This window comes from Parasteatoda tepidariorum, chromosome 2 (genome assembly GCF_982258835.1).
Source record: "Parasteatoda tepidariorum strain Cologne lab strain chromosome 2, Ptep-v5.0, whole genome shotgun sequence".
Classification (NCBI taxonomy): domain Eukaryota; kingdom Metazoa; phylum Arthropoda; class Arachnida; order Araneae; family Theridiidae; genus Parasteatoda; species Parasteatoda tepidariorum.
In genome coordinates this window covers 106,043,824-106,284,017 of record NC_141756.1, presented here as the reverse complement: position 1 = coordinate 106,284,017, position 240,194 = coordinate 106,043,824, and the positions used below count along the sequence as shown (strand labels likewise).

General features: G+C 30.7%; 3 protein-coding genes across 11 annotated transcripts; 2 read left to right on the top strand and 1 right to left on the bottom strand.

Annotated features, from left to right (window-relative positions):
• Positions 1-2,857: 2,857 nt before the first annotated feature.
• On the bottom strand, positions 2,858-24,124 carry CPT2 (Carnitine palmitoyltransferase 2). Of its 3 annotated transcripts, none has more exons than XM_071177954.2 (12): positions 23,992-24,124; positions 20,234-20,262; positions 19,268-19,470; positions 16,444-16,503; positions 14,566-14,669; positions 12,513-12,646; positions 10,732-10,934; positions 10,191-10,467; positions 8,780-8,976; positions 7,936-8,105; positions 5,444-5,660; positions 2,858-3,513 (listed from the first exon to the last, which is right to left on the bottom strand). In XM_071177954.2, exons 3-12 carry the CDS (start codon positions 19,419-19,421, stop codon positions 3,191-3,193), a joined length of 1,839 nt encoding a protein of 612 aa, XP_071034055.1. In that variant the 5' UTR covers positions 19,422-19,470; positions 20,234-20,262; positions 23,992-24,124; the 3' UTR covers positions 2,858-3,190. The 3 variants fall into 3 exon arrangements, with proteins under 3 accessions (XP_071034055.1, XP_015910684.2, XP_042907530.1); XM_016055198.4 differs by lacking the exon at positions 23,992-24,124 and adding an exon at positions 23,591-23,828; XM_043051596.3 differs by lacking the exons at positions 20,234-20,262; positions 23,992-24,124 and adding an exon at positions 20,170-20,188.
• Positions 24,125-24,157: 33 nt separating this feature from the next.
• Positions 24,158-32,377, top strand: LOC107441815 (RNA demethylase ALKBH5). The gene is made up of 4 exons (XM_016055196.2): positions 24,158-24,553; positions 27,313-27,569; positions 30,487-30,567; positions 31,448-32,377. Exons 1-4 carry the CDS (start codon positions 24,158-24,160, stop codon positions 31,698-31,700), a joined length of 987 nt encoding a protein of 328 aa, XP_015910682.1. The 3' UTR covers positions 31,701-32,377.
• A 15,847-nt stretch (positions 32,378-48,224) lies between these two features.
• Positions 48,225-149,247, top strand: mbl (splicing regulator muscleblind). 7 transcript variants are annotated; one of them, XM_016055188.4, is made up of 9 exons: positions 48,225-48,415; positions 101,486-101,692; positions 110,304-110,576; positions 116,995-117,171; positions 121,897-122,124; positions 133,749-133,814; positions 139,172-139,307; positions 145,586-145,670; positions 149,061-149,247. In XM_016055188.4, the coding sequence occupies exons 2-8, from the start codon at positions 101,513-101,515 to the stop codon at positions 145,618-145,620; spliced, it is 1,095 nt and encodes a 364-aa protein (XP_015910674.1). In that variant the 5' UTR covers positions 48,225-48,415; positions 101,486-101,512; the 3' UTR covers positions 145,621-145,670; positions 149,061-149,247. The 7 variants fall into 7 exon arrangements, with proteins under 7 accessions (XP_015910674.1, XP_015910677.1, XP_015910678.1 ...); XM_016055192.5 differs by having other exon boundaries at positions 48,262-48,415; positions 110,304-110,468; XM_087157954.1 differs by lacking the exon at positions 48,225-48,415 and adding an exon at positions 61,876-62,030.
• Positions 149,248-240,194: the final 90,947 nt, after the last annotated feature.

The following is a 240,194-nucleotide window of genomic DNA, read 5'->3' as shown; positions in this document are numbered from 1 at the left end:
TAAAACGAAAACTATAATTCAACTTGTTTTATTCATTTTCTGCAATTCCATATATACCATAAAACTAATTTAGAAATAGACTAGATGCCACTCAAGCCCTGTGAATTCAGCTGTCTGATATACAATCTAATTTTAAAAGTATTATAGATAACACAAAGAAAAAAATTTTTGTTCTTAACTTTAAATATTTTCAAAATAATTAGTTTTTCATTGGTAAATATGTTTACAAATGCTACTGAACCTAATGTATGACATTTCTGCTAAAAGAAGGGTGACTATTTAGGATTTTGATAAAAAATTGGGAGCCTCTGTACATTCTTCCATTGACAAAGTACTTGTACATATGGTAAAACAGAAATCGAATAGCAACTTACACGATATTGAAAACAGTTATACAAACATTGGTTAAAAAAAAATAGCTACATTAACCTTATGTAAAAATACATAGGACTTGCATTCCCCACAAAACTCAATGAAACAAAATAGTTATATATATATATATATATATATATATATATATATATATATATATATATATTTCGTTTTTTCTGCTTTTTACGTGTTCTACTAAATTTACTTTATTCCAGAGAGCAAAATTTACATTTTTAAATTTAACTCATAGTTTCTTTTTTGTGCTGACGTGTTTAAATGGAGCATAATTTTATTTTATTTTTTCCACAAAATTGAAATGCAAATTTTTTGTCGAAGCATGTAGTAGGATTTAATAAATTATTGAAATAGTTTGTGAAAATTTCTGATGCTGGCATATAAAATTAATTTCTCAGAAACAAAAATATCAACAACTTTGGAAATATTTTTATGAATATTTTCCCTTCTTGCACCCTTAGAAGATTTCTACTAACATTTTTGAGGACTCATGAAGTTAAAAAAAAGGAAAAGAAAAAAAACTTAACTCCATTCGTAATTTCTAAAAAAATAAAAAAGCCTTTGTTTATATTATAAATAATATCATGCGGATATTTGATTACAAATAACATAGGGTAAATAGCGAAAAATAAAGTTTAGTACAATATATATTCAGGAAACTGTTCAAATATTATGTAAATACCTAACTGGTTGGAAGGGTTTGTGATTTGCATATTTATATGACAAGGGGGGAGGGGGTATGAGTATTGCTTATGTAAGACATTAAAATTGTACCTTTATTTTCAAAAATTTTATAAAAATCTTTTCTATTTTAAAATACCTTTATTTTAAAAATTTAAATAAAAATCAAAATAAAAAATGTCCTATTTGGAATAAAAGTTAAACTTGCAGAATGAAAAAAAAAATTTCTTCGAAAAGTTTGAGGTAGAGTTTTTAACACAAAAAGGAAAACACAAAAGTTTCTTAACAAATATTCTACTCAAAATTTTACAAATTACATTAAAACTTAAATGCCACATACTATTTGAATTTAGTCCTAAAAATTAGATTACTATAGTAAAAGTCAAAGCAAGTTGAGAAGGGTTGTGACTTTCTTACGGTAAGCATGAGTAAAGAGGTTTGTGATTTGCTTCATTTTGTTGACAAGAGAGGAGGAGTTCAAAATTGTCAAAAATATGTATGGCCTCTCAACAAATGCCTTTTTTTGTTTATTAATAAATAAATAGCAGATTGATATTGATGATTGCAACTTTCTAAAGATGCTCTCACGCTTTTTTTTTTTTTTTTTTTTTTAAGTTTTAAATTTTGCGTTGATTTGCAGAGACAAATTGTTCTGTAAATTTGATTTACAAATTGTGTAAATTTGATTCATGACTTTTCATGATTAATTCTAAGAATTTTTCAAGACTTAATGAAGTTACAATTTCCTCCGACAAAAACACAACAAAAAATTTAAATGTATAATCAAAACTGTTATACTCTGCATCTTCATATTTATAGAAATTAAATTTAAAAAACAGAGTAAAGAAAGAGTTGAAGCAATGAAATAGCTGAGAAAAATACAAAAGCAAATGAATTTTTTTAAAATTTTTTTTTCAGCAGAATTACATTCTAAAGATACTTTTCTTGTTCATCCGAAAGATTAGAAATACTCCTGACTTTTCTGTCCTCATTTCGGAATTAAAAAAAATCGCTAATAACTGGCGTGCTTCAACTAGAATTTTAAATTGATAAAATTTTTAAAAAATAAATAATAGGAAAAATTTGGAAATCACAGAAGTTTAAAAGATAATTCTCTCTGGAAATGATGTTTTTTCTTTCATTTTTTGAAATAACACCATAACTTTTAAAGAACATGATAAAAACATTTTATATTTTAATAAAATATGACTGTGAGTGGGGATTTTGTTACACATTCAGATATTCGGAACACTATGAAATTGGAGGAAACGGGGTAAATTCCATTTTAAAAATTAAATTTTTTGGCAACCTAAATCCATGACTTTCCATGATTTTTTTAAAAAAATAATTAAAATCATAGCATTTCATGACAAATTTTGTTCAATACCAAAATTCATGACTTTCCATGATTTCTCATGACTTTCCAGGTGTGCAGATACCCTGCACATTTCACTTTTAAGTAATGCTTTTGAATTTCATACCAGCCAACTTTAAATCCTTTCAAGGATGATTTTTCCCAGTGGCAGTAATATAGAATTTTAATTACAAATTTAAGCAGAAACATACGCTGTATATTGAAAAAGCTTGTGTGGACTACCATGACACTATTACATAATAATATATATGCTTAATTTTTTTTTTTAAATAATGGTGGTCAATAAGATAATAAATTAAGTTTATAAATGCAAGGAATATATAGAAAGCATATATTTTACTTAAAATATAGAAATAAAATGTTATGCCAAATACGTAAAAGTTGGCATTTACAGAACAAAAACAAACATAATAATAATAAAAAATACTGCATTTATTCAATAGGAAATTATAAATATAAAATTCATCAATTACATTATGGTGGGCATAAAAAGATAGATATTGAATAAAAATTACAATAAAATTGCTTAAGTACTATGCACTTTGTCATACAAGATTTAAAATATTATATATAATAACAAACATACATAATATCCTAAAATATATATAACATCCTAAATTTAAAATTAATGGATATTATAGAAAATGTGGAGAACAAGTTGTAGATGTTGTCGTATCATACAGGATTAAAAAGCAAGCATTCAATGTCCTAAATTTAAAATTGACAGGAATTACAGAAAACAATGTGTTATCTTTTTGAGAGCGAGTTGTAGATTTCATCGTAACTTGACCGCAGAGCATCCACGAATGCAGCACCATCCTGATGTGTTTTGTAAGAGCTGACTAAACAACCAAGCTGATTGTCTAGAAAACCATACGCGATGCCAAATCCATCTTTGACCACTGGCCCAAATCCCCCACCGCTGAAATAAAAGCCAAAAAGAGTAGAGGTGGAGATGACAAAGTGATTGGCTTTAACGAAAGATGGATCTTCAAAGAGATGAGGAACTTTCTGATTCAATTTTTCAGCCATGATGCGCAATCCAAAGAGATGGCGATCAAAACCTTGGCCTAAACAAAATAGAATAATTTCAACATTTTTATTACAAAATGGCGTCCAGTTCTTTGAAAAGTTATATAAATCAGGGGTCTGTTTAGAAGAAATTTCGGTCCGTTAAAGGACCCTTCACAAAACATTTTAACCTAAAAACGAACCCTTCAGAAAATGATTTTTCTTTTAGTCGGGCCCTTCAAAAATTTGTAAATCTTCATAATTGTTTTGTTAATCGAATAAACCCTTCCCAAGAGGAAAAAAATAAAGATGGATGTAAACGAATTAAGTTTTGTCTTCGGCAGACGCTTCTTCCAATATTCATCCGAAATGAATATTCTGCGTTCAGCAGTTTAGGCTAAATATCATATATTTGTATGTTGCATCACTACTTTAGAAGCAGCAATTGCTGTTTATTTTTGAAAATTTAATTTTTTTTAATTATAGTTTTACAGTGTTGAGCATAATCTTGTATCTATTCACTATTTAAAAACTCCTTGAAAAAGTTTTTTGTAATAACAGGACCCTATTTGCACAAATTCATAAAAGCAGGACCCTGGTTGAAAGAATGTGTCTTAACGTTTATTTTATATTCACAAATTACGAGTAATTTTTTCACAATTTTACAAAAACAGACCTTTCACAAAATGTCTGGACAGACCCCTGTAAATGATTTATTGTTTTAGAAAATAATTAAATTAATTTTTAGAAAATAATGTGGTTATACGAAACCTTAAAACTTTTATGCATGCAATTTAAAATATTAATTTTTAACTTTTAAGTGTAATTTATTTTGCACTAAGCATTTGATTTTTGCAATAAAAAAAATAGACAATTTATGTACCTTAATCACCAAAATAGCTTGACAGTTAAAAGGTTAATGTACACATAAATAAAATACTTACATTAAAATAAAATATGGGCAAATGAAAAGAATTAAAATAGTACATAAATATCCATACCATAGCAACTCCTTTAGTGACATTTTTTTTTTTTTTTTTTTTAAGTTTTATTTTCTGAAGTCATCAGCAAATGACAGTGCAAATCATATGTAAGAAAATAACTTTCAGTCAACATTTAAAAATTCATGAAAAGGATACTTCCCACAACCTTATAATGGGTCAGGATGCGTAGCCAAATCCCTCAACAAAAAATAAGCACCTTTAAAGTACTTTTTAAGCACTCAAAAAATATTTTTAAGCACTATATACATTAACAAAATGAAAAATAATTTTCAAAGACTTTACATGTTCATGATAAAATAACTAGTTTCTGACAAAGAATTCTTTCTTCTTGATCACATTCTAAACTCAGTGGTGCGACAGCCCATAGAGGGCCAAGGACTACTGTGCCCATCTAAGTTTTCTTGACTTTGGGCTCTGGGGTGCAGGAGCAGATGTTCCGGTTAGGAGGTCAGCCGAAAGCGGAACCCCCAGTGTTTAGTTTCCAAGCTTGCTTGGTACTCATTTATCGACCCACTGAAGTGATGAAAGGCGGTATTGATCATATCAGCCACCATAGAAAGATCGAGAGATTTTTCGGTTCGATTTCAGAGGGTGGGAAATAAAACCTGAAATCAAGAATATCTTGCAAAGTTGCACATGAGAGTGCAAGAAGCTCACCGAATGCAGCTCAGTAGACACACATGTGGACTCCCTAGTATTTCATCAAATATGTAGTAACATGATTGGTGCTATCATACGTTACGGACCGACGGTACGCCGAAATGGATTGTGGTTGAATGAACTGTGAAAACCACGAGTTTACATAATATGCAGCGAAAATTGACATGGAAAAGAAGTAAAATCTCATTTTTGAAAAGGGAAAATTAAGCACCTTTAAGAGATTTTAAAAAACGAAAATCGAAAATAAGCACTTTTGAAAAATGATAAGCACCATGTGGGTTAATGAAACTGGCAAATAGAAAGGATAAAAATACTACATCCTTACCCATTGCAGCTTCTTTAGTGAGTTGATTGTGCACTTTTGTGCATTCCACCATTAACCCTTTCAAGTCTGTAGTATTCCTCTTGTGAAACTCTTCCACACACTTTCTGGTGGCTGTGGTGAGGGGTCTCACAGTCTCTGTCCTACCATGTTTGAATGCAGAAGTACTGCAGGATTCATAGGTTGCAACAAATTTGCCATGAAGTTTGTAAAAGGCCATCTAAAACAAGTTATCAAAAGCAAACTATGCAAACATTCATATATATGTTACTGCAAATAACCAAAATCAAGAGAAAGTCGACTTTCACCGGTGAAAATCACGTACTCGCTTTGGTGAATGTCAAAAATATTTGTAATATCCGATTTGATATTAATCCATACCTGCCAACATTGAAGAAATATAATAACAGAGATTTTACTAGCGACATTTTTTACGCTACAAGTAAAGTTTTGATGCATCATGCATAATCATGCAAATCAAAAAGAAAAATTCAAAATTGGAAATTATATAAGCACTTACATTTAGTGCAGTAAAAAAAAAACTTAATCTAATGAAAACTTAATATAGAAATAGAAATCTTATCTAATTCTATCTTTGTATAGAAATCTTAATCTAAAGAAGATTTTTTAAAACCATTATTTATAATTACTTAAACTATTAACACTCAACATACTGCAGTACTGGCAATAGCACCATCTGTTGAGGAATAAGAGAAGTATTTTTGATATCAGTGGATATTTTATCTCCAAAAAAAAAAATTTTTTTTTATTGCTTCAACAAATAAGGTAAACAGGAGCAAGTCGTAAAATACGGGAGTCTTTGTTAAAAAAACAGGAGAATTGGCAGGTATGTTAATTTATTCGTCGCTATTATTATATTTTTTCAATATTTTAATATTTGCTGAGGATGAGGATAGATTAGGAGAAACATCAGTGTTTCGGTATCAAGTAATGGTTAAATGCATACTTGGAAATGGCACTTGACCTTAAAAAGACATTGATGTAGGGCTTACCGGGCAAATGTATACCAGGCAGTGGCACTTAACTAGACCTAGTATATATTTCGGACACTTACCATAGCGACTATGTGATTTTCAACATTCACCGGTGGGAGTCAACAACCAACAATTCCGGTCATTCACAGTAACATATGAAAGGTTCAATGGGAAAAGGTTCAATGGGAAAGGAATATGAAAGGTTCAGAGAAGCAAAATGTTATTGATTTGAATCAAATATGAAAATCTGATATTTAAATTGTCTTTTTAATCCAGTTTCTTTATAAAAAATAAAAAATAATAAATAAAAAAACAGGGATTTAAAGTTTTTTTTCTAAAAAAGGATAATTGCAGAAATTTTGAGAGATGCAAACAAAACTTAGAATTTTTTCTAAAGCAGAAATAGAAATTACAAAAAATTTAGTTCCGAGTTCGAGAGATGTGAAACTAAAAGTTACCAGTTTGATTATCTATCTTTATTAGGTATTTTTATAACAAAAATTCATAAAGTGAACGGCCATCGCGGCTCAATCAGCATTGTTATCGATGACATCTAAAGGTATTGCACTTCATTTTCTTCTTGAAAAAACTTGTAGTTCTAACATTCCTATCTCAGACATTTCTGCCTTTCATAAAGAACATAGCTATGCAATTCATTCTACAATCTATGGTAAAAAACAGTCAATTCTAGTGCAAGATACTTTTAATAACAACGAAATTATATGTTACTAATTTAAAATATGAAACGTGCTGTGTTTACAAAAAAAAACTTCATAAATTTTTTAAAATTGAACTTGTAATAATATTTTATTCTAATATTATGGGTGATATTCTCATATTTTGTTAGGGGAGAGGGGGAACGCACAAAGTATTTCCTTCTTCAGATTTTGTAAATGTTCATCACAGTAAAAAAAAATCATTAAAAATCATGAAATATGCAGTAGTAATTGCTGAAAAAAAGATAGACAACGAAATCACGCGAAACGGATTTCTTAAATGCGTGTTTTGTTAGGAGATTAGGTTGTTGTAATAAATAATATAGTTAAAAAAAATATTGGACTTAAAAGCTATGGAGAAATCAATAGCAATAACTGCCGAAAATTCAGTAGAATTATTGCCTTATAAAGTAAATGGTACTCAAATGCACTATTCGAATTTTCCATATTGTTTAAAATGTATCGGGGTATTTAAAATCCGCGTGAAATTCAATAATCAATAATAATATAGTCAAAAATATACAATCGAAACATTACATCGATATCCGATACTATCGGTGTAAATTAAGCGCATCAAAAAGTTATTATCTAAATGCATGGTTCAAATATTACGTGCAAATTTCTGTAAAAAAGAAAAGTAATTTTTTTTTACTTTCCAAAAGAAAAATCTTTCTGCAAGAGCTGTGTAACGTTCTGCGACAATGTCACCACGCCGCTGCGATTCTGCCACAGGGTTATCTGATGATGCAAAAATTAGGTTTCAAAATAACAAAAGTATAGTAACCTGTAATCCAAGCTGTACGATGGAGTCAGGACTGAGCTTGAAACTTTTAATGCACTCTCTATGCAAGAGATTGTGTTGCATAACATCTAGCTGCAAAGTAGAAGTGAGCTCATTGAATTTCTCCTCTGCCATCTTAATTTCAGATTTCAGTTGGTCATCAATCTGGAAATCTAAGAGACAATCAAAACTTAAAATTATTTTTCACTCATATTAAAATCGTAAAAAATATATTAAAAAAGATTTTAAAAATGGGATAATAGAGTGATTGAAAATATTTCAATGTTGGTAGCTGTACGAATTTCTTGTACTTGCAAATTTTGCCATGAGAAACTGCATTGATGGCACTGGTAAAGCTACTGACTTTGAAACACTAACTACAAGCAGTAGTTTCGTATACTAACGTGTTTGTGCACGCTTACCATTGGTATTTATTGTGTTAATGAAATTTTACAGTTGTGAGAAGTCAGTTTGTGTTATACATCTTTGTTAAACTAAATAACTAATAGAAAATATAACATTATTTATATTCTACTAAATGAAATTTAAAAATATAGCTTAAGGCCTGGTTTCTTAGGACAAGCGCCTTATCTGGGCGTCAGCGTTAAGTTGACGTTACCCTGATGCCACTAACCCATGATCCGTCTACCACTGACAATACTTTACCTCAGCACTGTGGCCAGTGCGAGACGGATGCAGAATTCGTATCCACCAGCCATGGCTGGGGTTCAAACCTGGTTCACCTCTCTGGAGGGCGAGCGCTGTATCCCCATAACCAACACGGCTTAAAGCAAGTCATTAATATCAATTAAAAAAATCAGTACAACAATGTCTACTCAACACTAACCTAACCTTTTCACCAGCGAAGAAGGATCAATATTGGCAGGCAAAGTTTTTGGTCCAACAAAATGATTAGCTGTTGAGTCTTTGTAAATCTCATTGAAGTACCTCATGACGGCCACACCATCGCCCCAGGCGTGCTCAAAATTCAAGGCGGCTTTCCCATCTTTGGTGATGATGAGCGAGAAGCTCTTGTCAAACCACCTGAAAATCACACAAAAAAGAATTAAAACACCAAAAAATGCTTTTCCAATTTCAGATTTAAAGAATCATATTTTTTTATAGAATTTAATTTCATTCAATATAATCCTTTCATCTTCCTTCCCCCAATTTTCTTTAACTTTAGTTCCCTATATAAATTCCCAGGTGTAAAGATAATTTAAACTACCCTCTGCTTTCCGATTTGTTCTGTATTTCTTCCTTCTAGTTTAGAAACCCTACAATAAATACATTAACAATATTAAAATATGTTATTTAAAAATATACAGGAAGCTCTAGATTATCGATGGGCTTATTATTTGCTTTGTCGATCTGGTTCATGTATAAAATCTTGCTTGTAAAAATGCTATAAGTAAACATGAATTTTTATTTGCTGCACAAAACTGCCGCACGGATCCGTGCAGAATCTCATCTTCCATCTTTTCCAATATGTTAAAATTAAAAAACATACAGGAAACTCTTGATTATCGATGAGCATATTATTTGCTTTGTCGATCTGGTTTATGCATGAAATCTTGCTTATAAAAATGCTACAAGTAGACATAAATTTTTATTTGCTGAACGAAACTACCTCATGGACCCATCCAGATACTTTAATTTTAAACCTCTTGCAACCCCAACCAGAGGTTAGCACACGCTAAGGTTGGTTGAGGATTTCAAAGCTCTAAGAGTGAACAATTGGAACACCCTGGTAAGAAAAAGAGTAGAATGGAAAAAAATACTGAAGAAGGCCTTGGCTCACATAGGGCTGTCAAATCAAACAAGAAGAAATAAGGATTTAAAATTTTATTAGTATTTCATCTCTAGCCAATAATATTTTATATGTGTGAGATTTTGCTTCACAATGTTTTACCTGAATTAGACTCTGCTCAAATATATTTTGATACATCAGTCATTCTTTACTTTTTACTAAATTATGCCAATTATTAATTCTTTTTCAGCATTAACAAAATGTTGTAGAAAAAATTACCAATTTTGAAGAGGAGATTTAATACAATAAAATAAAAAATAATCAAAAAAAATTTTTCTTTACTATTTTACAGTTAATCTGCATAATTCCCTTACCTGTGGTTGTCGTGCCACTAAACTCCATGCATAATTGGGTGATTACTTAATTAAAAATAATTCAAACAAATATTTCAAAGTATGTACCTTACAACAAGATTTTTCAGAGTAATAAGGAAATAGAAAAAAAGCACCTATTATGTGAGTGGCCATGAAGCATTTGGCGTGCATAAGGAACTAGGTCTTTCTCAGCGTCAAAATTTTCATCATCGAGAATAAGCAGAAAAATAGCACTGTCTACTAGCTGCAACTGTTCAGAATTACCAATTTTCACCAAATGCTCTCTGGCTTTTGCCCAAGTATCTCGCTCTTGAGATGTCAGTGCAGGAACGGGATGCTTAGAGGATGGCTGGGTGTCAGATAAAATGTAATTTATGCAGCTGGAAATGTGAGATGGTGGAATTATATCACCTAAAACCAAATTATATGTTTAATTTTAAAAAAAAATTCAACCAGTTTAATTTCAAATGCAAAACATTTAATACTCGAGAAAAATGGTGTAGATTCTAAATACTCTAAAATATTATAGCGCAAAGGATAAATAAAACATTAAACTCACAGAACAGCAAACCTCTGAAAATAGATACATTAAGAGAGATCCGTAAGAACCCACACTATTTTAAAAAACTAAAAAGTTATAAGATAGCAATTCCAGAGAGAAATTATCTTTTTTACCATGTCCATCAATTGCATCAAATACATAAATATTTCCATTCCTTAATACAGCAATGTGACGAGAATCGGGGAATGATTTTATTTCATCTTTTCCTAGATGGGGTATCCTTGTTGAACAAAATAAATTTTTGAACTGGCTCATATCAAGTGGAAAGGCTTTGAACAAATAAGCCCCATACCATGCAAATCGTTTAGGCATCAACCTGAAAATCAAAGAAAAGCTATTAATTAGTAAAAAGCATTAAAATATACCATTTATACAGAAAACTACTTCAGCTTAAGTATTTAAAACTTTTAAAACCATGCTCTGAAAATTGCAACTGTTCTACTGACATGAGAACTTCCCCAGACTAAATGTCTTAGGCTATTTTCCACCATTCTATCAAATTTCCCTGATTTTTGTAACTGGTGACATAAATTTTATTACTAATTCTTCAATTATGTCTTATTCTTGATATTAAAATATATTACAAAACAATTACACTTGTCTTTTGAGTTTAAAATGAACAATTTCTTATTAAAAAATTATAAAAACATATATTATTGAAAAAAATATCTTACTTTTTGAGTACGAGGAGTTATTCACAAAGTAACATAGTTTTTCAACATATAAATCACCGCAGATTTTTCCCCCAAAATTTTTTAAGTCTTTTAACTTCTTACACATTTCTCTATTTTCCTACGTAGTTGCCATATCTGTTCAAACATTTGCATGATGTTCTATAACCAGGGTACGTTTTAGATTTTCAAATCCATGACTTTCATAAATAATTCCAAGAATTTTTCCTGACTTACCGAAGTTACTATTTTCTCCACAAAAAACACAACATTAAATTTAAGAAAGTATTATAATAATACTAATTGAAATGATAGGTATAACCAAAACTATTATACTCTGCATCTTCATATTTACTGATTTTAAACTTAAAATACGGAGTAAAGAAAGAGTTGAAGCAATAAAATAAGTGAAAAAAATACAAAAGCAAATAACTAAATACTGTCAGATATATGTAATTATTTATAGCTGTTTTATTTCTTCTTAAAAATAAGTGTAATATAAAAAGCCTAAACTGGAATATTAAATGATAAAATAATAAAATAAATAAAAAAATTCTGAAAACACAGAAGTTTAAAAGATAATTCGCTCTAGAAATGATGTTCTTTCTTTCATTTTTTGAAAGAATGCCATAATTTTTAAAGAACAGGATAAAAACATTTCATATTTTAATAGAATATGACAATGAGTGGGGATTTTACAACAAATTTAGATATTTGGAACATCAGAACACTGTGAAATTGGAGGGGGGGAGGTAAATTCCATTTTAAAAATTAGATTTTTTGGGGAGACATAAACCCGTGACTTTTCATGATTTTTTTTTAAAAATTTGTTGAAAATCATGACATTTCAAGACAAATTTTGTTCAATGCCGAAATCCATGATTTTGATTCCATGATTTTTCATGACTTTCCAGGTGCGCAGATACCCTGTATAACCTTTTGCATGCTTAAGTCATAGAAATCTAACTGCCTGCGAGGATAATCAGTTTTTAAATTAAATATTTTGTAGGAATTGCATTGACAGAGGAATACCTTTTGAAGAGTTTTAGCTGCATTGGAAGCATTTTTTTTTTACCATAGAAAACTAAAATTTGTTTCAGTTTCATTTGCTTATAAGCTCCTCATTTCAACAATAGAGGTCAATGTTGTTAATGATTAAAATACAATTACAGATTATTAAAAACGTATATTTAATTGTAAAGCAGTGTTTAAATCATCTATACCTCATTGTTTTCCTAAAAAACTGTGTATCACTTTTTTCAGCATTCAAATGATACACCTCTGGCTCTAAGAGATTATTATGAAGAGATTTCATAAACCTTAATGATGAAAAAACCATGTTTGTCGCTCGTAACAACTGCAAAAATAAAGAATAAAACAAGTTTTCAAAAGGAATAATCATTGAATTTTGCAATCTAAAAACAAGAAATATGTCTAGTTAAAATCAAAAATATTTATGCGAAAAACTTATTTATTTTATGAAAGAAAAAGTTATGCACACATTTTAAATACTTTCTTAACATTAAACTTTGTTTAAAACAATAAAGGAAAAAACGTGTTCGAATTGACATACATTTTAACCTTACACTTTTGACAGCCAAAACAATAGAACAAAATATTTCTTATTGAACATGTGAAGAACAATAGCACAGAAATTTTCAGTACATACACCACAGCCTATCTGTATTTGAAAGTTACATCATATCTGGCAATTTCATTTTTACACATCTTTTCATGTGAACTCTGTGATCAACGTGGATTCAGTCAAAAATAAATGTTAACGAAAATTTTCTAAAATAGCAGACTAATATCAATTTGTTCGGAAAATGGTACATTTTCTTCAGATTTTACTAAAAAATTTTATCAAAATATGGTGTGGTAAGAAAAGTTTTTGATTAATGCGGGACTGCATGGCGCCAATTAAAAATGTGCAACAAAAAACTTGAGAATAATTAAGTGTTTGTTTGCGTTCTGCGGAGATTTGGAAAAATGTGTTCTTGGCTTAAAACAATCATACGAAGCAAAAAGAGAAAATCATGCAGCAAGGAAAAGATATAAAGCTCAAATGGAAATTGAAAGTCACAACTGCAAGAGATTATTTTCGGGAATGGATGAGTGGGCGAACCATGTTAATTGAGAAAAAGAGAAAAATTATTGATGAGGTCACCATCACGGCACGATCAAAATATAGTGTTTCCCTATCCTTTCAGCTTGCAGCCAGTAAGCATTTTCCACTTTCTTTTTGAGCTCACACATTTACGTTAGAAAGATTTGAGTTAACTTTCGCATGTCACAAATTTTGTTTTGCTTTCAGTCTTTTTTGTGCTTAATATGCCTTATTTATCCTTATTAGAGGCTAAAATTGTGGCAGTGTGGCTTATCTGATGATAATCGAATCCCTAAATCTACCTTTGTCTAAAATACATATTTAAGAAGTTCAAAGTAATTACCTATATTATTAAAAGGATAATTTCATTAATATGGGTAATTTAATCTATACAATTAAGTGACACATCATATTACAAATTAAATTGCTAATTTTACTAACACAAAATATTGAGATATGTTTCTAATTATCCTTAAAAGTTAAAAAAATAATTCACATAAAATTTTTGAATTTAAATCATACTTTTTACAATAGATATGATTTAATTAAAAAGAGCTGTAGAAATGTATGACTTTTGAACTTCTAAAATCAAATTTATTTTGATATCTTAAATTTCGCACAAGGTATTTCATACAAGGAGCATGAACTATAATAATGGACTATAAAACAATTTTCAAATAAAACCTAGTTTTTAAAACCTTTTCATAGTTCCGTAGTAGAAACTAAAATCTTTAGAAACAACATGAAGCCTATAGCATTTATTTTTAATAATCAAAGCAGAGATTTTTTTTAATGTGAGAGTAAATTGCAAAATATATCCTAAGCATGTATTGTAGTATTTTTCGTCACAGTAATTCAAAAGATTTTCTTAGAAAATTCACAGACTTCATTCATAGAGTTCTAATAAAATCAGTAAATTTAGAAGACTATTAGATTGCATCTACATTTTGGCCTAATGCTCAGTGGTTTCAAATGCCCAGTTTCCGGTTTAAAAAAACTATTTCAAAACAGTAATATAAATCTAAGAAAAATTATTGTATGCAAACAAAATTTATGAAATGAAGTTTTTACAATTATCTTAAAATTAAAAGAAACTAAATGAGTTTTTTTAGGAGACAAAATTTTTAAAACCAACAACAACAACAAAAAGATCAGTTAAAACAATTTACTTGAGTGTTGAATTCAGATTTAGGATCATCTTTAAAAGACAAGAAAGGATTATAGTTTAAAACAAGAGGAGTTCTAGATTTCAGATACATATCAAACCATGGACCTAAAAAATTGAACAAAAAATTAACAAAGTTGCAAGATGTTACAGAATATGTACTCAATTAAAATAAAAGTTCCACTATTTTTGATAAAGTTTTACCTGTGGATTATGAAAAAATAAACCTGCAAACAATGAGTTAAATTGACCTCAAAGAAATATAAATTTCAAATTTTTGAAAGAAAATACACCAAAATCAGAGCCCATGCTGAGCCTTTGCCACTTCTATAAAGGCAATAAAATCATAATTTAGTCAAAACAAATTGTGTTTCGGAAAAAATTACTCGAAAACCATTTTTTCTACCAAAAAAAAAATATATATATTCTCCTCAATCCTGAAATTTAAGTTAAAATGAATTTTCCTGAACAAATCCTGTATTTTTTATTTGATTACAGTATAATTTCTGTAAAATACCTCACAAAACCAATTAGAATTATATTAAGTCCAGATAATGTAACCAACAAAGGAGATTATTTAAGCATCAAACAAACTACAGTAAAATACAGATGAACATGTTCATTGTTGTGTCAAAATTCTTACCTACAGTTGTCAATGAAACAGATTAAGTAGCAACAAGATGCATATTATCATCTAACTATTTTAGAAAATAATATGTTTTCCCATAAAAATAACATACTATTTATTAAAATAAACTTACCGTAGAATTTCAAAAACTCAAAGGGTTGCTAAAATAAAAAAATTTAACTATGATTTTATCTTATAGATTGCCACTCTTCAATGATAAATACAATGATAGATACTGCACTCAGCTGGCAGTGAAAAAGTAACCCGAAATTCTTCTAAAGACTTCAAAATTCTTCTACAGCCTCCTCAACTGTAAAATGACTCTTGATTTGAATTTACATTTTATAAAATAGTTTAATTCATAGTATACTTATATTTTGATTTGAAGTTTTCCATGGGAAAAATAATCAAAGACTTGTTTTTTGTTAAAAAGTTTTAAAATTTGGCTAATATTTTTTATCTATGGCCAATAATTTTAAGTACTTAGCACAGGCCCTGAAAATTCTAAAATGCCGCACGCAATTACTTATCTTATAAGGAATAGACAACTTCATATTTTGTGCAACAAGAGTTTAAGAGGAGACAAGTTATTCATGGATTACACTTTAACGTGTTAAGTTGAAATTATCGCAATAATATTGCAAGAATAAATTAAGCATATTACATTAAGAGATCTAAGTCGATAGCAGTAAAGAGATGTAATGGACACATTTAATTTTACTTTATGCTACAATTTGCAACAGATCAAAAATAAGAGCAGCATTTAGTCAATCTGAAAAACATTTATTCTCCGTTAAAATTAATGTCGTATCACAAATGCAGTTTTTTTAATAATTAAGTCTAAAAATTTTAATTTTGACAGAATAGTAAAAATAAAATCGATCTTCTGCAAAAAATATATTGATAAACTTTGTGTAATTTTAAATATATAACATGTATGCAAGAAACTTTAAGGTAAAAACATCTATTTATTCTTATAAATCAGTACTAACACAAAGCACAGTTTGGCAAAAGCGCTGAATAAAGAAGCATAGGCCGACTAATGGTCCAAGCTTCAGCTGCTGTAAATATTGAGCTTTAACATAGAAAATACAATTAAATCAACCAATCAATATATATCATATTATACACCTCAGTATCATTAGTATAGATCAATTTAATGAAGCATACTTTAAAATAATTATTAATTATGAAGCTTTTCAACATGAAAAAAAGATCATTTGAAACCACAAATAAAAGAAATTTAAAAAATACCTGATATGTAGCTAGTATGCTTGTTTTTTGCATCAACAGATTTTAACTCCTCTTGAAGCTCTGTAAATAAAAAGAAGAATAAATATTTTAAAAAAAGAATAAATCATTACATTTCATTAAAAAAATTATATTTTATGCTTAATTCACTTTTCAAAATCAATTATATATCCAAGAAGAAAAGACCAATTTAACATTCAAGATCATCACAAACTAATATTTTTGGGAGGGGAAAAATTTCCATTTTGCAGAATGACATTCCTATTTTGATTGAATCATAAATTAGCACCTACAATTATTCTTACATATTATATTAAAAGGACATAAAAAGCAACTTCTTGGAGAAATTTTCTTGGAATTAACTATAAATAACATAGTTGTTAACTTTTCCTATTTTCTAGGAAGATTTTGCTATTATATTTTAAATGTCAGCAGAATTTATACTTCGATATTTTATTCAGCATTTCACAAATTTGATTTAAAATTCTATTACTCCAGATTATAGATAATCAATTTTACAATATATGTAAAGTAAGATCGATATATTATAAAATCTACAAGTAAGCATATTAATCTAGAGCAGTGGTTATCAACTGGCCGGCCGCAGGCCATATCCAGTCTTTTTTGTGGCCTGCAAACTAAAATATATAGTTGTCATTTTTTTGCGGAAAATTTTCGCAAAAATCTATATGGGTTTAAGGTACTTTTCTTCGATAAAAAAACCCCTAATTTCTTTGTTTCTGTGAAATTTGTAATTCAATACTTTTGTTTTGTACAACTAGATAAAAATCCAACAGTAATATTTATTGTTCCTTCAAACATAAAAGAGTTCTATAAAATTTTGATAAAGTTGCGGCCCACCATTTGACTGGTGTTTTTAATGAGGCCCCCGGCATTTTGCAAGTTGGAAACCACTGATCTAGAGGTCTTTATCCTTTTGCCATCCAGAGGCCACGATAATAATTCAGGAAACTGCAAGGGCCGCACATGTATTAATTGAATATGAAAAAATTCAATAGCAGAAGGAAAATAGTAGTCGATGTTGTTGTTGTCCTATGACCCTTGTCCATAGTAACAAGGCAGAGGGGTGTGCTTCTTGTTTTCCAAAGGCGGCATCTATGACCAAGAATTAGACTTGCACTACACAGATACGTCACAGTCAGTTTTAAGAGGAGGACTTTGCGACCTCGCAGATTCAGCATACACCAGTCATCATTTTGTATATGGGAAGTCAAATATAGTCAAATAAGGGATAAAACTCAAAACATGGCCAACCCTTCACTCTATTTAGGCTGTGATATTAATTTTGTTAAATTTGGTTTAGACTCATAACCTGTTCAAATTTATAAATTACGGAAAAGTCTTATAAATGGTAAAATTAAGCATAAATTTAAACACAAATCACAATAATAAAACTTCCTAGAGCATTTCGCCTCGTAAGCAAACATAAGAGAGGAGGGATACACCAGAGGTTTTCTAAATCTCATCTGGTTTTATTAAGCTTGTTGTTGTTTACATTCAGTAAACTATCCATAGTTTACAACATTAAGCTACAAGCTAACTATTTGCAGCCTAATGTAACAGCATATTTCACAATTAATATGTCTTTATTTTTAATTAAGAAATCACAAAATTTATTCGGAAACTTCAAAAAATAAATTATGTGTTCGCAGGGGTGATTGTGAGCCCCACTCAAAAATCTTGAAAATTTCTTGAGTAAAATCATTAATGACTCAATTCAAAAAGTTAATGTCTTTATAAATTTAAATCATTGATATTTTCACAACATGAAATTCTAAATAAATTATATGCAGCATAATTTAAATCAATAATTATGTATAAGTTTATTTTTATCTCTAATCACATTTATTAGTCTACCAGAAAAAATATTTTCAAATGAAAGAGATGCCAAGTATAAATTTTAGTTCTAATATTTTTAAATAAAATATACAAGATTTTTTAATGCATAAGTGTGATCGATGATTTCTTGAAAATTCTGTACCCTGGATTTCCGGAACATAGTTATCGAAAAATCCGGAAATCCGCTTTTTTCCGGAGCACAATCTTCTCTGCTCTATTTAGTTGAGCAGTCCACCAATTTTGAAAGCCTTCCAACTACATAAATAAAAAATATAATGACAGATAGACAGACACCAGTATAAGACACATACGAACACACACATATATATATATACCAAAACAAAATTGTCATTAGACCCCGAGATTTATCTTGCATATCATTTTGGTTAATTATGACTTTAATAAATCTGGGTGCGTAGTAAAATTTTTCAGCAAAAAATAAGCACCTTTTAAGTATTTTTTAAGAACTCAAAAAAAAATTTAAGCACTTTTACACAATTATGTAAAAAAAAAATTTATTCAAATTAGAAATAATTAATTTAACAATTATTTAAAAAGATTATCTCTCTTCAGAGTTGCTCATGAGAATGTATGAATCCTTCCCACCGAATCCAACTCAGTATTCGAACCTGCAGGTATTTCATAAAATGATTGGCGCTTTTCATACGCTATGGACCTAAAGGACGCTGAAATGGATTGTGGTTGAATGAATTATGAAACATTAAATAGTACAATGTGAAAAACAGACTTTTTTAGTAATTCGAAGCAAAAATTTATATGGTGAAGAAAGCACCTTTGCATGAAAACATGAAAAAAAGCACCTTTGAGGGCTTTTAAAAACCGAAAGTCGAAAATAAGCACCTTTAAGCACTTTTTAAAAATGCTACACACCCTGTAAAAAATGAGCTTTTCTCCTTAATTTTTTCAAATATTAAAAAATGAACCTTTTGCAAACTATATATTGTACCTTTTCCAGGAGAGGATTTGAAATTTTCAACGATTCCTATTGTTTTTTGCAACTCATCAGCAGTGAGGAGAGGCTTAACTGAATTTATATACCTTTCACATGTTTTTTCAAGCTCAGGAATCGGAAGACGCGGTAAACTGTTTTGAAAATGCATTGTATCTACAATACTCCTTTGTAAATATTGCACGTTCTGGCCTGATAACCTGTAAAAATATAAAATAAATAAAACAATGTTATAACTAATTTAAAATACGAAATAAATTTTATACAACTTTTAAAACTTCATGGGCATATAATGAAAAGCTACAATTTTAAATTATTCCAGTATTTCTTTTATAGGCTTTGTTTGTATATTGTGCTATCATCTAGAAAAAATTGCAGAACATTGTAAAGCTCTGATCTTGAAACATTACTGAAAAAGAGTTTGATATAATGATGACCAAAAACTTCTGAGAATTTCCTTATTTATGTAAAGTAAATAATAATATAAACAAGTGAGTATTTAGTTTTCTGGAGAAGCAAGCACTGATGTAACTAGAATTTAATTTTTTATAATGTTTGTTAAAAAAAAAAACATTCCAAGAATTAAAGTGTAAGCTACAATTCTGTAAAAGGCTTTATTTAAAAAAATACAAAAATAGGACTTTTTATGTTTCGAGGAAAAGGGTTAAATTAAACTTTTATCCTGGGACTTTAAAATCTATCTCCTGTTTAGTAAATAATAAAAATAAAAGCAAATAAATTGTTAAGGAAAATAACACTGAAAATAAACAAATTTTTTCATTATATAAGGGAACAAAGTTGATTTTTAATAAGTTGATTTTTAAGTATTTTTTTTTCCATGAAACAAAAAACATCAGAATATCAAAATCAAAAAGAAGATAAAATAAATTATTTATTACCTACAAATAGAATGTTCTTATAACTAAATAAATTTACAACCAAATAAGTTTTAATAATTCTTACTCATGATACTTAGAACTAGTCCTTGTGACCTATGAAAAAGGAAAAAAAATTCATTATGTATTTGCAATACTTTTACAATAATTGATATTGAACATTTATTATAGGATATTAACAAATTTAAAAGCTAAAGCAAATAAGGCATTTAACGTCTACAAAATTTATCAGTTAAAATGAAATAAGATAAGGGTCTGATGGTACAGTACCCACATTTTATTCAAAATATTATTTTTCAGAAAACATTATGAACACTTAAATGACAATAAAGCCATTATCTTCAACTAACAAGAAGTCTATCATTTGCAAATTGTTGGAAAAGCGCATACACTAAATTTGTTTTCAACTGAAAAAGTAAGTTTTAATGTTTTTAATTTAATGACATTTCCAATTTAATATTACCATATATTTTTCAAGAGCAGAAATATTCTATTTTATATTGTAGGGTGACCTGGGGTAATTCCTGATCAAAAAATGCAAACATCTATTTTGTGAAAAAACTATTCAAGGTAGAATTTTAATATTTACTGGAAATTTGAGGCCATATGGGATGAGTCCTATGCTACCTTCTTTTGTTTGAAAATCTAATCAGAATTTAAAAGATTTTAAATTTTAAGTGATCAGGAATTACCCCTTCTCCTGATCATTTCTGGGATAATTACTGATCACCAGTTTTTACAGTAAATGGGCTGTTTAAAAATAATTATACAATGGTAATTAACAAATAAGACATTAAGATCAAACAAATAAACCAAAGAGATATTTTTCAGCAGCTATTAAAACGTTTTATTTAAAAGCCGGAATAAAGATTAACACTTCAGCTCTGGCTGCAGCTCTCACACTGAAATTTTCATTTTCAATCTTTAAAAGAAATTTGCTATTTTTGCTTTCTAGAAGCTTAGTATCCTTCTTAGGCTTATAATTTCTCACCATATTTACATTAGGTTAATTTATCAACTTAAAAATTATTCTAACAATGTACACACATAAAAATAAGATAGAAGAAAGGTAAGACAAGCTAGAAATGGTGCATATCAGAACACATTTGTCTTGTATACAGTTAAAAACAAATTTTGTGATTATAGTTAAAATATATTTTATAGTTGTTCCACTTAATAAATATGAACTGTTATATAAGAAAAGACAATTAACTATTTATTAGCTATTTTTCATACTATAAGAAGAAATGAAAATGATCAGGAATTACCCCAGTGATCAATAATTACCCCATCTGTAGGGGGCAACATTTGATATAGTTTCCTATAATCAATTATAATGTTTACAGTAGATGTGAAACAATTAAACAAAAGCTTACACTATTTTTACATCAAAGAAAAAGAAAGTAACTCAAAATATTTATTATTAAGAGAAAGAGGGGGATCTTTGCAGAAATATGCACAATTTGAAACCAATCTTTGAAATGGAAAATGCAGAAAGCATTTTAAAAGATACTTATTTTGTTAAATTAAACAAAAAACTATTATTAAGTAAATGTAGTTATACTTTAGTAAAGTGTACAAGCTTTCTTGTCCATGTCTCAAATTTAAAAAATAATAATTTTTTAAAAAATAAAACTTAGGTGATCATTATTTACCCCAGAAACAGAGTGATCGTGAATTACCCCGGGTCACCCTATATAATTAAATTGACTTGGAATAAACATGAGTAAACTACGTAAGGACAAAATATAAAATTTGTACTGATTAAATGTATAATCCTATAGACGTATTAAAAAAATTTTATTTTGTAAAATACTTCAAATTAGATATCCCTTAGTTTATAGTTGCTTTGAAACAATGTGGCAGAATTTTTTCGGGCTTTCTGCGGCATACCTCTAATAATAATATCTTTCTGTAAGATACTTTTAAAAATAACAAATATACATGTTACTAAATTAAAGTAACAGAAGCGTCAAAATTTCAAAAAAAAATAATAATAATTCTTTTTGGATGAAATAAAAAAAATTTTGAATTAAATATGCAATTTTTTTATTCTAATATTATGGGTGATGTTCTCGCATTTTGTAGGGGGAAAACACACTAATTATTTCCTCTTTCGCATTTTGTAAATCATTATCATATTAAAAAAATAATTTAAAAAATCGTGAAATCCGTAGCAGTAACTACCGGAGAGAGAAAAATCGACAACAAAACCATGCGAATGGGATGATGAAAAGACTAAATGCGTGTTTTTATTTCGAGATTCAGTTGTTGTAATAAATAATATCGTAATAAAAATATCGGATTTTAAAAACTATGTGGAAATCAATAGTAATAATGACTTTATTAAAAAATTTAGAATGAAAATTTCTGCAGAAAAGAAAACCGAATTTTTTTACTTCATTATTCTTTATTTTTCATTATTATCAAAGGAGAATAGAAAAATCACAAGCATTTTTTTCACTCCGATGCATGAGAAAGACATCTTTTGAATATAATGCTGAAGAAAAAATAAAAATCATTCGAAAATTTCTGCAGAAAAAAAAAAAATTATGTACTTTCCAAAAGATAAATCTTTCTGCAACAACTCGATAACGTTCTGCGACATTGTCGCCGTTTCGCAGCGATTCTGCTACGGGGCTTTGAAAAAAGTTTTTTTTCTGGGGAGGAAAAATAATCTACAGTGCTGCAGATCATGACGGGGTCAAAACACCACAGTTAGTGAAAACTTAATTTAGATGTAGAAAAACATTTTGTGATTTCTCTATATTTTAAGTACCAAAAACAAATAAAATTACTAACTGAGAAACTAACGCAGTCACTATTTTCATTTTATAATATAGGGTGACTACTAACAACAAAAGCAGTAATCGTTCTCTGTTTTTTAATTACATATGTCTGAAAATTGAAATTAATTTTTTTTCGATCGGCAAAGCAATAAGGCATTTAGAATTTCTTTCCAGGAAAAAGATTGCTAACTGCTGGTCAATATCATTTTTCTTTTAGAAAAAAATCAAATTATTCCAACTCTGGTATAGAAGTACTTCCAATGTTTTGAATCAAAGAATGTTTTGAATCAAGGAACAAAGAATTGTCGAAAATATCAGCATGTTTTGAGGAACCAGGAAAAAAAGAAGCTCAAATGGAGAAAATTCAAAACCAGTCTCTGGGGAAACCACAAGATAATTTTTTTTCCTTAATTCCCTGTTAAACAGAGGAGAAATTTTTGTTTTCGCAAATAGGTATTAATAAAGAAATTTAAATTTATACTCATAAAATATATATATATATATATTCATTCTTATTTTTATTAAAACTGGAGAGGATCTACTACGTTGAGTCTGAAACAACAAATAAACAAAATAAATTACAAAGCAAATAAAATATAATTTTTTTTTCCTTATAGCATCAGAGTACAACCTACTGAAAGATATCTATGAGGTATTTTTATCCAAAAAAGAGAATTTCTATATGTGTTATACACATTCATAATGTTATTCATTATAGACAACTTGAAAGACTTAAAATTAATGAAAATCAAAACAAATAATGAATCAAATTAACGATTTATAAGAGGACGATCTTGACAATTTGATAAGAACAGAACTAGATTAACATGATGACAGGAAAATTTTAAATAAATAACAGCTAGACTAATGTATGCATAAACTGATATTTGCTTGTAGCTTGTATAGTTGTGTAGTATTTTAAAATATTAATAGTAAAGATATTAAGATGCTTATTTTATTATACTTTCTAAAATTCTATAATTATTTCATTTTTAAAATAAAAACCAAAAATATTTTAAGTCGTCATTAGAATTACTTGAAATGTTCAGGCTATGTACTTCTCAACTAAAGTTTTGTTTTTGAGTGGAAGTTTCTGGCAAGAATCGCTTGAATTCAAAACAATAGTCGGTAGTAAATATTTATCATAAGCATACCTCCAAATAATCAAGTATCTACCGGTTCATTTAATATTTAAAAAAAATATGGCTGCAGAGTACAGAGATTTACGTAAAAAATTACAGTCGACACATGATGCCAACAGTAGCAATAAACAAAATGAACGTAGGAATTACTATTACGACCGAGAAGCAGATTCGTACGTCGATACTCTGAGAAAGTTGCATGAAGGTATACAACAGAGGCGACTCTTTTCAGACGAGGAAAGTAGCCAAATTGAAAGTAAAATTGATGAAGTTGTTGCTACAGGCGATAAGGGTCTGTATAAAAAGTACACAGTTGATAGAGCACCTCTACGAAATAAATACTTTTTCGGTGAAGGTTATACGTATGGCTCCCAGCTTCTGAGGAAAGGACCCGGTATGGAAAAGTTATATCCCGTTGGAGAAGTTGATGAAATACCGCTGTGGGTGCATCAGCTGGTAAAAATATTTAAATTTGAGTCGTTGTTAAACATATTAAAAAATTTTATAATTGGAATTTTCGTTCTAACTATGAAAAGTTTTTGTTTTTAAGGCAGTTTGCATGTGATATTTTTGCATAATTCTTATACTTGATGGAAATATGTTTTGTTTGGGGACTTTTCAGTATCAGCGCATGTTTACGTTAACTTCAATCACTAAGGGGCCAAAAGGTTTTTAAATTGAAGGAATGTTTAAAGGAAATTTATAGAAGTTTGTCAAGGGGTGGCTACGAGTTATACCCTTTGAATTGGTCCTCTTCTGCTATTTTTTTTTTTTTTAGTCTCTTGAACCAGTATACACTAAAATTTGGAGACTTTTTTTTTTTACACAGGTATCTATACTAGAATCTTCCGTTTAACAAATGTACATTCTACTAAAAATGCTTTCAGTAATATTGCTGGCCAAAAATATTGTGCAGTCCATGTAGAACTTGTTATTATTAATGGAATGAGTTAAAAAATATCTTCTAAATAATATACGTTTTTTCAGAGCTTGTCTCTCCTGCGACGTCTGAGTTTCATGGGTGTTGGTTACGCAGGGAGATTTCTATATCCTGATCTGTGGCAGAATTATCGCCAAGTCTTGGCAACTTCCAGGCAGCAGCCCGCGGCAAACTTTAAAAAAATAAAAAACATCACAGAAAGAGACTAACTCCATGGGTATAACTTGTAGCCATCCCCGAGCAAATATCTACGTGTTTGTTTGTTTTTTAAAAAGTGCCTATTTGGCACCTTGGCAATTGTAGTTGGTGTGACAGATCACGATACGATAATATCCCCTTTACGCCACTGTGTATATGTAAGAAAAGTAGTAAGAAGATAATTTAAAAAAATTAAAATAATGAAAATAATTTTAAAAAATTAAAATAAATTCAAATAATTAAAATAATGATAATATCCCCTTTACGCCACTGTGTATATGTAAGAAAATTAGTAAGAAGATATTTTAAAAAAATTAAAATAATTTTTTGACAAAAAAAGTTTATTTTCTTTAAAGATTCTTTTATTTTTATTGTTAAAAAATTTCAGGCACATAGATATAAGACTTTGTACTGTATAACTATTATCATTTATAGAAATGAAACTGATATCATAAGTAGCTGGTCCATGCGCAGGATCAACACTAGTAGAAAAACCATTACTCGGTAGTTACATCCGTCTTGAAATTAAATTTAGAGAAAAATAATAAATTTTAGAAAAAAATTTATAAGTTTTGAAGATTAAAAAAGTTAAAGTTTATAATTTATTAATAATATAATTAAGTTAAAATTAATAAGAAGATTAAAAAGGTTTTGTTTAAGCTATCTGATATGGCCAAAATAATTAGTAAAACTACGCACATTTTGAACTGGTAATAAATTTATGAAAGAAAGTACTGTGATTTGCCCAACTGACCCTGTTGCTGCAATTTTTGAAACCATGTAGAAGTTTGTAGCGATAACCGTCAGAAAAATCAGGGGTCTGTTTAGAAGAAATTTGGGTCCGTTAATGGACCCTTTACAAAATATCTTTTCATAAAAACGGACCCTTCACAAAATATTTTAACTTCAAAACAGACCCTTCACAAAATAATTTATCTTTTAATCGGACGCTTCACAAATTTGTTTATCTTCATTATTGATTTGTTAATCGAATAAACCCTACCCAGGAAGGGAAGGGGGAAAGAAAGACTGATGCAAATGAACTAAATTTTGTCCTCGGCAAACACTTCTTCCTTTATTCGTCTGAAATTAATATTCTATGTTCAGCAGTATAGGCTGTTAAATACCAAATATTTATATGTTTCATCGCTAATTTAGTAGCTTCAATTACTGTTTATTTTTTACATTTTAATTTTCTTAATTATAATTTTACAGTGTTGAGCATAATCTTGTATGTCTTTACAATTTAAAAACTCCTTGAACAAGTTTATTTGCAATAACGGACCTTATTTACACAAATTCAGAAAAGCAGATCCTGGTTGAAAGAATGTGACTGAACGTTTATTTTATATTCACAAATTAAGAGTAATTTTTCCTCAATTTTACAAAAACGGACCTTTTAAAAAAAATGTGGACAGACCCCTGAAAATTGAATGAAAATTCACATTGATTTACAATAGTATGTACATATTTGGCATGACAAAAAGTGAACGCTCAAATACACAATTCAAGATTTATATTTTGTTTCATTTTCTCTAAAAAGAAAAGAAAAACTTAATTAATATTTTTCATTATGTTCAGGTGTTCTGAAGGTCTGCACTTTGTCCCTCTATAGCTTATTACACAAATATATGAACCTTAAGAGGACGCCATATCGTGGAAATAAGTTTTCATTGCAAATTCTCATTTTTCTTCATTACTAATTTAAAAGAAAGAAAAAGTAAGTTCAAGCAAACTTAGCGTAAGTTCTGAAATTTCAATTGCTGAAAAAAATATTAAAATGCAAACAAATTATTAGAAGAGAACCTCACCATTGCATAGTCCTAAGTTATCTAGTAATTTATTTTTATTTTGATATTTTAAAAATTCTTTTCACTATTTGAAACTTTGCGGCTTACTCTAGGTTTGTCTCAACTCACTTTTTCTATGCTTTAAATTTTCAATTAGGAGAAAGAGAATGTGCGATGAGAATTTTCTTCTGCCGTATGGCGTCCTTTTAATTGATGTGTTGTTATAATTTTACTTGAAGAATTGTTAATTCTGTAGTTACTTGTGGTGATTATTTCTTGTGTTTCAGGTGATAAAGCCACTTGTTAAGGCTAAAGTTGTTTCTGAAGGTTTTATAAACAGCGTTGCAATAAATGATTACCAGCCTGGGGGATGTATTGTGTCTCATATTGATCCAGCACATATCTTTGATAGGCCCATCATTTCAGTGTCCTTCATGAGCAACAGTGCTCTAAGCTTTGGTTGCAAATTTAGCTTCAAACCTATCAGGGTGACAGATCCAGTTCTTTGCCTTCCAGTCTATAGAGGCTGTGTCACCATACTTAGGTAATCCCTCTTTTGATTTATGTACTCTGAATGGTATTTTTTCTTTCCTAATATAGTATGGTATAGTTTAAATCTGCAATGATGGCCAAAAGCTATAGTAGCCAAAAATGGTGGCCATAAATAAATAACTGTAAAAACCTCTGAAGAAATCGGACTTTATTTGATAAAATCCTTTTGTAGTGTATCTACCACTACAAATATACAATTCCAATTCACTAGTATATAAGACGTGTTAACTCGATTCTATGGTGAAGTACTTTTTCATAGCTGAAGGTTAACATAGTCGATCGGATTTATTATGAAGTAATACTAAGTCACAAATATTCTATATTTGTTTACTTAAAGCAATATAATGTTGTAAGCTCTTTTTATATATATAATTTTATTTATATATATATTCTTTATACGGACACACTCATATATGTATATATATATTTTTTTTATGCATGCACACATATATGCATATGTATATTCATTGAATTTGATTTCTATAGTGTTAGACAATGTCTACTGCTATAATGTATTACAAATAAGTTTAATAAAGCTTCTTGGGGTTAATTTTTTCTCTTCATCCAACGAGAACGTTTGCCATAGGAATAAAATTGCATGTCTGAAGATCGAAGTCGATGATGTGCATATCTGCTGCAACATATATTCCATAGCTTTTCTAAATCCTTCAATGTCTGATTTAATGCCTGTTCTTGATGATAGCGATGAAGATGTGCAAAAAATATCTGAGTATATACCTACAACTGACCAAGAGTTTTTGAAAGCATAAAAACTCTGAAACATTTGCGACTATGCTGCAACCAAAACCAGTTTGCAAACAATATCAAGTATTCGGTGGAATGTGTACCCAAAAGCAAACAAACATGTAAAGTTACACACATGGTGCGTAGCGATTTTAAAAAGTGCTTAAAGGTGCTTATTTTCGATTTTAGTTTTTAAAAACCCTTGAAGGTGCTTCTTTCATGGGGTGTTTTTAAAAAGTGCTTCATTTTCCTTTTTCGAAAATTAGATTTTTTTTTTCCTTTGCCATATCGATTTTCGCCACATGTTATGCAAAGGCGAGTTTTTCACATTGTTCTATTCAGCGTTTTCACAATTCATTCAACCACAATCTATTTCAGGCGCACCATCGGTCCGTAGTATTTAAAAGCGCCAATAATTTTACATGTTTGATTAAATACTTGGGAGTACGTCTAGTGAGCTGGGTTCGGTGGAATTATTGCACTGTCATGTGCAACTCTGCTGCATTTTGCAAGATATTCTCAATTTCAGACTTCATTTTTCCACCCTCTGATATAGAACCGAAAAATCTCTTGATCATTTTATAATGACTAATATAATCAAGAAAAGAGATCTTTCTCAAAAACTAGTTGTTTTATCACGATCATGTAAAATTTGATCATCTGATTTATTGATTAAATTAACTTTATTATTAAGTCATTGCAAAATTAAACAAATTACATTATGATAATTTAAGTGCACAGAAACGTTGCTTTCCAGCAAAGATTGTATTTTCGTATTAACGAACAACTGCTTATTAGGTAATGTGCTGTGCAGATTATCTAGGTAATTTGAGAAATTAAACACTTTTTGAGCACTGTAAATTATCATCCTAGTTAATCTGCACATTAACTAGATAATCTGCAGAATAACTGATTTCTGTTCATTAGCACTAACATATACTATATATATATTATATTCTATATATTATATTCTATAACATATATATATTTTACACTTTTTATCAATGAGTAACTAAATATAAAAGGAAACTGGATTAAATTTTTACTTTGTTCTATGTTTGCAATCTAAAAAATTTAAGGGAATGATAAGATTTTTTAATGTGATTTTAAAAGTGCTACAATTTATTACACACCAAATAATGTAATTATGCAAATTGATACTTATACTTATGAACACAGCAGTATATCTACAAAAAATTTACATTTTTGAGAATGCTTTGTAAATTTTTAAATTGGAGATTTTTTCTTAAAAAATGTTTTTATTTAAATTGTGATTTAAATCAATGTGCCCTAGTTCTAAAATATGAAATTTCTTACTAGAAATATATTTTTGAAGTGCAAAAATTTATTCTGATTTTATTTATTTTTTACAAGAAAGTTTATCACCCACAACCAAATTCTTGTGGTTTTTCCTGTTCTGTGGTGTTTCCTGTACTATTTCTTTATTTCCTATTTAGTTGTGATGTAATTGATACTAATGTGTGTTAAAACAATTTAAATTTGCTTAAACCTTAATGAATTTTGATGTCATCTTTGCAAATTTATAAAAAAAAAAATATAGCATAATCTTTGCATGATTTTCAAGACTAGACTAGACGATATATGCTAGATTGAAATATGCTAAGTTTTAACAGATTTGACAATTTTTTTCATTGTGTACAAATCTATCCTAGAACAAATAAACATAATCTGCTTTTTCCATTACTTTATTTATTTGATGATTCTTAACAATAATTATTCAATAAATTATTTAATTTCAACTGTCTTAAATATCACATTTTTATGTGATAATTAACCTCTGAGAACAATGAAATTTATTTTTTCTTACAGTAAGTAATGTATGACTGGAAAAAAATATTGTCTGACTCTTATAAAAGGAGAGGAGATTCAAAAGTCTTTTTAAAAAATGTCAATATTGTATATACTATAAACAATCTAAAATGACTTAGTTATATTATTCAGCATATGAAATACTGAAGAAGACACTTTTTTTTCCATTACATTTTTATTTTTATTTACTTACTTTTAAAAAACAAAAAAAAAAAAAATTTCATTTATAAAGATTTATAGGAATTAAATAATTTCTCATGGTTCTGAGTTATATCTTAATTCTCATAACACTACAAGTTGAACAATTAAATTTATTTCTAATTTTATATTTTTAGTGGATATGCTGCAGATAATATTACACATTGTATTCGACCACAAGACGTAAAAAAGAGACGATCTGTCATTATTCTTAGAAGGTAAGTTACTCATTATTTGCGTGACAGCAACATTTTATTTTTAAGAAAAAAATATTTTAATAATTAGATTTAATTCATTCTTAAAATAAAATTAGCAAATAATGCTAATTTTTATACTATTATTATAAAGTTATTTAATTTAACCCTTACCAATTTGTTTGAAAAAAAATTCAAAAAATCGACACTTTTTTATATTTTATTAATAAATACCAGGAGCTAAAATAAAACATAATATAAAAATTTTAAGTTGAAATTTAATTTTTTTTGTAAAAACCTTCAATTTACCATCAGTTGACTATCCCGAGCTGTCTCGGACAAATGAAAAAAGTAAAATATAAGTTTTTGTATGATAGTTTTTAAAAAAAAAGACAACACAAAGTGATACTTTCCAAACGCCAGTGAAATGATGTGTCATTTTTTTTTACTCTTTCTTTTTTTCTATGCAAATTCAGCAACCCCCGTTTATACAATCGCACAAAATACGTGAGCGATCCAGCAGCGAAACTCCCAAACAAAATTTGGCAAACTTCCAAACACAGCAGATTATTATAATTATTATTATTTGCTTCCGGTCAAGCAAAAAGGTGATAAAACAAAACGTACTGGCAAATTCTGCTACGTCCGAAATTTCTCGGGATAATAAATAGTTGCAATATATCCATGCCTGTATTAACTCTGGATAATCAGGGAAACGATTAATATTTAAACCAGATATTTTCTGGATTTTTTTTTTTTTAAATATATTTTCTAAGTGTCTTTATTTTTTTGACTGAGTATATTTTTAAAAATTTATTCTAGATAACTGATAAATACCCAATTTTATTTTCATGCTAAATTAATTATTACACTTAACTAATATATATATTTTTTTCTTATATAGAGTTTTACCTGATGCACCTCGCCTAAGCAGAGCAGAGCTCTCACTTATTTCCCAACCAAAAGTTGTAAATGTGCCCCCAGATTTCTTTGATGAGGTATTCGATCGCAAGAGGAAATGGAAAAGTAATCCTGATTCGTTGAGGAAGAAAACTGTACAAAAACGAAAATTGCAGAGCTCTATTGCCTGGGCTAAACACGATCAAACGGACGTTGAAGAGCCGAAGAACAAAGCCTTACGAAGAGAGGAGAAATAAAGAAAACCATACTTATATATTTTGTTTTTATAACAAAAGGAGAACAACTAGAGGCGCTATATTTTTACTATATGCTTCTGTTGTAAATATATTTGTGCATATTGTAGAATATATTGTAGGAAGCCAAGATATCCAAGTGAAATGCACAAAGAGTTTTTGTGCAGATGGTGTGTGTACATATTTACCTACCTTTTACTGTATTATGTGTGCAAGTTTCTTATAAACAATGGTCCATGGACTAGAAACCAGACAAACTGTAATTATTATGGCTTTCTGTGCCAAGTAACTCAAATTCATGTTGGCACAGGCATCTGTTGTAGCTTCTGTTGTTAAAAAAAAAGTTACCTTTTTGAGGTTTTTATCTTTTTTCAAATGTTAAAAGAATGAGGCTGTGATCCTTGTATTTTTGGCCATATTGTTTTTAGAATGGCTTAGAAAATATTATTTCCTGGTGTATATTTTACAGAGGTGGACTTGATTTCAGGAAATGGTGCAATTTCGAATAGAAATCAAATGAATGAAAAGAGATATAAAAGTTTTAATTTTATTTCTTTGTACCATTAATAACATTGTCGCGACTTTTATTTTCTAGTCTTTGTTGCCGAGTTGTATGCTCATTTTGATCATGGTTTGTTATGATCAAATAAAAGAAAAAGTTTTTTTTCTCCTTTGAATGGTCATAGACTTTTTATTTCTTCCATATTTTGTCGTAATTTTAATGATTGTCTGGAATTTTTCTATATAACACGTCAGAAGTCATTCTAGAAGAGAAAAAAAATAGGTCTTTAGCTCTCTTCAATACATATTAGAAATCTTAGAAAAGAACTTCATGTAAAAAGAAATCTCAAAAAAGAACTCTGCAAAATCCTAATTAATTAATTAAATTAAATTAATTCTAATAATTATTTCACAAAGATCTTAATTTTAAGAAAACTCCTTTCATAAGTCTATTTTTTATATACAAAAAAAGTACATTATCTTGTAGATTTTCATAAACTTAAAAGTGTTTTTTCACAGAATTCCAAATTATTTTTCTCAAACTTCTAAAATTCAGACCTTAGTTGTTGATCATTCCTAGATTGACATTTGTTTGTAAATTTATTCTAAGATGATTTGGAATTCACCAATATGCCTAGATGCGAATTTCACTCAAAAATTTTACTCTGAAATGAAAATATTCCTCGTAAATTGTTAACAATTGGTTTTTTTTTTATTTACTGAGGTTGTACAAAAATCAATGAGTATAGAGAGAGTGATTTCATCTATTGTATTCTATATTTAAAAAATTAATTGCTATTGCGAAAGCTAGAAATGCAAGTGAAAGACTTCTTGCAACACAAAATAGAATAACATTTGAAAAGACATTTGCGTGGTGATTATTATTTAGATAACCTTACTAGATTGTCTATTGAAAGACTCCCTATTTATGCTACTAAAAGAGGTGTCAATGTGATACGACTTTCAAACATACTGTTAATTGGAAGAAACAAGGAGAAGTGCAAAAAAAAATTCAGTATTTTAATACTAATTTTTTTAGGAGCCTTATTCTGAATAACCTGTAAATTAAAAAAGAAGGGAAAAAAAATTTTTTTGGTTATATATTTAAGCCATAATTTTGGAGTTGTTATTTTGCATAATTTATCTGTTATAGGATAATCTGTGTTGTAATCAACAACAGGAATAATATTGCAATGGAAATACAAAAGAGAATTACTATAGCCAATAAATGTTTTAATGGAATTCGAAAATACGTAAAATCTAATGTAATTCATAGGAAAAACAAATATAAATCTCTTAATTTCAATTTTAACATATGTTTGTGAAACCTGGACCATATCTTGGAAGGATAAGGTTATGTTGGGTACCTTTGAGAGAAAGGTCTTGGGAAGTATTTTTGGAGGAATTCAAAAAAATGGTTTGTGGCTTAGAGGAACAAATCTAGAGCTGTATCACTCATATAACGAACCTGGCATTATTAACTATACTAAACGACAAGGAATAAAATGGGCAGGCCACGTTGTCAGAATGGACGAAGACCCGTACCACAAAAAAAGTTTTCAATGCCAGACCATTTGGCACACGAAAAAGAGGCAGGCCGAATTTGAGATCGATAGATGGCCTAGAAAAAGACCTTTTGATTTTAAAAACTGAAAAATACAGCAGGAAAAAGGTTAACTTGGAAGAAACTTCTTGAGAAAACCAAGGCCCTCCCTGGGTTGTCGAGGCATTGATGATAATTTAAGCAATAATTTCAGAGTTGTTGTTTTGTATAATCTGTCTGTTGTAAAATGATGGTAGCTTACTAACATATTATACGTTTTTTAATTCGCTACTCAAAACTCACTTTTTTTTTTTAACGAAAATGCATATTTTGTTACAAATTCTTTTTTCTTCTTACGCTTGTACTAACTGTAAAAAAAATTGCATTTTTTCTATTTTTTACCGTAAATACCATCCCTGTCAGGGAAAAAAGGGGTGATTTTTTAACTCAAGGAGGTTGGAAAACCATTCTGTTGTGTTTCTCTTTATTTTTATATTGATTTAAATCTGATTTTTAACATGCAGTTTCGATTTATATATAGCTTTTTTTTCCAAACATGTAACCGCAAATTACAATTTTGGAGTTATTCATATTTAATATATTATATAAGAGACGTTTTTTTATTTCTTTTCTTTTTTTGCTTATCTTGAGTGCTGAAGACAAAACATATATGCTATCACAAAAAGTATTTGTCTCTCATATGAAATACTTAAGGAAAAATGAAAAAAGACTTAGGGTACCACTTGCTGTCTTTAAAGGATTAAAATATTGTGATATCCACTTACCTTTTAACAAAATGATGAATAAAATCCATATATAACAGGTTATCCATAGTAAAATGAAATATTAATTTAGTATTTTTGAAAGTGAATACACTAAATGTGGTCCAGTTTGCGCATAATAGGTTAAATTCATGGCTGAAAGAGAAAGTTTTCATTTTGAGGAAAATGAGCTAAAATTACTTCTGAAATAATAATTTTCTTTATTAATAATTTCTATAATATTACATTCAAAGCATTTTCAAAAAATAATTTTCTTGAAAAAATATTAGCTCAAAAATCCCTGCTGTAAATCATGTTGATTATTAACTTTCTTTTCTTGTTTTACTTAACATGATTGAATAAATTTTAAGTGAAAAATTATTCTATTATAATAAAGTAGTTTTTGCCAAATGGCAAAAATTATTTCACTGGTTGGTTGAAAATTATTGAAAAATGACGTGTCAGTTTTAGACTTGAACATGGAACCTTTCCTGTCACAATTGGGTACTTTCCCTATTGAGAAACTATTTCTGGTTTGGAGAGAACTTAGAAATCCTAGTTATTCTTCCATCTTTTTATAAAATTGGCCAATGTAGCTTCGTTAGTGACACTACATTTTAATGCCTTGTACCTAAAAAGTCTATAATTACTTGGCTCAGTGTATATAGAAATATATATGATAAAATGACCAAGTATAAACACTATATTTTATGCAAATTAATTAATGTTAAAAAAAAATTTCAATAATTTTCTTTAAAAAATGATTTTAATTTCAAAAATTATATTTCCGCTATACGTCAGGTCAACTATTGTCAGAAGTTCATGTTTTGAAAGTGATTTCAATCAAGCTATTTTTTTTTCAGTTTTCATCCTTTTTGAAAGGCTATGAAACCTATTCATACAATTCCTGCATTATATTTGAGTATTTACTTGAACTGCGTCCATTACAGCAATACCAGCAGTCCTTATTACCGAAATTAATAAAGCTTCATTGGCGTCAATAATAGTTTGGCGATTTTTTTTTGCAGTTTCTCTTAACGAAAAAATACCTATTTTCCATTTGTTCACTTTCAAAATTGGAATCGTTTGCTTAGTCGATTATTTATTTGAAATTTTGTCTCCTTTGAAATATCTTTTTCACAATTCAATTCTTTTTTTTTTTTTTGAGAAGGAGCATGATTTTATTTTTTAAAATAAGTAGCAAAATTTGCTTGTGCTAAAAAATACAAACAAAATCAGGGTTCATACAAGAATTTTTAAAAGCGTGTGACAAATTGCAATAAAACAATCATTGAATTGTAAAAATGAAATATTTATACTCGTATGAAAATTTAAAAATTCAAATACGCGATTTCGATTATGTTGGTTGCAATAATTGCGGATATAAAGTATCGAGATGTTTATAACCGGGGCTACAGAGAAAACGATTAAAAGATAACGTGATTTACGACGGCGGAATCGCAATTGAACGAAGTTAATTGATTACTCAAATACGAACTTCAGGTGTTACAATATCGTGTTAAAAATATCAGAATTTAATACATGCGAAAAAACGATCGAAAATCTAAATCATCGGAAGTTACTCGCTATTTTTGCTACTGTGTTTATCTGTAACTAGAATTCGTTTTCTTTTCTTTTCTTTTTTTTTTTCAAAAGCTAGCAATTGGTACTTGTTGATGACTCGACTTTATGTTGAAACTTAGTAATTAGCTAACATACATAACATACATAAACATAGCATTCTGTTTAAATTCATATTAGAACTTGGTAAATATTTCGTATTCTTTGGTTAAAATATTTTTTTTATAAAATTACAAAAAACTAAGTAGTTGTTTTTGTTTTTTTTTTAATTTAAAAGATCTTTTTAATCTTTAGAAACTATTGTATGCTTTTAAAAAAGAAAATATATGACTGCTTATTAAAAATTATTTAAAGTCCTTAACATGATTTTTATCATGCGTGCAAAACGTCATAGTATTTATTTTTTCCTACAAATTTCATCAGTAAAGAACATTAAATTATATAAGTTCTTTGCATTATTTCGTGTAAGTGTTTGTATTTTTAAAAAAATGTCGGTGCTTAAATTGAACTCCTGTAAAATAAATTTCGAATCCTAAATTAAATTTTAGATAAGTTACAGCAAGTTAAGAAAATATTTTTTTTTGCATTGATGCCAACTCAATGAAGTTAACTGTCCTCAGATTTGAACCTGTAACCTTTCTCACTGTTATAAAGTATCCTGTCATCTGAAACTAGTGAATACGAAGGAATTTACTTTATACTTTCCAAAAATTTCCTTGTATATCTAGAAATAATTTTTAAATATTTAAAAAATAAATAAATTGCAAATCATTCAATATTAAAACCATTGGTAAAATCGTCAGTTATTAAGTTCATAGAAATAGAAAGTAAATCCATATTTTAAGAGTTACAAATCGGAATTGTTATTTTGTACTTCCTTACCAACTTAGCATAATAAGTTCATTAATCATTTCGTTCGATTATCATTTCGGAATTCGTCGGAAACTTGTTTTATAATGAAACAATGGATGTAATATTTTTCCCGAAATATCATAATAAAGAAAAAAAAAATGTTTCGCGAGGTCGTCCAAAATTATTTTTCCATTCAAGTAAAAAATATTAGGTATGAATCGGGCCAGAATGGTAATTTTTCTGAAAAATGCCGTAACGAATGTGAAACCATCGATGGCAGATGGTGCTTGCTGTAAGCTGGGTCTGTAATAAAAAACTATTAAAATTACAAAATAAAAAAGAACTAAATATTTTATCAAAAAATTAATTTTGAAAATTAATGCCTCGATGGTTTTAATGTAAGAAGCTAAAATTATTCTTCTATTCAAGTAAAAAATATTTGGTATAAATCAGGCCAGAATCATATTTTTTTCTGAAATGTAACGAATGTGGAAACATCGATGTCAAATGTTGGACAGATAGTGCTGTAAGCTAGGTCTGTAATAAAAAACTATTAAAATTAAAAACTAAAAAAAATTAAAAACTAAAAAATCTAATTTTATTAAAAAATTAAATTAATTTTGAAAAATAATGCCTCAATGGTTTTAAGGTATGAACCTGAAATTCTCGACGGCACATGCTTAACTAGAGGTGCAATAAATAAGGTCTATCACAAAAAAAATAATAATTTGAAGAACTAAAATTATTTTTAAAAAGAGTATTTTCTGAAAAGTATTTTATATATTTTATTTATAAACTAATTTTTAAAAAATTGTAAATATGAAATATTTCAAAAGCAAAAAAACTTATTTCAACAGACCCAAGACTTGAACCTAGAATCTTTGTTGGCGATAATGCAAACAAGGTCGGAATATGTCTATATATGAAAAAAATAATTTCAAAAACAAGATATATTTTATTGAAATTTTAAGTATTTTTAAAAAATACTATGTGCAGTTCAAAACACGAACCCGGAATCCTGGGTGTCACATATTTGTTAGATTTTACTATAAACTAGATCCGGAGCAAAGAATAAAAATTATTGTGATTTTTGAACCTCAGAATTAATTTTCTTTTTAAAGAAACCATTTTAAAAGCGGAACATAACATTTACATATAAAAAAGTACATTTTAAACCAACTACATTTTGAAGAAAACTAAAAAAAAAAAAGAATCAAAAGAGATAGGTAGCACTAAAATCGCCACTTATAAAAATTATGTATTGAATTAATTGTTTAATGCTTTTCACTTTCAGAGAGTTATCTAGTCTAGGGTATAGTTCGTTCACCAGGAGTTGGTACTTGGCTCCACCTCCTCGGACGCAGAGTTAATTTCAGCTCGGGAGTAAGAAGAAAAACATCTCCGCGCTTGAAATTGAGACAACCCTTAATGCGCGCCAAACACTGACAGTGAATTCTTTTTTAGTCACGTACTTCGCTTTATCATTTGCTAGTATACCTTTCATATCTCTAGCTAATTAAATATATTTTAAATTTAAAAACTGCTGTTTTCCCAGCAAAATGTCTCAATAAGGACAAACTATTCACTCAAAAGAGAGAAATATCATAATAAATGGCTCGAAATATCATCAAATTTATGAAATATTTAATGCTAAAACAAATGCAGATAAAGTTTGCGAAATAAATATTTTATGGATACGATCGCAAAATAGCAACCTTGTTCAGGATTGCTCACAACCTTCTCCCAAAAATAGTGATATAGGTTTGTCGCATACCACGTGATGAAGCGGAGCCAAGTGCCAACTCCTGGTGAACGAGCTATAGCGGTTCCCAATATTTTTTCCGAGTGTGGAACCCTAAAAGATCGACATTCTTTTTTCCGGAACCCTGAGTTTTAATGAATAAGTTTCATTAGCAATTGTGAACATATTAGCAATTAACAAAAGACTATTAATTATTTTGAAAATATATAATGATCTAAATTTTATTAATTATTATTTTTAAAATATTTATTGATTGAATGAAGAATGAAATTTTTTCTTCCTGTTGTTTTATTAATATTAGTTTTAAAAATGGGTTTTGTGTCAGAACACTTGAATTCACAGGTTTGAAGCGTCATCTAGTTTCGTTCTTAATTTAATTTAGTGCATGCATGAATTGAAGATGAAATATGGTTTGTAGTGTCTACCACTACAAATATACAATTCCAATCCACTAGTATATAAGACATGTTAACTAGATTCTATGACGGGGTACCTTTTCATAGATGAATCATTGTCCTCTCCTCACATTGGTGTCCCGGACGTGATGTGAACACGCTTACTTTTATAGAAGCTCCCACTTCAATTTGAGCACACCCACTTCGATGGATGGTCCACATTGTGAAGTTGACTTGTGACTGCGACATTATCCACATCCTTGCACTGTTGCTACTCAGTCTCGATCACCCACAATGTTACCCTGTATACACTCGACAGCTAATGGCAATACTAGCTCGACCTCAATCGTGAATTTAATACAGCGCTCACATTCAGCATTTAAAAAAGTACGGTGATCTTAATACAGCTGTCCCGGCTTCTCACAAAGCAACAACGAAGCAACTAGTGGTATCCGCTCATGAAATTTTATCACAGATATAATTCTGGTGGGGGAGTACTGTAGTGTGTCTACCACTACAAATATGCAATTCCCATTCACTAGTATATAAGACATGTTAACTTGATTCTATCTTGAGGTACCCATTTGATGGATGAAGGTTGACATTGTCGATAACTCCTCTCCCCTCATGGTTTTCATTGAAATAAAAAAAAGAAGAAATTAAACGATGAAAATCTTTATATATTTAAATGTTTATAGAAGCATACTTCTTCCTTGTTGAATTTAGTGATTTTTATTCGATACGAAATACTACACGGGTTTTTCATAAATCCATGTATCCTTTTCGTAATTTTTTCATTATATTGTTGTTTTGAAATTTCTTTTCAAATAAACAATTTAATAGAAATAATCGCATGAAAATTTAATTACAGGTTTCGAAAATCTCAAGTGGTTAAAAAATTTATTAATTCTCGAAGCCCCTTCTACGGAACCATAGGGTTCCGTGGGACACTATTAAGGAACCGCTGATCTATTGGCGGACATTTTGTGATTTCTCTTAATATTAAGAAATCGGAAGAACCGTTGCCACTGCTGTTTTGGATGTTTAATTTTACGTTATATTCTGTTTTGCTATGTAGAATCCAAAAGGCTTAGAAGCTTGAAATGTCGAAGTTGTGTAGAAATATATACTGGTAGTACGATTTTAAAAATAAATTAAACATTTGACTGTTAGTTCGAGGATAATTAACTGTTAAACTTGTAATAAGTTTGTAGTTGCATGCCTGTGGCCACAGGCATGCAACTACAGAGTTGAAATCTGACGTACTGAAAAGAATATTTTTTTATTTATAAACTCAACTCGAAGTTTTTTTTCTTTTTTTTTTTTCAAATTTATAATTTGTTTGAAAGTTATTACAATTTAAGTGCTTTTTTTTTGCAAGTTTTTTCTCACTTTACGTTCATTTCTCTTATTTTATTTATTTATTTATTCAAAAAGTATAAACCGTGAAAACTTAAAATTAGGAAGGTGTGTAGAGAAATGTGCAAGGAGTATGAGGGAATTAAAAAAAAATTGAAATTCGATTATTGGTTAGAGAATTATCAACTGTTAAACTTAAAGTTTAAAAAAAAAATGCTATACGGGCTGATCTGCAGCCCACTGAAATGCAACAAGTGCGTTAAGATTTGACGTACTGAAAAGGTCATTTTTATTTATGAACTTAATGCGAGATTTTTTTCGAGATTCCATTTTGTTCGAAAGGTATTGCAAATTTAAGTTTTTTTTTTAACATTTTTGCTTTAAGTAATGATAATTTATCCATTGTTGTAGAAAATGTATTTATTTTCATCTAAATCTTCATTTTATAACCTCGAGCTTAATGTCAAAAGTAATAAGAAAACAAATAGTTTATAATTAAAAGTTCATTGCCAAATGTAAATCAAAACTCATACGTATTTCGAAATTTTTAAAAATACAAAATATTCAAAGAGAGATAAAAACCATTTCCGATTTTAACTGTTAGTAGACATAAGGTTATCATTACTTGTTATAAGTAAGTAAAATTACTTCATATTGTGTCACACACTGCAAATTCCTCAGTTTAACCCCCCCCCCCTTAAATACAATTGATTATTTTTCAAATTCAGGTAATCGTTCATTTCTTTACAATGGGATACTAGCAAGTGACGTTGTGTGGGTATCTCGATCTTGATTGGTTGTTGAAACGTGGTATTTGTTTACGTTAGGAACTGTTCTTTCCATTCTATTTCGTGTAAGCCAAGCCCGTCAACTATCAATTCTCTTTTAAGTAACACAGTCTAAATTCTTTCACAAAGAATCTTTCTAAGAGATTTCAATTCTTTCACTATATATTTACCTACACAAGGACAGACACGAAGCTACGTGTAATATAAAACAAACTATTTATGCATCAAAGTTGCCAGGTACATAAAACAAAAATATATCAAGGTTACAATTAAATACATAAACTAATAATACATCAAGGTTAAATAAAATACATACGAAGCGCATCCAGAAAGTAAGTTTCCCGAATTCTAAAAAAAAAGGAACTCACACTTTCTTATTTATGGGCTCACACTTTCTTATTTATGGGGAACTTATTTATGGGCAACAGGTACAGTAATGTTTCAGCTATTTTTCAACATAGTAACCACCAGAATTGAGACAGTTGTCGTATCGTGGGATCAACTTTTGCATCCATCTGTCGTAGAATTCAGCCGCCTGTGAATGGAACCAGCGTCTTCAGCTCTTCGTCGTTTTCAAAACTCTCACCAGAGGACAGGAATTTCTTGAGGTGCAAGAAAACGTGAAAATCACAGGGAGACAGATCAGGGCTGTAAGGTGGATGATCAAACAACTCCCAGCCAAATTCCGTCGAAGCAGCTGCTGTGCGTCGAGCATTGCCATGGAGGAGCACAACACCTACAGTAAGCATTCCACGCCTCTTGTTTTGAATGGCACGTCGCAATTTCCGCCGTGTTTCACAGTAACGGTAAACGTCTGTCACACGCTTGTTCCATTCACAGGTGGCAGAGTTCTACGAGAGAGGGATACAAAAATTGATCCCACGATATGACAGGTGTCTCAATTCTGGTGGTGGCTATGTTGAAAAATAGCTGAAACATTTGCTGTACTTGTTGCCAGTAAATATATTCCTGAAAGTGTGAGTTCTTTTTAAATTAGGGAAACTTACTTTCTGGATGCTCCTCGTAAATAATAAATCTAAGTTAAGTAAAAGAAGTAGACGAGAAAGAATTACATTTCAATAAATTCGATGTGCGATACGGCTATGTATTTATTAACTTATCGTTAATTAACACTCTAACTTATGTAGAGAAACTTAGCTCAACTTTAATACGCCATTTTGCTGATAAATTTTAGCTTTCCCTGACGTCATAGGTCACATGTGTGGGTATGAGAGGTCTTCTTCTTCTTGAAGTGCAAGTACCTAATTAGCGTAATAACAAAACGTTCTTACGTGGAACTATGGTAAATAGGTATTTTATACATAAAATGATCTTTTCTTATCGACTTTTAAGAAGAAAAAAAAGCGAAACAATGATGAAGTAAAAGCCACCGCAGGGTTTAAACCAGGGCTCGAAAAACCACCCGTCCGCCCGTCCTCGGCGGTCAAAAATTCCCCGCGGACAACGAATTTCTCGAATCCGACTTCCGCGCGGACGGCCATTTTCCCGTTAATGTTCGTGATACATTTTCAATTTTTGTAATCTTACAAGAGTCTAGCGCCTCACTTCTAAAATGACCCTCTAATCTAGAAATACAGCAACATACTGCGTATGGTGGAATTAATGTTTTCTCTGTCTGGGAGTACTGTAGCGGTTGAAAGGGGCTTTTCAGCAATGAACTTACAAAAAAACACATTACGTACTGGTCTGAAACAAGAAGCGTTAAACACAAGTATGAACATCTACCTAAATGGAAAACCCCTTTCAGATTTCTGTGCAGAAACCTCTGTAAATCATTGGCTTGATTGTGGAACTGGCAAACGTCATATTTGATTCATTTAAAAAAACGCAGTACCCTCGGATAACTTGACATTCCAGATAACCTGACTTTTGTCATTTAAATTATTTCATAAAATAAATACTAGGTTACTATTAGTAACCTAGTATTTCTCTTATTACTGTATAATGTAATCCTAGTATTTGTAATCCTAGTAACTACTAATTCAATGTGCAATTTATATAAATATTTGTAATAAATAGGAGAAAAGTATGTTTTTATTTATTTAGAAGCTTCGGGTTAGTTTCAAATGAGGACGGGCACATTGTTGAACATGCCGTCCTCGGGGACGGGTAAAATTTCTGAGCTTTTTCGACCCCTGGTTTAAACAGCGACGTGTCTTAATTTTATTAATTTTTTGCACTGAATTTTTTGTTCGCTTGAACCTACTTCCATCTGAAACAATGAGCATCTTATTTTCTTATTAAGTCACCATAATAAAAATTTTTTAAAAAAATAAAAATATTTTACGTTTTATTTTAAACTGATTTTTTTATTTAATTCAAAAACGTCATGACAGCCCGAGGTTTGAACCAAGTACCTTTACAACCAGAATAAGACTTCTTACCTCCTACGCATTTCTTAGTGGTTATGCCGAAAAAGACCCAAGATATGAACGCGAACCCTTCTTTGTGCCATTAAGGATTATGAGGCATATTACATTCAGTATGAAAGGTTTACACTAGATCTGTCGTCAAAAAACTAAATAATTTTTTTTAAAAATCGAAAGAAAAATAAATTTTATAATCTAAATATACTGCTATAATGGACTTAAGACACTAGCCTGGAACCATCAATGACGCATGCTTTACAAACGGTAGTGAAAACAAGGTCTGTAGGGGGGGGGGATTTAAAAATTGTATTACATAGTAATTCTTAATACTTTAAAAACTAATTCTTTAAAAATTTAAATTCAATAATTAAGTATTTTTAGAAATTAAAAAGAAAGTGCTCTGTAGAAGAACTAAGACAGGAACCTGAATTCCTTGATTGCATTTGTATATATACTTAAAAAATCGCTATAAACTAGATCTGTCTCAAAAAAAAATTTTTTTTTTCCTTATTTGCAGAGTGGGATTCGTTTAAAACTTGCTTCATTCGAAAAAAGGGAATGATTTAGACATATTTATATAAACAATTTAAAGAAAAAAAGAAAAGTTACATAGCGTCTGAAATAGGAACGGAAAAAATATAAATTTTTAAAAATATATTGGAAGGCATTTGTGTACTCGTAACTGGAGAAGAAAATATGGGGTGATTAAGGTTAACCATGTAATTTAAATCACTAAGTTGAGCCATGTGGTTGTCAGGGTAACGTTACAGCAATTAGGCTTGGTTTATTATGAAGCTGAATCAATTTTCGGGTCAGATTTAATTGCTACCGAAAAGTGACGTCACCCGTATGTTTCGATCATGATTGGCTTCTGATCAATTGTAACATAAACGAATGCCAGTATTTAACCATGATTACGTCGCTTGCAGGCATCCAATTATAATCCTGTATTTTTCACAAATTCATTAAACGGATATATTACATCCTTACCAAGTTTACTTAATTAGCTAATTTATTATTTTTTATTCAGTGTTGTCGCGGACACTCTTTGTGATTTTCTTTATTATAAATTTTTTCCCCGTAGGATTTGTTTGAAGTCGGTCGCCTATGAGAGAAGGTATCTCAAACAATATTCATTGTTGTCGGAAAATATTTATGTGACATATTTGAAAAATAAAATTTTATTTTGTTCAAATTTGGCAATGTCAAACCGTTTGTGACACTAAAATCCCCGCCAGTTATAAAATTATACTTAAAAACGTACAAAATTCTATATAGTAGCTCCAAGTTCGTGGTTATAGATGGGACTTATTACTTACATTCTTACAAATATTACATAATTTAAAAATAGATCGCTTTATTTAAAATTTTTTGTTTGTTGGTTTATATCCATCTATATATATATATATATATATATATATATATATATATATATATATATATATATATATATATATATATATATATATATATATATATATATATATATAGCACGAAAAGGATAAAAAGAGAAAAAGGAAGAAAATGAATAAGTTTTAATTACTGTGCATAAGCTGCAAGTATATAGAACTCATAAAATAAGTTAAAAATACAGAGGAAACGTGGTAAGCAGCAAAGATCAATGAAAAGAAAAATTATTAAAATAAAATATTTGTAAGAATTATTTTTAAAAAAATAAAAAATGTGTAATAAAAAGCCGGAAAACAAAAAATGAATAATCACCTCATCATCTCACACGATTATATCCCCAAATAGAGGTGCTTCCTAATATTGTATCAATATAGCCATAGCAAATGATATCAATACATTAGTATGAAGAGCTCTAAAAATAAAACTAATTTTTTAAAATATTTTTTAAAAATATTTTGTTTTAATAATTTTTCTTTTTCTCTTTTTATTGATCTTTGCTGTTTTTTATATATTCTTTGTATTTTTAACTTATATATATACATATATACGGAATCTCTTTACCACGTATTTACTTACAAATGGCAAACAATGAGAAATGATATTTTCACAGACACTCTGAAACAGTATTACAAACACTAAATTTTTGCATAATTTTTTTTCAAATGCACAATGTGACAATGCCAAATTTGTTGTTCAAAATTAGAAACAATTTAAGACAGTTATTTGAGTGATATGGTTAAAAAAAAATATAAGGATCTCAAAACAATTTCCTTACTTAAAAATGATGGAAAAAACTATCATGGATAAAGACCAGTTTTTAGAAAATTCCATTTTTTCCATTAGAAAAATCACTAAGTGCTACCGAAGCAGAGATTGCCATGGTAACAGCAGTTTTTTTCAGTGGGATGCATTCCCTATCTCTTTTTGATCACTCAATTTCATCAACATGCAAAATGTAGAGTATGCAAAAAGAAAAGAAAAAAAAGACAGGGGACACCTTTAATACCTTTGGATCTAATGATCAGATTTTCGTGTACTCAATCTCAATGGTTCGATATCCTAACATCAAATATGCTAATTAATTCGTAGAGACGAAATTTGAAATTACGAATTCAGACACAAAAACGTGCTTCTTCCGAATTAGCATAACTTTTTCCCGGCGTATCCGGATTTTTACCCTAAGAATCATCGTGGCATTAAAATTGTCATAAAATAATACTAATTCATAAATAAACACAATGAAAATACAAAATTTTTTCTTCTGAGCTTTGCAGCACTGAAAAAAAAAAATGCAAATCTTGTTGCAATTTCGATACATCAAGTAACTGCTGCAAATGATTCCTAATAACTGCATGACGATGATTAAAAAAGCATAAAATTTAAATTTTAGAAATTAATCCTGTTATGTAACAGATAAAAGTTATATTTATAGCCGAAATTAAAATTCATGTTTCAATTTAAAAAATAAGATAAATGCTACGTATTTTCTTAAACGATGTTTAGTAAACTGTTTTTTAGCAAATTTGTAAATATTTCCCACACTACTTCCTTAATTATAAATTAATAGATGCTACTCCATCATATTTAAAAGTAGATCATAGTTTAAAAGTTATTTAATTCAAATCCTCTTGTATTAAATAATTCTGCATATTAAAGCTTGTGTGCCACTGCTGCTAAGTTTTCTATATATGTTACGGCTAAATTTCTCATATATGTATAAATATGTGACCGCTAAATATCTCATATATATGTGTTACAGCTAAATATCTCACATATGTGTAAATATGTTACCGCTAAACATCTCATACATGTGTAAATATGTTATCGCTAAATATCTCATACAATTGAAAATATGCTACCGATAAATAACTTATACATGTGTAAAGATCTTATTGCTAAATATCTGATATATGTGTAAATATGTTACTGCTAAATATTTTCATACATGTGTAGATATGTTATTGCTAAATATCTAATATCTGTGTAAATATGTTACCGCTAAATATCTCATCTATGTGTAAATATGTTACAGATAAATATCTCTTATATGTGTAAATATGTTACAGATAAATATCTCATGCATGTATAAAGTTGTTATCGCTAAATATCTGATATATATGTTACTATATTATCACTGAAGTATAGAAACCAGTTTTCCTACAATCTTTAAATCAAGCTACGTTTCCATACGCTTACATTAACAGAGTATTATTTATTTATTTTCTACTATCTGAAATATCAATCCCTACAATCACTGATAGAATTGTACAATCACTGATAGAATCACCCTTTACAAAATTGAAAGATAAATCAAACGGTTTAAAATATTATTTCAATTAAGAAAGTTAACATTATGTCATTCAGTTATTTTTCAATACATAAAGAATTAAGTCAAAATCGTCGATAGAAAGAGCGAAACAAACTTTTGAACTTAAGAGATACTGAAATCGTTAATGTGTATCTAGGAAAAATGCGTCAAATACTTGATTCCGCACTTTAACGGAACAAACCAGTTGATCTGCAGATTAGTTATAAAAAAATTACAGTTAATGTGCATATTAATGTCTTTCCATCTTTAGCATACATGCATGAGAAGCTAAATTTTTCTCAAGTTGTTTTAAATCACATAGGTGAAAAACCCAAGGATGACGAACATAAGATTAAAATAAAAAGTAATAATTAAAAAAAAAATTTTAATCTTATAATTTTCATTCTTATATTACATTTTATTAATTAAAATACGTATTAAGTCATTAATTTTAAAATTATTGGTGTACAGTAACTATCAACTTATAAATGTTATTGAAAATTAATTTATTGTTTAAAGTTTTCCTATTAAAATTATCGAATTGAAAATGTATGGATATTGAAAATACAATTTTAAAACACCGCACTGTTGGCTACACTGTTAAATTTTAAAATGCCTTTTTTAACCCTCATTTTATGAAGCAGGATAGATACGAAAAAAACATTATTTGAAATTATTTAAAATAAAAAATTAATGACATTTTAAAGCAAAATAGAATTTTTAATATATTAGGTTTCCAGGGGGTACACATAAAATTTCTTCATTTTCCCTCCCATGTGCGCATCAACTAATAAATCGAACTAAATGTCACCAGCAAATCACAAAATAATTATTAGGGAATGCTCCCTCTTTATATCATGATTTCTTCCATGACGTCATGCAAGCCGATGGCGCCACTACTTGTGGAATCGAGCACACCCACACTACGAAGAAACTCGCACACACGACCGAAAGATGGCGGTGTCCGTGTATCTGTCTGCAGACGATCGTCGGACCACTTAATCGCAGTTTGATTCACCTGAAACTCCATCCCGCTATCAGCATCCCCCTGCTCAAACTACCCCCCTGGTAAGTCCCTATTTATTGTTATTTTTTTCACCTACCCTTCATTTCGGAAAAATCCCCTTTTTTTCCCTTTAATGTGGGTGTGGCTGGCGTCCCAGTGACCACATGTTTGAATGTTTATGGGTGAAAACAAATGCGTTGTCATGCTCCCTTCTTAAAATCGAACATTCTAAACTCGCGACAAAACATATGGCAGATAATTGATAGAAATTTAATTTTTTTTGTTGTGTTTCATCAAAATATTCCTTTTCATATGAATACTCTTTTTTGTGATTGTTATTTATCGTCAGGAGAACGCATTAACAGAGACTTATTATTTTTTTTAATGAAATGATTCGTTATCAGTCAATTAAATTGACTTCATAGACGTGATTACCTTCAATATAAATTGTTTACTTCGTGATAAATAATCATATGACTGGTAATGTTCTTACTCATTCAATGCGTCATGCGTGTTCAGAAAAATATATATTTTCTCTTTAGTGCAAATGTCTATTGGAAAAAAGAATGATCTTCTTTTTAAAGAATATTTCCTTTTCAAGGCTATTTATATAAAAATAGCGGAAAAAACTTCTTATAAAACTTTGTATTAAAATAGCAGTAGTTTTTGGCTATATTATTGCATATTCGACTATATGTCACTCTTTTGAGTAAAAATTTCTCTCCTTAAAAAAAAAAAAAAAAAAAAAAAAAAAGACAACGAGAGAAAAAGTTTTTGAACTAACATAAGAATTTTTTTCCGAAGCGAAAAAGAATTTTTTTTTTAATCATTAAAAATTAAGATACCAAAATTATCGTTCATTAAAATTTAACTATATCGTGAAATATCTATACATATTTTTTTTATATTTTGTTTTAAAAATATATTTTAAAATGTCGCGTCTTGTGAACGTCGCGTTTTATGATAAAAAAAAAGCATGTGTGATAATTTTATTTTATTTTATAACCATCGTTGAACAACCGACACAAATTTGAGTTTACTACTAACAATGCTTAACTCCGTAGCCTTGTAATTTTAAACCCAACCCAGAAGACGAGGGAACTCCTGGATCAAGCATTGGAAGAGGGAAGCGTGCATCCTCTTTGAAGGACTTTTTGATGGAAAATGTTGACCGATGTTGAAATAATGTTAATTGGTTAACTTGGATAAAAATAGTGAAATATTGAATGTTCCTAACTATAAACCGCGATATTAAAATGTCCAACAAGCATCGCCCAGCTTAACTGCGTCCTGTTTCTACGTTATTAATTTTAGTTAGAAATGAGTAATGTAAATCATTACGAAAAAAACTAAATGGTGAAAGGATCATATTTTTTTAATTTATTTTTTAATTTTTGATCTCTGATGAGGAAGTCTGCTAACAGCACGTGGGACTAACTGTTATATGTATTTCATTAATGTAGTATCACGTGAATAAAAGTGAAAACATCAGAATTTATTGCTCATGTTAAATAGTTCTGCGTGTGCTCCGTTTGAAACTTTCCATATATCTGGAAAATGTGTTTTCCTCTTTATTACGTAAATACACGCTTATCTGATATACACTTCATCACATTTTTTATTTTCAGAAAGGAAAAGAAAAATCTAGATACGACGGGAACTCCATCGAAACACAGTGTTTCCTCGTTTTGTTAATTAAACATAATTATGTAATGCGTGCACTCAAATATTGTCATAACAGTTTTATGTATCCCTTAGGGCCCACTCTACCTTTTTAGAGACAGTTCTATTATTTTCACCGATGTAAACTGCTTTTGCGAACTCTTTTTATTTTAAATTTTTTCAATAGTTGCGCTCACCAAGCGTTTGTTTTATTATATAGTACGAGCATTTTTATTGACTACTGCAGTAGTTGTTAATCAGTATTGTCTAAAAAATGTATTTCGAGTTATTTTTTCCCCCGTAATCAATTGATTCTTATTTAGCAAATATTTTACCAATGAATTGTTTTTTCTTGACATCTTGCATTTTAGTTTTGGATATTTTATTTTTCGTTTTACATTAAATTTTGAATTTTTATAAAATGTTCGATTTGTTTTTTTAATTTTATGTTTTAGTAATTCTCCGGTTCATTTCCCGACATCTGATATAAGTAAACAAGTTTTTGCATTTTAATTACATTAGAATTAATGGCAATTACAACTTGTGTCAACTTTTTACTTATAAGTTACTCTCTACCGAGATTATTTTAAGATACTTTTTCGATTTTCATTTACATGATCGTTAATGAAAAATATAATAAATAGACTTTCAAACCTTTAGATTGAGTTAACACCAATTAAAAAAATAAAAGACGCTCAACTGCATAGTTAAAAAAAGAAAAAAATCATTTTTGTATATTTTTTTTTAAATTTAGGACCTAAGTACCCCTGCTCTGAGACTACTTGTTTTTATATAAATTGTATACAATTCTATGGTTAGCCCTTGTACAGGAATATCCAAATAAAATTACATTGAAAATAAGCAAAAATAAATTAAAATTTTACTCATTTAAATTTTCAAAAAAAAAAAAAAAAATAGATTTGTAAAATGATTTTACTCTTTTGACTTATAAGGGCTAAACTTTTTATTCTAACTCATAATGATCTCAGTCTTATTTGCTTAGGAGGGTTTTTTTTTTTTTTTTTTTTTCTTCATGTCATCTAGTCAGTCTACTCGTTAACAGGATTATCCTATATATCGTGCTTGATTTTATAGGTTATGTTTACGTACAATTTAATATGTACAGTCAAAAAAAAAAAAAAAATGATTATTGCTCATTGGTAATGGGTCATGGTGCATAGCAGTTTTTAAAGGTGCTTATTTTCGATTTTTGTTATTTAAAAGACCTTAAAGGTGCTTTTATCATTGGGTGTTTTTAAAAAGTGTTTAATTTTCCCTTTTCAAAAATTTGATTTCTTTCGTTACCATGTCGATTTTCGCCACATATTATGCAAAAGCGTGCTTTTCACATTGTTCTATTCAACGTTTTCACAATTCATTTCAGCTTACCGTTGGTCCATAGCTTATGAAAGCGCCAATCATTTTACATGTTTGATGAAATACTTGCGAGCCAGCATGTGCGCCTACTGAGCTGGGGCTCGGTGAGATTCTTGCAGTCTCATGTGCAACTCTGCTGCATTTTGCAAGATATCCTCAATTTCAGACTTCATTTTCCACCCTCTGATATTGAACCTTAAAATCTCGATCTTTTTAGCGTGGCTAATATAATCAAGAAAAGAATTATTTATCAGAAACTAGTTATTTTATCATGATCATGTAAAGTCTTTGAAAACTATTTAGCATTTTGTTAATATATATAGTGCTTAAAAATATATTTTGAGTGCTTAGTTTTTGTTGAGAGATTCGGCTACGCACCCTGTAGGTACTAAAAGAAATATTTCGACACTTATTTTTCTTTTTCTGCAATTTATTTTTATACTATGCTACAATTAAAAGAAACTCTTAAATTATAATAAACTGCAAACAGATTTACGTTGAATCAGAAATTTTCATATCGCCAATAATCATTTTACCGACAGATTATATCGCCGACGCCACTTAGCCGACGCGTTCGATTTTGCCGACAGGCTCATTTCGCCGACATGATCAATTCACCGACCAGAGAAATTTTTCCCAACTATTTGACATTTAAAGTGATTTTATATTGCAGAAAATATAAACATGATATTAAAATACTTACTTATACGAAAGTTCGGTTATTGCTGTAACCTGTGGAAATAAGTATTAGATGTAGAGATGTTCTAAGTTTGAAATAAAGTATGTCTTAATTTTAATTAATTTTCGATTTATAAATTGTCCTTATTTAAAAATAAATTTAAAAAAAAATTTTTTTTTATAGTCCTACATTGAATTTCTATTACATTTATGTTTTCTCAAACCGCAGGTTGAAAAACAATTGTTTTTATATTTTTTTGCTTATAATGCTAGGCCGCATCTAAAAGTATACGCTAATATTAGTTTTTATATTGGTTATATTTTGGTATGGTGTATGGTCAGTAAGTATTTTAGCAATTATTTTCCTTTTATTTGTTTCTGGAAGCAAAAAACTATTTATAATCTGTAACTGGTATAAACTGTTGACCCTGTCTTGTTTTAAATGTAGCTACTTTATTAACAATTATAACATAGCCTTACATTTTTATATTTTCCTTAGAATTCAAATTTTAATTAAAAAAATGGTTATAAAAGAAAATTAATTATTAACTAATTCTAATAATTATTCCTAATAATTGCTTTGATCATTAATAGGAATCGATATAGATATTTTTGTTACCGCTATATATATAAGTAACATAACCGTTTTAAAAACTAATATAGTTTAAACCACTCATACTACCTTATATAGTTTAAACTATTTTTCACCAAACGGTGATTTGCGTGAGGTATACAGTCAGTTCGCTATAACTCGAAGTACGATAACTCGAATATTACTATAACTCGATTTTTTTTATGAGGTCCCGACCCTTTTATCTTCAATTTCATGTTAATTATTCTCGATTACTCGAATTTTCCTCCCTTTAAATCGATTTTTTTTTTTTTATCTTTTAAAGCAAGAAAAAAAAAAAAACCTAGGAGCTGATATCTTGCCCCTTCCTTTGCAACACATACAATGTCTTTCCACTCTTCATGGAGAAGCTAAAGCTGTCCCTCTTGAAGTATGTGAGCAATGGTTAAATGAAACGTTACCAAATTTACTTAAAGGATACAGTTAAAATGATGTTTTAAATATTGATGAAATGGGTTTATTTTTTAAATGTCTTCCAAATAAGACTATGATGTTTAAGGATGAAAACTGCTCAGGGGGTAAAATGAGCAAGGAACGTTTGACTGTCCTAGTTGGAAGAAATGTGCTTGGGACAGAGAAATTGTCCTTAGTTGTTATCGGAAAATACCGAAATCCCCGATGTTTCAAGAATGTAAAAACGTATCCTTTGGATTACAAGTCTAACAAAAAGTTTTGGATGACATCAGTTTTATTTGAAGACTATGTAAGAAAATTGGATCGGAAATTCTTCGCTAAAAAAAGAAAAGTGATACTCTTTATGGATAAATGCACAACGCATAGTGATCTACCTAATTTGAAAGCAGTAAACTTGCAGTTTCTCCCGCCAAACACAACAGCAAAGTTGCAGCCGATGGACCAGGGTATCGTAAAGTGCTTCAAACAGTCTTATCGTAAATGGCTTGTCAGAAAAATGATCTTAAATATTGTAAGCATTTAGAAGATTTGTAATTAATAAATAAGCATTAATTAAGTAATCCGACAATATTTTGAAAGTCCAAAACCGAAACTAACGGTAAGTCGAACTTCCGATATGTCGAAGTTTTTCGTCAGTCCTATCAGATTCGAGTTATCGCGAATTCACTGTATTTAAAATTGTTTCAGTTTAAAGAACTAATGTAAAAAGAAAAATAATAATAATAAATAAATAATGAAATAATACGTAATACTGTAAAAATAGTACTTAATAGCTCCAAATCCTGTAATATATAAGTGTGTTTTCTAAATTTTTTTTAAATGTTTAGTTAGAGTTTGTATTTAAAAACGTTTTAAATTTCGCAATCATTTTTAGTTCAGTTGCAATGAAGTTCTCAATTATTTCTGTTGCCAAGTGTCTGGAGTTATTTCTGTTGCTAAGCATCTTCAATTATTTCTGTTGCTAAGTGTCTGCAATTTTTGTTGCTAAGAGTCTACAATTAATTCTATGGCGTGTAATCAATTTTAATTTTTTTTTAAAGGAGGATTTGTGAAAATTGTTATTTTCGCTTTATGAAATTCGATTTAAGTGCTAAAAAATAGCACAAAAAAGAACTTTTTATAGATGATTTTGCTAATTTAAATTTTAAATTTTTTTTTACGTAATAGCTCTAAATCCTGTAATATATAAGTGTGTTTTCTGTAAATTTTTAAATGTTTAGTGAGAGTTTCTATTTAACAACATTTTAAATTTCGCAATAATTTTTTAGATCAGTTGCAATAAAGTTCTCAATTATTACTGTTGCTAAGTGTTTGGAGTTATTTCTGTTGCTAAGTGTCTTCAATTATTTTTGTTGCTAAGTGTCTGCAATTATTTCTGAGGCGTGTAATCAATTTAAATTTTTTTACGAAGGATTTGTGAAAATTTTTGTTATTTTCACCCTTTTACTAAATTTAATTTTAGTGCTAAAAATAGCACCGAAATTTTTTATTTTATTTTTATAGTTGATTTCGCTAATTAATATTTTATATATAGTCACATTTGAAATGGGTATATCTTGTGAAACGAGTTGGGGTTCGTAAATCGAATCCTGTAGTATCGCGTAGCAATTATTAAGGCTGGGGGAGGGTTAGAAAGCAGGTTGCGGTACCCACTAATAAGCATTATTTAAGATAGAAAATAAAGCATAGAAATTTTTCCTGACTTTACTGACAAGCTTTCGTTAGAAGGAAAACTTAAAAAATAAACAAACGGTTTTATAAAAACAAAATGTGTGCCCTGTACATGCCATTCCATCAACGCCACAGTCACCAATTAGAAAAGATACTTACCAACGCAAGACGTAGGTAATTTAGTACCTGGTCTACAAGACCAATTACTAAAAGATATAATTGGCCCATGCACATTTTAATTGGACCATTTACATTTATCTATTAGACTTTTCTTTAAAAAGAAATTAATAGGAATTTTAATGAAAAATTACAGTAAAAAGAATGTGAATTGTTAAAAATAACGATGAAATATGCTATTTTGTGACAGTAACACAGACCAAAGCACGGAACTGAAAATTAAAAATCGACAAAAGCATACCCAGATAGCAAAATAAGGTTTATTTTCACCCAGCAAAAAAAACTTTTTATGTAAAGCTGAAAAGGTTTGTAATACGGTTTACGTGTAAACCTTCTAACCTTAAAACGAGATCTGTGACAATCTGCTCTATTCTACGCACATGACCCTCATCCAAAACCTTGGAAAACAACCTTCCATATAAAAATCTTAAATGAATGTTGTCTTAGGGTTTTCAAGCTGGAAAACATCCTCTAATAAAGCTAGTCTCAAGGTGAAAATAATCTTAAATCTAGGTAATTATAAGGTTTCTTTTCGCAAAGTCTTTGTATGTTCAGCTAAAATCCACCTTGTCATGAAATTTTAATGGACAAATGCAATTGGATCCTATCGCTAGTGTGACGTCAGCTAATACGTCATTATGGACTTAAAGGCCTGGTTTCTTAGGACAGGACGCCGTCAGCTGGAAATCAGCGCTAACCTCTGATTGGTCCATTTGTGAGTTTGATAGCATACGTCATAGAACGCTCATCTTGAACTACAATTGCCGTTCAACTCAACTGCAGTTGGATTACAACGGGACGTTAACCACAGAAGCAATGGCGGACAACATCCAACAGCACATAGCTTCTTCATTAAACATAGCACTCTTCATTTAGCTCAGCTATAATGTGTTTTTTCCTGGACAAAGTCATTATTTGTTCTCTAAAACACTGGTCGACAATAACAAAATCAATACGAATACAAAATAAATATTTGTTTACGTTATTAACGCATGCGCAATGAGAGATAATGTCTGTGTTGGACCGACTGCTCACGCTGAGCTAACAAAAAAGTATTTTTTTTGGCGTCAGCTCTACGTCAACTTACCGCTGACGCCCAGATAAGGCGCTTGTCCTAAGAAACCAGACCTTATGTGAGGATGAAAGGTTTGAAACTGCAGTATTTTTGCTTTATTGAAAAAAGGTTTTTAGTACAAACATTTTCGTGACAGTAAGAAGAAAATTCCAGAAAATACCAGAAATGGTCTCCTTTCTGGGATACCGTTTCTTAACATCGATTGCCGGTCCACCACTCATAATTATTTTATGGTGGTCTGTGTCTTAATTTTAGTGGTCCCAAACCACCGTTAAGCCTTAATTTTAAAAGAAAAATGCTCAAAATGAACGAAAATTGTTATTATTATTATTTTGGATATATTCGAACTGCTGTTAGTTGGCCTATTAAAGCTCAAAAATTCCCCCTATTACTTATCCTAGAATACTAAATAAGTCTTTATACATTCAAAGATATTCTGCACTTAGTGTTTAATCTTTTGGAAAAATTTAAAAGGAATAAGCGTCATGGAAAAAGAATGAAATACGAAAAAAATATTCTAAAAACTAGTTGCTCGATTAGTAAATAAAATTTCAACTCATTAATTTTTTATTGTTTCAATGTTGTGTTAAGGATTTTTCATCTATATATATATATATATATATATATATATATATATATATATATATATATATATATATATATATATATATATATATATATATATATATATATAATGTGTATAACATATGACTCAAATGTAAGCAATATGATAATTAAAGGAGTTGTGTAGGCCTTTTCTCTTCTTTAAGAAATAAAAAAAAACAATTTTTCAAGAACATGAAAAATAATTATCGTAAGAAGCTATCTCTTTTTTTATGATTTTTACGTATTTTTGGTGAAAAAGAAAAAGCTTTTATTTTCAAAATTTTTACCATTATGCCTTAATATTGATGATTTTTCCTCGTTTTTCAATCAGAATATATAAAAAAAAATAAAAATAAAAAATAGTAACAGATTTTTTTTTCAAAAAAAAGAAGAAAAAAAAGAGAGAGAATAGCAATTCAAAGTCATTGCAACATTGAAAGAAAAACAGTATACCTTTTTCATAAATTTTGTTTGAAATAGCTTTTTAAATTTTAAAAAAAAATCATATTTACTCCCACCATCAATCTGTGATTTTTCCTCATTTTGATATCAATGGCTTTTATTATCAAAACATTTACCACTAGGCTTTAATATGGACGATTTTTCCTCGTTTCACCATCAGAATATTCAAAAGAAAAAAGAAATAGTGGCAAATTTTTTAATTCTTTTTTCAAATAAATAAATAAATGAAAAGAATAGCAATTTAAAAGTTATTGCGACATTGAAAGAAATAATAATCTCTTTATTGTTTGAAATAGTTTTTTAAATTCAAAAAAGAAAAAGAAAAAAATTACTTTTTACTTCCACTATTAATCTGTATGATTTTCCCCCATTTTGATATTAATATTTTCACGAAAAAAAAGAGTGGCAGATTTTTGATTTTACTGAAATAAAGAATACAATTCAAAGAGCTATTGCCACAAGTAAAGAAGTCTCTCTCTTTAAACTAATGATGGCATTATCAGTTTGAAGGTCATTTTGATTAAGTTGGATGAAATGCCGTTCCTATTTGAGATACAACTTCCGCAAATTCTCTCTCTTTTTATTGCACTCTTATTTATGCGCCCTGCTCATAAAATGAATAATGGAAGCCAGTCTGAGTATTAAAAAAAAGTCTCCAAAATTAATTCTCTGAGGAGAACTACTACTATAAATATTTCTTGAAATTTTCTTTCCATTTTTGAGCTATCTTTCGATTCTGCTAAGCTTATATCGTTTGCCTTAAATTAACTTCATCAAATGAGCATTAAAACTAAAATGAAGGCACTTATTTTCTGCTGATGAAATGTAAGAAAATTCTGCGAAATTTTATTAGTCTAATTTGTTGGTCGAAAAGTTCTTTTTTAAGTTTTCCGCAAACTGTTTAAAAATTAATAATGCTATTTCAGAATCGTTTGCTAATTTTAGATTTTGAACTTATGCTGTAAAACAAAGTATTCTATAAATGTTTTTTAAGGATCGTTTCTTATATTTTAAATTCCGAACTTTAGTTGTAGAGCAAACGATTATGCATTTTCAGAAACCTTTTTCAATTTTTCATTTTAAAATTAACTTCTAAAATAAAATGTAACATTCTTTTTAAGTAACAAAGGCTTCTATAAAATTGTAAATTATTTAAACTTATTTTATATTTTTTTTACAGAAAATATGAGTTTACAATTGATCCTAACATTAAGAAATAATAAAATAACCCGTGTTTATCGAACTTTCTCCTTAAAATTTTTAAACTATTTTTTTTTCACTATTGTTATGCCCAGTAAATAAAACTTATTATTATTTTTCTTAATTTTCTTCGTTAACCCTTATTTTCTTTTTTGTCGCTTCATTGTTATATATATATATATATATATATATATATATATATATATATATATATGTACCACAAAGTACAAAAATGACTAATAGCAAACAACGGGTTTATCCAGCTGGATTTAAACCTACAGTGTGTGTGCTTGTTGTAGAAAAAAAATTTTTTTTTGCCCCAGACTTTATCATTTGTTAGTAAAACTAGTTATATTTCTCGTATTGGAAACTTGAGTGGAAATACATGTTACTTACTTAACACTTCTGAATTTCTTATGGGAAACTATAAGAGTCAATATACTACTCCTCAGGGGCCCCCATCAGGGGGAAGGTGGGCGCTCGATGCGCCCACTTGAAGCTTGGGGGGGGATTTTAATACTAAATAAAACGAAGAGTTTGGGGGGGGGAATTTAGACGCGAGAATTTTTTTTAAGTACATAAATAAAAGAAGCAACGTAGCACTATTTCGAACAAGCTAACATGAAAGGGGGAAGTTAGCAAATTTTTTTTTGGGGGGGGGATGGGACCACTGCTACTCCTACGGTGGGAATTAATATCACTTATCATTTTTGCATAAGTTGATTTGAATAATTTTTTCAGAAATTACTGTGATCTAAAATTAATTATTTTTGTTAATGTAATACATAATTATAAATCTCACTAATTAGCATAATAAATTAATTGAATAGTAAAGCTACCTAAACGTGTTTGCTTTGTGATACTTTTCCATTTCCAAATTCTACGAATCGCGATTATTTCGCTACTTTCGAAAACAATCTAAGAATGAACTGGTTTTTTCCAAGGATTCTTTCCGTCTTGGTTTTTATATATTTTAATTTGTTTCAAATTTATTCTCGAAAGTTCCAAAATATACTTTTTTCACTTCCAAGTAACCAACTCTCTAATTTTCGTTCTAAAAATCTAGCTAATGTGCTTGATATGCGAAATTGATTTGTTTATAATCCCGTGAAACGACTTTTGCAGGATCTATTCCACCCACCCCCTTGATTTTAAAAAAGAGGAAAACTTTGTCGCCTATAAATAGTCGAGCAGCATCAATATTTCTTTTGGATATGCATCAAATCGTCTCGCTTTTTTGGATACGCTCTAACCAATTATTTGTTTATTTTGTAGGTAACTTTTTCTCTCTTTAGTTTGAGTTCATTTTCAAAATGTCTTCCCTAATTTATTGTGAAAACTAACAAGAAAGTACCTGTTAAGATAAAATTTTGTTTTACGATCTTAGAGAAGTAAGAAATAAAGTAATAAAGTCGACTAAAAGCAGTTTATAATCAACAATATCTACTAATTGCAGTGGTAAAGCTATGTATTGATGTAAACTCTAGATTACAGAACAATACAAAAAAATTTTTTAAAGCAGTTGTATAAATATGCATTATATATATTTAATTTTTTTTTCAGTTTTAATAAAAGGTTTTTTTTATTATTCAACTTAGGTTAAATTTTATAAGAAAATCGGTGTATAATGTTTAACCTTAAACACTGTATGCAATATACAATGAGCTAAAGAAGAAAAAAAAAGTGCAGACAATATTTTAAATTACGAAATCAGACACAAAACCATACTTTCTTTGAATCCTTACTTTTTTTGTTGTTGATATTTTAGCGGCAACAAATGAGTTTTTGCAAATTAAAATATAAGTTAATGCAACACAAATACAATTTTTCAGTCAATTCTATATTCTATGGAATTTATTGAATGAGTGAAGTTGGCTACTCTTACAAATCAAAGATATTACTAAATGCCATACAATTAAGCAAAGAAAATAAATAAAAAATAGAGTAAATATCAGAAGTCCGCTTCGCATTTTTTAGTATATTAGAGACACTAATGTTATATCATAGAAACTATACGCATACATTTCTTATTAAAATGTATAAAAATTAGTTAACGATCTGTGGCTAAATATCAATTTATAATCAACAATATAATGTACAATAGTATATTTTTAAGAAAAAGTTTTTTAAAAGAAATAACAATTCAAAAAATTTAAACCAGTTTTCAACTCTAAGACATTTTAATAAACATTGCTGTGAAGATGTTTGTAAATTTAAAGAACAGGTTTGAAAACAGGCTTTCAAAAACGATGTCTAGAAGTCGGAAAAAAATACTTTTAAAGAAATGGTTCTTTGCGGTTTTTCCGAGTTGGTTTTTAATTTTCGATTCCAAATAGCTTTGAATATTAAATGACATATAATTAATAATATATAATGTATCTTAAGACATTCTATAAGATATTTAGTGGCATGTGGCGTTTTGAGATCGTTTTCTACTATTTAACTCCAAACCGTGATAATAAATAGAATAAAATAAAATATATTATAGAAGTAGTTAACAGATTGATCAAAATCTATTTCTGCAAGAAAATGTAATTGCATTATATATAGAATAGAAGACAATCAATTGTAGTTTATAAAAGAGACGCTTTCTTTTTCTGAGAAATTGTGATGAACATGTGAAGCACGTGACGAATGAGTTCCATGAAATAAATACTTTTAAGAGGATTTTTCGTAGCTTTAAATGATCGTTTTCTACTTTTTAATCCCGCACCGTTTTTGATAATAAATGGAACAAAATAAAATATATTATAGAAGTAGTTAGCAGATTGGTCACAATCAATTGCAGTTTATAAAAGAAACGCTTTCTTCTTCTGAGAATTGTGATGAACATGTGAACCACGTGACGAATGAGTTCCATGAAATAAATACTTTTAAGAGGATTTTTCGTAGCTTTAAATGATCGTTTTCTACTTTTTAATCCCGAACCGTTTTTGATAATAAATGGAACAAAATAAAATATATTATAGAAGTAGTTAGCAGATTGGTCACAATCAATTGTAGTTTATTAAAGAAACGCTTTCTTCATCTGAGAATTGTGATGAACATGTAAAGCACGTGACGAATGAGTCCATGAAATAAATATACTTTTCAGATGATTTTTCGTAGCTTTGAATGATCGTTTTCTGCTTCTTTTTTTTTTAATCCGGAACCGTATTTGAAAATAAATAGAACAAAAAAAAAATATATCATAGAAGTAGTTAACAGATTGGTTAAAATCTATTTCTGTAAGAAAATGTAATTGCATATATAGAACAGAAGACGAAGCAATTGTAATTTATGAGAAACGCTTTCTTCTTTTTCTGAGAATTGTTATGAACAGTCGAAGCACGTGACGAGTGAGTTCGATAATTATTTTTAAGATGATTTTTCGTAGTTATGAATTGAGCAGTGGTTTGCCGGTCGGTCGCAAAACTGGTGATTCCACTTTTACATCGAAAGTCATGAAATGCAAGTGAGGTGGGATTACGCAATTCTGGAAAGGCGAGACGTCGAGCTGTCTTCCTTGACTTCGACTCTCTTAACCCACTTCGAAATTCGAGAGAACCTGTTTATATATTTCCCGCTGCAAAGCATCACGGGATTCAGAAGAGATTCATTAAGCATCTATTTAAATTCTTATAAAAAAAAAAAAAAAAAACTAACGGTTTCAGAATATCTAATGGCGAATTGGCAAAGTATATTATTTTAGGAGGCCTCCTCATCTACACATCTTGGAATTTAGGTAAAATATTTAATTTGCGTCCACTTCATTTTTTTTCCGTACATACTTTTGATGACGGAATGTTCTTTGACAGTATTGTACCATTCAGAAATAAAATTAAAAATAAAAGGGTCGCTTTATTAGATTTGGAAAAATAGTGCTTGATAATATTTGAAACTTCTGTTGATTTTTTTCTCAAATATCTAAAACAATTAAACTAACGATTTTGAGTAAGTTTTTTAAAACTACGCAAATAACCGGTTTTAAATTTTTTAGAATTCTAATTTATTACAGTCTAAACTGATAAACACCGGTTTGAATGATGTTAAAAAAGTTTTTAACGTAAATAACACAAAAGCATAAATATTTATCAAAAATCAAAAAGTTAACAGATGCATAATAGTAAATTACCTTTCGGAAAAATGCTAATGACAGAATTATATTGGTATACTGTTGTCAGGAAAAAAATTTATACATATATGGCATGCCTATTATATCTCAAATTTCGATCAGGTGACAGCCTTGTATTTTACATGTTTCGAAAGACACTGTCAAATAGTATAAATAAAGGCCATTAATTTATTTGAAAAAAATTAAAGGAAAAAGGCCTGCATATTTGTTATCTGATTTGAAAGGAACTAACTGCAACTTGCTCTTTAATGATTAAGGGAACCCAAAAAATGACCACAATATCGATATTTTTTTATTGCTTATAATAAAATTTCATCAAACAAAAAAATCATCTCTCTATCTACATTTTTAAAAAAGTTATAAATGATTTTAGATTGCCCTAAAACAGAAGCTTGATTAGCAGACAGACTTTAAAATGCTTTTTCTCATAGAAAATAATTTTGTGTTTCAGTCTTAATTAAATCCCTAAGGATTTTTTTAAATTTAAGATAAAGCTTTGAAGTAGACTTTTTTATCTTAAGTATAATACACTTATTTGAACTGTGCATGAAATAAGCATTTTATGAGGTATTAGAGTTTTGTAAGTATTTTTTATGAGAGCATGTTATATATACCTAACAGGAATTTTTAACCTTTTTTTTCTACTTTTTTACAAAACAATCTATAAAAAATGTTCTTAATTGATATATAGACAAATGAATGCACAAAATTGTTAAGATAAATAGTGTAAGCACTAAGAAAATTTTTTTTTGTGAAAGTATGTTAAAATAAAAAAACCTTAAAGATTTAAAAATGTTGAATTTTTTAAATTTTTTTTTTAAATTTTGAAAAAATTAACCATTTTTTGAAGATAAATTATTGATTATAAGTTATATGAGCATTTAAAGCATCCACAAAATGGATAAAAAGAAAAACGATATTTGAAAATATTTCCAAAATATAAAATAATTCGAAAATAAAGAATTCGTTAAAAAAGAAAATTCTTTAAACTGCATTTGCAGTAAATGTTAAAAAAGCTTCGAATAGCAACAATAGGAATGAAAATAAAATATTCGATTTAAACTAAAAAAAAACTTTTTTCTTACAAATATATTTTAATTAATTACAATAAAAGCAAAGTGTCAATTCGTCCATTTAATTGATTTCGCGTAAACCCTCTCCTCATGGCTGAAAACGATCCTTGCACATAAGAATTCCTGGACTGGGAAAGATTCCAAAAATGTTTTCTTTTCCACCCTCAACTTTTTGGCAACTCTCTCTTCTTTGCTTTATAGCCACGCGGAAGAAATTTTTGTGTTCAAAAACATAGTTTACACCCCCTCCCCCCTTTCAAGCGTCATGGGAATATTTTTACTACTGCGCGTTCTCTCTTATATATATATATATATATATATTTTTTAAGAATTGCGTACATTTGCTGTTCGAGTCTAAAATAAAATTGAAAAAAAAAAAAAAAAATTCCAATCTAATAAAACTTGCGGTAAAAAGCTTTTTTCTTGAAGTATTTATTGACGAGCATTTTTACTAGAAAATATTTTTCCTTACTCTCGCCTGTGCTTGCTAAGTTTAAATATTTTGATTTCCTATTAGATAAGATGTGAGATATTTCAGAAATGCACTTTTATAATTCACGAAGTTAGTAAAGCACAAATCACAGCGTAAATTCAATTCCATGTTTTCTCAAGAATAAGCCTTGACGTGTGTTCGTAGAAAAAGCACAGAAGTAGGAATCAGCCTTTCACTCTTTGCCTCGGGGTCTTTTTCTAATCTATTTGATAATAAATAGAACAGAATAAAATATATGTTATAGAAGTAGTTAACAGATTGGCCGAAATCTATTTTTAATTTATTTGATAGTAAATAGAACAAAACAAAATATATGTTTATAGAAGTAGTTAACAGATTGGGCCAAAATCTATTTCTAATCTATTTTATAATAAATAGAACAAAATAAAATATATGTCATAGAAGTAGTTAATAGATTGGTCAAAATCTATTTCTAATCTATTTGATAGTAAATAGAACGAAATAAAAAATATATTATAGAAGTAGTTAACAGATAGGTCAAAATCTATTTCTAATCTATTTTTTAATAAATAGAACAAAATAAAATATATGTATTAATTAATTAACTGATTGGTCAAAATCTATTTCTAAACTATTTGATAGTAAATAGAACGAAATAAGATATATGTTATAGAAGTAGTTAACAGATTGGTCAAAATCTATTTCTAATCTACTTGATAATAAATAGAACAAAATAAAATATATTATAGAAGATTGGTCAAAATCTATTTCAAATCTATTTGATAGTAAATATAACGAAATAAAATATATATTATAGAAGTAGTGAATAGATTGGTAAAAAAAATCTACTTCTAAATCTGTTTCATAATATATAGAGCAGAGTAAAAGATGTTATACAAGTAGTTAACAGATTGGTCAAAATCTATTTCTAATCTATTTGATAATAAATAGAACATATTTGGAGGTGCAAAATTGCCCCTCGCAAAATAAAATTTAAAAAAAAGATATCACCTTAATTAACTTTTGTTCTAATGATTGGAATGATTTTGTTCTAATGATTAATTCATTTTGTTCTGAAGATTAGTTTTAAAATTTTAAATAATTCAAATTGTTGACCTCAAATATTCTAATTAATTTGTATTAACTGTTAATTAAGTTACAGAAACAACGTAAAACGCAATTTGTCTGAATAAATCATACCCTTTTTTTCGACAGATTTGATAATATGAGGGGTAGCCTCAATCTGAAAAACGGGGGCCCAATAGTTTCGACAGGAGAGTAGTCGAAAGTTAGGGCCCCTCAGTATTAATTTCACTTTCTATACGTATTTCACTGTATAATTGTTTTGTATTATTTTACAGAGGTCAAAAAAAATATTGAATTGTAAGGAATGCAAATTTTTATACCATTTTAAACTATGTCATTTTAAATGGCAAAGTAAAAAATTTGAATGTGATCGGTTGAATAGTTTCTGAATAATGAGATTACAAACTATAAAATTCAAATTTCATCTATATTTTTAAAATTTGCAAAACTCTTAATTTGCCGTTTAATTTTGGCTCTCCTTTTACGATTCATAACAGTCATGTACTCAGTGGGGGGAATAAAAATCGACAATACCAATCTTCGCCGGGATAGCCTGGTCGGTAGGGCGCTGGGCCCATATCCAAGAGATCGTGGGTTCGATCCTCGCCGGCCGAAGACTCCCCGTGTAGTAAATGGTGACTGATGCACGTTAAATCTGTCGAGTCTCAAAGTCCTCCCTGTTCCCACAACAAATCAATACCTCTGGGGGTACTGATCCAGGAGTTTCCTTGTCTTCTGGATTGGTTCAAAATTACAAGGCTACGGAGTTGAACGTTAGTAGTCGTAAACCCATGAACTTGGGTCGGCTGTTCAACGACGGTTATAAAATAAAATACCAATCTTCATCTGTCAAAAGGTACTTAAAGATAGAATCAAGTTAGCACGTCTTATATACTAGCGAATTGATGTTTAATAACCGTAATGGTATTTACGCCACAATACTCCCCCACCAGAATTTTATTAGGGATAGAATTCGATAAACGGATACCACTAGTTGCTGAATTTGTGAAAGACCGGGAGAGCTGGATTAAGGTCACCGGGCTTTGAGCTTTTAGCCGTGTGAGCTGTATTATGTTCATGACTGTGCTTGAGGACTCTCCTGCGTTGCTATTAGCAGTCAAGCGTGTGCAGTAACCCGTTATGTATAATAAGACTGAGAGGCAACAGCGTGAGGACGCAGTCAGCTATTCAATGTTGACCATACATCGAAGTAGTCGTGGTCATATCACGTCCGGGTCACCAATGTGGGGGGAATAAAAATCGATTATGTTAACCTTCCTCTATCAAACAAAACCTCAAGATTGAATCAAGTTAACACGTCTTATATACTACTGAATAGATGTTTAATAATCACAACTCAAGAAAAAGTCAGTCTTCCCCACAACTCGGACTTCTGCCGTAGAAGTGGCACTAAACCATCACGCGTCCTCAAAAATGTCCAAATTCGTACTTGTGCCGCCTCTGATGACCGATAGAATTTAAGATTTTTTTTAAGAAAATGTTTTATTCAATGAATATGATACCGGTGAAGCTTGAAAACTGTTAATTTGCATATTACGTACTGCAGATTAACTAGGCTGATCCGTTGAATTTGCGAAATCAAGAGTTTTCCGCTATTTGCCTGAATAATCTGCTCATTATCGTTTTAAAGTTTTAGTTTATTATTATTATTATATACTTTTTATAACCGTCGTTGAAACAGCCGACCCAATTTTGGTTTTGCGACTACTAATGTTCAACTCCGTAGCCTTGTCAATCCAGAAGACAAGGAAACTCCTGGATCAGTACCTCCAGACGTATGATTTGTTATGGGAACATAGAGGACTTTGTGACTCGACAGATTTAACGTGCATCGGTCATCATTTACTGCACGGGGAATCTTCGATCGGCGAGTATCGAACTCACGACCTCTTGGGCATGGGCCCAGTGCCCTACCAACCATGGCTATCCCAGCCCAAGTTTATAAGTTTGTTTTTTTATTCTATTAACTAATTTATTTAAGCGTAGAGAAACGTTTCGGTTCCAGCAAAATTTTTATTTACTCTTTAACAAGTGCCTAAATAGATAGAGTGCAGATGGATAACCTAGGTTATTAGCAGATTGTCTTGATTATTTAAAAAAAATGAAACAATGTTTTTTTTTTCCACTTAAACGTATTCCCCCAGTTAATCTGCCCGTTAGCTAAATAATCTTTTTTTTTTCACATTAGCGGGCAACACAAATATAAGCGAATAAAAAATAATAAAATATGTTCTCCTTGCACACGTTTTAGGCCTTGCAACAACTCGTGAAACAAAGTTAGGGTGTAGATTGTGTGCCTCAACCATTTATAGACACTCTGCGTGACATCAGAAATTTTTTTACGTTATTTCTCATAAACTTTCCCACTCTTTTCGAGAGTGTAGATTAAAATATCAATGTGATATGGCCCTTCAACAACTGATTTTGTGGTTGGAAATGCAAACGAAATGTTGTTTTGATTTTGCTATGTGCGACTTAGAACGAGCGTGGGAGAAACTCTTCGTGTCAAATTCTCTTTCACCTACATAAGCAATTTAAAATTTAGAAAAATGTAAATTTAGGTAAACCTAAAGTAAATCATGACGTTTGCAACGGAGAAGAAAAATTTTTTTTCTTCAAAGTATCAAGAAGTAAACAAATCATGTCAGGATTACGCAAGGCGATGGAAAAGTAATCATGCCGTAATTTGTTGTTCTTTTGATATTTCGAAAATATTTTCACAGTATTTAGAAATTTATGGTTTGCTTTATGTTTACCTGAACTTACCTTTCTCTAAACTTCAAATTTCAAAATAGCAATGGTGGTGAAACAGAATTTGCCATGTAAAGTTTATCCTGCAGTATAAGCGTAACACAATTTGCCATGAAAAGTTTCTCCTACGGCAGTGTTTCCCAAAGTGTGGTACGCGTACCCCCAGGGGTACAGGAACAGTCTAGCGGGGGTACGCGTTCTTATGCAAAATATCTTGCAGCAAACGAAAATTTCAAAAATTTTTATTCGAAAGCAAAGCTAGCCATGAAAATTTACGATTATGTATTTTTCTATTGGCTATTTTTTGCGGAGTTAGCAGTTAATAATTAGTGTCAATATCCAGTTGTTATTTTTAACTTTTGTGAAATTTTTTATAGTAAAAAGTACATTCATTTTTTTATTAGTGGTACACAGCGTTTCGAAAAATTTAGAAAGGGTACACAAAAGTCATAAGTTTGGGAAACACTGTCCTACGGTATAAGCGTAACAGAATTTGCCATGAAAAGTTTCCCCTGCGGTACAGCATATCTCTAAATTAAGTGCTCACACTAACTTAAGTGAGAAGGGCTGCTCAACAAAAAGAGTTGTTCCTACGTAAATTTAAGCTTTGATTTTATGTCAGAAGAAGCTGACACGTTCCTCCATAAGTTATCAACAAGTGGTAATTGAAAATTCCCAATCGATTCATCTGAAAATATAGGGGTGGATAATGGAGTTGTCGAACTTAATCCAATTTCAGAGAGCCATTTTTAACTCCTCATAGCTCTCTTTTCTGAAAAGTAATAATGGAAATTTAGAAGAAAAAGATTTAGTTACGTTATTTTACTATTCATGATGTTAAAAAAAAAAAATCGATTGTCTTTGGAGACAGCAGCGTATGTGTTCTGTTAAATTCAACAACCTGATGACAGTCTCCGTAACTATTGACAACAATCGATTCTCAACGGAATAGGGAACGGAAACAAAAATTGAATGATTCAGTTGTGGTTGTGGAACCTTTCTTTAATGACTTACGTAAATGAAGGGATTAATGGAACATTTTTAAAACGATTGATTTCAAAATTTTTTTTTGTGTGTTTCATATGCGATGCATGTCCCCAGACTGGCGTCTCGAGTATCAATATCTAAAATAATATTGAATTTCAAAAGTTTAAGTTTCACCGTACTTAGAAAGTTTCGAACCTTTTTGGCCACCAACAGTGTGATGTGCTTTTATGTTCAGGTTTAGAAACATGACTAGAATTTTTATCGGCCATGTTATAAAACATTTGATATCAGATATGAAAGAAGAATTTTTTTTTCTCCTCTCAAAGAAAAAGTGAAAGAAAAAAACATTTAGAAGAAAGAGCTTAAGTAAACCTAGTGTAAACTATTAAGTAACAAATGCTGAATTTTTTTTCCTAAATATAAAAAATTCAAAAAAACAATTGCAGAACAATTTTTCCACTGCGTTATCTTGCCATAATTTGTTTGCATTTTGATATTTTTAAACTATTTTTTCAGCATTCGAAACTATGATACTTTTTAGAACAGAGCTTTTCGAACTTCAACAGTGGAGCACCTTTGAAAGCGGGACTTCAGCCAGCAGGGCATTAGATTTGACTGTTTAAACATTGTTGTTTTTAAATTTATTTCCCTTTGTATTCGAAAATGTTTTTTAAAAAATAAATTCAAGGCAAATATTGCAGATCTACAATTTTTTATACTATTTTGGCCCATTGCATTTGAAACAATTATTAGTTTTACACAAAAGTTTAGTTACAGCCAAACATAACGCCATTGTACTTTAATCTGCACAATGGGGTTATGTTTGGCTGACGTTCAGATAGAGTTGTCTGGTGTTGCCTTACAATTGGAATGTCGAAGAACAGATGAGACACTGTTACATTAAATGTAGCAGTTTTTCATGTAATACATTTAGTGTATTTTTTGGAAAATCAGAATATCCTAATATCTTTTTCTGTTCTTTTCGTGAAAAAATATTTTAAATAATGTTTTATATATACATATTTGTTATTTTAATTTTAAACATATCCTACCTTTTCACGAAGCACTGGAAAAATATTTTGCTCAGCACAGTTTCGGAACCTCTGTTCTAGAATATCTTGGGTGTTCACAGGGTGCTTAGCGTTTTTTAAAAAGTGCTTAAAGATGCTTATTTTTGATTTACGTTTTTTAAAAGCCCTTACAGGTGCTTTTCTATTCAGGATTTGTAAAAAGTGCTTAATTTTCTATCTTGTAAAAATAAATTTTTTTTCTTTTCCGTGTCGATTGTCGTACTAAATTACAAAAAGTGCCTGATTTTTAAAAATTTTTCTCTGCAATATTTATCAGAAACTAGTTATTTTTATCATGATTATGTAAAGCGTTTGAAAATGCTTTTGAATTTTATTGATTTTATCAATAATCAACAATGTTTATAAATTAAGAACTTAAAGAAGAATTTTTATTACTGCACAGATCCTAATCATGAATTTTTTATTATTTTTTTTTGGGAAAATGATTAAAAATTTTTTTGAGTGCTTGAAAAGTACTTAAAAGGTGCTTATTTTTTGTTGAAAAATCTGGCTACGCATCCTGAACTTCAGAATTCTATCTACAACAGTGTTGTCCATGTTAGGAAATTGGGTCAACTTCACTTTCGGTCATAGGTTCGTAACCTTTTTTGACCCAGCGTCCACTTTGGAAGAAAAACTTTTTTCAACGCTCCCTGAAAAAAATTTAAAAAAAACGATACTTTTTATACATTCTTTATTTTTGATATGTCGCACTTTAATCGTACCGTTAATTTATTGAATATATCTACTGATTAATAATTTTATACTTAAATATTTTTAGCAATTTTTCTTTTGAAACTAGTCTTTTCGTAAAAAAGAGTAATCCGTTACGAACTTTTTAAGTAGGGCATAAAATAATTTTTTAACAAATTATTTTTAAAAAACTCAAACAATTAGGATGAATAAATTTTTTTTAAATAATTTGTTTTATTTTCCCTTTAAAATCGGTTATTAATATTTTTCTAAATAAAATGCTGAATCAATAACATGCAATTTATGTAGAGTTTATTGACAAATAATTGATTTTCGAAGCCACTTAAATTTTAGAGAAAGCAGTAAAATCCCTTTCCCTTTTTGTTCGCATTTCATACAGGAAATTTAGCTTTTATTAATTGAAAATTTATGTAGCATGATACTGGATAATGCTTTGATAATAATTTGACTGGATAATTCTTAATTTCCACGCAGACTTCTTTTATGGTTAAGATATATAAAATAAAACTCCATTACAATTGCTATTTTTAATTATGTCCAGTGTTTATGAACTTAAAACCTGTTTTGTGTTGCTTAAGCATTTCCAAATAGTGATTTTCTATTTCGCGAATTTTCCATGTAGCGAACTTTTTATTAGGATTTAGCGACTTCGTTAAATAGAGGTCCGACTGTATTAATTCTAAAGTGTGCTCGATATTTAAAAAAATTTCTTCTATATGTAAGTTTTTACACATCTTTTAGAAATTCCGTACTCCTCCCTTTAAGTCTTCAGCGCCCACGTAAGGAACCTATGCTTTAGATACTACGAAATTCTTTGTCTTATTTTTTTAAAGCTGCTACAAGACAACTTTTTTTTTTTTTTTTTACCGTTACACCTATCTTTTATCTGCATACTTCATTAATTTTTGACTTAAAAGGATTGATCATTGGTTGTTATTTTTTAAACTGATTTCGAGTTCTTATCGCATTTCACTTAGCTGATTCAGATTCCATACATCCTTATGGAATTGTTAATCGACTATTATCTTTTTTCAAGCATTCCTCTCAGGGCAAGTATTTTTTTTTCTTCTTAATCTGTTTTCAAATTAAAGCAATAAAACAATTTTAACTGTCTCCTATCACTCCGCAAGCATGCTTCACACTTGAAAAAAAATAAAAATGCACTTAATTGTAACTTTTTTTTAAAACGATTTTCAAATTAAAGCAATGAAACAATTTTAACTGTCTCCTATCACTCCACAAGCATGCCTCTTACTTGAAAGAAATTGAAAAGCCACTTTATTGTTACTTTTTTTAAAACGATTTTCAAATTAAAACAATTTTAACTGTCTCCTATCACTCCGCAAGCATGCCTCTCACTTGAAAGAAAATAAAAAGGCTCTTTATTGTTACTTTTTTTTAAAACGATTTTCAAATTAAAGCAATAAAACAATTTTAACTGTCTCCCATCACTCCACAAGCATGCCTCTTACTTGAAAGAAAATAAAAAGGCTTTATTGTTACTTTTCTTTATTGTTACTTTTTTTAAAAATGATTTTCAAATTAAAGCAATAAAACAATTTTAACTGTCTCCCATCACTCCACAAGCATGCCTCTCACTTGAAAGAAAATAAAAAGGCTCTTTATTGTTACTTTTTTTAAAAATGATTTTCAAATTAAAGCAATAAAACAATTTTAACTGTCTCCCATCACTACGCAAGCATGCCTCACACTTGAAAGAAAATAAAATGGCACTTTATTGTTTCTTTTTTGGAAAACTATTTTCAAATTAAAGCAATGAAACAATTTTAACTGTCTCCCATAACTCCACAAGCATGCCTCTCACTTGAAAGAAAATAAAAAGGCTCTTTATTGTTACTTTTTTTTAAAACGATTTTCAAATTAAAGCAATAAAACAATTTTAACTGTCTCCCATCACTCCACAAGCATGCCTCTCACTTGAAAGAAAATAAAAAGGCTTTATTGTTACTTTTCTTTATTGTTACTTTTTTTAAAAATGATTTTCAAATTAAAGCAATAAAACAATTTTAACTGTCTCCCATCACTCCACAAGCATGCCTCTCACTTGAAAGAAAATAAAAAGGCTCTTTATTGTTACTTTTTTTAAAAATGATTTTCAAATTAAAGCAATAAAACAATTTTAACTGTCTCCCATCACTACGCAAGCATGCCTCACACTTGAAAGAAAATAAAATGGCACTTTATTGTTTCTTTTTTTGAAAACTATTTTCAAATTAAAGCAATAAAACAATTTTAACTGTCTCCCATCACTCCACAAGCATGCCTCTCACTTGAAAGAAAATAAAAAGGCTCTTTATTGTTACTTTTTTTAAAAATGATTTTCAAATTAAAGCAATAAAACAATTTTAACTGTCTCCCATCACTCCACAAGCATGCCTCTCACTTGAAAGAAAATAAAAAGGCTCTTTATTGTTACTTTTTTTAAAAATTATTTTCAAATTAAAGCAATAAAACAATTTTAACTGTCTCCCATCACTACGCAAGCATGCCTCACACTTGAAAGAAAATAAAAAGGCTCTTTATTGTTACTTTTTTTAAAAATGATTTTCAAATTAAAGCAATAAAACAATTTTAACTGTCTCCCATCACTCCACAAGCATGCCTCTCACTTGAAAGAAAATAAAAAGGCTCTTTATTGTTACTTTTTTTAAAAATTATTTTCAAATTAAAGCAATAAAACAATTTTAACTGTCTCCCATCACTACGCAAGCATGCCTCACACTTGAAAGAAAATAAAAAGGCTCTTTATTGTTACTTTTTTTAAAAATGATTTTCAAATTAAAGCAATAAAACAATTTTAACTGTCTCCTATCACTCCGCAAGCATGCTTCACACTTGAAAGAAAATAAAAATGCACTTAATTGTTACTTTTTTTTAAAACGATTTTCAAATTAAAGCAATAAAACAATTTTAACTGTCTCCTATCACTCCGCAAGCATGCCTCTCACTTGAAAGAAAATAAAAAGGCTCTTTATTGTTACTTTTTTTTAAAACGATTTTCAAATTAAAGCAATAAAACAATTTTAACTGTCTCCCATCACTCCACAAGCATGCCTCTCACTTGAAAGAAAATAAAAAGGCTTTATTGTTACTTTTCTTTATTGTTACTTTTTTTAAAAATGATTTTCAAATTAAAGCAATAAAACAATTTTAACTGTCTCCCATCACTCCACAAGCATGCCTCTCACTTGAAAGAAAATAAAAAGGCTCTTTATTGTTACTTTTTTTAAAAATGATTTTCAAATTAAAGCAATAAAACAATTTTAACTGTCTCCCATCACTACGCAAGCATGCCTCACACTTGAAAGAAAATAAAATGGCACTTTATTGTTTCTTTTTTGGAAAACTATTTTCAAATTAAAGCAATAAAACAATTTTAACTGTCTCCCATCACTCCACAAGCATGCCTCTCACTTGAAAGAAAATAAAAAGGCTCTTTATTGTTACTTTTTTTTAAAACGATTTTCAAATTAAAGCAATAAAACAATTTTAACTGTCTCCCATCACTCCACAAGCATGCCTCTCACTTGAAAGAAAATAAAAAGGCTTTATTGTTACTTTTCTTTATTGTTACTTTTTTTAAAAATGATTTTCAAATTAAAGCAATAAAACAATTTTAACTGTCTCCCATCACTCCACAAGCATGCCTCTCACTTGAAAGAAAATAAAAAGGCTCTTTATTGTTACTTTTTTTAAAAATGATTTTCAAATTAAAGCAATAAAACAATTTTAACTGTCTCCCATCACTACGCAAGCATGCCTCACACTTGAAAGAAAATAAAATGGCACTTTATTGTTTCTTTTTTGGAAAACTATTTTCAAATTAAAGCAATGAAACAATTTTAACTGTCTCCCATCACTCCACAAGCATGCCTCTCACTTGAAAGAAAATAAAAAGGCTCTTTATTGTTACTTTTTTTTAAAACGATTTTCAAATTAAAGCAATAAAACAATTTTAACTGTCTCCCATCACTCCACAAGCATGCCTCTCACTTGAAAGAAAATAAAAAGGCTTTATTGTTACTTTTCTTTATTGTTACTTTTTTTAAAAATGATTTTCAAATTAAAGCAATAAAACAATTTTAACTGTCTCCCATCACTCCACAAGCATGCCTCTCACTTGAAAGAAAATAAAAAGGCTCTTTATTGTTACTTTTTTTAAAAATGATTTTCAAATTAAAGCAATAAAACAATTTTAACTGTCTCCCATCACTCCACAAGCATGCCTCTCACTTGAAAGAAAATAAAAAGGCTCTTTATTGTTACTTTTTTTAAAAATTATTTTCAAATTAAAGCAATAAAACAATTTTAACTGTCTCCCATCACTACGCAAGCATGCCTCACACTTGAAAGAAAATAAAAAGGCTCTTTATTGTTACTTTTTTTAAAAATGATTTTCAAATTAAAGCAATAAAACAATTTTAACTGTCTCCCATCACTCCACAAGCATGCCTCTCACTTGAAAGAAAATAAAAAGGCTCTTTAATGTTACTTTTTTTAAAAATGATTTTCAAATTAAAGCAATAAAACAATTTTAACTGTCTCCCATCACTCCACAAGCATGCCTCTCACTTGAAAGAAAATAAAAAGGCTCTTTATTGTTACTTTTTTTAAAAATGATTTTCAAATTAAAGCAATAAAACAATTTTAACTGTCTCCCATCACTACGCAAGCATGCCTCACACTTGAAAGAAAATAAAAATGCACTTTATTGTTTCTTTTTTTGAAAACTATTTTCAAATTAAAGCAATAAAACAATTTTAACTGTCTCCCATCACTCCACAAGCATGCCTCTCACTTGAAAGAAAATAAAAAGGCTCTTTATTGTTACTTTTTTTAAAAATGATTTTCAAATTAAAGCAATAAAACAATTTTAACTGTCTCCCATCACTCCACAAGCATGCCTCTCACTTGAAAGAAAATAAAAAGGCTCTTTATTGTTACTTTTTTTAAAAATGATTTTCAAATTAAAGCAATAAAACAATTTTAACTGTCTCCCATCACTACGCAAGCATGCCTCACACTTGAAAGAAAATAAAAATGCACTTTATTGTTTCTTTTTTTGAAAACTATTTTCAAATTAAAGCAATAAAACAATTTCAACTGTCTCCTATCACTCCGCAAGCATGCCTCTCACTTGAAAGAGTTAATTGTAACTTGAAAAGTTAATTGTATCACATTTTGAACTGACTACAGTTTTTTATTTATTTATTTAGTAGTTGAATACTCGTTCTTCGTACGGAGTGTAAATAAAATAATTATCTATTAATCAGTACTGAACAACACTACGAAATAATGCTCAAAACTGATAATAAAGCCAAAATAATTGGGTTTTTTTTCTCCCTTTTTATTATCATATTTTAACCTTTTCGGTGACTTTACGTTATTAATGCAGGCGTTTTTTGTTGTTCATCCCATCAGAATAAATATTATCAGTATCACTTGGCATTAGGGGAGGCGGAACTGTAGTGGGCAACAAACAATACTATAACTGTATCTAGTTACAAAATGGTTGTGAAATATTCTCATCCTGTATCTATGACAGGAGACGTGGTGGCTCAGGGGATAGAGCGTTCTCCTTCTAATTGAGGTGAAGCGGGTTCGAATCCCAGTCATGGCTGGTAGATACGAATTCCGCATCCGACTTGCACCGACCACGCAAATGCGGGTTAGTTCCATCGAAAAGTCCCAAACGGCAAATTTCTACCAATACTTAATCCAGGAGTTTCCTTGTCTTCTGAATTGGTTTTAAGGTTAGAAGACTACGGAGTTGAACGTTAGTAGTCGTAAACCCAAAACATTGGGTCGGCTGTTCAACGACGGTTATAAAATAAAATGAAATCCTTTTTAACAAGCAAACGAGACTACAACTGTATCTATTTAAAAAATGGTTGTGGAATATTTTCATCCTATATTGAAGTAGTAGTAGTCAAGCAGAAGTAGTTTCTAAATGGATATATTAATGCAAGGAATTCTAATAGGGAGCGATAGTTAAGAAGAAAATGGGTCAATTTCTACATATTGGGGAGTGTTAGCAAGAATGGAAAGATAAGTGATGGGTTTATAATGAAACTCTTTTATGGGTTCCCTATATTTGCAAGGCTTCTATTTCATTCCTCAAACTCTTAGTTTCGTTTTTTTTTTTTTTTTTTTTTTTTTTTTTTTTTTTTTTTTTTATCGTATTATTTAACGCAACGGTTATATGTTGGAACAGTAACATTTTTGAATCTCTTACTTTTTTTGAGCATGTTTACTTCTGAAATGATGTTACATTTCACAAGTTCACAATTCTTTTTCTTCTTTAAATATCAATATAAGTTTAAAATTTTTTTCGTGTTTAAATATCAGCGATAGCGCATTTATCATTTTATAAATTTCGTAGACTTCGGAATAATAAAAGCAAAATTGAAAGGAATTTAAGTATGTTATTGAGCAGTATCAGGTATTAATGTTCATCTTTTTATTATTTATCTTTCGTATACCAGTTCCATAAGCCATAAAAATAACGTTCGCTATTTTCAAACTGAAAACGAGAATAAAAAAATTGCTCGTTTGAAATTTTCTATCAATGTTTTCTGATCTGCAGACAGAATCAAAAAGTGTTCTATTCGAATTAAAACATTCTGAGCAATAGTAAAAAATAAAGTGTGTTATTTTCGTTATTTTCTTTACAGCAGAATGAAACAAAAAGTGTTCTTTTCGAATTTAAATTTTACGACCAACAGTTAAAAGTAAAGTTTTGTTGTAACCGTGAATGACCGAAATCAGGAGAATGTCGACTTTCACCAGTGAATGTCAACAATCACATAGTCGCTTCGGTGAATGTCCGAAATATTTCTTATATCCGATTTAATATTAATTTATTCGTTGATGTTATTGTATTTTTTTCGATATATTTTAATATCTGCTGAGGATAGATTTGGTGAAACATCAGTGTTTGGAGTACTGATTAAATGTATACCGGGCAGTGGCACTTAACTATATCTAGTATACATTTCGGACATTCACCAAAACGACTATGTGATTGTCGACATTCACCGGTGAAAGTCGACATTCTCCTGATTTCGGCAATTCACAGTATCATAAATCATGTCAGGTCTCTTACAATTCTTAGAAACTTTAAAAAAATATTGTTAATATTGTAATTAGGAAGTTACAAACTTCGTTTTATTACATTGTAGTAAAAAAAAGACATTTATTTAATCGATTTTGTGATTAAATATATTTATTTTATTTATTTGGAAATTTTAAGCACACTGGTGAATACGAATATATATATATATATACACCTATTTTATTGACTAATTTATAAATTTTTTATTTTAGAACAAATGTGAATTATTTTAATAGTTGGAAGAAAATAATAATAAATTAATAAAATTTAAAAAAATTAATGAAATTGAAAATTAATAAAATTTAAAAAAATTAATAAAATTGAAAATTAATAAAATTAAAAACATAATAACGTTCGGCTATAAGAAATTTCTCTTTTTATTTTCTTTAATTTAAGAAATCAGAAAAATAGCTTCTAATTTCTCTCTCAAGACCCATATTTTGAAATTTGTCTGGTTGTTTTTGAAGGCCACCTTGGAGAGTAAAATGGGTCGCGCGCTTTTCTTTTAAGTGAAGTCCAGTTTTTACTAACCCTTTCAGATATATTTTCACTTGCCCATCGGCCACTTTTAAAACTGGTTCTAAATAGGATTATCTTACGAAAAAGTCTGCCACTAGAGCAAGTTAAGAAAAATGAAATAAATAAAATTAAAATGTTGTAAGTTGAGTGACACGATACATTCGATTAAAGTTCCGGGATGTGAAATATAATTTTCTAATATTAGAAATTAACCGTTTTTCTTACCTTTCTGAGAGCATGTTCGAACTCTTATCTGACTACTAAAAAGAATAATGCCCTCATTGCGCAAATCAATTACGATTTTCGTTTCGTTGACTATAGTGGGAGGGGATTATAAATAACACGTTTATTATTATTTATTTATTTAAATTTTTTATTTATCATCCCTGATGTCCGCTGCATCAGCGTTTTTCGCCTTTATTTTTAAAGCATCTAGCATCTCTTGTGTCGGTCAAAGATTCCGCTGTCCGGTTACATTTTTATTATCTAACGCAGATGTCGCCATACCCCGGGCCGCCCAAGGAATATTAATTTTTTATATTTTATATCATAACCGTCGTTGAACCGCCGACCTGATTTTGGGTTTACGACTACTAATGTTCAACTCCGTAGCCTTGTAACTTTGAACCCAATCCAGAAGACTAGGACACTCCTGGCTCAGTCACTCCAGAGGTAGGATTTGTAATGGGAACGTTGAGGACTTTGTGACTCGACAGATTTAACGTGCATCAGTCACCATTTACTACACGGGAGTCTTCGAACCCACGACATGGGCCCAGTGCCCTACTAACCAGGCTATCCCGGCCTTGAGTCAAATATTGGGAGAAATTTGCCTTCGTGGAGGGCGTTTTGATGGAACTAACTCTCATTTGCTTTATATGGAGAGGAAAACCTCCCAGGGTTAGCCTAACGGCAAGTGAACCCTAACCCATGATCCATCTACCACTGAGGATATTTTATGCCAGTACTCTGCCAGCCTGGTACGGAATTCGTACCGACAAGCCATCGCTGGGATTCGATCCCGGTTCACCTCGTTGGAATGCACACACTCTATCCCCTAAGCCACCATGACTCAAGGAATATTAATTATTTATTTACAGTGGATTATTTCTTGGGAGGCTAACCGGTAGCTAAAAGACGTCAACTAAACCTGCACCTCGCACGTTCTATTTTGAAGTCATATTCAATTGCAATTAAATCAAAATTATTAAATCAAAGCAAATTAAATTTATCAATTGTTGACGCGGCGATAAAAAGGTTGGGGAGCACTGATCTCAGGGGTGATTGTACCCCGGAATTCCGGGTCTTCCGTATACGATAAACTAAGATATTTTTAATCGTTATTTTCTTATATTCCGCCGCCCTGTGGCGACAGTAAATGGCGTTTTTCTTGCGTTAGAAAGTTAGAAACCACTTTCCAATTAGTTAGAGTACGCATATTTTAAAACTGAGCTTTCTGCTGGGCGAAAAGACAAGTGACAATCGTTTCATGTTCTCCTGTAGCGGATTTTTTTCTCATTATTATCGTCAAACATAATTAATATATCGTTAATCGAAATTCTAACCATTAACCGAGATTACTCCGATTTCAACTAGAGATCAGTATCTGCTGATGATAATTGTTTTTTCAAATGTTGGGAGAGTAATTTATCTGCATTTTAACAACAAACAAACTAATCGACACAAAACTAGACAGAAGAAATTAATTAAATTTAATAACAATTTCAAAAACTTAGTTTCTGTTATGGATGAGAAGGCGGAAAATAATTCTAGGTTTGTCAGACCTCTTAAAACGTAGGGAGAATTGCTTTCGTATTAAACTTTTATCCCCCCCCCCTCTTTCGAAAGCGATGCAACTTAAATGTTTAATTTTATGTGTGACAAAAATATTTTTTATTTTTTTCATTAGCATAAAAACCTTTGCAAGTAAATAAACAAAATAAAATGAATATATTTAACATTTTTATTTTATTTTGCTTATTTGCTTACTTTGTTTTATTTTTGAAACTTTTTACTCTTATTTGCGAACAAAGCTGCTTGTTTTATGGTTCAGGATATTCGTTTTCAAAATAAAAAGACGTTTGGTTTGATTTCAGATAAAAATGCATTGCAAGAATTAAGACGAGTCGTCGTCCGTAAATTTTTTTTTGTCCCATTTATAATTAATTTGCACGTAGACCATTGCCAATATCTGCAAGCAAAAATGAAGATAATTAATTATTTAAGAGATTAATTGATTAATTGAAATTCTGAACATTTCATTACGAAATAATTTTCTTCTTCTCAGTACGCTTTGTGAATTTTAGAGTAAATAATAAAAATATTTTTTTTTTGAAAAATTTAATTATGTTCTTGTAATTAATTTTGTTATAATTAAAGAGTTAATTTTTAAAATAAAGCAATTTTCGTTGTTTTATTTTGCATCGCTCATTTTAATAACTGACGATGTTATTTTTTCACAAACACATCAAATGAAATTATTTTTATCCCATTATTTATTTTTCTGAAGATAATAATATCGTGCAATGTGATATCTTTTTAGATATGAAAAAAATGTGACAGCTGTCATGGTTACTTTCAGTATAGGCTTGTTGAATGAGATATCGCAAACCTTTTCCTTCCCCACAATCTCTTAGTAAATCAAATATTATTATTCGAGTCCTCTCCTTGTTGCGCAAATACGGTTTAGTTCCGTCAAAAAGTCCTCCACAAAAGTCCCAATGATTGATCCAGGTGCTCCTTTGTCTTCTGGGTTGGGTTCAAAAATACAAGGCTACTGAGTTGCACATTGATAGCTGTAAACCGAGTCGGCTGTTCAACCTTGGTTATAAAATGAAATATATTTTAGTACGCCTATTTCAAATAATAATAATTTTTTTACTTTCTATGACCTCGATTTTTGAAAATTTGTTTTAGATCTTCCACAACTTTTTGAGTTGATTTAGTGCAGATAATTTTAAAATTCGAATGATGTATATATAGAAATATGACTTCAAGCTTTGAAGTGAGTTTAGCGAATGTAATCGTTAATAATTAGTTTAAAGTGCGAAGCATCAGACACTTTTTTTCTTCTGTAGAATTAAGAGTTTTGCATATCTTATAAAAATCTAGTGATAGTGTCGCAGTTTTCCTTTGTTGCCATTATCAATGTAATGTTTTTGACTGGAAAATCACGTGGTAGGATCCAGTTTTTCCTCATTAATTTTCATATTGGTTTGGTTGTGATCAGCATAAAATTGATCTATGTCATAAAGTTATTTTTTTTTTCTATCAGTATTTTTATTTCTTTAATTTAAAGGTCAAAGTGTTATTATCGCGTTTTTTATTTTGCTTGATTTCTAAAGTAATAGGATTGTTTTTATTATTATTAGAATGTAATTCTACGTTACATTTTAAGATAAAGTTATTTTAATCGTTGTCTGATCTCATTAACCGTTTTACAATTATTATTTTTCGGTGCAAATTACATTAATATACTATTGTGAACTATTGCCTCCTAGTATTTTGAAACTAAGCAATGGTGAATATGGAATATCCATAAGTCAGGTAGTTAAGTGAGCTGCGAAAGTCAGTGAAATATTTTAATTATTAATAATAATTTTTTTTTAAAAAATTTCTGAGGATTTAAATTTTTTAATATTAAAAAAAATGTACTTCATTGCATTCATTTATTTCTGTCAATTTTAATCCTTCCTTGTAATCAAAGACATTTTTTTTCTATATTGATGCATTTTGAGAAAACACATATAATCAATTTTTAATTTTATTTTTTAGTGAAAGTGTAAGGAAAAAGAAATGTTTAAGCGTGTGTCCTCAAAGTTAAGCTTAAACTCGCTTTGTTGACTTTATACGGTTTGATATTTTACAAGCCAGTGAAATCCAGAAAATATTGTATAGAAAAAGTGATTTTTCGAAATTTAAGCCCATAAGTCTGGAAAAAAATCAGGTAAAGTCTAGACAACTTCGTATCGAACTTCGCCATAAACTCTGAAAAATTATAGCTGATAGAAAAGAAAGGAAATTCTTTGCATATTTGAAATCTACATTGCATATCGAATCAAAATCATTTTTAAAATGTCCGGAAATCTCAAAAAGTTGTTGCCCTGATTTAAATAAACTAACTTATTAAAATAAAGTGATTGAAGTTTTGGTGAGACTATATTTCGAGATACTTAATAAGCTATTCAATTTATGTCATAAATTATGGCACATTTGATTTATGATATTGATTTGATGATTATGATATTTATGATATATCATAAATTTTGGCATTTGATAATTTATTTGTATCATCAAAACAAGTAATATAAAGAAAAAAAATCTAAAGTAAATTCCTATTTGGTCAACAATGAAAAATTTTATGTTAGTTACTTTTTATTAAATAATTGAAAAAATGTCTGAATTTAATTCTAAGTCTAATTAAAAATTAATTAATTAAATTTTGGCATTTGATAATTTATTTGTATCATCAAAACAAGTAATATAAAGAAAAAAAATTTAAAGTAAATTCCTATTTGGTCAACAATGAAAAATTTTATGTTAGTTACTTTTTATTAAATAATTGAAAAAATGTCTGAATTTAATTCTAAGTCTAATTAAAAATTAATTAATTAAATTTAATGAATTAATACTTGAAAAAATTATTAGAACTTGAGTGGATGATTAAAAAAGTAAATTGAAAATTTGAACAAGATATAGGGAGAGCGTGAACTAATAGAAGGAATTAAATAAATATTTATGTGCTACAAAAATAATTATTATTGTAGTTTTCAAATATTTTAAAATTTCTATACATATACTGATTTAAATACTTGAAACCTCTAATAAATTTCAATTAATGCGTGCTCTCATGTCCAGAATTATTTGTAAACTTAATACAGTCTCAAATAATGTTTAGAATTATTTGTATAATCACAAATATTTTTTAAATTATTTAATTAAATTTTTTAAATCATTTGTGATTGTTTTAAAATATAAACTTTTTTTTAAATATACTGATAAATGTTACAAAATTGAATTTTTTATTTAATGGAAACATGTTCCTCTTCTGCTTCCCTTTTCTACTAAGTATTTCGATCAAAGTAAAAAAAAATTCATAATTTAAATTGTGGCAAGGCTTAGACTAAACTTTTAAAAATATGAACTATTAAGTTCATATTTTTAAAAGTGTAGGGTTTAATGAAGTGGTAAATCAATTTACCACATAATTATACAATTTCAAACTCCATGCGTTTTAATTCTTAACTTAATGCCAACTTTTTAAACGTTTGAAGGAGAGTGCGGGACCCTATTCGCAGCCCAGGATTCATAAGATGGTATTCGGGGCACATGTCCCAAGATCTGCAGATTTGTTGTTGACTACGACGCTAATGAGCTACTTTGGTTCTTGCAGGGTTACTTTGGTCCAACACAAACAAAAGGTGCTGAGCTCAGGAGATAGAGCGTTTGCCTTCGAATGAGGTGTCCCGGGTTCGAATCCCAGCAATGGCTGGTTGATACAAATTACGCATCCTGCTTGCACCGACCACAGTGCTGACTTAAAAATATCTTCCGTGGTAGACGGATCGTGGGTTAGAGTCCCCTTGCCGTTAGGCTAACTGTGGGAGGTTCTTGTGATCTTCCTCTCCATGTAATACAAATATGGGTTAGTTCCATCAAAAATTCCTCCACGAAGGCAAATTTCTCCCAATACTTGATCCAGGAGTTTCCTTATCTTCCGGATTCGGTTCAAAATTAAAAGGCTTCGGAGTTGAACATTAGTAGTCGTAAACCCAAAAAATAAGGTCAACTGTTCAATGACGACAAAAGGTGCTAGTTTTTTTACTGAACTAGACATATAGGTATTTTTGGGCTCAAGTAATTAGCACCTGCAATAAGTTGTATCTAAAATCCAATATTTTTCCAAAAAAACTACTTTCGTAGGAATTTTATTTTTAACTCTAATGTTAAGTGAAAGTGTTTCATGATATAGAGTGCAATAATTAGGCATAACTGAAAAATTAATAACATTTATACCTACAAAAGTTAGAGAAGTTTGATAATATCAATCTGGAAATGTCAGAGAAAAATCAGGAATTTTTTTCTGAGTTTTTGTGGCCACTTTGAATTAAAAAACGCGCATCTAACAAAGATTTAATTCTATAAAAATTCTGCAAGCTATGAAAATTTCCAATTTTATTTTATTAAGACGGCTATATGAAAGTTTAAAGTATGATATTTGTCTGACGTGGGGGGTAATAAGAGACATTACTTTAGGTAAATAGGGAGAGAAAAAAACGTATGTCCGGTAGAAAGAAATGGGATAATAGGATCCATAAGACGAGAGCGCCTTCTAGCGGCCGAGAAAGATAAGGTCAATGCTTGAGATCCATATTGATCGACCTGTCTGTATGTTCAAAGCCTCGACTTAATTAATCGATAGCCCCCATCGCGTTTAGGTGCACCGCCCTTGCTTTGGCGCCAGGCAGAGCGCCCTGAAAGTTTTGTTTTTTTAATCCCTGGCACTTTCTTGTCGCCAAGAGCTAGTACGTATCCCCATTATGAAAATAATGCTGGGCTTATTTGATAGTTGAAGTGGAAAATGTATTTGGCGATAAAGCAATCTTATTGCTAGGGGAAGATGCAATAGAAGGAAACAAATAAAAAGAAGATATGACATCTCTTTTTCCTTAGTTCTGAGAAATGTAGTCTTTCCGTCGTCTTCACTCATTTTCAGTTAAAATTTATTAAAACTTTTTAAAAGTTTTCATTTGCTGACTGAGGGGAGAAAAGCGATAGGAAGTTTAATGCAGGGCATGGTGCGTAGTGCTTTTAAAAAGTGCTTAAAGGTGCTTATTTTCGAATTTTATTTTTTAAAAGCCCGTAAAGGTACTTTTTTCATTGGGTGTTTTTAAAAAGTGCTTAATTTTCCTTTTCGAAAACGAGATTTTTTTTTCTTTACCATGTTGATTCTCACCAAGTATTATGCAAAAGCGTGCTTTTTACATTGTTCTATCCAACATTTCCACAATTCATTCAACAATAGCTTATAACAGTGCCAATCATTTTACGTGTTTGATGAAATGCTTGCGAGTCCGCGTGTCCGCCTTCTCATCTGGGTTCGGTGAGATTATTGCACTCTCATGTGCAACTCTGTTGCATTTCAAGTTTCATTTTCTACCTTCTGATATGAAACCGGAAAATCTCTTGATCATTTTTTAATGGCTAATATAATCAAGAAAAGAGTCCTCTGTCAGAAATTAGTTATTTTATCATGATCATGTAAAGTCTTTGAAAATTATTTTTCATTTTGCCAATTTATATAGTGTTTAAAAATATTTTTGAGTGCTTAACAAGTACTTAAAAGGTGCTTAATTTTGTTGTTGTTGTTGAAAGATTTGGCTACCCACCCTGCAGGGGTAGCAGCCAATAAATTGTTAAAGAAAGGTTCGGTAAAAGCACGATGTAACGAGTATGGCATATAACGAGAATTACGCTGCTATTACGACACATTTTCAAGTCGACGTCAAAATGCTAATACAGTATACGCTCGATATCTCAAAGTTGAAAGGACGCTAAAAAACATTTCGAGATAGCGAGTTTTCGAGATAACGAAGTTCAGAACTAAATATGTTCTGAAAAGTAGAAAAATATATTCTAAAATATCACACTATAAAGTATAGTCATATGTAACATAAGAATAACTTATTTAATATATATATATGTAATGATAGTTAACTAAAAGTTAACGAAATACAACAATGCTAATTTTATTTTTAAAAGTAAGACTAAAATAATTATGCAGTAAATAGAAAATAATTGGTTTATAATGAACTTACGTCTTGATTTGGATTTACTTGGGAAAAAAAAAAAAAAAAAAAAAAACCGTCGTTAACTTGAAAAATATATATATATATAGACGTAGGTTTTGATAAGAAACCCTTCGACATAGGAATTCAAATTAGCATTAGGTGGATATGTAATGCCCGAGGGGAAAAATATTTTTTTGACATAGCAAGGTTTTCGACATATCGAGAGTATTGTATATTTATGACGAGTTAAACTTTTCTACCTTTCCTCTACTACAGCAAAAAATGTATTTAGGGAAAGACAGTAGTCGAAATTTGCAGCCATATACGAACTATTAATATTTTACACAAATATTCTCAATGAGGTGACCCGGATTGGAATCCTAGCAATGGATGGTCGATATGAATTCCGCACCCGGTTCGCACCGACAGCAGTGCTGACGTGAAATATACTCAGTGGTATACGGATCATGGGTTAGAGTTCTCTTGACGTCAGGCTAACCGTGGGAGGCTTTCATAGTTTTTCCTCGCCATGTAACGCGAATGCGGGTTAGTTCCATTAAAAAAGTCCTCCACGAAGGCAAATTTCTTCCAATACTAGATCCAGGAGTACTCTTGTCTTCTGGATTGGGTTCAAATTTACAAGGCCTCGGAATAGAACATTAGTAGTCGTCAGCCGAAAGGATTGGGTCGGCTGTTCAACGACTGTTATAAAATTAAATATTGCCAGTAAATTTACGCAGTTAGATTTTTAAATACCACTTTATCGCTCAGGGATCTGAATAGGATTGAAAAAATCGCCTAAAAAATTACATCTGTAATGCACCCAAGTCAGCCCGACCCACAAGTTCGAAACTTCGCTCCGCAATGATTACGCTTAGTTTTTAAGAAAAATAAACAAAATTCCTTGATTAGTTGTTAAAATTTCGGCTAAACATTGAGAATGTGCATTTTGAGCCACATTCATTTTTTTTTTTAAATATACATTTTGAGCTATTTTTATTTTCCTAAATGCGCATTTTGAGCCCATTTCCTTAAATACGCCTTGTTAGATATGTTCATTTTTTAAACACGCTTTTTGAGCTATGTTTAGAATAAAAAAAATCTCACCTGCAGTATCTATATTATATTTTGTATTAAAAATTATTTGAATCGTTCTAGATTCTTGACTTCTTAACGAAATTAAATTATAAAAAGTTTTTTCAGCGGAAAAAGTTCTGCCATTTTTTTTTATTAGGTAGGACTGTATGTTTTTTTTTTATTTTTATATAAACCTCTGAATTACAGTCCCTGGCCATATTATGAGACGCACTATAAGATTCTATGTAAAATTATAATCATCAGGTGATACTTTACAGCTTTATTGTTTTTATGTGACTGAAACCGGTTTGTACTTGTTTACGTTCTAAATTCATTAAATTAGACGATATATAATATAAATTCAATGATTTGTTAAATTAGACGATATATTAGATAAATATAGAATATTTATTACATCAGGTATTATAATAGTATAGCAAAATAATTATTCGAAGCACTGTAGTTTTTTAATAATGGCACGTTTTGCACGAGTTTGTATGCAAATACTTTTATGTTTAAACATACATGTAATGGGTTTTTATTCATGAGATTTTTCATGTACTTCCTATTTGCATTTATTTTTAACGTATTGCATTGCGATGTTAACCAATTCATACACGAACGTAAACAAGTGTAAACCGGTTTCATTCGCGTAAAAACAATAAAGCTGTATAGTATCACCTGATGATTAAGATTTTACGTAGAATATTATAGTGCGTCTGATAATTTGGTAAAGAAAATTTTTCCTTAAAGTATTGAAATGCTGAAAGATATAAATCATTCGATATTTTGTTTTAGTATCTCTATATGCTGGCATTAAATGTAGTAATTTTGGTGTTTTTTTCGAAGTTTTTTAAAATTAATTGGATAAACAACCGTTCTTACATTTGTTATGTAGTTTTGGTCGGAAGGATGGAATTTTTTTTTTTTTTTTTTTGGAAGGCAGGGCTCCTCAAATTCACCAATGATCACAGGTTGTTGCCGCAAGGCAACCTTAATATGCTGGAGGTGCCTTATCCGCATCCAATGCCAAAGCCGCAGCTGTCACACCCAAAACTAAGCCAATTTACCGTTATTATGTGGTAAAAATGTTCCTTCTGTGTTGAATATCTCCCTCCCCACCGGGTATTTCATGAGCAATTATTAAATGTATAATATTCCCTTTCAGAGATGTTTGCATATGGAACACAAGCTATAGTTTTCATTAGCAGACATCTCTTATAGTTTCCGTGTAGTTTTTCATCGATATCTTTAAAGGAAAACTACCAAAATTCAGGAAATGTTTGTTTTCGTGGAAAACGATTAGGAATTTTATCTCAAGGGGTCGTTCAAATATTACCTAAGCACCAAATAGGGGGAGGGATTTTGTAATTTTTTTTATTTTTGCTGTCAACGGAGGAGGAATTGGCGTGAGCAGTGCTTACTTGAGACAATAAAATTTCATTTTTTTTAAAAAATGCAAAATTAGTGTAACAAAAAGGCTTAGTAAAAATTTCAAATTTTTATTAAAAATTTACATTTGGAAAAAGAAAATTTAGAAAAAATTTCTCCAACTAGTTTTAAAATTTTATAAAATAAAATTTCAACGTAAATTTTGTTTTCCGCAAATTTATATCTTCTATTGGAATTTATTCCTAAGCACCAAGAAGGGGGGAGGGGTTTTGAGATTTTTTTTTATTTTTGATGACAAAGAAGGAAGAGGGATACGAGTAATGCTTACGTACGACACTAAAATCCCCTTTTTTTCCCCTCATTTTTTTTTTTTTTGAATCCAAAATAAATATATTAAAAAAAACTTTGGAAAAATTTTGAATTAAATTTAAATTTAAAAAAAAATTCGAAAAAATTTCTAAGTAGTTTTAAAAATTTTCAAAATAAAATTTCAACGTGAATTTTGTTTTCCGCGAAGTTATATCTTTTATGTGAATTTAATCCTGAAATTTTTAAAGTTACACGACTACAGTAAAATTTAAAGTTTAAGCAAAAAACAAGGGATTTGGTATTAGGAATTTCTTTCGTAAACATGGGGGCGGAGGAGTAATATTTTACTTATTTTTGCTGGTTGACGAAGGGAAATCAAGAAGTGCCAAAAACATTCTTAAGTAATATTTGAACAGCTCTTTATTTTTATTATTTTTTTTCTGCATTTGGGCGTAAAAGTTTTAGCCAAAAATTGGGATCATGGAAACCAATAGACTACGACTCATAGACTATAAATTAAAAACATGCTCATATGTATTTATCTTTCCTCTTTTTTTTATGTCGAAAAAAATAAGCCCGTAGTTTAAAGAAATTTAAAAGACAAAATAAGAATACGGTAAAATTCTTATTAAATTGAAGATAAAAGTGATAAAATTCAATTTTTGCTGTTTTTAAAAATTTTTCTTTAATTTCTCGATTTTCAAAAACTGGTATAAGTTAGTCTTCTAACACGAATAATGAAGCGTTAATCTACTTGGAAATAAAGTAGAAATCACTTTTTTTAAGTATCATAATAACCTATGTGCTAACATATGTGTAAGAAAAATTTAGCATTTATTAACAGTTTTTTTCACTTCTGCAGCAAAAGAATTATTTATTACCTGTGCCTATGTTTTCAATGCAAACAAAAATAGAAAAAATAAAATAAAAAGGGGGGCGTTCAAATATAACGTGAGCCTTAAAATTTAGACCCCCTTTCTTGTTTTTTGCTTTGACTTTAACTTTAGGTTATATTTAAATGATGGATTTACCTTTATACATAACAAATTCGAAGTTATTAACTATACAAAATTTAGAGCAGAAAATTATATAGGAATCTTTTATGTTTTCCTTTTGGAGTCAAAACTCTTGTCCTCCTATAAGAAATTTTTTTCCAACCTTTTCTTCCGAATTCAACTTTTATTTCTAAATCTAAATTTTGTGTGTGGATTTTATACTTTATTTTATCAATTAAAAAAAAATTGAACTATCTTAAACCTTTCAACCTGTGTGCTTACGTAACATTTAAATGATCCGGAACTAAAAGCAAAAAATAAATTTTCGTCAACGGATTGCAGTGAGCTGTGTAACTCATACTTCCCGTAAAGAAGTACCGCTGAAACTTCTTTAAAATTAAAATTCCGCTGTCAGATTGAAAATATCTAATTTATAGATAAGCTTTGAACCGAAGTGAAAAGTCGTAGGTAGAAACGAGACATGTGTTTGTTCAAAAAATGTGAGCATTTGTTCAATTGAGAGAGAGAGAGAGGAGTTAAGTGTTCGTTGTGTGTTCGGCATCCAAGTTTAGTCACACGATGAGAGATTTAGAATAAACATTTCTGTCGCCTTATCAGTTTGTTTAGAAAGCGTCCTGTGTAAAAGTATATGGATGGGGTGCGTCACTTCCTCCATTTGAGACAGGATACAACCGATTTTCAACGAAATCTCTCCCAATATTATGCTCTTAAAAAATACGCCACATACACGGTGAAAGAAAATCATTTTTTTCCGGCCTAATTTTAAAACTCTAATTCTTACTCATATTTAAATCGTAAGATCTTTAATGCTGATTTCTAATAACTAAGTATGAAATATAACTTTGAAATTGCCAACAAGAATAAAAGTCAAACGATAATTTTTACTGACAGAAAATTTCTTAAAAAACGTAGTTTATGTTAAAACCTCGTATAAATCTTCAGATTTCAGGAATTCAAGTGGTAACTAGAATAGAAGTCAAACGATAATCTTTACTGACAGAAAATTTTTCTAAACGTAGTTAATGTTAAAACCTCTTATGAATCATCAGATTTCTAGAATGTCCTCGGAGAAGAAAAGTCTTTTTAGGGGAAGGACACTTTTTTAGTATTTTAAATAAATTCTTTTTTGAAGTTATATTTTTTAATATTTGGTGATGGAGTGAATTTTTAGTCAAATTAATCATAATTAACTCACAAGCAAACAACCACTGAACACTATAAACTTCTATGAAGTTTTAGTGTTCAAAGATTAATCGTATGGGAACTGTATTCTGTTTTATTTGGGATGAGGGGATATTTTTTCCAGACAATTTCATTTAATTTTTAATGCTCAACAATATCGTTGACGCAGAAAGAAAAAAAACATTTGTAATCTCTTTTGTTAAACACGAACACGTTTTTTGGTTGTGTTTCTAAAGAGGCTACTAAAAAACATACTCAACTCATAAAAAAAAAGTATTATGCCATCTGAAGACAATTGTTTTTTACTCAATGTTAGTTTTATCTTTTAAAATGATGTTTTACAATATGTTACTTAAGAAAATATTTGGGAGATTTCCATTGTGTTAAAATTACCGCTTTGGCGCCACCACTGTTTTAGATCATTTTCGCTAAGCGCGTTTTCTTATTTTCTTTCTCATAGCTCAAAATCTATTAGATGAAACAATATATAATTTCGTTTAAGGAGCATTTTAATATTAAAATTTTATGTATGTGATCGTTATTTTTTCAGTTATTTTACGGAAAAAATTACACTTTTTATTTTTATTGCTGTTTTATTTATTTATTTTAACGGCGCGTAATTTAACTTGGTGAAAACTTATTGCATTAAATTAGTAATTTTTGTGCATCCACGTACCTGAAACTGAGCAAAATGTCTCATTTGGTTTGAATATCAAATTTGTTTTCGTTTTTGTGCAATTAAAAGGTTTAAATTAGCGGTCTTTCGGATTTATCGGTGTTTAAGGAAAATTAATCGTTATGAATTCATATTTTTTGTAGCCAAAAAATCAAATCACTCTTATTGTATACGTAGAATTACGTTATCCAAATAATAATAATAATAACAATTCTCTTATACTCTTAATTTTAAAAGCAAACAAAATCAAAAATGTAATAATAACAGTACCGGTAATTTTAACCTTTAAATTAAGGAACAAAAATATTGATAGGAAAACAAAAACTTTATGACTTATATTAATTTTATGCTGATGACTACAAAATAAATATGAAAATTAATGTAGGAAAACTGGATCCTACCATATGATTTTCTGGCCAATAAAAATGCAGGGACAGCAACGGAAAACTGTGACACCATCTTACGATTTTTATATATAGTAAGAAACACCAACCAAACCATAAAAACAACAATCGAAAGAAGAAGAAAAAAAAAACAGCATACTATGCCTTTACTTTGCTGGTTTAAGGAAACCATTAATAATAATTTTATGGTAATCCTAGTCAAATTTTAGTGGTCTGGAACACCGTTAATTTCGAGAGTTGGAATATAATATAATATAATATGAATCATGTAAATAATATTTTGCACTATCCGTACAAATTCTTTCGTTCTTGTGAAAATTTCTACGCTAAAATATTCAATGATATGTTGAGGAAAAGGATTGAAAATCTCTGTTATTAAATATTATTGTAATTCTTTGAGATTGCTGGTTGATACTCCGATTCGAGACACACTAATACACATAAATTATTTTAACTGTCCCTGTTTTCTTTCTATAACACTAGATATATAATAGTAAGAAACGTAATATTCTATTTAAATAATAAATAAAAAAAACTTTGAAAAAACTATTGTTTTAAAAGTTGTTTTAAATTTTTTTTTTTTTATTTAAATATAATATTACGTTTCTAGTTATTGCTAATATATTTATACATACATTATATTTTTATTATTTAATAACAATTATAATGCGTAAAATGCGTTATTAGTAATTACAATAAAGAGTTTAATGGAAGAAAGAGCATGCTTATTCAAACTGTAAAATATTTTATTATGTCTGAAGACCAAAAATGGTGGCAACTACTTTACATCAAAAGTGGTGTAGTGAAATTAAGTAGTTGCCAAAATTATATTACACACACACATATAAAGGCATGTTTTATTATCCTCCTTTTATTTACATTATTTTGTTTACTTTGTGGTTAACGTTGAATGCCACAGACCTTCAGAGAGTCAAAGTGCAAGTAAATGCTCAATGTAACTTGATATGAATTGTGCCTTTCTGCAATATTTTGGATTTTTCAACAATAAATTCGGAGTTATATTGTTACACCTAGTTCTTACCCAGTTTCTACAGTGCAAAGAAAGTTTCATAATTTAATTATTGAAGAATTGAAGTGCAATATCTTTTGAAGTCTTTGATAACAGGTAGATATACAATAACAGGTACAGGTAGAATAGAGCAACAATTTTACCTTGGCCCAAGTTGGGCTCAAACTTGGTTCATCGAACAATATTTCGATGTCTAGATTTTTTAATATTGGTCCTATATATAGGGCCTTATGGGGGCAATATATGGCTTGTATTGGTTGTTTAATGAATATTAAATATCGGGTGAATCTGATAATTCTATATATAGCCGATATTAATTGTAAAATGGGTGTAAAATATCGGGTAAATTGAACAATTCTATTTAAGGCAAACACGGGGAAATTAACAGCTCGTTGAACCCTTATTGAGCCAAGATTCATGAATATTGACCCAATGAGGGCCCCAAGTTATTTTGCTGATAGGGGATAACAGTGAATAGGTGAATTGTAAGTTGTCAAGAAGGGAATAAGGGGTCAAAAAAAGGCGCATTCTTTTGAAATGTATGACAGGATTTTTTAAATACAGTGGAAGAGCTTTTCTTTTGATAGAAAGAAGATAATGTAGTTGGTGGTCGTCAGCGCCGTTCCTGGGGTGGCGAACGCCTGCGTGCAAGAATAATTTTGTGCGCCCCTATATACTATGCTTAAATTTTGATGAATTTGGCGCCCCTTAAATTGGGCGCCTGCGTGCGGGGCATTCGCTGCATACCCGCCAGGAACGGCACTGGTGGTCGTCCACACATTGCTTTATAAAAAATAAAGGATTAAAATTGTGCTAAGGAAAAACAATGTTCGGTTTTGACTATCCTGTATTGTTACTAGAAATAAATAAAATTTTCTCTTCCATCTAAACCTTTCTCCTATAATACTGGTCTTATTAACAGCTAAAAATTGCATTTCCTTAGGAGGAAAAAACTGTTGCCATAGCAAACTTTTTAACTCATTATAAATATGCTGTTTATGTATCTTTAATGTTAGCATTAGCATGACAGCGTTTGGGAAACTTAACGTTACAGACGACTTCGTGTAATATGTTCGCATCGAACTTTCATTGATTGTCGAAATGTTTAGATCTGGGTTTCTTTAAACTTTTGGTGTGGAGATCCCATAATATTTGCGAAAATTTTGTGGTGCTCCATAAGCACGACTCAAATCCATAACACGTGTGTGTGAAACTGACAGTTTTTTTCTCTTGTACTGCAATATACTTTTGCAGTTTTAGATCATTGACTTTGATTTTGGATTTTTATGACCCAGAACAATGTGGGAATTATAAATACGTGACAAACATAAAATTATAATTCAATAAAAAATATATATTCAACTACTAGGTTAAATTCTTTATTGTTAAATTATTTAATATATTGTCTTAACTGTAGGTCGCGACCCACAGTTTAAGAAACTCTGGTTCAGATCATTATCTCTTAATATGCCGTACTCATTATATCGAATTTTTACTGTATTAGTTCTTAAAAATCTGATCATTAGATTAATAATTGATTAAAGATATTTTTTTCTTCTTTTTTCTCACTTTTTTTACGGTCTTTTCCCGTGAATCAATATTTCAATGTCATCGGATTTGTAGAATAATAATCCTTTCTCGAACAATTCAATTGTTTATACTTTGTGTATGATTCCTTTGTCGTATTACATTATTTATTAAGTCATGATCTTATCTATTCATTCTGCAGTATTGAAATACATATATTTATTTATTTATAACCGGCAATAAGCGATTGCATATCATCCAACGTATTAGAGGCCACTTTCCTCTCGTCTAGGATTTTAGGTTAAATTTTTGATTTTCGTTCTCTTGATGTTATTTCTTAACAAACTTATATGATAGACTATCATTCGTCTACAGAACAGAATCCATCAAAATCGTTTTCCAGAAGAAGAAAAAAAAATTAAAATTTCAAAATAAGGCCAGCTATATTTTTTTCTATTCTAATTTAATTGGATGACGATTGTATTTTACGTGTCATGTTTCAAAAGATGCCGCCAAGCCGAGTAGACTGAATATTATTCACAGTTTGTTTGTGAAAATTAAATGCGCATTTAAAATTATCTATTCCTCGGTCTACTCCATTTTGACAAGTTGTTGAGAGAACTTTTGTTCTTGTGTAGAACTTTAAAGTGAAACTTATTCACACATTCGTTTCATGAATAACAGATACCCGGAAAAACTCCACTGGGCAGATCGAGACCTGCAGTTTCCACTATGAATATCTTCCACTACGAATTCACCAGCAGCACTCGGAATTCAAACTAGGAAGTTTTTAGAACACAAAAATAAAAAAATTATAAATAAATAATAATAATTATTAATATTATACTAATGATAATTAATTTATTCATTTTATAAGTAAAATTAATGTTAATAAAAACACCTGTTTTTTTTTTTAATTTTGAGAAGACTATGAACAGGATTTGAAATTAATGGACTAATAGCGGACTAAAATTAACGGTTCGGGACTAATAAAATTTGATTCGTTCCATTATAAAATAATTATAAGTTTTAGTTTCGCTTTCGTGTTTTAGTCTAGTGTTTTTGTTAGAAAATAGTATTTTTCATCACAACAATGACACGGCGCCTTCTCTATAATGTAGTTTTTCATTTTTTTTTTTTTTTAAATTTAACAGAAATATGTACAACAGACCAGTGAAAATGATACGGACTAAAAATATTATTTTATTATTGGCCCTTGAAACCATTGACTAAATTTTTTTAATTTATACACCTGCTATAATAATATAAAAGACTAGCATCAAACCAATTTTACTTCAATGCACTCCGTGAAAAAAAATAAATATTTGTTTTGTCATTCCCGTCCCTAATTCTCATTAAAAAAAATTCTTTGAAATAAATTAAAAAGAGTTCGTTGCCGAAATGAGTTCATTTTGTTCCACGTTCGTAAAACTGACTTAAAAAAAAATTTGTACAATATGGATGGAGTGAGAGTGAAGCTGAAGTAGTGTCTTATAAGGAAATGTTTACATATCATATGCAAGAAGTCGTCCATCTCATCAGACGTCCCGTTTCTCTTTCTCTAACACGATAGATTCTCTAAAAATAGATTCTCTTTTGCGCACTTTCGCCTCCCCCTCTCATATGCGTTCATTTTCAAAATACACCTTATTAACTACAACTTCGGGGAAAAATTAATCTTTTATTTTCATAGCGGTTATCACAATATTTAAGCACGGCGCGCTTGCAAACATGTTTTTTTTTTTTTTTTTTTTTTTTTTGCGGGGAAAAGGCTCAGGACTTACCGGTTTCAACCCTTTGACGCAGAATTTTTATTAAACATAGTTTTCATACTTTTTTTTACTGTTTTGTATTAACTTAGGTCAAAATAAGAGAAAAATATTGCAACACGGCTCACTTCCAAACGATAATTTTTCAAATTTGCAGTTACAGTCCCTGGCCAAATTATTAGACGCACTGTAGTTTTTTAAGAATAACATGTTTTGTACGAGTTTATATGCAATGCTCTTATATTTAAACATAAATTTAATGGGTTTTTATAGAGGAGATGTTTTATATACTTTCCATTTGCATTTATTTTTAACGTAATGCGTTATAACGTCAACCAATTAATACACGAACATAAACAAGTGTAAATCGGTTTCAGCCGCGTATGAACACTAAAGTTGTTGAGTATCACCTGATAATTAATATTTTACATAGAATCTTACAGTGCGTCTTATACTGTATTTATACCAATGAGATACAGTTATTCATCATTCATTCTTTAATTTACAAAATCAGTTATTGATAAATTTTTCAACATGAATGAACAGGAAAATTTACTACTTTTTATCGAATTTTTTTTATTTTAGTACACATATAATTTCGATAATCTAACATATTTTTAGTACCGTTTTTTATATTTAAAAAGTACCAAAATATATTTTTGCTTGTAATTGGGTATAATATGAAAAAAGCACAATTACTTCCACTTACTAGGAATAACATTTACCTTTTAGTTTAATTAATAAACTGAGTTTTAAATATGTTTACTAAATTCATAAACTTCGGTAAAACAACAAAATAAATTATTTCCAAAGGAACTAGACTAATACAATTGGGTATACTATAGCTTACGTCACAGGTTGTGTTATTCCTACTAAATGTAACCCATGAACGGCATTTTCTGCGAGCCTAACTTCAAGCCACAAATACACAAACGAAGTGTTTGATCGTTTAAATAGCTGCTCGCCAGATTTTATTGCATTATAAAGAAAAGTAATTGATATTCGATTTTTGATTAATAATTGATTTATGTGGATAGTGGCATTTATGTGGATAGTGGCATAGAATTTAGCATTGCGTCATGGTAAATGTTATTCCTACTAAGTGGAAGTAGTTGTGTTTTTTTTTAATATTATACCCAATTCCAACCTGGCGAGTAGCGACTTATAAACAAGACGCTTCGTTTGATGCTTTTACTTGTTGCTAGAAATCAGGTTCGCAGAAAATGCTGTTTACTAGTTTAATTTAGTAGGAATAACACGATCTGTGACGTAGGCTATAGTATACCCAATTGGAGCGTCAGAAAATAAAATATATAAAAGGGACACCAGTGTCCTAACTGCGTCAAAGGAATGAGAGATCATGTGTTGGCAATTGTTTTTCCTTGTCGCCAGCATGAACATTCGTCCCTAGAACCGATAAGTACGAATTTTAATATGTCAGAAAATGTCGATATTTAACAACTTATCGCAATATTTATCCAATTTAACAAATTTATAATATTTTTGCATTGATCAATATTTTCGTTACCTAATTAAAATCTATCAACACTCACAATAATCTCGTGTTCAATAATTATCGTTATGTATAATATTCCCGAGATTTCTTTCCATAAGTTATGGTACCGAAAACTAGTATATCGATCTTATCGTAATCGATAATTATAACAATGATAGCGTAATATATGATTGTAACAATGATACGGTATTTGGTTATTATAGTTACCAATAATAATCGTGACATCATCGTAATCGATATGATGATGATAGCGATATTGTTGTATTCTATACACCTATGTGTATCATCGGTATCTGATAACCTGTGTTAACCAGAATCTGGCGATGTTCCCACATGTTGGTGAACTCGCCATGACTTAGCTTTATGGCTTCTTTGACGAATGACTTATGACCAAAAATTCTCAGTCATTTACTCCAGTAATACTTCAGATGTTTTAAAGCAAAATAATTACCATGACGTCATCACGACGCGTTTCTTGGAGTTTCTCCCGTCCCAACTACCAACAGCGCTCTCTAGTGACACTTAACGGAAACGGCTAGTTGATTCAGTAGATAACGGTATATTATGTAGTATCTCTATCGTATTTTTGTTTATTTCTGGATGGTCATATTTGTAGCATAAATGAATGAATAACAATTCTTTGCGATTTATTGTTTTAAAGTTGAGTTTTTATGCTTTATTTCATTCAAAATGGTTGAATTAAGATTGGGTTGAGTGCATATAAATTCAGTTAGTGATTCGAAATTGTTTCATATTGTGCATAATCAACTCTAAATCTAAGAGCAAGAAAAATTGTGCGAAATTAAAATATTTAACATAAATCGTAATTTATTATCGCGCATCGAATTTGTTGAAATATAATTCTTTCTCGTCTACTTCTTTTATTTTACTTAAATTTATTATTTGTTTATGTATTTTATTGTGACCCGAATATACTTTAGTTTTGTGAACCTGACAACTTTAATGCTTCGACAATCAATCAGGATCGAGATACCCACACTACGTCAGTTGCAGGCATCGAATTAAAAGTAATAATGTAAAACGGTAAACAATTCATCAATCTAACTGATAGTTCATCACTTTGTCGTAGCGTGGCGTTGAAACCGTGTGGGACAGTTTGTCATTTTGGCTCGCATCGATGAAAAAATGCATCGTTCTTTTTATATGCTTACTCTCAGAATTTCTAAGATCAAATAAAAAAAAGAATATGGAATTGTCTGTACCTGTAATTGCCCTTTTTTTTCTAAGTGAGAGCAAAATAGTTTCGTTTTTAATTAATTTTCAGCCAGGGAGAACTTCAAAATATTAATACGAGCACAAGTCTATATTCTTTTTAAATAAGTTAATAAATTTTTTTTACGATTTTTAATGGGAGAAACTGTTTATTAAACCTATTTACAATTTTGTTACCACTTTTTTTTGTTTTATATTTATTTTTCTTCTTTTTGTGGATCATTACACAGTACGATCTTAAATTCCTTAATTTTATTCTTTATAGTTTTATTTTATCGTTCAGCAACCAATTGAAAAAGAACTTTAATTTTTATTCTATAAAATCGCAATAAACACATTTCAAACAAATATGTCATTACCACCTAAACATAACCCTACATTTTAAGAATTAATCAGGCCATAACCTCTCTTTTTTTCAAATTCTCTCGTCATTAAAAAAATATCGCTCATGTGTTGTACGCTCCGCTTTTACTCAAACCGGAATTGGTTATGATGAAATACAATATTCTGTGACAAAAACACACCCAAGCCATAAAAACAAAAATGGGAGACAAAAACAAAACATGCCATCCTTTTACATTAATTACTTGTCCGGGGTGCTTCTAATAATTATCGTATGGGGGTCCGTGTCAAATTTCAGTGGTCTCCGACCAACTGACCATCGTTAATTTTGAACTCTGCATTTGGATTCTTCATAATTAAAATATGAGCGGTTAGCCGCACTATGAAATATATGATCACATTAGCTTTAGTCAATAGGGATCGGCAGTTGAAGTTCCTAATTTGGCGTTTTTCGCCAAATCTCGGAAACTTTATTCTAAGCGAATCGAAAACTTTTTACACACGACTATAAATTCGTTTATCCTGAGATAATTCCCGGTCAAAGTAATTTTGAATAATTGAATTAATCATTTGTTTATTAAACGGTTAATAGCTTTTAAGAAATAAAATTAAAAAATTTTTTTTTTCAATTTTAAAATCAAAGCTTAAAGTCAAAGCTGCCCCGTCAGGGGGCATCCGAAGAATGCTGTAGACTCAAAGAACGCGCACGTGACCTCACAGCAAAAGAAAAAGAGGATTCAAAAAGGTAGGCTTGGTGGCGATCCATGGCAACACGTCGGAAAAATGGGCAAGGGAGGCAGAAGCAACTCCAGGGAAAACTCTAAAATAAAAAAATTTTTTTGTCTTTTAAAATTGAAAATTAAATAATTTAAATAAGTGTTGTAAAAAATTTGCATATTTTTCAAACCAAAAATTTACCGGCCGTTATTAAATTAAATAGTAAAAAGTAATGAACGATTCAAAGTCGTTCAAATCTGATAAATGAGTTTATAATTTTTTCCAAATTTTTTTCGATTTGCTTAAAAAGTTCCTGAGATATGGCAAAAAACATAAAAGGGGAAATTAACACTAAGGGTCTCAATCAGACTGCTCTACTGACTGAAACTATTTGGTCTCTATCTTCAAGATTGCAACTAACTACGTATCTTTCGCGGATCAAATATTAAAATATGTTTAAAAAAAGTTATATTTATTCAGAGAGAGAGAGAGTATGTTTTGTGTCTGATTTCGCAACTTAATTACTAGTTAGCACTATTTAATTATAGCATATTTTCTGCCAAATTTTTAAACCATTAGCTCAAAAATCGCCACCTAAAATAGAATTCCAGATTTTCACAATGTCAGCTCAGTGCCTTGTGCAACCGTGACTCATCTATCTACCATAAAATAATTCCGTAACTTAATTAATAGTTAACACTAATTAATTGTAGCACACTTTCGGTCAACTTTTTGAACTATTGAGATTGGCATCAATTTGAATCTCGTTGGCTGTAAAGTCGCCACTTAAGATAGAACCCCAGATCTTCACAACATCATTACCTCTATCTGTAGTATTATTAAATACATATATTTAGTAAATAATTTTATTACTTAATTAATAGTTAGCAATTATTAATTAACATACACTCTTTGAACCATTCGAATCGGTTGATACTCCTCAATTTGAAACTGGTTGGCTTTGAAGTTACCACTTAGGATAGAACCCCAGATCTTCACCATATCATCATCTCATTTATCTACAATATTATTAGATACATATATTTAGTGTGAATAATTTTCCTACTTAATTAATAGTTAACAATTATTAATTAGCATAGACTCTTTGAACTATCGGTTGATACTCATCAATTTGTAGCTAGTTAGCTTTGAAGTTTCCACCTAAGATAGAACCCCAGATCTTCACAATGACATCCTTAACCACTGTGTCACTAATCTATCTATATTTTATCTAGTAAAGTACTTAAACTTATTGATTTTAATGTGCTGTTGCAGCTATCCGTCCTTGTCGATGATGAAGCGATGGCCATGGTGAGCAGCCTGGCAGCCATCAAAGATTCCCGGTGGCTCCAGCTGGAAGTATGCCGGGAGTTCCAAAGGAACAAGTGCACTCGATCAGACACCGACTGCAAGTTTGCCCACCCTCCCTCACACGTCGAAGTCCAGAACGGAAGGGTCATCGCCTGCTACGACTCCATTAAAGTAAGTTCTTTGATTATTTAAGATTCCATTGCTGCAGGTGTATAATCTTTTCATTTCGTTTACTGTTTTTCCAGTTCATAGCCGAAACGTAAATATTTTCCATCAACTTCGTTTTAAATCTGAACAAATAACGGTTTTTGATTCCTCTCACACGAAAAAACAAGTTGAGTTCGTTACTTAACAGAACCGGTGAAACTGCTTTCCTGGCTTTGAATATCAACAAAGTTTGAGGCAAATGTTTACAAAGAAAACGTAACACTTAATTAAGAGGGTCCATCACTCGTTGTCCATTAACTCCGTTTTTGCCAGATGGAAAACCAGATTGATGACTTGTAAAGACATTGAATTATCCGAATGCAGTAAGAATGAAATTTGTTGGAAAAAAAAGTTTTTATAAATTTTAAGGTGATGAGGATACTAATTTTTCAAAACCATTTATTTACCAGGGCTAAGTCCCCTTTTCGCTAACGCTCACCTTCTCCGATGATTGCCTCGCAATAATTGCTGTTTCTTGGCATAAAACAGTTGAAATTATTCAACGAAAAATATATGTACTAACTAGAACACTTGTACCTCCACTTCCCGCTTCCAAATATTTCTCTTGTGGTACTACTTAGATCTATAAGTGAACATAAATTATTTAGAAATAACATTTAAAATTAAAAGTATACTATTATAACAAATTGGGTAAAATCACAACTGTAATTTAATATTTTTGCTTACCAAACGGATGGATGTATATTTTAAATACAATTTTAGCATTCATCACTTTGTGCACGAAGCTGAAAATAAAGTTCTAAATCATTTAACGAATCTTTTTAATCGTAACATAATAGTATATTAATGTAATTTGCACCAAAAAATAATAATTGTAAAACGATCAATAAGATCAGACACCGATTTAAATAACTTTATTTAAAAATGTAACGTAGGATTGCATTATTCTGATATAATAATGAAAACAATCCTTCTAAACTCTTAATTTAGAAATCAAGCAAAATCAAAAACGTAATAATAACAGTACCGGTAATTTTGACCTTTAAATTGGGTATAATATAGCCTACGTCACAGGTTGTGTTGTTCCTACTAAATTTAACCCATGAACGGCATTTTCTGCGAGCCTAACTTCAAGCCACAAATAAACAAACGAAGTGTTCAATCGTTTAAATAGCTGCTCGCCAGATTTTATTGCATTATAAAGAAAAGTTATTGAAACTAAATACAACTAAATAAACAACAACAACTAAAACAAATAACAACAACTACTAATAACAATAACTAAATAAACAACAACTAAATTCCATTCGTTTAGCATTGCGTCATATGTTGTTCCTACTAAATCGAAGTAGTTGTGTTTTTTTCATATTATACCCAATTAGGGAAACAAAAATATTTATGGGAAAGAAAATACCTGTATGACTTACATCAATTCTATGCTGATGACAACCAAACCAATATGAAAATTAATGTGAGAAAACTGGATCCTACCATGTGATTTTCCAGCCAATAAAAATTTGTTGACAACAGTGGAAAACTGTGAGACTATCATTACATTTTTATATAGAACCATCGTTCTTAATACTAAGGATAAGCCAAAAATTATCCACACTTATACCAAAACTATTTACATATTGGGGTACTTTACTTGTCTGTTATAAAGGACCGTAATTTGACGATTGCTTTTCTGAGTTATAGACTACACGAACATTGACCCCCATAACGGATAAGTGCAAATTTTATTATCGCAATAAAGAAATATCGTTATTTAGTACTATTTTGTGATATTTTACCAATTTTACTAATTTATATACTGGATATTATTTTAGCAACCCGCATAAAATTTATCAATACTCACAATAATGTCGCAATTATCATTGTGAATAATTTTCGCTATACTATCATCTTCATATGCCATCTTCATTTCGCTATACTATCATCTTCATATCCTCTTCATATACGATAATTATAATTATCAATAATGATCGCGATATTGTATAGTTGATATAGCTATGTGTATTATCGGTAGCCAGTGACTAAAATCTAGCGTTGTGTTTACGTATTGGTGAACTTGACTTCATTACATTGTGCAAGCTGTCTTAATTCCTCTCTTTTTATTGTTTATACTGTTCTGGTGGATTAACTCTTATCTTTTGAGCCACGGTGACTGAGGGGATAGAACTCTCGCCTCCCTTACAGCTGACCCAGGCTCGAATTCAACCAATGGTCGATCCGAACGAATTATGTTCTTGAATCACACCTTGCTGAAGTAAAATACCATCAATGATAGACTGATCATAGGTTAGCATCTCCTTACAATCGATCTAATCGTGGGAAATTTTCGTGTTATTCCGTTCCATGTGACACAATTGTTTCTTCAGAAAGTCCTCCATGCATGCTAGTTTGGCTCATTTTTTGATCGAGGAATTCCCTTGTCTTCTGTGTTGGGCTCAGAAATTAATGTATTTAATTTAATATTTTACGTTAATGCTTTAGGCTTATGTTAATAAGCTATAAGACGAGATTCATCCTCTAGTGATGCATGTTGGCACATTACACTACCACAATTTTGATCAGAAAAGCAGATGATAATCATTAGATGTTGCTTTTTTTTCGCGCAACATTTTATCTAAATGCACAAACAGTTTTATTCTATAATATAAAAAATTAATTTTATCACATCAAACTCAGTTATCAATTTTCTTGATTTTATCCTAATTATTAATTTTTACTACATTTTCATTAACGCGGTTTTTTTGTTGTTGTGAAAATGGAATCTTATTATCAAAATTTCGACTTCTTTATAAGTATCTAGAGCACTTAAATCTGTATTGGAGCTCATTGCGCGATGAAAATGAATGCAAGTGCCAATGATTTCCTTAGCGGAACAGACAGAATTTATGACGATATTATCGTAAAGGAGAATTTTCCACCACTCGAATTACAAGCAACTTTCCGATTAGATAGAGAAGTCTAATTTTAGCCGAAGCCCCGCTCCTGATGATAATACAAGTTTCAATCATTTTTCTAACTGTTAGTATTTGAATTTATCGAAATTCTGACTAGCTAGAACACTGAAATTCAGTGCTTGATGAAAAAAACAAGTTACAACTGTTTTTCAAATGTTGCAAACGAAATCTGACTCAATTTTAATCCTGATCAAAATTTCGACTGCTTTCCGATATAAGCTAACAAAAACAAATGTATAGGTAAGAAAAATAATAAAATAAAAAAAGTTAAAATTTCATTCTTAGTTCATAAAAGTAGTGCATAAATGTCTGTAAACATAGATTTACCTATAATTTTTATTTATTTACTATCATACATTAATAATGAAATAAAATAAAATTTTAAAAAAAATTACGTTTTTCAAGTGGAAATCCTACCGCACCTAGAACGGAAAACATAGGGCGCAATCATTTCACCAATTAACTTTTATCACCACCAAAAATCCTCCGCCTTTCGAAAGTGATGCGCCTCAGCTTTTAAGTGTGTTCGAACTATTTTTTCCCCATGTTGCCCACTTGTGAAACGTAATTTTTAAAATTTTTAGTTCATTATAAATGAATGAAAGAAAATAGGTAAATAATTACAGACGTGACGGCGAGGGCTGTAAAAGAGTTGTAGGTGAATTTGTTAGTTGCAGATATTTTATGTATTACTTTAAATCTTCCAAAAAGTTTTAGGATTTGAATAAATGGGGGAGGGGGAGAGACATTTTAGGATCTGTCATATAAAATAACACTCGAAATCATCGATCCTCTAAGTCGTCTGCATAATCCAATCTGTAGCCGGGGCGCTTTCTGTTTCAAAACTTGGTGCTGTGGCTATTTCCTTACGGATATCCCCTTAAAGTAAAGGGCGTCGGTGCGTCGCGCCCTGCTGGACCCCGGGCAAAAGATGGCGCCGGGAATTCGCGCACCCAGACCAATCGATCCACTGAAGAAAAGGATATTATCACGCGGACATCATTGGCATATTTAAATGAGTATTTAATTTGATTACCAATGGTTTTTGGATTAGTTTTAAATTTATCACCGAAAAGTCAGTTTTATATTCAAAAAGGAAAAATATTTTTTTATTAATTTTATTTTATATAATTGTGAAATGATAGTTTGTATAAGTTTTTAAAATGTTATCGCTCTTCGCTTTCTCTTATTAAAATATGTATGCAACTTTATTCTATCGTTAATTAAAACCATCTGAATTTTATTATTTAGTTTCTTTTAACTTGCAAGTTATATTTAACGTTTGATATGGGACCGACCATAAATCTTAGAGGGGAGGGGTTTTTTAAATTGTGACAAAGGTAAGGGACAAGAAGTGTGACAATACAAATTTCCGTTAAAATTAAATAATTTAAAATCAGCACGTTATATATAATCACTTTATTTCATTTTTGTCATCAAAATAAGTACACATCTAACTATTATTGCTGTTATCCTCACTAATGTCATTAAACTCAAAGTTAAGAAACAAAACTTGAAATGTAATCTGTAACATGTGTTTTTTTTCTTCTGAATTAGTATGTGTAATTTAGTGTGACATGTGACTAGTAGGTATGCTGAATTGTGACACTTAGTGACAAAAGGGTGGAGGGGGTCAACAATAAAAAAGTGTGATATCATTAATGGAACGGCCCCTATTGAGATATCTAACGGGGGGGGGGATTACCAAATTATGAGGTATGAAATTTTAAAATGGTAACACTCCTTATATACATGGCACATGAGTGCCTCAGTTAGATGAGCGGTCGAAGATTTGGACTCTTTATTAATGTTATTGAGAATATCTTCCGTTATACCTGTGCCTTAATTTTAAATGTATGTATTTATAAAACTATAAAACTGCTTCTGAATATATCTTTCATTTATGCTAAACAGAAAAGTCAATTTATAAATTTTTTGTAATCTGGCTGAAGGTCAGTAATAATTGCAACTTTTGCTTCCTGTTATTAGTCCTGTTTTTCTATTTACATAATTATCGTTCTTTTTATACTTAGCTGTATAAGCGGAAATTAAACTTTAAAATGTTGTTCTTCAGTATTTAATACTAGTATAGTAATACAGTTATTTTTATTTAAAGTACATATTAATTACTTAATTTTATACCTGTATTAAATACTGAAGAGCAACATTTTAAAGTTCTTCAGTATTTAATACTAGTATAATACGGTTATTTTATTTAAATGTTATTAGTATTAACTTTATACCAGTATTAAATACTAAGAACAAATATAAAAACAAAACGTAACGCAATTATTTCTATGAAAATAATTCTAGTATTATTTTTTTTATTACACATAGTGTCAGTTCAAATATTACGTTAGCACCTAACGGAAGGGGAGGAGGTTTGTCATTTGCTTACTTTAGCTGACACGAAAGGTACAAGCGATGTTTGCGTTAGACATTAAAAATAAAATTATTTTCAAAAATTTTTTAATGTGAAAAAAAAAGTTAAGAAAAAAAATTACTAGTTGAATCAAAATTAATATAAAAGTTTAAAAAAAAAGTTAAGTTTAAGGTAAGAAAGAAGGTGTCGCGTCAATTCGCACTCAATTAGTCGTGGAACTATTTATCGCGCGCAATTCGTCGAGGCGACATCTCGTCGTGGGCGCAATTCGTCGCGTTGACAATTCGTCGTAGGCATAATGCGTTGCGGGCATTATTTCGACGAATTGTGCTCGATGAATTGATGCAAACCGGGAAAGGAAATCTTGTGAATAAATAGACTCAAGTATAAAGTTGGATTTTTTGTGCATAAAATCGTTTTAATCCAATCGTCTTGGGATAGGTCTCATTTCATTCAATTAGAAACAATAAATCTATTGCCTAATTAAAATTATTTAAGTTTCTCCCTCCCCCTGAAATTCAATGCTCGAAGTCGTCAGACCGTGCAAATTTTTACCATTTTCTCCGAAAAGACTCCTTAACAGTTTGTTGTTGCAGGTGATTTATTTATTGTAGTAGATTTCCGGCATGACCAAGTCAACTTTATTTAAATTTTTCTGACGAATTTCCTTTATTGTATAATCGAATATTTTGCCTTGAAAAACACAACACTACAGTTTTCCTTTGAAAATCAACACACACATTAAACATGGTGCGTAGCGTTTTTAAAAAGTTCTTAAAAGTGCTTATTTTTGATTTTCGTTTTTTAAAAGTCCTTAAAGGTGCTTTTTTCACTGGATATTTTTAAAATGTGCCTATTTTCCCTTTTCGGAAATGAGATTTTTCTTTCTTTACCATGTCGATTTTCGCCAATGATAATTCAAAAGCGTGCTTTTCACATTGTTCTATCCAATATTTTCATAATTTATTCAACCACAATCCATTTCGGCATAACCTCGGTCTACAGCGTATGAAAGCGCCATTCATTTTACGTGTTTGAGGAAATGCGCATGTTTGATGAGTCCGCATGTGCGTCTACTGAGCTGGGTTCGCTGAGATTATTGCACTCTCGTGTGCTACTCTGCTGCATATTACAATAAACACAATTTCGGTCTTCATTTTCCACCCTCTGATATAGAACCGAAAAACTCTTGATCATTTTATAATGGCTAATATAATCAGGATTAGAGTTCTTTGTCAGAAACTAGTTATTTTATCATGATCATGTAAAGTTTGAAAATTATTTTGCATTTTTGTTAATCTGTATAGCACTTAAAATATTTTTTTAGTGCTTTAAAAGTACTTAAAAGGTGCTTATTTTTTGTTAAAAGATTTGGCTACAAATCCTGTTAAATACAAAAAAAAAAAAGCTAAAAAGTTTTTTAGAATAAAAGACGAAAACATTAAATAAAGATATTTTAATGGGAAATATAAGTTAAAAATTTAATATGATCGTGACAGCGAAATGATTAGTGGCCCTGACTGAGGAATAAGCTGTCTGCAAAGTGATCGATAGGCGAATTGAGCTGTTGGTGAAGTGATTGTCTGCGGTCCTCCCCCCCCCCCTTTCTTCTTTTTTTCAGTCTCGTAGTGAACTGATCGTAAAGACACGGTTCCCAGCAAAACTTCGTAGTCAAGTTTCACTGGCTGCGGTCAGTAAGCGGATGAGTTACCACTTTGATCCGCCTGCATAGGGACCGAGAGTGCGCGATATTGGTCTTTGTTAAACTGTTCTACCGTAAATTGCTCGGCATAGCGCCTAGGTCGTCGGATTTTCAATCCCCTCTGCATAAGATCAAAATTGTAATGGCTTGTCTTCAGATCATCCTCAGGGATGTTTCCTGACCATCGCCAAAAACCCATTGTGCAACGTAAATAAGGACACGGTTCCCAGCAGATCACCGAAGTCAAGCATCACTGGCTACGGTCAGTGTGCGGGTGGGTGACCACTTGGATCAATCTGCGTAGGGACCGAGGGTGTGCGGTATTGGTCCTCGTTGAACTGTGCTACCGTAAAGTGCTTGAATTCGCGCGCAGGTCGTCGGGCTACCGAAGCAGGGGTGCCATCAACGCCGAAGATCAAAATTGTGATGTCATGGCTTCGGATCATCCTTTGTCGCCAATAGCCCTTTGTGCAGCTCTAGTGCGACGTAAATTAACAACAACAGCAACGTAAATAAAGTATTTTGGTTACACTATGCAAGCTATAAGCTAATCTTTTTTGTAAACTATTTTAAGCCTTTTAGACCTTTCTGGGATACAAAGGATGAAAAGTTAAATTGTAAATAACGTTACTTTTTATGAATCCCTTAATTGCTCGTATTTTGCCTTTTATCTGTATTTTGATATCTGAAAGTAAAATAACTTTTTATGATACATATATGCAACCTTGTGTGTTCATTGGTAACTTTCAACAGGAAGTAAATTTTAGAATTTATACTATTTTTTAAAACTTTTTTATGGCTCTAGGCCTTGGTTGGTCCATCCTTGGTTTCGTTTAGTTTTGCTGAAATCCTATTTCTGGTTTCAATGATATACTTTGCGATCTTCAATGACGTCACCTTCGGGTTATCAAAACTATTGTTTACCTTTATGTTATTGGTTCTTTGTTCATTTGTAAATAGACAAAATTCTTACAGGTCGTAAGCTTAAAAAAATTTAACAAAACTAGTACCACAGCATAAATAAAATGTAAGGTTAGCTAAGTGTTGAATGTTCGCCAGCGTGTGATGGCAGATTCTTAATTTTTAAAATAGAATTTACCCCCTCCCCCAATTTCTTCGTGTTCGGAATATCTGAATTTGTGACAAAATCCCCACTCGCAATCATATTTTATTGAAATATAAAATGTTGTATTATGTTCTTTAAAAAGAAAAAAAATATTTGCTCAGCTATTTTATTGCTTCAACACTTTCTTTACTCTGTTTTTTAAATCTAAAATCAATAAATATAAAGATGCAGAGTATAACAGTTTTGGTTATACCAATAATTTCAATTAATGTTATTATAATGCTTTTTTAAATTTATTGTTGTGTTTTTGTCCGAGAAAATAGTAATTTTGTTAAGTCGTGAAAAATTCTTGGGATGAGTCAAGAAAAGACATGAATTTGAAAATCTAAAATGTAGCAGATATCCTGCATTAGGAAAATATGTGATAAAAATATTGTTATCTAGGTAGTTTAATTCTGATTTCTGAATAAATAATTTATTCTTTTTGTCCTTAGGGAAGGTGTAATCGGGAGAAGCCTCCTTGCAAGTACTTTCATCCTCCTCAACATTTGAAAGATCAGCTCTTGATTAACGGCAGAAATCACCTCGCTTTAAAGAATGCCTTGCTGCAGCAGATACCCCTCCAGCCTCTCTTAACAGGCCAACTGCCCACTGCAGTGGTAAGTGGTCTTCTCTACAGCCAACTGGCCCAACAGCAGCAGCAGCATTTACAGCAACAGCAACAATGTGCTGCTGCTTTGAACTTAATGAACTCAAATGCTCTGAAGGTGAGTATTTTATATAGAGCAGCCAATCGGAGGAAAAGTCAGTTCTTGTGTGATTTACCGTAAACCAAAAAAAAGGTGGCTGCTTGTTTGAGTTGAATCGGATATATTGCCCCAAATGTAAGCTAGTCAACTTGGTAAGATATTTAAGTAGTACTATAAAATAAGTTTTGCGGTAATCCTTGGTAAAGCTTAATGGTCATGTGATATTTGTTTACTTGTAGACGGAAAAACCTATAAGTGGCTGCATATTTATAGACAGTGTACCAATGGTATTTAAATTCTTTGGATCAACAAGTGTTATTATTAATTATTTGATTATTTTCTGACATTATAGAACAGTCAAATTTTTTGATAGTCATTTTTTTCCTGCTATACATTTTTCTAATTTGTAATCCCTTATGATTAGAAAATTTTTTATGTTTAGAAATAAAGTCTTTTACGTTTTCATGTGCAATTAACTGACAAGAAGCTTCTATCGATTCAGATGCTTCAAAAACTATTATTCATATATTCAAGAAATCTGGTGTGTGTTGTAAATATGTCATGAGATTTTTTTTTTGTGAGCAAAACACAATATTATAAAATAATAGATTGTTTGTTTCTAAACACAGGAGAACTAGGCGCTCTTTTAAACCTTACTCAAAGTTAAAAAAGTTTACTGTAAATTCTTTGACAATACTACTAATTTAATTTGGCACAATCTGTATTAGAATGCTATAAATTCTGTCTTATGTAGAAATGACAAAGTTAGACATGCAATTGCATTTTTGTATTTGTAAGGAAGGGGGTGTATTAATTAAAATTTCTTTAAAGTTTAAAGAAAGCATTTCATTTTCACCATGTATTGTGGATTTAAAGGTTTTTTATGCCAAATATAAATATCCATATGACTTACTTCATTGCATTCTAACTAAGAATTATTTACATCATTATAGTTAAAAAAAATTCGGTGAAATGTTGTTTTCGTTTCCATTAAAACTTCAAAACGATTTTTTACTTTTACAACATTTATATCAATGTGATTGTCATTTCTTAAATTCAAAATATCAGTACCATTAGATTCAATTTTATAACCCCTATCAATTAATTTAGATACTGAAATTTAATTGTTTCTTAAATATGGTACATATGTAACATCATATAGTTAGATTTTTTATGCAATTATAAACTGTTATAGTAGCTTTTACAATACCAATACCTTTAGAAATTAAATTTGCCTTCTTACCTGCTAAATGTATTTTTTCATTAACATTATTTATGTTTCTAAAAATTTTTTAAATCTTCTATCATGTGTTAAGTAGCACCGGAAACCAGGATGAAAACTGTTTGGTTTTTACCTGTAGCTCTAGAATTTACATGATGTTGTTCAGCGGTAAGTGCGAAATTTTCACTAGAGTGTTAATGAAAGTTGAATATACGCTACAGCGTTATCATTATTCAGTGCCCATTGTTCTCGTAATTTTGCGTCAACAAGAGCTTCGATAAGCACATTGGCTATTTTCTTAATAGTTAACAAATCTTTAATTTTTATATGCCACTGATGGAAGTTTTCATTGTTAAGCAGTGGAATGCTCGGCAAGTCTCCATTCATAATGGAATCTAAACGATGTAGATCACAGCAAAACTTAGTGAAACTTTTTCTGCATTATAATTTTCAAAGCCACAGCTATGCTACCAACTGTGGTTCATGAAAATCGAGATTAAGACAGAAAGTAAAGGTTTATTGACATTAAACAGAAAATTCCTGCATAATCATAACCTTTCAAAATTTCTTTTCAAGAAGTTCACTATTATTTCTCGATCATATTTTTTTAATTTGAAAATTGTATTCACTCTTTTTGTGAAGTGTTGTAAGAGATGATTTATTTTAGAATTAAAACACGTGATATTATTCACATTTTTTTTTTAAATTTTAGTTTCGCTCAATCTCTGGACGTATGTTATTTAGTGTAAATGGCTTTTCCTAACCAGTGTAAAGCTATGCGTTTTATAACCAGTATATACTTAGAGCTGAAATTTGAAAATTTTAAAGGAAGTAGATAGAAGAGTAACACAAATTGGTAAATTATACAAAATCCCAAGAGGAGCTTAGTTTACAATATTCAAAAATTGTGATACAATTTTAATTTTTAATTAAAGGCAGAAGAACAAAATGTGCTAACTTAATGACATTTTTGTGTAGCATAATTTCAAAATCTAGAAAAAACACAGAATGAATGTCTAAAGTTAATGGGCAATATTAAACGATATAATTTGAAAATATTTAAATGTATTTTTACCCATTAATGCACTATATTAAATAATACTTTTGACAAAAAAAAACTGTGTATTAGTCAGTTTCATAATTCATTTAAAGTGCTGCATGTTTTATGCAAAAACGAACCCTATATTTATGAAATAAATGTAAATATTTACAATAATTTTATGTAGTTACAATATAGGAACCTCATGCTATAACGCTTGCGTTTGGACCACAGGGCTGGTTATAATGAGTGTCAACTGCATTATTAAATATTTTTTGACATTTTTTAATTGGAAATATTGTCTTTTGTCCAAAAGTTAATCGGAGCATGTTTGGAATTAGTAGATTCAATGCAAAGTTTATAAGGAAAAAATTTAATTCACAAGCAAAATGTCTTCTAAATGAAAAATATCATTCAAAATTCATTAAAGAAATGATTTGGAAAGAAAGAAAAAAAAAAGAGTTCAAAATAAAATGTCTTAAACTATGAATATATAGAAAGAAAAAATAGACAAAAATACTTTAAAAAAAAGGGGGGAATGCATATATCATTAACACCCGATACCTGATAATCAAAAAAATTAATTTAATGTATGCTAAGTGTTATTATGCATCGAATTTGGAAAGATAATTTTTAGACGCATATCGTTCTACAAACATTAGTTATTAGGTAAGTTACTTTTAGTCTGTCTATCTAAAGAACTCATCATACTAGTCATCTGGGGGTCTGGTTCATCACTATGGTTACAAGATAGAACTATTTTAGGGGTGGACAAGTGTTGATAGGGGCAATGAGAAAGGTATCAAAGAGCTTCTCTTTCTAAAATGTGTTCTTTCTTGTTTCCATAGCAACAGACAACTCCAGACTCTGTGGAATTCTTTAGATAGACTATATGCTTCCTTTTTAAGTCAGTATATGTTTCTTCTTTTTTGCACTTACCCCCTTCTGTTTAGCTTCCTGATCATACCCGTTTCATAAACTTTTATTTTGGTGAAATTTAATTATTGTTTTTCCTCCTGAATATTGCATGATTTTTTTTTATAAATATTATTTTTTTTAATTTTTGGTTAACCCAAGTAGTTTTCCTCCCTCCCCCACACTTTTCACCCATTTGTAGATTTGATTAATCTTACTCACCAAGAACTGACTTTGACTCTGAAAGTAGTATTGTTCTGCTTGTTTATAGTTCAATATTGTTCTGCTTGTTATATATTATAGTTCTGCTTGATATTTTAATAAAAATAATAACCCAACATATAATTTTGTATACACAAATTTTTTTGTATATGTTCACAATATTGTTATATTTATCCCTACTTTTACAAATAAAACATCTATTTATGTGAATAGATTTCTACAAAAGAATTAGATACAGAAAAATATTTAAAAAATTAAAAATGTGCAGAAATTCGTCCTTTGCTTGAAAGTAATGGTAAAACAATGTTTCTATTGATATTTAATTTTCAACACTATTTATAGAAGGTTGCATTGAATCAGTTTGTTTAAAATTCCAACTAGCTTTTTTTTTTTTAATCCTTTTTTATTTAGAAAACAGAACTGGTTCATTCAAAAGAAGAAGAAAAAAAAATGTTAAATTTATAGTTTTACCACTTTGTGCACTTTTCTTTCTTATTTGTTGTTGATCTCCACAAGAAGGTAAACTACTAACGGAAAATATTCACCGTCACTATATATATATTTATATATCAAGTGTTGGAAACATAGAATATATTTGTTTATCTTAATATCACCAATTTTAAATGTGTGTCCCACTGTTTAAATCTATTCTTAATTTCGAAGAACAGTGTTCGTATTTTGGCCAAAATATTCAAATTTTAGCTAAAACCTAGAGTAACACATGAAAAACTAAAAAAATTTCATGCAATGGGGCAAACTCAGAAGGATAAAATTTCTAGGTAAGCCACAATGTATGTTTGTGTACACACACACACACATATATATGAACATATATATATATGAACTGGTCTGGGGCACGAAATTCGATGCTCGAATTATTTCCAATTTTTCTTTTGTACAAAACTATTTCTGTACATTAATATAGCAAAAACATGCCGTTTTTTAACTTCAATAAAAAAGTCACATTTTTAGACAGTAGCTAGCTTATTTCGGGAATCTATTTTTTAGTTTTAAAATATTATTTTTGGATACGTTACACTAAGAATATTTATCGACAACAAATTGTTTTTTTTTTTTATTCTATTAGCAAATCATGTAGCCAAATTTAAAAGTAATTTTCCATATTTTTTTTATACTAAATTGTTGCATTTTATAGTTTTCTAATTTTAGAAGACAACAATCTTAAGAAGTCATAAATATTGTTCAATAAATGATGAAAAGAAATTCTGTTAATTCAACATGCAGCTCTACTTAACTCCTGTTAGTTCAATAATACACCTTTCTTTCTTTAAATGTACGTTTTCCAGACCTGATAAAACAAAATGTCAGCTTGAATTCACACTAAAAAACTAGATTTTATTTGGAATAAACATTCAATTCAGTAGCTATGAAATGTTTTAGTTCTTTAGCTTTTCTTTCTGCATGCTCTTTTTTCCATAATTGCCATTCACCTAGAATTATTTGCCATTTTAAAATTTATTCTAATGTTTAGATATTTAGTTCAGTGAAAAGTTTTCCCACACCTCTTAAACTACTCTTGCATGCTACTTTTGTTTTGTTCTTAAGATTTATTGTTGCATGCAATTTTAAATATTGCTAATCAGATCTTTTTTTATTGTCATACATTTCGTGACGGAAATATAATATATTTTATCATGCTCAAAATAATGATTTCATATGGGAATATTTGACATCCTAAGAATAGATTTTAGTTGACAATAAAATGAACTAATTGTGAGTCTTGATATTAAGAAATAACCACAATGAAATCTGGAATTGTAGTATTATAGTCTCCCATACTCATCTTCAAGAAAACTTAATATGAAATCAATATGTAGTATATGTTACTGCTAAAGTGTAGAAATCTTTTATTTTACAGATTATTTATAGTTTACCTAAAGTAAGAACTTCCCTAGCTATTCGTCTGGACCCATAGCGGTGACTATGGTAACTAGGTATAACTATTTCAAGTAGAGGTGTTGGATCATTGTTTAGGACATGTTTCGGCGAGAGAAAAGGAATATTTTTCTTCGGCCAGTTGTGTTAACCCTAGAATGAAGAGAAATTACCCTTCTTGAAATGCGCCATTCTTGTTTCCTCAGTAGCAGATGGCCTCAGGCTTAATGGTGAAGGTAGTTCTTACCGTAGACAAACTGTGGTTAATGTGCAGATGAAACTAGGGTGATCTATGAAAGTGCCACACGTTACTACTGGGCACTTGTTTAAGTGAATCTAACATCTTCATTGTAAACGACAGCAGCATTTAAGTATGCTTAAATTAGCAATGTTATTTATTTATTTTCCGCTATCTGAAAAATCGAGCTACTACAACACTCTAGTTGATAGAATTAGTCACTTAAAAAACTGTGATAAAAAAAAATCAAATAGTTTAAAATATTATTACAGTTAAGGAAATTAACTTATGCCATTTACTTATTTTATGACGTCTAAAGAATCAAGTCAATGCAATCGAACAATCAACAAATCAATTGAAAGAATTAGAGAAACTAACTTTTGAATTTTAGTAATATGGAAACCATATTACTAACTAAGCACATTACCTAGCATATATCAAATTATGCACATTACCTAGATAAAGTGCAGAAAACCCTTTGTAGTCCGTGGAGATCGAGATTCAAACAGAAAGTAAAGGATTATTAACAAAAAGCAGACAAATACAAAGCAGCAAATTAAAAAATAGAATGCCAGCTGGCTGTACTAAGAGGAAAAAAACTTCATAGTAGTCTTTCCCTGGGAAGGACAACACTCTTGATTCTGCATTTCGAGTTTTAGTGGTAACATTTAAAGTTTTATTTTCCTGAAATTTTTGTTTAGTCAAAGTTATAAAACTTGCCAAACTTATGTAGATCTATAAAAAATTACTTAGTTCTTTTCCATTAAAAGGCAAGAACCTATTACCACAACACCTATGTTATGTACCTACATAGACTAAAAATGTCTACTCTGTTGACAAATAAATCTCTTTTTCTTTGTTGTATTTGAATTTCTTATTGAAAAATTTGTCTTTTACCTTACAGGCAACTACTACGCCAACCTATTTGCCCGCAATGGCGTCCACCTTCAGTCCGTACTTGAGCCATACTCCAATGATGACCGGCCTCCTGCCAGCAGATGCCCTCTCATCTCAACTCAGTTTAGTTCCTTCGCCTTTGATGACAGCCGCCCAAAAGCTCCAAAGGACAGATAGACTAGAGGTTTGCTCTTCATTCCATTAATCAAGAATTTTTGTTTGAAACGGGTTTTTAATAGTTTGAATAGTTTGCATTTAAAATACTCTTCAATGTCGCATTTTTATTTTTCTCGGCAAAAGAGTTTGGAATAGCGCATTTAAAAACCTGAGTTTAAAACAATGCATCAGTTTATTATCTCTCATGTATTGCAAAATAATCTAGTTAACATTACTTTTTTTGATGGGAAAAAAATTATATTTTTTGCAACCTTTTTATTCATCTTGCTTATATCTTTAGTTCTTATATTAGGGTAAGAGAGATATAATAAAAAAGTATCAAATTACTTTAAGTAAAAGTAAACTAATTATACATTGCTATCTGCATAAACTTATGTTAATATTTTGTTGTATTGTACCTTGTTAAATTTATTTAGAACGGATTTTGTGCTGTTGGATTGTTAAACAATGAATGCTTTCTTTTATATTGTTTTAGTGTGGGTTTATGATTTTATGTTCCTTTGCATTTGTGTAGCACAAAAGCACACTGCTATGTTTTCTACAATGACAATCTTTTCTTGGCAGACACTTGCATATATCTCCTGGATACGCAAAGTTTATTATTGTAATTTTTTAACTATTGAACAGTATTTAGGCTGTGAGAAAAGAGTTCACTTATTTTTGTTACACATTAATGTATACATATGCAGCATTTGCTTTTTAGCAGGGTTGGCAGGTTTTTGACATGTGACAGTTTTTGACGGTTTAAACCGTCGCGTTAAAAACCTCACTGTCAAGAATGTCAAAAACCTATATTCATATATGAAATTTAATTAATACGTAAAATTTATATATTTTTTATAAAAGATGTTCCTAAATATGTTATAGAAAAAATAAATTAAAAATTTTGCAGAACCACTTATATTTTGAATAGTAACCAAAATCTTGTATTTTTAAAAACTCACATCTTTTGTTAACATAAGACAATACAAATTTAAGTGCTTTCTGTTAAATACACAGAGTAGTTAGTGTCGATTTACAGAATATTCAGCCTATTCATTTACTATGCTGAAAATTTAGTTTATCCAAATACTTGTGAATTTCATTTTACTGAATACTATTTAGTTTTGTTGAATATCTAAATATTGAGCTGTTGAAAAATTACTTCTTGCTTTCAAGATATACATTATTTGTATTCTTAATACAAGTTGAGAAAAAGAAATTAAGAGATAAAAATTGTTTTAAAATGATAAGTGTAATAATTCTAAATAAATATAATCAAAAAAAAAAAAAATGTTTTTTCGAAATATAAATATTGTGCAAAATTTTTCTGCACATGCATTTGAATATAAATTTCTAAGATTTTAAATCTGTTATTTTACCTTAATGTTAATTAAAAAATATTTTAAAACCTGCTGATTACCTATAGTATAAATAAATTTCAATATAATGTGTGCCAACTGTTGGTAGTTTTGAAGTTTATATATTTTCTTGGCAAACTTCAGATTTTGACGGTTTAAACCAGTATCATACCCTTGTCATGTCAAAAACCACTTTTTGACATCAAAAACCCAACCCTTCTTTTTTAGCTTGTGTGTATATATGTATGTTTATTTTAAGGGAATGTTATTCCTTTTTAGGAACTGAATTACCATCCATCTTCTTTTTAGCCAACTTGTTTTTGACTATAATTTTTTAACTATGGAATGAGTAAATATTTTAAAAGAAATATTTGGAATTTGAAGTTATTCAAAGATTTGTTCAATTATCGTTATTTTGTCAACTTTCATAATTCTATACAGGTTATAAAATAGTTATTTTTTAGTGATAGGTGATGGTACTAAAAGGTTTTAAATAAATAATTATATCTGAACTGAATTTAATATGAAAAAAAAAATTTTTTTTTCTTGTTTAAGGTAATTCTTCTGGGAACAAATATCTTAGTAGAATTATTTGAAATAATCAAATACTTACTTCTTTAAAGTGAGATATTTTAAGAATGTATTATTAAAAGAATGAGTAGATTAGAATTGTTTTGACTATAATTTTTTAATGAGATGAGTGGGAACGTGTGAAGGAATAAGTGAAATTTGATTTTAAGTGAAATCTTAGTAAGAAATATATGAAATTTGAATTATAAAAAGAATGAGTACTTCAGATGAAGAATATTTTTAAACAGCTTATTGAAAACAAAAATATAAGCTCATTACTATTATAATTTTATAACCTTTTCTTGATTCAAAACAGCTAGTTATTATAGTAAAGTTATTATACTTTAGTTATATTCACATATTCTTTATTGATGGTGCTAAAATGTTTTAAATAAATAATTAGAACTAAAGTTAATTTGAAATTTTATTTATTTATTTTTTTGCTAATGGATATTTTTTTTTCTTCCAAAAAAGCATATTCTTTTTTAAAAGCTAATTCATCTGGCCACATATATTAGTTTTACAATAAATTAATAAAGAACTAGCATAGGTAAAAACAGAAATTTTTTTTAAAAATTTATACTGTAGAATTTGATGTTAATAAATGGAATACCAATTATGATTATTTACTATGAAAAAAATAGTTCACTTGCTTAAATTATGTTTTAAGTAAAAAAGATTTTTCTCAATCTGTGCTACACCCCTCTGTTTCTCATAATAGACATCAGGAAAAGTTAATCAGCAGGTTCAATAATTTAAACTGCTTCAGCTGCAGTCTATGTTCTATGCAGTCTAGGCAGTATTCAAAATACAGAATGTATGTTAAAGTTGTTCAGATTTATTTTTATTATATTAGATTTAATCTTGTGCCAGCAGTAAACAAAAAACAAAATTATATGTTGCAAAATTTCTTGTCCAAATTTTATCGTTATTTTGAAGGTTGGTTTGTATTTCATATTAATATAAAATATTATAATAAGGTGAAAAAGTGTATTGCATATTCTATTTAAATTATGTAACTCACTGCCCTTAACTTAAATAGAATTATTCAAAAATTGAAAAATATTTTTCTAAGAGTAAGAGTTTTCTTTTTTTTTTTTAATAATTACTTTTTCAATATAATGCTTTGTTTTTATAGATTACAATACAAGGTCTAATTATTGCATAGATCCATTATGCTTACTCTGCTTGTATGGCATAAAAGTTTTCTGTTTACAGTTCTATATAATATTAAAATTAAATATGCATTATACTGCTTCTTCATTATTCATTGAAAACTGAAATTTTTAGGAATGAGAATATTTTATGGAATGTTTTTATTAAGTTAAATTATTATGAGCACTAATTATCTAATCATAAAAATTCGGCAAGTGTGAGTTAGTTGAGCTAAATAGGTAAAGTATTTATTTTTAGTGATGAAAGAATGTATATGAGCTTCCTGTAACAGCTATAACAGCTCAGTTTTAAGAATTATTTATCTGTGTTTAAATTTGCAAAATAATAATTATTTTTCTCACAATGGTTTCTCTGTATCTTTATCTAGAATTATATTTTTCTTCATATTTCTGTAATGACTGAAATGTTTTGGGGGTAAAAGCTTTTCTATAAAGTTTTCACCTTTGCTTTATATAGTCATAAGTGGTGTTTATCAAGGCTTAATGGCTAAAAACTTCATTTTCTTACCCCTTCAGATTTCCATACAGTCTTTAAAAAAATTAATTCATGTTTGATGTTCTAACTATATCAAAATATTTATATAACTATATCAAAATATTCTAATTATATCAAATAATTTTGTTCAACAATCCTTAAAAATTTTTTTTGAAAGCCAGGTTTTCTGTTACATAACGATTTCCTTTTACAAAGCCAAAAGTACTGACTTCTGCCCGGTTTTTCTCAATCTTCTTATTTTATTGAAAATTTTCAAAATTTTTTTATGTTTATGAAAATTCCCTCAAATTTTACAAAATCAATAAACTTCAAATTTCATCACTTTTTATTTTTAAATCAATTCAAAATATTCATTTTTTTTTAATCATGTAGATTTTTAATTTTTATACTATTCATTTATAAGTTGCCAGTTAATTAAATATTTATTACTACTCAAAAAAAGGAATACGAAAATGTTGCTAGCATAATAAAAAATTTATATTCAATTTATATTTAACGTCCGTCACAAAGGCAAAATATTGCAACAAATTCAAGTTTGTAGTTGGTAGTGTTATATAATTTTGCATTTTATTTCCATTTATAGATGATAAAAAAAAAAATCTTGAACTTTTTTTAGTTTCTAAACCACACTAACTTAGCAGCTGAAAAAAATGAAAATCACTCTGACGAAATTTCTGAAATCGAGCAAAATCCACTAACTGTTCACAAGCTTAAAGAAAACTTGCTTGCTGAGAGGTATCAATCTCTAAACCAAAATTGATAATTTTTTTTATATGATTAATTCTCTCTTTTGAAAATTTTAATCTCTTGATAATTTGATAATGCTTTGATAATTTTAATATTTTTAAATTTTAATATGAATTATTTAGGTGCATTTAAGTAATTTGCATTTAAAATTACCTTAAAATACTTAAATAATGATATGTTCCAGATGATGCAATGTATAATAGGTAAGTTTAATGACTTGTGAGAAAATTTTCAGAAACATATATTTAGGGCAGTAAATACAGAACACCCTTTGTATTATAACATGGCTGTTGGATGATCTGAAGGGGTTAAAAGTGCTTTATCCACATTAAAAGCTTTGCTTATCCACTCTCATGTGTTGCACTGTCTGAATGGTGGCTTTTCTGCTTTGCTCTTCCCTCCAGGTGTGCCGTGAATTTCAGCGTGGCAACTGCAAGCGTACAGAGAGCGAGTGCCGCTTTGCTCACCCTCCCGAGCATGTGACAGTGGATAGTGGCGAGGGCACAGTGACTGTGTGCATGGACTTTGTGAAGGGGCGCTGCACTCGGGACCAGTGTCGTTACTTCCATCCACCGGCCCATTTACAGGCACAGCTGAAAGCTGCTCAGACCCGAGCCAGTGCTGCTGCAGTGGTAGGCTTTATTTCCCTCTGTCTGTCCACGCTTTTTTCTCTCACATTTGCTTTTTTATCTTTGCTGTTTAAAAGCTGCTTTCAAAGCCACTGGAATGCATTTGGGTAGTCGTCAAACTCTCGTAATATCACTTTTTTTTAAGCATACATTCAGTCCATAACAACTGGAATACTTAATGTCTTTAATATTGTGCGAAATTTGTAAGAATTGAAATACTTTGTATGAGATCTTCTGAAATAACATTGCGGCAAATTAGAATTGAAGTACCATGAAGAAGAATGTGTTAAATGACATTGTTGTAAATTTGTAAGAATTGAAGTACTTGTAGAAAAAGATCTTAAGAACATTGGCATAAATTTTTTGAGTCGAAAAAAAAAGCGTAAAAAGCATCAGGAAGTGCAGAAAATGTACGATTTCATGAAGGAGGGGAGTTTTCAGTCCAATTTAAAGCAAAAAATTGCTATAAAAATTTTTACGGTAAAATTATTTGTTGCTTTACAAAATTTCTTGCTTTTTTTAAGTGTCTGTAGTAGAGATTTATATTACTTTAAATGAGAACCTTCTTTTAGTAATAAAAAAAAAAGACTTAGAAGTTCAAAAATCTTGGATCCTAATTCCCCCTAGTTCCCAAACTCTTGAGGAATCACTGTAACGAAGAGAAGAAGAAAAATAATTAGATGCAATTAATTTTCTTCCACCCTTTAAATTTCGTTAATGTTATTATATTTTATAAAAATGATAATCTATTATTTAATATTTTTTCATTTAATTTAACAAAAATTTGTATAATAAAAAATTAGCCTTTAAAAAAACTATAGAATTTTTTTTATTTATTTGGTAAGTTTCTAAAAATTTTAAAATAATTTCTTGTTTCAAAAATTGCATTTCTCCACTCTTGGAATGTTCAATTTTACCCATTGTTCCATGATAATTGACCTTTAACTTTCCTAAAGCTTTAAACCTTCTAAAAGAATTCCCAAACATTTCAATAGTGAAAAATATAATTTCGCTAGGATTTCATCAACATCATGCTTATAAGAGAAAGGAATGTTATCATTTATGAATGATAAAAAAGAATTTGTTTTAAACTACTAGTTGAGTTTGCTTCTGTTCTCTCTTTTTTAATCAAAACTAACTTGATTACTGACTGCTTGAACATTGTTAAATCTTGTTGCCAAATTGAAAATGTATTTTTTTTAAAAATAAATTAAGTATAAGAATAATGGAAAAGCAAGGTATCAATTAAATATCAAAATGTACATTTTAAAAGTTTTTTTTGTAATGTATTTTATATGTATGCCATATTAACTTACTGATTAAAAAGAATATTTTCTAATATGCTAACTCTAACACAAATAACCTTATTTGGTTATTTACTAATGTGAATTCATAAGAGCCAGGATAGCCTGGTTGGTCCCCGCCGGCCGAAGACTCCCCGTGTAGTAAATGGTGGCTGATCACGTTAAATCTGTCGAGTTACAAAGTTCTCCATGTTCCCATAACAAATCATACCTCTGGGAATACTGATCCAGGAGTTTTCTATTACTGTTTCAACTGATATGCTGGTTTGTTCGAGTATTGTGCAAAGTTAGATTATTTTTTCCTTAAAGAATTAATTATTATCAAAAAGATAAACAACATACAAGCTTTACTTTCTAAAAATATATTTAAAAAATTATTAAATTGTAAAAAAAAAAATCTATAAATTTGAGAAAAATATCATGTTCAAAAAAAGCATCATTCTAGGGAAATAATAGGCTCTGAGAATTTTCTGTTTCCTGTAAGAAATTTTTAAAAGTTTGTCGTAAACATTTTATACTTAATGCCGATAATGATGATCCAAAATTCTAAAACATGAAGGTTTTTAACATGTTTCTCACTTAAGGTTTGTCCGGAATTAGATAACAACCTAGACTTTAACATATTTTGATAAGTCTAATGACAATCACAAAACCAACATGAACAATTTTATGATAATATTTCGCATTGCTGTTTCTCCGCACATTCAGATTCAAATATCAATTTTCTATATACCAGTCTTGTGTTATATTTGTATTTTTACTTCCTCATAATCCTTAACTATTGCCTTTCTGGTGTCTCTTATGTATACATAGGGTAATATATACTAGTAAGATAAAATATTATTAACCAAATATATAAGAGTTCAATTAGTAAATAATTGTAATCAATTACTAAAAATTGTAATGTTTTATTACAGTTTTTGTCAAGTATAGTTAATGCACATGAGAGTGAGGTGATTTGTATGCAATTTCGTTTAAAATCTTTGATACCTTGGAATAAAGCCCAAGAAAGAATTCTATTTCGCTTTTGCTCAATAAACTTCAATTTTAAATTATGAAATTTTCTTGTTAATCGCTTGATGGAGGAAAGAAAAAAAAACATTACTAGTTTCAATTTGAATCATGGTATTGTACTTTTAACAAGTAAACATTAGCCTTGAGCATTCCAGTGGCTTCTTTTTTAGGCTGATTATAAACAATGCAGTGTCCTTTTTCATCCCAAGGCATGCATATTGGCTTATACTTAGACTTAATAAATGCTATGATTATATATGTGTCTGTCTGTGTATATATAATATATATATATATATATATATATATATATATATATATATATATATATATATATATATATATATATATATATATATATATATATATATATATATATTGTGTTACTGAATGCTTTCTTAAAGATGTACAACTTAGTTGTAATTAATTTAAAAATATTTTATGTTATTTCTTTAGAAATTGATTAAGAAATAATTTTTTACCTCCACTTTTCCATTTTTAAGGGCATTCAAGATTTTTAAAATACATTCTATAATTTTTAATGAATTTCAAAGACTACAAAATTCAATGTTTAAGTTAGTTCTATTTTGGATTTAAATGAATAGATTGCATATTTGTACTTTTTTGAGTCACTTTCAAAATATATGACTCAAAATAGAATAAAGTATGAGTGGATATGAAAAAATTTTGTATTTGAAGAGGTATTCATATTTTACATATAATATGGAGGCATAAAACAAAATAATATACAAAAAAATGCTTTTGTTGGTTATTAATTATATTTAAAAATCGTTACTAATTTAAGGTAGGATAGCTGAGGTCGTTTGAGGAAGAAAAAAAAAAAATTTTTTTTCTTCCTAAACAAATTCTTTGATTACATAATAAAACATGTATATTTATTTTTATAATTTTGTTGGTTGCCTAAGTTATACACATGGTGATTCTAAAAAGATGGGAAAAATTTTAGGAAGTGATAGTACACACCCAGACAAACAATTTTTATCAAAGAATGCATGGTCGAAAACAAAACGCAAAGGTGCTGGCGCATTTGGAAAGTTTTTTTCATGCAAACAAGAAAGCTCCGAGTTACTGCGCTACTTTATTTGTCGCCAAGCTTTCGGCCACTGCAGAGAAAGTTTGCCTATCTTTTCTTCGCCGTTTCACCAGCATAGCCGCTGCCGGCCACTGTTTTGAACACTTATTGTAATCGCATGCCATTAAATTTGCTTTTATAACTTAACTTTGTCGTTCTTTGTGTGTTTTTGCCTCATATAAGAACATAAACTTTGACGCCCTCTAGCGGTTTTGGGTTTTGTTTTCGACCATGCATTCTTTGATAAAAATTGTTTGTCCGGGTGTGTACTATCACTTCCTAAAATTTTCCCCATCTTTTTAGAATCACCCTGTATAAGCTCAAAATCTTCATAATTTTTTATCCAATTCGTTAAAGAATTTAACAAGCTTTTGCATATAATTATAATTCTACTCGCTCCTAGAATGTTTTTTTTTGTTATTGTTCTTTTTTACTTTTTTTTAAAAAAGAAAGTACATACTGAATTAAAAATGTTTAACATTTAATTCATCAAAAAGTATAGTATTTGCTGTATACATAATCATTTGCTAATGACATACCTTTAGTTAGTAAATCCAGAAAATTCGTCACATAGGCATTCAATTTGTTAGAAGGTTGAAACTTGTAAATTTGGCTTAAAAATAAGCTAAGTACAGAGACTTTGCACGTTATATCTAATCCATTGCCATTTACTCTGAAGATTCATAATCAGTACAATAGTAAATTAGTAATTGCTCTTAAGTTTTATTTATTTAAAATATTTTTCATTTTATTTTCTCAATTATATAAAAGATTTTTTTCCCATTACTTTTTAAGTTGGAAATAAACAATTGTTTAGTTTAAAAAATAGAGCAACTCAATTACCTTGGATATGAATCATTTTTGAAAACATAATTTGCCAAAAAAATTTACTGCTAGCTTAGTGAAAAAATTTGCCTGCTAATTTTTTTTTTTCTGTTTTAGTTCTAGTTTCAAGATATATTGCAGAATTATTTATTTACTTTTACACATTCAATGAAGTTATTCATATTAATATACTACTTTTATATGAAATGTTAATTTTAAATTATACAAGATTATCATGTAAATTAATACTTTTTTTATTACAAAAAGCTAATTTTTTTTCCATAATTAAAGCTTATCACTTTTATTTAGTTAGAAATAGTTATGAGTGACCCACGTACCATTATTTAATAGCTTTGATATATTTGCTTTTGTTTTCTTGTTGTTTTATTTTAGGTGATTTATTAGTTTCCATAATTTATGTGTCTATAACAATTTTGATGCTAACATTTATTCTATATTCATGATTTTATATTTTTCGTTAACTTGTTTATAAAATTGTTGTTTCCTGTAATACTTGATAGCTTTTATATTATGAGAATACAAAAACTTTTTTTATAATTTTATCTTAGATTTTAAATGGAAGTTTTTGTATTCCCTTTGTTTACATGGCTGAAAGGAAGGAAAAATATGTAAATATTTAAAATTAAATTTTAACCTATATCTTAATTTGATCAAATTATTAGAAAATGTTACTTTTTTTTGTTAATGCCGAAATTCTTTTTTTTTAATTGATAGAAATTCTTTTTTTTATATTAATAGATATCTTAAGTTTAACTTTTAAATATCCTATCCATTAATTTAATTCTTTTGCCGCATTAATTTTTCAAAGAGCATATAAATTAATATTAAATTTTCAAAAATCAGAAAATCAGTGTACTTGTGTAATATTAATTTTTGGTAGATTTGAAGGAAAAAGAGTTCATACTTAAGTGCATATAGTATTCACTCACTTTCTCAGAAAACTCACTACTTATGTGTAATTTTAATAAGTGTTTAAATTATTAATTTAAAATATATCACAGAAATAATGGTGCGTCCTGTGCTATATTTTTAAATTTATGCTTAATTAAAGAAAATATCATTAATATACTCTGGAAATTCCAAAATTCTGTTCATCATTTTTTTGTTACTAAAACCTGATAACAGAAATGTGTACTTAAGGGTAGAAATTTAAAATTTTTTGAGAAATTAAGAAAATTTTATAACTGTTCCAAAGGACCAGTAACTAAAAAGTATTCATAATCCATTCTCATTTTCACTGGTCCGTTTACATGTCTCTATTACATGAATATATTTTTTTTCTTAAAAAGTATAGTTAATAAATTGAATTTAAATAAGAAAAAATTACAATTTAGTGAATTTGTAATGTTCATAATTATGTTTAAATATGGTATTTTAGATAAAAACACTGATCAAAACAGCATACCATCCTTTTACATGGGTAATTATTTTATAAAGATCAGTACGTATAGCGGAAAATCTGCCAATTATTTCCTTTCAGCCATTAATTATTATTTTTTAACCATAAGCTTGTTATGCTAGTGCACTGCATGGAATTGTGGGAACTATATCATTTATATGTTTGGACATGTCCTCTGTGCTGCATGTCCCTGACCTCATAGTTTTTAGTGTGAAATTGCTTTTGTTTTTTTTTTCTTCTTCACTTAACAAAAAAAAATTTTTTTTTTTTTTTTTAAGGAGCCTGCTTTTTTGGTATATCGAAAGTTCATATCTCTCCTGAACTTAGACATTCACCTTCTTTTTTAGGCAGGTCTTTCTTTGCATTGATGTTGCTAACTGTTTTAATATCCTGCTTTACTTCTTAAAAAGTGAAAAAAAATATTTTGTTTCTTTTTTTTTTTCAAAGTAATTTGCCTGTAATGGAATTTGTGCACTTTGCCATAATCAACTAATTGTTTGCTTTGGAATTGTTCTCTTTATTAATATTTAATACATAATTAGAATTCTCAGTGAAAAGTAATTTATTAGTATAAAATTAAAATCAAAATAATCTTTAAGGAAAAAAATCCATTAATGGATTTTCATAACTGTGCTACTGAAAAGTTGTAATTTTATCAAATTCAGTATTTAATGGTAATACATCTCCAGGGGTCTGTCCAAAGTATATTTACTACCATTTAGTGGTACCTTCACGATTTTGACTTTAGGAAAAACGGTAGTTTCACAAAATACTTTTAATAAAGCAAGTTCTCATGCTAACCCCGTTCTCGTTGCAATCTAGGGAAAAGAGGAACTTTTTTGCCAGATGTCTTTTACGAAAAAGTAGCATGTGCTTGGTCAGACGCTGTAATATGGTAAACCTTACTGCTCATGCCATATCAAAGCGAGCTTTTTTTTTCCAGCTAAGTTTTAATTAAACAACGAGGTCTCCCCTTGTAAACTTTACAGGAAGTCAAAATTCTAACATTATCTTCACTATTGTAAATTTATACTAACTGACCTTTATTTTTGATGAAAAAAATTTTTTCTGTGTGAAAATTTTTTTCTGTATGACCTAGTCGAAAATTTTCTCATAATGAAAATAACTTTTAATGCTAGTACTGTTAAATGCATGTTTTTATAAATTCAAGTTGAAATTTTTAACTATAGACAATGATTTTTATGGAATTTTAAAATTGGATAAAATTTTAAGCCCACAATTTTACAATAGCAAAACTATCTTTTTTTATATGGGGAAAAAATGTTCAGAAATTTGCTTGCCATAAATAATTTTCATTTGAAGTTACAATTTTTGAAAATATTTTCGTACAATATTTTCGTGTTGATTTTTTAATTTTCATAAATTGTGTCTAAATTTTCACGAAATAGGTACCTCTCAAAAATAAAAAACCCAGACAGACCCCTGATCTCATTATTAGTTCTAAATAAAATAATAATAAAAGTCATAGGTTGTGCAATGAATTTCGGGTTGGGTTTGATTGATAAATAATTATGCATCACTCAATTTTTTTTTAATAGCAATATTATAAATAATTCATATAAAAAACAGATATATTTCTTATTCATACTTGTTATTTTTAAATTTTGTAAATTATTCTTGGATTTAAAATCAGCTGGAAAATTTAACGTCTCATTTTAAATAACTTAGTTCAATTAGTAGTTATTTTAAACTTCAATAGTATAGTAATAAAAATGTTCAACTCCTTGCATCACGCTGCTAGTTAGTTTGCTTATACACCTACCCTCTTAAATTAATAGATCAACGTAAGTGCCATGTTTGTGCAATTTAATTCATTCATATATTAATTGCTCTGTTACAACACTTATGAGGGCATATAAAGTTTAAAAAATTGGCCGAAATATTATTTTTCACGTTCTTGGTCTCTAAAATGTTGGGATAAAAATACCTCAATAAAGAATTCTTAAAGTGGTAAACTGCACAATATTGATGGCTAATTCTTGTCACTCGTACAAAACTTTAGAGGGGAGAAGCTATTCAACTATGACTTTAGCTAAAAACCAGTATCAAACAATGGCACATTTTTCAGATCTTTTGTTTCTTACATAATTGTTACATCCCTATTTTATAATTGGATAAAACTTTTGGTTTATGTAAAAATCCATTTCTAAATCCATTCTAAAATCTATTAAAATACCAGCTAATATTGATGACTTTATTTTGCATAATTAGCTCCAAAGAAAAAACATAACAAAGTCAAAACAACAATGATGTCAAAATCCTGTGCATTAAACTTCTTTTTCTTTTTCCGCTATCTGTAGACCTTTCAAATTAAACATTCAGAATTATACATCAACTCCTATGATAACCAATAGCCACTCATGCTTTACAACCATTCTTAATTTATGATTTTCTAAAGATAAGGAAATTTCGGTGATATTTTCAAAATATTTAAAATGGAAAAGCTAATAGCTTTATTTTCGGCTTCAGGAAAAATAAAATATGCACGATAACAATAAACACACAAATCATTCGTGTGTATCGGCAATTCCACCATTGAGAAATTTCTAAAAAAATCAAGCAATTCTAATAATATTTGCTAAATCTTGGTATCATTTCCACTTCTTAGTAACTTTCACCAGTTTAAAAAAATTTTTAAAAATTAAATACTGGCTGTTACAGACGTAACACAATCTAGTCTTTTATAATATTTTGAATTTCTATAAGTTTCTAAACATTAAAATGTAAATGACTTATTTTTAGCAAAAATTATTTTAATTGCTTGAGTTTTCTTAGTATTTTTTAAAACTGAGATACATTCCTTTATAGTCTGAAAATATGACATTTCTTAAACGGTGGAACTGCCTTTATGTTAATTTTATATAATATTAAGTTATGACGAAGGTTTCTCAAAGGTAGGTATTAATCTTTTTTTTTTTTCTTAAAGATTTTACAGGCAGTTTTATGTTAAGTCAATACAGAAAGTTTTACTAATAATTGTTTCTTTTGGAAACAGTCTTATTTGAATTTTAAATTTTCACAAAGCAAGAAAATTTTGGATGTTAATTTTGAAAAGGGTAACAGCAAGTAACAGTTTAAATGTAGTTTTTTGTACAATAAAAGCTTGACTATCTGGAATGCACACGAGAATCAGCAAATTCTGAATATTCCAAAATTTCGATTTTTACTATTAGCGTATCTTTTAGGAGGGGAAATGTATCACTTTAATGGAGAAAAAAAAATGTTGCAATCGACGCTTATAAAACAACTACAATGAAGGATTAAAAAAATAATAATAGTTGTCCTTAAAAATTATTAAACATAAATGAAAAAACTGGGGGTGACGCTCTTTCTGAACTAAATGCTTATTTCTAATTGAGTGAAATTAAAGGATATTAGTTATTTTTCAAGAGTTGATGTATATTTTACTGCATATTTTTGAATGTTCCAAGTCATCTTTAGGTATGACTTGGAACATTGAACTAGGAACTTGGAAAAGAATACAATCCAAAAATTCTAGTTGCTTGAGCTTTCTGGTTATTTAAATTTTGGATAGTTAGGCTTTGACTGTATTATGTTTCCTAGAGTATGTGATAATGTTTAAGCAACATAATAACTGTCTCAATAGCATTTCAAGAAAAAATCTATATATTTCTGCCACAAGGTTACTTAATTGTCAATTTTATTGATTCGATTCCTAATAGTTCTAGAAATTTACAACTTATATGTTAATACTTAACATTGCTAACATAGTACTATATACATTACGAACATAGCAGAAGATAATTTGCATTAATAATAGTTGAACTGCATTTTTGTAGTAATTTTTGGACATACTTATTCATATTTTTCAATTAATTTTGAAATGTCAAGTGGTGTATGTATATTATTGAGAGAAAAATTAAAAATAAACCACATTCCACTATGCATTGTAATTTTTAGTAACATTGCATAAGAAACACTATAAAAAGTAACTATAAGAATCACTTACTTAGTTTTCTGTTAGTTTAAAAAGTTAATGGTGTAACTATATAAACCTCTATTGCATACAACATGAAGAGAAATTTAAGAATAAACCATATTCCACTAAATATTGCAGTCCTCATTCAATTGGAAAAATAATGCTGAGGTGTTAACTATTTACTTTTTTTTATAATTTGTAACAAGTAGAATGCAAAATTTCTGCATTCATACAGTTAATTATATATGTTAATAACTGTCTGATGTAATGATTTCTAGACATCATACTGTATTACAAAATTGTTTTTTTTAGTTCTCTTACTTAATTTTTAAAAAGTTTTTGTTTTCCAAAAAAAAAAAACAACTCCTGAACAAAAACTACTAATGAAAGTGTGAATGGTTATTAGTTATCATCAATAATATGCATTTGTTAGATCATTGAGATGCTACTGAAGCAGCGAAAATGTTAAGCGTGAAATTGTAACTGAAAATTTAATGTTAATCTTCTGTTCAAATGAAATGTTCAAATCTTCTGTTAAATGTTAATCTTCTTATTTAACTTTTCCTCCTAATAAAAACATTATCAAATTGAGATATTCTACTGATTTTTAATCCATATAGTTTGGGCTAGCAACTTTTATATTTCATAATGCATTTTCTAATCTCTTGTACGTGAAAGGCATAAATTTCATCTTAAGTTAACTCTCTTGAAAATTAATATTGAAAGTTAAAAATATGTGCTGAAATAATTTTATTTTAACCTCCAATCAACTGTTTAAAAAAATGACAAAAAAAAAAAATGGAGTACAAATTTACCAGAAGTTATGAATAAAGAAGCTTACCTTTTCATCTTATCTTTCTAAAAATTCATTCTTATATCAGTAAATCAGTATTCAAATTCCCTGAATCCCCTTTTGAAAAAAAAAATTTGAACAATGTTGAGGTACATTGTCCGTGGTCATGTATTTCCGAGAGAAGATTTAAAATTTGGTTTACCAGCAAGAAAAACTTTGAGGAATCTTTAATTAAATATTCAAGCATCTAAATAAGAAACTAACCATTTTTTTTATCAGTCTATCCACCGTATAAATGGTAGAGATAAAAAAAAAACGTTCCTTTACTATATTTAAAACCCTTATCTTTAATAATAATTAATGCTCAAAAAATATTTTTTTCAAAGAAATGGTTATCAATTAAAAAGAAATTTTAATACTTTTTCCAAATTATTCCTCATTAGCCTTAAAATATTTTTGAGTATTTCCAATAATTAAATTTTTTTGTCTGATAAGCAGCTTAAAAATTTTATTTCTTTATTTTAAGTTATTCATCTGAATAGGAAAATTCTCATTAAGCAAGGAAAAATGCACATATTTTTAGAAAAGAAATAACACTCTACAACATCTGGTTGTCAAGTTGCTATATTTTTTCAGTGGTATAAAAATTAAGAGGTAAGCTCCAAATAAATACTCTAAAAGTATTCACTTCATCGTGTTAATCAACTGTAAGGCTAACTAAGCTAGGATAAACTACATTGACAGGGGTCTCAGTATAGCTTAGCTCTACATTGAAAGCTAAACTCCCATGGCTGTTTTACTTACATGAAATCCTATTTGAATTTGTTAAGAATTTTAATTTTTTTTTTTTTTTTAAATTGATTTTTGTAGTTCAGTGCTCAAACTTTTAACCCCGCATCCCCAATCTATATATATCTGTACAAAAGACGTTAAAAAAATTTAACCGGTATCCTAAGGTGGGTTATGTGCACACAGTCTTTTTTGCTTACCATTTTAATTTTAAATAAAAGAAGAAGAAGAAAAAAAAATCTAGCGGTCAGTTTCCCGGCAGTTCACAGAGGACAAGGCCTTGCATGCATAGATATGGTGAGCTGAACTATAATTGTTGCTCTCTTTTTTTATTGTTTCTCTCATCGCCTTGCTGCTTGCTGTGTCGTGCTGCCCACTCCTGCCACCTACCAAACAATCGGCCAATCACCATTGAATCTGCTACTAATTAGCCGCACGTGGTTGAGACTTTGATCGGCAAGAAGCGCCCTCGTGACCCTGCTGATGACCTCATTCTGGTATTGGCCCTCTACTGCTTTTGCATGACGACAGCTCTTTTTTTTTTTTTTTTAGTAAGCGTAGCACATTGCAAGGGATTAGGCAGTAGTCCATTCCAAGCAGAACAATCCTCCTTTCCATTTCCTTGTCAAGTAGAGCCTTTTATCTTAAAAACCTCTCCCATAAATATATCTATCCAGAGTTGGCAAGGTTTAAGGACAGAATGGATTAATCCACGGTTTAAACCATCCTGTCCAAAACCCTTTTTATTCAAATTATGTCACAATTTAATAAAAAAAAATATTGTGAAAAATTAAAAGTTTGATTTTTGAACAAGAAACAAATGAAGACAAGTTTTTGTTTAATTAAAAAAAAGCTAATTAATATTTTTAATATTTCATTATTTATCCTTGTGCAAAAAATAGAATTTCTCAGTATTAAAAGCATATTTATTCATATATAAAGGATTAGGTGTTCACTTTTGTTCAATAAATTGTGAAGCTTCAGAAGTTCTGAATTTTTTTCCTATTATATCATATTATTTCCCTTGAATAAATTGAACCAAATAGTATAAAAAGTATCAAGTATTTATTAATCTATGTAATTATTATGTGTACAATGGTTATACATGTAGGATTTTTACCTTTTACCATTGTTCACGATTTTAGACAATTTAAGACGGTTTGAGGTAGTAAAACCCTCATGTCCTGTCCGAAACCAGTTTAGGACGTCCAAAACCCTAACCCCTGTATCTATCTGTTCATTTTTATTTATTTTTTAATTGTGCGACACAAGCATATATATTAGGCAGATGATCGTGGCATTTTTCATTGGGAGTAATGTTTGAAATACCTTTCCTTTTTTGTACAAACACTTCTATGAGTACATTTGATGCTGCGTTTTTGAATCAAATTTAGTCAAAGAACCGGTGAAATATTGCAAGCAAGGTTAGCAGTGTGGTACTATTGGCATAATTTTTATCCTTACAAAGTTAGACAATTTTTAGTCTGCAATAAAAGTTATTTTCAGCCTAAACCTATTCAAATATAAATAAAATTTCTATTAATTATAATACAGGTATCAATCTGCAAAACCTGCGATTGAAAAGCGATGCTTTGATAGACTGCTTTAATTAATCCTTTGCTTACGGTGCTTAGTATGATAAAGCCCCCTGTTATACCAGCCGTAAGCAAAAGATTAATAGTTGACTTGAGCCGTAACGGCTCAGGGGATAGAGCGTTCGCCTTTCAATGAGGTGGACCAGGTGTGAATCCTACCGATGGCTGGTCGATGCAAATCCGCATTCGGCTTGCATGGACCATAGTGCTGACGTGAAATATCCTCAGTGGTAGACAGATCATGGCAGGTTCTTGTGATCTTCTTCTCCATGTAACGTTAATGCGACTTAGTTCCACCAAAAAGTCCACCAAGGCGAATTTCTCCCAATACTGGATCCAGGAGTTTACTTGTCTTCTGAATTGGGTTCAAAATTACAAGGCTACGTCATTGAACATTTAGCAGTCGTAAACCCGAAAATTGGGTCGGCTGTTCAACGACGGTTATAAAATAGTTTGCTTGATAACAAGTGCACCCTTTTAGATTGCCACCCATCCTCTGCCATGAGTGACATATAATAAGTCTTAATTTAGGGCTATTTCTTAGAAACTCGACATCCATTACTATTGATACACAAACTCAAACAGTTACATTTTGAGCGACACACTTTTTCACTCCCATTTTTACCTATTTGATCTGGTTAAAGATGATTTTGGATTCCTAGAATACAATTATTTTGAATTGCGCAGAAAAATTTTATTAAATACTTTCTTCAACCTTCAAGTTAATTTGGATTTTTTTTTTTTTTTTTGGTGCTAAAATGTATCTTGACATGCTTCTTATTCAAAGCAACTTAATAACTTTCAAATACCAGAGTCTCAGGTACACTAAAGAAAGATTCATTTCCACAAGTCTTCCATATTCAGACTTAAACTGTGAAAGGGAAATTGAAATGCAATATGTCGTTAAACATTTAGTGCAAATTTTTTTTTTTATAAATGAATAAAACTATGATTTCAGCTACTCAATATTCAAATATTAATTATTCTTTTTAAGCATATTAGTCAAATGTCATACAATTATTAGGAAAAATTTATGAACTAGACCTATTATCTCATTTTACATGATTTTGAAACTGCTCATCTTAAAAATACTGTTACCCTGTTAAAATTGTTACCTGTTCTGCTTGGAAGGCATTATAAAATCCTTTTAAGACCATTCCCTTATTATACAATTCGAAGTAAATTCTTTGCATAAAATTCATATGCAAGCCGTTAAATTACCCATATTTATCCTTTCATGGTAAAACAAAACTCTTATTCACTAGACTCTGGTATTTTAAATGAAAAATTATTTCTGCAATATTTTTGTAAAATTAAATCTTGAAATTAAAATAATAATTTAAGTAAATCTTGGGTACTTCATTAATATTAATTATATAGATACCCCTTTTATTATGGTCTTTAAAGGATTGTATGAAAAATATTTCTTGTAATAAATTTGATTTACAAGAATGCCCTACATAACTAATACAGTTTGTTTTATTTTCAAAAAGGGTGATATGCTCAAATTTTATCTTTTTGAAACTCAGAGACTCATAGGTCTTAGAACTTTCTTTGCCTCTCATTTCACACCTATTGCACAATAGGGCTTACTTATTTAACTTATTTGAGATACTTCTGTCAATCTTTATGCTAATCAAATCATGTTATCAATTACTTTTTGATCATATTGCTCAGTAAACACAAGGGACACATATTTACAACTTCTTACATATCAAACATGATTATTACAAATCAAACATGAACTTTAACAGTGTCGGCTATTACATGTTATTGTTTTTGTATGAATATTCATAGTGACTTATATAAAAGCTTTCAGTAAAATAATAGTTATTTTAATGTAACTTTGTTTTAAACATATTGCAATAAAATATTTGAAAAGAAAACATAATCAATGAGTGACATTTATCAAAAGCATATTTTTTAGTAAACCCGAGGAATGAATCCGTTTATTTTGTAATTTTAGACATTATCATTTTTTCTCTAGGAGCTAGTTATAGAAAAATAACTTTTTTCAACTGAAAAGGATGCTATTTAACTTTTTATATGGCAACTTTTTTCAGATTTTTTATGTTAAAATATTCTTGGGATTGAGATTGAAAGAAATTCAATTAGCTTATCACCTTAAATAAGTTTGATTTTTGAAACCTAATCTATAAATTATGTAGTTATGTTTTCAAATGAAGGCTGTGAATAGCCTCCCATGGTCAGCCTCTCTTCTTGGCCCCAGGTAACCTTTATAGTTTGTCTAAGCTAAGAACTCCTCCCGCCACAAAGAGTCTAAGGCCGTCTGGTGATATGTAAGGAAGAATGGCTCATTTTAGGGAGGGTAGTTTCACTCTAGGAACAATCGACCGAAAAAAAAGATTCCCTTTCTCTCTCTGACCCGAGCCGAAACCTTACTGGATATAGTCATACCTCGTTACCATAGTCACTGCCACAAATCCAGACGAATGTTTAGAGGAGTTCTTGTTTTAGATAAACTATAGCATCCTGTGTTCCGACTTTCTTCTTAGCCCCAGGTAACCTTTACTGTTACTCAAATTTATGCCCTCTTGAATTTTTTTTCTAAGTTAAGGTTGAAAAACAACTTCCGACGGACATTTAAAAATGGATGAATTTATTAAGAGGTATACTTCCCATGACCTTATAATGGGTTAATTTAAATTAGCAGCTCATTCAATAAGAGAATTCCTTGCAATGTGCTCGTTTTTTAGGTTCTAGGCAATTATTATTTGCACTTTTGTTTATTGGTATGGTGTGGAATGCTCCCCTCTTACAACAATTAATAATAAGTTTGTATTATGTTACTAATTAGGATACTAAGAAGCTTTAACTCCTATATTTTTGCCTACCTTCTTTTAATAAATAAGAAACATATTTAATATCTCATGTTTTTTTTATAGATATATAACTCTTTTTGCACAATCATTCATATTTCTTGAATAAAAGCGATTTTATCATTTATAACCCAAAAGTGGATTTTAATGGCATAATGTAATAAAATGAACTTATTATAGTATCATATATAATGGGGAAAAAATTATAAGAATTTCAATAGCATTTTAAAAGTTGTTAAATAGATTTTAAATACACATTAACTACCTTTGGCTCTTACACCCTTTTTTAAACAATAAATTTTAATATTCAAACATGTTATGGGGATTCCTGAAAAAATAAATTTGATATGTCTCTCATATCGATTTAAAAGAATTTTATGTAAATTGCATTGGTGAAGCAACTTTTCTATTTATTATTTTTTTTACAAGGGATGCACCAAAAATTTTGTTGCTTATTCTTCCTCTGTGTGCCAAATATTGTTATTTGTATTATCATTCAAAATTATCGTACTTAATCAAACATTTTTCCTTTTTTTTTCATTTCAATAATTGTAAATGAAAATTTATCTTGCTTTTTATAGACATTTTTGTAACTTCAGAGACTTCATCTTCTCTTTCTTTCAAAACATTGAATGTTTGATTTAAATGATGAAACAAGATAATATTAACAGAGATAATTATTAACAATTAACAACAGGATAATAATAATAAAAAGCTGTTTTAATTGCATTTTTAAACAATAAAAATAAAACAAATTTTTGGTCAAAGTTTTTGGAGATCTTAAGATTATATCTTAAAATATAAGTTCCAAAATAATTGCAAATTTTCATTCTTCGACGATAAACTGTACGATATTCTGTACGTTTTGTTTTCTTTATTATCTTGCTTTTTACTGAACGAAGTAACTACTCAAAATCTTTATTTGGTGTATCCCTATTTTAAATGAAACAAAATTATCAATTCAAACTTGTAGTTAGCATTCTTATTTTAACACTTATTTAATTAATGTTTTGTGCGAAATTTTTTTAAAAATATTGTTAGAAGTTAAGAAATTTCATTCTACTGCAGAAGGAATTAACAAACATACGGAACACTATGAATTAAGCATAATACTAATATTGCCTTTCTGTGGATTTACAATTTTGTCATAATTTTTGCTTGTATTTTTAATGAGAATTTTAATTTAACATTCATTTCTCTAACTTAGATAGAAACTTTTATTTATGCTTTTTACTTTAATTTGTGAAAGAGAAGCCGAAATAGTGTGAAATTTATGTAATAATTGTAATCTTGCCTCAGAGTATTATTGATTTCTGTACCTGGTGAACAAATGATGTGGACGACCAAGTAAAGTGGGGAAAAAAACATTTATAAATGCTTTGATTGTTGATAATGAATCCTTTCTTCATGTATCTTTAGACATTTCCTGGAATAGTTCCGTATGCAAAACGAGCTGCTGTTGATAAAAGTGGCCTTCCAGTTTATCAGCCAACTGGAGCAGCCTATCAGCAGGCTTTGGCCATGCAGGTCCAACAACCTTTCGTGCCTGTAACTTGTAAGTCTTAGTCTTTCTCATCATTTTATTAGACAGGTCTTATTTAATTATACTGTATAACACTAATATTTTAGGGATCTTATTTGAGAACTCCTCAGAAATGGAACATTTCTCCGGGATCTTCTAAAAATGATATTTAATACTTTTCAGAAATAGGATGTTCTCGAAACCCTTGCCAAGCTTTAAATAGCATAAGGAATATATTTTTGGGAGTAACAAACCATTTTTTAATACAAAAATCCAATTTTTATAATCACTCTTAAATCATTTTATTCCTTGATCTTCTATGAATGAGTTTCATATAAGTTTTACGTCTTTTTTTTTTCTTTCAAACTTAGTCATTTAATCTAAAATAGTTTAAAAAGGGATAAAAAAAAATTTCTATTTATAGATAAAAAGTTATAGATAAAAAGTTAAGAATTGTTATTAAAATTTATTTTTTGCATGGAATTTTCTTTGGATCAAGCAAATATAAAAATTTGCTATCAATATGTTTTAATTTGTGTTGTTCCAGACACATGGCAAAGAACGGAGAAAGTAAAATTTACAATATGGAGCTCAAATTTTTATCTGTATTCTTGATTCAATAATTAGAGCCATATTTTTCATTTTGCATCAAACACCTACTTTTTAAGTTTCTAAAATCAAAATATATATAAAAACCTGGGATGGCAAATTTCGCCCACAGTGAAAAAAAAACCATCCCGAAGAAATTTATATCCTCCAACCCAGATGTAAGTAAAAGAAGAAACTCTTTTTCAAAAACAAATATTAAAACAATTTTTTAAGCAATTTATAATTGCAGTTTAGTTTAGCAGTATTAATTTCCAAACTATTTATCATTATAATATATCATTTTAAAAGAAAGAAAACTGAGAAGGAAGTGGAAGAAAAAAATCAGATTTCTGAAGAAATTAAAATAACTGCAGTTTTTCAATCTTTTACTTAAATTTGTATAGTAAATCTTAATTTTTTAGGAATTGTTGGTATAATGAAATTTTATCAATACTAGTAAATTAATAAATTACATATTAAACAATAACAGCAAATCGCACATTGCATTAATAATTACGAATAGCATACCGGGAGCCACGATGACTAAGAGGATAGAGCATTCGCCTTTCAATAAGGTGATCAAATCCCAGTGATGGCTGGTCTATAGAAATTCCGTTTACATCGACCATAGTGCTGACGTGAAATATCCTTAGTGGTAGACGGATCATCGGTAGAGTCTTCTTACATCAGGCTAACGGTGGGAGGTTTTCGCAGTCTTCCAATTCATCTAACGCAAATGCGGGTTGGTTCCATCAAAAAGTCCTTCACGAATGCAAATTTCTCCCAATACTTGATCCAGGAGTTCCCTTGTCTTCTGGATTGGGTTCAAAATTACAAGGCTAAGGAGTTGAAAATTAATAGTCATAAACCCCAAAAATTGGGTCGGCTGTTCAACGACGGTTATAAAATACAGTAGGGAACCGATTATCCGGAACGGTCGGGACCATCGCTATTCCGGATAACTTATTCTTCCGGTTTTCTGAATCGCTACAAAAAGCCGACTTTAAAAAAAAAAAATTGGAAATGATCTTAAAAATAAGAAAAAACAATGAAGTAATACACTAATGATTATTTCCAAAATGATGGTAAGGTAAACCTCTTTAAAAAAAGAAAGAAAAATCGTAAAATCTTACAAGGAAAAAATTATTTTTTTTAAAAAAAAAATGGCGAGAAAATTTATCAAATTTTGTTCCGGTCTTTTGGTTTTCTGATTTCCGGATAACAGGTTCTGTATGTAGAATAAAAATATAGCATACCAGAGCTGTGATGGCTCAGGGGATAGAGTGTTAGTCTTCCACTGCAGTAAACCAGGTTCGAATCCCAGCAATGGCTGATCGATATGAATTCCGTATACGGCTTGCACCGACCTCAATGCTGACGCAAAATATCCGCAGTAGTAGACGGATCATGGGTTAGAGTCCCCTTTTCCTCAGGCTAACTGAGGGAGATTTTCGGGATTTCTCTCTCCATGTAACGCAAGTTTGGATTAGTTCTAGCAAAAAGTCCTCCACGAAGGCACATTTCTCCCAATACTTGATCCAGGAGTTCCCTTGTCTTCTGGATTAGGTTCAAAGTTACAGGGCTGCAGAGTTGGACATTAGTAGTCGTAAACCCAAAAAATTGGGTCGGCTGTTCAACAACGGTTATAAAATAAAATAGAGTACCAATTTTTATAATAAAATATTATTTAAAATTATGCTTCAGCCTTTTCGTGGTATTTAAAAGTTAAAGCGCTGTTAAATGAGGCTAGGTGCTTCGCCATGGTTGGTTAAGTGCTCTGTGCAGGAGGACTCTGTTGAATTTTTAGATATAGAGCTTCAAAATTTTATAAAAATGCATTATGATTAAAAGGCAGATTTTTCTGAAACTTTGATGTACTGCTTTGTTTTTTCAGTATTCTATACTAAAGCTGTGTTAAATATAAGTTATAATAAACCGATAACAGTTTGTACTCTTGAGGAATCTTTATTTTCATAATTATTTACTGCTGTATTTTACTTATATAATGCAATTTTTTTACAAAAAGAAAAAAAAACCTAAAACAACTTAAGTTCTTAGCCATAACAGCATTCTATAACAATCCATTAGAAATTTTTTTTTTAAATAATTAAAAAAAAAAAAAAAACATGTTCTAATCTTTCACTTTATTTCAAGGCACAGCATTTGTTGAATCCATAGTATTCAATATTTTTTTTTTACAAAAAATGTTTGTAATTTGCTCATGTTAAGTTCTTGATCATATGTTTGGACAAGACAATATGAAAAGCCGTTACGTTTTACCTCATACCTATTACATTTTATATTTGAATTAACAATTTACTATCAATCTCTGAACATGCCACATAGCATCATGTAAGTCAATTTGACATCAATTATTAATGCAAATTGAAATGCATGGACAATTTTATTTTAAGATTGTTATAAAATATGATCTTAATATCTATGTAAACTATAAGTTTTAAATAAAAAAATGGCGAATGAAACCTGTATCTCTAACTTAGTTTGAAGCTGTAATTTTTCGATCACAATGAGTACGTAAGTATGACAATTTCTGACGCCGTTGTTGTGTATTTTTCCCAGATGAAATTTATCAAGAGTTCTGAGCTGGGATTTTTTTTTTTTAAATTCGTGTATGATATCCAATTATCATTTTCCATGCTCTATGTATAATTCTTCTTTTTCTCTTTTACTAATTATAAGCTTTCTTATTACATGGTTGCACGTATTGCCTTTCTCTATCTGCACCCCTCACACTCACACACTCCTCACCCCTCAGTACCCGTGATGCACTCTGCACCTGTGGCCGATTCCTCTGCTGCTTCTAATTCCACTTCTATAGCTTACTGTGACGACAAAGGCCAGGTATCTCTCCTTTTCTTTCTGAAAAGGTTCTACCTGGTATGCACCATTCCCACTGCTCAACATTACCTCTCAGGACAGTTCTGGAATTATTATTGGGGTCCCAAAAACGTCAGAAACCCCCTCCCTTTTCTACTTCCCTTTACTATTTTGTGCATTCTTTAGTAAATAGACAATACTACTTAATATATTTTTCTAGTTCAGTGGTTCCCAAAGTAGTCTATATTGACCACCAGGGGTCAATGACAACCTGTAAGGGGTCCATGCCAAGTGGAAAAAAAATTGGGGGTCCATGAAATGAATATGGGGTCAACGATAATCATATAAGCAGGTCGTAACTTTTTTGACATTTCATGAATGGAATAATCAACATACACTGATAGAACCTATTTACTTACATTATACTACCTTATAATGTAAAGACATATATCTATCTACATTCTACATAATTTATTAAAGTAGCTATGAAGTAAAAATTTTATTAAAATTTAAGTTATTGGGATTATTTTCTGATATATGAAACTGAATTATTATAAACTAGCAGTTGCCTGCATCTCCACCGGCGTACGCTTTCATTTTCACTGCATGTAAGGTTTTATTTTGTAACAAAAAAGTATTTTTCCGCGGTAAATTCATTTGAATTTAATTAAAACATGTATAAAATTAACATGTGTTTTTTCGCACTACACTTCACTGCAGTTAGAAATTTAAATCTTTCGCTGTGAGTAGCACTATACCAGCTGTAGAAAATACATTTGAAGTTGATGAATTTATAAAAAATCAATATCAGGTGAGCAGGGGCTCTACCCAAAACCGAAAAACATGGCAAGGGGTCAACGAAGCCAAAAGGCTCAGGAACCACTGATCTAGTTAACAGTACATAAGATTTGAAACTCTGAAGGATTTTTTTTAAGCATCAGCAATTGCTTTCTCAAACAAAGCAAATATGCACAGTAATAGTAATTTACCTTAATTTAAAGAGGCCTGTATTTAGACTTTTAGTTGATGCAGCAGTGGGAATAGGGTTGCAACCGAGAAAGGGAGAATTCAGAAATGAATTAGAGTCCCGGTAGCGGAAAACCTCCGGCACGAGAACGGACGCTGCAGATTGTTTTTCATCTATGTTTCTTTTAATTTTTAAAAAGCAACCAACAAATCAGAAATTTGTTGCTGAAATTCCTTTTTAAAACAACTTTGAACTTGTTTATAATAAAAAATTAAAAAGCTGAAAAGAAAGAACATTATAATGAGAAGAAAGTAAAAAAAAAATTCCTCTGTTACTTGATTATAGACTTTAACTGTATAGGGATTTTTTTTTCTAGTATTGTATAAAATTCAACTTCAATTGAAACAGCATTAAGTTTTTATCTGTAATTTTTAAGGACCTTATAGTTGCAGATTTTGCTACATATTAGATTAGGCTTAATTTTGACAATAAGTCTTGTCTGATTGTGTTGTGGTCACAAACTAATTTGAATTTATGAAGATAGTGCCACAGCTTCACTCTATAAATTCTGCTACTGGGGTTCTAAACGATGCAGGGGCAAAACGTCAAATGTTTTCTTTAATTAAAATCAGTTAAGATTTAACCCTGTGATAATTTTTTTTACTGAGGATCTTAGGTACTGGTATTATATTAAAAAGCACACTTAAAAAATAATTAAAAATTTCTTTTCCCCTGCAAAACCAGTGTTAGTTTCTAACTTCTTCTCTAGTACAACAGCCCCCCATGCAGTCCTTTTTTTAAAGGCATTCGTCTGCAAATAATATGCTTGGAGGGTGGGACTTTGTAAAAATTTGACGAGGGGGGAGAAAACTGTAACAAGTTTCTCATACTGCATTTTCGTTAAAATGAAAACAATTAAAGTCGTAATTATCTTAAATATTTTTATATTTTTTCATCAAACTAAATAGACATCTAATAATTATTAGACGGGGCTCTCACGGGTCTAGGAAGACCTGGAATTGTTAGGGAATTTTATTTTAATTCCAAAAAGCAATAATTTTTTTTTTCTTCTTTTTTTTTTACAAAAACCGGGAAAATTGCTATATGATACCTGGGAAATAACGAGTGTTAGAACTTTCAGGTACAATAATCAGTTATTTAAATAATTCTAACAAATAATAATATTTGTTGTAAAAACTCATTTTAATTAAGCATTTCCATGCATTCAATGTTTTTTTTTTTGCTCACAAAATTTGATATTTGACATTATAAATAAGAAAATCAGAGTTTTCCTGTGAAAAATTGCAAGGAATAGATAAAATATAGTCGAGATTTACGTTTAAATTTTCCTGAAATACCTGGAAAAGTAATGAATTTTTTTTTCTGAAATTAAGTGGGAACTCTGTTCACAAATGTCATAAAACTCATAGTGGAAACTTAGAAATAAAATTTGATCCATTATGCAGTTTATGTTTCTAAACTGCAATCATATGTTTATATAATGTGCTGTGAAAAAGGGGTATGGCAGAGTGTGATAAGATAAAAACTATGGGGAAAAAAAGATGAAATTATTTATTAGCAGCCCTTAAACTTTTTCGACTTTGTGAAAAATAATGACTAATTCATTTATTCGATGGGAGTAAGTAATTATTATAATTGTAATTTAATTACCAATGAATTGTTTCGTGCGTAACAATCCCCCAATACCAGCCTTTGGCCCTGCTTCGTACAAATTCTGCTTGTGAGTCTCTCTTTCTGGTAGAACCTCTAGCTTCTAGTTGCGCTTTCCTTTTTTCTCTCGTGTGCACACCTTCTTTTCTGCTATAAACCTTTTTATACTGATCCTGTTGCTAATAATAAAACTGTATGTACTCGTTAGGCATTATGTACATATATTTACTTCAATTTTATATTACAGTTGCTGGACACCCTGCCACTGTGCCGAGATTTTAAATCCGGTCTTTGTAAGAGGCCACAGTGTCGCTATGTTCATCTTTTAGAAGGTATGGTTCATTTGTACTACTACCCTAGCAACAATTTTACCTTGGCCCCAGTTGGGGCTCAAAATTAACTCAGAATCGGTCCTATATGAACATGCACCAAGGGACCAATATTGGTCATATATAGGGCCCATATCGCCCTATATACAACCAATACAGGGCTTATATTGGCTAAACAATGAATATAAAATATCCAGAGTTGTCAAGATTTAGGCCAGACAGGATTAATCCACTGTTTTAACCGTCCTGTCCAAAATCCCTTTGTCCAAAACTGTCTTAAACTGTAAAAAACCTATTTACTCAAATTATGTCGCAATTTAAAAATAAAAATAAAATAGTGAAAAATGAAATTTTAATTTTTGAACAAGAAACAAAGTAAAGACAAGTTTGTGTTTTATTTTATCAAGAAAGTTTATTATTATCATTAATATTTCATTATTTATCCTTATGAAAAAACATGATTTATCAGTATTAAAAGCATATTTATTCATATTTAAAGGAATTCACTTTTGTTGTTGAATGAATTGTGGAGCTTCAAAAATTATAAATCTCTTTCCTATTATATTATTTTCCTTTAATAAAGCAAATTGTATAAAATGTTTATTAATTATGTAGTGTACAATGGTTACACATAGAATTTTTACTCTTTTGCCAATGTCCAAGGTTTTTGACACTTTAAGACAGTTTTAGTCAGTTTAGGACAGTTTATAACAGTAAAACCCACGTGTCCAATCCAAAACCAGTTCGGGACGTTCAAAACCCCAACCCTGAAAATATCGGGTGAATTTGACAATTTCTATATAGGGCTGATATTTGGTTGTAAAGTGTCTGTGAAATATTGGGTAAATAAGACAATTCTATGTAGGGTCAATATCGGAGAATAACAGCCCTTTGAGCACTTATTGAGCCAAGATTCGTGAATATAGGTCCAATAAGGGCCCAAGTTATTTTGCTGCTAGGGTATTTATATGAATCAATCAGCATGAACTCAACTTGTAGCAAATTATCTCAAATTGTCTGCCATCTCAAGGCAGTCAGGCAGAGGTTATTATTGTTAAAAATCAGTTTAACGTACATATGTAGCAAGTTTAGGTATTTAAAAATTTTAGGCAAGAACTTAATAGTTTAAAATCAATTTCAGTTTTAACAAATGATGCTTTGAAAAATTGAATGAATCCCTATATCTTAAAAGCCAGTAATAAAACTGTGTTCTGTCAATTTAGTGTTTTAGGTTTGATATGAAACAAGTTAAGAATAGTGCTTGAGTGAAAAAGGCTCAGATGTACACATTAAGCTCAGTAAAAAAATTAATATATATATATATATTTATAAAAAGAAAATATTTTCTCCTAGAAGGGAAAAAATTAGTCTGCAGTTGTTACCGTGCAGAAAGGTTTTTTCTACCTGAAGAATATCTTTTTTTTTTAGACTTTCTATCCTTTTTTTACCAGTTTGCTCACAAAAAAAAAGCAGACTGGATTTGAAAAGGGGAAATGGCCTAGAAAAAGACCCTTTGGTCTTATAAACTGGAAAACGCTAGCATAAAAAAGGTTGGCCTGAAAAATACTTCTTGAGAAAGCCAAGGCCCATCCTGGGCTGTGGAGCCATTGATGATTAAAGATGATGATCCTTTTTCTACTTGGGTATCGAATTTAAAGTAAACTATTGTTATAGATATGGAATTAAAAGGAATTGATGGATTGAATTAAAAGGAAGATATGGAATTATTATGATTAACTCTAAACTTAAAAGAAATGCAAATTCTAAGCCACGATATTGTAGGATGTTGCATCCCTGGTGACGAACCATAGTATAGCCAAAAGAGATGTAAACAAAAAAATTTTTTCAAATATGAACAAGGGTAAAAATAAAGCTGGCGACGTCAGTAGATCAATGCTATTGATGTCTCCGATCAATATAATTGATGTTACAATTATTTAGGAGATGGTGTGAACATTTGTTTATGGAATGCATACCTGTAGCCATCATTTCTATTCAGAGTGATAGAGGTCACTCCTCTATAAATGATGGTAACATCAGATATTGGGGGTGACATCAGGAAATTTTTCAGTTTAGATTTGTTTATATATTTGATATGTCATCTATGTTTCTTTACTTAATATTAGTAAAAATATATTAATTAAGACACTATCTAAACAATAAAAATCGGATCAAAATGATTTTGATTATTATGTGAAAATAAAGGCTTTAGTGATATTTCTTTATTATAAAATAATTCTATCATATTGCCTTATTACTCAGCATTTTATGATTTAACATTTTTCAAACAGTTTATAATTCATTAACCATTTTACAATTTATAAGCAGTAAATATATTCACTTGTATAGTGCATTTTTGTAAAACTGTGAACTTCTAACATCTGCAGTTAAAAAAAAAAAAAAAAATACTAACTAGTAAAAAAAGTTTTAGGAATTCTTTTTTTTTTACATTAATTCTAAATTATCTCTTTGGTGAAAAACATTCAGGGCCGGATTAACCTATAGGCACACTAGTACCGTGCCTAGGGCCTACGAAAAACTTGGGCGAAAAATTTTTTTGACAAAAATAATTTAACTTTAAAAACAAGTGTATTTAGCACAAAATTATGAAGATACAAATAAAAATATAATATTTTTCGGTAATAAATTATTTTGCAGAATCTTATGATCTAATATATTACTTTTTTGCGATTTTTGGATTCAATGAAATCTTATATTATGCTGTCGAATTCCAAACTGCGCAAAAAGTTCGATAAACAAATTTGTAAATTAAAATCCATATTAATAAAAATGTAAAAAAAGAAATATGCAAGAAAATTTTAGCATATATTTTGAAAAGAGGGGAGGAGTAGGGGAAGGAGGGGAGGGCCCAAAAAACGGCTATGCCTAGGGCCTACGAAAGGTATAATCCGGCTTTGAAAACATTGCACAAGTTTTTATGGCAACCAAAAATTAAACAGGATTTTAAAAGAACAAAATCGTAGAGGAAAATGCAATAATTGAGAAAAACTATTATGTTTAAATTTTATCCTTATAGAATCAGAAGCTTAATCTGTGAAACTAAATTTATGTAAATACAGTGAAACCTCTTGGGGGCGATTAATTAAAAATGTGAAATTTTGCTCTTTGTGGGAATCGCACGACCAATTGGATAAACCAATTACAATTACTAAGATTTCCCTTATTCTCTAAAATGAAAAATTTTATGGATTTACTTTGTAAGATTTTCCCTAACTTATATCGAAGAACGCAACTTTTCGTGACCACTTTTATAGCTGTTCTCTGTTTAGTAATTAATAAATAAATTTTTTACTCTCCTTCCCTGCCTAAGACCTGTTTTAATCCTTCCACCCGGCAACGACGTTATATATATATATATGTATATTTTTCCAGATTACGTGGAGGTGGTTGATGGAAAAGTGACCGTGTGTCGTGATGCCGTGAAGGGGAAGTGCGGACGCCCACTCTGCAAGTACTACCACATACCTCTGTCCACTCCATTCTTGAACAGCGTGCTGTGACTTCATCCTCTTCTTTAACAAATCTTTTCTCTCTGCGTCATCTATATAAAAAATAAAAATACAAACAGTCCTTCTGTGATAAACAGATTTATTTTCTTGAAAAAAATTCAGTGACTAGTCATTAAAAGATGGACAAAAAGGTCACTCCCTTCACTGTGCCATGACTGCCTCCAAGATATATTGTCTCCTCACACCCTCTAATCCTCACTTGTTGAATTTTCAGATGATTATTAAAAAAAAAAAAAAGACTGCAAGCAAGTGTAATTGGATTCTCCTTTTGTTTGATTACACTTAAAACAGTGTTGTGTTTCGTATTAAGTTGTTACGTTGATTAACTGTTATTCTTTTTGAAGATTCAAATCAGTGTTTCCCAAACTCTCTGATACCTGGAAAACCGCAGATGTGTTGTGTTTTGGTCAGGAACGTTTTTCAATTTAGCCTGTTTCATTTCTTCGCTTTTTTTACAGTAAAACTAAACCATGGAATGGGAAACTACATGTGAAGAATATCAACTGATAGAGTATGGAAGAAAGAAACGACTATCAAAATTTTAATCTCAATATTTTTAATTGGTAACATTTTGTCTTTCTTCATTTTAATGTCAAAAATGTGATGTCACAAATTCAAGGTGGCAAATGATAAAAATTTAGATTTATCTTTTTATTTTATTTTATGAATATTTTAAATATAATGCCAATGTTAACGAGCCAAGGGCAACAATCAATGGAAAAAAAATTTATGTAATTGTTTATATTAATCTATATTACAAGTTACTGTAAATCAAATCCTTTGTGTATTACATTGAACATTGCTTGAGAAATTCTGTAACAATGCTCTCTATTACAAGTTACTTGAAATAATATCCTTTGTGCACTCGAGAGCATTGTTTTAAGAAATTCTGTTACAATGCTCTCTATTACAAGTTACTTGAAATCAAATTCTTTGTGTCTCTATTACAAGTTACTTGAAATCAAATTCTTTGTGCACTCGAGAGCATTGTTTTGAGAAATTCTGTTACAAAGCTCTGTATTACTAGCTACTTGAAATCAAATCATTTGTGCATTAGAGAGCATTGTTGGGAAACTCTGCCTCCTTGCTATAGTTGACGCAATTATAATAGATGTTTCAACATTACTGCTATTCGGTTTAAAATGTTTAAGGAAGTAAATTCTTTTTTTTTTTTTACTTAAACTTAATATGTTTCTGATAGAAAATTCAACGCATTTAGTGTGTTACAAGGGTAACCGGTGAATGAAATAATTAATTCTGTATCTTTCATGCATCTACTTAAGTTGCGTTGAGTATAGTGTTAAAATAGCAACTGAAATTTAATTTCATTTACAAAATGAAATATTGTTTTTATATTTCATTAAATGCATGCAGAATGTTTTGGTTGAAACTTTGTTGTGCAATTTTTATATTTTAACTGAATTTTCAAATGTATGTATGACCTGTTTTATAGTTTATTATTTATATTTCATTTTTTAAAAAAATATATATATATCTTTTCATTTAGTAGAGCATCATTACTATTACATGTTTTATGCTTTAAGTGTGGAAAAATCATGAAGTTCGTTATAAATGAAAATATATCTACTCTATCTATCTATCTATATATATATGTATATGTACGTATGTGCATTAGAATTACTTTGCATTTATGTTTGTGTGTGAGTATCTAACTCATTCCAATTGAATTTGTATAGTTGTTTGTTTTTTTTCCTTTCGAAACAAAACTAGTCTGATGTGTTAAATCAAAATGTTTTTATAATGATATGCTTACGAAATTTTAATATTTGTTACGTTTCTAATCAAAACTAAAACGTATAGGAAAAAATTAAGTAAAAACAAATATGGTTGCCATACATACACATTAGGGTAATAAAATTATTTTTATGTGAGGTAAACACGAAATGATGGTATGTGTTCTTCAAAAACGTTTCATTTTTTGATGGTTTTACTATTTTTAATGTTTCTAAATGTTTAGCATTTGTTAAAATAGCTAAGTGAAAAAAAATAAATATGTCGTCCAAAGTTGCCTTCTTTTTTAACCGTGTAGGTAGGCTGGATTAATAATTCAGTTGTAAACCTAAAACTGAATTAGTAATTCTAAATTTTAAAATTATTAAACGGTTCCTTTCATCGAAAATTGAGTCTTTATACTTTTGGTTTTGTAACTTACAATACCAAACATTAAATGAATAAGTAGCTGGATGTTTTAAAAAAACTAAACTGAAATATAATCTTGTGCTGTTCAAAACAATAGTTCTTAGGTAAGATTATGTTTTACACATATGTAAAGCCTCCAGATGACTATCATCAGATCTAATTATCGTCCTTTTTTTTAAAATTAACAAAAGTATCCTTTCCCATTTTAGAAGCGGGCCCGAAAAAATACGCTTTAATAATTTTTTTATGTTAACTTATTATAATTTAATTATTTCTCAGTGTGATGAGAAAAATATTAATTTGCATTAAACATTAAGCTACTAAGAAAATTAAAAATAATGTTTACAAAATTGTGTAGTAATTTTGATAGTGTAATAATCTCTTTTGAAAATAATAAATAATAGCAGGTTTTAAACTCTCTCAATGGAAAAATCTTTATTATTATTATTTACAAGTGTGAACTAAAAAATTTAATTTTAAATTAAACTTCGAACTACCTCGGGTATAAATGTTTTGGTAAGGATTTTTTTTTAAATAATTATTGTTTATACTTTTAACACTAGCATTTTGGATTTTTAATGCTATAATTTCAGTGTTTTTTCCCAAGCTAATTTAAATTAGTTTGGAAACAATCATAACATTTCTGACACTATTTTGCAAGTTGTGCAACTCTGATCTAGCCTGTTCAGAAAATTGTAAAGCAAAACTATTGCTTTGAGCAGCACTGTTAAATATGTGTAAATACTTTGCTATACCTTTCTAATGATTGGTGTTCTTTAAATAAATAAACAAACATCCTAACCCGACATATTATTTATGGCAGTACTTGTTTTGAGTTCTCTTGAAAGTATTGCTGCCAGAGGTCTACAGAGTTGGGGTTTCCGGCCATTTGAGTATTGTTTTTATGCCATTTCACAGATTTCTATTTTAAGATTGAAAGTGAGAAATATATATTATGAATACTAGTACAACACTTATCACCTATGTAATGTTTTGTCAATAAATGTTTAAATGCAAATTTTGTTAATAATCATCAAATAAATGTTTTGTTTTAATTTTTTTTCATTACCTGTGCCATAACTAAACAATATTATGTTTATGCCACGCCTTCATATTTTATAAAATAATAATCTAAATTCAATGCTTGAGATCATAAGTTAATTTTTTATGAATAATAAAGTGTGTTTTAATCTGATAAAACAAGATGGCTTTTCATCTTTACCCTATTTTCATCATTCTGATAAAAAAAAAATGTATGATTACTTTAACCTTCAGTACTTTATTAAATTCTGATATAGTGTGTAGTTTAACATTTTAATAATTATAATTCCAGTTAGTGAAAAATTAAATCTCTAATTTATTACAATAATATTTTGTTATCACTGAATTTCATCTTTCCTTAAAGGAAAATGACAATTGAGGTTTTACATACTACTAAATAATGCAGGGAGAACACACAATCGCATTAATCGGCAATGATTAGAATTTTGTCTTTGAAATATTTTGTTAGTTCAAACATATTTTTTTTGTTCAATATTTCATCTAGAAAAATTATTTTAAAAAAAAAATTCAACTTTTAAAACTCTTAAAATCTGAGCATTTTTATCCTAATTCAAAACTATTCATTTTCTTTTTACTGAATTAAATTCATCCTAGTTCGATTATCATTTTCAATTGAAAAAGTAGGAAACTGTATTTCTAAATGGTTAAAGAGTTGTACATTAAAAATTGTATAACTTTTATATAGCGATTATTATAATGTTTTAGAATTGAAATTGTCCTACAAATGTATATGCATGATTTTTATAACTATAATGTTTATAATTTTTCTAATTAAGTGTTTGTTGTTATGTCTCACAAAAATGATGGTTGCTTTATTCAAATCTATGGCGTTTCGGGATCTATTTTTGTACATCCCGGGGCAGTATTTTTATGATCTAAAATTTAAAAATAATCTTAGCTTACATAAAAGCAATTGAAGTTATTGTAATAAATTACAATGTGTAATTTTTATTTTTTATGTAAAAAAAATATATATTAAAAAAATTTTATGTTAAAAAACTTGATGGATTTTATATAGTTTACAGATTTTTGTTGTTTATAAATAATCTTTATGAATTGGGAGCTATAAGTATAGAATGTATTTGTGTACGTAAATTAACATTTAATTGCAATTATTATTCTAATTGTTGAAAATCTAAAAGAGATAATCTGTTACAGATCCCTTAGTTGTTAATTAGTAAATAAATTTTAACAAATTTTTCATCTCTTGCAACAAAACACTTGGGCTCATTATTTTGTTTTTAAAATTTGTAATTTTTATCTTATTTTTTAAATCTTTATGTTTTAAAATAATTGCATGCTACAGTGTCTTGATCATCCTATATAATATTTTGCTTGACTAGTTTCGAGTTAAGAATTTTTTTCAGGGAAGACAAAATAGCTTATATAAGTCTACAACACAAAATATTCTCTTGTAAAAATAATGAAAATTGTTTTGAAGGGCCCATTGCTGTTATTGACGGTTGTATTAAGCGCAACCTTTATTTCTTTTTTTCGTAATTTATATTTAGGTGGGGGGGGGGGAATTGGTCTTAAAAATTTTTTTTTTTTAAAAATGTAACAAAAGAAAAAAAAAATCGTTTTTTTTTTTCCAATTATATTTTTGATTATAAATTTGTAATGATTTCGATTATTGAAATATTTTAACCAGCTAAAATAAAATATATTCTGTTAAAATTTCATTCTGCTTTGTTGAGGAATAAAAATGTTATGAGTTTGTAGTGTTTCAAGAAAAACATGTTTTAGAATTTTTTAAATGGTTACAAAATCATGTAATCTGAGTTAACCTTTTCTATATCACGGGGTATTCAGCTATTGAATCCATGGCCATATTCTACAATGAAGAAAATTCAAAATTGTTATAAACTGATATTTCCTAAATTTTAGATTGTTCAGAGCCTAAAATTTTTTTTCTACAATTACAAGTGATGTTCATTGCTAATGTTATTGCATTACTCTGAGTTTGATTTTAAAGAAAAAGCTGCTTTAGGAATGAGTTTCATTATTTTACAATTACTTTAATTAGACAAAAATTAGTTTATCATACAATAAAAAATGCTGTACAATGTATTTTAAACTATTCAATATGGTTGCTATATGTATTATAAGTAGTTATGAGAGTGGCTATTGAGTTGAGTTGTAAGTGACATTTGAAGAAAAACTTTTCAATATCTATACATAGCTGCCAACTCTACTGGACTTTCTAGTAGATTGCTGGATTTTGCCAGTTTCCCCTGGTCTACTAGTTTAATTAAAATTCTCCTGGTTTTTGTACATTTTAGAAAATTCCCTAACATTGAGTAAGTTTCCTTAAAAAAATCCCTATTGAGATTATTGCTTTCTTGAATATTTAAATAAGTATCACTAATTCATAATGAAGCGAGCTTCATTTATAAAATTCACTTAACTATCTTTGATGAATTAATTGCCAATTACTATTTGAAATTATGAATAAACATAATACATAACATTTCTAGTTCATTTAATGGGAAATCATAACTGGAAAATAGTGCAGTTTTTCTATTTTGATGACTATAAAATTCCCTAAAATTACGTATGTGTAAAATAATAAGTATATTTTGCAACAATTATCGTGAAATCTACTGGATTTTTTACAATCCGTGTTGGCAGCTATGCTTATGAAAATAGTTGTGTACCTAAGCTGTGTAAAATACAAATCTGCTTATTGTATTGCACTTCTATTGATGAAGAAAGTTGAATTACGCGATAGGAGACAAAGGTTCAACCCAATTCATAAAATAATTATGCTTAAGAGTGCCTAGAAAAATTCTTTTTATAGCGAATTCTGTCTCACCTTCATTGGTATTTTATAGTTAAGAGAAAAGTGAGTTCAGATATGGTTCGTTCACCAGGAGTTGGCACTTGGCTCCTCGGAAGCAGAGTTCAATTGAGCGCGGGAAGAGAAACATCTCCGCTCTTGAAATTGAGACAACCCTTAATGCGAGCCAAACTCAGTGAATTCTCTTTCAGTCACGCTTTACCATCTGCTATTATATTTTTCGTTACTCTCGTTAATTAAATAAATCTAAAAACTGCTGTTTTCCCAGCAAAATGTCTCGAAAAGGACTAACTATTCACTCAAAAGAGAGAAAAATCATCAAATTTATGAAGTATTGAATGTTAAAAAAATGCAGATAAAGTTTGCGAAATAAATATTTTTGTCATACGATCGCCAAATAGCAACCTCGTTCAGCATCCTTCTCCCAAAAATAGCGAAATAGTATCGTCGGATACCACGTGATGAAGGTGGAGCCAAGTGCCAACTCCTGGTGAAAAGAACTGTAAACCATGAGGTTTCAAATGCATTGTACAGGTGTTCTAGTGCTGCAGCAAATAATTTTAGAAATCATGCCCTGAGTATGTTTAACCTAATTTTGCCCCTATTAAGGGAGAAATAAAAAGTCCTCTGAGAACCTAATTTTAAAATTTTTTGAGGAGCCTCTTTTTAATGTTTATTCAAAGCCTATTCCTACTGCACTTTTCTATGGTGTTCTTAGCAAAATCGAAAGTGCACATGCTCTACTGGAGGTACTTCTACGCAATAACATTTTTTCTGTGTCATCTTTGTGTGTCTCTGACGAGCAGTAGTTTTTTACTCTAGAAAGTTTTCTCAAACATATAAAGAAAAAGCCCACAAAAGCATTTCTACTCATTCGCTTATTCGTCCTCTAGTTTTTATCATTTATGAATGGATTCAGTTGAAGTTCTTAATGTTTATAGAATAAAATTAATCCCTAGCTGCAATTTGATTAAGATTTGTTTTATTTAATGACTTTCTGTCCGTAATTATCTCTTATTAATAGCAACAACAAAAAAGTTTCCATTTATTAATACAGGGTTTCTCTAAACACCACCATAAATCTATACTTTTAGAATATTTTTGAAAAAGTCAGCCCATTACGAAACACATATTCTAATATAGTAGGAAATTAATATTTATATTCGCAGCGAAATCTATCCTTTAGGTATTGTATGCGCTACATGTAGAATAATTAGCGTTAATATTGTTTATAGTCTTGCCAATAAAAAAAGATAACAAACAAATACAGATTCTACTGAGACGAATGGTAATAATAATGAAGAATTTAATCAAAAATATAAGAATAAAAGGAAAATCCAACACTTATAGCTTTTATTGGTTCAGGACATTTTTGTTTGGTTTATTTGCCTAGTCCAATTTTTTTTTCCATAAGAATAACATAATTAATTGTTCTTTGCTAAATCAACCTTATCCTTCTTAAAAAGCAATTCTTTTATTGTAATTTACACTTAAATAGTTTTAAATTGATTAATAAAGGTTATGAGAGAATTAAATTTATTGCAGACATTGCTCAAAATATAGTGTGTCTTCATCAAAAGGTTAAGAAATAAATACTCTTTAAAGAAGTGATATTAGTTCATATATGAGAGAATTTTTTTTCTATTTATATCAACTTATCAGTATTAATTTTTTTAAAAAAAAATGTTTGATTTTGAGCAATTTGTTTAATGAAAATTAATAAATAAATGTTTGTGATTCCGATCATTCTAAAAATGCATATAAAAGAGAGTGTTTAGAGAACACCATGTGTAATAGTTTTTAATCTCTTAAATTATTGTATTGTTTATAACTAGATAAATAAATTGTATTAAATGTTGCCATTTTTGTTGGAGAAGTTATCCTTTACTTGAGAAAATTCTAAAATTGCTTTGTTGGAGGTTAATATGCATCAAAAGTTCTTCAATGATTTTTTTTCTTTTGCATTTTATTTTAGATTAGTGTCATTTGATCTCTTTAATGTATTCTATTGGATCTAGAAATGTTTAGCAATTTACATATTCTTTTAAATTAACATGCAATTTGTGCCGTGTAATGTAGTTAAATAAGTATTTTAGATTTTGATGTGCTGTCATAGATTTATTTATTTTAATGAATTAAAATAATAATAAACTATTATTAAAATTTTGCTAAGAAAAAACAAAGCAAAATTTTAATAATTGGTTATTACTATAAAATGGATATTACTGCAAAAAATTATTAATAACTATTAAATATTAATAGTAAATACATTAATACTAACGAGAATATTTGGAAATATTAATACTTATATGCCGTAATTATAAATGATAGCTTTTTCTTGAAATTTAACTTGCATATAAAAAAGAAAGAAAAAATTTTTAAGAATATATTTTCAGACGCCTTGAAAAAAAATTTTAAATTATTGTTTATAATTATTATTATTATTCTTTAATGGTTTGTTCTTTTGATAAACTGCGGCATTTCTCTGATAATTGCTCTTTCTTCCCTTTACTTAAGAACAAGAAAATAAACCAAAGCCATTAATGACAATAAAATCAAATCATTTTCTAAATATCTATTAAAATTGTTTAAGCAGAACATGACTTAAGGGGTACGACACAGTAGAAGCCTATCAAAAAACAGAAAAATTTTTTAATGAATTTTGCAACGATTTTAGTAATTATAACTTATAATTTTTTTTCTTCATATTGTATATATTTTAATCTTTATTTTATCATTTAAAAAATACGAAAATTAAAAAAATTATCGCTTATAAAATACGTTTCTATATATATTTTTTTTTAAAACTATCCATAACTTGCTGTACTCATAAACTGAAAAAGAATCCTCCAAGTTTGAGTCTGTTTTAATTTTTTATAAACTACATGAATACTTTTCAGTGCACATAGGATTTTTAAAATATCTTTTTTTCACAAAATGATGTTGTTGGGAGAAAAAAAATTAAAAAAGGACATAAAATAAGTTCAATTTAGTGGATAACTCAAAACTAGTCAACCCAATTTAAAAATTCCTATGTCAACGAAAACTGCGATTACTATGTCAGCGAAACTAGATTTATTGTGAACATCGTGTCAAAATTTGAAATAAATCGGTTGAAAATTATACTAGTTAGAGAATAAGAAAAAAATAATTTCAAGTAAATTGCATTTAAAGCTCTGTGATCACTAATTCATATAAATATATAAAGTTTAGCAACTAACTATAACGCATCAATATCAGGTCTATAAGATGATTCTTCTCCATTTAAAGCAGTCTCGAGTGCTTGTCTAGCCCTTTTATTATCAATATACTCTTTATATGACGTCTCGTGTATTTAGTGTAGCAGCCGAAATTCTACTGCCATCTTCATTTAGAGTACATTCTTTGACTTTTGGGCCTATGTTTATTTCTAATTGTTCCAGAACTCTCAATAACACTTTACAATCTTTATTAAGAATTATTACAGCTAAATAAGTTGCACTTTTTCTTACATAATTTGAACAAATTATTTCAATGTAACAGATAAAATGGTAGTATTTTACTAAAATGTTTTGACAGGAGTAAGCAAATCCATTAATCAAATGAGTACGCAATTTCACTTGTTGATGCATGTCTCAGCGCATCCTGCGCTTGATATATTATGCTGTAACTTTTACATTTTTACCAATGTCAATTCAATATTTTGATACAATAATCTTAAAGGATAAACAATCAAAAATGTAAAAAAAAATTATTATTATTATTTTTTTTTTAAATTTTACTGTGTTGTTCCCTCTTGCACTTTCTGCACATAATTATCAAAATTACACATTTTCAATAAAGTACTTTTATGTGCTAGTTAAGTGTAGCTTTTATGCTAATAGTCTATTAATGACTGCACAGCTTTTTTTAAAAAAAATTCTAAATCATTAAAGACTTGATTTTTCTCTTTAATCTAGCATCAGGGCTTAAATTTTAGTTTATTATTTAAGGAATTATCTTACTTCTCGGTTAAGATTCGAGCTGTTATTCGTAGTAGGCTTTGTGTAATGCTTTACTACTTAAACAGCGTTCTTAGGCTTGAAATTGGGCCAAACATGCGACGTTCAACGCATTAACTTGAACAACTTAGAATTTTACTACACAATTTTCGGCACTGTTCCTGGCGAAAACACAAGAAATAATTGTACCTATTGCTCGATTCTGAAATTTATGTGGACTCGGAAAAAAATAAGCAGATAAAAAATCATTTCTCTATATTTCTTTAATAAGTGATAGTTTTGCACAATTAACTTTATTAAGAACAATTTTCTGAATCTTAATGACTGAATTTTATTTATTAGCTTTCTGATGCTTAATTAAAAAGTAAAGTGCTCCAAATAGTCCAGGAAACGGGTTTTTCACCAGGATTCCTTAAAAGTTCCTTAACTGTTTTTAAGATTTTTTTAAAAAAATAGTTTTTTTTTATGGTCGTTTCTTATTCTTATACCCTTGGAAGATTTACAGGATCGTAAAATATTCGTAATTTTTGCATTTTGCAAGGTGATTATTATCTGCTGTTTTTTTAAAAAAAAAAAGCAAATGGCATCGAAAACAAAAGTTAATTTCTTTTGAATGTAAACCTTGTTTAATTTCAAATTTTAAGCTCTAAATCCTGCAATTTATAGGGGGGAAAAACAATATCATATGCACATATGTTTTTATGGCAATGACTTGGGAAAATAATTACTGATTTTATTTAGTCTCCAAATTGTCATTATTGTTCCAAAATCGTTTGCTGGAATTCAAGCTCATAGCTGCATTAAATGCTGTTACAAATTTAAAATTCTATTAGTACTTTATGCCGTATGTTAGTGTCAGTAGACTTCATTGTGATACTGGTTATTAAAGGGTAACTTATTGTATGTCTTCGTAAAAAAATGGCAACATACTTAATCTTGTGATGTCAGAATTATTCTATTTGTTCTAAGCCACTGTAATATGTTTTAATCTGAAAGCACTTTAATTACTCCCCGCAATGTCAACAAATCTGAACTATGTATTCATATTGCTGTTGATTTCATTCACTTATAGGGTCTGTGAAGATTTAAATTGATCTTTTTGAAAGAACTATGCGGATAACTATATGTATATATATATATATAAATATATGAACATATTATACATGTAATGAAGCTGTTATTTATTGGGCAGCACATTTATATGAAGTGTTGCAGTTGCTTTATAAGGCAGATCTCTTAAAGATGTTACAAACTTCAATTCCTTATCAAAGTATTGTTAATATGAATCATAAAAAAAATCTATGTACCATAATGATAATTTGTGCTGTTTTCAATAAGATATGTTGTTTGTGCTGTTAATTCTTTCATTGTAGTTGGTATGATGGATTACGAGTTCGATTCTTGGTCAATGTGAGAACAGAATGAGCTTTTATGTATATCCTGAACCTATTTCTGATAAAACAAAATTGGAAAGAAAGCTCTTTTGCATTTTTACTTCACCTTTTATATAATATTAGCCTCCCAGATCGCCTTGATTTATGTCTTAACGATAAACTGAATTGTTACATCAAAATTGTAAAGTATTCTACTGAAAGATCAAGTTTTTTTTTTTTTTTTTTTTTTTACTGCATAAACACAGATTTTATTAGAATAAAAATTTAACCTAATCGTTTTGCTCGGTTACTATGGCAACTTATCTACAATTTTTTTCTTTAAATACCTATTTAATTTTTGGTTATTATAAAAATTAACTGCATGTTTTTCACCAAACAGATTTATGAATTAATTTCTAAAACTGTTTTACAATTTTGTATTAATTTTTTTTTTCAATAGCACAGTTAGATGGACATCTCATTAAGAAAGTATATACAATCGAAACTCGATGATGTATAGTTTGTCTACGGAAAGAACTCCCTTCTCCACTTTGTCTAAGGCTGTCTGTTGCTATGGAAACAAAATATGGAGCATTTTAAAGAGGGGAGCTTCTTACTCCCCCTGTTTCCCTTTCTTTCGCCGATTCGAGCCACAACCAGTCATAAATAATGGCCCACCCCCCTATTTAAAATAGTACAACCTCGTAACCATAGTCACCGCCACAGCTCCAGTTGAATTGCTAGGGGAGTTCTTTACATAGACAAACTGTAAGAGCCGGGATAGCACGGTTGGTAGGGCATTGGGCCCATGTCATAGAGGTTCGATCACAGCCGGCCGAAGACTCCCTGTGTTACAGGGCTGATTGTGCTCCGGAAAAAATCCGGATTTTTCGTTAACAGTGATCCGGAAGTTTCCGGAGATCGAAGGTCCAGACGTTTCGAAAAATCATTGATCACAGAAGTTTCCGGAAATCAAATTTTCAAAGGTGGAACTTAAAAACACAGTTTATTTTATTTGTTTGTAAGGGTGAGCCAGAGAGATACTTTATAAGCTTATATTCATGATTAATATTAATTTTTATCAGTAAATAGTTGGTTGTTATCAGTAAATAGTTGTTAAACTCAAGAAAGAAAGACATATTTGTAAATTTTAATTACTTCTCCAGGTATAGGTATGTGTAAATGGTATAGGTATGTGTAAAATTTTAAATATATTTTAAGTAAACTAAGAAATATTGAGAAAAAGGAGAAAAAAACTTGTTTAAATTTTTTTCCAATTTTTCAATTTAAACTGTTTTTTTTTTTTAACTCAAGAAATTTTCCGGAATTGTGACTTGGGCTCGCAATCACCCCTGGTGTTGTAAATGGTGCCCGATGCTCGTTAAATCTGTCGAGTCACAAAGTCCCCCATGTTTCCATAACAAATCATACCTCTGGGGGTACTGATTCAGGAGTGAAATCACGAGTGCACAAAAATACCGTAAATATTAATTTATAGCTAAAAAAGTAGATAAATTTTAACAATACACTTTGTAAAGAAATTGGTAAATAGTTGGTAATAACGTAACTTTTTCGCTATTATGTAAAAGTACTTTTTAAAATATAACTTCCTAGACGACGTAAAATGCATTAAAAATATGTTTCTGGTCTGGGCTGCTTTTTCTGATAAATAACATAGTTCAAGATAACTGCTAAGACCACGTGACTTCTTATGAAAAGAGTAAATACAGTTTTCAAGCAAGAAAAGAATGATAAATTTATTGTTTCATTTGATTATGAATTACCATAAATTATGATCACCTAGGATAAAAATTTAGGGGGTCATTTCAAAAGTGTTTTACATTTATTGTGTGATGAAAGGTTTAAATATTTTCTTTGGAACTTTTTTTAAATCAAATTTCGATCACTATATTGGAATGAACGGTTCAGTGCAGTCGTTCTAATGGAAATTAAAATAACAATGCAACTATGGAATATTAAACGGTCGTTATAATGGAAGAGTTTCTGATAAGGAAGATCGTACTAATGAGCTTAGACTGTATTTATTTTGTGTTTAATAGTTGTTAACAAGTTAAGTATCATTTAAAATAGGTTAATCATAAAATATTACGAAATAAGATAATCTAGGATTACGTTATAATTAAGGCCCGGATTTTGATGACATTTGCATTTTTGGACATTTTTTGTCTTTAAGAGCATTTTTTCAGATTTATAGGGCATTTTTCTTGAAATTTTAGGGCGTATTTTGCATTTTAATGCATTTTTTAAAGTTTTCTGGCAATTTTTTACAATTTTTATTATTTTTTATCAATTTTCATTATTACACTGGCTTCCAAACACTAAAGAAAATCTATAGGATATTAACAGGTGAAGCAACATCTTTTCAAATTGAAGAAGAATTGTCAGTAAGTAAGACCGTCTTTTTCAAATACGCACCTATAACATCAGTAGACGTTGAAAGAAGCTTTTGCAGGAATGAAAATTTACTTTCAGACAAGAGACGCTCGTTTACATTTCAAATTATCAAAAAACATTTAATAATCCAATGTAATTCTGATATTTAGTAATATTATGAGATGGAAGTTGTTATGTCTATTAAAGTTTCTATACAAAATAAAAATATTTTGGTGTCAATATATTTTCCTTTTTTTTTGTTATTTTAGGATATAAAACATATTTTTCAAACTTTAATGAGCGTAGAACAAGTATTGCATTGTTTTATATCTTTTAAATTACTCATAATAATTTTAAAGAGCAAAACATTTTTTTAATTCAATATTTTTACTTTATTTAAGGCATTTTTTACGCAATTTTATCATTTTTAAGGGCATTTTTTGCCCTTTTTAAGGGCATTTTTTGCACTTTTTAAGGGCATCAAAATCCGGGCTCTAGTTATAATGAAGGAAACCCACTTTTAGATTTTAGCCTTTAATAAGGAATGATCAAATTAAATCACGAAGATAAGCAGAAAATAATACAAAGATGGGATGATAAATAAATATTACAGGAAAATAATGCTAAACAACAAAATTACAAATCGAAAGTACTTTTATATTAATTATGTATTGATGACTGGAATTGGTTGCAGAATCGAAGTTCGGGATTCTAATCAGTAGAACAGATTTAAAAAATATTAAATTATGGCTTCTGAAAATTAAAATTCCTCTATTTCTATTTCACAGTGATGCTACACCATATAAAATTAAGAACTTACCTGATTAGAACTTTCAAGGAATTCAAAAAATTCATATACAAAAAAAGAAAAAAAGCATTTAATTATTAAGCACCGAGTATGTTATAGGAAAGGCATTTGTTTAAATGAATTCTAATCTTAATACTTTTTAAGTACACTTTCCGTTGGCCAAAGAAAAGAATTACATATCCGAAAGCCGTGACTAATTCGGAAAACTTTTGGAGATCGAAATGGGTATGGGAACACCAGAAAGCTCGGTGATTTTAACGGATTATGGTAAAAGTAACAATAAAATATGGTTTGATAATATGTGATGAAATTCGGAAAGAGTGGTAAAATATGGTTATTTTATCATGATACCTTAAAGCATAGCATAACAGCCAAAGTTAAATTTATTTTTCAATTTTTTATTAAATGCTTGATAATTTTTTTTTAATATCTGGCACTTGGGATGTATTGTCCCATTGGCCAGGAGCGCCAGAACTGCTACTCTCTTCTCGTTACCCAGTGGGCACCTGTGGCGAAGCCACGGCGGTGGAGCAGCGTCACCCACGTCACACAACCACAAACCCGTTTATAGGGCGGGTCGCAATCACACAAAGGAGAAAGGACACAGAGAGAAAGAAACATCCATGCCCTGAGCGGGATTCGAACCCGCAACCATCGGCTCCGCTGGTCAGGCACGCTAACCACTCAGCCACCTGGTAATAATAAGAACTATAATTTTGAAAACCGTTACACATAAACGCGAAATAACCAAAGGAATAGTTTTAAATATCGCATATTATGGTTTTTAGTAACCTACATCATGTGTTTTTTCTTTTCAGAAATGTATACCGTTCAGCACGGTAATTTTACCAGAAATTTTTTCTCTGTGTAGGAAATTATTCTTGTAGGAATCGTGTTTCAGTTTAATTTTCAAACATACAGTTGAGAAGATTTAAAAAATAGTAAAAATCTAATGCAATCCTAATTGTCTCAAAATATATTTTTAATAAAGGAGTAGTATAAATAAACTTAGTCTAGGCTTGTAATTAGTGATATAATCGCTTTTCCCACAGTACCCTAAATGTAAAAAAAAAGTTTTTACAGATTTAATTTGTCTTTGACTATTATCCGGAAGATTGTGAGAAAATCAGATCCATCATAATGAACTTTATTTATTATTTAACGTCCCTGCAGTGGACTGATCGTAAAGACACGGTTCCCAGTAGAACTCCAGCTTATTTTGGCTGCGGTCAGTAAGAGGGTGGTTAACATCTTCGATCAGTCTGCATAGGGACCGAAGGTGCGCGGTATCGTCCTCGTTAAACTGTTCCATCGTTAAGTTCTAGCTTTCACGCGCAAGTCGTCGGGCTACCAAAGCAGGGGAGCCATCCCCTCTGCAGAGGATTAAAATTGTGACGGCATGTCTTCGGATCATCCTCAGGGATGTTTCCCAGACCGTTGCCAGTAGCCCATTGTGCAGCACTAGAGTGACGTAAATAAAGTACCTACCTACCTTATTATTGAACAGGGTAATTCTTTAATATAAAATCTAAAAGAATAGCATTTTTTTTCTACGTGCAATAATGTGCCACTTTTTAATTCGCGATCGCAACGCTCGAATACGCCCTCTGGGGTTCCATGCCTTTGACCCTACCCTTTTCCCTCTCCTCCTCTTTTCAATTGTATAGGAATGTTCTACGATATTTTCCCCCTTCTTAATATTTTTCGAACTTAATTGTCACAAATATGCTTGTAAAATTTCCAAACTGCTTTCTATTAGAGCTATGTACTTTTCAGTTCCGTATAGTTTCCTAACTTGAAAGTTTTTAATCTACATGAAAATCAAGAGAGAAACTAACATACTTCCTTCCTCTATGACTCTCCACACGCTAATGGGGAATGCATGCTGAGTGTTGTCATAGGTAAAGAGTTCTGCTCTACGCCACCTGCAGCCCATTTCGATCGCTATATTGGCGCTGCATTAGGTTTTTAAAAAAATTTAATAGCTTTAAAAAAAAATTCTGGAGTTATGAAAAATTAGTGAAGGGGCACGCGCTCCCTCGACGCTATGCTTGTGGATGTACTGCGCAACCTAACAAACCATAAAAATTAGTTTCAACTTGACGCATGTCGATGAATTGACTCTCTTGACGAAATAACACTATCGACAAAGTGGTGCCGATGAAATATGCCGGACTCACGCGACCCTTTCTCTCTCCATTGTTCCAATTTTCCGAAACTGATTACATTACGTATGTAATGCCTTGAAATAAGCTTTTCTTTTTAATTTAATTTTAACCAAAATGTGTAAAATCTGTAGAAAATATCACGTGACAGATTTTAAAAAAAAAAAATTTCATCCGTTTATCTTTGTCACGAGGTTGAGGATACCATATTTAAAATGGTGAGCCAGACTTAACCTTGGTGATAATTCTTTATTTGAAAAAAAAATTACTGGGGGAAAAGGGATTTTACATTTCGCTTCACAAGAAGTTATCTTTTTTTTAAAAAATCGATTCGATTTCTCAGGAACTATTCGATCAATTTCGTTCAAATTAATTTTTTGTATTATAAAAATTGTAGATACTCTCTATAGGCGATAGCAACGCTCGAATAAGCCATCTGGGAGGATGCATTTGGCCCTTCTCCCTCTTCCTCTTTTCAGTTGTGTAGAAATGTACTACGATATTTCTCCTTTTTTTTAATATTTTTCGTATTTAATTGTCAAAAATATTTTTAAAATTGCCATGACGCTTTCTTTTAGAACTATACTTAACTCTAGTTTTCCAACTTAAAAGATTTTAATCTATTTGAAAATCAAGGCAGAAACTGTTGAATTGAAACATTCGAGATTTCCCATCATGCATTGCGAAAGTTACGATTTCCCCCCGTCTTACGACAGTCGATATTGCAGTTGAATTCCACCCTAAGGTACTTTCTTCTCCTATGACTCCCCACGCGCTAATGGTAAAAGCATGCGAAGTGTTGCCATGGGTAGAGAGTTCTGCTCTACGCCACCTGTCGCTCATTTCGATCGCCAATAACCCGAAATCAGTCTAGAAAAAAGTATGCTGATTCAGAGAAAGTACGTTTTGTGTCTGATTTCGTAACTTAATATAGCTTGCACTCCTGCACTAGTTAATTAGCACATTTGATTAGCATATATCACTCCCCCCCCCCCCTCGAACCATTAAAATTGAGTCTTGTTTCGTGAAAATTCTATCATTAGATCAAAGTGCTGAGTGCGTATCGTTTATTTTTTGTTCACTGTACAATCGAGTGTATTTTTTTTAAAAAATTTTTATGAATCGCTAAATTTATCGTAAAAATTGAAAGCCAAATAATTTCGTGAAGTTAATAGTATAAAAATCAAAAAATTGTAGCCTTGATGGCTCAGTTGAAAACCATGCCATTTTGAGGGACCGATTCCATTCCGTGGATAACTGATAATTATTTTTTTTAATGTATTTTGTTTCGTCACTAGTTGTCTAGAAATAATTTTATTCACAAGAATATGCTTTTCACAATTTATTGTTATGCACTGAATTGCCACCACAGGGGTGCTTATACACCCAAAGATAATAGAAATCATCTCACTGAATTCCTCCCCCCCCCCCACACACAAAAAAATCTATTTATAAAATATTTATTTCGATAAAATTTTTTAGCTATCTAAATTAGATTCACAGTTAGAAATATTTTTGGAAACATTACTTTCAGAAGAAAAAATTAACATTGCTAAAAAGAATCATAGAAAAAAAAATAGTTCCATTAAAGAGATTCATTCCGGTTAATTAACAATATCGATTTTGGCCCATTATGTGCCCCCTAATTAGTGTATAAAAATTTCCCTTGGTGCGATTGTTTGGCATAAAAATCTCTCATTTCTGGCTGAGTTTGAAAATTATAAGTTCATATTAATGGGAGTTACGTAATGAGTCGTGTGTTTAGCTCCGGAGTCGAAATTTATCGCTTTTTAGCTCATATTCCCTCTTTCCCAAAGAAAAATAATTATTTTTATATCTATAACACTTTATTTACGTTGAAATATCGAAAAATAAATTTTAAAAAATAAACTAAAGTAAATAGAAAAAAAAATTTAAAAATTAATTCGTGACCAGGACCGAACCCCTGACCAGCGAGTCTACAAACTTCTTTACCCATAGCGCTAACAACCACACCACGACTCACACGTTGCTTCCATGAATATATAGCGTAAAGAACTTCCTTCCGGTTAATTAACAAAATCTATTTTGGCCCATTATGTGCCCCCTAATTAGTGTATGAAAATTTCCCTTGGTGCGATTGTTTGGTATATAAATCTCTAATTTCTGGCAGAGTTTGAAAATTATAAGTTCATATTAAAGGGAGTTACGTAATGAGTCGTGTGTGTAGCTCCGGAGTCGAAATTTACCGCTTTTTGGCTCATATTCCCTCTTTCCCAAAGAAAAATAATTATTTTTATATATATTACACCACGTTGAAATATCGAAAAATAAATTTTAAAAAGTAAAATAAGGTAAATAGAAAAAAAAAATTAAAAATTAATCCGTGACCAGGACCGAACCCCTGACCACCGAGACTTCAAACTTCGTTACCCATGGCACAAACAACCACACCACAACTCACACGTTGCGTCCGCGAATATATAGCTTAAAGAGCTTCCTTTCGGTTAATTAACAATATCGATTTTGGCCCATTATGAGCCCAGTGTATAAAAATTTCCCTTGGTGCGATGGTTTGGTATATAAATCTCTAATTTCTGGCTGAGTTTGAAAATTATAAGTTCATATTAATGGGAGTTACGCGATGAGTAGTGTGTTTAGCTCCGGAGTCGAAATTTATCGCTTTTTAGCTCATATTCCCTCTTTCCCAAAGAAAAATAATTATTTTTATATCTATAACACTTTATTCACGTTGAAATATCGAAAAATAAATTTTAAAAAATAAAATAAAGTAAATAGAAAAAAATTTAAAAATTAAATCTTGACCAGGACCGAACCCCTGAACAACGAGTCTACAAGCTTGTTAACACACGGCGCAAACAACCACACCACGACTCACACGTTGCTTCCGCGAATATATAGCTTAAAGAACTTCCTTCCGGTTAATTAACAAAATCTATTTCGGCCCATTATGTGCCCCCTAATTAGTGTATAAAAATTTCCTTTGGTATGATTGTTTGGTATATAAATCTCTAATTTCTGGCAGAGTTTGAAAATTATAAGTTCATATTAAAGGGAGTTACGTAATGAGTCGTGTGTGTAGCTCCGGAGTCGAAATTTACCGCTTTTTGGCTCATATTCCCTCTTTCCCAAAGAAAAATAATTATTTTTATATATATTACACTTTATTCACGTTGAAATATCGAAAAATAAATTTTAAAAAGTAAAATAAGGTAAATAGAAAAAAAAATTAAAAATTAATCCGTGACCAGGACCGAACCCCTGAACAACGAGTCTACAAGCTTGTTAACACATGGCGCAAACATCCACACCACGACTCACACGTTGCTTCCGCGAATATATAGCTCAAAGAAATTCCTTCCGGTTAATTTACGAAATCCATTTTGGCCCATTATGTGTCCCCTAATTCGTGTATAAAAGTTTCCCTTGGTTCGATTGTTTGGTATATAAATCTCTAATTTCTGTCTGACTTTGAAAATTATAAGTTCATATTAAAGGGAGTTACGTAATGAGTCGTGTGTGTAGCTCCGGAGTCGAAATTTACCGCTTTTTGGCTCATATTCCCTCTTTCCCAAAGAAAAATAATTATTTTTATATATATTACACCACGTTGAAATATCGAAAAATAAATTTTAAAAAGTAAAATAAGGTAAATAGAAAAAAAAATTAAAACTTAATCCGTGACCAGGACCGAACCCCTGACCACCGAGACTTCAAACTTCGTTACCCATGGCACAAACAACCACACCACAACTCACACGTTGCGTCCGCGAATATATAGCTTAAAGAGCTTCCTTTCGGTTAATTAACAATATCGATTTTGGCCCATTATGAGCCCCCTAATTAGTGTATAAAAATTTCCCTTGGTGCGATGGTTTGGTATATAAATTTCTAATTTCTGGCTGAGTTTGAAAATTATAAGTTCATATTAATGGGAGTTACGCGATGAGTAGTGTGTTTAGCTCCGGAGTCGAAATTTATCGCTTTTTAGCTCATATTCCCTCTTTCCCAAAGAAAAATAATTATTTTTATATCTATAACACTTTATTCACGTTGAAATATCGAAAAATAAATTTTAAAAAATAAAATAAAGTAAATAGAAAAAAATTTAAAAATTAAATCTTGACCAGGACCGAACCCCTGAACAACGAGTCTACAAGCTTGATTACACACGGCGCAAACAACCACACCACGACTCACACGTTGCTTCCGCGAATATATAGCTTAAAGAACTTCCTTCCGGTTAATTAACAAAATCTATTTCGGCCCATTATGTGCCCCCTAATTAGTGTATAAAAATTTCCTTTGGTATGATTGTTTGGTATATAAATCTCTAATTTCTGGCAGAGTTTGAAAATTATAAGTTCATATTAAAAGGAGTTACGTAATGAGTCGTGTGTGTAGCTCCGGAGTCGAAATTTACCGCTTTTTGGCTCATATTCCCTCTTTCCCAAAGAAAAATTATTATTTTTATATATATTACACTTTATTCACGTTGAAATATCGAAAAATAAATTTTAAAAAGTAAAATAAGGTAAATAGAAAAAAAAATTAAAAATTAATCCGTGACCAGGACCGAACCCCTGAACAACGAGTCTACAAGCTTGTTAACACATGGCGCAAACAACCACACCACGACTCACACGTTGCTTCCGCGAACATATAGCTCAAAGAAGTTCCTTCCGGTTAATTTACGAAATCCATTTTGGCCCATTATGTGTCCCCTAATTCGTGTATAAAAATTTCCCTTGGTTCGATTGTTTGGTATATAAATCTCTAATTTCTGGCTGACTTTGAAAATTATAAGCTCATATTAATGGGAGTTACGCGATGAGTCGTGTGTTTAGCTCCGGAGTCGAAATTTATCGCTTTTTAGCTCATATTCCCTCTTTCCCCAAGAAAAATAATTATTCTTATAACACTTTATTCACGTTGAAATATCGAAAAATAAATTTTAAAAAATAAAATAAAGTAAATATAAAAAAAAAAATAAAAATTAATCCGTGACCTGGACCAAACCCTTGACCAGTGAATCTACAAATTTCTTAACGCATGGCGCAAACAACCACACCATGATTCACCCGTTACATCCAAGAATATATAGCTCAAAGAACTTCCTTCCGGTTAATTTACGAAATCCATTTTGGCCCATTATGTGCCCCCTAATTAGTGTATGAAAATTTCCCTTGGTGCGATTGTTTGGTATATAAATCTCTAATTTCTGGCAGAGTTTGAAAATTATAAGTTCATATTAAAGGGAGTTACGTAATGAGTCGTGTGTGTAGCTCCGGAGTCGAAATTTACCGCTTTTTGGCTCATATTCCCTCTTTCCCAAAGAAAAATAATTATTTTTATATATATTACACCACGTTGAAATATCGAAAAATAAATTTTAAAAAGTAAAATAAGGTAAATAGAAAAAAAAAATTAAAAATTAATCCGTGACCAGGACCGAACCCCTGACCACCGAGACTTCAAACTTCGTTACCCATGGCACAAACAACCACACCACAACTAACACGTTGCGTCCGCGAATATATAGCTTAAAGAGCTTCCTTTCGGTTAATTAACAATATCGATTTTGGCCCATTATGAGCCCCCTAATTAGTGTATAAAAATTTCCCTTGGTGCGATGGTTTGGTATATAAATCTCTAATTTCTGGCTGAGTTTGAAAATTATAAGTTCATATTAATGGGAGTTACGCGATGAGTAGTGTGTTTAGCTCCGGAGTCGAAATTTATCGCTTTTTAGCTCATATTCCCTCTTTCCGAAAGAAAAATAATTATTTTTATATCTATAACACTTTATTCACGTTGAAATATCGAAAAATAAATTTTAAAAAATAAAATAAAGTAAATAGAAAAAAATTTAAAAATTAAATCTTGACCAGGACCGAACCCCTGAACAACGAGTCTACAAGCTTGTTAACACATGGCGCAAACAACCACACCACGACTCACACGTTGCTTCCGCGAATATATAGCTTAAAGAACTTCCTTCCGGTTAATTAACAAAATCTATTTCGGCCCATTATGTGTTCCCTAATTAGTGTATAAAAGTTTCCCTTGGTTCGATTGTTTGGTATATAAATCTCTAATTTCTGGCTGACTTTGAAAATTATAAGTTCATATTAAAGGGAGTTACGTAATGAGTCGTATGTGTAGCTCCGGAGTCGAAATTTACCGCTTTTTGGCTCATATTCCCTCTTTCCCAAAGAAAAATAATTATTTTTATATATATTACACCACGTTGAAATATCGAACCCCTGAACAACGAGTCTACAAGCTTGTTAACACATGGCGCAAACAACCACACCACGACTCACACGTTGCTTCCGCGAATATATAGCTCAAAGAAGTTCCTTCCGGTTAATTTACGAAATCCATTTTGACCCATTATGTGTCCCCTAATTCGTGTATAAAAGTTTCCCTTGGTTCGATTGTTTGGTATATAAATCTCTAATTTCTGGCTGACTTTGAAAATTATAAGTTCATATTAAAGGGAGTTACGTAATGAGTCGTATGTGTAGCTCCGGAGTCGAAATTTACCGCTTTTTGGCTCATATTCCCTCTTTCCCAAAGAAAAATAATTATTTTTATATATATTACACCACGTTGAAATATCGAAAAATAAATTTTAAAAAGTAAAATAAGGTAAATAGAAAAAAAAAATTAAAAATTAATCCGTGACCAGGACCGAACCCCTGACCACCGAGACTTCAAACTTCGTTACCCATGGCACAAACAACCACACCACAACTCACACGTTGCGTCCGCGAATATATAGCTTAAAGAGCTTCCTTTCGGTTGATTAACAATATCGATTTTGGAACATTATGAGCCCCCTAATTAGTGTATAAAAATTTCCCTTGGTGCGATGGTTTGGTATATAAATCTCTAATTTCTGGCTGAGTTTGAAAATTATAAGTTCATATTAATGGGAGTTACGCGATGAGTAGTGTGTTTAGCTCCGGAGTCGAAATTTATCGCTTTTTAGCTCATATTCCCTCTTTCCCAAAGAAAAATAATTATTTTTATATCTATAACACTTTATTCACGTTGAAATATCGAAAAATAAATTTTAAAAAATAAAATAAAGAAAATAGAAAAAAATTTAAAAATTAAATCTTGAGCAGGACCGAACCCCTGAACAACGAGTCTACAAGCTTGTTAACACATGGCGCAAACAACCACACCACGACTCACAGGTTGCTTCCGCGAATATATAGCTCAAAGAAGTTCCTTCCGGTTAATTTACGAAATCCATTTTGGCCCATTATGTGCCCCCTAATTCGTGTTTAAAAATTTCCCTTGGTGCGATTGTTTGGTATATAAATCTCGAATTTCTGGCAGAGTTTGAAAATTATAAGTTCATATTAAAGGGAGTTACGTAATGAGTCGTGTGTTTAGCTCTGGAGTCGAAATTTATCGCTTTTTAGCTCATATTCCCTCTTTCCCCAAGAAAAATAATTATTCTTATATATATAACACTTTATTCACGTTGAAATATCGAAAAATAAATTTTAAAAAATAAAATAAAGTAAATAGAAAAAAAAATTAAAAATTAATCCGTGACCTGGACCAAACCCCAGACCAGTGAATCTACAAATTTCTTCACGCATGGCGCAAACAACCACACAACGATTCACCCGTTACTTCCAAGAATATATAGCTCAAAGAACTTCCTTCCGGTTAATTTACGAAATCCATTTTGGCCCATTATGTGCCCCCTAATTCGTGTTTAAAAATTTCCCTTGGTGCGATTGTTTGGTATATAAATCTCTAATTTCTGGCTGACTTTGAAAATTATAAGCTCATATTAATGGGAGTTACGCGATGAGTCGTGTGTTTAGCTCCGGAGTCGAAATTTATCGCTTTTTAGCTCATATTCCCTCTTTCCCCAAGAAAAATAATTATTCTTATAACACTTTATTCACGTTGAAATATCGAAAAATAAATTTTAAAAAATAAAATAAAGTAAATATAAAAAAAAAAATAAAAATTAATCCGTGACCTGGACCAAACCCCTGACCAGTGAATCTACAAATTTCTTAACGCATGGCGCAAACAACCACACCATGATTCACCCGTTACATCCAAGAATATATAGCTCAAAGAACTTCCTTCCGGTTAATTTACGAAATCCATTTTGGCCCATTATGTGCCCCCTAATTAGTGTATGAAAATTTCCCTTGGTGCGATTGTTTGGTATATAAATCTCTAATTTCTGGCAGAGTTTGAAAATTATAAGTTCATATTAAAGGGAGTTACGTAATGAGTCGTGTGTGTAGCTCCGGAGTCGAAATTTACCGCTTTTTGGCTCATATTCCCTCTTTCCCAAAGAAAAATAATTATTTTTATATATATTACACCACGTTGAAATATCGAAAAATAAATTTTAAAAAGTAAAATAAGGTAAATAGAAAAAAAAAATTAAAAATTAATCCGTGACCAGGACCGAACCCCTGACCACCGAGACTTCAAACTTCGTTACCCATGGCACAAACAACCACACCACAACTCACACGTTGCGTCCGCGAATATATAGCTTAAAGAGCTTCCTTTCGGTTAATTAACAATATCGATTTTGGCCCATTATGAGCCCCCTAATTAGTGTATAAAAATTTCCCTTGGTGCGATGGTTTGGTATATAAATCTCTAATTTCTGGCTGAGTTTGAAAATTATAAGTTCATATTAATGGGAGTTACGCGATGAGTAGTGTGTTTAGCTCCGGAGTCGAAATTTATCGCTTTTTAGCTCATATTCCCTCTTTCCGAAAGAAAAATAATTATTTTTATATCTATAACACTTTATTCACGTTGAAATATCGAAAAATAAATTTTAAAAAATAAAATAAAGTAAATAGAAAAAAATTTAAAAATTAAATCTTGACCAGGACCGAACCCCTGAACAACGAGTCTACAAGCTTGTTAACACATGGCGCAAACAACCACACCACGACTCACACGTTGCTTCCGCGAATATATAGCTTAAAGAACTTCCTTCCGGTTAATTAACAAAATCTATTTCGGCCCATTATGTGTTCCCTAATTAGTGTATAAAAGTTTCCCTTGGTTCGATTGTTTGGTATATAAATCTCTAATTTCTGGCTGACTTTGAAAATTATAAGTTCATATTAAAGGGAGTTACGTAATGAGTCGTATGTGTAGCTCCGGAGTCGAAATTTACCGCTTTTTGGCTCATATTCCCTCTTTCCCAAAGAAAAATAATTATTTTTATATATATTACACCACGTTGAAATATCGAACCCCTGAACAACGAGTCTACAAGCTTGTTAACACATGGCGCAAACAACCACACCACGACTCACACGTTGCTTCCGCGAATATATAGCTCAAAGAAGTTCCTTCCGGTTAATTTACGAAATCCATTTTGACCCATTATGTGTCCCCTAATTCGTGTATAAAAGTTTCCCTTGGTTCGATTGTTTGGTATATAAATCTCTAATTTCTGGCTGACTTTGAAAATTATAAGTTCATATTAAAGGGAGTTACGTAATGAGTCGTATGTGTAGCTCCGGAGTCGAAATTTACCGCTTTTTGGCTCATATTCCCTCTTTCCCAAAGAAAAATAATTATTTTTATATATATTACACCACGTTGAAATATCGAAAAATAAATTTTAAAAAGTAAAATAAGGTAAATAGAAAAAAAAAATTAAAAATTAATCCGTGACCAGGACCGAACCCCTGACCACCGAGACTTCAAACTTCGTTACCCATGGCACAAACAACCACACCACAACTCACACGTTGCGTCCGCGAATATATAGCTTAAAGAGCTTCCTTTCGGTTGATTAACAATATCGATTTTGGCCCATTATGAGCCCCCTAATTAGTGTATAAAAATTTCCCTTGGTGCGATGGTTTGGTATATAAATCTCTAATTTCTGGCTGAGTTTGAAAATTATAAGTTCATATTAATGGGAGTTACGCGATGAGTAGTGTGTTTAGCTCCGGAGTCGAAATTTATCGCTTTTTAGCTCATATTCCCTCTTTCCCAAAGAAAAATAATTATTTTTATATCTATAACACTTTATTCACGTTGAAATATCGAAAAATAAATTTTAAAAAATAAAATAAAGTAAATAGAAAAAAATTTAAAAATTAAATCTTGAGCAGGACCGAACCCCTGAACAACGAGTCTACAAGCTTGTTAACACATGGCGCAAACAACCACACCACGACTCACAGGTTGCTTCCGCGAATATATAGCTCAAAGAAGTTCCTTCCGGTTAATTTACGAAATCCATTTTGGCCCATTATGTGCCCCCTAATTCGTGTTTAAAAATTTCCCTTGGTGCGATTGTTTGGTATATAAATCTCGAATTTCTGGCAGAGTTTGAAAATTATAAGTTCATATTAAAGGGAGTTACGTAATGAGTCGTGTGTTTAGCTCTGGAGTCGAAATTTATCGCTTTTTAGCTCATATTCCCTCTTTCCCCAAGAAAAATAATTATTCTTATATATATAACACTTTATTCACGTTGAAATATCGAAAAATAAATTTTAAAAAATAAAATAAAGTAAATAGAAAAAAAAATTAAAAATTAATCCGTGACCTGGACCAAACCCCAGACCAGTGAATCTACAAATTTCTTCACGCATGGCGCAAACAACCACACAACGATTCACCCGTTACTTCCAAGAATATATAGCTCAAAGAACTTCCTTCCGGTTAATTTACGAAATCCATTTTGGCCCATTATGTGCCCCCTAATTCGTGTTTAAAAATTTCCCTTGGTGCGATTGTTTGGTATATAAATCTCGAATTTCTGACTGACTTTGAAAATTATAAGTTCATATTAATGGGAGTTACGCGATGAGTCGTCTGTACCTCCGGAGTCGAAATTTATCGCTTTTTAGCTCATATTCCCTCTTTCCCAAAGAAAAATAATTATTTTTATATATATAACACTTTATTCACGTTGAAATATCGAAAAATAAATTTTAAAAAATAAAATAAAATAAATAGAAAAAAAATTTAAAATTAATCCGTGACCAGGACCGAACCCCTGACCACCGAGACTACAAACTTCGTTAACCATGGCACAAACAACCACACCACGACTCACACGTTGCTTCCGCGAATATATAGCTTAAAGAGCTTCCTTCCGGTTAATTAACAATGTCGATTTTGGCCCATTATGTGCCCCCTAATTAGTGTATAAATATTTCCCTTGGTGCGATTGTTTGGTATATAAATCTCTAATTTCCGCCTGAGTTTGAAAATTATAAGTTCATATTAATGGGAGTTACGCGATGAGTCGTGTGTTTAGCTCCGGAGTCGAAATTTATCGCTTTTTAGCTCATATTCCCTCTTTCCCAAAGAAAAATAATTATTTTTATATCTATAACACTTTATTCACGTTGAAATATCGAAAAATAAATTTTAAAAAATAAAATAAAGTAAATAGAAAAAAATTTAAAAATTAATTCTTGACCAGGACCGAACCCCTGACCAGCGAGTCTATAAGCTTGTTAACACATGGCGCAAACAACCAAACTACGATTCACACATTGCTTCCATGAATATATAGCGTAAAGAACTTCCTTCCGGTTAATTTACAAAATCTATTTCGGCCCATTATGTGCCCCCTAATTAGTGTATAAAAATTTCCTTTGGTATGATTGTTTGCTATATAAATCTCTAATTTCTGGCTGACTTTGAAAATTATAAGTTCATATTAATGGGAGTTAAGCGATGAGTCGTGTGTTTACCTCCGGAGTCGAAATTTATCGCTTTTTAGCTCATATTCCCTCTTTCCCAAAGAAAAATAATTATTTTTATATATATAACACTTTATTCACGTTGAAATATCGAAAAATAAATTTTAAAAAATAAAATAAAATAAATAGAAAAAAAATTTAAAAATTAATCCGTGACCAGGCCCGAACCCCTAACCACCGAGACTACAAACTTTACCCATGGCACAAACAACCACATCAGGACTCACACGTTGCGTCCGCGAATATATAGCTTAAAGATCTTCCTTCCGGTTAATTAACAATATCGACTTTGGCCCATTATGTGCCCTCTAATTAGTGTATAAAAGTTTCCCTTGGTGCGATTGTTTGGTATATAAATCTCTAATTTCTGGCGGAGTTTGAAAATTATAAGTTCATATTAAAGGGAGTTACGTAATGAGTCGTGTGTGCAGCTCCGGAGTCGAAATTTACCGCTTTTTGGCTCATATTCCCTCTTTCCCAAAGAAAAATAATTATTTTTATATATATTACACTTTATTCATGTTGAAATATCGAAAAATAAATTTGAAAAAGTAAAATAAAATAAATAGAATAAAAATTTAAAAACTAATCGTGACCAGGACCGAACCCCTAACCACCGAGACTGCAAGCTTCGTTACCCATGGCACAAACAACCACACCACGACTCACACGTTGCGTCCGCGAATATATAGCTTAAAGAGCTTCCCATCGGTTAATTAACAATATCGATTTCGGCCCATTATGTGCCCACTAATTAGTGTATAAAATTTCCCTTGGTGCGATTGTTTGGTATATAAATCTCTCATTTCTGGCAGAGTTTGAAAATTATAAGTTCATATTAAAGGGAGTTACGTAATGAGTCGTGTGTTTAGCTCCGGAGTCGAAATTTATCGCTTTTTAGCTCATATTCCCTCTTTCCCCAAGAAAAATAATTATTCTTATATATATAACACTTTATTCACGTTGAAATATCGAAAAATAAATTTTAAAAAATAAAATAAAGTAAATAGAAAAAAAAATTAAAAATTAATCCGTGACCTGGACCAAACCCCAGACCAGTGAATCTACAAATTTCTTAACGCACGGCGCAAACAACCACACCACGATTCACCCGTTACTTCCAAGAATATATAGCTCAAAGAACTTCCTTCCGGTTAATTTACGAAATCCATTTTGGCCTATTATGTGCCCCCTAATTAGCGTATAAAAATTTCCCTTGGAGCGATTGTTCCGTATATAAATCTCTAATTTCTGGCAGAGTTTGAAAATTATAAGTTCATATTAAAGGGATTTACGTAATGAGTCGTGTGCTTAGCTCCGGAGTCGAAATTCATCGCTTTTTAGCTCATATTCCCTCTTTCCCCAAGAAAAATAATTATTTTTATATATATAACACTTTATTCACGTTGAAATATCGAAAAATAAATTTTAAAAAATAAAATGAGGTAAATAGAAAAAAAAAATTAAAAATTAATCCGTGACCAGGACCGAACCCCTGAACAACGAGTCTACAAGCTTGTTAACACACGGCGCAAACAACCACACCACCACTCACACGTTGCTTCCGCGAATATATAGCTAATAGAACTTCCTTCCGGTTAATTAACAAAATCTATTTTGGCCCATTATGTGCCAACTAATTAGTGTATAAAATTTTCGTTTCGGACGATTGTTTGGTATATAAAACTCTAATTTCGGGCAGAGTTTGAAAATTATAAATTAATATTTAAGGCAGTTACGTAGTGAGTCGTGTGTGTAGCTCCGGAGTCGAAATTTTTCCGTTTTCAGCTAATATTCCCTCTTTACCCAGGGAAAATAATTATTTTTATATATGTAACTTTTTATTCACGTTGAAATATCGAAAAATAAATTTTAAAAAATGAAATAAAGTAAATAGAAAAAAAATTAAAAATTAATCCGTGACCAGGGCCGAACCCCTGACCACCGGGACTACAAACTTCGTTACCCATGGCACAAACAACCACACCACGACTCACACGTTGCTTCCGCGAATATATAGCTTAAAGAGCTTCCTTTCGGTTAATTAACAATATCGATTTCGGCCCATTATGTGACCCCTAATTAGTGTATAAAAATTTCCATTGGTGCGATTGTTTGGTATATAAATCTCTAATTTCTGGCAGAGTTTGAAAATTATAAGTTCATATTAAAGGGAGTTACGTAATGAGTCGTGTGTTTAGCTCCGGAGTCGAAATTTATCGCTTTTTAGCTCATATTCCCTCTTTCCCAAAGAAAAATAATTATTTTTATATATATAACACTTTATTCACGTTGAAATATCGAAAAATAAATTTTAAAAAATAATATAAAATAAATAGAAAAAAAATTTAAAATTAATCCGAGACCAGGACCGAACCCCTGACCACCGCGACTACAAACTTCGCTACCCATGGCACAAACAACCACACCACGACTCACACGTTGCGTCCGCGTATATATAGCTTAAAGATCTTCCTTCCGGTTAATTAACAATATCGATTTTGGCCCATTATGTGCCCTCTAATTAGTGTATAAAAATTTCCCTTGGTGCGATTGTTTGGTATATAAATCTCTAATTTCTGGCAGAGTTTGAAAATTATAAGTTCATATTAAACGGAGTTACGTAATGAGTCGTGTGTTTAGCTCCGGAGTCGAAATTTATCGCTTTTTAGCTCATATTCCCTCTTTCCCCTAGAAAAATAATTATTCTTATATATATAACACTTTATTCACGTTGAAATATCGAAAAATAAATTTTAAAAAATAAAATAAAGTAAATAGAAAAAAAAATTAAAAATTAATCCGTGACCTGGACCAAACCCCAGACCAGTGAATCTACAAATTTCTTAACGCATGGCGCAAGCAACCACACCACGATTCACCCGTTACTTCTAAGAATATATAGCTCAAAGAACTTCCTTCCGGTGAATTTACGAAATCCATATTGGCCCATTATGTGCCCCCTAATTCGTGTTTAAAAATTTCCCTTGGTGCGATTGTTTGGTATATAAATCTCGAATTTCTGGCTGAGTTTTAAAATTATAAGTTCATATTATTGGGAGTTACGCGATGAGTCGTGTGTTTACCTCCGGAGTCGAAATTTATCGCTTTTTAGCTCATATTCCCTCTTTCCCCAAGAAAAATAATTATTCTTATAAATATAACACTTTATTCACGTTCAAATATCAAAAATTAAATTTTAAAAAATAAAATAAAGTAAATAGAAAAAAAATTAAAAATTAATCCGTGACCTGGACCAAATCCCAGACCAGTGAATCTACAAATTTCTTAACGCATGGCGCAAACAACCACACCACGAATCACACGTTGCATCCGCGTATATATAGCTTAAAGATCTTCCTTCCGGTTAATTAACAATATCGATTTTGGCCCATTATGTGCCCTCTAATTAGTGTATAAAAATTTCCCTTGGTGCGATTGTTTGGTATATAAATCTCTAATTTCTGGCAGAGTTTGAAAATTATAAGTTCATATTAAAGGGAGTTACGTAATGAGTCGTGTGTTTAGCTCCGGAGTCGAAATTTATCGCTTTTTAGCTCATATTCCCTCTTTCCAATAGAAAAATAATTATTCTTATATATATAACACTTTATTCACGTTGAAATATTGAAAAATAGATTTTAAAAAATAAAATAAAGTAAATAGAAAAAAAAATTAAAAATTAATCCGTGACCTGGACCAAACCCCAGACCAGTGAATCTACAAATTTCTTAACGCATGGCGCAAACAACCACATCACGATTCACCCGTTACTTCTAAGAATATATAGCTCAAAGAACTTCCTTCCGGTGAATTTACGAAATCCATATTGGCCCATTATGTGCCCCCTAATTCGTGTTTAAAAATTTCCCTTGGTGCGATTGTTTGGTATATAAATCTCGAATTTCTGGCAGAGTTTGAAAATTATAAGTTCATATTAATGGGAGTTACGCGATGAGTCGTGTGTTTAGCTCCGGAGTCGAAATTTATCGCTTTTTAGCTCATATTCCCTCTTTCCCAAAGAAAAATAATTATTTTTATATATATATAACACTTTATTCACGTTGAAATATCGAAAAATAAATTTTAAAAAATAAAATAAAGTAAATAGAAAAAAAAATTAAAAATTAATCCGTGACCTGGACCAAACCCCAGACCAGTGAATCTACAAATTTCTTAACGCATGGCGCAAACAACCACACCACGACTCACACGTTGCATCCGCGTATATATAGCTTAAAGATCTTCCTTCCGGTTAATTAACAATATCGATTTTGGCCCATTATGTGCCCTCTAATTAGTGTATAAAAATTTCCCTTGGTGCGATTGTTTGGTATATAAATCTCTAATTTCTGGCAGAGTTTGAAAATTATAAGTTCATATTAAAGGGAGTTATGTAATGAGTCGTGTGTTTAGCTCCGGAGTCGAAATTTATCTCTTTTTAGCTCATATTCCCTCTTTCCAATAGAAAAATAATTATTCTTATATATATAACACTTTATTCACGTTGAAATATTGAAAAATAAATTTTAAAAAATAAAATAAAGTAAATAGAAAAAAAAATTAAAAATTAATCCGTGACCTGGACCAAACCCCAGACCAGTGAATCTACAAATTTCTTAACGCATGGCGCAAACAACCACATCACGATTCACCCGTTACTTCTAAGAATATATAGCTCAAAGAACTTCCTTCCGGTGAATTTACGAAATCCATATTGGCCCATTATGTGCCCCCTAATTCGTGTTTAAAAATTTCCCTTGGTGCGATTGTTTGGTATATAAATCTCGAATTTCTGGCAGAGTTTGAAAATTATAAGTTCATATTAATGGGAGTTACGCGATGAGTCGTGTGTTTAGCTCCGGAGTCGAAATTTATCGCTTTTTAGCTCATATTCCCTCTTTCCCAAAGAAAAATAATTATTTTTATATATATATAACACTTTATTCACGTTGAAATATCGAAAAATAAATTTTAAAAAATAAAATAAAGTAAATAGAAAAAAAAATTAAAAATTAATCCGTGACCTGGACCAAACCCCAGACCAGTGAATCTACATATTTCTTAACGCATGGCGCAAACAACCACACCACGACTCACACGTTGCATCCGCGTATATATAGCTTAAAGATCTTCCTTCCGGTTAATTAACAATATCGATTTTGGCCCATTATGTGCCCTCTAATTAGTGTATAAAAATTTCCCTTGGTGCGATTGTTTGGTATATAAATCTCTAATTTCTGGCAGAGTTTGAAAATTATAAGTTCATATTAAAGGGAGTTATGTAATGAGTCGTGTGTTTAGCTCCGGAGTCGAAATTTATCGCTTTTTAGCTCATATTCCCTCTTTCCAATAGAAAAATAATTATTCTTATATATATAACACTTTATTCACGTTGAAATATTGAAAAATAAATTTTAAAAAATAAAATAAAGTAAATAGAAAAAAAAATTAAAAATTAATCCGTGACCTGGACCAAACCCCAGACCAGTGAATCTACAAATTTCTTAACGCATGGCGCAAACAACCACATCACGATTCACCCGTTACTTCTAAGAATATATAGCTCAAAGAACTTCCTTCCGGTGAATTTACGAAATCCATATTGGCCCATTATGTGCCCCCTAATTCGTGTTTAAAAATTTCCCTTGGTGCGATTGTTTGGTATATAAATCTCGAATTTCTGGCAGAGTTTGAAAATTATAAGTTCATATTAATGGGAGTTACGCGATGAGTCGTGTGTTTAGCTCCGGAGTCGAAATTTATCGCTTTTTAGCTCATATTCCCTCTTTCCCAAAGAAAAATAATTATTTTTATATATATATAACACTTTATTCACGTTGAAATATCGAAAAATAAATTTTAAAAAATAAAATAAAGTAAATAGAAAAAAAAATTAAAAATTAATCCGTGACCTGGACCAAACCCCAGACCAGTGAATCTACATATTTCTTAACGCATGGCGCAAACAACCACACCACGACTCACACGTTGCATCCGCGTATATATAGCTTAAAGATCTTCCTTCCGGTTAATTAACAATATCGATTTTGGCCCATTATGTGCCCTCTAATTAGTGTATAAAAATTTCCCTTGGTGCGATTGTTTGGTATATAAATCTCTAATTTCTGGCAGAGTTTGAAAATTATAAGTTCATATTAAAGGGAGTTACGTAATGAGTCGTGTGTTTAGCTCCGGAGTCGAAATTTATCGCTTTTTAGCTCATATTCCCTCTTTCCAATAGAAAAATAATTATTCTTATATATATAACACTTTATTCACGTTGAAATATTGAAAAATAAATTTTAAAAAATAAAATAAAGTAAATAGAAAAAAAAATTAAAAATTAATCCGTGACCTGGACCAAACCCCAGACCAGTGAATCTACAAATTTCTTAACGCATGGCGCAAACAACCACATCACGATTCACCCGTTACTTCTAAGAATATATAGCTCAAAGAACTTCCTTCCGGTGAATTTACGAAATCCATATTGGCCCATTATGTGCCCCCTAATTCGTGTTTAAAAATTTCCCTTGGTGCGATTGTTTGGTATATAAATCTCGAATTTCTGGCTGAGTTTTAAAATTATAAGTTCATATTATTGGGAGTTACGCGATGAGTCGTGTGTTTACCTCCGGAGTCGAAATATATCGCTTTTTAGCTCATATTCCCTCTTTCCCCAAGAAAAATAATTATTTTTATAAATATAACACTTTATTCACGTTCAAATATCAAAAATTAAATTTTAAAAAATAAAGTGAAATAAATAGAAAAAAAATTTAAAATTATTCCGTGACCTGGACCAAACCCCAGACCAGTGAATCTACAAATTTCTTAACGCATGGCGCAAACAACCACACCACGATTCACCCGATACTTCCAAGAATATATAGCTCAAAGAACTTCCTTCCGGTTAATTTACGAAATCCATTTTGGCCCATTATGTGCCCCCTAATTCGTGTTTAAAAATTTCCCTTGGTGCGATTGTTTGGTATATAAATCTCGAATTTCTGGCAGAGTTTGAAAATTATAAGTTCATATTAATGGGAGTTACGCGATGAGTTGTGTGTTTAGCTCCGGAGTCGAAATTTATCGCTTTTTAGCTCATATTCCCTCTTTCCCAAAGAAAAATAATTATTCTTATATATATAACACTTTATTCACGTTGAAATATCGAAAAATAAATTTTAAAAAATAAAATAAAGTAAATAGAAAAAAAAATTAAAAATTAATCCGTGACCTGGACCAAACCCCAGACCAGTGAATCTACAAATTTCTTAACGCATGGCGCAAACAACCACACCACGAATCACCCGATACTTCCAAGAATATATAGCTCAAAGAACTTCCTTCCGGTTAATTTACGAAATCCATTTTGGCCCATTATGTGCCCCCTAATTCGTGTATAAAAATTTCCCTTGGTGCGATTGTTTGGTATATAAATCTCGAATTTCTGGCAGAGTTTGAAAATTATAAGTTCATATTAATGGGAGTTACGCGATGAGTCGTGTGTTTAGCTCCGGAGTCGAAATTTATCGCTTTTTAGCTCATATTCCCTCTTTCCCAAAGAAAAATAATTATTTTTATATATATATAACACTTTATTCACGTTGAAATATCGAAAAATAAATTTTAAAAAATAAAATAAAGTAAATAGAAAAAAAAATTAAAAATTAATCCGTGACCTGGACCAAACCCCAGACCAGTGAATCTACAAATTTCTTAACGCATGGCGCAAACAACCACACCACGACTCACACGTTGCATCCGCGTATATATAGCTTAAACATCTTCCTTCCGGTTAATTAACAATATCGATTTTGGCCCATTATGTGCCCTCTAATTAGTGTATAAAAATTTCCCTTGGTGCGATTGTTTGGTATATAAATCTCTAATTTCTGGCAGAGTTTGAAAATTATAAGTTCATATTAAAGGGAGTTACGTAATGAGTCGTGTGTTTAGCTCCGGAGTCGAAATTTATCGCTTTTTAGCTCATATTCCCTCTTTCCCCTAGAAAAATAATTATTCTTATATATATAACACTTTATTCACGTTGAAATATTGAAAAATAAATTTTAAAAAATAAAATAAAGTAAATAGAAAAAAAAATTAAAAATTAATCCGTGACCTGGACCAAACCCCAGACCAGTGAATCTACAAATTTCTTAACGCATGGCGCAAACAACCACATCACGATTCACCCGTTACTTCTAAGAATATATAGCTCAAAGAACTTCCTTCCGGTGAATTTACGAAATCCATATTGGCCCATTATGTGCCCCCTAATTCGTGTTTAAAAATTTCCCTTGGTGCGATTGTTTGGTATATAAATCTCGAATTTCTGGCTGAGTTTTAAAATTATAAGTTCATATTATTGGGAGTTACGCGATGAGTCGTGTGTTTACCTCCGGAGTCGAAATTTATCGCTTTTTAGCTCATATTCCCTCTTTCCCAAAGAAAAATAATTATTCTTATATATATAACACTTTATTCACGTTGAAATATCGGAAAATAAATTTTAAAAAATAAAATAAGGTAAATAGAAAAAAAAATTAAAAATTAATCCGTGACCTGGACCAAACCCCAGACCAGTGAATCTACAAATTTCTTAACGCATGGCGCAAACAACCACACCACGATTCACCCGATACTTCCAAGAATATATAGCTCAAAGAACTTCCTTCCGGTTAATTTACGAAATCCATTTTGGCCCATTACGTGCCCCCTAATTCGTGTTTAAAAATTTCCCTTGGTGCGATTGTTTGGTATATAAATCTCGAATTTCTGGCAGAGTTTGAAAATTATAAGTTCATATTAATGGGAGTTACGCTATGAGTCGTGTGTTTAGCTCCGGAGTCGAAATTTATCGCTTTTTAGCTCATATTCCCTCTTTCCCCAAGAAAAATAATTATTCTTATATATATAACACTTTATTCACGTTGAAATATCGGAAAATAAATTTTAAAAAATAAAATAAAGTAAATAGAAAAAAAAATTAAAAATTAATCCGTGACCTGGACCAAACCCCAGACCAGTGAATCTACAAATTTCTTAACGCATGGCGCAAACAACCACGCCACGATTCACCCGATACTTCCAAGAATATATAGCTCAAAGAACTTCCTTCCGGTTAATTTACGAAATCCATTTTGGCCCATTATGTGCCCCCTAATTCGTGTATAAAAATTTCCCTTGGTGCGATTGTTTGGTATATAAATCTCGAATTTCTGGCTGAGTTTTAAAATTATAAGTTCATATTATTGGGAGTTACGCGATGAGTCGTGTGTTTACCTCCGGAGTCGAAATTTATCGCTTTTTAGCTCATATTCCCTCTTTCCCAAAGAAAAATAATTATTCTTATATATATAACACTTTATTCACGTTGAAATATCGGAAAATAAATTTTAAAAAATAAAATAAAGTAAATAGAAAAAAAAATTAAAAATTAATCCGTGACCTGGACCAAACCCCAGACCAGTGAATCTACAAATTTCTTAACGCATGGCGCAAACAACCACACCACGATTCACCCGATACTTCCAAGAATATATAGCTCAAAGAACTTCCTTCCGGTTAATTTACGAAATCCATATTGGCCCATTATGTGCCCCCTAATTCGTGTTTAAAAATTTCCCTTGGTGCGATTGTTTGGTATATAAATCTCGAATTTCTGGCTGAGTTTTAAAATTATAAGTTCATATTATTGGGAGTTACGCGATGAGTCGTGTGTTTACCTCCGGAGTCGAAATTTATCGCTTTTTAGCTCATATTCCCTCTTTCCCAAAGAAAAATAATTATTCTTATATATATAACACTTTATTCACGTTGAAATATCGGAAAATAAATTTTAAAAAATAAAATAAAGTAAATAGAAAAAAAAATTAAAAATTAATCCGTGACCTGGACCAAACCCCAGACCAGTGAATCTACAAATTTCTTAACGCATGGCGCAAACAACCACACCACGATTCACCCGATACTTCCAAGAATATATAGCTCAAAGAACTTCCTTCCGGTTAATTTACGAAATCCATTTTGGCCCATTATGTGCCCCCTAATTCGTGTTTAAAAATTTCCCTTGGTGCGATTGTTTGGTATATAAATCTCGAATTTCTGGCAGAGTTTGAAAATTATAAGTTCATATTAATGGGAGTTACGCTATGAGTCGTGTGTTTAGCTCCGGAGTCGAAATTTATCGCTTTTTAGCTCATATTCCCTCTTTCCCCAAGAAAAATAATTATTCTTATATATATAACACTTTATTCACGTTGAAATATCGGAAAATAAATTTTAAAAAATAAAATAAAGTAAATAGAAAAAAAAATTAAAAATTAATCTGTGACCTGGACCAAACCCCAGACCAGTGAATCTACAAATTTCTTAACGCATGGCGCAAACAACCACACCACGATTCACCCGATACTTCCAAGAATATATAGCTCAAAGAACTTCCTTCCGGTTAATTTACGAAATCCATATTGGCCCATTATGTGCCCCCTAATTCGTGTTTAAAAATTTCCCTTGGTGCGATTGTTTGGTATATAAATCTTGAATTTCTGGCAGAGTTTGAAAATTATAAGCTCATATTAATGGGAGTTACGCGATGAGTCGTGTGTTTAGCTCCGGAGTCGAAATTCATCGCCTTTTAGCTCATATTCCCTCTTTCCCAAAGAAAAATAATTATTTTTATATATATATAACACTTTATTCACGTTGAAATATCGAAAAATAAATTTTAAGAAATAAAATAAAGTAAATAGAAAAAAAAATTAAAAATTAATCCGTGACCTGGACCAAACCCCAGACCAGTGAATCTACAAATTTCTTAACGCATGGCGCAAACAACCACACCACGAATCACCCGATACTTCCAAGAATATATAGCTCAAAGAACTTCCTTCCGGTTAATTTACGAAATCCATTTTGGCCCATTATGTGCCCCCTAATTCGTGTATAAAAATTTCCCTTGGTGCGATTGTTTGGTATATAAATCTCGAATTTCTGGCAGAGTTTGAAAATTATAAGTTCATATTAAAGGGAGTTACGTAATGAGTCGTGTGTTTAGCTCCGGAGTCAAAATTTATCGCTTTTTAGCTCATATTCCCTCTTTCCCATAGAAAAATAATTATTTTTATATATATAACACTTTATTCACGTTGAAATATCGAAAAATAAATTTTAAAAAATAAAATAAAATAAATAGAAAAAATTTAAAATTAATCCGTGACCAGGACCGAACCCCTGAACAACGAGTCTACAAGCTTGTTAACACACGGCGCAAACAACCACACCACGACTCACACGTTGCTTCCGCGAATATATAGCTTAAAGAACTTCCTTCCGGTTAATTAACAAAATCTATTTTGGCCCATTATGTGCCCCCTAATTAGCGTATAAAAATTTCCCTTGGAGCGATTGTTCCGTATATGAATCTCTAATTTCTGGCAGAGTTTGAAAATTATAAGTTCATATTAAAGGGAGTTACGTAATGAGTCGTGTGTTTAGCTCCGGAGTCGAAATTTATCGCTTTTTAGCTCATATTCCCTCTTTCCCCTAGAAAAATAATTATTCTTATATATATAACACTTTATTCACGTTGAAATATTGAAAAATAAATTTTAAAAAATAAAATAAAGTAAATAGAAAAAAAAATTAAAAATTAATCCGTGACCTGGACCAAACCCCAGACCAATGAATCTACAAATTTCTTAACGCATGGCGCAAACAACCACATCACGATTCACCCGTTACTTCTAAGAATATATAGCTCAAAGAACTTCCTTCCGGTGAATTTACGAAATCCATATTGGCCCATTATGTGCCCCCTAATTCGTGTTTAAAAATTTCCCTTGGTGCGATTGTTTGGTATATAAATCTCGAATTTCTGGCTGAGTTTTAAAATTATAAGTTCATATTATTGGGAGTTACGCGATGAGTCGTGTGTTTACCTCCGGAGTCGAAATTTATCGCTTTTTAGCTCATATTCCCTCTTTCCCAAAGAAAAATAATTATTCTTATATATATAACACTTTATTCACGTTGAAATAACGGAAAATAAATTTTAAAAAATAAAATAAGGTAAATAGAAAAAAAAATTAAAAATTAATCCGTGACCTGGACCAAACCCCAGACCAGTGAATCTACAAATTTCTTAACGCATGGCGCAAACAACCACACCACGATTCACCCGATACTTCCAAGAATATATAGCTCAAAGAACTTCCTTCCGGTTAATTTACGAAATCCATTTTGGCCCATTACGTGCCCCCTAATTCGTGTTTAAAAATTTCCCTTGGTGCGATTGTTTGGTATATAAATCTCGAATTTCTGGCAGAGTTTGAAAATTATAAGTTCATATTAATGGGAGTTACGCTATGAGTCGTGTGTTTAGCTCCGGAGTCGAAATTTATCGCTTTTTAGCTCATATTCCCTCTTTCCCCAAGAAAAATAATTATTCTTATATATATAACACTTTATTCACGTTGAAATATCGGAAAATAAATTTTAAAAAATAAAATAAAGTAAATAGAAAAAAAAATTAAAAATTAATCCGTGACCTGGACCAAACCCCAGACCAGTGAATCTACAAATTTCTTAACGCATGGCGCAAACAACCACGCCACGATTCACCCGATACTTCCAAGAATATATAGCTCAAAGAACTTCCTTCCGGTTAATTTACGAAATCCATTTTGGCCCATTATGTGCCCCCTAATTCGTGTATAAAAATTTCCCTTGGTGCGATTGTTTGGTATATAAATCTCGAATATCTGGCTGAGTTTTAAAATTATAAGTTCATATTATTGGGAGTTACGCGATGAGTCGTGTGTTTACCTCCGGAGTCGAAATTTATCGCTTTTTAGCTCATATTCCCTCTTTCCCAAAGAAAAATAATTATTCTTATATATATAACACTTTATTCACGTTGAAATATCGGAAAATAAATTTTAAAAAATAAAATAAAGTAAATAGAAAAAAAAATTAAAAATTAATCCGTGACCTGGACCAAACCCCAGACCAGTGAATCTACAAATTTCTTAACGCATGGCGCAAACAACCACACCACGATTCACCCGATACTTCCAAGAATATATAGCTCAAAGAACTTCCTTCCGGTTAATTTACGAAATCCATATTGGCCCATTATGTGCCCCCTAATTCGTGTTTAAAAATTTCCCTTGGTGCGATTGTTTGGTATATAAATCTCGAATTTCTGGCAGAGTTTGAAAATTATAAGTTCATATTAATGGGAGTTACGCTATGAGTCGTGTGTTTAGCTCCGGAGTCGAAATTTATCGCTTTTTAGCTCATATTCCCTCTTTCCCCAAGAAAAATAATTATTCTTATATATATAACACTTTATTCACGTTGAAATATCGGAAAATAAATTTTAAAAAATAAAATAAAGTAAATAGAAAAAAAAATTAAAAATTAATCCGTGACCTGGACCAAACCCCAGACCAGTGAATCTACAAATTTCTTAACGCATGGCGCAAACAACCACACCACGATTCACCCGATACTTCCAAGAATATATAGCTCAAAGAACTTCCTTCCGGTTAATTTACGAAATCCATTTTGGCCCATTACGTGCCCCCTAATTCGTGTTTAAAAATTTCCCTTGGTGCGATTGTTTGGTATATAAATCTCGAATTTCTGGCAGAGTTTGAAAATTATAAGTTCATATTAATGGGAGTTACGCTATGAGTCGTGTGTTTAGCTCCGGAGTCGAAATTTATCGCTTTTTAGCTCATATTCCCTCTTTCCCCAAGAAAAATAATTATTCTTATATATATAACACTTTATTCACGTTGAAATATCGGAAAATAAATTTTAAAAAATAAAATAAAGTAAATAGAAAAAAAAATTAAAAATTAATCCGTGACCTGGACCAAACCCCAGACCAGTGAATCTACAAATTTCTTAACGCATGGCGCAAACAACCACGCCACGATTCACCCGATACTTCCAAGAATATATAGCTCAAAGAACTTCCTTCCGGTTAATTTACGAAATCCATTTTGGCCCATTATGTGCCCCCTAATTCGTGTATAAAAATTTCCCTTGGTGCGATTGTTTGGTATATAAATCTCGAATTTCTGGCTGAGTTTTAAAATTATAAGTTCATATTATTGGGAGTTACGCGATGAGTCGTGTGTTTACCTCCGGAGTCGAAATTTATCGCTTTTTAGCTCATATTCCCTCTTTCCCAAAGAAAAATAATTATTCTTATATATATAACACTTTATTCACGTTGAAATATCGGAAAATAAATTTTAAAAAATAAAATAAAGTAAATAGAAAAAAAAATTAAAAATTAATCCGTGACCTGGACCAAACCCCAGACCAGTGAATCTACAAATTTCTTAACGCATGGCGCAAACAACCACACCACGATTCACCCGATACTTCCAAGAATATATAGCTCAAAGAACTTCCTTCCGGTTAATTTACGAAATCCATATTGGCCCATTATGTGCCCCCTAATTCGTGTTTAAAAATTTCCCTTGGTGCGATTGTTTGGTATATAAATCTCGAATTTCTGGCAGAGTTTGAAAATTATAAGTTCATATTAATGGGAGTTACGCTATGAGTCGTGTGTTTAGCTCCGGAGTCGAAATTTATCGCTTTTTAGCTCATATTCCCTCTTTCCCCAAGAAAAATAATTATTCTTATATATATAACACTTTATTCACGTTGAAATATCGGAAAATAAATTTTAAAAAATAAAATAAAGTAAATAGAAAAAAAAATTAAAAATTAATCCGTGACCTGGACCAAACCCCGACCAGTGAATCTACAAATTTCTTAACGCATGGCGCAAACAACCACGCCACGATTCACCCGATACTTCCAAGAATATATAGCTCAAAGAACTTCCTTCCGGTTAATTTACGAAATCCATTTTGGCCCATTATGTGCCCCCTAATTCGTGTATAAAAATTTCCCTTGGTGCGATTGTTTGGTATATAAATCTCGAATTTCTGGCTGAGTTTTAAAATTATAAGTTCATATTATTGGGAGTTACGCGATGAGTCGTGTGTTTACCTCCGGAGTCGAAATTTATCGCTTTTTAGCTCATATTCCCTCTTTCCCAAAGAAAAATAATTATTCTTATATATATAACACTTTATTCACGTTGAAATATCGGAAAATAAATTTTAAAAAATAAAATAAAGTAAATAGAAAAAAAAATTAAAAATTAATCCGTGACCTGGACCAAACCCCAGACCAGTGAATCTACAAATTTCTTAACGCATGGCGCAAACAACCACACCACGATTCACCCGATACTTCCAAGAATATATAGCTCAAAGAACTTCCTTCCGGTTAATTTACGAAATCCATTTTGGCCCATTATGTGCCCCCTAATTCGTGTTTAAAAATTTCCCTTGGTGCGATTGTTTGGTATATAAATCTCGAATTTCTGGCAGAGTTTGAAAATTATAAGTTCATATTAATGGGAGTTACGCTATGAGTCGTGTGTTTAGCTCCGGAGTCGAAATTTATCGCTTTTTAGCTCATATTCCCTCTTTCCCCAAGAAAAATAATTATTCTTATATATATAACACTTTATTCACGTTGAAATATCGGAAAATAAATTTTAAAAAATAAAATAAAGTAAATAGAAAAAAAAATTAAAAATTAATCTGTGACCTGGACCAAACCCCAGACCAGTGAATCTACAAATTTCTTAACGCATGGCGCAAACAACCACACCACGATTCACCCGATACTTCCAAGAATATATAGCTCAAAGAACTTCCTTCCGGTTAATTTACGAAATCCATATTGGCCCATTATGTGCCCCCTAATTCGTGTTTAAAAATTTCCCTTGGTGCGATTGTTTGGTATATAAATCTTGAATTTCTGGCAGAGTTTGAAAATTATAAGCTCATATTAATGGGAGTTACGCGATGAGTCGTGTGTTTAGCTCCGGAGTCGAAATTTATCGCCTTTTAGCTCATATTCCCTCTTTCCCAAAGAAAAATAATTATTTTTATATATATATAACACTTTATTCACGTTGAAATATCGAAAAATAAATTTTAAGAAATAAAATAAAGTAAATAGAAAAAAAAATTAAAAATTAATCCGTGACCTGGACCAAACCCCAGACCAGTGAATCTACAAATTTCTTAACGCATGGCGCAAACAACCACACCACGAATCACCCGATACTTCCAAGAATATATAGCTCAAAGAACTTCCTTCCGGTTAATTTACGAAATCCATTTTGGCCCATTATGTGCCCCCTAATTCGTGTATAAAAATTTCCCTTGGTGCGATTGTTTGGTATATAAATCTCGAATTTCTGGCAGAGTTTGAAAATTATAAGTTCATATTAAAGGGAGTTACGTAATGAGTCGTGTGTTTAGCTCCGGAGTCAAAATTTATCGCTTTTTAGCTCATATTCCCTCTTTCCCATAGAAAAATAATTATTTTTATATATATAACACTTTATTCACGTTGAAATATCGAAAAATAAATTTTAAAAAATAAAATAAAATAAATAGAAAAAATTTAAAATTAATCCGTGACCAGGACCGAACCCCTGAACAACGAGTCTACAAGCTTGTTAACACACGGCGCAAACAACCACACCACGACTCACACGTTGCTTCCGCGAATATATAGCTTAAAGAACTTCCTTCCGGTTAATTAACAAAATCTATTTTGGCCCATTATGTGCCCCCTAATTAGCGTATAAAAATTTCCCTTGGAGCGATTGTTCCGTATATGAATCTCTAATTTCTGGCAGAGTTTGAAAATTATAAGTTCATATTAAATGGATTTACGTAATGAGTCGTGTGCTTAGCTCCGGAGTCGAAATTCATCGCTTTTTAGCTCATATTCCCTCTTTCCCCAAGAAAAATAATTATTTTTATATATATAACACTTTATTCACGTTGAAATATCGAAAAATAAATTTTAAAAAATAAAATAAGGTAAATAGAAAAAAAAAATTAAAAATTAATCCGTGACCAGGACCGAACCCCTGAACAACGAGTCTACAAGCTTGTTAACACACGGCGCAAACAACCACACCACCACTCACACGTTGCTTCCGCGAATATATAGCTTAAAGAACTTCCTTCCGGTTAATTAACAAAATCTATTTTGGCCCATTATGTGCCCCTAATTAGTGTATAAAATTTTCCTTTCGGACGATTGTTTGGTATATAAAACTCTAATTTCGGGCAGAGTTTGAAAATTATAAGTTAATATTTAAGGGAGTTACGTAGTGAGTCGTGTGTGTAGCTCCGGAGTCGAAATTTATCCGTTTTCAGCTAATATTCCCTCTTTACCTAGGGAAAATAATTATTTTTATATATGTAACACTTTATTCACGTTGAAATATCGAAAAATAAATTTTAAAAAATGAAATAAAGTAAATAGAAAAAAAATTAAAAATTAATCCGTGACCAGGACCGAACCCCTGACCACCGGGACTACAAACTTCGTTACCCATGGCACAAACAACCACACCAAGACTCACACGTTGCTTCCGCGAATATATAGCTTAAAGAGCTTCCTTCCGGATAATTAACAATATCGATTTTGGCCCATTATGTGCCCCCTAATTAGTGTATAAAAATTTCCCTTGGTGCGATTGTTTGGTATATAAATCTCTAATTTCCGGATGAGTTTGAAAATTATAAGTTCATATTAATGGGAGTTACGCGATGAGTCGTGTGTTTAGCTCCGGAGTCGAAATTTATCGCTTTTTAGCTCATATTCCCTCTTTCCCAAAGAAAAATAATTATTTTTAAATATATAACACTTTATTCACGCTGAAATATCGAAAAATAAATTTTAAGAAATAAAATAAAGTAAATAGAAAAAAAAACTTAAAAATTATTCCGTGACTAGGACCGAACCCCTGAACAACGAGTCTACAAGCTTGTTAAAACATGGCGCAAACAACCACACCACGACTCACACGTTGCTTCCGCGAATATATAGCTCAAAGAAGTTCCTTCCGGTTAATTTACGAAATCCATTTTGGCCCATTTTGTGTCCCCTAATTCGTGTATAAAAGTTTCCCTTGGTGCGATTGTTTGGTATATAAATCTCTAATTTCTGGCAGAGTTTGAAAATTATAAGTTCTTATTAAAGGGAGTTACGTAATGAGTCGTGTGTTTAGCTCCGGAGTCGAAATTTATCGCTTTTTAGCTCATATTCCCTCTTTCCCAAAGAAAAATAATTATTTTTATATATATAACACTTTATTCACGTTGAAATATCGAAAAATAAATTTTAAAAAATAAAATAAAATAAATAGAAAAAAAATTTAAAATTAATCCGTGACCAGGACCCAACCCCTGACCACCGAGACTACAAACTTCGCTACCCATGGCACAAACAACCACACCACGACTCACACGTTGCGTCCGCGTATATATAGCTTAAAGATCTTCCTTCCGGTTAATTAACAATATGGATTTTGGCCCATTATGTGCCCCCTAATTAGTGTATAAAATTTTCCTTTCGGACGATTGTTTGGTATATAAAACTCTAATTTCGGGCAGAGTTTGAAAATTATAAGTTAATATTTAAGGGAGTTACGTAGTGAGTCGTGTGTGTAGCTCCGGAGTAGAAATTTACCGCTTTTTGGCTCATATTCCCTCTTTCCCAAAGAAAAATAATTATTTTTATATATATTACACTTTATTCATGTTGAAATATCGAAAAATAAGTTTTAAAAAGTAAAATAAAATAAATAGAAAGAAAATTTAAAAATTAATCCGTGACCAGGACCGAACCCCTAACCACCGAGACTGCAAACTTCGTTACCCATGGCACAAACAACCACACCACGACTCAGACGTTGCGTCCGCGAATATATAGCTTAAAGATCTTCCTTTCGGTTAATTAACAATATCGATTTCGGCCCATTATGTGCCCCCTAATTAGTGTATAAAAATTTCCCTTGGTGCGATTGTTTGGTATATAAATCTCTAATTTCCGGCAGAGTTTGAAAATTATAAGTTCTTATTAAAGGGAGTTACGTAATGAGTCGTGTGTTTAGCTCCGGAGTCGAAATTTATCGCTTTTTAGCTCATATTCCCTCTTTCCCAAAGAAAAATAATTATTTTTATATATATAACACTTTATTCACGTTGAAATATCGAAAAATAAATTTTAAAAAATAAAATAAAATAAATAGAAAAAAAATTTAAAATTAATCCGTAACCAGGACCGAACCCCTGACCACCGAGACTACAAACTTCGTTACCCATGGCACAAACAACCACACCACGACTCACGCGTTGCGTCCGCGTATATATAGCTTAAAGATCTTCCTTCCGGTTAATTAACAATATCGATTTTGGCCCATTATGTGCCCTCTATATAGTGTATAAAAATTTCCCTTGGTGCGATTGTTTGGTATATAAATCTCTAATTTCTGGCAGAGTTTGAAAATTATAAGTTCATATTAAAGGGAGTTACGTAATGAGTCGTGTGTTTAGCTCCGGAGTCGAAATTTATCGCTTTTTAGCTCATATTCCCTCTTTCCCCTAGAAAAATAATTATTCTTATATATATAACACTTTATTCACGTTGAAATATCGAAAAATAAATTTTAAAAAATAAAATAAAGTAAATAGAAAAAAAAAATTAAAAATTAATCCGTGATCTGGACCAAACCCCACACCAGTGAATCTACAAATTTCTTAACGCATGGCGCAAACAACCACAACACGATTCACCCGTTACTTCCAAGAATATATAGCTCAAAGAACTTCCTTCCGGTGAATTTACGAAATCCATATTGGCCCATTATGTGCCCCCTAATTCGTGTTTAAAAATTTCCCTTGGAGCGATTGTTTGGTATTTAAATCTCGAATTTCTGGCAGAGTTTGAAAATTATAAGTTCATATTAATGGGAGTTACGCGATGAGTCGTGTGTTTAGCTCCGGAGTCGAAATTTATCGCTTTTTAGCTCATATTCCCTCTTTCCCAAAGAAAAATAATTATTTATTTTTATATATATATAACACTTTATTCACGTTGAAATATCGAAAAATAAATTTTAAGAAATAAAATAAAGTAAATAGAAAAAAAAATTAAAAATTAATCCATGACCTGGACCAAACCCCAGACCAGTGAATCTACAAATTTCTTAACGCATGGCGCAAACAACCACACCACGATTCACCCGATACTTCCAAGAATATATAGCTCAAAGAACTTCCTTCCGGTTAATTTACGAAATCCATTTTGGAACATTATGTGCCCCCTAATTCGTGTTTAAAAATTTGCCTTGGTGCGATTGTTTGGTATATAAATCTCGAATTTCTGGCAGAGTTTGAAAATTATAAGTTCATATTAATGGGAGTTACGCGATGAGTCGTGTGTTTAGCTCCGGAGTCGAAATTTATCGCTTTTTAGCTCATATTCCCTCTTTCCCAAAGAAAAATAATTATTTTTATATATATATAACACTTTATTCACGTTGAAATATCGAAAAATAAATTTTAAGAAATAAAATAAAGTGAATAGAAAAAAAAACTTAAAAATTATTCCGTGACTAGGACCGAACCCCTGAACAACGAGTCTACAAGCTTGTTAACACATGGCGCAAACAACCACACCACGATTCACCCGTTACTTCCAAGAATATATAGCTCAAAGAACTTCCTTCCGGTTAATTTACGAAATCCATTTTGGCCCATAATGTGCCCCCTAATTCGTGTATAAAAATTTCCCTTGGTGCTCTTGTTTGGTATATAAATCTCTAATTTCTGGCTGACTTTGAAAATTATAAGTTCATATTAAAGGGAGTTACGTAATGAGTCGTGTGTGCAGCTCCGGAGTCGAAATTTACCGCTTTTTGGCTCATATTCCCTCTTTCCCAAAGAAAAATAATTATTTTTATATATATTACACTTTATTCATGTTGAAATATCGAAAAATAAATTTTAAAAAGTAAAATAAAATAAATAGAAAAAAAATTTAAAAACTAATCCGTGACCAGGACCGAACCCCTAACCACCGAGACTGCAAGCTTCGTTACCCATGGCACAAACAACCACACCACGATTCACCCGTTACTTCCAAGAATATATAGCTCAAAGAACTTCCTTCCGGCTAATTTACGAAATCCATTTTGGCCCATTATGTGCCCCCTAATTCGTGTTTAAAAATTTCCCTTGGTGCGATTGTTTGGTATATAAATCTCGAATTTCTGGCAGAGTTTGAAAATTATAAGTTCATATTAATGGGAGTTACGCGATGAGTCGTGTGTTTACCTCCGGAGTCGAAATTTATCGCTTTTTAGCTCATATTCCCTCTTTCCCAAAGAAAAATAATTATTTTTATATATATAACACTTTATTCACGTTGAAATATCGAAAAATAAATTTTAAAAAATAAAATAAAGTAAATAGAAAAAAAAATTAAAAATTAATCCGTGACCTGGACCAAACCCCAGACCAGTGAATCTACAAATTTCTTAACGCATGGCGCAAACAACCACACCACGATTCACCCGATACTTCCAAGAATATATAGCTCAAAGAACTTCCTTCCGGTTAATTTACGAAATCCATTTTGGCCCATTATGTGCCCCCTAATTCGTGTTTAAAAATTTCCCTTGGTGCGATTGTTTGGTATATAAATCTCGAATTTCTGGCAGAGTTTGAAAATTATAAGTTCATATTAATGGGAGTTACGCTATGAGTCGTGTGTTTAGCTCCGGAGTCGAAATTTATCGCTTTTTAGCTCATATTCCCTCTTTCCCCAAGAAAAATAATTATTCTTATATATATAACACTTTATTCACGTTGAAATATCGGAAAATAAATTTTAAAAAATAAAATAAAGTAAATAGAAAAAAAAATTAAAAATTAATCTGTGACCTGGACCAAACCCCAGACCAGTGAATCTACAAATTTCTTAACGCATGGCGCAAACAACCACACCACGATTCACCCGATACTTCCAAGAATATATAGCTCAAAGAACTTCCTTCCGGTTAATTTACGAAATCCATATTGGCCCATTATGTGCCCCCTAATTCGTGTTTAAAAATTTCCCTTGGTGCGATTGTTTGGTATATAAATCTTGAATTTCTGGCAGAGTTTGAAAATTATAAGCTCATATTAATGGGAGTTACGCGATGAGTCGTGTGTTTAGCTCCGGAGTCGAAATTCATCGCCTTTTAGCTCATATTCCCTCCTTCCCAAAGAAAAATAATTATTTTTATATATATATAACACTTTATTCACGTTGAAATATCGAAAAATAAATTTTAAGAAATAAAATAAAGTAAATAGAAAAAAAAATTAAAAATTAATCCGTGACCTGGACCAAACCCCAGACCAGTGAATCTACAAATTTCTTAACGCATGGCGCAAACAACCACACCACGAATCACCCGATACTTCCAAGAATATATAGCTCAAAGAACTTCCTTCCGGTTAATTTACGAAATCCATTTTGGCCCATTATGTGCCCCCTAATTCGTGTATAAAAATTTCCCTTGGTGCGATTGTTTGGTATATAAATCTCGAATTTCTGGCAGAGTTTGAAAATTATAAGTTCATATTAAAGGGAGTTACGTAATGAGTCGTGTGTTTAGCTCCGGAGTCAAAATTTATCGCTTTTTAGCTCATATTCCCTCTTTCCCATAGAAAAATAATTATTTTTATATATATAACACTTTATTCACGTTGAAATATCGAAAAATAAATTTTAAAAAATAAAATAAAATAAATAGAAAAAATTTAAAATTAATCCGTGACCAGGACCGAACCCCTGAACAACGAGTCTACAAGCTTGTTAACACACGGCGCAAACAACCACACCACGACTCACACGTTGCTTCCGCGAATATATAGCTTAAAGAACTTCCTTCCGGTTAATTAACAAAATCTATTTTGGCCCATTATGTGCCCCCTAATTAGCGTATAAAAATTTCCCTTGGAGCGATTGTTCCGTATATGAATCTCTAATTTCTGGCAGAGTTTGAAAATTATAAGTTCATATTAAAGGGAGTTACGTAATGAGTCGTGTGTTTAGCTCCGGAGTCGAAATTTATCGCTTTTTAGCTCATATTCCCTCTTTCCCCTAGAAAAATAATTATTCTTATATATATAACACTTTATTCACGTTGAAATATTGAAAAATAAATTTTAAAAAATAAAATAAAGTAAATAGAAAAAAAAATTAAAAATTAATCCGTGACCTGGACCAAACCCCAGACCAATGAATCTACAAATTTCTTAACGCATGGCGCAAACAACCACATCACGATTCACCCGTTACTTCTAAGAATATATAGCTCAAAGAACTTCCTTCCGGTGAATTTACGAAATCCATATTGGCCCATTATGTGCCCCCTAATTCGTGTTTAAAAATTTCCCTTGGTGCGATTGTTTGGTATATAAATCTCGAATTTCTGGCTGAGTTTTAAAATTATAAGTTCATATTATTGGGAGTTACGCGATGAGTCGTGTGTTTACCTCCGGAGTCGAAATTTATCGCTTTTTAGCTCATATTCCCTCTTTCCCAAAGAAAAATAATTATTCTTATATATATAACACTTTATTCACGTTGAAATAACGGAAAATAAATTTTAAAAAATAAAATAAGGTAAATAGAAAAAAAAATTAAAAATTAATCCGTGACCTGGACCAAACCCCAGACCAGTGAATCTACAAATTTCTTAACGCATGGCGCAAACAACCACACCACGATTCACCCGATACTTACAAGAATATATAGCTCAAAGAACTTCCTTCCGGTTAATTTACGAAATCCATTTTGGCCCATTACGTGCCCCCTAATTCGTGTTTAAAAATTTCCCTTGGTGCGATTGTTTGGTATATAAATCTCGAATTTCTGGCAGAGTTTGAAAATTATAAGTTCATATTAATGGGAGTTACGCTATGAGTCGTGTGTTTAGCTCCGGAGTCGAAATTTATCGCTTTTTAGCTCATATTCCCTCTTTCCCCAAGAAAAATAATTATTCTTATATATATAACACTTTATTCACGTTGAAATATCGGAAAATAAATTTTAAAAAATAAAATAAAGTAAATAGAAAAAAAAATTAAAAATTAATCCGTGACCTGGACCAAACCCCAGACCAGTGAATCTACAAATTTCTTAACGCATGGCGCAAACAACCACGCCACGATTCACCCGATACTTCCAAGAATATATAGCTCAAAGAACTTCCTTCCGGTTAATTTACGAAATCCATTTTGGCCCATTATGTGCCCCCTAATTCGTGTATAAAAATTTCCCTTGGTGCGATTGTTTGGTATATAAATCTCGAATATCTGGCTGAGTTTTAAAATTATAAGTTCATATTATTGGGAGTTACGCGATGAGTCGTGTGTTTACCTCCGGAGTCGAAATTTATCGCTTTTTAGCTCATATTCCCTCTTTCCCAAAGAAAAATAATTATTCTTATATATATAACACTTTATTCACGTTGAAATATCGGAAAATAAATTTTAAAAAATAAAATAAAGTAAATAGAAAAAAAAATTAAAAATTAATCCGTGACCTGGACCAAACCCCAGACCAGTGAATCTACAAATTTCTTAACGCATGGCGCAAACAACCACACCACGATTCACCCGATACTTCCAAGAATATATAGCTCAAAGAACTTCCTTCCGGTTAATTTACGAAATCCATATTGGCCCATTATGTGCCCCCTAATTCGTGTTTAAAAATTTCCCTTGGTGCGATTGTTTGGTATATAAATCTCGAATTTCTGGCAGAGTTTGAAAATTATAAGTTCATATTAATGGGAGTTACGCTATGAGTCGTGTGTTTAGCTCCGGAGTCGAAATTTATCGCTTTTTAGCTCATATTCCCTCTTTCCCCAAGAAAAATAATTATTCTTATATATATAACACTTTATTCACGTTGAAATATCGGAAAATAAATTTTAAAAAATAAAATAAAGTAAATAGAAAAAAAAATTAAAAATTAATCCGTGACCTGGACCAAACCCCAGACCAGTGAATCTACAAATTTCTTAACGCATGGCGCAAACAACCACACCACGATTCACCCGATACTTCCAAGAATATATAGCTCAAAGAACTTCCTTCCGGTTAATTTACGAAATCCATTTTGGCCCATTACGTGCCCCCTAATTCGTGTTTAAAAATTTCCCTTGGTGCGATTGTTTGGTATATAAATCTCGAATTTCTGGCAGAGTTTGAAAATTATAAGTTCATATTAATGGGAGTTACGCTATGAGTCGTGTGTTTAGCTCCGGAGTCGAAATTTATCGCTTTTTAGCTCATATTCCCTCTTTCCCCAAGAAAAATAATTATTCTTATATATATAACACTTTATTCACGTTGAAATATCGGAAAATAAATTTTAAAAAATAAAATAAAGTAAATAGAAAAAAAAATTAAAAATTAATCCGTGACCTGGACCAAACCCCAGACCAGTGAATCTACAAATTTCTTAACGCATGGCGCAAACAACCACGCCACGATTCACCCGATACTTCCAAGAATATATAGCTCAAAGAACTTCCTTCCGGTTAATTTACGAAATCCATTTTGGCCCATTATGTGCCCCCTAATTCGTGTATAAAAATTTCCCTTGGTGCGATTGTTTGGTATATAAATCTCGAATTTCTGGCTGAGTTTTAAAATTATAAGTTCATATTATTGGGAGTTACGCGATGAGTCGTGTGTTTACCTCCGGAGTCGAAATTTATCGCTTTTTAGCTCATATTCCCTCTTTCCCAAAGAAAAATAATTATTCTTATATATATAACACTTTATTCACGTTGAAATATCGGAAAATAAATTTTAAAAAATAAAATAAAGTAAATAGAAAAAAAAATTAAAAATTAATCCGTGACCTGGACCAAACCCCAGACCAGTGAATCTACAAATTTCTTAACGCATGGCGCAAACAACCACACCACGATTCACCCGATACTTCCAAGAATATATAGCTCAAAGAACTTCCTTCCGGTTAATTTACGAAATCCATATTGGCCCATTATGTGCCCCCTAATTCGTGTTTAAAAATTTCCCTTGGTGCGATTGTTTGGTATATAAATCTCGAATTTCTGGCAGAGTTTGAAAATTATAAGTTCATATTAATGGGAGTTACGCTATGAGTCGTGTGTTTAGCTCCGGAGTCGAAATTTATCGCTTTTTAGCTCATATTCCCTCTTTCCCCAAGAAAAATAATTATTCTTATATATATAACACTTTATTCACGTTGAAATATCGGAAAATAAATTTTAAAAAATAAAATAAAGTAAATAGAAAAAAAAATTAAAAATTAATCCGTGACCTGGACCAAACCCCAGACCAGTGAATCTACAAATTTCTTAACGCATGGCGCAAACAACCACGCCACGATTCACCCGATACTTCCAAGAATATATAGCTCAAAGAACTTCCTTCCGGTTAATTTACGAAATCCATTTTGGCCCATTATGTGCCCCCTAATTCGTGTATAAAAATTTCCCTTGGTGCGATTGTTTGGTATATAAATCTCGAATATCTGGCTGAGTTTTAAAATTATAAGTTCATATTATTGGGAGTTACGCGATGAGTCGTGTGTTTACCTCCGGAGTCGAAATTTATCGCTTTTTAGCTCATATTCCCTCTTTCCCAAAGAAAAATAATTATTCTTATATATATAACACTTTATTCACGTTGAAATATCGGAAAATAAATTTTAAAAAATAAAATAAAGTAAATAGAAAAAAAAATTAAAAATTAATCCGTGACCTGGACCAAACCCCAGACCAGTGAATCTACAAATTTCTTAACGCATGGCGCAAACAACCACACCACGATTCACCCGATACTTCCAAGAATATATAGCTCAAAGAACTTCCTTCCGGTTAATTTACGAAATCCATATTGGCCCATTATGTGCCCCCTAATTCGTGTTTAAAAATTTCCCTTGGTGCGATTGTTTGGTATATAAATCTCGAATTTCTGGCAGAGTTTGAAAATTATAAGTTCATATTAATGGGAGTTACGCTATGAGTCGTGTGTTTAGCTCCGGAGTCGAAATTTATCGCTTTTTAGCTCATATTCCCTCTTTCCCCAAGAAAAATAATTATTCTTATATATATAACACTTTATTCACGTTGAAATATCGGAAAATAAATTTTAAAAAATAAAATAAAGTAAATAGAAAAAAAAATTAAAAATTAATCCGTGACCTGGACCAAACCCCAGACCAGTGAATCTACAAATTTCTTAACGCATGGCGCAAACAACCACACCACGATTCACCCGATACTTCCAAGAATATATAGCTCAAAGAACTTCCTTCCGGTTAATTTACGAAATCCATTTTGGCCCATTACGTGCCCCCTAATTCGTGTTTAAAAATTTCCCTTGGTGCGATTGTTTGGTATATAAATCTCGAATTTCTGGCAGAGTTTGAAAATTATAAGTTCATATTAATGGGAGTTACGCTATGAGTCGTGTGTTTAGCTCCGGAGTCGAAATTTATCGCTTTTTAGCTCATATTCCCTCTTTCCCCAAGAAAAATAATTATTCTTATATATATAACACTTTATTCACGTTGAAATATCGGAAAATAAATTTTAAAAAATAAAATAAAGTAAATAGAAAAAAAAATTAAAAATTAATCCGTGACCTGGACCAAACCCCAGACCAGTGAATCTACAAATTTCTTAACGCATGGCGCAAACAACCACGCCACGATTCACCCGATACTTCCAAGAATATATAGCTCAAAGAACTTCCTTCCGGTTAATTTACGAAATCCATTTTGGCCCATTATGTGCCCCCTAATTCGTGTATAAAAATTTCCCTTGGTGCGATTGTTTGGTATATAAATCTCGAATTTCTGGCTGAGTTTTAAAATTATAAGTTCATATTATTGGGAGTTACGCGATGAGTCGTGTGTTTACCTCCGGAGTCGAAATTTATCGCTTTTTAGCTCATATTCCCTCTTTCCCAAAGAAAAATAATTATTCTTATATATATAACACTTTATTCACGTTGAAATATCGGAAAATAAATTTTAAAAAATAAAATAAAGTAAATAGAAAAAAAAATTAAAAATTAATCCGTGACCTGGACCAAACCCCAGACCAGTGAATCTACAAATTTCTTAACGCATGGCGCAAACAACCACACCACGATTCACCCGATACTTCCAAGAATATATAGCTCAAAGAACTTCCTTCCGGTTAATTTACGAAATCCATATTGGCCCATTATGTGCCCCCTAATTCGTGTTTAAAAATTTCCCTTGGTGCGATTGTTTGGTATATAAATCTCGAATTTCTGGCAGAGTTTGAAAATTATAAGTTCATATTAATGGGAGTTACGCTATGAGTCGTGTGTTTAGCTCCGGAGTCGAAATTTATCGCTTTTTAGCTCATATTCCCTCTTTCCCCAAGAAAAATAATTATTCTTATATATATAACACTTTATTCACGTTGAAATATCGGAAAATAAATTTTAAAAAATAAAATAAAGTAAATAGAAAAAAAAATTAAAAATTAATCCGTGACCTGGACCAAACCCCGACCAGTGAATCTACAAATTTCTTAACGCATGGCGCAAACAACCACGCCACGATTCACCCGATACTTCCAAGAATATATAGCTCAAAGAACTTCCTTCCGGTTAATTTACGAAATCCATTTTGGCCCATTATGTGCCCCCTAATTCGTGTATAAAAATTTCCCTTGGTGCGATTGTTTGGTATATAAATCTCGAATTTCTGGCTGAGTTTTAAAATTATAAGTTCATATTATTGGGAGTTACGCGATGAGTCGTGTGTTTACCTCCGGAGTCGAAATTTATCGCTTTTTAGCTCATATTCCCTCTTTCCCAAAGAAAAATAATTATTCTTATATATATAACACTTTATTCACGTTGAAATATCGGAAAATAAATTTTAAAAAATAAAATAAAGTAAATAGAAAAAAAAATTAAAAATTAATCCGTGACCTGGACCAAACCCCAGACCAGTGAATCTACAAATTTCTTAACGCATGGCGCAAACAACCACACCACGATTCACCCGATACTTCCAAGAATATATAGCTCAAAGAACTTCCTTCCGGTTAATTTACGAAATCCATTTTGGCCCATTATGTGCCCCCTAATTCGTGTTTAAAAATTTCCCTTGGTGCGATTGTTTGGTATATAAATCTCGAATTTCTGGCAGAGTTTGAAAATTATAAGTTCATATTAATGGGAGTTACGCTATGAGTCGTGTGTTTAGCTCCGGAGTCGAAATTTATCGCTTTTTAGCTCATATTCCCTCTTTCCCCAAGAAAAATAATTATTCTTATATATATAACACTTTATTCACGTTGAAATATCGGAAAATAAATTTTAAAAAATAAAATAAAGTAAATAGAAAAAAAAATTAAAAATTAATCTGTGACCTGGACCAAACCCCAGACCAGTGAATCTACAAATTTCTTAACGCATGGCGCAAACAACCACACCACGATTCACCCGATACTTCCAAGAATATATAGCTCAAAGAACTTCCTTCCGGTTAATTTACGAAATCCATATTGGCCCATTATGTGCCCCCTAATTCGTGTTTAAAAATTTCCCTTGGTGCGATTGTTTGGTATATAAATCTTGAATTTCTGGCAGAGTTTGAAAATTATAAGCTCATATTAATGGGAGTTACGCGATGAGTCGTGTGTTTAGCTCCGGAGTCGAAATTTATCGCCTTTTAGCTCATATTCCCTCTTTCCCAAAGAAAAATAATTATTTTTATATATATATAACACTTTATTCACGTTGAAATATCGAAAAATAAATTTTAAGAAATAAAATAAAGTAAATAGAAAAAAAAATTAAAAATTAATCCGTGACCTGGACCAAACCCCAGACCAGTGAATCTACAAATTTCTTAACGCATGGCGCAAACAACCACACCACGAATCACCCGATACTTCCAAGAATATATAGCTCAAAGAACTTCCTTCCGGTTAATTTACGAAATCCATTTTGGCCCATTATGTGCCCCCTAATTCGTGTATAAAAATTTCCCTTGGTGCGATTGTTTGGTATATAAATCTCGAATTTCTGGCAGAGTTTGAAAATTATAAGTTCATATTAAAGGGAGTTACGTAATGAGTCGTGTGTTTAGCTCCGGAGTCAAAATTTATCGCTTTTTAGCTCATATTCCCTCTTTCCCATAGAAAAATAATTATTTTTATATATATAACACTTTATTCACGTTGAAATATCGAAAAATAAATTTTAAAAAATAAAATAAAATAAATAGAAAAAATTTAAAATTAATCCGTGACCAGGACCGAACCCCTGAACAACGAGTCTACAAGCTTGTTAACACACGGCGCAAACAACCACACCACGACTCACACGTTGCTTCCGCGAATATATAGCTTAAAGAACTTCCTTCCGGTTAATTAACAAAATCTATTTTGGCCCATTATGTGCCCCCTAATTAGCGTATAAAAATTTCCCTTGGAGCGATTGTTCCGTATATGAATCTCTAATTTCTGGCAGAGTTTGAAAATTATAAGTTCATATTAAATGGATTTACGTAATGAGTCGTGTGCTTAGCTCCGGAGTCGAAATTCATCGCTTTTTAGCTCATATTCCCTCTTTCCCCAAGAAAAATAATTATTTTTATATATATAACACTTTATTCACGTTGAAATATCGAAAAATAAATTTTAAAAAATAAAATAAGGTAAATAGAAAAAAAAAATTAAAAATTAATCCGTGACCAGGACCGAACCCCTGAACAACGAGTCTACAAGCTTGTTAACACACGGCGCAAACAACCACACCACCACTCACACGTTGCTTCCGCGAATATATAGCTTAAAGAACTTCCTTCCGGTTAATTAACAAAATCTATTTTGGCCCATTATGTGCCCCTAATTAGTGTATAAAATTTTCCTTTCGGACGATTGTTTGGTATATAAAACTCTAATTTCGGGCAGAGTTTGAAAATTATAAGTTAATATTTAAGGGAGTTACGTAGTGAGTCGTGTGTGTAGCTCCGGAGTCGAAATTTATCCGTTTTCAGCTAATATTCCCTCTTTACCTAGGGAAAATAATTATTTTTATATATGTAACACTTTATTCACGTTGAAATATCGAAAAATAAATTTTAAAAAATGAAATAAAGTAAATAGAAAAAAAATTAAAAATTAATCCGTGACCAGGACCGAACCCCTGACCACCGGGACTACAAACTTCGTTACCCATGGCACAAACAACCACACCAAGACTCACACGTTGCTTCCGCGAATATATAGCTTAAAGAGCTTCCTTCCGGATAATTAACAATATCGATTTTGGCCCATTATGTGCCCCCTAATTAGTGTATAAAAATTTCCCTTGGTGCGATTGTTTGGTATATAAATCTCTAATTTCCGGATGAGTTTGAAAATTATAAGTTCATATTAATGGGAGTTACGCGATGAGTCGTGTGTTTAGCTCCGGAGTCGAAATTTATCGCTTTTTAGCTCATATTCCCTCTTTCCCAAAGAAAAATAATTATTTTTAAATATATAACACTTTATTCACGCTGAAATATCGAAAAATAAATTTTAAGAAATAAAATAAAGTAAATAGAAAAAAAAACTTAAAAATTATTCCGTGACTAGGACCGAACCCCTGAACAACGAGTCTACAAGCTTGTTAAAACATGGCGCAAACAACCACACCACGACTCACACGTTGCTTCCGCGAATATATAGCTCAAAGAAGTTCCTTCCGGTTAATTTACGAAATCCATTTTGGCCCATTTTGTGTCCCCTAATTCGTGTATAAAAGTTTCCCTTGGTGCGATTGTTTGGTATATAAATCTCTAATTTCTGGCAGAGTTTGAAAATTATAAGTTCTTATTAAAGGGAGTTACGTAATGAGTCGTGTGTTTAGCTCCGGAGTCGAAATTTATCGCTTTTTAGCTCATATTCCCTCTTTCCCAAAGAAAAATAATTATTTTTATATATATAACACTTTATTCACGTTGAAATATCGAAAAATAAATTTTAAAAAATAAAATAAAATAAATAGAAAAAAAATTTAAAATTAATCCGTGACCAGGACCCAACCCCTGACCACCGAGACTACAAACTTCGCTACCCATGGCACAAACAACCACACCACGACTCACACGTTGCGTCCGCGTATATATAGCTTAAAGATCTTCCTTCCGGTTAATTAACAATATGGATTTTGGCCCATTATGTGCCCCCTAATTAGTGTATAAAATTTTCCTTTCGGACGATTGTTTGGTATATAAAACTCTAATTTCGGGCAGAGTTTGAAAATTATAAGTTAATATTTAAGGGAGTTACGTAGTGAGTCGTGTGTGTAGCTCCGGAGTAGAAATTTACCGCTTTTTGGCTCATATTCCCTCTTTCCCAAAGAAAAATAATTATTTTTATATATATTACACTTTATTCATGTTGAAATATCGAAAAATAAGTTTTAAAAAGTAAAATAAAATAAATAGAAAGAAAATTTAAAAATTAATCCGTGACCAGGACCGAACCCCTAACCACCGAGACTGCAAACTTCGTTACCCATGGCACAAACAACCACACCACGACTCAGACGTTGCGTCCGCGAATATATAGCTTAAAGATCTTCCTTTCGGTTAATTAACAATATCGATTTCGGCCCATTATGTGCCCCCTAATTAGTGTATAAAAATTTCCCTTGGTGCGATTGTTTGGTATGTAAATCTCTAATTTCCGGCAGAGTTTGAAAATTATAAGTTCTTATTAAAGGGAGTTACGTAATGAGTCGTGTGTTTAGCTCCGGAGTCGAAATTTATCGCTTTTTAGCTCATATTCCCTCTTTCCCAAAGAAAAATAATTATTTTTATATATATAACACTTTATTCACGTTGAAATATCGAAAAATAAATTTTAAAAAATAAAATAAAATAAATAGAAAAAAAATTTAAAATTAATCCGTAACCAGGACCGAACCCCTGACCACCGAGACTACAAACTTCGTTACCCATGGCACAAACAACCACACCACGACTCACGCGTTGCGTCCGCGTATATATAGCTTAAAGATCTTCCTTCCGGTTAATTAACAATATCGATTTTGGCCCATTATGTGCCCTCTATATAGTGTATAAAAATTTCCCTTGGTGCGATTGTTTGGTATATAAATCTCTAATTTCTGGCAGAGTTTGAAAATTATAAGTTCATATTAAAGGGAGTTACGTAATGAGTCGTGTGTTTAGCTCCGGAGTCGAAATTTATCGCTTTTTAGCTCATATTCCCTCTTTCCCCTAGAAAAATAATTATTCTTATATATATAACACTTTATTCACGTTGAAATATCGAAAAATAAATTTTAAAAAATAAAATAAAGTAAATAGAAAAAAAAAATTAAAAATTAATCCGTGATCTGGACCAAACCCCACACCAGTGAATCTACAAATTTCTTAACGCATGGCGCAAACAACCACAACACGATTCACCCGTTACTTCCAAGAATATATAGCTCAAAGAACTTCCTTCCGGTGAATTTACGAAATCCATATTGGCCCATTATGTGCCCCCTAATTCGTGTTTAAAAATTTCCCTTGGAGCGATTGTTTGGTATTTAAATCTCGAATTTCTGGCAGAGTTTGAAAATTATAAGTTCATATTAATGGGAGTTACGCGATGAGTCGTGTGTTTAGCTCCGGAGTCGAAATTTATCGCTTTTTAGCTCATATTCCCTCTTTCCCAAAGAAAAATAATTATTTATTTTTATATATATATAACACTTTATTCACGTTGAAATATCGAAAAATAAATTTTAAGAAATAAAATAAAGTAAATAGAAAAAAAAATTAAAAATTAATCCATGACCTGGACCAAACCCCAGACCAGTGAATCTACAAATTTCTTAACGCATGGCGCAAACAACCACACCACGATTCACCCGATACTTCCAAGAATATATAGCTCAAAGAACTTCCTTCCGGTTAATTTACGAAATCCATTTTGGAACATTATGTGCCCCCTAATTCGTGTTTAAAAATTTGCCTTGGTGCGATTGTTTGGTATATAAATCTCGAATTTCTGGCAGAGTTTGAAAATTATAAGTTCATATTAATGGGAGTTACGCGATGAGTCGTGTGTTTAGCTCCGGAGTCGAAATTTATCGCTTTTTAGCTCATATTCCCTCTTTCCCAAAGAAAAATAATTATTTTTATATATATATAACACTTTATTCACGTTGAAATATCGAAAAATAAATTTTAAGAAATAAAATAAAGTGAATAGAAAAAAAAACTTAAAAATTATTCCGTGACTAGGACCGAACCCCTGAACAACGAGTCTACAAGCTTGTTAACACATGGCGCAAACAACCACACCACGATTCACCCGTTACTTCCAAGAATATATAGCTCAAAGAACTTCCTTCCGGTTAATTTACGAAATCCATTTTGGCCCATAATGTGCCCCCTAATTCGTGTATAAAAATTTCCCTTGGTGCTATTGTTTGGTATATAAATCTCTAATTTCTGGCTGACTTTGAAAATTATAAGTTCATATTAAAGGGAGTTACGTAATGAGTCGTGTGTGCAGCTCCGGAGTCGAAATTTACCGCTTTTTGGCTCATATTCCCTCTTTCCCAAAGAAAAATAATTATTTTTATATATATTACACTTTATTCATGTTGAAATATCGAAAAATAAATTTTAAAAAGTAAAATAAAATAAATAGAAAAAAAATTTAAAAACTAATCCGTGACCAGGACCGAACCCCTAACCACCGAGACTGCAAGCTTCGTTACCCATGGCACAAACAACCACACCACGATTCACCCGTTACTTCCAAGAATATATAGCTCAAAGAACTTCCTTCCGGCTAATTTACGAAATCCATTTTGGCCCATTATGTGCCCCCTAATTCGTGTTTAAAAATTTCCCTTGGTGCGATTGTTTGGTATATAAATCTCGAATTTCTGGCAGAGTTTGAAAATTATAAGTTCATATTAATGGGAGTTACGCGATGAGTCGTGTGTTTACCTCCGGAGTCGAAATTTATCGCTTTTTAGCTCATATTCCCTCTTTCCCAAAGAAAAATAATTATTTTTATATATATAACACTTTATTCACGTTGAAATATCGAAAAATAAATTTAAAAAAATAAAATAAAATAAATAGAAAAAAAATTTAAAATTAATCCGTGACCAGGACCGAACCCCTGACTACCGAAACTACAAGCTTGTTAACACACGGCGCAAACAACCACACCACGACTCACACGTTGCTTCCGCGTATATATAGCTTAAAGAACTTCCTTCCCGTTAATTTACAAAATCTATTTCGGCCCATTATGTGCCCCCTAATTAGTGTATAAAAATTTCCTTTGGTACGATTTTTTGGTATATAAAACACTAATTTTTGGCCGAGTTTGAAAATTATAAGTTAATATTTAAGGGAGTTACGTAGTGAGTCGTGTGCGCAGCTCCGGAGTCGAAATTTATCCGCTTTTTAGCTCATATTCCCTCTTTCCCAAAGAAAAATAATTATTTTTATATATATAACACTTTATTCACGTTGAAATATCGAAAAATAAATTTTAAAAAGTAAAATAAGGTAAATAGAAAAAAAAATTAAAATTTAATCCGTGACCAGGACCGAACCCCTGAACAACGAGTCTACAAGCTTGTTAACACACGGCGCAAACAACCACACCACGACTCACACGTTGCTTCCGCGTATATATAGCTTAAAGAACTTCCTTCCGGTTAATTAACAAAATCTATTTTGGCCCATTATGTGCCCCCTAATTAGTGTATAAAAATTTGCCTTGGAGCGATTGTTCCGTATATAAATCTCTAATTTCTGGCAGAGTTTGAAAATTATAAGTTCATATTAAAGGGATTTACGTAATGAGTCGTGTGCTTAGCTGCGGAGTCGAAATTCATCGCTTTTTAGCTCATATTCCCTCTTTCCCCTAGAAAAATAATTATTTTTATATATATAACACTTTATTCACGTTGAAATATCGAAAAATAAATTTTAAAAAATAAAATAAGGTAAATAGAAAAAAAAATTATAAATTAATCCGTGACCAGGACCGAACCCCTGAACAACGAGTCTACAAGCTTGTTAACACACGGCGCAAACAACCACACCACCACTCACACGTTGCTTCCGCGAATATATAGCTTAAAGAACTTCCTTCCGGTTAATTAACAAAATCTATTTTGGCCCATTATGTGCCCCCTAATTAGTGTATAAAATTTTCCTTTCGGACGATTGTTTGGTATATAAAACTCTAATTTCGGGCAGAGTTTGAAAATTATAAGTTAATATTTAAGGGAGTTACGTAGTGAGTCGTGTGTGTAGCTCCGGAGTCGAAATTTATCCGTTTTCAGCTAATATTCCCTCTTTACCTAGGGAAAATAATTATTTTTATATATGTAACACTTTATTCACGTTGAAATATCGAAAAATAAATTTTAAAAAATGAAATAAAGTAAATAGAAAAAAAATTAAAAATTAATCCGTGACCAGGACCGAACCCCTGACCACCGGGACTACAAACTTCGTTACCCATGGCACAAACAACCACACCACGACTCACACGTTGCTTCCGCGAATATATAGCTTAAAGAGCTTCCTTCCGGTTAATTAACAATATCGATTTTGGCCCATTATGTGCCCCCTAATTAGTGTATAAAAGTTTCCCTTGGTTCGATTGTTTGGTATATAAATCTCTAATTTCTGGCTGACTTTGAAAATTATAAGTTCCTATTAAAGGGAGTTACGTAATGAGTCGTGTGTGTAGCTCCGGAGTAGAAATTTACCGCTTTTTGGCTCATATTCCCTCTTTCCCAAAGAAAAATAATTATTTTTATATATATTACACTTTATTCATGTTGAAATATCGAAAAATAAGTTTTAAAAAGTAAAATAAAATAAATAGAAAAAAAATTTAAAAATTAATCCGTGACCAGGACCGAACCCCTAACCACCGAGACTGCAAACTTCGTTACCCATGGCACAAACAACCACACCACGACTCACACGTTGCGTCCGCGAATATATAGCTTAAAGATCTTCCTTTCGGTTAATTAACAATATCGATTTCGGCCCATTATGTGCCCCCTAATTAGTGTATAAAAATTTCCCTTGGTGCGATTGTTTGGTATATAAATCTCTAATTTCTGGCCGAGTTTGAAAATTATAAGTTAATATTAAAGGGAGTTACGTAGTGAGTCGTGTGTGTAGCTCCGGAGTCGAAATTTATCCGTTTTCAGCTAATATTCCCTCTTTACCTAGGGAAAATAATTATTTTTATATATGTAACACTTTATTCACGTTGAAATATCGAAAAATAAATTTTAAAAAATAAAATCAAATAAATAGAAAAAAAATTTAAAATTAATCCGTGACCAGGACCGAACCCCTGACCACCGAGACTACAAACTTCGTTACCCATGGCACAAACAACCACACCACGACTCACACGTTGCATCCGCGTATATATAGCTTAAAGATCTTCCTTCCGGTTAATTAACAATATCGATTTTGGCCCATTATGTGCCCTCTAATTAGTGTATAAAAATTTCCCTTGGTGCGATTGTTTGGTTTATAAATCTCTAATTTCTGACAGAGTTCGAAAATTATAAGTTCATATTAAAGGGAGTTACGTAATGAGTCGTGTGTTTAGCTCCGGAGTCGAAATTTATCGCTTTTTAGCTCATATTCCCTCTTTCCCCTAGAAAAATAATTATTCTTATATATATAACACTTTATTCACGTTGAAATATCGAAAAATAAATTTTAAAAAATAAAATAAAGTAAATAGAAAAAAAAAATTAAAAATTAATCCGTGATCTGGACCAAACCCCACACCAGTGAATCTACAAATTTCTTAACGCATGGCGCAAACAACCACAACACGATTCACCCGTTACTTCCAAGAATATATAGCTCAAAGAACTTCCTTCCGGTGAATTTACGAAATCCATATTGGCCCATTATGTGCCCCTAATTCGTGTTTAAAAATTTCCCTTGGAGCGATTGTTTGGTATTTAAATCTCGAATTTCTGGCAGAGTTTGAAAATTATAAGTTCATATTAATGGGAGTTACGCGATGAGTCGTGTGTTTAGCTCCGGAGTCGAAATTTATCGCTTTTTAGCTCATATTCCCTCTTTCCCAAAGAAAAATAATTATTTATTTTTATATATATATAACACTTTATTCACGTTGAAATATCGAAAAATAAATTTTAAGAAATAAAATAAAGGAAATAGAAAAAAAAATTAAAAATTAATCCATGACCTGGACCAAACCCCAGACCAGTGAATCTACAAATTTCTTAACGCATGGCGCAAACAACCACACCACGATTCACCCGATACTTCCAAGAATATATAGCTCAAAGAACTTCCTTCCGGTTAATTTACGAAATCCATTTTGGAACATTATGTGCCCCCTAATTCGTGTTTAAAAATTTTCCTTTTTGCGATTGTTTGGTATATAAATCTCGAATTTCTGGCAGAGTTTGAAAATTATAAGTTCATATTAATGGGAGTTACGCGATGAGTCGTGTGTTTAGCTCCGGAGTCGAAATTTATCGCTTTTTAGCTCATATTCCCTCTTTCCCAAAGAAAAATAATTATTTTTATATATATATAACACTTTATTCACGTTGAAATATCGAAAAATAAATTTTAAGAAATAAAATAAAGTGAATAGAAAAAAAAACTTAAAAATTATTCCGTGACTAGGATCGAACCCCTGAACAACGAGTCTACAAGCTTGTTAACACATGGCGCAAACAACCACACCACGATTCACCCGTTACTTCCAAGAATATATAGCTCAAAGAACTTCCTTCCGGTTAATTTACGAAATCCATTTTGGCCCATAATGTGCCCCCTAATTCGTGTATAAAAATTTCCCTTGGTGCGATTGTTTGGTATATAAATCTCTAATTTCTGGCTGACTTTGAAAATTATAAGTTCATATTAAAGGGAGTTACGTAATGAGTCGTGTGTGCAGCTCCGGAGTCGAAATTTACCGCTTTTTGGCTCATATTCCCTCTTTCCCAAAGAAAAATAATTATTTTTATATATATTACACTTTATTCATGTTGAAATATCGAAAAATAAATTTTAAAAAGTAAAATAAAATAAATAGAAAAAAAATTTAAAAACTAATCCGTGACCAGGACCGAACCCCTAACCACCGAGACTGCAAGCTTCGTTACCCATGGCACAAACAACCACACCACGATTCACCCGTTACTTCCAAGAATATATAGCTCAAAGAACTTCCTTCCGGCTAATTTACGAAATCCATTTTGGCCCATTATGTGCCCCCTAATTCGTGTTTAAAAATTTCCCTTGGTGCGATTGTTTGGTATATAAATCTCGAATTTCTGGCAGAGTTTGAAAATTATAAGTTCATATTAATGGGAGTTACGCGATGAGTCGTGTGTTTACCTCCGGAGTCGAAATTTATCGCTTTTTAGCTCATATTCCCTCTTTCCCAAAGAAAAATAATTATTTTTATATATATAACACTTTATTCACGTTGAAATATCGAAAAATAAATTTAAAAAAATAAAATAAAATAAATAGAAAAAAAATTTAAAATTAATCCGTGACCAGGACCGAACCCCTGACTACCGAAACTACAAGCTTGTTAACACACGGCGCAAACAACCACACCACGACTCACACGTTGCTTCCGCGTATATATAGCTTAAAGAACTTCCTTCCCGTTAATTTACAAAATCTATTTCGGCCCATTATGTGCCCCCTAATTAGTGTATAAAAATTTCCTTTGGTACGATTTTTTGGTATATAAAACACTAATTTTTGGCCGAGTTTGAAAATTATAAGTTAATATTTAAGGGAGTTACGTAGTGAGTCGTGTGCGCAGCTCCGGAGTCGAAATTTATCCGCTTTTTAGCTCATATTCCCTCTTTCCCAAAGAAAAATAATTATTTTTATATATATAACACTTTATTCACGTTGAAATATCGAAAAATAAATTTTAAAAAGTAAAATAAGGTAAATAGAAAAAAAAATTAAAATTTAATCCGTGACCAGGACCGAACCCCTGAACAACGAGTCTACAAGCTTGTTAACACACGGCGCAAACAACCACACCACGACTCACACGTTGCTTCCGCGTATATATAGCTTAAAGAACTTCCTTCCGGTTAATTAACAAAATCTATTTTGGCCCATTATGTGCCCCCTAATTAGTGTATAAAAATTTGCCTTGGAGCGATTGTTCCGTATATAAATCTCTAATTTCTGGCAGAGTTTGAAAATTATAAGTTCATATTAAAGGGATTTACGTAATGAGTCGTGTGCTTAGCTGCGGAGTCGAAATTCATCGCTTTTTAGCTCATATTCCCTCTGTCCCCTAGAAAAATAATTATTTTTATATATATAACACTTTATTCACGTTGAAATATCGAAAAATAAATTTTAAAAAATAAAATAAGGTAAATAGAAAAAAAAATTATAAATTAATCCGTGACCAGGACCGAACCCCTGAACAACGAGTCTACAAGCTTGTTAACACACGGCGCAAACAACCACACCACCACTCACACGTTGCTTCCGCGAATATATAGCTTAAAGAACTTCCTTCCGGTTAATTAACAAAATCTATTTTGGCCCATTATGTGCCCCCTAATTAGTGTATAAAATTTTCCTTTCGGACGATTGTTTGGTATATAAAACTCTAATTTCGGGCAGAGTTTGAAAATTATAAGTTAATATTTAAGGGAGTTACGTAGTGAGTCGTGTGTGTAGCTCCGGAGTCGAAATTTACCGCTTTTTGGCTCATATTCCCTCTTTCCCAAAGAAAAATACTTATTTTTATATATATTACACTTTATTCATGTTGAAATATCGAAAAATAAGTTTTAAAAAGTAAAATAAAATAAATAGAAAAAAAATTTAAAAATTAATCCGTGACCAGGACCGAACCCCTAACCACCGAGACTGCAAACTTCGTTACCCATGGCACAAACAACCACACCACTACTCACACGTTGTGTCCGCGAATATATAGCTTAAAGAGCTTCCTTTCGGTTAATTAACAATATCGATTTCGGCCCATTATGTGCCCCCTAGTTAGTGTATAAAAATTTCCCTTGGTGCGATTGTTTGGTATATAAATCTCTAATTTCTGGCAGAGTTTGAAAATTATAAGTTCATATTAAAGGGAGTTACGTAATGAGTCGTGTGTTTAGCTCCGGAGTCGAAATTTATCGCTTTTTAGCTCATATTCCCTCTTTCCCAAAGAAAAATAATTATTTTTATATATATAACACTTTATTCACGTTGAAATATCGAAAAATAAATTTTAAAAAATAAAATAAAATAAATAGAAAAAAAATTTAAAATTAATCCGTGACCAGGACCCAACCCCTGACCACCGAGACTACAAACTTCGCTACCCATGGCACAAACAACCACACCACGACTCACACGTTGCGTCCGCGTATATATAGCTTAAAGATCTTCCTTCCGGTTAATTAACAATATGGATTTTGGCCCATTATGTGCCCCCTAATTAGTGTATAAAATTTTCCTTTCGGACGATTGTTTGGTATATAAAACTCTGATTTCGGGCAGAGTTTGAAAATTATAAGTTAATATTTAAGGGAGTTACGTAGTGAGTCGTGTGTGTAGCTCCGGAGTCGAAATTTATCCGTTTTCAGCTAATATTCCCTCTTTACCTAGGGAAAATAATTATTTTTATATATGTAACACTTTATTCACGTTGAAATATCGAACAATAAATTTTAAATAATGAAATAAAGTAAATAGAAAAAAAATTAAAAATTAATCCGTGCCCAGGACCGAACCCCTGACCACCGGGACTACAAACTTCGTTACCCATGGCACAAACAACCACACCACGACTCACACGTTGCTTCCGCGAATATATAGCTTAAAGAGCTTCCTTCCGGTTAATTAACAATATCGATTTTGGCCCATTATGTGCCCCCTAATTAGTGTATAAAAGTTTCCCTTGGTTCGATTGTTTGGTATATAAATCTCTAATTTCTGGCTGACTTTGAAAATTATAAGTTCCTATTAAAGGGAGTTACGTAATGAGTCGTGTGTGTAGCTCCGGAGTAGAAATTTACCGCTTTTTGGCTCATATTCCCTCTTTCCCAAAGAAAAATAATTATTTTTATATATATTACACTTTATTCATGCTGAAATATCGAAAAATAAGTTTTAAAAAGTAAAATAAAATAAATAGAAAGAAAATTTAAAAATTAATCCGTGACCAGGACCGAACCCCTAACCACCGAGACTGCAAACTTCGTTACCCATGGCACAAACAACCACACCACGACTCACACGTTGCGTCCGCGAATATATAGCTTAAAGATCTTCCTTTCGGTTAATTAACGGTATCGATTTCGGCCCATTATGTGCCCCCTAATTAGTGTATAAAAATTTCCCTTGGTGCGATTGTTTGGTATATAAATCTCTAATTTCTGGCAGAGTTTGAAAATTATAAGTTCTTATTAAAGGGAGTTACGTAATGAGTCGTGTGTTTAGCTCCGGAGTCGAAATTTATCGCTTTTTAGCTCATATTCCCTCTTTCCCAAAGAAAAATAATTATTTTTATATATATAACACTTTATTCACGTTGAAATATCGAAAAATAAATTTTAAAAAATAAAATAAAATAAATAGAAAAAAAATTTAAAATTAATCCGTAACCAGGACCGAACCCCTGACCACCGAGACTACAAACTTCGTTACCCATGGCACAAACAACCACACCACGACTCACACGTTGCGTCCGCGTATATATAGCTTAAAGATCTTCCTTCCGGTTAATTAACAATATCGATTTTGGCCCATTATGTGCCCTCTAATCAGTGTATAAAAATTTCCCTTGGTGCGATTGTTTGGTATATAAATCTCTAATTTCTGGCAGAGTTTGAAAATTATAAGTTCATATTAAAGGGAGTTACGTAATGAGTCGTGTGTTTAGCTCCGGAATCGAAATTTATCGCTTTTTAGCTCATATTCCCTCTTTCCCCTAGAAAAATAATTATTCTTATATATATAACACTTTATTCACGTTGAAATATCGAAAAATAAATTTTAAAAAATAAAATAAAGTAAATAGAAAAAAAAAATTAAAAATTAATCCGTGATCTGGACCAAACCCCAGACCAGTGAATCTACAAATTTCTTAACGCATGGCGCAAACAACCACAACACGATTCACCCGTTACTTCCAAGAATATATAGCTCAAAGAACTTCCTTCCGGTGAATTTACGAAATCCATATTGGCCCATTATGTGCCCCCTAATTCGTGTTTAAAAATTTCCCTTGGAGCGATTGTTTGGTATTTAAATCTCGAATTTCAGGCAGAGTTTGAAAATTATAAGTTCATATTAATGGGAGTTACGCGATGAGTCGTGTGTTTAGCTCCGGAGTCGAAATTTATCGCTTTTTAGCTCATATTCCCTCTTTCCCAAAGAAAAATAATTATTTTTATATATATATAACACTTTATTCACGTTGAAATATCGAAAAATAAATTTTAAGAAATAAAATAAAGTAAATAGAAAAAAAAACTAAAAATTATTCCGTGACTAGGACCGAACCCCTGAACAACGAGTCTACAAGCTTGTTAACACATGGCGCAATCAACCACACCACGATTCACCCGTTACTTCCAAGAATATATAGCTCAAAGAACTTCCTTCCGGTTAATTTACGAAATCCATTTTGGCCCATAATGTGCCCCCTAATTCGTGTATAAAAATTTCCCTTGGTGCGATTGTTTGGTATATAAATCTCTAATTTCTGGCTGACTTTGAAAATTATAAGTTCATATTAAAGGGAGTTACGTAATGAGTCGTGTGTGCAGCTCCGGAGTCGAAATTTACCGCTTTTTGGCTCATATTCCCTCTTTCCCAAAGAAAAATAATTATTTTTATATATATTACACTTTATTCATGTTTAAATATCGAAAAATAAATTTTAAAAAGTAAAATAAAATAAATGGAAAAAAAATTTAAAAACTAATCCGTGACCAGGACCGAACCCCTAACCACCGAGACTGCAAGCTTCGTTACCCATGGCACAAACAACCACACCACGACTCACACGTTGCGTCCGCGAATATATAGCTTAAAGAGCTTCCCATCGGTTAATTAACCATATCGATTTCGGCCCATTATGTGCCCCCTAATTAGTGTATAAAAATTTCCCTTGGTGCGATTGTTTGGTATATAAATCTCTAATTTCTGGCAGAGTTTGAAAATTATAAGTTCATATTAAAGGGAGTTACGTAATGAGTCGTGTGTTTAGCTCCGGAGTCGAAATTTATCGCTTTTTAGCTCATATTCCCTCTTTCCCCAAGAAAAATAATTATTCTTATATATATAACACTTTATTCACGTTGAAATATCGAAAAATAAATTTTAAAAAATAAAATAAAGTATATAGAAAAAAAATTAAAAATTAATCCGTGACCTGGACCAAACCCCAGACCAGTGCATCTACAATGTTCTTAACGCATGGCGCAAACAACCACACCACGATTCACCCGTTACTTCCAAGAATATATAGCTCAAAGAACTTCCTTCCGGCTAATTTACGAAATCCATTTTGGCCCATTATGTGCCCCCTAATTCGTGTTTAAAAATTTCCCTTGGTGCGATTGTTTGGTATATAAATCTCGAATTTCTGGCAGAGTTTGAAAATTATAAGTTCATATTAATGGGAGTTACGCGATGAGTCGTGTGTTTAGCTCCGGAGTCGAAATTTATCGCTTTTTAGCTCATATTCCCTCTTTCCCAAAGAAAAATAATTATTTTTATATATATATAACACTTTATTCACGTTGAAATATCGAAAAATAAATTTTAAGAAATAAAATAAAGTAAATAGAAAAAAAAACTTAAAAATTATTCCGTGACTAGGACCGAACCCCTGAACAACGAGTCTACAAGCTTGTTAACACATGGCGCAATCAACCACACCACGATTCACCCGTTACTTCCAAGAATATATAGCTCAAAGAACTTCCTTCCGGTTAATTTACGAAATCCATTTTGGCCCATAATGTGCCCCCTAATTCGTGTATAAAAATTTCCCTTGGTGCGATTGTTTGGTATATAAATCTCTAATTTCTGGCTGACTTTGAAAATTATAAGTTCATATTAAAGGGAGTTACGTAATGAGTCGTGTGTGCAGCTCCGGAGTCGAAATTTACCGCTTTTTGGCTCATATTCCCTCTTTCCCAAAGAAAAATAATTATTTTTATATATATTACACTTTATTCATGTTTAAATATCGAAAAATAAATTTTAAAAAGTAAAATAAAATAAATGGAAAAAAAATTTAAAAACTAATCCGTGACCAGGACCGAACCCCTAACCACCGAGACTGCAAGCTTCGTTACCCATGGCACAAACAACCACACCACGACTCACACGTTGCGTCCGCGAATATATAGCTTAAAGAGCTTCCCATCGGTTAATTAACCATATCGATTTCGGCCCATTATGTGCCCCCTAATTAGTGTATAAAAATTTCCCTTGGTGCGATTGTTTGGTATATAAATCTCTAATTTCTGGCAGAGTTTGAAAATTATAAGTTCATATTAAAGGGAGTTACGTAATGAGTCGTGTGTTTAGCTCCGGAGTCGAAATTTATCGCTTTTTAGCTCATATTCCCTCTTTCCCCAAGAAAAATAATTATTCTTATATATATAACACTTTATTCACGTTGAAATATCGAAAAATAAATTTTAAAAAATAAAATAAAGTATATAGAAAAAAAAATTAAAAATTAATCCGTGACCTGGACCAAACCCCAGACCAGTGCATCTACAATGTTCTTAACGCATGGCGCAAACAACCACACCACGATTCACCCGTTACTTCCAAGAATATATAGCTCAAAGAACTTCCTTCCGGCTAATTTACGAAATCCATTTTGGCCCATTATGTGCCCCCTAATTCGTGTTTAAAAATTTCCCTTGGTGCGATTGTTTGGTACATAAATCTCGAATTTCTGGCAGAGTTTGAAAATTATAAGTTCATATTAATGGGAGTTACGCGATGAGTCGTGTGTTTACCTCCGGAGTCGAAATTTATCGCTTTTTAGCTCATATTCCCTCTTTCCCAAAGAAAAATAATTATTTTTATATATATAACACTTTATTCACGTTGAAATATCGAAAAATAAATTTAAAAAAATAAAATAAAATAAATAGAAAAAAAATTTAAAATTAATCCGTGACCAGGACCGAACCCCTGACTACCGAGACTACAAGCTTGTTAACACACGGCGCAAACAACCACACCACGACTCACACGTTGCTTCCGCGTATATATAGCTTAAAGAACTTCCTTCCCGTTAATTTACGAAACCTATTTCGGCCCATTATGTGCCCCCTAATTAGTGTATAAAAATTTCCTTTGGTACGATTGTTTGGTATATAAAACACTAATTTTTGGCCGAGTTTGAAAATTATAAGTTAATATTTAAGGGAGTTACGTAGTGAGTCGTGTGCGCAGCTCCGGAGTCGAAATTTATCCGCTTTTTAGCTCATATTCCCTCTTTCCCAAAGAAAAATAATTATTTTTATATATATAACACTTTATTCACGTTGAAATATCGAAAAATAAATTTTAAAAAGTAAAATAAGGTAAATAGAAAAAAAAATTAAAATTTAATCCGTGACCAGGACCGAACCCCTGAACAACGAGTCTACAAGCTTGTTAAGACACGGCGCAAACAACCACACCACGACTCACACGTTGCTTCCGCGTATATATAGCTTAAAGAACTTCCTTCCCGTTAATTAACAAAATCTATTTTGGCCCATTATGTGCCCCCTAATTAGTGTATAAAACTTTCCTTTCGGACGATTGTTTGGTATATAAAACTCTAATTTCGGGCAGAGTTTGAAAATTATAAGTTAATATTTAAGGGAGTTACGTAGTGAGTCGTGTGTGTAGCTCCGGAGTCGAAATTTATCCGTTTTCAGCTAATATTCCCTCTTTACCTAGGGAAAATAATTATTTTTATATATGTAACACTTTATTCACGTTGAAATATCGAAAAATAAATTTTAAAAAATGAAATAAAGTAAATAGAAAAAAAATTAAAAATTAATCCGTGACCAGGACCGAACCCCTGACCACCGGGACTACAAACTTCGTTACCCATGGCACAAACAACCACACCACGACTCACACGTCGCGTCCGCGTATATATAGCTTAAAGATCTTCCTTCCGGTTAATTAACAATATCGATTTTGGCCCATTATGTGCCCTCTAATTAGTGTATAAAAATTTCCCTTGGTGCGATTGTTTGGTATATAAATCTCTAATTTCTGGCAGAGTTTGAAAATTATAAGTTCATATTAAAGGAAGTTACGTAATGAGTCGTGTGTTTAGCTCCGGAGTCGAAATTTATCGCTTTTTAGCTCATATTCCCTCTTTCCCCTAGAAAAATAATTATTCTTATATATATAACACTTTATTCACGTTGAAATATCGAAAAATAAATTTTAAAAAATAAAATAAAGTAAATAGAAAAAAAAAATTAAAAATTAATCCGTGACCTGGACCAAACCCCAGACCAGTGAATCTACAAATTTCTTAACGCATGGCGCAAACAACCACACCACGATTCACCCGTTACTTCCAAGAATATATAGCTTAAAGAACTTCCTTCCGGTGAATTTACGAAATCCATATTGGCCCATTATGTGCCCCCTAATTCGTGTTTAAAAATTTCCCTTGGTGCGATTGTTTGGTATATAAATCTCGAATTTCTGGCTGAGTTTTAAAATTATAAGTTCATATTAATGGGAGTTACGCGATGAGTCGTGAGTCGCGATGAGTCGACCTCCGGAGTCGAAATTTATCGCTTTTTAGCTCATATTCCCTCTTTCCCAAAGAAAAATAATTATTTTTATATATATAACACTTTATTCACGTTGAAATATCGAAAAATAAATTTTAAAAAATAAAATAAAATAAATAGAAATAAAATTTAAAATTAATCCGTGACCAGGACCGAACCCCTGACCACCGAGACTACAAACTTCGTTACCCATGGCACAAACAACCACACCACGACTCACACGTTGCGTCCGCGAATATATAGCTTGAAGATCTTCCTTCCGGTTAATTAACAATATCGATTTTGGCCCAATATGTGCCCTCTAATTAGTGTATAAAAATTTCCCTTGGTGCGATTGTTTGGTATATAAATCTCTAATTTCTGGCTGAGTTTGAAAATTATAAGTTCATATTAATGGGAGTTACGCGATGAGTAGTGCGTTTTGCTCCGGAGTCGAAATTTATCGCTTTTTAGCTCATATTCCCTCTTTCCCAAAGAAAAATAATTATTTTTATATATATAACACTTTATTCACGTTGAAATATCGAAAAATAACTTTTAAAAAATAAAATAAAGAAAATAGAAAAAAATTTAAAAATTACTTCGTGACCAGGACCGAACCCCTGACCAGCGAGTCTATAAGCTTGTTAACACATGGCGCAAACAACCACACCACGATTCACACATTGCTTCCATGAATATATAGCGTAAAGAACTTTCTTCCGGTTAATTTACAAAATCTATTTCGGCCCATTATGTGCCCCCTAATTAGTATATAAAAATTTCCTTTGGTACGATTGTTTGGTATATAAAACTCTAATTTCTGGCCGAGTTTGAAAATTATAAGTTAATATTTAAGGGAGTTACGTAGTGAGTCGTGTGCGCAGCTCCGGAGTCGAAATTTATCCGCTTTTTAGCTCATATTCCCTCTTTCCCAAAGAAAAATAATTATTTTTATATATATAACACTTTATTCACGTTGAAATATCGAAAAATAAATTTTAAAAAGTAAAATAAGGTAAATAGAAAAAAAAATTAAAAGTTAATCCGTGACCAGGACCGAACCCCTGAACAACGAGTCTACAAGCTTGTTAACACACGGCGCAAACAACCACACCACGACTCACACGTTGCTTCCGCGAATATATAGCTTAAAGAACTTCCTTCCGGTTAATTAACAAAATCTATTTTGGCCCATTATGTGCCCCCTAATTAGTGTATAAAAATTTCCCTTGGAGCGATTGTTTGGTATATAAATCTCTAATTTCTGGCTGAGATTGAAAATTATAAGTTCATATTAATGGGAGTTACGCGATGAGTAGTGCGTTTTGCTCCGGAGTCGAAATTTATCGCTTTTTAGCTCATATTCCCTCTTTCCCAAAGAAAAATAATTATTTTTATATATATAACACTTTATTCACGTTGAAATATCGAAAAATAACTTTTAAAAAATAAAATAAAGAAAATAGAAAAAAATTTAAAATTTAATCCGAGACCAGGACCGAACCCCTGAACAACGAGTCTACAAGCTTGTTAACACACGGCGCAACCAACCACACCACCACTCACACGTTGCTTCCGCGAATATATGGCTTAAAGAACTTCCTTCCGGTTAATTAACAAAATCTATTTTGGCCCATTATGTGCCCCCTAATTAGTGTATAAAATTTTCCTTTCGGACGATTGTTTGGTATATAAAACTCTAATTTCTGGAAGAGTTTGAAAATTATAAGTTAATATTAAAGGGAGTTACGTAGTGAGTCGTGTGTGTAGCTCCGGAGTCGAAATTTATCCGTTTTCAGCTAATATTCCCTCTTTACCTAGGGAAAATAATTATTTTTATATATGTAACACTTTATTCACGTTGAAATATCGAAAAATAAATTTTAAAAAATAAAATAAAATAAATAGAAAAAAAATTTAAAATTAATCCGTGACCAGGACCGAACCCCTGACCACCGAGACTACAAACTTCGTTACCCATGGCACAAACAACCACACCACGACTCACACGTTGCGTCCGCGTATATATAGCTTAAAGATCTTCCTTCCGGTTAATTAGCAATATCGATTTTGGCCCATTATGTGCCCTCTAATTAGTGTATAAAAATTTCCCTTGGTGCGATTGTTTGGTTTATAAATCTCTAATTTCTGACAGAGTTTGAAAATTATAAGTTCATATTAAAGGGAGTTACGTAATGAGTCGTGTGTTTAGCTCCGGAGTCGAAATTTATCGCTTTTTAGCTCATATTCCCTCTTTCCCCTAGAAAAATAATTATTCTTATATATATAACACTTTATTCACGTTGAAATATCGAAAAATAAATTTTAAAAAATTAAATAAAGTAAATAGAAAAAAAAAAATTAAAAATTAATCCGTGACCTGGACCCAACCCCAGACCAGTGAATCTACAAATTTCTTAACGCATGGCATAAACAACCACACCACGATTCACCCGTTACTTCCAAGAATAAATAGCTCAAAGAACTTCCTTCCGGTGAATTTACGAAATCCATATTGGCCCATTATGTGCCCCCTAATTCGTGTTTAAAAATTTCCCTTGGTGCGATTATTTGGTATATAAATCTCGAATTTCTGGCTGAGTTTTAAAATTATAAGTTCATATTATTGGGAGTTACGCGATGAGTCGTGTGTTAACCTCCGGAGTCGAAATTTATCGCTTTTTAGCTCATATTCCCTCTTTCCCAAAGAAAAATAATTATTTTTATATATATAACACTTTATTCACGTTGAAATATCGAAAAATAAATTTTAAAAAATGAAATAAAGTAAATAGAAAAAAAATTAAAAATTAATCCGTGACCAGGACCGAACCCCTGACCACCGAGACTACAAACTTCGTTACCCATGGCACAAACTACCACACCACGACTCACACGTTGCTTCCGCGAATATATAGCTTAAAGAGCTTCCTTCCGGTTAATTAACAATATCGATTTTGGCCCATTATGTGCCCCCTAATTAGTGTATAAAAATTTCCCTTGGTGCGATTGTTTGGTATATAAATCTATAATTTCTGGCTGACTTTGAAAATTATAAGTTCATATTAATGGGAGTTACGCGATGAGTCGTGTGTTTAGCTCCGGAGTCGAAATTTATCGCTTTTTAGCTCATATTCCCTCTTTCCCAAAGAAAAATAATTATTTTTATATATATAACATTTTATTCACGTTGAAATATCGAAAAATAAATTTTAAGAAATAAAATAAAGTAAATGGAAAAAAAAACTTAAAAATTATTCCGTGACTAGGACCGAACCCCTGACCAGCGAATCTACAAAATTCTTAACACATGGCGCAAACAACCACACCACGATTCACCCGTTACTTCCAAGAATATAGCTCAATGAACTTCCTTCCGGTTAATTTACGAAATCCATTTTGGCCCATTATGTGCCCCCTAATTCGTGTATAAAAATTTCCCTTGGTGCGATTGTTTGGTATATAAATCTCTAATTTCTGGCTGACTTTGAAAATTATAAGTTCATATTAAAGGGAGTTACGTAATGAGTCGTGTGTGTAGCTCCGGAGTCGAAATTTACCGCTTTTTGCCTCATATTCCCTCTTTCCCTAAGAAAAATAATTATTTTTATATATATTACACTTTCTTCATGTTGAAATATCGAAAAATAAATTTTAAAAAGTAAAATAAGGTAAATAGAAAAAAAAAATTAAAAATTAATCCGTGACCAGGACCGAACCCCTGAACAACGAGTCTACAAGCTTGTTAACACATGGCGCAAACAACCACACCACGACTCACACGTTGCTTCCGCGAATATATAGCTTAAAGAACTTCCTTCCGGTTAATTAACAAAATCTATTTTTTCCCATTATGTGCCCCCTAATTAGTGTATAAAAATTTCCCTTGGTGCGAATGTTTGGTATATAAAACTCTCATTTCTGGCAGAGTTTGAAAATTATAAGTTAATATTTAAGGGTGTTACGTAGTGAGTCGTGTGTGTAGCTCCGGAGTCGAAATTTATCCGCTTTCAGCTAATATTCCCTCTTTACCTAGGGGAAATAATTATTTTTATATATGTAACAATTTATTCACGTTGAAATATCGAAAAATAAATTTTAAAAAATGAAATAAAGTAAATAGAAAAAAAATTAAAAATTAATCCGTGACCAGGACTGAACCCCTGACCACCGAGACTACAAACTTCGTTACCCATGGCACAAACAACCACACCACGACTCACACGTTGCTTCCGCGAATATATAGCTTAAAGAGCTTCCTTCCGGTTAATTAACAATATCGATTTTGGCCCATTATGCGCCCTCTAATCAGTGTATAAAAATTTCCCTTGGTGCGATTGTTTGGTATATAAATCTCTAATTTCTGGCAGAGTTTGAAAATTATAAGTTCATATTAAAGGGAGTTACGTAATGAGTCGTGTGTTTAGCTCCGGAATCGAAATTTATCGCTTTTTAGCTCATATTCCCTCTTTCCCCTAGAAAAATAATTATTCTTATATATATAACACTTTATTCACGTTGAAATATCGAAAAATAAATTTTAAAAAATAAAATAAAGTAAATAGAAAAAAAAAATTAAAAATTAATCCGTGATCTGGACCAAACCCCAGACCAGTGAATCTACAAATTTCTTAACGCATGGCGCAAACAACCACAACACGATTCACCCGTTACTTCCAAGAATATATAGCTCAAAGAACTTCCTTCCGGTGAATTTACGAAATCCATATTGGCCCATTATGTGCCCCCTAATTCGTGTTTAAAAATTTCCCTTGGAGCGATTGTTTGGTATTTAAATCTCGAATTTCAGGCAGAGTTTGAAAATTATAAGTTCATATTAATGGGAGTTACGCGATGAGTCGTGTGTTTAGCTCCGGAGTCGAAATTTATCGCTTTTTAGCTCATATTCCCTCTTTCCCAAAGAAAAATAATTATTTTTATATATATAACACTTTATTCACGTTGAAATATCGAAAAATAAATTTAAAAAAATAAAATAAAATAAATAGAAAAAAAATTTAAAATTAATCCGTGACCAGGACCGAACCCCTGACTACCGAGACTACAAGCTTGTTAACACACGGCGCAAACAACCACACCACGACTCACACGTTGCTTCCGCGTATATATAGCTTAAAGAACTTCCTTCCCGTTAATTTACAAAACCTATTTCGGCCCATTATGTGCCCCCTAATTAGTGTATAAGAATTTCCTTTGGTACGATTGTTTGGTATATAAAACACTAATTTTTGGCCGAGTTTGAAAATTATAAGTTAATATTTAAGGGAGTTACGTAGTGAGTCGTGTGCGCAGCTCCGGAGTCGAAATTTATCCGCTTTTTAGCTCATATTCCCTCTTTCCCAAAGAAAAATAATTATTTTTATATATATAACACTTTATTCACGTTGAAATATCGAAAAATAAATTTTAAAAAGTAAAATAAGGTAAATAGAAAAAAAAATTAAAATTTAATCCGTGACCAGGACCGAACCCCTGAACAACGAGTCTACAAGCTTGTTAAGACACGGCGCAAACAACCACACCACGACTCACACGTTGCTTCCGCGTATATATAGCTTAAAGAACTTCCTTCCCGTTAATTAACAAAATCTATTTTGGCCCATTATGTGCCCCCTAATTAGTGTATAAAACTTTCCTTTCGTACGATTGTTTGGTATATAAAACTCTAATTTCGGGCAGAGTTTGAAAATTATAAGTTAATATTTAAGGGAGTTACGTAGTGAGTCGTGTGTGTAGCTCCGGAGTCGAAATTTATCCGTTTTCAGCTAATATTCCCTCTTTACCTAGGGAAAATAATTATTTTTATATATGTAACACTTTATTCACGTTGAAATATCGAAAAATAAATTTTAAAAAATGAAATAAAGTAATTAGAAAAAAAATTAAAAATTAATCCGTGACCAGGACCGAACCCCTGACCACCGGGACTACAAACTTCGTTACCCATGGCACAAACAACCACACCACGACTCACACGTTGCTTCTGCGAATATATAGCTTAAAGAGCTTCCTTCCGGTTAATTAACAATATCGATTTTGGCCCATTATGTGCCCCCTAATTAGTGTATAAAAGTTTCCCTTGGTTCGATTGTTTGGTATATAAATCTCTAATTTCTGGCTGACTTTGAAAATTATAAGTTCCTATTAAAGGGAGTTACGTAATGAGTCGTGTGTGTAGCTCCGGAGTAGAAATTTACCGCTTTTTGGCTCATATTCCCTCTTTCCCAAAGAAAAATAATTATTTTTATATATATTACACTTTATTCATGTTGAAATATCGAAAAATAAGTTTTAAAAAGTAAAATAAAATAAATAGAAAAAAAATTTAAAAATTAATCCGTGACCACGACCGAACCCCTAACCACCGAGATTGCAAACTTCGTTACCCATGGCACAAACAACCACACCACGACTCACACGTTGCGTCCGCGAATATATAGCTTAAAGATCTTCCTTTCGGTTAATTAACAATATCGATTTCGGCCCATTATGTGCCCCCTAATTAGTGTATAAAAATTTCCCTTGGTGCGATTGTTTGGTATATAAATCTCTAATTTCTGGCAGAGTTTGAAAATTATAAGTTCTTATTAAACGGAGTTACGTAATGAGTCGTGTGTTTAGCTCCGGAGTCGAAATTTATCGCTTTTTAGCTCATATTCCCTCTTTCCCAAAGAAAAATAATTATTTTTATATATATAACACTTTATTCACGTTGAAATATCGAAAAATAAATTTTAAAAAATAAAATAAAATAAATAGAAAAAAAATTTAAAATTAATCCGTGACCAGGACCGAACCCCTGACCACCGAGACTACAAACTTCGTTACCCATGGCACAAACAACCACACCACGACTCACACGTCGCGTCCGCGTATATATAGCTTAAAGATCTTCCTTCCGGTTAATTAACAATATCGATTTTGGCCCATTATGTGCCCTCTAATTAGTGTATAAAAATTTCCCTTGGTGCGATTGTTTGGTATATAAATCTCTAATTTCTGGCAGAGTTTGAAAATTATAAGTTCATATTAAAGGAAGTTACGTAATGAGTCGTGTGTTTAGCTCCGGAGTCGAAATTTATCGCTTTTTAGCTCATATTCCCTCTTTCCCCTAGAAAAATAATTATTCTTATATATATAACACTTTATTCACGTTGAAATATCGAAAAATAAATTTTAAAAAATAAAATAAAGTAAATAGAAAAAAAAAATTAAAAATTAATCCGTGACCTGGACCAAACCCCAGACCAGTGAATCTACAAATTTCTTAACGCATGGCGCAAACAACCACACCACGATTCACCCGTTACTTCCAAGAATATATAGCTTAAAGAACTTCCTTCCGGTGAATTTACGAAATCCATATTGGCCCATTATGTGCCCCCTAATTCGTGTTTAAAAATTTCCCTTGGTGCGATTGTTTGGTATATAAATCTCGAATTTCTGGCTGAGTTTTAAAATTATAAGTTCATATTAATGGGAGTTACGCGATGAGTCGTGAGTCGCGATGAGTCGACCTCCGGAGTCGAAATTTATCGCTTTTTAGCTCATATTCCCTCTTTCCCAAAGAAAAATAATTATTTTTATATATATAACACTTTATTCACGTTGAAATATCGAAAAATAAATTTTAAAAAATAAAATAAAATAAATAGAAATAAAATTTAAAATTAATCCGTGACCAGGACCGAACCCCTGACCACCGAGACTACAAACTTCGTTACCCATGGCACAAACAACCACACCACGACTCACACGTTGCGTCCGCGAATATATAGCTTGAAGATCTTCCTTCCGGTTAATTAACAATATCGATTTTGGCCCAATATGTGCCCTCTAATTAGTGTATAAAAATTTCCCTTGGTGCGATTGTTTGGTATATAAATCTCTAATTTCTGGCTGAGTTTGAAAATTATAAGTTCATATTAATGGGAGTTACGCGATGAGTAGTGCGTTTTGCTCCGGAGTCGAAATTTATCGCTTTTTAGCTCATATTCCCTCTTTCCCAAAGAAAAATAATTATTTTTATATATATAACACTTTATTCACGTTGAAATATCGAAAAATAACTTTTAAAAAATAAAATAAAGAAAATAGAAAAAAATTTAAAAATTACTTCGTGACCAGGACCGAACCCCTGACCAGCGAGTCTATAAGCTTGTTAACACATGGCGCAAACAACCACACCACGATTCACACATTGCTTCCATGAATATATAGCGTAAAGAACTTTCTTCCGGTTAATTTACAAAATCTATTTCGGCCCATTATGTGCCCCCTAATTAGTATATAAAAATTTCCTTTGGTACGATTGTTTGGTATATAAAACTCTAATTTTTGGCCGAGTTTGAAAATTATAAGTTAATATTTAAGGGAGTTACGTAGTGAGTCGTGTGCGCAGCTCCGGAGTCGAAATTTATCCGCTTTTTAGCTCATATTCCCTCTTTCCCAAAGAAAAATAATTATTTTTATATATATAACACTTTATTCACGTTGAAATATCGAAAAATAAATTTTAAAAAGTAAAATAAGGTAAATAGAAAAAAAAATTAAAAGTTAATCCGTGACCAGGACCGAACCCCTGAACAACGAGTCTACAAGCTTGTTAACACACGGCGCAAACAACCACACCACGACTCACACGTTGCTTCCGCGAATATATAGCTTAAAGAACTTCCTTCCGGTTAATTAACAAAATCTATTTTGGCCCATTATGTGCCCCCTAATTAGTGTATAAAAATTTCCCTTGGAGCGATTGTTTGGTATATAAATCTCTAATTTCTGGCTGAGATTGAAAATTATAAGTTCATATTAATGGGAGTTACGCGATGAGTAGTGCGTTTTGCTCCGGAGTCGAAATTTATCGCTTTTTAGCTCATATTCCCTCTTTCCCAAAGAAAAATAATTATTTTTATATATATAACACTTTATTCACGTTGAAATATCGAAAAATAACTTTTAAAAAATAAAATAAAGAAAATAGAAAAAAATTTAAAATTTAATCCGAGACCAGGACCGAACCCCTGAACAACGAGTCTACAAGCTTGTTAACACACGGCGCAACCAACCACACCACCACTCACACGTTGCTTCCGCGAATATATGGCTTAAAGAACTTCCTTCCGGTTAATTAACAAAATCTATTTTGGCCCATTATGTGCCCCCTAATTAGTGTATAAAATTTTCCTTTCGGACGATTGTTTGGTATATAAAACTCTAATTTCTGGCCGAGTTTGAAAATTATAAGTTAATATTAAAGGGAGTTACGTAGTGAGTCGTGTGTGTAGCTCCGGAGTCGAAATTTATCCGTTTTCAGCTAATATTCCCTCTTTACCTAGGGAAAATAATTATTTTTATATATGTAACACTTTATTCACGTTGAAATATCGAAAAATAAATTTTAAAAAATAAAATAAAATAAATAGAAAAAAATTTAAAATTAATCCGTGACCAGGACCGAACCCCTGACCACCGAGACTACAAACTTCGTTACCCATGGCACAAACAACCACACCACGACTCACACGTTGCGTCCGCGTATATATAGCTTAAAGATCTTCCTTCCGGTTAATTAGCAATATCGATTTTGGCCCATTATGTGCCCTCTAATTAGTGTATAAAAATTTCCCTTGGTGCGATTGTTTGGTTTATAAATCTCTAATTTCTGACAGAGTTTGAAAATTATAAGTTCATATTAAAGGGAGTTACGTAATGAGTCGTGTGTTTAGCTCCGGAGTCGAAATTTATCGCTTTTTAGCTCATATTCCCTCTTTCCCCTAGAAAAATAATTATTCTTATATATATAACACTTTATTCACGTTGAAATATCGAAAAATAAATTTTAAAAAATTAAATAAAGTAAATAGAAAAAAAAAAATTAAAAATTAATCCGTGACCTGGACCCAACCCCAGACCAGTGAATCTACAAATTTCTTAACGCATGGCATAAACAACCACACCACGATTCACCCGTTACTTCCAAGAATAAATAGCTCAAAGAACTTCCTTCCGGTGAATTTACGAAATCCATATTGGCCCATTATGTGCCCCCTAATTCGTGTTTAAAAATTTCCCTTGGTGCGATTATTTGGTATATAAATCTCGAATTTCTGGCTGAGTTTTAAAATTATAAGTTCATATTATTGGGAGTTACGCGATGAGTCGTGTGTTAACCTCCGGAGTCGAAATTTATCGCTTTTTAGCTCATATTCCCTCTTTCCCAAAGAAAAATAATTATTTTTATATATATAACACTTTATTCACGTTGAAATATCGAAAAATAAATTTTAAAAAATGAAATAAAGTAAATAGAAAAAAAATTAAAAATTAATCCGTGACCAGGACCGAACCCCTGACCACCGAGACTACAAACTTCGTTACCCATGGCACAAACTACCACACCACGACTCACACGTTGCTTCCGCGAATATATAGCTTAAAGAGCTTCCTTCCGGTTAATTAACAATATCGATTTTGGCCCATTATGTGCCCCCTAATTAGTGTATAAAAATTTCCCTTGGTGCGATTGTTTGGTATATAAATCTATAATTTCTGGCTGACTTTGAAAATTATAAGTTCATATTAATGGGAGTTACGCGATGAGTCGTGTGTTTAGCTCCGGAGTCGAAATTTATCGCTTTTTAGCTCATATTCCCTCTTTCCCAAAGAAAAATAATTATTTTTATATATATAACATTTTATTCACGTTGAAATATCGAAAAATAAATTTTAAGAAATAAAATAAAGTAAATGGAAAAAAAAACTTAAAAATTATTCCGTGACTAGGACCGAACCCCTGACCAGCGAATCTACAAAATTCTTAACACATGGCGCAAACAACCACACCACGATTCACCCGTTACTTCCAAGAATATAGCTCAATGAACTTCCTTCCGGTTAATTTACGAAATCCATTTTGGCCCATTATGTGCCCCCTAATTCGTGTATAAAAATTTCCCTTGGTGCGATTGTTTGGTATATAAATCTCTAATTTCTGGCTGACTTTGAAAATTATAAGTTCATATTAAAGGGAGTTACGTAATGAGTCGTGTGTGTAGCTCCGGAGTCGAAATTTACCGCTTTTTGCCTCATATTCCCTCTTTCCCTAAGAAAAATAATTATTTTTATATATATTACACTTTCTTCATGTTGAAATATCGAAAAATAAATTTTAAAAAGTAAAATAAGGTAAATAGAAAAAAAAAATTAAAAATTAATCCGTGACCAGGACCGAACCCCTGAACAACGAGTCTACAAGCTTGTTAACACATGGCGCAAACAACCACACCACGACTCACACGTTGCTTCCGCGAATATATAGCTTAAAGAACTTCCTTCCGGTTAATTAACAAAATCTATTTTTTCCCATTATGTGCCCCCTAATTAGTGTATAAAAATTTCCCTTGGTGCGAATGTTTGGTATATAAAACTCTCATTTCTGGCAGAGTTTGAAAATTATAAGTTAATATTTAAGGGTGTTACGTAGTGAGTCGTGTGTGTAGCTCCGGAGTCGAAATTTATCCGCTTTCAGCTAATATTCCCTCTTTACCTAGGGGAAATAATTATTTTTATATATGTAACAATTTATTCACGTTGAAATATCGAAAAATAAATTTTAAAAAATGAAATAAAGTAAATAGAAAAAAAATTAAAAATTAATCCGTGACCAGGACTGAACCCCTGACCACCGAGACTACAAACTTCGTTACCCATGGCACAAACAACCACACCACGACTCACACGTTGCTTCCGCGAATATATAGCTTAAAGAGCTTCCTTCCGGTTAATTAACAATATCGATTTTGGCCCATTATGTGCCCCCTAATTAGTGTATAAAAATTTCCCTTGGTGCGATTGTTTGGTATATAAATCTCTAATTTCTGGCTCACTTTGAAAATTATAAGTTCATATTAATGGGAGTTACGCGATGAGTCGTGTGTTTAGCTCCGGAGTCGAAATTTATCGCTTTTTAGCTCATATTCCCTCTTTCCCAAAGAAAAATAATTATTTTTATATATATAACATTTTATTCACGTTGAAATATCGAAAAATAAATTTTAAGAAATAAAATAAAGTAAATGGAAAAAAAAACTTAAAAATTATTCCGTGACTAGGACCGAACCCCTGACCAGCGAATCTACAAAATTCTTAACACATGGCGCAAACAACCACACCACGATTCACCCGTTACTTCCAAGAATATATAGCTCAAAGAACTTCCTTCCGGTTAATTTACGAAATCCATTTTGGCCCATTATGTGCCCCCTAATTCGTGTATAAAAATTTCCCTTGGTGCGATTGTTTGGTATATAAATCTCTAATTTCTGGCTGACTTTGAAAATTATAAGTTCATATTAAAGGGAGTTACGTAATGAGTCGTGTGTGTAGCTCCGGAGTCGAAATTTACCGCTTTTTGGCTCATATTCCCTCTTTCCCAAAGAAAAATAATTATTTTTATATATATTACACTTTATTCATGTTGAAATATCGAAAAATAAATTTTAAAAAGTAAAATAAGGTAAATAGAAAAAAAAAAATCAAAAATTAATCCGTGACCAGGACCGAACCCCTGAACAACGAGTCTACAAGCTTGTTAACACATGGCGCAAACAACCACACCACGACTCACACGTTGCTTCCGTGAATATATAGCTTAAAGAACTTCCTTCCGGTTAATTAACAAAATCTATTTTGGCCCATTATGTGCCCCCTTATTAGTGTATAAAAATTTCCCTTGGTGCGATTGTTTGGTATATGAAACTCTAATTTCTGGCTGAGTTTGAAAATTATAAGTTAATATTGAAGGGAGTTACGTAGTGAGTCGTGTGTGTAGCTCCGGAGTCGAAATTTATACGTTTTCAGCTAATATTCCCTCTTTCCCTAAGGAAAATAATTATTTTTATATATATAACACTTTATTCACGCTGAAATATCGAAAAATAAATTTTAAAAAATAAAATAAAGTAAATAGAAAAAAAATTATAAGTTAATCCGTTACCAGGACCGAACCCCTGACCACCGAGTCTACAAACTTCGTTACCCATGGCACAAACAACCACACCACGACTCACACGTTGCATCCGCGAATATATAGCTTAAGATTGCCTTACAAAGCGAACTTAAAGGATTCTCTTAGCCGTTCCATGATAATATATTATCATATATTATGTATCAATCAGCGATGCTCTCTCAAGGTGTAAATCTTATACATAAATATTTCTAGAAATGACAAAAATTTCATTAAAATATAAAGTTTTTTTTTAAAAATCATAGTTCAAAAAGATTTATATTTATATGATTATCATATTGCAATAAGTGTAATTATTGGTATCAAAAAAAAGTTAAAGCTCATATAAGAATATGAATTAAAAGTATGAACTGTGCAAAAGTTGACGTTAACTCTTGTATTAACTTTAAAATAATACATATTTAATTATTCATCAATGTTTAATTAATTTAGGCTGATTTTACGTCGCAATGTTTTTTTCAATGTCAATTTCATCAGCTATAAAAGGTTACTTGTTAAGAAATTAGGATTTGTTGCGTAAAAAACTTCGATGTCTTTGAGAACTCCAACATCTTTATCGGATATAATAAAAAAATATCAAAATACTAACCTCACCAATAAAGGTCTTCAAATATATACCCTCTTAAAAAATTTAATTAAAACTAATGTTTTAGTTCGAGTAATCCACTGGCTATAAATGTGCTCCACTTAGCTATATAATACACTTAGCTATAAAAAAAAAACTCAACTAAAAAAATATATATATTCTTTTCCAAAAAAAAAAAAAAAAAAATTTGTTTTGAAATCTAATATACTCCTACTGAAAAATTACCATCCCCCTCAAACTCGACCACTTGTTGTACATGTACTTCTTTATTTATTTTATGTGATTACAAAGTTGTGCATTGATGATTATGCAATAAACTTGGATGGAAAAATATGTCCCACCGATAAAATAGTTTATAAATTAGCCCCCCCCCCCCGCAAATATTTTTTGATAAAAAATACCTTTTTATCAAAAATATTCCTTGAAACTAATTTAGTTTTAAAACTACAAAATTGTATGAGATATTCAATAAAAAAAGCACCCCCCCCCCCAAGATTAGCTATGGGGACTTGAATGTTAAATACCCCCTGAATACTGGGGTTCAATACAAGATGGCAGCCTTCTCGGCTTCAAATCAACGGGTTTCAGCCACCAGCTTGTCTGGGAAGTAAAGATGCAATGTCTACATTGCCATCATCATAATGTTTGTCACGAACACGAAATAGTAGATATTTTTGCCTTATCCTTTATCCAAATACTACGTAAACGATTTTTGGCTCGATTAAAAATAAATTACAGAGCTCGTTCCATGTTTACATAAGAAAGTCGCAACGCCCCCCTTATTTTAATTTTCACTGCAATATAATTTTAAGAATTTCGGAATTTCACTCAAATAAAAGATGTAGCTTTGAATAAAGAAAAATTTACGATAACAAATTTATTTAAAAAAATTTTGAAACTCCTTGAAAAAAAATTTGTTTACGACTTTCCCCTTCCTCAAATGTAATTTTTATTCCAAATTTAAAATTTTTTCTAATGCAAATTTTACTAAAAAATTTTTGTTACAT

Bases quoted from the DNA above. Each gene is read 5' to 3' on its own strand.
- CPT2 (XM_016055198.4), bottom strand. From the start codon at position 23,668: ATGAATAACATTATGAATGTGTATAACACATATAGAAATTCTCTTTTT. The intron at 14,670-16,443 runs GTATTTTTTAAA...TCAATTTTTTAG, and splicing joins GCATACTAGCTACATATCAG to GTCCATGGTTTGATATGTAT. The intron at 12,647-14,565 runs GTAAATTGTTTT...TTATTTTTGCAG, and splicing joins AATCTGAATTCAACACTCAA to TTGTTACGAGCGACAAACAT.
- LOC107441815 (XM_016055196.2), top strand. From the start codon at position 24,158: ATGGCTGCAGAGTACAGAGATTTACGTAAAAAATTACAGTCGACACAT. The intron at 24,554-27,312 runs GTAAAAATATTT...CTTGTGTTTCAG, and splicing joins CGCTGTGGGTGCATCAGCTG to GTGATAAAGCCACTTGTTAA. The intron at 27,570-30,486 runs GTAATCCCTCTT...TTATATTTTTAG, and splicing joins GGCTGTGTCACCATACTTAG to TGGATATGCTGCAGATAATA.
- mbl (XM_016055188.4), top strand. From the start codon at position 101,513: ATGGCCATGGTGAGCAGCCTGGCAGCCATCAAAGATTCCCGGTGGCTC. The intron at 110,577-116,994 runs GTGAGTATTTTA...TTTACCTTACAG, and splicing joins TGAACTCAAATGCTCTGAAG to GCAACTACTACGCCAACCTA. The intron at 139,308-145,585 runs GTAAGTCTTAGT...TTTATATTACAG, and splicing joins ACCTTTCGTGCCTGTAACTT to TTGCTGGACACCCTGCCACT.